General features: G+C 44.2%; 6 protein-coding genes and 1 non-coding gene across 18 annotated transcripts; 2 read left to right on the forward strand and 5 right to left on the reverse strand.

Moving 5' to 3' along the window:
- Positions 1–20,723: 20,723 nt before the first annotated feature.
- Positions 20,724–151,737, reverse strand: AMBRA1 (autophagy and beclin 1 regulator 1). 5 transcript variants are annotated; one of them, XM_054380678.1, is made up of 18 exons: positions 151,603–151,737; positions 151,292–151,350; positions 150,444–150,627; positions 149,621–149,793; positions 148,805–148,871; positions 148,083–148,229; positions 146,770–147,797; positions 127,212–127,298; positions 118,669–118,842; positions 106,667–106,747; positions 106,015–106,115; positions 77,799–77,909; positions 70,414–70,602; positions 69,841–69,995; positions 52,784–52,923; positions 32,883–32,975; positions 31,069–31,262; positions 20,724–22,297 (listed from the first exon to the last, which is right to left on the reverse strand). In XM_054380678.1, exons 1-18 carry the CDS (start codon positions 151,735–151,737, stop codon positions 21,807–21,809), a joined length of 3,609 nt encoding a protein of 1,202 aa, XP_054236653.1. In that variant the 3' UTR covers positions 20,724–21,806. The 5 variants fall into 5 exon arrangements, with proteins under 5 accessions (XP_054236653.1, XP_054236654.1, XP_054236650.1 ...); XM_054380679.1 differs by lacking the exon at positions 127,212–127,298; XM_054380675.1 differs by having other exon boundaries at positions 146,770–148,229.
- A 13,862-nt stretch (positions 151,738–165,599) lies between these two features.
- On the reverse strand, positions 165,600–167,684 carry HARBI1 (harbinger transposase derived 1). Its single transcript, XM_054400567.1, has 2 exons — positions 167,015–167,684; positions 165,600–166,434 (listed from the first exon to the last, which is right to left on the reverse strand). The coding sequence occupies exons 1-2, from the start codon at positions 167,682–167,684 to the stop codon at positions 166,058–166,060; spliced, it is 1,047 nt and encodes a 348-aa protein (XP_054256542.1). The 3' UTR covers positions 165,600–166,057.
- A 1,242-nt stretch (positions 167,685–168,926) lies between these two features.
- On the forward strand, positions 168,927–193,195 carry ATG13 (autophagy related 13). Of its 7 annotated transcripts, XM_054400772.1 has the most exons (18): positions 168,927–168,948; positions 174,792–174,873; positions 175,729–175,809; positions 177,062–177,181; positions 177,604–177,650; positions 178,661–178,801; positions 179,828–179,868; positions 180,732–180,828; positions 181,169–181,267; positions 181,971–182,061; positions 184,401–184,499; positions 185,544–185,654; positions 186,700–186,833; positions 188,632–188,749; positions 189,445–189,522; positions 189,833–189,949; positions 190,374–190,502; positions 191,696–193,195. In XM_054400772.1, exons 2-18 carry the CDS (start codon positions 174,805–174,807, stop codon positions 191,771–191,773), a joined length of 1,650 nt encoding a protein of 549 aa, XP_054256747.1. In that variant the 5' UTR covers positions 168,927–168,948; positions 174,792–174,804; the 3' UTR covers positions 191,774–193,195. The 7 variants fall into 7 exon arrangements, with proteins under 7 accessions (XP_054256747.1, XP_054256740.1, XP_054256741.1 ...); XM_054400765.1 differs by lacking the exon at positions 168,927–168,948 and having other exon boundaries at positions 174,801–174,873; positions 185,571–185,654; XM_054400766.1 differs by lacking the exons at positions 168,927–168,948; positions 184,401–184,499 and having other exon boundaries at positions 174,801–174,873.
- A 7,604-nt stretch (positions 193,196–200,799) lies between these two features.
- Positions 200,800–218,248, reverse strand: ARHGAP1 (Rho GTPase activating protein 1). Its single transcript, XM_054400255.1, has 12 exons — positions 218,110–218,248; positions 217,315–217,407; positions 207,286–207,373; positions 206,926–207,057; positions 206,345–206,431; positions 205,003–205,101; positions 204,180–204,287; positions 203,040–203,116; positions 202,565–202,642; positions 201,892–202,020; positions 201,619–201,722; positions 200,800–200,979 (listed from the first exon to the last, which is right to left on the reverse strand). The coding sequence occupies exons 1-12, from the start codon at positions 218,246–218,248 to the stop codon at positions 200,800–200,802; spliced, it is 1,314 nt and encodes a 437-aa protein (XP_054256230.1).
- A 13,767-nt stretch (positions 218,249–232,015) lies between these two features.
- Positions 232,016–241,564, forward strand: F2 (coagulation factor II, thrombin). Its single transcript, XM_054400332.1, has 14 exons — positions 232,016–232,094; positions 232,964–233,127; positions 234,117–234,141; positions 234,337–234,387; positions 234,819–234,924; positions 235,004–235,134; positions 236,746–237,042; positions 237,408–237,515; positions 237,799–237,925; positions 238,406–238,573; positions 238,895–239,068; positions 239,228–239,406; positions 240,872–240,942; positions 241,317–241,564. Exons 1-14 carry the CDS (start codon positions 232,016–232,018, stop codon positions 241,458–241,460), a joined length of 1,824 nt encoding a protein of 607 aa, XP_054256307.1. The 3' UTR covers positions 241,461–241,564.
- A 3,316-nt stretch (positions 241,565–244,880) lies between these two features.
- Positions 244,881–285,411, reverse strand: CKAP5 (cytoskeleton associated protein 5). Of its 2 annotated transcripts, XM_054400817.1 has the most exons (43): positions 285,355–285,411; positions 284,632–284,825; positions 283,349–283,555; positions 280,773–280,944; positions 279,506–279,638; positions 279,152–279,255; positions 278,683–278,796; positions 278,311–278,415; positions 275,746–275,835; positions 275,483–275,647; positions 274,573–274,701; positions 273,566–273,748; positions 272,502–272,615; positions 271,119–271,229; positions 270,762–270,854; positions 269,440–269,625; positions 268,900–268,994; positions 267,427–267,484; positions 267,218–267,343; positions 266,670–266,806; positions 266,334–266,508; positions 265,340–265,453; positions 263,821–263,949; positions 263,010–263,204; positions 262,308–262,443; positions 261,524–261,612; positions 260,208–260,333; positions 259,386–259,535; positions 258,812–259,015; positions 257,415–257,550; positions 256,382–256,575; positions 254,493–254,665; positions 253,214–253,387; positions 252,656–252,776; positions 251,766–251,945; positions 251,122–251,309; positions 250,649–250,727; positions 249,577–249,765; positions 249,339–249,476; positions 248,771–248,854; positions 248,518–248,677; positions 246,492–246,646; positions 244,881–245,384 (listed from the first exon to the last, which is right to left on the reverse strand). In XM_054400817.1, the coding sequence occupies exons 1-43, from the start codon at positions 285,409–285,411 to the stop codon at positions 245,130–245,132; spliced, it is 6,117 nt and encodes a 2,038-aa protein (XP_054256792.1). In that variant the 3' UTR covers positions 244,881–245,129. The 2 variants fall into 2 exon arrangements, with proteins under 2 accessions (XP_054256792.1, XP_054256793.1); XM_054400818.1 differs by lacking the exon at positions 251,766–251,945.
- LOC128966839 (small nucleolar RNA SNORD67) lies at positions 252,496–252,606 on the reverse strand. The gene has a single exon (XR_008489106.1). It is a non-coding gene; the product is annotated as a small nucleolar RNA SNORD67 (small nucleolar RNA).
- Positions 285,412–288,358: the final 2,947 nt, after the last annotated feature.

The following is a 288,358-nucleotide window of genomic DNA, read 5'->3' on the forward strand; positions in this document are numbered from 1 at the left end:
GCATTGTCACTGGTGATGTTTCACCAAAAGCCTGAGCTCTAGGACCCTGGCATCTGAGTATTTTGGTAGAAAGTGTCAGCATCAACAAGCCACCCCACTGGGTGGGTACCATTCCTCCCAACTCTTCTGCTCATCCTGCAAGTAATGGCATGAGAAGCTGAGCCACCCTCAAAGGTCACTCAAGGCACCTGTGACAAATTGAGGACCCTCCAAATGCCCAAGCAGAGCCCACCAGCTTTGCCAGCTGCCCGCAGGGAACAGAAGAATGCCAACTGTTCCTCAGGTGGGGAATTATCTCCCTAGACTTGTGCTTTGCAACAATCAGATCAAAAATATGGACACAAAAGAGTCAGAGAGGTTGAAAGCAGGACAGGAGAGAAACCAGCATTATTTTCATTAAAAGCAAAAGCAACAAGAACTGCTCCCTGTTTTGAAGCCAACATCATTATTTTGGGAGAAAAGAAGGGTGGGGCTGCCCATATCTTGCTCAGGATGGGCCAACAGAAAGCATGGGGCAGCTCTGCCATTACCAGCAGGGAGGGTGCAGCGGGGCTGGCAAGGGCTGAAAGGCAGATGAGACCCACACTTAGAGAGAGAGGGGGCAAGATCTGTCCTCCTTGCAGTGCCCAGCCTGGCAAAGGGCTCTGCTCGGAGGTAAGGGGACTTCTGCCTAGTCATGTCCTGGGAGGTTGGCACAAGGGCCAGAGAGGGGAACAAAGTATCCAACAGATAGGGGATCTTGTCCCTGCTGCTCTTGCTGGAGCTCAGAGGGAAGCAAAGAAGCATGCAGGAACTCTACTGCCTAGAAAACAAATCTGCTTCCAAGAGGAGGCACCAGGGGAGCAAACGACCGCTCGTTTTGTGGTGCCTGCCCCGGGGTGCTCGTGTACCCCTGGCAGGGTGGTGACAGGGCCGATTCCTGGGTGATCAGAAGCGCCCTGGACCACGAATCCTGGGGAGCAGTGCTGATTTAGGTAGGAGTGGGAAGGGGGCTGCCAACTCTCACCCCGGAGCCGTCGCGGAGCTGCAACCATTGCAAGACCCCACGCAGCCGGAGGACGTGAACCAGTGCGGGGTTCCCGAACCGCGAGGCAAGCCCGAGGTTCCTGGAGGGACTCAGGAGTGCAGGGAAGTTGTCAGAGAGACACCCTCCCGTCCTCGGAGCCACAGGGCTGCTACCTGTCCCGGGGGTGAGCACCCCCTCCCTATGCTCCCCCAAGCCACGCTGTCCCCCGCCCTCGCCACAGGGGCTCGGAGGGGATGCCCTGTCCCTCCCTTCCATCCTCCCCCCCGCCCCGTGCAGATGGAGCCCCCGAGCAGTGACTCACCGGGCAGCCCCCAGCGCCCGCCGCTCGCCGCCGCCGAGCCGTTCTCAGCGGCCATGGTGCAGCGCCGAGCACGCCACCGCGCCCTCGGGGGCTCCGGTATGCATGGCCCCGGCCGGCTCCCGGCTCCCGGCTCCCGGCGGCGCCGTGCGCGGCGGAGGGGCGGGGAGGGGCGGAGGGAGGGAGGGAAGAAGGGTCCGGAGCTGCCGGCTGGGCCCGGTCCTCCCTCCGCCCCCGTCCCTCCTCCGCTCCCAGATGTGCCGCCCCCCAGATGTTTGCACCTCCCCCTCCTCGCCGCAAAGACTCACCGGGGCGGGCTGGCAGAAGAGGGGAGGGGGAGACACGCACCACGACGTCAGGAACCCGCGGCCAATCCCCACGTCACTCTTCGCATCCCCTTCCCAGATGTGGGCCAGATGTTGCACGATGTGGGGGCGGTACCGGGCAGCTGTGCCCCTCCACACCATCCGACGGGGCGGCGGGAGTGTCTCGTTGCAGCACCGCGGACAGCAACCCCCGCCCGCCCCGGGACCGCCCCGGGACCACCCCAGGACCGCCCGCTCCCCGCCCTCCCCGGGACCTCCCGCTCCCCGCCCGCCTCGGTACCGCCCGAGCCAGAGCCCTTGCTGCCCCCCACCCCACACCTGTCAGCCCGGCCCGGTGGCTACGTTCAGCTCCGCTGCAGCGCCGGGAGCACCGGGACGTCAAGGCGCCGAGAGAGGCGGAGCAGGGTCCTCGACGCGTTCTCCGTCTCCTCAAAACCAGTTAGAAATCCGGCCCCGGCGCACACGTCTGCGGGCTTGAAACGCATGATGAACTCCGTCTGCTTGACGCTAACATTCAGGACCGAGGAATTTCCCAGGGCATCAAAACGTCCACAGGTGGTTTAAGGGTCAGTTGAGTGCCCCACAGGTTCTGATTTCTCCTGTCATCATAGTTATGTGAAAGTGTCAGGCAAGAAGAAATAGAAGTCAAAAACCCCCAAACAAACAAAAAACCCCTGAGTAATCTGTCTTCCCTTCCCTCTGCACGTTTCCATTTCTCTCTGCTGATACCTAGCCTAAGTCTCTCAGCCACTGTCTGCCTCTCACTTTGTGCTGTCTCACAGAGACACATGAGTATCATCTCCCCATCTGCTCGGCTCTCACACATACACACATAAATATGCATCAACAATAAACGCCCCACTCTCCCCCTCCCTTGAGTGATTCCAGTCTCAGACAAGTTGCCACCAGCCCCTTCCATCACCTCCTCACCCTCCTCTCTCACATCTCTTGCTCTGAGAGGTGGCACTTAACTAAAGGCCAACATTTGATGTCAACATCTCATCCGACTTGTTAGCCAGATGTGGCCAATTCATAGATCTGACCTCTCTCTCCCCCAGTTCCTGCAGTCTGGTATCTTCTCCCTAGAGACAAAGACACATTTCTGAATCCTAGCAGAGAGAACATTGTAAGATAACTCAGACGATTTTCCCTGATGACACATCTGCAGTTCCAAGTGCTTCACTCCAAACCCTGACAAGGTTAAAGCCTCTTGGTGCTTTCACTGGCAGCTTGGTTTGATGCCTTTGCACACCGAGAGGCCCCACCACAGCAGGGGGGCAGATACACCACCTCGATTTTGGTTACCCTGGGCCAGATCCTGACATTTTTTTAGTGAGTGGTCAGTCAGCCAGTATTCATTTTCTTTTCTGGCTTCTTTGAGGAGAGAGAAGACAAAACTAGCATCAGCTGGTGTGGAGCCACATGGCCGCACCGAGGCTCTGCAAACTTTTGCCAGCTTAACATCTGCCCACAGCATTTTTGCAGTCACTGACCAAGACCTGTCAAAGAGTCTCTTGCCTTGCCCCAGCACCCTGGCTTCAAACAAACACGACCTATCCTTCCTGATAAAATGCAAAACCACTTTTGCCATGCTCTGGCTGAACTCATCAGACTTAGGAAATATGTTTTGAAGACAATCTGATTGCACTGGAGTTGGGTTATTTGATTGGACTCTTGTTTCAAGCTCCAGCTCCTCATGGATAGACAAAAGACTGTAATGAACAGGGAGAGGTCTTCTTCCAAAGCTGCTCAGTCATGGAGATAAAAATGTTTAACCAAATTGAAGGCAAAAACTTTTCAACTTCTAAACTAGCTTTGTGCACCCTTATTAGTCAGGAGCAGCAGAGCTTCTGAAAGCCCAGGCTGCCCGTACATATTCCAATCAAACATAGCACTTGCTTCTCTTGCCGTGATATATTCACACATTCCCTGCTCATGGGCTGCCAGCAAGTTTCACCAGCCCCTCTTGGTGTCACCAAAATGACATCACCTTCCTTCTTAGGCCATGTAGGCGCTGGTTATGAAAAACAGTAACTCCACCCTAGAATCTGACCCCAGCTCCTTACCCTTTTCCTGGCCAGATACATTGTGTCAGGCTGCGGGGCAGGACAGGAGGAGTGCCCCACATCAAAAGCTAGAGACTAACTCATCTTCAAATTCTTTGGTCCAAACAACAGAAAGCTCTTATTCTCTTACTCCTTATTCTCTTCTGGGATTAAGATCTGTGGCAGTCTGAGCCTCCTGCCATCTTGACTGATGACAGGTACCTAGGAGCAAAAGTCAGCATATGTCACCTTGTAAGGACCTGGGTACTCCTAGAGATGGCCATTTTTCATCTAACTGTGGATCTCACATTTTTTTCATCACTGTGCCTTCATCCTCTATTTTTAGATGGCTTCTTTGTGGTTTGTTTGTTTGGTTGGGTTGGGTTTTTGCTTTTGGTTGTTTTGTTGGTTTTTTTTTTTAGCCATGTCCACAAGCTTTGTTGTGCCTGGTATCTAACCAACAATTGCTGCTATTCCATTATCAGTTGTCAGTGCGCCATCAGCCTCCTCCATCTCAAAAACTACCTTCACACCAATACAACACAAACACCTAGATACAGGCAAAACCTGTATCCTTTTCCTTCTGACCCTGAGGTGGGAGATGCAGGAGCCAGGGGCAAGTGTCTACCTTGATGTTCCATCTTGGCTTGTTACGGCTCCCACCTGTAGCCACCCTGAGGCAGAGCAGGGGTTACACCACTGAGATGGTGCTCAGGAGATGGGTATGTTTGAAAAGCAGGGAAAGCTTCCCTCACAGGCCTGGGAGCATCCCCCAGTAATCTTTGAGAGGCTTCCAGTGACCACACTCACACATGGCTCCTGGCACATAACACCAGCCCCTGGCTGCTGGAGTATTTGGAGAACTGAGCCCTGGTCCTGCAGCCTGACAGTCACAGCAGAGGCTCTGCAGGTGAAGAAGCAGTTACCATCCATCCCTGTGGCACACAGGGCATGTGCCTGTTCAGACACACACTCCTATTTCTGGCCACCAGCTCTGTTCAGTCTTCTCCCCCAAGCTGGCAGCCCCCACTGGTCTCCAGTGAAAGCATCCTGACCCCAGACTGTCCTCCCACCCCACTCGCAGAGAAATGCCTTCATGCACAGGCTTGCAAGCTCCCTCTCCTTCCCTTCTGTCCTTCTCCAGGGCACTCAGGGTTTCTTCCTGCCTCACTCACACACTTTCACGCCCTGCTTCCCTCCCTCTGACACCAGATCCCTTTGCTCTCAGGCAGATCCAGATTGCCTCTCCCAGCAGAAGAGGGGCAGCCAGCCCCCCTCCCTCTGACAGACATACTCCCACCAAGCCACTGAATCCCTCCACACGCCTTTAACATTCATCAAAGCCAACCCTAGTCTAAAGAAAAAGTGGTTGATGATGAAAGTATTTACATTGCAAATCACTTTTAATAACCCTCTGGTAGTCAGCCTGGTGACAAATGCCAAGCCGTCTATCAGCCCAACCACAAAATAAACCCAGCCCAGGGCGGGAGAGGCAGAGAGGCAAAAACCAGCCAGTGACAGCAAGGAAGGCTCAGCCCTCCCAAGCATCACCCTGCCGAGGGAGATGGGGATGGGCTCAGCAGTTGGTGAGAGCACTAAATCATTGACACATCTGAGAGCCTCAACAAAAGAAAGACAGGGAACTGCTGGAGAGGATCCAGAGAAGGTCCAGAAGGTCATCAGAGGGCTCTTCCACAAGGACAAGCTGAGGGAGTTGGGTCTGTTCAGCCTGGGGAAGAGAAGGCTCCAGGGAGACCTTATAGCAGCTTCCCAGTACCTGAAATGGGATACAGGTGAGCCAGAGAGGGACTATTTATAAGGACAGGTGATGATAGGACAAGGGGCAATGGTTTTAAACTAGAGCAGGGTAGGCTTAGATTGAACATGAAAAAGAAGTTCTTTACTGTGAGGTTGGTGAAACACTGGAACGGGTCACCCAGAGAAGCTGTGGACACCTCCTGTCTGGAAGCGTTTAAGAGCAGGCTGGACCCCACTGGGCTGCTGGGGACCCCACATTATGCCAAAGAGGAAGGCTGAGCTCTCTGACTGCCAGCCAGGGCATTGCTCTCCCTGTAAGCAGGCAGATTGATGAATTCATGAAAGAACACAGCAGTGAGTTAGAAGATTAATGAATTAATCTGCTGAAGGGGCTTGAGCCCCTCTTTGCCCTTTCCCTGATGGCCAGGCAGCAAGGGCTGGGTGTCAAGAAGGAGGGGACAGGCTCTTCTCAGTTGCACCCTGTGACAGGACAAGGGGTAATGGATACAAACTCCAGCACAGGAGGTTCCACCTCAACATGAGGAGGAACTTCTTCATTGTGAGGGTCATGGAACACTGGAACAGGCTACCCAGAGAGGTTATGGAATCTCCTCTGAAATGTTTCAAGACCCATCTGGATGTGTTCCTGTGGGACCTGTGCTAGATTCTATGGCCCTGCTCTGGCAGGGGGTTGGACTCAATGACCTTCAGAGGTCCCTTCCAACCCCTAAGCTCCTGTGATCCTGTGACAGGGCCTGGGAGAGTAAGCTGGGCGGCATAGTGGCTGGCTGCCAGCAGCAGGCAAGCAAGGCAGGCAGAGTGTTTGCCCACACACCACCTGGCTCTGTGGGCAAGTCCTGCCCCACAGGTACAGCAATCTAAGGGGCGATGTGCCACCTTCTGCAGTAGCACGGGAAATGGCAGAGGAATATCTCAAGACTACATTTCCACTTTTTAAAACTTTTCTTCCTTTCTTTCTTCCTTTCTAATAATAGGTATAAAAGAAGTGATTCAGAGGCACTTTCCCTCTTCCATTACCTAGCAAGCAAGAAAGAGTTGCAAGAATGGGGACTGCAAGAAAACAATGATACTGAACTATTTGAAGCCGTGCTCATATGGCAAGTGTGACAGAGTTGGGCGCAGCCTTAAAATAGCAGCAGCAGCAGCAAGCTTTTAAAACACAAAAAGCAGATGATTGTTAACTCAAGAGGTTGCAGTGCACCAGGCTGGGTGGCAGGCTGCTCTGTTTAACTCCCTGCAGATGTGCATGCTCCCTGTTCCCCCCCACCCCACCTCCAGATGCTGCAGCAGGCACAGGCTGCAGCTGCCCTCCCACTCCTGGTGAGCTCCAGCAACCAGCAGTGGCCAGCAGCTGACTTTCCAAGGGCTAACATCAGGTGAGATCATGCCTAATGTTCTGCCTGCTGTGCCCCCTCACATCAAGCACTGGTATTTGCTGTCAAGTGGAGGGTGTGGGTGTCTGGGGATCCCCTGGCATTTCCAGGATGCTCAGAGGCTGGTGTGAGCAGTGCTGGTGTGTGCTGGCCAGGTGGGTGAGGATGGCTTTCTGCATTAGTCACAGAAACCTCCTTCACACTCACCTGACTCCCCTGTGTGGGCCAGAGCGGCCACATCCTGCTTTCCCAGCTGTGCCCTGCTGAGGACCCAGAAGCAAGTGGGGGCCACTGGTGCCACCATCACCCTGGCTGCTCGGGCTGCATCTGCTGCGTGGCTAAACATAGTCACCCACTCCCTGGGGCTGTGGCTCTGGCATCCATCACTGGTGCTAAAAATGACATTTTTCAAACAATGAAAGAATCTTTCATTACCCTGTCTCTCCGAGCAGCCCGGGAGGCTGGCAAACAGCTGAGCACTAAGTGATGTGTCTAATGCAGCTTCAGCATCGGTATTTTTGTTCCTCCAGCTCTGGTCCAGGCGTGCTGTGAAGCATGATAAGATGTGGCTGTGGATGAGTCCTGGGGGCTTGGCCAAGGTAGCAGAGCATGGCCAGATGCCTTCAGTCACCTCCTCTTCTCAGGAAGCCTGCAGCAGCTCTGCTCCTCCTCAGGCCCTGCAAGTCCTCCTGCCCTTCTCCTCTGCAGTGTCGCTTGCTCCCTGCTGTGTGGTTTTGTCCCAGCATGTTTTGGGTCCTGACAGACCCCACATCCATGAGCAACTGCCCTCCCACAGAGCACATGTTTGGGGCACTCACGGGGTCAGACATGACCAACACTGCCTTAGGGACAGCTGGAATGAGGGGGAAAGGCTGGAGATGGTGCTTGATGGGGAAGATAAGGACTCACACTCACACTATTCTGCATCTCCTCAACTGGGTAAGCAGCCATGGGAGGCTCTGAGGAAACCTGACCCAGCAGGGAAGTGTCCTAAACTCCTTTATGAATGTGCCATCCTGTGTCCTCAGGCAAGCTGGTAGGAAAGCAGCAAGGTGTTGTGTCTTCTCCTGTCTTGCACAGGGATGACACTGGCCTGGAGGCACAATCCACACCTTCCATGGTTGCATGTTGCACAGAGCAAGAGCCCACTCACAGATGTCATTGGCTTGTTGCCTGCAGCCCTGGGTTTGGGCAGGGAGACTCAGTTATTGCCCTGGCATTTCTGCCAGCTCAGAACCAGCAAGCAAAGCAGCTGAGTGCCTAGGGGCTTGTCCTCTTCCAAGGGTGCCCGGAGTGTCTCCCGGCTCGGCCAAGAGCAGGCAGAGTGGCAGCTCCTGCTCTCTGGGTCACAGAATCACAGAAACACTTTCGGAGATGAGGTGTTCACAGCCTCTCTGGGAAACCTGTTCCAGTGTCTCACCACCCTCATAGTACAGGACTTCTTCCTAATGTCTACCCTGCTCTACCCTACCCTGGTAGAGATCAGTCTATACCATTTCTGTAGGCTGGTGAGTTCTGCAGAAGGTGCCAGTGACTGCCACAGAGCTAGAAGAGAGGATGTCTGCAGAAAACACCAGTCCACTGTTCCCCGAGCTAGATGGGGACAGAACCCCTAAACTCAATCGGCTTCATGGAGCCAAACCCATCCTTGACAGAGGTAGCCACTCCCTCAAGGAGAAGCTCATGCTGAGCAAGGAGACAAATCTCAGACACAGAGGCACTGAACTGCTGGCATAGCCAGCTCATGGCTCACCATCCTTCCTGTGCTGGGGACACTGAGGCAAACCCAAGCTCCCCTGGAGGCTTCCAGCAGCCCCCTGGGCTGCTTCTCACCTTGGGCAGGGAGCCTGCAGCCACTCTGCCATCAGATTTGATTCAGTGGGCAGCACAGTGGAGCCTGCCTTCTAATACACACACAGCCTCATAAATATTTCCTTTAATGCACCCACTGGTTTAAGTGTCTCTTTTAAAAAGGTGTGTTCCTCTTGGTTTGAGGCAATCATCAGCACTGCAGGGGGACAAAGCTCCGTGTCTGTGTGAGTAGCTCACCTGAGGCAGCGATCTGGACAGGGTTTGTGCTCCCCACAAACAAATCCACCTTGCATAGAGGCCCCATTAACGTTAATGCTTCCTACAGCTCCCTTCGCGAGGAAGGGAACCAAGAGGAACACAGCATGTGTGCAGAAACCACAGTGAGATAAAAACAGTCAGCAGTTGCCTTGTCAAGAAAGCATTCAAGGCAGCCAGCACAAGGCAGAGCCTTTCTTTCCCAAGAAAGATGCTGGCCCTGCTTGGAACCTGGCAGGGACCTGGCCCCCTCCCCATGGAGCTGCCCCAGGGCAAGGTCTTGGCCACCCCACACCATGGGCAGTAAGAGTTGTGGTGGGCTATCCTCCAACATTCCCACCTCCCACATACATGGCTGCCCCTCTCCTCACCCTTGCTCTCCATCCTCTTCCCACAGAAGTTTACCCTGGGAAGAAGACTCCACTCCAAGGTCCAGCATGGGCTGGTGATGGATATTGAGCTGCCATGTGCTGCAGGGATGAGGGCAGCCCACTGCAACTTTGGGGTCTCCCATTACCCCCCTGCTCTGTAACCCACACCCAGGAGACTCCACCACCCCAAGCCAAGACAACAATCTGGCTGAAGTCCTTTGTTATGGCAAGAGGCCATTTCTCCAGGCAGAGGCAGGGATGGAGGAGACTTAAGGCTTCAGGATGCAAAAGCTCTGTTCTCTGCCAGCCAGGCTAATAACCTTGTATTAAATTACAGGCCTGGGTTCAGTTTGGATGTTTGTTGTTGGTTTTTTTTGTGTTGTTTCTTTTTTTTTTTTTAAGCTGTCTGTTTAGATTTATCAGTGTAATTCCTGATACTGCCTTGTCGGACATCATTACAATAATCTCACTGCTGTGTCTGCCAGGGAACTGGGAGGCAAGAAGAGAGCTGCTGCAGAGCGGGAGGGCAGCAGGGCCAGGGCCGTCTACAAAGCACAGCCCTGCAGCCCTGGGACTGCTCGCCCCACCCTGGGGAAGGTGGAGGCAAGGGCCCCTCCAATGAGACTTGAAAGTCAATAATTCACTGAAAGAAGCAGCGTGGTCAGGGAAGGAGACAGTGAGGGAGGAGGGGACTACCCGCCAGCCAGGCAGGTCTCCATCCCTCTAATGATTTCACTAGGAGGAAGAGAAGCCTCGAGAGAGACAGAGAAGGTGCAGAGACGAACCTGGAGGATCTGGGAAAGTTGGAAATGAGAAGCCTCTGTTTTGGCATAGATCCCTCACCTCCCCTTAATTCCCAGTAATTGCATCATTTATTTAAATAAGACTTCTCAAGGCAGAGAGCACAGGATGAGAAGGAGGAGGAGGAGGCCAGGAGATCGCCAGCCCAGCTTTGTCCATCCTTCCTTCCATGCTGCAGCCCCTCACCCCTATAGGGGAGCTCCCCTGCACATACACACACAAACACATGTGTACAACACATGCATTCACAGCCCTCCTTCTCCTCCTCTCCACAGCCAGGCCAGCTCCTGCTCTGCCCTGGCACTGGCCCCACATCAGCCTCCAGCCAGCAATGAATAACGTGGCTGGTGAGCTCCAACTGGGCAGGAGGCAAAGTGCTTCTCTCTGGGGACCTGGCACCAAGTCCCTTGCTAATGGTAGGAGGAATGTCCCACTGCAACACTGCAACTTCCCTTCTCAGCAGCTGGAATGGGGTCTGGCTGAGGAATCACTCAACATGAGAATGAAGGAGGTTTGGGATTTTTTTTTGGCCATGGCAGAATGCAAAGGCACCTGTGGGAGCCCACTAGCCTGCATGGAGCATCCCAGCTCCTGCTGGTCAGGGGCTGGGGGAGTCATGAGAGGGAAGCAAATAATTACATCAGCAAAATAAATATAACTCCCAGTCCAGGCTGGTGTTTTCATTAATGGAAGTGAGCCTGTGATGGGACTTAATTTCCAGTCCCTGGGTGATTAGGCTGGAGGATGGAGCCACAGTGAGGGACATGTCCGGGCAGCCAGGCAGAACTGGGACTCAGCCAGGCGTAGCAAGAGACCCTGAACTCCTTCCAAGGGGCAGGTGGGCACATGGCCCTGCAACTGCAGCATGAAGGAGAGGAGTTGTCAACACCTCAAGAGAGCAAGGCCTTCCTCCTGGCTCACTGGAAACAGGGTGTTAACAGCCACTGTCACTGGGGTGGGATCTGGCTGAGGTCATTGGAGGAGGAAGGGTCTTCAGACCCTGGCTTGCAGCACCCCACTCCTCACACTTTGGCTGTACCTTTGACAGCTGCTGCTGCACACAGGTACTGGGCCAAGCCATGAGATTAATTCATACCCAGTTGAGTATCTGACTCTAAACAGGTTTTATCCATGAAATGGAAAAAACACATCATCCCAATGACAGTATTTGGAAAGAGAAAAACAAGCAGCTGTGGCCTTATTTGTGTGAAGGGTAAAAATATTTCATGAAAATTTACTTATTCCACCTATTCAGGGCTTGAGATCCTACCTGGAAACTCAGCAGCATCCTCAGCACAGGGGACTGCTGTGGGTCAGGTGCACATCACCCTTGTGGGTAATGGTGCAGAAGGACCCTTGCAGCACACAGAGCCTGTCCAGAGAGGGCAGAGAAAAGCAAGGCAGCACTTAACAAAGTCTCCTCAAATTGCTAAAGACACTGGCAAGGAACAGCAGCTCCTTGGGACTGCAAAGGGCCAGTGCCAAAGCAGTGAGGCTGCAAGCCAGGGACAAAGCAGCTGGCAAGACAGATCCTGTGCTCCCACAAGGGCTCAAAGGGCTTTTCCAGCTGTTTCCTGAAGGACAGGACCTGTTGCATATACATCCATCCCTCCAGCACTAGCTGCCTACCCCTAGGGGAGACCAAACCAGCACCAGCCCATACGCTCCATGCCAAAGCCCATTAAGGTCCATCCTTACCACCATCCACCCACAGTGCTGGGCCAGCCTCCACATGCCAGGCTCCAGAGCATGGTCCCTCCATCCATCACCTTCTCAATGAATTGAGGCAGATGTGCCACTGGTCCAGACAAAACATTACCACCAGCCTTCAGCTGGGATGCTTCAAATAGCTACGCACTGCACCACAAACTCTGTTCTTTGATGAGGTCCATTAGGCCATCTGGATGGCTTTAAACAGTTTTGATGAAGATGGAGCAGAGCCTGCTCAAGGCAGGAGGGGTATCACAGCATCACTGTACATTAGAGGTTGGAAGGGACCTCCAGAGATCAGAGTCCAACCCCCCTGCCAAAGCAGGATCACTTAGGGTAGTCCACACAGGAATGCATCCAGGTGGGTTTTGAAAATCTCCAGAGAAGGAGACTCCTTTCTAGGCAGCCTGTTCCAGTGCTCTGTCACCCTCACTGCAAAGAAGTTTCTCATCATGTTGAGGTGAAATCTTCTGTGTTCAAGCTTGAACCTGTTGTTCCTTGTCTGATTAGTGTGTACCACCAAAAAGAGCTCTGCCCCCTCCACTTGACACCCATCCCTCAGATATTTATACACATTGATGAGATCCCCTCTCAGTCTTCTCAAGATTAAACAGCCCCAGGTCTCTCAGTCTCTCTTCATAGGGGAGATGCTCAAGTCCCCCCCCCTCATCCTTGTGGCTCTCCGTTGGACTCTCTCCAGCAGTTCTCTGTCTCTCTTGAACTGGGGAGCCCAAAACTGGTTGCAGTATTCCAGGAGTGGTCTCACCAGGGCAGAGTAGAGGGGTAGAAGAACCTCCCTAGACCTGCTGGACACATTTTTCTTGATGCACCCAGTGTCTCAGTGGTTTCAGGCTGTTCACCATCCCTTAAGCTAATATTTGTGCAGCCAGTGAGGCTGGGGTTGGCAATATCAGGATGGATTCATGCAGAGCAGGTCTCACCAAGGGTAATGCTTCAGATGGTCAGTGTGTCCCCCTCACTGTACTGTGGGCAGGACATGGGCCACTGCAGCCTGGTTTTGCTCTCAGCACGCAGAGCCAGTGGATCTGCCCACCCCAAGATGTCCCCATGGGTGGACTGGAGCCCTAGTGAGCATCATATCTCCAGACCATCCTGCTCCCATCAAGTCCATTAACAGCGTGGGAGGCAATGCTCCTAGGAAGGGAAGCCCATGATGAGCATGAGATAAATGACACTCCAGGGCTGGGCAGAGGGGGAAAGAGCAGAAGGATGCCAGAGAAAATTACCTATGGGCGTTAAGGACCAAAGGGCAAGGAGATGGAGAGGGAACATGAGCCTGGAGAGACACAGTGGGGAATAGATGCCCTGTCCTGTTGAGTCCCACGGTGAGGCACTGGGGGTTGGGGGCGAAGCACAAGCCAAGAGAGCACCAAGGTAGGGATGGGACATCCCCTCTCTCGTGGTTCCCTGACTGCTGGTGTCCCTGAGCTGGCTCTTTTGTGGCACCTCAGAGAACCAACAGGGTTTTAGCCAAGCTACTCCCCACGTTTGATTTCCAAAGTAACTTTTTAGGCAACAAGCTCAGCTCCTCCACATGATGGAACCCACTGGTGTCACTTGTCCCCGTGGGATCTCAGCCATCCTGACTTTCACCTGATTGCCTGTGGCAGCCCCAACTCACTGCTACAACCTACATCCTGTCTCCCCAAACACATGTGGCATTTAGCTGCATGAAATCCACGGAGTGCTGCAGAGGGCTGATTTCTGACCAGGCTGCCAGGAGTTGCTATATCAAATACCTTACAGGAGCCTAAGTGCATTGTGCTGACACAGCCACCTTTGTCAACCAAATCCGTGGCCTCATCAAAAAAACAATTCTGGCTTTAGCCATCTTCAGTGCCTCCAGAGCAAACTCATCTCTGGGGTTTGTCCTGGGTCACTGCACCCCAACTGCTGTCAACCACTCAGCCAGGGGCTGCAGGAGCAGTCTGAGCCCCCCGCCAAGAGCCAGTGCCACTGCATTCGCCTGACTGAAATAAGAGTCCCCAGAGTGAGATCCTTACTCCTGCCCTGCCAGTGGCCATGGGAGATGGAGCAGAGTGGGAAAGGCTGGGTGAAGGACAGCACCTTGTGCTTCTGCATGCTCAGCTCTCCTCCTCCTCTGCACCCCACTGTCCAGGTGCTCTCCATGCACTACAAAACCACCTTGTCTTTCCCAGTGTCACTTGTCATTGCTGGTCACATCTGGCCCCAGAGCCCCAAAAGCTGCTGTTTCATGGCTGTGCTCGGCCTCCCCTGAGCAATGCAGCAGCACCAGCTGCAATCCCTCCCTAAATAATGGTTTTAATTAGCATTTGCTTTGATGTAGCTGATTAGCAGGGAGCTGCCTGCAGGGCTTCCTTGGGAACCTCTTCAGTGGGCAGACAGATCGGTGCAGCCCCCGCCGCGGGTGTAGCACTTCAGCACTTGTTCTCAGCCTTCTCGGTGGCTGCCAGTCAGCCTTCATCATCCCCTCCAAGCCTCTCCTAACCGTGCCTGTGGCCAGAGCAGGATGGAGGACGCAGCACCTGCCAAGGCATGGGACCCTATGGGTGGGTGCCCACCTTGGTGAGACTACAGCAGGAGCAGGCAAACCCAGGGGTAATGACCCCAAAGGGGAGAGCCAAAGTCACATCCCACTGCGGAGAATCTCACCAGGAACCAGGGAAAGAGAGGAGCTGGGTTTGGGTACCAGCCAAAGAAGCAAGACAGAGCCCAGCAAAGGGCCTGGCTTTCAGCAGTGCCTGGTCAGCAGCCAACCAGCACCCTGATACCGGGAACTCGCTCATCCCCTGCTCCAGAGCCTGCTGCAAAACCAAATGATCTCAAATTGAAGTTTCCCTGCGATGGAGGGGCAGTGCCCTGCGCTGCAGGAGGGGCTGGAGCCCATCTGCCATCAGAGCCAGCCCCTGATCCTATCAGGATATTACTGTATTACTGAACTGGGGATTGAGGGACAGACTTTAATAGCCATGATGGTATCAGGGGTTCAGCATTAAACTCCAGGAAGGAAGGACCATGGCTTCCTGCTTCGAGGCAGCAATCAAATGCCACAAAATTCTTGAGGATAAAAATGTTTTAATCTCTGCACCAAATTAAGGTAGGGTCACACATAAAACCTGTCTGGGTTGGGGTGGGGCATAAACCCATGTCTGCAGAGGACCAGCCTTCCAAACAGCCCTTGGACATCTACACAGCGGTTCACAGACACAGTTTCACAGAAGAGCCCCAGCAGCACAGGGCTGTGCCAGGGTGAGAATGTGGTGAGAGCCCCTGCCTGGGCACCTTCCTTTCCACCCACAAATCACCCCAGCAGCTGCTGGCCTGAGCAGCCCCTGAGCCCATCACCACAAACAGTTGCAGGGATGCATGGGAAGGGGCCATACCACAGCTCTGTCTGCTCCCTGGTGCTTCAGGCAGTGGCAGTCCTAGCAGAGCAGAGAAAGGACAGCAACCTGATGTCTTGCAGAAGGTCTTCAACATTAGGCAACCTGATCTGTCCTCAAAGAAAACAGAGAGCACATCAAAGTGAGGTAAAGGCTCTGTATGGATCCTTCATGTATGTTGGTGAGGGATACTGAAGCCCATTTAACACAAACAACAGTGAGCACTGGAGAGGAAGAACCCCACAGCCCCTCTTTACTCACCACAGAGTATATAGAGAGTCCTACCAGCACCTGTCCTGCTCTCCTGTTTTCTTTTAGGTGTTCAAGACTTCCCTCTCCCCCAGAATCTGCAAGAAACACCAGACACAAGGACAGCATTTTCCTTGTGTGCCCAGTGATGCTCAGAGTGACAAGCACCTAGCCCAGAACTCTGTTGGTTTGCCATTTGCATGGCACAGAGAAAGGTTTTGGAGAAAGCCTCAGCAATGGTGTAGCCATGGCACCCGTGGGGGTGGAAATACTGGCCTGGACATGTAGCTGAGTCTAAGAAATAGTACGGACTGAGCCCAAATTTCCATGACATCTCATGTTTTTGCACAGCTTGCAGTGTCTCTGTTCCTCACCCCCAGACTTGGTGAAGCTGGAGTGAGGAGCTCAGAGGATAAAGGAGGTCCTGGGAGCCACAGGTATTTCCTGATCTTGTAAAGAGCAGGGATTCCAAAGTTCAACTCCATAAGCCAAGCCAGAGCAGGACTGACCTCAAGGACAGAAAGAGAAACTTCAGCAGCTGCAAAACCCAGATGCCAGCCCAGAGCTCACTGTCCTGCCAGCCAGAGCTGAAGAAAGGGCTCAGTGGGGTAGCAGAGCCTAGCTGCAGCTCTCCATGCAAGGGGTGGTCCAATTTCAGGAGTGGGTCCCCGGTGTCTAGATGCCTCTCCAGCAGTGGCATTTGCTCCTCACTGGGCTCACCTCTCCCATGGCTCTCACCTTGGCTGTCCAATTGAATCATTTGTGACCTGCCCAGGCAGTGCTTGGGCTTCCCAGTCCCTCCCATGTGGCACCATTGCGCTTGGAGCTCTGAGGCAAGGCTGGCACAGAGGGTGGATGCCTAGAGGCTGAGCAACAGCGTGTTGACTTTGGGATGAGAGGCAGAGGGGAAGCCTTGGGGTGCCCTCTCCGGGATGCCGGCTGCTGGCTGGCAGGGAGCTGATGCCCGGAGAGGACAGCTTGATTCCTGCCGGCTCCTGCCAGTGCTCTTGCACGCCAGCAGCAACGGCTTGAAAGGCAAAACAAACAAGAACCGAGGGAGGTAACCCAGAGCAGATGAGAGATGGGGAAGCAAATCCCCGGAGTGCAGCGAGCGGCTGTAAGGAGCTTCCCGGCGGGGGCAGGTCGGGGAGAGGCTGCTGCTCCTGGGGGCGAGGAGAAAGAGTTGGCTGCATTCATTGGCTGGCAGAAGTTGGCAGCTGAAAACGAAAGGCTGCCAGCTCCCCCCTGCCCCCGGAGTACTGTGAGCCCCCTCTGTGCAGGGGCAGCACTGGCACATTTACGTGCGGCACTCCGAGATCCCCATTAGAGGCGGACGGCTCACAGGCTGCCCGCGTTAATTAATTTGCCTTTTCCTGCTGCAGAAAAGCTCCTCTGACAGACTGGGGCTGAACAAGAGGGCAGCTGCTCCCCCGGCCAGCAGCCTGAGCGGCGGGGCCAGCTATGGGGCTGGCCTTCAGTCAGGCTACACAAAAATTCACTTGGCCTTGGTCCCTGCCCTCTTCCTGCTCAGCACAGCTCCAGGCCATCACATAGAGCTGTGGTTCCAGCACTACCTTGCTGAAGGGGCATCCCCATGGACACCCCACACGTGGGTATGGCGTGGGACTTCCAGCAGGAGTCAAATAGAGGTGCTAGAGCCACAGGACAGCAAAGGAGAGAAGGCAGAAAACACAGGACTTGGGGAAAAGCATGTCTCACCACTTCACTGCAGCTCCTGCCATGGCTTCAGCAACACCAGTTGGTTTGGTGCCAGCCTCAGGGGTGCCAGAACGTTCAGGCTGCAGCAGTGCCCATGCAGATTAATGCTGTAAAGGATTCATATGAAAGCCTCCTTGCAGCAGAACAGCTCCAACCATTACCTCCTCCTGCTGCCCTTCTGGCACCTTCTCTCTTCCTAGCTAACCTAAATAATCCTGTATCTTCAGCTGTTTCCCTCCTCTTCCAGCTCATTAAGGCTTTTAGAGAACACTGTCTCCTACTGAATCAAACCAACCCACCATTAACCTCTTTTCATGCCAAGAATTGGCTGTTACTTTTGACTCCAATTCCCACCTCAATCAGCTTCCATCTCTAGGAGAACTCTACCCCTCATCCTTGAGGTGACCAAGTTTCTTTAATAGCCGCTTGTGAGGGACTTGATCAAAAGCTTTTTTAGAAAGCTAAATAAAATTCTCTGTGCTGTATTTCTCCTTTCCCCAGGATTTTGTTAGCGTATTTAAAGACTCCTGACAGGCTAAGGCTGAGAAAAGCTTTTGGTTTGTAAGATTATTTCCGGCTCCTACGCAGCCAAGCTTTCTTTTTGCCTCCTAAATTGGGCCAGCAAGCATGCATAGCTCTGGTTTGGTTTCTTCAGGCAGCTCTTGTTGAATTTCCACACTGCTCCTGGCAGGACATTTGCCTCAGCACTGCATTATCTGCAGCGAGCAGGTAAGCTGCAAGGTTTGGGGAAGGAGCCCTGCACCACCACTGTGCTTGTCCTGGACATAGGCAACCCCACTGCCTCCACTTCTGCACAGGGTATCATGTCTCTGGTCACTGTGTGGACTCAGGGGTGTTGCTCAAGGGTGCAGGGTGGCTCAGCCCTGCCCAAACCAATGGAGGAAGACCGTTGGGCCAGAAGAGGGTACCCCAAGGCAGAGAGTTTTGTTCTACAACGAGGAAGGCAGGCATAAGAAGTAAATTGCACTGGTGGGGGGGGGGAAGTGAGCCTATGGTGTAAGTATGCTCAATTTCCCCTCCTGTCTCCTCTTCCCACTCACCCAACCTCCCTGCCTCCAGTCTCAAACCAGGACAGAAACAGAACTTGGCAGATTCTAGATCTGAAACTCATGAAAAAGTGTTGCATGCTCTCTACATACCAGCCCATGACCACTGAAAGCACATGCTCCGTTGTTGTGTGGCCAAGCAGGACACCCACAAAGCATGTCCCAAGGCAGCATCTGAAGACTAAACCCACCCACATCCACCCTGCCCATCGTTCCTGCTTAAAGCCTGTATGGCAGAAGTTCGGCTGCAGCTGCTACCAACCTTTGACCCAGAGCTGCTAAGTGGGTTTTAGGAGGAATATCAAAGCTTTCTGCTCTGATCAGGCCTCTACCTTTGCACCTTACCTAGAAGGGTGAGTTTCCTCTAGCAGGCTCAAATGAAAAGCTGGAGCTTCAGAGATGTCCAGAGTCAATGTCAAAAGCAGCACCTGTGTGGTTTGCTCCTGCTCCCACTGGAGCTCACTACCAGCTCTGCCACCATCTCCAATGGGGACAGGTCTGGATGGAGCAGAAGCCCTCAGCAGAGCAGACTTCAGGCCTCTGCACAGCAGCCTGGCCAGAGTGCTCAGCAATGGTGCATGCCAGCTTTTGAGAATCTGCCAAGACTGGAGTGAGGCATCCCAGAAGACCTTTCTCCAACCGCGATGGAAATTTTTCTGTAGGTAGCTTGGCACTGGCTATGGAAATGGACATCTGTAAATGCTCTGCAACACATCTACCAAGAATGAGCCTCAAGGCTCTTCCAGGAATCTTGCAGGGAGAGGGAGGAAGAGAAGCCAGGCCAAACTGACACAGAAGGAGTTTTCTCCCAGGCTCTGTTTAGTTTGTTTTCATGCAGAGCAGTAAACAGCTCTGCCTGGACCTGCACCACCCTGTCTGACCAAGTCTTCAGCTGAGACATAGCTCCTCCAGCTCCCAAGTGCCAGCACTCCCTCAGGCCACTCCACATTGAAGCAACACAGGAATGGCATGAAACCTTCCTCCCCACACAAGGGAATCCCGTTTTTCAGGCTGCTCTCCTGTCAGCCCAGGGATGTGCTTGGCTCAGGACAGGTTTTAGAGCCTCATTAACACTCTGCAATGAGGCCTGGCAGCAGCTGATTTGATTTAAGGTTCATTTCCAGGCTGTGATTTAAGAGAAGATTTGCTTAATGTTCTCTAACAGACTCCTCTGACTGGGAGCTTGAGTGCTGCCTAATGACAGCCTTATTTATTGTAGTATCTTTGCAGTGCAGAGTCTTGAGGAGCCAGGCAGGAGGACAGCAGCTGCCTGCAGATGCTCAGGCAGCAGGGGAAGCAGCCCTCACCACAGGGTGGTTAAGCCTGGGGCATGCATTCCTCTGTTGAGAGCAGCCAGATGCTGTAACCCCTTTTGTGCTCCAGACAGCCAGCAGGACTGTTTGCCTAAGACAGCCCTGCATCTCCACATACCTTTTTTAATGGGGTAGTTGAAGTCACAATGTCACAGGGGCTGGAAGGGATCTGTGGAGATCATCTAGTTTGGAGCAGATTCACACTGAGCAGGTTGCACAACACCGCATCCAAGGCAGGCTCTGAATGACTCCAGAACAGGACACTCTACCACCTCTCTGGGCAGCCTAATCCAATGCTCCAACACCCTCTAGACAAAAGTTCCTCCTCATGTTTAGATGAAGTTTCGTATATTCACATTTGTGCCTGTTACCTCTTGTCCTGTTGCTGGGCACCAGTGGAAAACGACTGGCCCCATGCTCCTGACACCCACCTTTAAGTATTTATAAGCATTGATAAGATCCTCCCTCAGTCTTTCCTTCTCCAGGCTAAAAAGCCACATGTCCCTCAGCCTTTCTTCAGAAGACAAATCTTCTAATCCCCTCATCATCTTTGTAGCCCTTTGCTGTGCTCTCTTAAGCAGTTCCCTGTTCTTCTTCAACTGGGAAGCCCGGAACTGGACACAGAACTCCAGATGAGGCCTCATCAGGGCAGCGTAGAGGGGCAGTAGAACCTCCCTCGACTCCTTGCTGCACTTCTCTCAATGCATCCCAGGATACCGTTGGCCTTCTTGGCCACAAGGGCACATTGCTGGCTCATGGTCATCCTGTTGCCCACCAGGCCTCTCAAGTCTTTTTCCACAGAGCTGCTTTCCAGCAGATCAGCCCCCAGCCCATGGGGTTATTCCTCCCTAGATGCAGGATCCTACTCTTGCCCTTGTTGAAGTTCATAAGGAAGCTTCACTTTCTCCCTAGTGTAGCACTTCAATGATGGGAAGCACAGAAGTGCCCACTCATCTCCAGGCTGGTAAAAAGGTGATTCACAACCAGGACTCCAAATGCTCCTCCCTGTTTTCCAGTCTTGGGCTTACAACTCATAGGCTGAGCCTGCTTTCCTCCTGGGATCAGGGTGGTCATCACTTGACTTTAAGTCACCTTGAGCTTCTGAGACAGATGTAGCTATCCCAAAACTCATCACAGAGACAACCATCACACAAATGAAGACAGTAAGCCAGGCAAGGGGTTTGTCATATTTTAATGACATTGATCTTTGGTGTTTCCCTCGTTAGCACTCACGCTCTCCCCGTCCTTCCTCCACAAGCCTGCTAGGGATGGAGAGTTACAAACGAAAAGGAAAATCACATTTGAGACTAAAAAGAAAATATCAGAGCCTTGATTTCTCCACTAGAAACTACATGTACAAGGTCAAGATTTCACATGCAACACCTTACATCACAGACTCATACCTCACACCCTGGCCTGGAGCTGAAAGACATTTCCTGCCCCCTGCCAAGGAGATGTAGCTCAGTCCTGGCACCATGAAATCACTGGGATGGCTCATTCATGTCAATATTGGCACAAATTAGAATGTTCTTGCATGAACTGCATCCTGACTAGGGAGCAGTAGCCCCTGTCCCTCTATTCATCTCTCCAGCAGCTCTGCTTCGGTTCATGCCAAGTGCTAAGCTAACTCTCTCAAAAGGAAAGATCCCCACCAGTGAGCAGATCCTGAGCCATGCAGATTTTGGCAAAGCCCAGTTCTTCCCAGAAAAGACTACAGCGCAGGTAGGACGGGTCTCAGAACACCACATGTTGTGCCACGGTCCGGGACTGCAGCCTGGAAGACTCCTCCACTCCAGCAATGGAGCTGGAGCATCACACCCAGGTTTGCCCACCCAGTAGGACTGCCTGTCTCCAGAAGGACGCTGTAGGCCCCCTTCCCTTTCTTCACTCTACTGATCAGCCCCTGGGCATAAAAGGACAGGAAAAAGGAAAAGAAAGAAGGTTTACAAAGAGTGACACTGACTGAACTGCAGGGTTAGGGCTGAGCTCAGGGTATCCCATGGGTCTTTGAAATCTGCATGACATGCAGCCAGCTGTGGTTCATATTCCTCTTAACTCGTTGGCAGTGGAAATACTGGAAGTTGCGTATGCTTCCTTCCCCATGGCTTCCCTTGCAGTCCTTATCCCTTTCCCTCTCACCCAGGATAGAGAAGCCCTCTGAACCACCAGCACCCTGTCAGAGCCACACGTCCCTATTCTTCCAGCTCCTGGCCAGCTGTGAGGTACAGGTCTCTGCTGAGCAGTACAAGGGTAGCACCAACACACAACTCAATCTCTACCTGTTCCGTGACTCCCCACTGGTGCTGTCATTACTATAGAAGTTGGTACTGTCAGGAAGATGGTTATTATTAGTTAGGTCACTGTATTCAATTGGTCCCTCAGTGTCCATGGAGGACTGGGCCTGCTCTGGCAGGTCCAGACCACCAGCACTTTGTCCTTCACTCCCACCAGGGGCTGTCCGCGGGCTCAGGCCATGCTCTGACACCTGCATAGACTCCGAAAGGATCCGTCCCTCCAGCTCAGCTGCCAGCTGCTGTGAGGTGGACTGTTGTGCTGATGTGCCCTCAGCTAGGGTGGACTCTGCACCAGTCTGAGAGCTACGGTGGATCCGGTGGCTCACAATGATGTTGTTGCCAAAGCCGCCCATGGACGCCATGGTGGTGCTCTGCTCCCGCTGGACCACGGCAGTCATGCCACCTTCTGCCATCAGCCTCTGGATCCTACTCAGGGCATCCTCCCCGCTGGCCCCATAGTCTGGACCTTCACCTGTAAGAGAAAGAAGAAGCAACTTTGATGCACAAAACAAACTGTGACACAGAGAGAAAGCCTGCTGGGGAGATGCATCACACAGTGCTGGGATGGGTTTTGCTTCAGAGCAAGCCTAATACTTTGTTTCTGCAACTTTCAGTGAAGTGCCAAACAAAGGCACTGAAACCTGTCAAGAAATTCTTGGCCACTCCCACAGGTATCCCTCATGAACATGCATGTCCAAGCCTGGAGGAGCAGCTCTTCTCTAGCCATAAAGGTGGGGAGAAAAAAAGAGGAGTCACGGAGACTATTTTGTCACAGCTGCCACCCAGCCACTCCCACAGAGGCAGGAAGAAAAACCTCAGTTTGCACTCCAGCAAACCAATTATCTCACCATGATGTTATAGAGTGCTGTGGCCCTTCCTGCTTCACCTGTCTGAGAACACCCTAGGCAGGGGACATGAAGGCTATCTCCCCAGCATCAAGAAGGATGCAGACAGCTGGCCAAGAGCATAAAGCAGCTACAGAACATGGTCTGTCCTTCCACATCACCTATGAGCTAGGAAAAATTAAGTGTGTAGGTTCCTGCTCCCCTTGACTGGTATCTTTTGAAGAATGAAAAGAACATCTCTTAAGATCTAGAGTCTTTGCTTTCTCCATCTCCAAGCCTTCCCTTCATAGTCAGGCTGTGTTGAGCTCTAAGGGAACCATTGCCAAATGCCTTGGTTGCTGAAGATTGCTTTTGAAGAACAAAATTTCACCAAAAAACAGTCCACATAGGAGATGAAATCCCCATGGCAGTAAAGTCCTGCTCAGTTCTGTTTCCCAGCATACTCCCTTTGCTACAAACCCTACCCAGACCATTTTGGGGAAAACAATCTGTAATCATGAACTGCTAGAATCATTCCACAGTGGCATCCTGGAGATTCTTATTAAAGAGATAAATCTCACCCTTAGCTCCATGAAGCTATCGCAGTGCTGATTAGAAGAGAGAGAGAAAGCCATGAGCCCTCCTGGCACCAAGAAAATGAACACAAATGACAACAACACTGGATGTAGGCAGAAGCTTAAACACAATCAAACCCAAAATGTCACACTGACTAGGAAAACAAAATCGCTTGAGGATGTAGGATTGGAGATCATGTATCCAACACGGGAGCAGGGATATTCAACACTGTCTACACCATGCCACCCTGGAGGTTATTTTTTAAAAAGCAAGAGGGTTAAAGCTGTTAACAGGTCATGCAGTCAGTCAGTGACAGCTTATTCCCTTTCCTCACAGACTCAGTGGTACTTGCATCAAACATCACCAGCTTCCTCCACTACAGGGTATGGCTAATTTAATCTTCAAGCTAGTCTGCTGACATACTGCCCTGCTAGAGAAACACTAAGGGCAAATTTAATTCTCACAAGCAGAAGTCGTCCCTTTCTGGTAGGAATGTAGTAAGCCTGCTGTATCCACTCTTAAGTATAGCATAGCTCCTTGGCTAGAATATCAGTGAGACCACAGAGACACCAGTAACCACATGAGAAGCTGGAGCAAAGCGTAGAGGAATGAGCAAGGCGTACCTTCTGGGCAGAGACTGACCCACAACTCTAGCAGAGAAATCCTGTTCAGGATGCAGCTGATGCATGAACTAGGAACCTGGCTGACCAGCACAAAGGCAGCTATTAGACTGGAAACTTCAGTGTGGAAAACATGCATGCCAGGGGATATTGGAGCATTAATCATGAGCACAAGTTAAGTGGAAGTTTTGAGAAGCATGGGTTTGGATTCAATCATTACTTCCTTCTGAGGGCACAGTTGTAAGCACTCTGTTAAGAACCATCTGGCCAGATCAGAGAGGAAGCCTGAGAAAGCCAAGATATGCAACCTGGTTTAGAGACATGCCAGCCAGCCCTATCTACACAAGTTCTGGAACAGCAGGTACTGTGCTCTTGACAGACCACTTACTATAAATTAGCCCAATACAGGAGCACTGGAACAGCAAATCAGCAAGGATCCCCGGCCAGTGCTCCTCAGCATTATAAACATGTGCTTCACCAGAGGAGTCCATGCAGGCAGTGCACACCACAGCACCTCCTGCTCTTCCCTGCCCCTTAATTACCATGTGCAAGAGCTGGATTGCCAGCTGAGGCAGCTGCTTGCTGAGAAAACAGGCAAAGGCTGATGCCACAGCAGAAATCAGGAAGTCACGAGCCTTCAGATAATGAGCACAGAGATACAGCAATGTTGTAAATTCTAGAAAGACAGCCTGTCAAGGGCCAGAAGTGAGCCCCACCATTCAAGCAGCCAACAAGCACCTCCGTTTGGGGGGTTGTCCTTTCTTTGCCCCCATGAGGCTGCAACAATGACTATGGCTGACTGGTTCAGAGCAAAGCTTCCTGCGCAATTTGCCTTGAGCTGAGCTGCAGCACAGATTCACATACAGCCCATTTCTACTGCCTGGTGACTCCCACACACGTTCTTTCACCAGGCTGTCAATGCAGTCTACATCAGTACTCAGAGCAAGTGAAATAAGCTAACTTCCATTTGCTGGAGGTTCAGAGTGTGCACACAGGAACCTACCCAAAACAACAGCGATGCTGCAAATCCCACACCTCAGACTGCTACAAGTTTCAACTTGCTGCAGTGGCCAAACCCCATTCCCGGCACCACCAGCTGGACAAAACCAGGACAGAAAGAAACCATGTACTCATGACTCTGTTTTCAGACTCCAAAGGTTTATATTCAGAGCATGAACCTGAGCTTCTGCAGGAGTAGGCCGAGTGACAGCACATCTAATTCTACACATGGAGAATGCAGTTCCTCTTCTCTCATTTTATGCTCAAAACCACATGTAAATTCCTTTATCTTCATTCTTCTAAGCCTGCCTTCTAGGGCCAGAAAAAGACAAAAATCACACAATCTAGAAGACTGAGCTAACCAGCTCCAACTTCAGTATGTGAAGTACCAGTATAAGCGTAACACTTCCCAGTTCATCCTCCACCTAGGCTGTCCCTGTATCAGGATCCATCACAAAGCAGGAAGCAATCCTGAGACACAGTCTCTACCTTTTCTAGACAGGGACACAAGTTCTGTGCTTGACAGACCAGAGAAGCACCACCCATGGCTCCCTTCCACAATGCAAGTATTGTGTCCACATTGCTGTGTTCCCAGAAACCTTTTCTACTCTATCAGAAGTGACATCTCCAGAGCTCCACAACCCCACCAATCCCAAACACAGACACAAAACATTACTCTTGAGAGTAATTATCCCAAAGACCAGCAGATTTCTGTCAATCTAGCCGACTGGCTCTGACATATAACAAAACATTCCCTAAATAATGCACCTGTCCTTTGAAGTCCTCTGTCACACTGCTCCAGCAAGACAAGAGTTTGACATGTAAGACTACAAAAGCAAAACATCTGGCAAACCTTCAACACTCCTGGGCATGAGACAGAAGCATTGCTACTCTTAAAATGGTCTCTGAAGTACTTACCTGAGAGCCCAACTTATTTATTCCTGGGCATGGACAGCTCACACCTGATAAAAAGCAAAGCCTACAGAAGCAAGGATGAGATCAGGCTCCTTTGTGGCTGTGCAACGTACTGACAGCACTCTTGATTTTTCTTCTTGTTTTCATCTTTCCTCTCTCTGAAACTAGCAGTAGTTAGTAGCCTAGTAGTTAGTAGTTAGAAGCAAACAAAGCTTCAAGATTAGAACTAATAGTAAGCATTGTTGAGATATCCAAGTCTTCAGAGAACGTGGAATAATAGCTCTGAGGTGTGAGCTGACCCACTAATTCAGATGCTCAAAGATAAAAATACCAGCGTTTTAAAATGAATTCACTCCTTGCATAGGAATAGAAAAAGGGAGGGTCACAGCACAGCTATGAATAATCATCTCTCTCTTACTGCCAGAAGAAATACTACCAGTTACCCTTCTTCCTCAACCAAGCTCAGAAGTATATTCATATTTCCTTCCAGGGAGCTAATCCAAACAACTCCACACAAATCAGAAAAGGCAGAAGTGCTTTGAGTTGTAACAAATTTCATAGCAACATCTCGCTTGGGTGATTTGTAGGAGTGAAAATGAGTTTTGTAATAAGACTTTAGAAGTAGCCCCTATGATTTAATCCCAAGAGAATCAGATACTTGGGGAAGCTCATGCTGTAAAGGCTTGCATAGTACATGCTTCTAGAACCTGATTCTATTTCTTCGGTGGTGCTTTGCAGAGGGTTTTAAAAGAGAAATTCAAATTCGATGTTCAATAGGACATATGACATACATTTTACAGATGGATGGGTAGATGAAAGGCTAAGGGATCTACCCACGTTTCTGTTTGGAGAACAAGAGGCAAATCTGGAAGCTGATCCCTGGTGTCCTGGTTCCCATCTCCACATTAATCACACAACTGACAGGAGCATTGCAAGAACCTGATCAGCTAATGTAAAACAACATAGAATCACAGAATCATTAAGGTTGAAAAAGACCTCTAAGATCCTCAAGTCCAACTGTTAACCCAACACTACCATGACCATGTTCTGAAGTGCCACAGCTACACGTTTCTTGAATGGCTCCAAGGATGGTGACTCCACCACTTCCCTGGGCAGCCTGTTCCAATGCCTGACCGTTCTTTTCAGCAAAGATTTTTTCAGAATACCCAATCTAAACCTCCCCTGGTGCAACTTGAGGCCATTTCCTCTTGTCCTAACGTGTTTCTTTGTATCTCTCATGAGGGTTGGCTGGGGACAGAGTATTTCTGCCCATGCAGCCCCACAGTACCTATCCCTCATGTCTCAGATTAAATAAATTACATCACATGCAGGCACACTGACTCTGCTTACAAAGTGCTCCTTCTACATCCTTGGGATGCTTTGCTCATATGAAGGGAGTTTCATCTGTCTTTTCACAGTGTGAACAGGCTCAATCCCACAAACCCAGGCTTTCATTTTACAACCCTTTTCTCAAAAGTATCTGCTGCCACTTATAAAAGCAGCTGGACAGGGTGGATATTTGTACAGGCTGGTGAGAAACACTTCAGCCTAATAGGCTAAGAACTGGTTATGGTATGACAGTAGTCAATATATTGAGCCCCCAAAGGCAGGCAAAGTAGCAATCCACTGACAGCAAGCCTTCTGATGGCTACACTCAGTAGTTCCTAACATGTGCCTACTCACACAAGGAACACTGAGCTAGCTAGTTGAATTTGAAGCCCCAAAGACACTGCAGATGACAAGAACTGAGATTACAGTTGCCTTTCAGTTATTTCCATCACACCTTTTTTTTTTTTTTTTTTTAGTGTGGGCTGGTTTGACTTTTTTTTTTTCCTTTTAAGAAACTAGATTACCTGAAAGATGTATTATGTCAATAGCCAGGGCACAGCACAAAGAGCACAACCAAACAAGTGTCCTGAAGCTTTGCAAAGGTTCCTTTTGCACAGCTGCAGTCCCTGACAGTTACTGCCACTTGCACCCTACTCCTCAGATCCAGCAGCCTGAACAAGCGGCAGCTGCAGTCTGACCCAGTCTGGACTGGGAATTACAATTTCTAAAGGTTAAAGCTTTAGGTCATTAAATCTCATTAGGAATTTGCGTTGGTTTTTAAGTGACATTTAATTTGCCAGATGGATCCCTCCCCTGTCAAGCCTGTCCATTTGCAAGAGAAAGGGTAGGTATAACTCCCAATAGATTGCTTCTAGAGTGCCTCAAAGTGACAACTCCATCACACTATTGTCTGTCATCTTAAAATGAAGTAGGAGACAACTGCAACACTGTTTTAGGTATTTCTTGGTACCTCTCCTAGTTCTCTCTCAACTCTGGCTTCCTTTGGTTTATGTGTGGCTTGAAAGCAGAGTTCACAAGGCAGCTATCAACTGCTGCAGAACAAAAAGATACAGACAGTAGAGGGATTCACTTCTAATAAAGTCATCATATACTCATTCCTCCAAAGGAGGTAGAAAGATAATCAGAACAGCAAAGTCCCCGCAGAGCTTTGCATGAGAAAAGGAAACTATTTATACCCACACAGAGCTTAATTAGATTTCTGATGCAATTCTGCATAGTTTTTTTTTTTTTTTTTGTACAGTAAGCATATATCTGTAAGAAACTCCCTAAGCCAGAATTCCCCATGACAGCAGGGCTGACAGGACATAGGACAGAAACCCACTCCTGGGGGTAACACTACCCCTTCTTTTACTGCCTCATGATTTGTTTTTTTTAAATATTCAAAGGTGTTTGGTCTTTTTTTTTAATTTTCATTTTGTTTGTTTCTTTCCCCCCCCTCTCAAGATGAGGAGGTAACTAAACCACTTTCCTTTACATTACTTGATCACATCTGATTTATCCATTCTGCTGCTCATAATACTGGTAAGCCTTTAAGTAGTGATTTACATCTTCAAAGCCCCACACAAAACACTAATTAATCTTCACAGCCCCTGGTGTACTGTGCTATGGGAAGATTTATTCCCATTTGGTAGATGATTAATGATTTGCCCTAAGTCATACACGTTAGTGGTAGCACAATTTTTTTCTTCCTTTTTCTTTTTCCTCTCTTTATGCCCCTAGACATCTAGACATCTAGATCCTGCTATTAGGAAACACTGTTTCCTTTTTAACAAAGAGTTATGGTAGATACACTGGCCAAATTAACCATCAAAACAGCAGCACAGCACCTAATCTAGCCTGCATGAACACACTGGGCAAGCATCACAAGAGGTTAGGATGCTGGAAATACAGTAACCTGAATTCAACAAGCAGTGCAATGGGGCTCAAGTATCATGTGAAGCATGAAGACTCTCAGATGAACCAGGCCACTGATGCCTCAAGTCCCTGGTTGAGGTGTCAGTAACAGCAGCTGAAAATTTGTCTTTCTGCTTCATGATAGGTCCTTGTACTACTCTTCTGTCATGGACTACAGAGGTTTCCTGGATTCTACATGCTCCTGATAGTTAATCTCTTGACAGCCCTCTGCTTTGACCTGCTCTTGAGCCTTTCTCTGCACAGGGATTTCCACTGAGGATGCAACTAGCATAAGAACTGATCAACCACAGGGTAAACTGCTCAGTTCATCTCCAACTCTTATATCCATACTGGAGCAACTCCTGTGCTCTGAAGAGCCTTACACAGCAGACAAGAATGTGACAGTCCGTTTTGCAGGTGAGAGCACTTGCACCTGAGCCAAAAATCACACTAGACTTGGAAGCCACAAATCATCTTTGAAGCAAGAAAAGGAGACACAGAGAAGTGTCTGTCCTAGGCTTGTTATCTACGCTCCTTTTCTTCTAAATGCTACAAAGCTTTGCTCCTTTCTAAAGATACTCTGCATAAGGCACTGGTAAAGGACAATCCTTCACCAGCTCATTAACAGGCTTGTTAAAAACCATGATCTAGATCTGGAAATTTAAAGGCTAATCAAAAAAAAAAAACAAGATAATGAAACCTTCAGATGACTGCAGAACAGCTGCAGAGAGAAGCAGCACTGTAGAACTCCACTGGTTTAACAGAGCAAAGAAAGACTCCCAAGCCTGAAGCAACAACCACCACAGCTTTGATGAAAGAAGGTCCCACACTATAACCTCTTCTCAGTCTGCACACCACATTCAGTGGAAGAACCACAAGTTCAGCATTTGTCCAGACATCCCATGTTCCAGCCTTACCCACATGCCCTCAACTGTACAAAGCTTCCAGAGAGGTTAATCCCAGCTCTGCTGAGATAAGCAGATGGGAAACCCCACAGGTCAGGAATTTGCCACAAGTCTGAACAGAAGAGCAGAGATCAGAGAAGCTCAAAACCTTATCACATGTGCTGGATGATGTCTGACAGCAGCTGTGGAAGAGTGACATGCCAAAAAAGCACCGTTCAGGGTGACAAGAGTTCAAGCATATAGGCACAAACAAGCATGTCATGGGCTGCTTCCTAAAGTCAAGTGGGTTCATCATGAACCAACACCTTCAAAACTGTATCCTTGATTTTCTCAGTCTTTCCTAAGCGTTTACTGCCCAATTCCTTCTCAGCCAAGTTTCCAGAGTTGGATTCACACACAATGCTACAGCACAGAGAGAAGCAGCCTGGATGAAATCACAGAATTGTCAGGTTTGGAAGGGACCTCAAAGATCATCTAGTTCCAACCCCTCTGCCATGGGCAGGGACACTTCCCACTAGATCAGGTAGATCAAACAATTGGTGGTTTCAAATGATAGGTGGTTTCAAATGTAGGAATTGCACATCAGCTGCTTCGAGCCTTTCACTTGCTGGTTAAGTTTTCTTTGACTGGATAACACTACAGACATTTTGAATCACTGTGCTGGGCACTCATGACAGGCTTCACTGATCAGACTAAACATAATATTCATACCTGCTACAGGAAAACTGATTTTATTTTGTATCCAGATGATGAGCTTGTGAATCCTGCATAGCTTTTAGATGCAGAGGTTGATAGGATGAAGCTAAGCTCTAACAAAGAGGCAGAAAAGATTATTCTTTGCTGTTTGCAGCCTTACTGATGGTTAGAGTTCAGGAGATTTGTGAGAAGTGATGACAGTACAGCTGATTTTACAGACACAATGATGTAGAGGAGAGATCATTTTGCCCTCTAAAAGCATATGAAAAAGACAACTCTATTCACATGGACAGAGAGTCACTTTCCTGATTACCTTGGCCTGGCTACAAGCAAATTAGGCTGGAGAAATCTTTGCAGAAGGTGTAATAGGAACGCCCAAATGCATCGGCAGGATGTGGAACCTACAGGCAAACTCCTCACTCAGCCGGTGAGCTCTGATAGATAAATCATTGCTTGATCTCCTACCTTCCCCAGTCCCTGCAGAGGAGGATTCCTGCTCCTGTACCTCCCTCTCTGTCTGGGTCTCGGCATTCTGCAGCTGAGGTGCCAGGGTCTGGGTGCCCTGTGAAGTCACAGAGGTTGGGGGGTTGCGGGGCTGCAGGCCTATGGCATTCATCAGGCCCATGTCCCTGTCTGTCCTCCATGTGGCTCTGCTGGTTCTGAAAAGAGAGAAAAACAAATAAGACCAGGAGCACTAGAGACAAAGTGCCCCAAGACTGAAGCATTCACCTGAGCCTCTTCTTGCTTCTACTCCAAGCAGGCACCTGCTAGCCACCATGCAGATGGGGCTGGAGGAAACTGGGACCTGCACTTATTTACACACACACACATATCCCTCTATCCCTCCAGCCTCCACTGGCTAGTCTCTTGAGCTTTTAACCAACAGTGTCTTACAGTCCACTCACCCTTCCACAGAAGAAGCATGTCTGACAGGCACAGACAGATATCTCTGCAGCATCACTAAGCCTGCAGAGCAGCTCTGTCTTGAGGTCACTGAGTTGAGCAGGCAACACTACGTGCAGTGCAGCACTGTAAACACACATACAACCTTCCTCTGCATGCTGGCAGGGCAGTGTGAACTCCCAAGGATGCAGTCTGGACCTCCTAGTTGTCAGCATCACACATGAATGCACTCCAGCAGGCATTTCTGCCTGTTCCAGTCGGACAAGAGAATTTTCTCTGTTCTCAAGAGCAAACAACAAGAACAGCCTCAAGGCTCATTAGCTTCTCCTCCACAATGAATAGTTGAAGGGTACAACGCTACAAGAGCTGCATCTTGACAGTGCTTGGATGCTCTTTCCAAAACTGACCTCTGGCTGTAAGTGCTGGGAATAGTAAAGAGATTCTAGGAAAGACTGCCTCATTCACAACCTTTTTTTCATAAGGTTTTGAAATCTGCCACGCTTTTCTTGCTCTGTCTTTGAGCTACTTCACTCTTGAGCAGTGTTTCTGCCTTTAAACTGCTCCTAAACCCATCATGCAAGACTGATATGTACTGTCAGAAAAGCCAAGCAGTGGCAATATGCACTCACATGGCAGAGTAAAGAATCTCTGCTGCTTAACTTTCACTCTCAACCAGTCCAAGGCTGTAGGACAGCACAGACATTACCCTCTACACCAGTTACCAACTTCCTCGAGATCCTGAAGTTCGTAATTCAGAAACAAGACTGCCATCCCCTTGCTGAGAATAGCTGCTTACGGAAAAGTACTCTTCACTGGGACAAGAAACAAGGGACTGCAGCATCATCCTTGTGTTTAGAGTAACTAATGTGTGCATCACTGGACAGATTGGATGAAGCCCCAAGAGTGCTGTGAAAGGATTTAGCTTTATTTTTAGAGTTTGTTGCCAAAAAGAAAAAACAAACAAACAAACAAACAACTGTCCCATGACCAGAAACCAAAGGGATGAAAATCAGTCTGCAGAACTGCCCAATGGATTTGAACTCATCTCTGTGAAACTGGCACCCCTGTTCTTCAGTTGTTCACCCAAGGCCACCTACTTTGCATGGTGTTTTTGATGCATCAAGACCCTCCCACAGCTTGCTCAAGGATGTCATGGAGGCCATGGATGACACATGTACTTTGCTACCACTGGCAGGACTTTTGAGCACTGAATGCCACTGGAAACAGGCTGGGTGGCCCAACTAGGCAGTGTCAGAGGTGGACAAACTGCTTCATTAAAGCCACAGAACTCAGGGAGCAAAGGAGAAGTGGTGCTGTCAGATGTAACAAAAGCAGCAGAAAGGGTCAGGTCTCTAACTCACACCCAGGAGACTCACCCAGGCCTCTCAGTGCTCCTGCTGCTGGAATGCACAGCGAAGACATTCTCATTCAGCTGGTCCCAGTGGTACTCAACTCCAGAGTTTAAGGCCCTTGAAAGACCAAAGAAGGAAAAATATTAGTAAGGCAGGAAACTACTCCAGCCAGCACACATGACATCCCCAGGACACAAAGGGCAGTGTTGATTTCTGCCCTAGAGAAACTGCAGATCTAGCTCAGCTCATATTTTTAAGTTAAAAGTGTTCGTGATCATAAACAGCCTTGCAAATACAGAGCACTGTATTACCCACTCTGGTCTGGAATATTCCATTCATTTCCATTCAATACTTAGCACTGAGGCACAGCAACAGGAGCAGAGAGGTTTTCAGGAAATGAAGACATACAACTGTGTGTATAAAATCAGGTTACTCTACCTCCAAGTGACTAAACAAAGAATTAGAATGGGAAGGCCAAATCTCTCTCTGGTGCCTGCCAGCACTTCCTGCACTAGGTAATGCTAAGTAAAACACTGTTCTTATTTGATATTCAGTTTCTTTGCAAATGGTTCTCATTCTACCTATAAATAAATCTCTATCCAGCCCTCTCTGACAGTCACTGTGGAGCAAGACAGATGTAGAGGGTATTTTAATACATTTTTACAAAACGGTTTGCACTGGATGAACCACCTCCGTGCCCAAGAAGTCCAAAACTCTAAAGCTAATGCTACCAAGTTTAATAGAGCAGCCAGTGCTTTGGAAACCTTCCACAGTGCATCTCCCCAAAAGACCTATGAAGCCAGGGTAGGCTCATCACAGGAAGAGGCAAGGCTAACAGTGTATGGCTAATCATCACATCGATGCTGAAGACTATGTGCAGTCACAGAAACTAAACCATCATAACACTCTACGTGTGTCTCCTACTACTTCAAAGGCTCAACAGCTCTCAGGCTGGAAGAGGATAAGAGCAAATACAGCTTACTCTGTGCCACAACAAAATGTCAGGGGACAGGCACACACTGTGTAGTCCAAGACAGTAAGGAGATCTCCCACCTACTGCTACGTCCCACCTCCAGAAGCACTATGGGCTGCAATGCCATGGAAGAGACTTTCGGTACAGTGTTTTGCCATGCAGACACAGCAGCTCCCTGGGAGATGGCCCAGGAGCTTCAAACCAGTACTGAGTGCCACCACATGGCTGCTGCACTGCAGACCTGCCCCTGATGGTGCTAGGCAGAGAGTTAACAGTGCTGTGCACTGGTGACCACAAGCCAAGTGAAAAAGGGGAAAAAAGCCAAAGGTCCTGTGCAGTCAGAAGGAAACTGCATCTGAAGAGCTGGACTTGCATCATTACCACAGGAATGCCCAGAGCATGAACTAAGTAGTCCTACAATCTGAAGGAAGGACTGAGGGCAAGTAGTTGGTTATGTCTCAGGCTAGCCCACAGTGTTTTACATCTACGTAAGGCCGGTGTCCCTGGAATGAGATGCCTCAGCAGAACTGGCAAGAACCCCAGCTTAGAGGACACAGCAAGTCAGATGTGCTGCAGTTAGGAGAGATGTGCGCACTGGAGGCTTCAGGCTAGCTTGCTGGGGTGACAGGTCACCCCAGATCAGGACAGCACCCCAGGTCAGGATCAAGGGTGAAAGCTGATGAAAATTAGATCAACAAAGCAACACACAGAGTCTACAAGAAGTAATCAGCCATTGCCTTTATTTTTGTGCTGAGCTAGCCTTGTGCTGCATTATACCCCATGAATGCAGCTGCTAGGGAGATGCTGATTTACGAAGGCTTCAGAGTTTATTGACAGATGGTAACCTGTCACTAAAACTGTGCTGGTCTCTCTGGCTGCTCCATCCCCTGCCTAGTATCCTGAGATTTAGCTGTCACACTTTGCTTTCTGCAAATCAGCACGCTCCCATGGCAAGCAAGACTTTCTGACCCGGTAGGCAACACTCCCAGACAAAGCCTAGTTTGCTTGGGATCTGCACCTATTATCCAACACAACTAAACTGACCCACGCTCCTCTCCCCCTCCTCATGCTTTCCTCATGTGTGGTCCCCACAGCCACTTACACAACTGGCATTCCTCACCATGGTGCTCCATGTGTCCCAATTGTCTTCGCCAGCTCCCAGCTCTAGAAACCAGAAGACTGCAAAGCCAAGGCCAAAACGTGAGCTGGCAATGCTGTTTCCCCTGTTCTCTCAAACACCATGCTCTTGTGCTATACAGAAACCTCAGCTATGTATGTGCACACATATATCTGAGTCTGATTCACCTCACTTCCACAGGACCATGATGGTACCAGGCTGACATACAGTACAGCAGGTTAAAAACTCCCATCCCTGCTCCTGCCCACTCGGCAGTCTCTCTTCTGCACACTCCAGCTGCCAGACAGCAAAGTCCATTCTAACTCCACACAATCAATTTGTACCTTTCCCTGACACTGAAATCAAAAGCCACTCCATGCAAAGCATGACTCTGCACACTGATTCTAAATACTGCTATTTACCAAATGAGTTTCACTGCCAGGGTCCTAGTAGCTACTCATTTACTGCCAGAGAATCGAGGACTTGGCTCTCCCCTCCCAGAAGGAGGACCTGTAGCAGCTGGTGCCTCTGTTCCCATTGCTGACTCTAGGAATAGCAACGAACAGGCTCAAGCCAAGGTCACTACACTTGGCCATAATGGGAGTTCAACATCCTCAGCAGCACTTCAACCTGGCTTTTCAGTCTGGACTGCACGTGTCTCCCTGCAGTGCCAGAAAAGGGGCTCAGAATAAACAGCTGGCACTCCCTATGGCAGCAGCAAGCATTCTCACAGCTACCCTCCAGCAGACTCTTCCCCCACCTGGGTCAGCTAACCCACTTAACCTCTTCCAACTCCACTTCTTGCAAAAGACTTGAAGCAATAAAGCCCTCAGCACAATCTTTGTTCTCTTTTGTGTGCATCTGCATCTTTCTGACCTGCATCTCAATTTGCCTCAACACAGCTCTAAGACCAATATCCAGCTTGCTTCTGATTAGGTCTTCCAGGCTGTGGGTGATTGTGCGAGGCTGCAGAAGACATGTTTCAGACCACATCCAGGTACAGTGGAGAAAACCAATGCCTGAATTTAACAAAGGGGACTGTCTTTATATGAAGATCGTAACTCTCTGTCTTAATAAGCAAAGATGTCAAAGAAATGCTGCTTTTGTATGGGTTAAGTGCCAGTTTTAGAAACTTGCATTAGAAACTTGCTCACATAATCGCACCATATAAACCAACTGAAGTGCACAACAAGATATGTGTGACAACCACAATTGCCTTGGTTTAAATCAGATTTTCAATTAAGCTTAAAAGGTTCACACTGGTTACAGCACACCTATTTAAAACAGTGCCATCTCCCCTTTTCAGAAAGCCTAAAGGGTTTTGGATTTTTTTTAACGCCCATTGCAAAATATTGCTTGAAATTTGTACATTAAGCAAGCCTTTCACAGCACGTTTCCCAGGAGATGTGCAAATCAAGGCCTGACTATTCATTGCACAGGAGCGGATCTTACACTGGAGAAATGAATATTTTTCAGGTAATGTAAGCATTTAACTTTTGCTCCATCAAACTCTAGACATGGAAAAGCGCTGGAAGCACTTTCCATTTTCTAAAGCAGAAGGTAGAAGCTGTGTGGCATGGAGCATGTTGCCACTTGGATGTGGATGCAGCAAAGAGGACATTCGTTGCCCAGGGCTTCGGGGTGAAAAATCGCAATTCTCCACAGTGCGTCAGTCATGGACAGTGAAGTCCACTTAGTCAAGTTCTTATTTTCTAGCTTTTTATGGCTGTCAGTAAGCTCTCTAAGCCCTCCCTGGAAATTTCCATTAGCTTTGTTAAACGCAGAGCTACTCCTAGCCTGGCTTTCCCAGCAGGGATCTGTTCTGAGATGGACTTTTCCTTCATGCCTGTGTCCAGCTCACATTATTAATGAGCTTGGAGAGGATGAAGGTCACAGATTTGCATGCTTTGCTCGAAGTCAAATAAGGATTCAGAGTGGAGCCTGTTAAGTACCAAGAGCAAACAACTCAGGTAGCAGAGCCTCTCCCATTACATGGAGGTATTACCTACACAGCTCAGGTGTGTCCCCCTGAGGAAATTAGGATCAAGCTCTAGGTATTAACAACAAAATTATTCATACATGACAAGAAAGCTGAAATAGGACTTACTGCAGTGGCTTAACCAGTATTGGAGAAACGAACTGACAAAATACAGGTCAGCACAAAAACTCCCCCAGCTGGCATATCCAAGATTATAGAGCCAAAGAGGAGGAGGAGGAGGGGGGTTAGAACAAAAGTTCCCCAACTCTACCTAACAATACAGCTTGGCAGCAAGATGGCAAGACAAAAAATATTTTCCAAGTAGGGTACTCATGCCCAAGAAAGCATAAATAACATTGGCTGTCTTTTCATTTCAACATCCCCAAGAGCAAAGGAGGTAACAGCAGTGGACAAATGTTCTCCTTCTTCAAATCCTGCCATGCTGGAAGGCCCCAACAGTCAGATATAGCATGGAATTACACTTCGACTAAGACACTGCTGCCTGAAATCCCACCTAAAAATATGAGCACAATCCTATTACTACCATGACTTAGCCCAACACAGAGATGACTAGCTGCAAGGTGATGCCATGCAGCACACAAGCTCAGCGAATATCTGATTTTCATGCTGCCAAGGTTTGCTTTCTCCACAAAAGAAATTACTCTTCAAAACTGATTTCTCAAATATATTGTCCATTCAAGACCACTAAGAGCAAGCACACAAAACCGAGCTGTGCAAGGTGTCCTTTCTTCCCTTTGTGTAAACCTGTCAATCTGAAATCATCCAAACCGTACCAAGGGAATACACAGTGAGCTACAGAGCAAGGTGACACTATGCTAAGGAACAGGAATCCATTGTCCTTGTTTGGGAAGGAAGCAGGAGCTCATGGTATCTCACACAATGCAATGTTTGGCCTGATTCCAGGTGCATCCTTGTCAGCAGCTCATTATCTCCTCTACCAGTGTGTGATGATCAGCACAGCAAGCCCATCCCTGGCTCCCATGATTAGCTAAGCAACAGTATTGTCAGTACAAGGCAAAATTTGGCACTCCCAGCAGCTGTCTGGATAGGAAAACAATCATTTCTAACACTCTACTTCATAAATATTTAGCTTTCTGTGCAGGCGATGAACCACGTGCGGAGACAAATCCAAGTGAAAATTGGCTGCAAACTCTATGGCACCAGCAAATGGGATTCCTGGAGTAGCTCTGATGGGCAGTAATTCCCTGTGACCAAGGACAAGGTGGCAGCTTTACTGGCACCAGGCTATTTCAGAGCGTACCTTGGAGCAGAGCCTGGGCAAGAGCACGAGACCAAGAATTACACAGAACAAAATCTGCAGGTCACAAGTAGCAACCACACAGACATTTTAAGTGACTATGAAATTATTCTGCTCGTCACATGCAGAGGAGCAACGGAAAGGTCACTCCTTCTCCTGACACTAGCAGCAGGGATGTTTTCACTTCCTGCAGTGATACACTCTGCTAATTTTCCAGAATCCTTTAAGCTTTGCCCACCTCGAAACGAGCAGCCACGAAGAAACGCATCCTGACACTTCCTTGAATTGCCAGAGGTGCTGCAGAAGCAGGACAGCAAGCAGCTTGGTGCAGCTGGCAGCTGTGTGCCTGCTTCAGGGAGGATGCCAGCTCAACTCAGAAGATGACTGGTCCCATTTATTTGATTGCCAGCTAGGTTAAAGAGCTTGATTTTCGAAAAGGCTCTATTCAAGCTCACACTTGTCTCACACTGAGGTCAGCCTTCTAAATTTGGAGGCACTAATAACACTTGTCTGTCTCAACAGCATGAACATGCACAGGTTTGCTCTGCCCACCAGTAGGCTGGTGGGCAGCTGGATACAGTCCAGGCTCTTAGCCACTGGGTAAGATTTAGATAGAAGGCACACCTCTAACAATCAGTTTCCCTGGACAAAAACGTGACAACAGTTGGAAGAACACTAACATGGAAGTTTCTTCCCATCAACAGGGTCACTACAGCTAAAACCCAAGTGACTTCCAAGAGTCAGCATTTTAACCTGCCTGTCCAGCAGCCTGCACAGAGCAGACAGGAAGATTCATGACACAGAGCACACGCTAACAGAAAGCTTAAGCATTCCAAGGGAGAAAGTCTTCAGTGAAGAACCACTCTTCAACACATTCAACAGGAGTGACAAATGAAAATTAAGCACCAAGACAACGACAGAGCAGAACAGGAGAGTTTTATATGAAAGTTTGGATGTTTAATTACCTTGTGACTCAGGAACTAATATTGAGGCTGAGAGCTCTGTTCTTAAGAGGTATGAAGCTACAGAGAAAGCCCTCTGCTAAGAACAAATCCTTCAAGGCCAACCTTCATGTCCATGGCAATTATTCTACCAAAATGCCACAATAGTTTTTTAAAGCAGTTTTTCCACACAGTTGTTTTACACCACTGTCAGAGTGACACAGGAAGCTGTAACCCATGCCTGAGAGAACAAGAGGCACCTTTTCCAGTCCTGAAAGTGACTCCCACAATACTGATGTAACTTTGACATGTAGAAGATAGCCCAATTTGCAGGGGCCATATTGAGGCCATAATTAAATGCAAAATATTTGTAATGAGATAGATGAAACACTCAAGCAAGGTGGGCCTAGAGTTAAGATTTCCTCTTATAACACTAGTAAGGTATTTTTTTAGTATGATATACTCCACTACGTAGTATTATCATTATGAAAACCATACATGCTTATGTGAATACAACCATGTGAAATAAAACCAAGTGAAAACAGTGTGCAATAAACAAGGCAGAAATAAGCCAGATAAAGATTTAAATCCCAAATTCAAAACTGAGTAAGTGCTAGGTCCTGCACCTGGGTCATGGCATTCTCCTCTATCAATAGAAGCTGGGAGATTAAGGGACTGAGAGCAGCCCTGTGGAGGAGGACTTTGAGGTACTGGTAGATGAAAAGCTGGACATGAGCCAACAGTGTGCTTGCAACCCAGAAAGACAACTGTGTCCTAGGCTACCTCAAAAGCAGTGTGGCCAGCAGGTCAAGAGGCAATTCTCCCCCTCTATTCCACCTGGGTGGGACTCCACCAGGAGTACTGTGTGCAGCTCTGGAGTCCTCAACACAAGACAGACATGGACCTGTCAGAGGGGGTCCAGAGGAAGGCCACAAAAATGATGAGAAGACTGAAACACCTCTGCTATGAAGAATGGCTCAGAGAGCTGGGGTTGCTCAACCTGGAGAAGGCTCCAGGGGGACCTCAATGCAGCCTTTCAGTACCTAGAGGGGGCCTATGAGAAAGAGAGGGACGCTCTTTTTAGCAGGGCCTGGAGGCAATAGTTTGAAACTAAAAGGGAGGAAGAAATTTTTTTACAATGAGGTGGTTTCCACTGGCCCTTCCCTGGAAACATTCATGGTCAGGTTGGATGGGGCTCTGAGCAACCTAATCTACTTGAAGATATCAGTTGGAAAGGCAACAAAGCTGGGGAAGGGCCTGGAGAACAACTCTTATGAGGAGTGGCTGAGGGAACTGGGATTGTTTAGTCTGGAGAAGAGGAGGCTGAGGGGAGACCTCATTGCTCTCTACAAGTACCTGAAAGGAGTTTACAGTGAGATGGAAGTCAGCCTCTTTTCCCTAGTATCAAGTGACAGAACAAGAGGAAATGGCCTCATGTTGCACCAGGGGAGGTTTATGTTGCATATAAGGAAAAATTTCTTCACTGAAAGAGTGATCAGGCATTGGAACAGGCTACCCAGGGAGGTGGTGGAATCACCACCCCTGGAGGTGTTAAAAACAATCTGTAGACATGGCACTTCGGGACATGGTATAATGACCATGGTGGTGGTAGGTTCGCAGTTGGGACTCAATGAGTTTTTTTTTTTTAAACAAAAAAGTTCCATGTCCCTGCTTGTGGCAGGAGGATGGGACTAGATGACCTGTAAAGGTCCCTTCCAATTCAAAACATTCTATGAATTCCCTGAATTTCTGATTTTCTTCTCACTTAAAATCCAGCCAGTGTGCCATGATATCCTTCATTTATGTGGCTCTGACCATGCCAAGTAGCATGTAGAGATACTCTGCAAATAACAGATTCCAGAAAACAAATCTTTAAATTCCTTAAATAAGAGTAATTTAGCTTGGGATGATCTTAAACCAAGGCTCTAAAGATGGATAACTTGCTTAAATTCCTCTAAAAACCTAAAGGCTTGTTAACTGCTTAAAGTGATTACAGGCAGACTATACACCAAATAAGCTTTGAACCCTCTGAATATCTTAAGCTGTTTATGATCTATCAACTCTTCCAGTGGCTTAGACAATTTAGGATGTTAGGAGTCTTTGGGGGAGCACAAATTGCTTAAGCCTTCTAAGATCTTAAATTGCTACAAGTCTTGAGAGCCAAAGTCATTCTTTAGTCTTCTTTGACCTTTCACTAATGTTTTAGCACAAACTGATATTTACGTTCATTCAAAGGCAACTTCAAAGCAGGCTTGTTTTGTACATCTTATGTGAAGAAACTAAACCAGGAAAATGCATTTAGAATGAAAGAAATTAACTTCAAAATAAACATTTTTAAATTAGCAAGCATAGCAATGTTTGGGTTTTCTGTTTGTTTGTTTTGCTTAAAAGAAACCCAAACCCAGAACACTGCAACATACACACACACAAAGCTGTCAAGCTCCAGAAACAAGACTCTGGCTTGATCTAATTTCAATGAGATCCACAAGGCAAGTCAAGTTTTCAGTAGCTTTGAAATTAACCAACTAAAATGTCTTCTGTTTCCCATGCAAGGGAAATCTGATCATAAAAAAAGCCAACAAAAAAGCCCGACTTAACAAAACCCCAAATCCATGATTACTACTCCGATTACTCACAGTTTGTAGACGCTGAGTGGAGAAAATTAGAACATTTACAGAACTACATAGCTTGAGGATTTAAAAAAGGGAAACAAAATGAAGAAAAAGTTGCTAGAAAACACAGCCATAAGGGACAAAGAACAAAACTCCACAAAAACTGGATCAAAGACCAGAAAATGAAGACATGATCTTATTGGAAAACCAAGAGAGGAAACAACTGAACATGGAAGGTCTAGTATAGACCTGCAGAGAAAAGAAAGCAGGATGGATTGGTGCTGCCAAAGAGACAAAATACATTTTAAAAATAAACAAGAAGAAAATGGAACTGGAGTGGGGGGAAAAAAAAAAAAAAAAAGAAAAATTTATTCATCAGTGAGGCTACCGACAAAAATCAATAATGACTCAAAGTGGCTCAGATACTGAATTGTCTCTTTGAAGTCTCCACTTACAATATATCCAAGGGTACTTATGCAATTAGAGAGTAAGAAAAGAAATCAGACATAGCAGCTAGTTGCACTCATTAAGAAAATTTAAAAAAACCCACCAACATAAAATTTCAGAAGTTAACTTTTTTGAGCCATTTGCACCAGTGCTCTTGAAAAAGAAAGGCTTACTTAAATTGACAATTTTTCTCTGCTAAGCATAACTTTGATCCTTAAAGACAGTAATTTTACAAAAAGAAAAAAGGGAAGCTACATGAAAACAATGAAAGAGTGAGCCATGTGCAGTAGGCAGAAGTCAAATAATTGCTTGTGTGAAATTTAATTGCTTTTGTGGATAGAATAAGAAAAGAGTAAAGAAAGAATAGGCAGCAGGTGTGATTTGAATAGATATAAGTGAAGCATTTGGTAACTCTTCTTAAGAGAATGTGGTCATGCTTTTAGAAAGATTGCTAGCCAGCGTGAGATCCAGTAAGGATATATGAAATAGTACACAAAATGGTAAGCAGCAGGTTAGGTTTCTTTAACACTTAGCTCTGAGTTCCCTTTCTCATGATGGAAAATAACTGTTGCTAACTAGTCAGTGCTTCAGCATACCTTGAAGAACTGCGTGAGGGAAATGAACTTGCTAATAACTGAAGACTTAAAGCAGCCCTCAAAATTTATCACTAGGATTCATAGACATATTAAATGGAATTTTATGAGGGCATCTTCCACCTAATGCCATCATTCATCCTGGCTATGAAATTCACATACAGAAACAGAATAGAAAAAACAATATCAGAATGGAGATGTTGTTCTGAGCCTTCATATTACCACACTACTTTTCTTGCATCTGCAATGATTGAGCCTCTTGGCACTCAGGATACCTAATGTTTCCCTGAACAATTCAGAAATAATTCACTTCAGTTTTTTTTCCTTAAATGCAAGAATAACAAAATCCAAATATAAGCTGTCAGGATGCATCTTCAGTGCAAAATTTGGCATCCTCTCCTTTTTAAAGTCCTTTGTCCCTTTTATCAACCAAAATCATAGAGTGGTTTGGGTTCAATGGGACCTGCAAAGGACATCCAGTCCAACCCCCCCTGAAGTCAACAGGGGTGTCCCCTATTAGATCAAGTTGCTCAGAGCCTTGTCAAGCCTGACCTTGAATATCTCCAGGGATGGGGCCTCAGCTACCTCCCTGGGCAATCTATTCCAGTGTTCCACCATGCTCATGATAAAGAACTTGCTCCTAATATCCAACCTAAATCTACTCTATAATTGCCCCTCACCCTATCACTGCAGGCCTTTGGAAACAGTCCCTCTGCAGCCTTCTCACAGACTCTTTCAGGTACTGGAAGGTTGCTATTAAGTCTTGCTGAAGCCTTCTCTTCTCCACGCTGAACAACCCCAGCTCCCTCAGCCTGTCCTTGTAGCAGGTGTGTTCCAGCCCCTTGATCATTTTGATGGCCCTCCTCTGGACCTGCTCCATCAGGCCCATGTCCCTCCTGTGTTGAGGGCTCCAGAGCTAGATGCAGTTCTCCAGGCGATGTCTTACCAAAGCGCAGAATCACCTCCTTCGATCTGCTGGCCATGCTTCTTTGATGCAGTCCATGATGAGATCGGCCTCCTGGTCTGCAAGCACACACTGTTGGCTCATTTCCAGCTTCTCCTACACCAGCACCCCAAGTCCTTTTCTGTAGGACTGCTCTCAGTTTCATCATCTCCTAGCCTGTATTGATATCTAGGACTGGTCTGACTTAGGTGCAGGACCTCACACTTTGCCTTGTTGAATCTCATGAGATTCTCCTCAGCCCACCTCTCCAGCCTATCCAAGTCCCTCTGGCTGGCATTCTGTTCTTCAGACTTAAATCAACTTTATCTTTTAACCTCAATCAGAAAACTCAACATATCTTGAGGGTAAGAGACAGAAAAAGTGCAGGACATCCTCTCGCTCAGCCACAGCCAAAGGCCACTGTGCAGGTGCTGCCTTTCAAGAGGCTATTTGCAGGAAAGACTCAGACATAACCAGGGTCTCTAACCACCCCAGTTAACAGCTGTGAGAACATTCCCTGTGCAGTTGCTAACATCCCTCATTGCACATGAAGGAACAGTTCCTTCTCCTATCTCTTTGTTTACTCAGTCCCCAAGAAACTATTCTTACAAAGGCAAACAATACACCAGGGCTTATCCTGCTGAGGGTATCACTGCTAGAGGCTGAAGAGCCTGAGAGACATGATGGATAGATTACCATTTCTTCACCAGTGCTGACAACTAGATGCAGACACATCAACCCCATTACTAGATGAGAAGGTATGAAGCACTCAAGAGGAAAAAAGCCTGGACTGGCATGGACAGACAATTACAATTATCCTCTGCAAAGCACAGGAATTTATCATGAAGAGAATTTCCCCAGAATAATTTCACATTAGAGGCAGAATTAAACTATGCAGGCTGCATAGTACTCAATCAGTTTGAGACTCTCCACACCTACTTCCCAGTGAAAGAATTCCAAGGGATGCTGCCTCCGAGCCAGATGAATCTTCAGGAGGTATTTTAATTCCATTACCAGAGACTCTTGTCTGCTGAGAAGAACTCCTTCCTCTCCTATGGATGCCTGCATTATTTAGCTAGTCCCAGCCTAGGTGCTTTCAGTTCCAGGCTTTGAAAGAGTTTTCTCAAAACAGAAGGTTTCGGATCAGTATTTTCAAATGCATATGAGCAATGAGCTCTTCCACAACCTGCTCCTGAGCACAGTGGGAGGCACTCAAGATGAAACTACAAAAAATTGATACTTGGACCCCCTGCCTTTCTCTCATGGCAGTTCTCCACAAGAAGTCAGCAAAGGGCAGCATGCAGTCTGTTCTTCCTCACTTTCAGTCTCACCTGTTTATGTTCTACAAGACTATTCATGTCTGAGAAGCCCCATCAGGGATGTTACTGAGAGGGAAAGTTCTTGTTAGTATGTGACAAGATAGGAAAGCTTATGAGCGCTAAAACCTGAATTTCTTTCTAATTCAGTCAATATTTTCCTACTGTACAAGACACTGTGGACTTCATTCCATGGTGCAAAACCCAAAGATTCAGGAACCGAGTCAAATCTTAAACTATGCAGAGCCAAGGAAGATGTACAAAATGTTCGTGTGCAAGCAGACAGCAGAATGGTGATCAAGTATCTATGCAAGTCTATCAGTTCTATACACTGAACCATGAGAAGAGTGAACTACAAACCCTCAAAACCAGAATAGGCTGTCACATCCTCATACAGACTGCAATCTGTATTCAATCCACATCTGAGGGCCAAAACTCTTAGCAGCAGCGCTTGCCTGTGAGCCACAGATATAAGTACCTTTGCTCCAGCCCATCATCACTGCAACTCATTGAAAAGCTTCAAGAACAAGTATGAAGCACCCCTGAAGATAAACTGCCTGTGATCTACTCAATTCCACTCACTACTCCATGCATCTCCAGCACTTGCAGGTGCCTTGCTTCCATTGAGTTTCCTGCATAAATCTTCTCCCAGTAAATCCTCCTCCCCCGTGGTCGCTGATGATTTTTTTTCCCAAACAAAAATGAAAGATCAGGCTTGTGAAAAAGTAGATTGCTTGTCCTGTTGGTCACCTGTGAATGAAGTCGTTTTCAAAAGCTGAATTCCTGTCTTGCAGGAACTGGAACCTTCCACACAAAACATTCCTCAAAAGGACAGTAATTCAGCAGGAAAAATAGACTGTTTTAAACAGGTCATAGAAACCTGCTGTAAAAGGAGTAATTTATTTGCAAGTAAGTGAAACCAGCAGCTAAACAAGCAGAAAAAAAGAAAAAGGATGGGCAGATGCTGAGCAGCATCTCCTTTGTTACTTACCCTTAGTGAGGTGAGTTTTTATTTACTGACATTTGGGATCTCTGGGGTTTCAATAGCAGTCTGTATCTAACACTGTGTGTTCAAACTAACAACTATCTTGTGTGCAATTTAAGTTGGTCAGCCTTGGAATGCCTGGGAAAGGAGGAAGTTTCCTGATATTACATTAACAGTTTCTTCCTATTTAATCACATAAAAATCAGAGAAAACATAGTGTTGCTTTTCAATAGTGCAATTTAGTGAGGGTATCATCCTGAAATATAAGGAAGGAGGTGTCCTTTCTTTACTGTCTTGGTTCAAATCCACCCAGCTGGCACTAAAAACCTCCACGCTGCTCTCACCCAGTCCTACCCACCTCCGGTGGAATGGAGAAAATGCAACAAACAGCTTGAAGGTCAAGACAAAAGAACCTCACTTGTCTGTAAAGGGCTCACTTGCCAATTATGGTCATGAGCAAAAGCCAGATTCAATGTGAAGAAACAAAATTAATTTATCAATTAATTTAATTTAACCAAACCACCATTAATTTTCCAATTGAATCAGAGCAGGGCAGTGAGAAATCCAATTGAATCTTAAAGAAAAAAAAAAAAATCACAACTTTTTCACCACTCCTCTACTTTACTCCTGACTCTCCACCTCCTCCCCCTCAGAAGTGCAAGGAAAGGGAGTTGTGGTCAGTCTGTCCCACGTTTTTGCTGCTGCTCCTTCCTCTTCACAGGGGAAACGTCTCACAGTCCTCCCCTGCTGCAATGTGTTCTCCTCCCAACACGGGGCTTTTCTGCAGTGGACCCTGTCAGCATAGGCTTCCCTCAGAGCCACAGCCTGCTTCAGGAGCAACCACCTGCTCCAGAATGGTGTGCTCCATGGGTCACAGGTGAGATTCTGCTCCACTGTGAATGGGCTGCAGGGGGTCAGCCTACCATCTAACCGTGAGCCACTGCTACAGCACACTTCCCCTCCTCCTTCTGCACTGACCTCAGTCAAGTCCCACCCCTCTGCAAAACAACTGTATCTCCAAAACAAAAGAACTCACTCATTATGTTTTTCCCCTCCTAAATATGTCATCACAGAGGTGCTGATTGGTTCAGCCTTGGTCAAAGTCTGACTAGGAGCTGGGAGAGCCTCTCAATGTTTCTTACAGGAGATATATCAGGAGTCTTCTCCCCGTTACCAAAACCCTGAGAGACACAAACCCAACATGTTTACTCACCAGAATGCAATCCTGCTAGAGGTTATATCTTTGGCTAATAAAAAACATTGATTCTAACTTCACAGCTACTGTGCTGGCTCATGAATTCCAGTCTCTTACAGGCTACTTTCAGGCCTGTTAAGTGTATTTCCAAGTGTGGACAAACACTGCTGTCACCACCTCACCTCCCTACAGAGCACAACAGCTCTGAGAGCAAGCTTATCAACACCTGTTCAGATGTGTACCTTGGGTTTAAAATACTGAAAATTGCCTCACAGCTCAGCAGTCCAGTTCCACCTCCAGTCATAAGTATGCAAGTCTTCTCCCTGCAAGCCACGCTGCATCCCCAAACAGCTGTCTTTTGCATCCACCCAACCAACATACAGGCCACTGCAGAAATCAGTCGGTTACCCACCTTTCTCTAGCTTGCTGCCACACCCTAGTCACAGTCAATTTATGCCTCTGTATCCTCTAATAAAAAGTATATAAACTTAAATAGCTGTCCTTTCCTGAAGATTTATGGAAGGCTACATATAATCCTCTCCTTAGCCCTCCTTTTCAGACCTGCTAAAGACCCCAAGCTGCAGGTTTTCTTAGATTAAAAAAGCTCCACTGTTGGGGAATGGCTCGAATCTAAGGGACATGGTTCTATGGAACAACTATTTCAGCAAAATGGGTAGGCCGTACTCCATCTTGTTGCTTACTGCTCACAGATAGCTTTTAGGCTGATGTGCCAAGGTTACCATGTCTTTGTGGCTGTGCTTGCAGCTGTGTTATCGAACTACAGGATGAACACAAGGTCACCATGTCCTTGTGGTTGTGCTTGCAGCTGGGTTAACAGGATGAAAACAAGGAGCTAATTAGTGAGAAGTTTGTGAAACTGCACGTAGAACTAACCGCAAGTAGGCGTGACATTATAATCTAGCTTTTACCCAAAACCAATTAAATGATGACACTTGTGCATATTTACCTAAGATGTACCAATAGAATTATGCCATTTGTGCATATTTAGCTAAGATGCTATATAAGCTGTGCTTTTGAACAATAAAGTTGAAGCTTGCTTATCAATCATATTGATTGTGCGGGTTTCCCTCGCCGTGGGTTCGCCCCGACACTCCACTGACCCCCTTAGCAGCTCCTCTTAACCACTGTACCAGTTCAAAGGCATCCCTGAATATGGTCATGCAACTTTTAAACTGTTCCAGCTTATGCATGTTGTTTCTTCCTCAGTGATACTATCATTTTGCTATCTCTCTTGTTAAGCATCTTGTGTCTCATCCTGGAACTAAACTTGTTGTTTTTACAGCCTCATGTATTGATGGCTTAATCACCTACCATCAAGCAAAGCCTCAGGTCTTTCTCTTCCTCTGTCATTTCAACTACTGAACTCAGTGTTATTAGTCACTAAGTGCACTTTGTACTATTAAGTTCTCACTTCTGTAGCTCCATTCATTTTCAAGGCAATCCAATTCTTCTGCAATACTCTGATCTTTCTCTGCAATGACAAAGCTAATGTCACATCCTCTGCAAATTTATTCAGTGCACTCTTACAAGGCATTAGTGCAAACAGTATTAATAACCAGCCCCGAAAGAGGTTCTCAAGAAAGTCCATCAGTGACCTCTTTGTGACAGAGTCCAGCTCTGTTGGATTCTTTCCTTTTGCTAAATCTTTACCTGCTCTTTACCATATCTTGTTCTAACCCTAGCTCTTTAAAAATTCACTGGATTTCTGGTAGTTCCAACAGGAGGATTACCTTACTAAAACGAATAGGTATTAGACCTGGAGCAAGTCCTTATTTGACCCTTTAATTAAAACTAAACACATAGAATTCTCAAGGACATGTATCCAGCCTGCTACACTCCACCACAATCCAGCTATCCCTGGCTTTAATTTTCCTTTCCTTCAAAATACATCCCACAGTCCTGTGTACTGGTTGCAAACATAACCTGACCTTCCCTGTTTCCATCTGCAAGAAAAACTGCCATCAGTGCTACTTCATCTTAGTAATACAGCCTGAAACATCTGCATTTAATTCCTGGTCTTTCAGAATCCTGGAAGGCTTACCTGCCTGTACAGCCCCTCATTAGGAGCCAATAGAGCTTCAAGTTATGCCTTTTGTTTTTTTTTTTTTTGTCAGCTTGTATTTCCAGTCTACTTATCTCATTTTACCCAAGCACATGCTTTTCAAATCCTGTATTTGAGGCACAGCTGCTATTTCAACCTGTTTATATGATCCCTGTAGCACTTGGTTTCAAATGCCTCCATTGTACATGGGAGTAAAGAACCAGGGGTTATTAATGATCTCTGTGGTCTGCTTCTAACCACAGTTTTCTTTGCCAAATTAGAGCAGTGGGGGTGTTTTCAGAAGTACAGTGATTTTTGATCCCTGCTGTTTGCTAGGCAATTCCCCATATAGTACTCTATCAATTGCTGAATCCTTCACTGAGCATTTGTCTTCCTCTATATTACTGCATACACAAACTACACAAGTATTTTTCATCTTTCTCCCTCACTTCTTAAGCTGAAGTCAACAAAATAGGCTAGCTTCAAGCCAAGTCTATTAAGCCAAGAACAACTGAGATGGCACCTACTTGTCAGATTTTTTCTTTCTCTTAGGATCTTCCAAGTAGATCTGGGGCAAACATCACAGCTGCAAGCCACTTGTGCTCTGATAGAGCCTCACTCATTCGTGTGTCCTGATGTTAGAGCCTCAAACCAAATTATTCAGCTCAGTGAACACCTACACCTTCATGCAGAGCTTTCTAAGTCACTCTGGCTGTTGCTGGCCTATAAAAATGGCACAGTTGAGCAGAGAACATATCAGGTGCCTTGCTCAAAAAAAAAAAAAACCCACAACCAACCAGTCTGTATGAGGCCTGCAATAATCACCAGAAGCATCAAGTTCCTACAATCCACCAGCAGGAAACCTGCTGAAGCATTTCTGTCAGGCCACCAAATAAATCTCCCATCTCTACAGCCACCTTGTTTCATGTTTGTGTACAAAAAGGTTGCTTTTGTTGGAATTTTATGTGATTGGTGCTGAGATATTAGTAAGGAGATAAAAGAGTGCCTTAGTAACATGGTGAGCTAAGGAGGTTTCACAGAGATGCTGCAGGACTAGCAGTGCTTCCATAACACAGCATGAAAGTGTTCCTGTCAAGTCTTTAATCAGCAAAGTGCCAAGAAGAGACATGCCACTTATCCTGGGGCTACTGAGAGTGCCAGGAGGCATACCTAATGGGGGATGTGGTAAGCCATGACAGCCAGACCAAGCTCAACTCTGCACCATTCAATCAAAGCATCCATCCTCAGTGAGACTTCATTTCCCCAAGTTCTCATTCAAGTTCATCTCAAGAGCCATATCAGTAGACTAGATCTTTGCATTTCTCTATACTGAAAATAACTTTAGAATAACTCTTGAAGTGGAAAAGAAGAGAGCCATTATTCCTGAATAATACTTCTGCTTAGAAAGTACAGCAACTATTCTTGAAGAAAGCCACTTATCCTGGAAGAGAGTGATTATAGCTTATTCCATAATAATATCTTGTAGAACTTCATGTACAAATAAGGCTTTGCTGAAAGATTATGTTTAAGAGAACAAGAGGGCTGTTTGAGGAGTGCTGGCATTCTGTAGTACTGAAATTATTCTGATCTGAATTCCGACCACAGGCTTCAGCAGAAGGCCATACTGAATTAGTCACTATTACAGTTGTATGTATTTATTCTGATTTAAGATGATAGTTCTACACTGACCATATGATACTCCTCAAGCACCACATGTCTGATCTCAGGCACAGCAGATGGAGTCCACATGCATGTGCTAAGATCACCAGCAGTGCTGCAAGTTTCTAGCTGCCAGCATTTGACATACAAGGACTTGAAAACACAAGCCAAAAGAATACCGAGGTGGTTTAGTACCATAAATAAGTAAAACAAAGAAATAATCCCCGAGGTGTTCCAGCAGCATAAAACAAAGCCTAGTGCAAAAGAAGCACTTGCACAACACAGCGGAGAACAGGGGCTCAACCAAGTATGATGTAGAGCCTCCCTAAGAACACTGAAAGCATTACCAGGGTCTCAACTGCACAGACAGTCATCATGTGTCACAGGATATCTAAACTGGCTTGTGTTTAATCACAAGTTTACAAAGGGACAGTTACACCCTTCATGGCATCACACAAATAAAAGAGAGCTGAAGTCTCACCACATGTCACACCACTAATCTTTGCAGTCTTTGCTCATAATCATGACAGAAATCTTTGCAGTTAGGTACAGTATCCAAGCATGGGATTCTACAAGTATTTGTTATCTCCAGGTCAGACGCTTACTACTTGGACAGCTTTGAGAGGTGGGCCCAAGCCAAGCTTGAGAAGTTCAAAAAGGCCAAGTGCAAGGTCCTACAACTGGATCAGGGCAATCCCAAACACAAAGGCTGAGCAAAGAGAGGCTTGAGAGCAGTCTAGGGGAGGAGGACTTGGGGATGTTAGGTGATGAAAAACTCAACATGAGCTGGCAATGTGCACTTGCAGCCCAAAAGGCCAACCATGTCCTGGGCTGCATCAAAAGAAGCATGACCAGCAGGACAAGAGGGGTTATTCTGCCCCTCTGCTCTCATGAGACTCCACCTGGAGTACTGTGTCCAGTTCTGGTGCCCCCAGCCTAAGAGGGACATTGAACTGCTGGAGCAAGTCCAGAGGAGGGCCATGAAGATGATCAGAGGGCTTGAGCACCTCCCATATGGAGACAAGCAATAAGAGTTGGGGCTGTTCAGCCTGGAAGAAAGAAGGCTCTGGGGAGACCTTATTGCAGCCTTCCAGTACCTGAAGGATGCCAACAAGAAAGCCAGGAAGGGACTTTTTACAAGGGCTTGTAGTCATCAGATGACAGGGAATGGATTGAAGCTTGAGGAGAGCAGATTTAGACCAGATATTTGGAAGAAATTCTTTACAGTGAGGGTGGTGAGACACTGCAACAGGTTGCCCACAGGTCATGAACACCCCCTACCTGGAGGCGTTCAAGGCCAGGCTGGATGAGGCCTTGAGCGACCTAGTCTAGTAGTAGGTGTCCCTGCCCATGGCAGGGGGGTTTGGAACTAGACAATTTTCCAGGTCCCTTCCAAGCTAAACCATTCTATGAATCTATGGTTGGTGGACTCCAAGGAATCCATGAAGGCTGAGAAAAGTAAGCATATCGCTATCAGCCAAATTTGCTGTTCTTACTGGCAACTTTCAGGAGTTCATAAATCCACCAAAGAGCCCGAAAAACCCTGCACTAGACATATGTGAAACAGAGGATCTAGAAAAATACAGGAATCAAATGACTAATGAGATAAAACTTCCGAACCTGGTTTAAGTGCATCATCAGCGAAATGAACAGCAATTGTAAGGTACTCAGGTAAACACAGTAGCAGTCGAAAAGATATTAGGAGTTGGGGTTTTTGGGTCCCTCAAAGAACAATGCCAAAGGCAGTGAAAAGCCATCTTATCCCCACTGCCCCAAGAACAGAGCGGCCAAAGTAGTTACACCTTCTTGTAAAGCGAGCACTTACTCTGGTCGGCAAATCACCAGGTCCCCTTTGTTGGTGCCATAGGCCAATCCCAGGCCAGGCTCAGGCAGCCAGCGAGCAGAGTTGATGCTGACATGTCTTCTCTGGTCCGCAGGCATTGGGTACAGAACGTTGAAAACTCTCTGAAACAATAACAGGAGATTACTTGACAGGACAATACAAGGCAGAAGAGCCAAGGAGGCTTAAACAAATGGTCAGTCTCCGGGCAGCAGCACAGCTGGCCAAGGAGATGTCATTTTACAGGATGTTGCAAGAAACTGCTAATCCAGCAGCGAGAGTAAGCAGCTGCTAGCAACACACGTGCATGTGCCTCGAGGTGTTTAATAGACTGACTAGCACACAGCTGCAGAGCAGAAGTTCTGTCCCCAGGAGAATCTGCATGTCACTCCATGGGCTGCACGGTCCTTCGGTTCACACTAATTGAACACAGTGATGGGGACAAGTAGAGCAGCCATTAGAAAGCAGGACAGCTGGAACTCTTCTGGCCTTCACCTCTTAGCTAAGGTAGAACAGTGAACTGGCAATTCCAAGCATCAGAACTTTATTGTTCCTATCCAGCAACCCAAACTTCATGCAAAAATAATGTATCATTCTTTCCTACGTTTTAAAGTGTTTCAAGAGTTTGACAGCGCACAACGGAACGCAAAAATCCAGAGATTGTGAGAATAGCACAAGTAAGAAATCCCTCAGCTCAGGTCCCCTTCCAACATCATCCATTCTAGAAGCTGAAGAGCTGCTCGGACTGCAGGCAGTTAGCATGGCTGCAAGACAGCGCTTCCCAAACGCTGCGTTAATGCAGGCGAACAGAAACCCTGTGCACACAAAGGGCCGACAGGAAGCTCTGCTCTCTGCTAGCTTGGTTTCTGAAGCAGATGAGCTTGAAAAGCAAGAACAATGAAGCGGAAAAAATTATACCTACGCAGACATTCTCTTTCTACTCCAAGAAGCTAATGTCTTTTGTACAGCACAATGCCTCCCTGCACCCTGCCATCCAGCCACCAGAACCGGGTACACTGACAACACTCCATTTAGCCAGGAACGACGACACACGTAGATCATAAAAACAAAGGCATGGGAAGTGGAAAACGGGGTCATGAGTTGGCCTGGCTACTGAGATACACAGGAACAAGCTTCTTCACTGTAATGGGCCATCAGAGCATGTTCCATCATGGCTTCAGAAGGGTAGGACTAAAGACTTCACTTACAAGTCCAAATCTTTAACAGAAGTTCTTCAGAAATTTACCTGGGATTTAAATCACTGCAGGCACCAGACTTCAAATCTGGATTTTCAGTGGGTAAGTCCCAGGTGAAAGATATGGTTTTATTAGATTTTTCTGGTGAGCAACCATCCATCCCTCTTTCCATCCATCACAAAACCTTTCTTCCAGAAAAAGGAGATCAGAAAGAAAGGAAGGGAACGAGGATGCTGGGACAACAGGATATAGGTAGATGGGAATGCAGATGAACTACTACAGCACTGCTGCGGTTGCCCGAAGTAATAATTAGAATTTATTAGGGTGGGACTCATCGGCTAGCAAAACAAACTGCAGCTGCTTTTCACTGTAGTTCTACTGCCCACCTCACATCTTGCCTGTTTGACAATCTAACTTGAGATGTCCAAGGCAGAGACCACTTAACTGTCTGCCCTCCAATAGCTAGTACCCAGAACCTTTATCTTGACCATCATAACACAAAGCAAGTCAGAACAAAACAATGTAGTTACCTGATTTCCCATCATCACTAACACATTTAACCTCTCATCTGAGGAGACCACAACAGAGGAGAAAATATCCTTAGGGATTTCAATGTATAACAGAAGCTGGTCACTCTTTGCCCTGGCTATCCCTCAGCAGTCAGCATACTCAGAGCAGCTCCATATTTGGATGAAAGGAACAGGTCCTTAGTGGCTTATCTAGCTCTTGCCCATCTCTGTCCCTTTTCCTCCTCACACTGCTCGCTGGGGAAGAGGGGACAGAAGGAGAAAAAGAAGAGGGGAAAAAAATATTAAAAATCAAATGCACGATGGTAACACCTGTTACCATGGAGATCATGGAGCACTCTGAGATGGGAAGACTGAATTTTGAGGAGGAGGAGGAGGAAGAGGGAGAAAGGGAGTGGTCCACCAAGGCTGGGAGCATAAACGTATAAAATAAGCATCCCAAATCCCTCAAGAACTGCATGGCTTTTCCATCATACCCCTTTTCCAGCAAGTCAGAAACATAGGGTTCCTCTTCTCTGAACAATGGCTTTACAAGGTACCACAGCTAGAGAAGCTGCCTTCCCAGGCTGTCCTCCACCAGCAGGTCAGTTTGCACAGTCCCATGGCCCCCACAAGTGGCCATGCCAAGGCAGAAGCCTTGCTAGCTATTGCTGAGCATCCAGGTGTTTTGCAGTAAATAGAATGCCATGGAAAATGCTGGGCCAAGGACACGGACCTGGATCTGACAACCTGCAAAAAACGCAGCTGAGGGCAGAATCTCTGAGACAAGATGGCTTAAGAAGTCTGCATAAGAAGAGTTGCTTCATCACTCCACTCCATTCACTTCTAAACAGCTTGCCACACCAAGGAGCTTCCCTCCCCTGCTGCTTCCCACTCCCACACTAATGGGACAACTCCATGCAGTGTTAGGGGTGATGACATCCGTGCGTGCGGTAATTAGTACAGAAAAAGGGAAAGCAGCTGCACTGCCATAATCACCACGCGCAGCAGTAACCAGGACCCAGCTAATCAATCTGATGTAGTCACACAGACAGGCTGTTGCAATTGCATCCATTAGCAAGACCCCCTACTCTATCCACAGAGTGGGGAGAAAAAAAAAGAAAAGAAAAAAAGTTCCTTCAACATCAGCAGGTCCCTCTCTTCAGAGAGGGTCAGAAGCCTGCTAGGAAGCATTATTCTCCAAAGATCACAGACAATTCCTTTCAGGTTTTTGGTGGTGATGTTTTTCACTTGGTTGGTTTTTTGGGGTGATTTGTTTGTTTTTGATGTATTGTGTGTCTGTCTGTCTCATTGCTATATCTTAGGTATTTCAACCAAAAGCAGCCAGCTTGAATGCATGGCTCTCTGTGGACAGAGTGATTATATCTCTTTGCCAGTGGCACTGTTCATGCTTTGTAGTTCCACACTTCTAGGAATAATTTTCAAGTTATTACAGGAATCCTATACGAACCTATGATTCTCCAGCTTCTAGGTCAAGAGACTGCTCCCAACCTTCAAGTAGTCTTAAAGCTATCAATACAATGCATGAAGTTGAAAATTAGCCAGTTCATTAGGGCTGTTTCACAGACTAGTTGCAGGGCACATGTAATAGCCATGTTGACGGCCAAAGGTTCAGGAACCAGTTTAGAACCACTGTTGTAAACGTCTACTGATATTTAAGGTACCCAACTACACTCTACCACAGCCTCCAGAGAGGGTTTTGGATTTTTTAATAGGGTGGCACTTCAATTTAGGAGAGAGAATCATCTTGCATCACACTTGATTAGCCTATAATCACTGCCAGCAGCCACAGCAAGCTTCCAGGACCTATGTCAAACTTGTTTCCAGCATCACTATACCACTAATTCAACAATAACATAGCCACACCATTAGACGTGGTGATTCAGCATTTTATCAAGTTGGCAGCTGCATTTGTTTCCAGATGCTGTTCTGAAATGGAACGTTGAAGGATATGTTTCTCTAACTACAAACACTGTGAGGCCTAAGCAGCAGGAGCTTCGGAACATCCCTATGGAAGCCGAAGCATAAACAGGCAATGCAAGTATAGCAAGCTGTTCTCTTGCAAGCAACAAACATAGAAGAGTCATTTCAGTAGACAAAAAAAGGTCCTAGCCCTTTCCTTTAGGGCCACAGCCAGCCTGGATTACATAGAACAGTTGCTTGACCTGTGTTTGTAGAAAATCCTGCCTCTGATGATCTCCCCATGCTTCACAGGAGATTCCAGAAGTGTTCTGTCATTTTAGGGACTGCACCTCTCCTCTGCAGTCAGAGGATGTCAGCAAGATAAAAAGTCTTCTCCTAGAAATACCAAAGCTGACTAGATAGCTAAGCTTCCACACAAAAGATGACTCTCATACAAAGGGAAAGCAACACTCCCTATAGGAACAGCTGGTTGCTTCCATTCTACATCCCTGTAACATGAAGTGTGATGAAAGATTTTGTTGAGTAATCTCTGTTTTCAAAGACAGCACCAGAAATAACTACTTATCTCTTTGGTGTGCCTTTTCCATCCTCCCGGAACAGGAGTGGGCACATACATCATCTACTGAACTCCCTAAAGCTCATTTCATCACTTCACAGTCAGTTCTTCAACACTGAATTCGGCAGTGGAGGATGGCTCAGAGAAAGCAGGAAAAGAAAATAAAAGAAACACACCCAACAAAACAGTCCCTCAAAGTATTCAGGAAAGAAGCTGCATGTGGAGCGCACAGGCAACCTCAAGTCCACTGGTGCTGCTTCCTCCTCCAGTTTGCTGGCACACCAGTACTGTAACACCTGTCACAACCAATGCTGAGGTATTAAACTTCAGTATTGACTCAGGGCAGAGAGCCAGGAGAGGCTGCATGACAATCAACAGCCTCAAGGAATCGTTCCTGATGATCTCTTTCTCACTGTCAAGCTGCTGTACTTACTTACGTGGGAAGAAGAGGGCACAACACACAAGCACTGAGCCGAACAGTTAATTTGTACCAGCCCTGGAGGAGTAAGAAAACTTTCTGCTAAATGCCTCTGCTCTGCAAAGTCCTAATTACTGACCTAATGCTTCTCTCCTTCCCTCCCACTCTGTCCCAGAGAAGCTGCTGCTGTAAAAATACTCTTCAAATTCCACCCTTTCCCTTCATTTCTGCATTGTGCCAACATTAAAAAGCTGGACAGGGCAATTGCCAGGATCCTGTCAGTTATCAAAGCAGCAGAGGCTGCCCCAAGCTTGTGCTGCTGCTGCCAGTTGGCAGCTTGTTCCAAGCAGCACAAAGCGAGGCACCACATCGTCTACATAGCCATCTCTTTCCTCAAAGCCATCCCACCTCTATGGGAAGCAATGAAAAGCAGGGGAGTGCTCAATACTACTTGTTTGGCAGAGTGGGACCTTTCTTCTCCTCCCTGGCACTGAAGAAACAAAAAACATGTTTTGAACCTGGAGAAGAGGAGAAAGTTGGCACAAGCAGCTAGGGAAACTCAGCAGGAACTCTTGCTTTTTATCTTTTAAAATTCAATAGAGACATTTCAGCTCTCAGTCAGATGCATTGCCTTCCAAGATGCCAGTAAATTTCAAGCCATTATCTTAGTCCAAGCAAATTGGGATGTTAGATAAGCCCTGATAAAGGTTTCATGGGGAGGATGTGCAGATGTTCTCTTGTTTGCATGGGGAAAATCTTGATACCCTGACAGGTAAAGGGGGAGGAAGGGCTGGAAGAGATCAGGTGGGTTTACCACATACCAGTTTAAAATGTAATTATTAATTTTCAGCTAAATTTATGCTGTCACCAGAGGCTGACCAATCATCAAAACACACAGAAACATTTACTGTGCTGAACCCAACAGAAACTTATTACTGGGAGGATCAGTAAAATCCACAGTTTCACAGCTGCTCTGACCTGGTTTGCAGAGAAAACAGCTTCACAAAGGAATGTTGATTTCTGCTGGATAGGTATAGCTGTACTAGCAGCCAACACTGGTGGCTGCACAGATCTAAAGTTTATGCTGATAAACAAAGTGTCCTTCATACAGATTATACAGATTATACCACCAAGACTCGTTGCAGAAGCAGCACAGCTTTGCCAATGGAACTGCAGCTGTTATCAGAGCCTCTGGCCAGCACAGGTACTTCATTTTGTAACACACACAGCAAACTGAGCTACATGAACTATGGAATTGAGATACAGCCCTAAGAGCACAGCCAATCCTCAACACTCTATTAAGTTCACTGAAAGCACATCTCCAAGAAAAGCTCTTTGTATTTGCTAGAGCAGCAGATGAGGTGCAGCGATCTGAAAAAGACGTAAGCAGAGCAAAAACAACAGCAGTACAACCACAGCTGCACACATTCTGCATTTCCCCATCCCTGCCCTTCATTTTCTGCTATACTGCCGAACCTTGAACAAGAATTTGAAGTGTCATTTTGTATTTTTTGATTACTGAGACTGAACAGCACCTTTTTTTGCCTTACTCATTCTAATAGTGTGTTGCCACTCAAAAAAAAAAAAAAATCTTACCTGGGATATTTTTAAAATGTCAATGTGTTAACCAGCTCACCTTTGACACCAGGGTATCACATAAGTTGCTGTATAGCATCTACCACTCACCTGAAAGCTCTAGATGTCCTTTGCTTACCTGCCAGAAAGCTACCTGCACCAGACTTCTATAATACTGCCAATTAGTGTAGACAAGTTTAAGGTGCAGAAGCATAACAAGTAACAGATATCTTAACCTGATCTCCTTAATAAATGACACCAAGCCTTGGCTGCTTTCATTACAGTCTTTACTCTGCTTTCTATTAATGGATTTCACAGAAGCTGATGAGCAAACTGATCTAGGTGTGAGGTGTCCCTGCCCATGGCAGGGGGGTTGGAACTAGCTGATCCTTGATATCCCTTCCAACCCTGACAATTCTATGATTCTATGAAACTCAGGCTTACGCCTTGCACTGCCCCAGACCCAAGAGTCCCCTGCAGCAGAATTCAAATTTAGCTTGTTGAGAGCAGAGAGCCTTAAATGCCAAGCAAAATAAACATGCCTTGGGATAACTGATGGCTCAAAACATAAGACAAAGTATATCAGCATTTTGCAAAAAAGCAAGACCTCCCTTTGTTTGTAAGGGGTCTCCTTTTTGTATTTATATGTAGATGCAAAGAAAAAGGCAAGCATTTCCCATGATCAGACAGGAGGAAAACTTTGCTTTTGTGCTCCCAGTCTCCTCATATTAGGCAGGTTGGTCTACACTGCTGTCAACCTCTCCCCCCACAACTGATCCCTGCCAACAGCACACACATCTTTCCATTACATCTTCCCTTTTAAAACAGAAGAAGCAAAATAATGCACTTAGCTTTTTGGATTTGTCAGTCTAAAAATTCAAACAGATCTTATCATCCAGTGCTCAGCACAAATACAATTTCTTTCAACTCCATTTATCTTCCCCAGATGCAATAGGATCATACACGAAATTCTTTGGTCTTCACCAATACAACAAACCTCCTTCTGTCTTTTTCTGCACCCACTGTCAACACAGAAAATCCTAGCTTTGCTTCCTGAGACACAGTGAGTTAAATGAGAACTAACACTTCATTTTCAGCAACAACTGAAATCTTTAATGAGGATACTTGATCCAATTCCTAAACTAGGTCAGCACCAGAAGTTTCTGTTGGATGTACTGACAAAGTTTCTACAAAGGGAAAATATTATTTGTTCTTCCTGACCATACTCAATCACCTAATATTGTGCTGATCTTTCGTATCAGGAGAAGTCTTACTACAGCACACCTAACCCTTTCTTTAGGCTAGTTCTTGGCATTATCAGCTGGTACTTCACATCACAAGCCTGCCATGCAGCTAGTATATGAGAAAGAGCTTTAAGATAAGTAGTGGGAAACTTCAAAACATGAACAAGAACTCGGTGTTATGAAAAAATGGATCATCTTGGGTAACAATGCTCTCACTCAGGAAAATAACACACTTGCAGAGAATTGGCTCGTTAATTTACTACCCGTCTCCCAAAGGCTGCAAAAACCAGGGTAATAACTCCAAAAAGCCCTTAAGGGGACTGGTCCAAGCCTGGAGCTGAAAAGCTAGGGCTGAGTAAGCAAGAAATTGCTAAACAAAAGAATCGTCCTTTCAATTGCACGTGTGCGTGCGGTTGGACGAGATGAAAGGAGAGAAAGCAGAATGCCAAAGGGGGTGTTAGTGTGATGGCAGATAGATGTGTAAATATTCAGTGCAGATGCACGTGTGAACTGAACTGTGCAAACAAGACTGTGCCCCCCAGCTATTGCTATCTCTTGCAAAACCCATCAGCAGCTCTTGGCATCAGAACAGTCTCATAAAAATATGGTGACTTCCGTGGCAAAAGGACTGACAACCTTCCTCATTTGTGCCCCAACTCAGACTGCAGATCAAAAACAGTACCTGTGAATCCCATTAAATGTCAGGCTGAGACTGTAACAGCAGAATCTACAACATGTTGAAGATCTACTGACAAGAGCAAAGGATTTGCACACAGCTGCCATTCCACCCCGCTCTCTGTCTGCTGAGCCTCAACAGAATGGCACACAAGATCAAATGTCAACAATATGTTGATGACAGAGCTACATGCATCCTCATCTAGGTGAAAAGAGGCTGTCATCCAGCTGCCTACATGTCTGGAAGGAACAAATACTGGAGGAACGAGTTGGCTTAAATTTAATTCAAGAAAGATGGTAGGAAGAAGTACTGGAAAAAAAAAAAATCTTCATGAAATTGCAAACCTTTATTCAGCCCAGTCAGCTCACTGCAAATCTGGCAATAACTCACCATGCTTCTTCTCCCCCTACCTGGTTTGAGCAGGGTGACTGAACATAAATAATCTCAGACATGGAACCACCTTTGCCATAATTTCTTCTGCCTAGTTAAAACTATACACCCAAGTGCACCAAAGCTAATATGTTGGAAATGGGCTCAAGGACTTAACTGAAATGTAAGAGCTCAGCTCTTCTAATACTGGTGCACATACTGAACAAAAGTTCTTGGCTCTCAGCTTCACATCCCATGAAGCAAAAGCATCCTGAAGGGACGTCATTTGCCTTTTCTTCACACCAGTTTGGTAAAAATGACACTGCTCCCATGGTTTAACCACCACATGAGATTATTCATATAACAGTTTATGAAGGAATCCTCACAAGATTTCATAGAGCAATCTGGCCCAGAAGGGACCTCCAAAGGTCGTCTAGTTCGACCTCCCAGTAGTCAGCAGGGACATCCCCAACAAGACCAGGCTGCCCAGGGCCTCGTTGAGCCTTACCTTGAAGGGGCCTCAACCACCTCCCAGGGAAAGATGGTTTAAGTTTTTTTTTCTTCCAAGTTCTGTCTCAGTAGGCTTCATGTAGACATGGGTGAATTGGTCAAGACAGCAATTTAAGTGACTTACAACATTGCAGTCTTGCATCTACACTCAAACATGCACATCCACACAAATCTTCATGCTGTCTGTAACACCAAGGGGCATTCCATTTTCCAGAGGCACTGAATGCAGCTTTTTCTTACAGCACCCTACAGAAGCAGTGCTTACCAACATGGGGCTTGGAGATGCTCTGCTGTCCTAAAGATACCTGCCACAGTCTGTTGATACAAAGACCATATACAACTGTTTGGTCTCACCCAGACTATTATGTTCCATTTTCTATTAAAAGGAGGAACTGTTCTCATAAGCCAGAACAGGGTTCTGTTCCCATGCCCCCTTCCTAGTACATGCATTCTGTGACTCTGCTTGAACTTTTCCAGTCTAAGGAACACCTACCAGGTTCACTTTCTGCCAACAGCGAACAATTTCTTTGGGCAGTAATTGGATTTATTAGCAGTTCTACTCAGAGTTGTCAGGAGGTCCTCCTGTCGACCTGAAGATGTCAAAATGTCTCTTAAAAGGAGACACAAGGGACCACACCAATGACTGTGCTGCTTCAGTAACTCAGCAAGAGGTTGGTATTGTCCACAAGCTACTCTCAAGTTTTAGATGTGCGTTAGCTCACAGGAACTTTCACAGTGGAGGTAATGTGTTGCAGGAAGCCATCTCTACATATTCTCCTAACCAGATTTCTCTTCACATTATCAAGGGTTCTGACAAAACTGTCACCTGTGCCTCAGTGAAGCAAATGTGTATAGCCATCTACTTTCAGGCTTAAAATCCCTTCACTTATGGTTGCAGGAGCATTCACAGCTCAACCAGTGATTCAACAAGGTCTGGCAGTGACCTTTGCAGTCCACGCCAGACACATTCCACTAACACCTGCATGAAGCTCAGAAGACAACAGCACTCAAAATTGTGCATCTTCTCACATCTTGTCTACATTGTCCTTGTTCAGAGTGAACATGCTGAAAAAACTAAGCTTGGTCTGTGCTAAAGCTCCATGTGCCTTTCTGCTTCAGGCCTTTTTCCCTGCAGTATTTGGAATTCTCTGTCTGTTTACAATGGAAGCATACCCACATTCTGTTCCATACAGCTACTGACCCACCACCTCACTGGGATGTTTCCCAAATACCAGTAGCCTTTCCCAAATACCGCTAGCCTTGTCAAGAGCTAATCCTGCATCTCCACAACCTAAATTTCCTTCCAAATTCGAAGCACAATGAAGTATTTGAGATGGGACTTGGTTGTTACCTCATCCCCACAAACTGCATGATTTGTTCTTCAGCTTCATGTCAAGAATTTTTTTTTCTATCACCTACTTCACTTTTTGTATCCTGAGCTTAAAAGCTCCAAGTTTTATTTTAATTTGGATTTAGAGTAACTGTATTTTTCCGATACTTTTGAGTTAGCTTCCTCTGGGTAAAATGAAAAACATTAAACATTTCAAGGGCATCAGAATTTGTGAATGCTAGAAATAAAACTACCTTCTGGCAGCCTCTCTCACTAGCATGCACTGCTAACAGATCCAGGGCAATATAATCCTTACTTTTCAGTATTTCTAAGGAACTTCAGCTCCAAGTTTCTAGCTTCACATTCTTCTAAGTTCTTTAACCTCTGTATACTCTTGAAATCAATGGCATTCAGAAATTACCCTAGACTCAAGCAGCTTGAAAGCAGACTCCTCTTTATTTGGAGATCAGTTCTGTCTATGCCTTCAAAACAGGCTGCAAAACTGATTTTTACTCCATATTTGGAGTCCTTTCTCCAAACTTCTTATCTCTCAAATATTCCCAGATAATTCCCAGTACCCCTGCTACCCATACCACTCCAACTGCTAAATTCCTAAAAGGAAGTCCTTCTCTGTAATCTGCAGCTGCAGATATATTTCAGAGATGTTAGCTAGCTTTGCAAAAAACCCCAAACAACCCAAACAAAAACCCCACACAAACCCCCCAACAAAGACAAACAATAGAAATAATCAAGCTTAGGCATACCACTCTTGTTAAAAGTCAACACTATTAAGCAGAGAGCTTTTTAAGATGTAATCTGAAAACCAAACTTGCTCTTCAAAGCCATGTTTCCATCTGAAATGCTAAACAGATCAATCTGAAGGAAGTGAATAGAAAGAGCATGAACCTCTACCATATGTGATGACAATTCACTACTTTTACTCTGTTGTGGAACACAATTCAGAACTGTCAAATAGCGTCAGCCCTGACCTGTAGAACTCTATGCAATGTCTCCAAAGTATTAGGAGCAAGATGTATATAGGCAATGCACACTCCTATAACCATGACGCTCCTTAGTGCAATTCAAAAGTGCTGTGGTTCTCACAGAAAACATTTCTCTCCAACTCTGAAAATTACATCAGGAGCCATAGTGGATTCCTATGTGAAATTAAATGTATTAAGAGCTTCACATAACAAAACTAATTAACTGCATCTTCAAAACCTCTATTTCACCAGCAAGATGAAGGAAAACCTCTGGAGAATAGAAACCTGCATACCATTGACTGCTAGCCAAAGAGAAGTAGAAATAATCACTGTATTTCACTCCTCAGCAGGTTGCCATGATTTTGCTGCACCTTATAGTCCACACTGCCAAGCCCTACTCTCCCAGTTCATTGACTGCAAATGCAGAGGCATCAGGGAAGGAAGAAACAATTGTCAAGACAACTTAGAAGGATTTTCATAGAATCTGATGTAGCATTTCTCTTGGGAGTTTTGCAAGTAATGTAAAATTTAAACATCCACAAAGCATTGCTTGAAAACATGGCCAGGACTTATTTTTAATTAAGAAGTTGAGTAACAGCTGCTTCGTATTACAAGTTGTTGGCACAGAGGCAAAGACACTTTCTGATTCTCTCTAATGTGCAACATTAAATTACAGACTGAAGAATAGTTTCACCAGGTTTCCTGAAGCTTTTGCTACGGTGTGTTGGCCAAGTTGCAAACAGGTTTTCACACAACTGAATAAGAATATGTCAGCCACTCTACAGGCAGGGTGCTAAGAATATTATCAAGTCTCCTACCTCACGCTCTGTTTTCATTTTGCACATCTTGAAAAACATTACAAACTTACAGAGCTCTCTTATGGCAAAACTCACACACGAGAAATACCTATAGTTGATCTATTAGTTTTTACAGCTTAATGAAGGAATAATACTTACAAATTGAATGGCTTTGTTCTCCAGGCATGCCCTACAGACTGTACAAAGATGACCCACACCACGTGTGGTAGTAGAGGCTGGGGTGCCTTTAAGAACCATAAAGTGCAGACCTCCAGGAGGTCCAGAGTGTCCAGGAGGTGGAATGGAAGGTGTATTTCCTTCCCGTTAGTCCTGCATCCCTATACAATTGGCTGTAGAGTTAGCTTCTGATTCTTTTCTCCCTCCTTTCAGCTCTCTGGAGGAAGTCCTTATCTGGTAACACGGGGGGTGTAGGTCTGTTTATGACCTAACTTGTCCTATGCAATTCTGGCCTGCTTAGGCTTAATGGAAGGGAGGCAATGGTGGGGGAGAAAAGGAGCACTGGGGCTTGTAGTTTAGTCTGGCAGGGGAAATGTTTGGGGGGGGGGGGAGGGTTCATGCATCCTGTACACATATTAGCTATTAAGGATTCATGGATTCTGTATTTTTCTGTATATTTTTGAATCTGATTCTCTATTTCTCTCCAATTCAATGAGAGCATTTCATTTTACTCTTATTCAGGAGTAAAATTGTATCTGTCCACTTGTGGCAGCTTTAGGCTAATGCCCAGGAAATTTTCCACCTATCTGGAGTAGAAAGTGGTAGAATGTAAATAAATTACCACTGGACGTAAAGGGGAAATAATGATAAGGTCTAAATAATCCCACTGGTCTGATAACTAACATAAAGTTAGTTCCACAAACTATTTTCTCTTTCTTGGCTCTTCGCTCTAGCTGATACTAGCTGGTGGCTTGTGCTTGGCTATTGCTAACCTTGGCTGTGTTCTTCCTGTGGCTAAGTAACTAACAAGCTACTCTGGCTCTTTTTTCTCTTTTCCCTTGTACAGGGGGAAAGAGAGGGGGAAGCTATTGCTAACCCCCTGGTTTTGTCCAGGGAGGTTTCTGTGCTGTTCATAAATTGTAAATATACATAAATATTGTATATTTTGTACATATTCATTGCATTTCGTATTTCTAGATTTTAGTTTGCTTGTAAATTTGCTTTCAACTGAGCTGGTCTGGCAATTTTATTTTGGGGGTAATTCTCCAAATTATTTGGGGGTAATTTCAACCCACCACACTGCTCTTTAAACAAAGACACCACTCTGCAACACTGAAACTCAACACTATCCTGCAGGAAGGTTCTTGAACCAAACTAACTCAAATTGTTCTAGTTGTGACCCTGCAACACGTGCAGAAAGCTGGAAGTCCAAAAGCAGTCAGAAATGAGACATATTTAACATCTTTAAACATGATGTGGGAAAGGGGAAACCAACGAATTACTTAGCAAATCCTGCTAGACTGGTAGATTTAAAACGTGGGGTAAAGTTTTTTTAGAAGCTAAAAATACATGTGCAAGAAAGATGAAAAAAGCAACCTTTAGAATACATGCAATCCATCTGGAGAAAAATAATCCAGAACTAGAGCAGATGAGAAAGACAGGAGTGCAGTGATGTGGAGCAAATCTGAAAAGCAAGAGTGGGGAAAATGGTACAAAATTTTCAATGCACCATAACAGCAAAGAAACAAAAAAAAAAACCAAACAAAATAAAACAAACCCCCCAACAAAACAAAAAAAAGAAACCCCAAACAAAAAACCCCTACGGTTTTCAACTGCATAAAGTAAAGCCCTGTAGAACAAAAACAGCAGGAAAACCTACCTTCTGTAGGCTTCTGGTAAAATTGTGCTTATCACATTATGTATATTTAAACACATCCCAGAATGAGGGGGGGGAAAAAAAAAAAAAAAAAAAAGGTATTTCAGAAAGAATTCAGAAATGAGAAAAAACAAACCCTGAAAGCTGGAAGATTGAATTACAAGAAGATTAAAGGAACACAAAGCATTACTTCACTAAATGGTGACTAAGAGCAAGAGTAAGAGCAAGCATTTGAAGAGTATAACACAACACAGAAGATTTGTTTGAAATGGAGATGAAGAAATAAATGGGAGATTTAGACAGAAGCTCACTGATGTAGCTGGCTACAAAAAAAAAAAAAAGTCTCTAAATGAAAGGGCTAGAAGCCATAGCAACTGGAGTTTAGAGCAAATGTAAAGGATGGATGAGAGGAAGAGATGTGATTTTTGCTAAAAGGACTTCTCTATCTTATTATGATATGGTAAAAAGACTGTGGGAAGAGATACTCCCATATCTAGCAGTAAAAGCTATGTATGTATTTCACTAGGATCTTAAAATAACTGACAAAAAAGAAACAGTACCAGGGCAAACTACACTTTTAAAGTGATCTAGCAGGATACTGAATCCATATAATTAGTGATCTTATCATTTGGACATAGCTTTCACCAACTGTACCTGCAGACCAAATTGGGCTTTTTTCATAAATACATTCTGATTTCTTTCTCTCACCTTAAGTGGCTGGCATCAGAATGAGAGCTCAGAACCAGAGATGAAAAAAGGTGCTGACTGGTGCACCAAAGAACATCCTCATCATTGATATTCCCTTGCTTTATAACATGGAGCAGATGATGATAAACAAGAGTTCTCTATCAGTTAAAGCAGCTCATGTAATGATGCAGCTGAGATAACCCTCCCTGAATAATGAAGCAGTCTGGAGAGCAACTACAGCATCTGAAGGTGAATCAAGCAATTTCTTTTACAGACAAGTCTCACCTCAGTGCCAAGCCACTAGACAAATTGCTTACTTCAACTCTTCACTGGGAAAGCTCTGCCAAAAGTAATAAACATTTGACCTTTTACAATAAGACATTTTTTTTTTAAAGGGATGGAAAAAAAAAAAACCTACAGGGGAAAAAAAAAGAAAAAAAGCTGTTCATGGAATTAATTCCACTATGGTCAAGTTATGCCCCAAAACAAAAAGGAGAGAGAACTTATTTGCAATGAGTCACTTGAATACATGGCCTAAAAACTGAATCCAGCCAAATTCCAGCTTTCAAAATGATTTAGTTCTGCCTAGTCAACTTTTTTTGGGCATTATCAACTGGACATGGTTTGTCCCATCCTAAACTTTCACTGAACAGCTGTTGTGCTCCACTGAACTGGCTGGAGGGCCAAGCCCAGAAAGTGGTGGTGAATGGTGCCACATCCAGCTGGCAGCCTGTCACTAGTGGTGTCCCCCAGGGATCAGTGCTGGGCCCCATCCTGTTCAATATCTTTATTGATGATCAGGATGAGGGGATTGAGTCCATCATCAGTAAATTTGCAGATGACACCAAGCTGGGAGCAGGTGTTGATCTGTTAGAAGGAAGGCTCTGCAGAGGGACCTTGACAGGCTGGACAGATGGGCAGAGTCCAACATGATGGCATTCAACAAGTCCAAGTGCCGGGTGCTGCACTTTGGTCACAACAACCCCATGCAGAGCTACAGGCTGGGGTCAGAGTGGCTGGAGAGCAGCCAGGTGGAAAGGGACCTGGGGGTACTGGTTGACAGGCGCCTGTACATGAGCCAGCAGTGTGCCCAGGTGGCCAAGAAAGCCAATGGCATCCTGGCCTGCATCAGGCATAGTGTGGCCAGCAGGAGCAGGGAGGTCATTGTACCCCTGTACACAGCACTGATTAGGCCACACCTTGAGTACTGTGTCCAGTTCTGGGCCCCTCAGTTTAGGAAAGATGTTGAATTGCTGGAGCATGTCCAGAGAAGGGCAGCGAGGCTGGTGAGAGGCCTTGAGCACAAGCCCTATGAGGAGAGGCTGAGGGAGCTGGGACTGTTTAGCCTGGAGAAGAGGAGGCTCAGGGGTGACCTCATTGCTGTCTACAACTACCTGAAGGGAGGTTGTAGCCAGGAGGGGGTTGGTCTCTTCTCCCAGGCAACCAGCACCAGAACAAGAGGACACAGTCTCAAGCTGCGCCAGGGGAGGTTTAGGCTGGAGGTGAGGAGAAAGTTCTTCACAGAGAGAGTGGTTGGCCATTGGAATGGGCTGCCCAGGGAGGTGGTGGAGTCACCATCCCTGGAGGAGTTCAAGAGGGGATTGGACGTGGCACTTGGTGCCATGGTTTAGATAGTCATGAGGTTTAGGGTGACAGGTTGGACTCGATGATCTTTGAGGTCTCTTCCAGCCTTCTTGATTCTATGATTCTATACCTGTTCTCTTAACTCAACTTGCCAGTTTGCAAAAAGATGACGGTTTTTTCCTCAGGTATTAAACGAGTTAGAGGAGGTTGTGGTTCAGCTCTCTCACAAAACAGAGGTACAGGAAGATAATTCCATTGCAAAAAATATTCTCACATATACATAGAAAGCTCACAAATAAATAGCCAACAAAAAACCCTCTTTGGCAAAGGCGTGGTAAGCCTCATCTTCAGTCTGCAAGTATGATAGGAAGTTTGGCACTGACCCCTTCCTGAAACTGCTGGTGGCTTCTCTCCCACAGGTTAGTAATTTTTAGGAATGTTAGGAAGTGATCCTGAAACCCCAGGTGAAAAATTCCCTCAGCAAAGCCAATTGCAGTACCACAAACAGGATGTATACTACCTGAGGAATTATAGAAAACCCACTAGGTACTGTGAATGATACCCATACTTAGGAATATATTCCATGACAGGAAATGTATTTGCTTGTCATCATATTTGAAATCAGAGTAAAGTTCCACAATTGTGTTATATTTATATTCTCCTGCCATGTTTGCATATCTCTGTAATAAATTCCTTCACATGTTTATTATTCAGTGGGCCTGGAGCACGCTTCCTCTTTGCTTTCATAACCCAGCAACTAGCTACTGGGCTAGAGCCAAAGTAACACAAAATCACTGATGAAAACACACAGAAGCAGAACACGTATCACTCACCCTCATAGAGGTTTCTCCACCGTGGGGCTGTTGCAGCCTGAAGACTTGAGCAACCATGTGTTCCGTGGAGGGGTGCAAGAGGATACGCCGGGAAGCCAGTCCCACCATGACGTACCTGCCCATTGGAGACAGGCTCACAGAAATGGCATTAGGGCCTGTGAAGAGAAGGAGGGGTCATTTCTCTCACAGGTTGACTTCCCTTCCCATACTTCATCCTCACAGCTTCTTCAATCCAAGCATGCCCATAATGTGTGACATGCTAGACTCATTCTTACAAGGGGCAGAGAAATGTAACATCTGCACAAGCATAAATGTTGCAAGACATTTCCTTGCTGCAAGAGTCCTCCCCCACCAAGACAATGAAGCTCTCTAAGGAATAAAAGATATTCTTAAGTAGCTCCCTGTACCAGTTACACGTTCAGATCACACCAAATGCTTCTCCCCAGAAGTACTGTATTTGTGCTTGGCTGGAAGGCCACTGAGCTTCAGACTACTACATTTTTCACTGAAGGCTGAGTTCTGAGGTAACTTCTCACACCTCTGCCCACCCTGACTTCTTGCTGCAATGCTTACCAAACCGCTTTGTGTAAAGCATCTCGCCCAAGTTGTGAGGTGCCAAAGAATACACAGCCAGTATTCCTTCATCAGGGAAGCCTCTCTGACTGCTGGGAATGAAAGCTGCCAGCAGCTGCCCGTCAGCAGAGATATCGCAGCTAGCATCGTTGTAAATCTTGCAGTTTTGAACAAGCACGTTCACAGAGGCTGCAAAGGAGGAAGGGAACAGTGATTAGAGCAGCCAGATGTAAAGCTTTATTCTCTGCCCAACCTAATGCCTCAAACTGGACAGTACATGCAAAAGGCACTCAAGACATTTAGCTTCCTCTCAAAGTTTATGAAATGTTAATACCCTGATTAATGTAAAACTTGCTCCAAAACGGAGATAAGATGCTGCAATGAGCCTAGGAAATTAAATCTACTCACCTCCTGGAGCAATCAGCCAAGAAATAGTGGCAATTGCACTTTATCAAATCCCTCCTCTGTTGAGCATTACACCATCCTTTGCAAAGGACAGCACAGTTTAAACAAAGTCTTAAATTGTGACTTTCTGACAAACTCCAGCAGTGGTATCATTAGAAACAGTACACTTGAATTCATTTCCCCTTCTCTTATGGAGCCCCTAGTTCCAGCTCCCCTTATCTCCAATAAACAGGAGATGAGAGAAAAATTTCCCTGCAGATACAGACATTCATTTTTGACAGCTGATTTTTACACCAATCTTGGATAAACTGAGTGAGAAAGGGCAAAGACTTCTTCAGCCAGTCCTCCATTTAATTAGTCCGGTATTTGAGCCACTCATGCAATCAGTGAAGGCACTGTTCAGCAGACAAGTTGGTGAGCAGCAATTAACAAAACACAAGTTCTGCTGTGTCTCTGCTGGTGAGCTGCTGGCTGACCTCATACAAATCTTTTCCCCTCCATGTCTTGCATATGCAGACTAGCTCTTCGGGCTGCTGAATCTTGCTATGCACTTGTGCCATTCCCAGTGCAATGAGTTTCCAAGACCTTCTAGCACTGTCATCACCGGCAGTTCAATGGTGGCTTGATAAAACAACGCTGGAATTATGTTCACTCTCTCAGCCTAATGTAAATGTGCTCCACTTGCAGCACTAAACCTGCTGCAGTTATTCAGGAGGTTTGGAGCTGAAACTGCATACACTATTTTGGGGATGGGGATATTTCAGATTGTAGTATTTTTAAACTCAAGGGGGTAGAAACATTAAAAAAAAATGGAAATAAAGTCCACGTTTGCAATATAGAAACTCGGCATGCTAAAAAACTGAACACCCCATCTCATATACTTAAGCTCATGCGGAGCATATCAACTTCTACAGTCCAGAAATTCTCTTCTAAACTGTCAGACCATGCCCAACCTAGAAATGGCTTTGATTTGTTCAGCTAAAATTACAGATGAATTTATGAAGGTAGCTTTTGGGATAAATTCCTGATCAGTTTAACAAAAGAACAGCGTCAAGAATGCTTTGCACACACTTCTCAGAGTCTGAACTTCCAAATCAAATTAAGACTGTAACTCAATGCTTTAGCAAACTGCTGCTGCTGCCAGAAGAAACAATCCCTGCCCTTTGTTTCCAACACTTCTGAGGAAAGCAAGCTACATCAGGGAAGTGATATGGCTGAGAAATGACTGACTATTGTCTGGGTCACTTCTTAGCCAGAACGGTTTCCCAGCCTAGTAACCTGGTATGCCACAAGACCACACAGACGCTTGCAGCAGCAGAAAAAGAAGTCATGACAGAGATACAGACTGACTGCTCTTTCTTCTAGCACTGCTGATTTAAGACATTTGCTGAACCTCATATTTAGTTCTGGTCTCTAAGACATTCTTCCTGGGAACTGGTTTCCTACATGGTTGAGTATCAGCTCCAGGGACAGTTGATGAAAAAGACAAGGATAAAAAGTGGACTATGTAATTACATTCTGTACCAAACCACCTACACCTGTACTCCAAATTTATTCACAACCCTTTTTCCAGTCTCGAAGCTGCTAAAAACAGTAATTTTCAGCCTAGTATAAACACAGAGGTGCCGAATAGAAAAAAAAAAAAGCACTGCCAGTGCTGTAATAACAGAATTTAAAATACACATGGTCCTTCAAAGAACAGAAGGTCCAGCAGAAGACAAGATTCCTGAGTGCTTAGTCTGAAGCTAGCTGAACAAAGGCAATAGAATAAAGCCTACACTAAATTCTTTTACCAGTACTTGCTCTTATATTTAATGTCTAGGCTTCACTTAAGTACTCATTAAGATGGGCATCAAAACAAGAACTGGAGTTATATACTGTGAATTAGCGGACAATAGGTTGAACTACTGTAATACTTGTCCAACTAGAAGGACTCCTGCAGAGTTCTTCAGTGACTCACTTCAAAACCAGACCTATTTTTTAGCTTTTTTCAACGGGCTAGGCACAGAGTGGAGCTGTTGATGAATTTTGTTGATAACGTTGGGTAATTTCATTAACAGAGCATGATCAGATCACACAGTGAACTGAAGCACACAGAGACACAACAAAATTGAAATGGAAGAGAGAATTAACTTTTGGAGATCACAGCAAAGACTGAGCCTGATGTAATATCCTAAACTTCACTTAAAAACAGGAGTATCAGTGCTAGTACACAACCTTGTGCTGAGATCACATGCAGGATCATGGGCACAGACTTGGTCAGCCATGTTCAAGAAAATGTAAACTCTAAATGGTAGTAAGTCCAGCAAAGACCTAGGAAGATGACTGGGGAAAATGAAACATGTATTGTATGTTTGATTGTTTTGCTTGGTTGGTTTTGCTGTTTTGTTTAGATTCCTTTTTCGCTTTTCCTTTTTCTCCCCCACCTCGTTACAGCACAGAGGTTTTTGTTGAGCAACCCACAAAGATGGCCAACCTGTCTTGTTCTTTATTTGAAGTTGGTTACACATGCTGAGTAATTCTTAAGAAAACAGACTGTGAGCTCCCCTGCCAGAAGTGAACCATCTACCAGCCTTGAACATAAAACACTGTAGATGCAAGTTGCACTGAACAAGAAAGCGTGTCCTTTATTTCAGTCTTTGAATATTTGAGTCACATTATTGTGGTTCTTTGCTCTTCCCCCATTTACAAGGATGAGGGACTCAGACAGCACTTAACCTAGAACCAAAACAGCCTACAGTGCCACCAGAAGTCTAAACATTGAGAAGTGGAGATCTCAGCAAGAGATTTCATTTTAAGGAACAGCATCTAAGAAATTCCCAAGATACAGGGAAGATGCATTCAACAAAGCCACAAGCTGTTTGATTTCTTTGAGCCTGAGGCCTGGTCTATAAAAATGAAGCTAATACACAAGATTTTCAGGGGAAAAAAACCCAACCACACTATTTTTGTAAAACCATTTACAACAAGGCTGCCCTTTCATCTCGTTTTCTTTTGTTGTTAATGCAGCCACCAAGCTGACAGAACAGATCAAAAGAAACATCAGACAACAAATTAATCAAGCTGTTGTGCCAACTTGGAGTGCCTACACCTACAGCATAATTATGCTTGAAGCTGGGGAAGGCCTGGAATGCCGGCAGCAACAGCACTGTTTGCCAAAGGAAAAGAGTGCTGGGCACACCATCCGCTCCCAGTCACCCTTAAGGATGACACTTTCCTAACAGCTGCTCCAATTTAGCAATTAGTATGCTTTTTCCCCTGCTTTTCTTCTTATAAGTTCTTCAGCAGCCCAATGTGGATCAGTAAGCATTGATCAGATCACCATCCTCAAGTCCCAGCCAGTGTCAGAACAGGACAAACTCCTGATGCGTAACTGTGGAAGAACTGGACCAGTTCAGCCACAATGACTAGAAAATGAAATAATGAGCAGCTGAGTAGCACAAGAAAAACTATATTCAGAAGACATAAACAAGAGATAAATCCTTCCAACATTTTACCTGTGTAAAGGCTCTGTTGTACACTGATCGGATTCAATACTTAGCTGTGGGAAATTTTAAGGATATGCACCACTTACTAATATATTACATAAGTGCCAGAGATAGCCTCTTGTCTGCTGCCAAGTGTATTCCCCACTCCAAAGCTGATGTGACTGACAACTGCAGGTTAAAGACCAAGCCATGTTCATTTCAGAGTTATTAAAAGCAAACCTGGCAAAAGGAGAGAGGAAATCTGAAGCCATCTTTTTCCATTTTGCAATTAATTAAGAAAAGACAAGACAGAGCCTAAAATTGCTCAAGTTCCTACAAAGTTACTTCCCCAAGACCACTGGAGCCCTCTTCTGTCTGTTTGTTTGACTGAGCTTTAGCAAGATCACTGCCACAGAGCTGAGTCCTGATCCCAGGGCTCTGAAGGGTCCTGGGGTCCAGCTGCTGAGATCACAGGACTCTGCTACTCACACTGCTGTCACTTGCTAAGACGTGTCTGCTCCAACGGAAAACATCCTACTTCCAAACTATCTTTTCTCTGTTATAATTAAACAGGAAGAAGAGTTGCTCAGAGATGGAGGTTGGCCACAGAGTCATTTCTTTGATGGAGAGTAGAGCTGGCAGGCAGTCCCAAACTTCAGCTGCATCATTTCATCTGCCTGAACTTCCAAACCACTTGTGGCTTAGGTCAGTCCCAGGAAGTGCAACAGCCCCCTCTGGAAGCAAATTGTCTCTCATGACCACCTCTGATTTATTGGAAATGATGGGGGAATAAAAGGAGCTATTGAGGTCACATGCTTTCCTGGGAAAACATCATTTCCAAGATCATGAAGAGTCAGAAAAAACCTCCTCCAACCCACCACTCCACTGTTACACATTTAGCTTCACAGAATTCTACAAATTCACGTGCCATGGCAAATTTACAGCTTGCCTTTGTTCCGTGGCTACGCAAGCTTGGCAAATGTTTGTTTTAGGGTGAGCACAGTTGCTACATCTTCATACATCCCTACTACATCTTGGTGGAAGGAGATAGTGCTAACAATGTAGAAATACCAGAGATGGGCTTGGCATGTAAAAAGGTAGAAGCAGAGTAAAGCTGAACATTTCCCAATGGTAATAAATCCCGATGGACAAGCACAAAGTGGGAAGTCAGAAGTGCTGGGATGGGCTTATAGCAGGAGCCATGCTTGCAAGAAAGGCATGGTAACCACAGAAACCATAGCTTCCAATTATCTAGAAATTGGGCTATTTCATAATGGAAGTGTCCTGGTAGGGAAGAGGGAAAAGATTGAAATACTGACGTCTTAAGGAGCAGATGGTTTTTATTTTCTATGGGATTCCGTAAGTGATAGGCAGACATCTTATGCTTTTTTTATAGCAAGAGCCTTCCCCTCAGGAACCAGATGAAGGGGGGGGGGGGGGGAGGGGAAAAGAAAAAGCAAAAGCTATTAGCAGCTGCAAAGTCTCTTCAGAGCCTTTACAAGCTTACAGAGAAGTCCTAAAGCACTTAAGTCAACAGCAAGATCATTTCCCCTCTGACTTCATTTTTATTCTGCTCCAGAGCCTGGCTGGACCATGGAAAGTCAACTGCCACCACACCGCAAAAAACTTTGCCTTGAGCACTGATCCTCAGCCTACAACTTCATACTAGTACTACAAAGCTTGGCACTTAACAAGACTCATGAAGGAACTGGCACACAAAGTCAACATAGTATTCTGCTTTCAAGATGACTCTGCATGCTCCTTCCCAAGAGGCAGAATGGTTTTCTAAGACAAAATACAGAGCATCTTGCCCCTCTACAATATCGAGAGTTACCATCTGGAAGCAGGGCTTTTATTTCCCACCAGGCTACAAACATCAAGAAAGAAGGAGATGAGACAAAAAGGCCAAATACTTCACCTGTAAAAATGACACAGTAAGAAAGCTTTTTGTAAGGGATTGGCTACTGGTGGCTTTACACCAGCTTCTCTGATTTCCTAGGGACTGGGAGATAAAGGGCTCCATACAGGTTGCCCAGAGATGCTGTGGGTGTCCCATCATCAAGGTTACACTGGATGAGCAGCCTGATCTTTTGAAAGATGTTCCTGCCATGGCAGAAGGCGTGGACTAAACGACCTCTAAAGTTCCCTTCCAACTCAAAACATTCTGTGATTTCAGTATGCCATGTTAAGCAACAGGACAGTACTCCACAAAGATCTCTACTGTCAGACACATCATTTCTAGAACTGCAGAACAGATAAGGCTGAAACTGGCAGTAACTTTCTATTAATTCATTTCAATGGCTACCTGTGAAAGACAAAGTCTTTCTAAAAAAAGACCCTCTGCTCTCTCTAAAAAAGTCAGTCTCTTAGAGCAGAAGCCAATTTGGGTTTTTTGCTGATAAGTCAAGCAATGAATTTCACATATGCACAGAGATGACCTAATCTACAAATCACTGTGCAAAAAAACATTCATGAATATCCTAACTCCTGTCTTCATCTCAGCCTGCCATAAACATTTCTGCAGCTGTGCAGCAAGCTATATCAGGATACCATTCTGGGTTAAAAATAGCCTTTCCAGTCAAGTTAGTTTAAGCCCCGCAAAAGTCCTTCCTTCATCAGCTTACCACAAACATCAAAAATGCTTGTGCCTGCATAAGGAAGTCTCTTCCACTATGAAGAGCTAGCTTATCATAGAATCAACCAGGTTGGAAGAGACCTCCAAGATCATCCCAGTCCAACAGCCCTAAGCAATCAACTAGATCATGGCACTAAGTGCCTCCTCCAGTCTTCTCTCGAACATCTCTAGTGATAGTGACTCCACCACCTCCCTGGGCATCCCATTCCAATGGGCAATCACTCTCTCTTACACCACAGAACACAAGTGAAATAGTCTGATTTTCACCAAGGGAAGGAGAAAGTAAGTAATTGTTTTAGTATCAGCAATATTGCTCATATTCTTGACTCATTTCACCTGAGATAGAGGGCAAATCACTGCTTTTGCAAATGGCTAGGAGCTACACCTACTTCCTTTGGCTTGCACCACCGTGGTAAGCAACAGCCCAGAGCCCTGGTTCCCAAAATTTATTGCAGCCCTTTAACCCACACTGATGTCAGTAACTTGCAAGAATTCAGACCAAATTTATTAGCAAGTTCCAATGTAAAAGTATGGAGACAATATCCCAAGAAAATTTCTGGTGGAAGAATGAGGAGATTGGATACAGAATTGTTCTAAGAGGACTGTGTATTTCCATGAGAATGCTCAGAAAAAAGGCCCATCTTATGCATGGATTTGATGACAGCAAGAATACACAAGGTAGGCAGAGCAGGAACAGCTTTGCATGCATTTAGTCAACTTTCTTGAAAAACCTAAGTGTTTTACAGTTGGCAATGCAGCAAGACAATCAAGGAATCCAAGGCCTGCAACATACAGCTACATTTGGAAGGTCCTAGAGCTTCTGGCAGCTCTGGTTGGTATAGACTTGAAAGAAAGTACTGATATTTTTTCCAGCTTACCATTGCTGATTTCAGGCAGATCAAACTTAGTGAAGTCCCACCACTGGAGTCGGTAGGTGGTATTGGCAATGTTGCTGGCCACGGCTGACTGGCCATCCCCAATCACAGCACCTAAAGAAAAGGAGAAATTATTAGCAACTTAACCTCCAGGAGATTATCCAGAAAAGAACTGGGGAGACAAAACATAGAAAAACCTTTCAAAAATCTAGTATGTGAAACACTAGATTCTTAAAGGAACCTTGTTTACAGAAATGGCAACAGCTCCTAAGTAAGCCACAGAGCACAGGAAATTAAACAGGAAAGCACCCTCCTGCAACACATTTCTAAAAGAAAAGAAAGTCGACGAGAGATAAGACCTGCCCAGACTCACAAGGTAGAAATCCTAATCATTTCATTTGATGCAAATGAATTCTATTTACTGGTACCAGTGAAGCTGTATTTTAACAGACCCAAAATATTCTACTACAGTTATGGAGGCAGACCAGGAAACCTGCCAAGGAAAAGCACTGCCCTGGCAAATCACACGGATTCACGGCCATAATCCCTGCTACCGCTGTAAACTCCACTCAGAAGATAGAGTTTGCCCACAATATTTGTCACATGGTCAGGATTGTAACAAAATATTAGCAAGTAGGACCTACAAAGCTGGTCCTTTGCTGCTCTGGGTGGCCCAAACTACAGCAGACCAGGGCTGCCCTGACTGCAGGCAAATGGCATGACCCTTGCTTAACCAACCAAGGACTGCCTTGGCTTCAGGAAAATGACATGATCCTTGCTTAACCATCCAGAAGACTAAGCAGAATACTTCAGAAACTAGCACAAAACATTATTTTCCAGGCAGAAAGGAACTGCCACTGGTAGCTGAAGCTGGCACATGAGAAAGCTCAGAGGCATTAAATGCAATCCCTAGAGAGAAAAGTGAACAGAAGAAACAGTTCTCCCACAATAGTACTAGAATCAAAAATTTCATGCTATTTACAGTCTCTAAGGCTTTCATATGCCCTTGTACTACACACACATGCTGGCACCCAGTGCAACTCGAGGTAATAAAATTGATAAGAGAGGGGAAAACAAGACCATGCCCAAGCACAAATGAGGAAAAGCATAGCCTCGAGTCTGGGCTTCAGCATCTCCACATTGTCTCCAGTGGGAAGGGCGCAGAAAAGTCAGTGGCTTCACTACCCCAGAAGGGTTGGCTGAGGAGTCTGCTGCCACAGCAGGGAAGAGGCATAACTGACAGCTGCCTATCCAGTACACAGCAGGCCTGCGCAGACACCGAAAAGCTTGCTAACTGCTAACAAACAGAAGTCATGGAGAGGAAGATGAGGAGACCAGGGTGGCTGGAGTTTTACTTTTCTTATCAAACCCCAACAAAACACAAAAGCCTGAAGACACACAGAAACAGGGTTTATGTTTTCTCTGCAAAGTAAAGAACAAGGTGGGGCAGGGCAAAGTAAAGAAGTGAGTTTTAGACTGGTGCTGATAAATAAAGAGAAAGGCATCAAGAAGGCTGCTGCTAGCCCTCTTTTCATCAATAAGCTGTCTCGAGTCCTGAGTTTTTCTTCTGGAGAAAGCTCAGCAATAAGCCAAGAGGAAACCTTCTGAGCCAACAGCTTGACACTGTGGTGGTTTGGTCCTGGCCAGCTCAGCCAAAGCCAATACACAGAACGTACTCAACTGTGCCAGGCCTCCAGCAGTCAACGAATCTCCACCACACTTCTGCTCAGTCTCTGTATCTGCTTCTGCCAGATACAGACATATCACTTGGAAAGCAGAAATAAGAACATTTCCATTGCTCTTACATGTGCCCACAGCCTTGTTCTTCATATTCCCCAAAATAAAGTGCTCCTCTAAACAAAAGATATGCTCTGGAGAAAGCAAACTCAACACATTAATGAAACTACATTTTGCTACCAGAAGTGGAAGACAGACAAATTTAACGTTGCTTCACCTTTACAAGTGCCACTGCAAGCCTGAGTTTGGTTCACTAGGGCAGCTCTTCTGCTGTCTCACCTCCAACCACGAGGTGGAGAACAGAAAACTCCTTGCTGTACAAATTTCAACGGGTGGGACTTGCTGCAGGGAAACAGTAACTAACATCACCATCTAGGTAGCAACTGCCTTACAGGACTGAGTCAGACAAGGAGACCACCCTGCAAGGACAGGCAACAGTAGTACTATTCAGGGCACATAAATCAAGAATATTAATCTTATTACAGATGAACATTACAAAGTCATCACCTATTATGCAATGAGGACAACTTTTGTATGCATAGCAAGTAATACATAAACTGGTGAATAACATATCCTAGGAGAGCAATTGCCAGCCAGCTCTCTCTGCATCACAAAAGCCTAGCAAAATCAACTGCTCCACAAAGAGCAAGTTCTTCAGGCTCACACAACTGTTGCACCTACTGCTACAAGTACCACAAAAAAAACCCCATTGGTAAATGGCTTTGAATTTATTTTTTTTCCCTCCCTGTAAAAATTCTGGTCTTCTCATTCCTTTCCCTGGATTCTTCAGGTTAGTTATGGTGTTAATTTGAATCTTGCTTCCCTTTCACCTCCAGAAGCTGTCACATCCTACAAGAAAAAGCTAACAATGGAAGAAAAAGCAGGTCCTCCCCATCGACAGGGCAGCACTGCACAAATTTCAGTGCCAGCAAAAGCTATCAAGTAATGGCAACGCTTCAGGTAACAGATACATTTATCAACAAGATTAGGTCACAGGGTGTAGCAAGGTTCATAGAGAGAAATGTGCATGTCCAGAATGATTTGGTCTATTTCTCAAAGGCTCCAAACCAGAGTGCCTAACATTAATGGCAAATCCATGATCTAGACGTTTTTATTAAGTAATTACCTCTACTTATACCAATTAAGTAATTGAGAAGTGCTATTATTAAATTATATCTAGCTACATACAACAAAGTGGAACGACATTTGTATATCACAAGTGCTGCAGGAAGCCTCCTGCACGCATATATGCACTGCCCTACAGTGAAGATGATTAAAAGTGTGCAAATGCTTCAGACATTCAATTTAGGGAAAAAAATACTACCCAGTACATAACTATGATATCCTAACCTTTGTTCCTTGCTTTTTTCATTCCTTGGCAGGGAACACCACGGGTGGAAGACTTAAGAAAATGAAAATCCTCACTAGAGGGGTTTTGGTCACTGTGCTGTGTGAGAACTCATTCTCAGCTAGTTTTGCCCAGTCAGGGTTTCATCCTGGGTGTGCTGTTGCTTCTTAAGTTCTAGTGTAACCTAGAGGCAAACTTCAGCTTCTTAAATGTGAGCAGCAGCAGATCAGCTCTTACAAGCAGCAGTCCTCACCAAGCACTTGACAGTATGCCCTGATTTCTAGTTCTTCCCCTGTCTGATGGGATCACAAATGACTGCAGTGGGTACCCGAGGGTCTTGGGCTTGTCATCCTCATGAACAGAACGACCTTTCACTGCAGAGATGATGTAGATCTCAAAATGCTGAAATCCAAAGCAAAGGCCAATTGAAATGCAGTGAACGTAGGTTTGATTGGCAGCTTTCCTGCGTCTGTCTATCACTGCGTAATAAACACTGGGTGATGGCAGAAGTGAAGAGAAATGCTTTCAGCAGCTCCCCCTTCTCCCCCACCGCCCCAATCTCCATCCACCTCCACTCAGCACATGACAAGAGAGTTTTTTTTTGGGGGGGAAGTCTTAACAAAGACTTAAAAAAATTTAAATACTGAAATCTTTTCTTATAGGCCACCTACATGTGACAGATATTTATCCATCAGTCTCAGAGGGTCCAACTCATCTTGGCATGTGAAGAAACGAACCTTTGCCAGTCAGCTATTGCTCATTTATGAATCAAGCCCTGCAAGCCAATGTCTGAGTTTAGACTGAAAGGGGGGGAAGGGGAAAGTGGTGCAAAGACACTACTTTCCGTGGCACTCCAGCACTCGCTCAGTGGAAAGCAGGGTACTTTCACATTATTACCATCAGACTCTCCAAGGAAAAGCTACTTCAGAACTACGCATACGTACCTCTGGTACAAGTTTCAAGAACATTAAGCATCTATATTATATGGGAATTTCTTTCCCATTTATTTAACAGAAATCAGCTCATTTTTTCTCTAGCCTAGATCCCTTGCTCTTAAAAGAAGTCTCTAAACTAATTTGTGACTCAATTTGAGACAGTGATTAGGCCCTGGTATAAAAGTCCCCCTGGATTAGTACTTGCATCTTTAAGCATGAGTACCCTGAGAAGTAATTACCTCTTTATGAGCCCCTTCGTAACTGCAGCTAATGCTAGGGAGGTTATCCTCTATACTTGCAGAAAGAGTCTATCACAGCTCATGAGTTTTACATTCACTAGTTCTAGATTCACTATAATCCAGGCTCCAGGAAGCTCAAAACACAGGACAAATCTATTTGATGAGCCAAAGATAAAGCTCTTTGCTGCGATACAACAAGATTCTTCCAACCAGTTCTGAAGCAATTTGAATTCAGTTGAAAAGTGATTATGGATCTGCGAAGCCTAGCGGAGGTATAACAGGTACCTGCACATCTCTGACCCTAAAGTATTTTATGAGGTAGCCTGGTTTTGGGGACTACCTTTGATCACAGTAAATATATTAAATCCTGAATATGAACTTGACAAGTCTCAGCAAACATCTGTTCCAGGCTACCATGAAGACATGGCCTTTGAAGCGGCCGAGCTACCTATCTAAAACTGGGCTAATGCTGTAGAAACAGTATGCATTGTAACCTTCTGCTTTCAAGGATTTATTCTGCTTGGTTTTCACTGTACCAGCAAGCTGCAAATAGGAACTGGACAGAATGATTTTCATGAATGGATGCACAAAATGCTACTAAGGGTATTTAGGCATATGCTAGGCACTGAAGAGATCTTATATTTCATATTAACTAAGAAAGCCTCAAAAAGAGGTCTATGTTCTCTGAAGGCTGAACCCTTCAAAGGCTTTTATTTTTCCTTTATCCCATAAGAAGAAATGCAATTTCCCATTCATGCTCATTCCTGTTGCAATATTTCCTTTCAAAAGGAGAATGCTTAGGATTGAAGGACTCTGCATGCTATCAGCTATGGGAATCGGAGCAGGCCTCAGCTGCAGGTAATGAAGATGACAGTCCTGATAGGACATCACTTAAGTGCCCAAAGGCTTCACTCACATTTTGAACAATGCAAGCATCATATAGGAAGGGGAATTTTCCAGGCCCAAGTTTCAGATTTCAAAAGGAAATCAGCTTATTGCAAGAAACACAAACAAACAGACACCCTGTGCAAAGACTCCATCCCCAGTACAGATGGCTCTTTGACATCTTACCTTCCTGGTGCTGGAGATCTTCCTTTCTCTGGTCATATAACAACTATTACAGAAATGCATCTGGGAAGAGTTTGTCTTGAAGGTAGGGTCCAGTTTTCCCTTAGGGAGACTAGAAGAGGTTAAAGCCCTTTTCAAATGCACTTCCCACTTATCTGAATTGTTTACACTTCACCAAGTAAGCTGATAATTTTTCTCCTTAATAAAGAGAATTCTTGTTTCTCTGGTCTTCACCCTATAGAGAAGTTCCTGCACATGTCACCCTGCTACATATGGAACTTGGAAAATCAGTTTCCAGAACCAAAAAGAACTGAGCCAGCAATACTTATACAGAACATCTCAGATGAGGAAAACCCTGTACTCTCCTAAGTGACAAATAAGGTATCTTATCACAGCCTTTTCCTACACACATTGGTGCAAGCAAATGTCACTGTTTAGCAAGTCTTCATCCTACTCAGGAAGACCAAGAAGGACTAACCAGTTTCATTTCCTTACTATAGCTACCTCCTCTCTCTCAGCTACTGTTATGACAGATCATGGTTTAAAGTCTCCAACTTGCCACGAACTTTCTACAAACATCCAATATCAGATATGCATTGTTGAACAGAAAAAACACCCCAAAGAAATTGGAAGGAATTCCTTCTTTCTACCTCCTAAAATAAAAAGCTGAAGAGAAATGCCATCTGAACCGTGGGCATACCAGAGTGTCTTACTCATGCCTCACCTTAGTGATGAGCTGTGAGCAACATAACTGCTCAGCAACTGCTGGGAAGGAGAAGGGATGAATGAAACAAGTGAGAGCTTGACTTTAGCACTAAACAGAAACTAATAGTTGTATCTTGTTACTGATATGGAATTATTTAGCTTATGCATTGGAGGACACTTCATTTGCATAGTTTAAAAGTTCATTCTTGAAGGGTAAGTACAACTTACCAGAAAAACAAATCCTCAAATCCTGATTGCAAAAGAAGGAGAGCTGCAAGTTTTAGTGCAACTAAAAAGAGTTGTGCTCTTTTTGCACAACTCAAAGCCAGTAAGTGTGATTTCCTTCTTTGTAAGAAAATGTTTACAAACAAAGACTGTTTAGGCTCAGCTGTGTGTTTTTCCTTTCATGATGCTTGTAGCTGCAGTGGATGAGAAGTTCTATGGGAAGGCTCTCTCTCATATATATAATTATTATTATGTTATTATAAAACAAATTTTATATATTTATATATATAATTTATATATATATATATTTATATATGATTGCTTTACACTATGTAATGGCATGCACGCATACACATTTTAAACAAAAAAATCTCATTTGTTTAGTGGCCACTATGAGACTCATGGAATTCCAATACTGGGTAGAGCACTGGAATGGTGTATAAAGTGAAAGTGCTTCATGGAGCACACAGGTGGAAATAGATGTTAGCAGGCTAGACAGTGGAGAAATCTTCCTGCAAACAGAGAAGCTGTATCATTGAAAGAGCCTGACAGGAAAAGGTTATGGAAACAGAAAGAAACATCTGTTACTGTTGGCTGAAACAAGTCACAAGTTGTTTGAGAAGTGGGTGGCAAACAAGCTTTTGCTTTTCTCATTTGAGTCCCTTGCTGGGAAGGGGAGTGAAGGCTGGAGTCTTCCATCAGCTAGCTGCTGGACCTGCTAAAGTTTTTGCAGACATCGTTGCTTGTTTTGAGACCATTTTTAATTCACTGTGACAGCAGCATGTGTTAAAAGCATGCCTCATACTACCATATGATTCAAATGGTAAAACATGTTTCCTATAGTATAGCCTTTTAGGGAATATTCAAGCACTAAAAATATATTCCAAATTGCGTTTTATTTAACTAATGTTCTTTTTCAACCTTTTCTGCATATTTTCAGCCTTTGAGATCATTCTGTCTGTATGCATAAAGAAGCCCTAACAAAAAACAACAACCAAAGGGTTGGAGAAAACGGTTTATGTTTTCTTTCTACTTTGTTATTTCATACACCATAAAATCCTCTGATACTTAAAGAATCAGCTGCCCTGGCATGGGAGTTAAACCTCTTTATTGGAGAAAAAAGGAGGGAAATAAAAACAAGCTCACCTTGTCAGTGCAAAGATAAACAATAATCTGGGTTACAGCCATTTCTCCATCTGGAGCTCCGTAACTACCTACTTCAAGAAATCAGTAAAATAATACATTTGAAATCGGCTCTAAATCAATGGGTGCTGCAAGAGGAAAAGTGTTTTTCAGAATTAAGCTGGGGAGGAAGCAAATGAGGCCAGAACACCCTACTAGATGAAAAGGAAAAAAGAAAGTTGAACTTTGCAGTCTCTAAAGAAACGTGTATTCTCTACTTTCAAATGTTTAACCCCACACCAGGGCATATTCACAGCCCTCCTCCCTTCTAAACTTTCAGCACAGTGGGTGACTCTTAAAATAAAAATACCCCATCCCTCCTGCCAGAATTTAAGTTTCATGAAGTCCCTGTGAAGGTGAACTAGGGAGCCTCGAAAGCTAAGCTGGGCTATGTGTCACTTGGGCTCCTCTCTCCACCAACTCTGCCCCTTGCAATGCCTTTGCTCTCTCCTGTCACTAAGTCTCTTCTCACATCACTACCAAGCCCTTCATTAAATGCTGTTGGAATCCTGCTTTTTAACCTTCATGTCTGTCTGTGTTTGTACAAAAACAGAGTGAAATCTGTGCCTGGCAGGCGTCTCCTTTTGTAAAACTCCTTCTTCTTTCCTTTTCTGACTTTTCAGAGCATGAAATGTGCCTGCTAATCCTAATTGCCTCAGATGGAGAGTCTTGCAGAGTCTTGACAAAGGGGGCAGCCTTCTACCAAGGAGCTGTGAGCAGGCACCAGTAAGCTCTGAGTCCTCTGTCACATTTCTGAACAACACAAGGACAAACTTCCCCAAATAGCTATATTGGGAACAGGGACTTGCCTCCCAGATTTCCCCACTTGTGCTTAAATGGCCCTCAAGCACAAGAAACCATCTGAGCTCATTGTGTGACATGACTCAGTCTGGGCTGAGTCCTCAAACATTGCTGCTGTATGTCAAAGCAAAAAACCTAAACATATGACTTTTAAGCATCATTTGCCTGTCTGCATCCCAGCATCAGCTCTCTTACCAAAGCAAAAGTTGCAAGGTCCCACTGGCAAGTTCACAGCCAGCCTTTCCATTAGCAGTGCCTCAGCCAGTTACACAAGCACTGAACTGTTATGATATTAGGACACTAGCCTCCTCCAATTATGATTAAAGAAGTTAAATTTCTGGTCTAGCAGAGTTTGCCTGGATTCAGAGGAATATTTCCACTGCAGCAACAAAAAGCCTCTTTCACAGGGTTGCTAATCGTTGCCTAACCAGAACATCCTTACCACCCAAGGCTAACAGTTGTCACACTATCTACAGCATCCAATAGTCTACTCTCTACTGCATTTCACTCATCTACTGTAGATGCTAAGGCAACATAAGACTAATCCAGCCTTGTCAAAACTGCTGTTATGACAATTTGGAGTTCCTGCAATTTCTTGAGAATTTTCTTGTAGGGACTGTTTGCCAGGACACTTGCCAACTGCAGCTCATACACCACACAGGTTATATTTTATCCTCAACTCTGTATCTCATAAATCAGTGCAGGCACAGTTTCAGTTCACACTGAATAATTCCTCTCTTGAAGAGAGGCTCATGCAATGTTGTAACAGCACTGCCATCTAACCAACACAGCTACGCCAACAGACAGACGCAGAGGAGATGCAAAAATAACGAGTGAAACTGCTGTTACACAGAAGAGCCTTTTTTATTGTGAGTGTGCATTTTAACTACATGAAATCCCATTAATCCAAACAAATCAGCAAGCCAAATGCCTGATACCGCCTCTGCAGCTCTCATTGTGGGAATGTGTGCTGAGCACAACACTAAACGTGCACATCTGATGCCAAAATGTTCATCTGCAGTGGAAAAAAAAAACCAAACCTCAGGGGTATCTCTGTAGAGCACATGCATGCCTTTATCAACCACCACACTGCAATAAGACACACTTTCACTAATCCAGGAAGCAGTGTGTTCCCTAGGAGGGTTTGAGTTCCTGAGATGTGACTGTGTATTACACCACTGAGCTTCAACACTACAGCCACTTTTCAGTGTGGAAATAGCAGTAGGCAGTTTAATAAGAGCTCCAAGCACAGAAACCCATTCAAGGCTTTGTAGTTGCTGGTGAATGGAAGACTTGCAAAACTTCTTACTATCTTTAAACACAATTCAGGGCTGCTGTATTCCAGCACAAGCTCTGTGCATCCCAACTTGCAGTGAAAATGCTGTCTCAGCTTAGCGACCCGGGCTGAGCTACCACCACAATACAGAACACTAAAGCTAAACACATCCAATGGTTGATTACATTTCACAGTCATAACACCCTGTGAGAGGCATGGGTCTGCTGAGGAAACACTTACCTGCTCTGAACCTCTGCTTGTCTAGGGAGGTCAAGATGAAGTCATACGCCCTCAGAGAAAAATGCACCTCCATGAATAAGAAAACAGGTCCTGACAACTTAAACTCCATATAATAAACTAACAAAGTGTCTTGGGGCAAATGAAGAGCTGACAGGTGGCATTTATGAAATGTGTTTTAAGGGTACACTGTACTCATTAAGAGCTTCTTCCCAGACTTGTGGGTCCTGCACAGTTGCTCTGTCTACAAAGAAAACAGACACTAAACCTTGCATGAGGAATACAAAGCTGGGAAGACATTGCTGAAGGGAAACATGAGAGGTATCCTCAATCTCATGAGCAAAAGGGGAGACGACAGGAGAGGAACTGGGAAGTAAACAGCCCGGCTTGCTGTTTTCTGGGCAAAGCAGTAAACAAGGAGACAAGCAAAAAAAAGCCAAAAAGAAGCAAGCTAAGAAAAAACAAGATCTAATGATAGTTTAGCTAAGGAGAAGGCAGCTACATTTTAAAGCATGGTGAGATGAAAAGGAGGAAGCCCAAGCAGGAAGAACATCATGGGGAAATCCCGACCTGAAGCACTGCAGCCAGCTCTGGAGCCCCTAAAAAGAAAAAAAAGAAGGACATGGATCTGTTGGAGAGGGTCCAGGAGGGCCACAAAGTTAATCGGAGGGCTGGAGCAACTCTCCTAAGAGAACAGGCTGAGGGAGTTGGGTCTGTTCAGCCTGGAAAAAAGAAGGTTCCAGGGAGTCCTTATAGTGGCCTTCCAGTACGTGAGCGGGGCCTACAGGAATGTTGGAGAGGGACTTTTTATACAGGCATGTGGTGATAGGACGAGTGGCAATGGTTAGAGCAGGCTAGAGCAGGGTAGATTTACATTAGACATTACATTAGAAATAACTTCTTTACTAGGAGGCTGGTGGAATGGGTTGCCCAGAGAAGTTGTGGGTACCTGATCCCTGGAGGTGTTTAAGAGCAGGCTGGAGAAGGATTTGAACAATCTGGTCTAGTGGGAGGTGCCCCTGCCCACGGCAGGGGGATTGGAACTAGATGATCTTTAAGGTCCCTTCCAACTCAAACCATTCTATGATTCTATAATCACATTGTTCCAACTGGAGAAGAACAAAGTAAAAACAGCAAATAAAGTATTTGGCTCTTGCAATGTTTTGAATATGTTCTGATGAAGGACGTTTTGAAGGTGGTTTGGCATGACCTAGATGACAGCAATGGAAGCAAGACTCACTCATCGCTTAGGATTAATTCGCAAAGTAGTTTCCAGCACCTCAGTGAATCTGCAAAGATGCCTACACAGAGCCAGTGCAAAGAGACTGAGGCTCAAGGAGTGACCCAGATTGCAGAGTGTGCAGAACAGGACTGATGAAGCCTGCTGGTTCACACACTGATAGACCACTGCAAGAACATGAAAGTAATGGTGTGATATTCAGAACAGAGCTCTCAGACAGCAGCAGAACTGCACCAGGGAGTTTAGCTGAGTTCATAACCTTGCAGTAACTTCTGTAAATCAGCACCACCACTGAGTTCAAAACAGACAGGTCCCATTCACTACAAGTACAGAAGTGACTACAAGATGAAATGAGTCTAACACACGATGCCATTATTTTAAAGAGTATTAGAAGTTGAACTCAAAGCCACACAGACAAACTAAGACCTAATCTCAAGGCAGCAGAAGTCCATCCTAGCTACTTAGCATGCTCGCTCTGTGCTGCACAGTGGATGGATGGATGGATACTTCAGATACGTTTTTATCGTTTTTTAGGACAGACCTGACCTTACTCCCTCTTGAATTAACTCATCTACTTCCAGAGGACATTAAAAGCAAATCTGTCCAAGAAGCTTCTCTACCATGTATCCACCACAAGTACTCAACAAAGCATTTATAAGCCTGAGTGGAGAGAAACTCAAGATGATAAAAATGGGGCAGTCAAAATTTACTACTTTGTAGGAAAATTTTAGGTTATACACAATCGAGATGGGGAGTAGGCCATGCTTTAATGGAGGTAAGGGGTCACAAGCTAAAAAAACCTATGGCAGGAGGCTCCAACATCTCATCCTCACGCAGAAGAGTCAGAAGTCCAGACTTCTGACTTCTATGAGACGAAAGAGTCAGCAGTGGTACAGCCTAGAAGATTAGCAGCACCTCCAAGTCATCCTCTGAGTTCTAGGACTCGCTGGAAAATTACAGTCCCAAAGGGCAATTATTAGACTTCACACGTCAGAGTTAGGCAGTAGCTCACCAAAATCACAGGAGTGGGGACACCAACATCCAGTTACAGTCAGTTTCTTTGCTAGAAGCAGCAGAGAAGGTATGACAGGGCTTTGCCTTCAGCTTTCACTCTGTGTGAAGACATGCATATAACCAGTGAACGAGGAGTCTTCTGTGGAACCTCAGTGGCCAAACTGAGCCAGGAAGACACCTTTGCACCCCTTCTCCCCCTTCCATATGGAGAATCCAGGCAAGTCCTTACTGAGGCTTTCTCACCTTTCAAAATCTTCACAAATCTGTTCATGTGGCTTACAAGCTTTTCTCTAAATGACTCCTTCCTCACCACAACTTGTCTTCCAGTGTTTATACCATCATCATTTCTCTCACTCCATCTTGCTATAATTTCCTGTCTACAAAGCACTGCTAGTTAATTTGCCCTCAGCCCTCTTTTTTTTCCTGTGTTTTAGAATCACTTCAACTGGAAAAGACCTTTAAGATCAAATCCACCAACTGTTATCTAAGTCTACCAAATCTGCGCTGAGCCATGTCCCTTAGTACCACACACCTCTGCATCTTTGAAACATCTCTAGGAATGGTGATTCAACCAGCTCCCTGGGGAGCCTGGTTCCAGTGTTTGAGAACCCTTTCAGTGAAGAAGTTTCTTCTAACACCCAAAATAAACTTCCTCTAGCACAACTTGAAGCAATTTCCTCTCCTCCTGTTCTTTCCCCTTGACTCTGTCAAAGTAGTTTTTCCATCTTCTTTCTTTATAACCAGGTTGGAAGAGACCTCCAAGATCATCCAGTCCAACCCATCACCCAGCCCTATCCAATCAACTAGACCATGGCACCAAGTGCCTCATCCAGTCTTGTCTTGAACATCTCCAGGGACAGCAACTCCACCACCTCCCTGGGCAGCCCATCCCAATGGCAAATCACTTTCTCTGTGAAGAACTTCCTCCTAATATCCAGCCTATACCTCCCCTAGCACAACTTGAGACTGTGTCCCCTCGTTCTGTTGCTGGTTGCCTGGGAGAAGAGACCAACCCCCACTTGGCTACAACCTCCCTTCAGTTTTGATTTCCTTCATATTTTCAATCTCCTTCATACTTTTCATTGTCCTCATAATGGGGGCACAGGGATGTTTACACATGTGTGTGTTCCTTCCTTCCCTCAGCCATGCTCCCCACCACGTTTCAAGCCTGACTCACCCCTAACACCTGTTCCCATTTCACCATCTATTGTGAGAGAGCTCTACAGTAAACTATCACCAGACTGATCCCCTCCAATTTCTCTCTTCTATGGGATCTCAGATAAGACAGAGAGATCCGACTGGGCTGGTCCAACATAAACCAAGACAGATCCTCAAAAAACTTGTGTGTGCAGCACACTAGGAGACATCACATGGATAGCTGCATGCATGCCCACACCATGAATACTAATATGAACAATTGTTTGAAAGAAGACAAAATGTTTCTCCAGTTTAACTGAAACCCACGCCTGCAATCCCAGCTGCCTCATCACCACCTTTGACTCATTCCTCAAACCTTCCCCTCCTCCAGCCTCCATTTCTCTCTGTGCAGAATCTCGGTTGCTTATAAGAAAATTACAAAGTGACATTACTTCCTTCATCCTTTCAGCCTTCCCTTCCCCTCCTGAAATTCTTCCCATCACATAAAGAAACATCTTCCCAAACCTTCTAAGCACTTTGATTTTATCCCCATCGCCCTATTTCATGCCAATTTCCATTCTTGGCCATTGAGAGAACACATTTGTAGGCTCTTCTCCTCTCTCACAACACAAATATGGGTTGACTTCTTGCACCTCTAAATTCCTCAGAGGCTCTGGATCACAGTTTGGATGTCTAGGGTGAGAAGAAGAAATACATTCACCTCTGTATTCTTTTCATCTCCAGCTCTCAAACTGCACCATGTGAACTCCCATTAGTTACTCTTTTTTTGACAAGTCCGGGTTGGATCCTCTCCAGTCTCAAATAGTATTAAAGCTGCTCTAACTCCAATGACTCTAAGTCACCTCCTTCCTGGTCAAAGCCCAGAACTAGTAAAAGATAATCATTATCGCCTACTTAGCAAGAGGTGTTAACATTTTTTACTCTTGTACTACTCCTCCCTTGCCTTCTGTGAATGACTTCCACTGCTACCACTCTAAACACCCCTAAAGAGACAAACGAGCAGTTATGAACATCACCACAAGTTCCTCCACACTGCTCTCTGCACTTGCTGCCTGCTCTGAAGTTATCTAATGGTCATAAAACTATATCTACATACTCCTTCCCACCCATTGGGGCAAAGACAGGCGGGTTGAAGAAGCATGAAACAGTTGAAATTATTGATAGTTTCAGGCAGCATTTGAAGCAAGGGAGAGATGTCAACCTGGTTCCAAATCAGCAAGAGCTGGACTCAGAAGCCAGGCTAAGAAATAACTCAGCAGGACCTGAGAAGGCAGAGCAATTACATTCATAGAGGCTGGCTCACAGCTCCAACTGAGTTTGAACTCTGAGAAACATGGTAACTCCTATGTGCCAGGGCTGCTGGTTTACAACCCACACTGAGCTCAGCAGGTGAGTGTGCCAACCTACTGCTCAAAAAACAAAATAGAGCTTCCTTTAGTAACACTGACTTGTGTCCTGCTTAGTTCAAAACCAGCTCTTGAGCTCTTGCAGACACTGGAGACCACTCCCTCCATCTGCCCTACTCAAGGCAGTGGTAAAATAATTTTAAAGAAAACCAGGGGCTGAGAAGGGGAAGACTTACATGAAGTACACCTCCACACTTGGTTCCTGTTTATCCTTATTACTGTACAAAATCTCCTGCTGTCTGCATTGAGTTCTGAGGCAATGAGTTCAAAACTGGCATAAGTTTAGATAGTGCTTAGCGTTTGCTATTGCACAAATACCATTTGGACCCTCTGCTTGGTTTTCCTTCAGAAATTCTGTCCCATGCAGGACACTTACTACCCTCCACGTGTTCAATACCCCCCAAAAAATCCCCAACAAACCAACTTTTCTGTTTTAGGAAAACTCCACAGCCTAAATTTATTTCCCTTGGTTCTGCCCTTGCCAAGGGCATGTTCTAAAACCTTCTCCAGCCTCCACACAGAGAAGGCAATTTCCCAGTGTGGCTCACATTAAGGTAAACCACACAGGTAAGGTAAACCCATCCAGGATGAACAAACCCACAAGTCAAAAGTAACTCTGAAGAGGCAGGCAAATTGTGACTAACCTTGTAACACTTTACCCTACATCCTCCCGTGTTAACAAAAGGAAGCAAGCAGGCCAGAAGCATAAAACCAAGAGAGCAAGATGAGATAATACTATGTGGAATGAAAACTTATCACTGCAGAGTGTAATAGCTACCAACAACCTTTCATTTGTATACCTTAAAGTTGTAACAAATTGATATATTAATACTTAGTTATTAAAAAGCCCCTCCAGAGTAGCAAACAGTAGGATCTGATGGAATCTAATCCTAATCTAATCCTGGGAAAATGAGCTGGAGATGAGTACAAAGCACCCTCACCAAATCCCTTACAAAACTATGTTGCCATAGCAAGAACTTCCTCCATCTTTATGCCAGGCTGGCTACAGAAATGCTTACCATGATATTCTGCACTGGCTCAGAGTTTGCTTTGTAGTGTCAGGGGGTTTTTTTAGCCCCATGTAAGACATGTAAGCAAAAACCATGCCTATTCTCTTCCAAGATGACAACTAAACATGACAGGCCACTGAGAATTCCTACCCCTCTGCACAGCAGATTAGATGGGTCCCTGCCTCCCCTCTGCGCTCTGCAGCATGGGTAATTTTTTTTTTATTATTCCTTCTCCCCTTTAAAAAGGAGGCAGCAAGCTGTGGGAAAATACTTTTATGGCTAAGTGAGCTTTACCACCCACAAAGAGACAGGTCCCCAAGGGGCCCTCACCGCCCACAAGAAGATGAGCACTTCTGCAAAGCCTTACCCCTTCTGATATAATGATACCTAGAAACTCATCACTTCAACAATGCACACAAAAGGAATCAGCCTGCACACCCTTCACTTTGAAGAACATCATCATCTCTCTCCAATGTATTTCTGAATCTCAAAGCTGGCTTTAGCTTCCCAGCCACCATTACACAAAGAAAAGCTTACTGGGACAGTCCGCATCAGCAAATACAATATAAAAGCTTTCTCACATTAAGTGCTCACTTCCCTCATGCAGCACAGCAACAGCCTACAGCTTGTGACATCATGCAGCTGGCCAACGGATCTCTCCTGCTCTGGGACCACTGAAGACATCTCAGCAAGGCTCCTGTATGTATACCAGGAACTATAGGACCAGTACTATGCTCCTAAACTTTCCCTTGAACCCAGGCAACAATTTTGCTAGTTTAAACACTCGATGCACTGGGAAAGCCCCACCTTTCACCAATTAGCTACTATAAGGTAAGTGGTGAACCTTATGCAGGACTTCCAGAAAGTCCTGCATACAAGATACCACTCAAGTATCTGCCACTTGTTTCCAGTCTGAATTGGTCTCACATAAGCTTCGGCATCTTTCTGTGCCATTTTTTTCTGCTGAATTAAAGGGTGCTCAAAAAGATCAGGAATCTTTCCCCCACATGGATACAACTAGACCAGGCAAGTAACAACTGCCTACTATTTCTTTGATCAGCTAAGTGTGTTGAGCTTGTGTCATTCTATAGCTAAATTTTTCCTTAGCTGATTCTTGCCTCAGCTACTTTCAGCCCTTTTGAAGTGCAGACACAGGAGTCTCACATGGATTTGCACACCATCTGGAATGGTGTTAATAATACCACATAAAAAGGTAACAGCCATTTCATACTCCCTGATACTGCCTGCTTATGTAAGATCTTAGAGCTATGCCACCAGGACAGGAATTGCTGTTCCCTTGGTTCACATGCAGCTCCCCAAAGACGTTTTCAGAGTTGCTACTCAGCCTAAAAGAAGCCTACACAAACTGCAAATGGAACACACAACACTAGTCCCAGGGTATCTAATCTCACTCCGGGCTATAATAATATTCCCTTATCCACAAGGTACCATTGCTGGAAGCGACTGCAGGAAAGATCTGACCTCCAAGTAAACAGACTGAGATTGCCACTGTCATGGCTCCCTATTTACCATCTACAGACAGAAGTGGATTGACCCCAGACCCCAAACATCTGGTTCTTTGAAAAGTCAACAGCAACAGACTGGTAACACTTAACTCTAGGCTTTTAAAAGTGCTTAACAGCTGGCTTGATCGAAATGGATTTTGTCCCTGGCCTACAGTAATTCCATAAAACTGCTTAACTGTCCAAAATCTTCCCTACTGTTTCAGGCTAATTCAAGGCTTTCAGTACCAATCTGTTCCCATTTGAATGATTTCCACAAATGCATATGGAAGCCTAGGTACCTGGGTTGGTAACACTATAGCCTGCAATTGTGCCATCATCTCTGGGAAACAGGATGGTAAAAGTGTATTAGCACTTCAAGGCTCTGTATTTGGGATCTCTTAACCCTTTAACAGGACTCTGTCATGTGGAGGACAAAGTCATACACATTTCTCTAACAAACTTCTCTCATGGGACAGCATAACCAAGGACAACATGCTGCAAACATCTTCACAACTCCTGAAATGCAGCCAGCCACAGAGTGTGTCTGGTGCACTTGAGTAAAAGCAGATCTTTCCAACTACTGCTAATCCCACTGCAGTCACATTTCCAGATACTTAGCCAAAAATCCCCTGACACGTCAGACCTCATCAGGCATATCCTGCAAAACAAAGCAGTCTGAACTCACTCTGACCCAGAAAAGTTGCACTTGTTCTAATCTCACTTGGAAAGCAAAGGTGTAAATTATGCTCATAACATTCAGCTGCTAATCCGCACCACCTCTTCCTGTGCACGCTTCTGCTACAGAAAGTAGGCAACTGAAGGTTTTTCAGCTTTTGGTTCAGCTTACCAAAAGGAACTGAAAATGAGACACTCTTGGCATAAAGTAAGTATCCTCATGGAAAGCTACTAACAAAGCATTCTCCAGTTAACATCTGTTCTCAAACCAACCTTGACAGAGCCAGGAAGTCCTCTGCAGTAGTTCCCTTCACAAGGTTTTACAACAGGCTTAGCAGACATGAAAGCAGAGGCACCTGTACCTTCTGCTGAAATGGTGTTTAACACAGCTTCAGCTAAACTGAATTGTATTCTCACCTACCCTGGACTAAGACTTCACTGCTCCTCTGCACCAACATGACTCAAAGAATTGCTGAGGATTGAGGGTGGAAAGGACCTCTCTGGAGATGTTCTAGTCCACCTCACTGCTCACAGCAAGGTAAATTACATCAGGCTACCAGGCACTATCTCCAGTCAAACTTGGATTATCTCCAAAAACGGAGAGACTATAACCTCTTCAGGCAACTGGTTCCAGCATTTGACTACTCTCAAAATTTAAAACCAAAACTTTTTTTTTAAGTTCAAACAGAATCTCAACTTTTGTTCATTGGCTTTTGTACTTTCACTGGGCACTGCTGAGAAAAGCCTGGCTCTCATCTTCATTCCCTCAGTTATTTATATACATTGACAAGATCCACTCCCAAATGCTCTCTTCTCCAGGCTGAACAGTTCCAGCTCTTTCAGCCTCCTCCCTCAAGTCAGTCTCAAATCTCTTACTCATCTTTGTGGCCCTTCTCTGCACTCACTCCAGTATGTCTGTGCCTTCCTTGGGTGCCCAGAAATGGATGAAGGACTCCAAATGTGGTCTTAGCAGGGCTGAAGAAAAGGATCACCTCCCCCAGTTTGTTGGCAATGCTCTTCCCCAGTTCAACCCAGTATACTGTTGTCCTTTTCTGCAAGGGCACATTTGCTGGCTCCTGCTCAACTTGTTGCCCAGCAGGATGCCCAAGACCTTTTCTGCAAAGCTGCTTTCCAGTCAGTAGGTCTACAGCCTGTACTGGTAGATAAAAAGTCATTCCTCCCCAAGTGCAAGACTTGGCATTTCTCTTCACTGAATTCATGAGTTTTGTTGACCCATCTCCTAGCCTATGAAAGACCGTCTGAAGAGCAGCACAACTTTCTGGTTCATCACCTACTTCTCCCAGTTTTGCTGAGGCAAACACTGACCCCTTATTCCAGGTTACAAATGAAGATCTTAAACAGTATGTATTGGCCACAAGCAGATCTCTGGAGAGACCAAAGTCTGCTTTCTTGAAGAGCTTTTCCCACAGTGCTATCCTGTAGATACTTCCTTATTTATCTGAATATGCTCAAAGTGGGCCCCTCATACCTATTCTGAGGCATGAAACCAAAAGAGCAAGGCATGATGAAAGATTCCCAAAACATCCAGTTATAAGACATAAGGCAAATCTACTTGCTAAGAACACTTGATTACAGCACTTATGCATTCACTTAGCTAATGTGTTAGCTTGTGAGGCACAAGACAGTGCCTTTCAGATGCATCTGGCAGCTGCATTTTGCAGATGCAAAAAGCTACACCGCGTCAACAGAACTTCTGCACTTTCTTCTTGCGTATAGGAAATCACAACCTTTTGTTTCTCACACCAAAACCCTACCTGCTGAGCCCTGAAGCCATGTTTTGAGTATAAAATGGGGAGAAGATGAAGCACCGAGTAGCACCACCGAGTTTACCTACACTGAATGCCTTTGTATCATGCCTAGTACAACTTTTGATCAACTGCTAGTCTCTTGCCTACTCTGTTAAACACAGGTTGTTGACAGGTCTGTAGCCTGTCACATCCACACACAACACACGGCAAGAAGGGAGCAGCAAGGGGAAGGAATTAATGAACAGATCAGTGTGCTACACAGGAAGCATAAACATTGAGGGCCATAATGTGGAAGGAAGTCACATGAGTCTCTATTGAGTATCCAAGGCTGATGTGGTCTGAGAAAGGGCTCCCTGCAGCAGCCACACTCATTCACACTGTAAAACCAAGTGCCATACTCCTGGCTAGCAGAATTAAATTTGCAACAATGCTGCACACTAAATGACAGTAGCAGTACAAGCTTCAAAATGCTTCAAAAGGCAGAAAAAAAAGACCAAAAAAATCCCTATCATAGAAGGCTCATTTATTTGAGCAGTGAGCTAAGCATGCACTATGTTAATGGTCTCAAAATATCCATTAATACTTGCAGTACAGTATAAGTTTAAAAAACAAAACAAAACAACCCCAAAACCTCAAAAACACTGTTAGAACAAAAACCTGCAGAAAGAATGGAAAGGAACAAACCTTCCTAAGAAAACTTGATTAGCTTGCTGCAGACAGTGGTAGGGTTTTGTACTGGGGTGGGAAGGGGGTAAAGGAAACTGGAGAGCAGCTCCACTTTTTCAGTGGATAAATACAGAAAAATAAAGCAGGTGAGCAGCACTGATTAACACTGAAGCTATATGCTACCCTGGCGTGCCCCTCTGCCAAACAATGTTTACTTCTGGAAACAAAGCAGACATGAAAGAACATTCTCCACACAAAGCAAACAGCTGTTATTACATCTCCTCCCCTCAGAGTTCCTGGTTTCTTAGTTTCTAATACCACCTCAACATTTTCATTCCATCCCTTCCACTCAGGCTGCTCTTCTAGATATCATCCTTTTTGCACTCCGTTGTCAGGGCAGGATGCAACCTGCCTAATTTTAGGCATCTAAGGTATCCACAGCAGAAAGGTGATAAATAGATTGGCAGCTCCACAGAAGAGTCGAGTACCTAAGTTCAGTTCACTTCAGGTGATTAATCAGAACTGAAGCTTCTTTTTCTCTGCTCTCTGCATAGGAAGCTTAGTCTCCCAAGTCAGATGCTCCAAAAATCGCAGTGTAAAATACCCCCCAAAGTGCACATAGCTGTGGATTCTTATTTCCAGTTGACTCATGTCCCTCTCAATTAACACATCCCTAGGTATAGAAGATTAACTATGGCTTCAGCTACAAAAGCACAAAGGAAAGACAAAACCAAAAAGGACTGAGCAAGTACAGGGCCAATTAAAGGCAAATAGCACTATTTTGACTCTAATTCACCATCATATTTAAGAGACTTTTCGACCATCTCCAGCTTTCAGGTGTGCAGAGGTAGCTCTTTCCATAAAGACATGGACACAAAATATTCTTACAAATTCAATTTGGAAATTAAACTGATTTTGAAGTCACTCAAACCTTGAGTCAAGACTTCAGTCTCCACAATCACATAGGGAATACCCCTTTACAAGGGTTCTGATACAAGGTTCATACCCTCTGCCCTTCAATCTCTAGTGCTTTGCGCTCTTAAATGTGCCAGCCGAAGAATTCAAACTGGATCTGCTCACAGCTGACAACAGAGAAGTCTATGCCCACAAAAGCACCTTAGCTGCTGAACAGAAAGTCCAAATGAAGAGAGGCATACAGCAAGCAAGGCATTCTAAACTGACAGTCAGATTAATGCTCTTCCATTTCAGCACACCAAGTCCCTGATGCTTTCTAGCTGTCTGTGGTTTTTGTACACAAGCATGTACAGCAGGAGCAGACATCTCACTGTGGAATTTGGTATTTTGGATGGGGAGGGAAAGGCTAACTGGAAACAACACAACCAACCTTTTCCATCACATAAACGCATATGTCAATGGTCTTCAAGACAATCTACCATCCAGTTTCAGGAGACATCTAGCTCAACAGAACTAAATCCCCTTTAGCTCAAAGCAGCTTTTATCTGCATCAAAACCAGCACCAACAGCTGGGGAACTTCTGTGGGGTCTTTGCACAGGACTAGTACTTCAGAAGAGGTGGTCTGTGGATCATTGAAATGCTAACGACATCAACTGCCTCTCATCCTTCATTGTGCCAAGGCATAAGGCTACAAAATGACACAGATTACAGTAAGAGCATTAAAAGACAGAACTAAAAGACAAAAAAAAAACCAAACAGCTCATAGGCTGCTGTTGTTACAACACATGAAGCAAGTTTATAAATTAAGAGGATGTCATACAAAGTCTTCTCCATACTTCCAAAATCCTACTGTACCATGTTGAGGAAATCAACAGCTCTGAGGATACCTCTCACCAGTTCCCTAGGGGCACACTTTCCATCCAAGCTTTCAGATTCAGCACTACAACCACTTTTCCTCCTTACACTTCTGCATGAAAGGCTGCACTTTCACAGAAATTATCAACAGTTCTCAAGTCTGTGATGAAGGTGACATATCTGTAGGTCTCGAGTCGCACAAGAACCTGAGGCCTCTTATGTCGTTTCATGTCTACTGACTTAGATCATAGAAAGACCACAGAGAATGAAGTCAAAGGGTCACATTGCTATGTTCATTGACTGCATTACTCTACAGATCTGCCCGTTGTGACCAGAGGATTAGATGAGGCTACTAATCCGAATTAATGTAGTTCTTTAGATAAAAAGGCAGAAGCAAGCTACTAGCAAAAAGCCAGTGATGGACAGCTGAAGGTACAGACTCAAAACAAGATTCAAGTCTCAGACAACAGTACAGAAAGTGTTGCCAGAGAACACATATCCCCTAACAGTGAGAAAAACAAGGGTAAATCAGAGACAACTGGGACAGCTTTTCCATCAACTTCTGCTCACCTTCTGGAGCTCTCAAGTCACCTTAGTCCTACTCTGTACAGTTGTGCATCACTACAAGAATTTATGAAGGATGAGGGCATCTCAGAACAGATTTCACAGGTCACTGACACTGTAACAGGATTGGGTCAAGAAGACTTGAGCTGTGAGAGGCAATCACATCTGCAATGCCAGAGGAACTGGCCAATCTGCCTGCAATATGGTTTCCAAAGCAACCAAAATGGCTTCTTACGATTACTTTTATCATTACAAGTGAAAGGTTACTGGGCTAATTGTAGTTGCAGCAGTAACCAATACTCTGTCCAGCTGTATATATCACAGGCTCAACATCCACTTTAACTGGCTTCAGATTAGAGCCATTCGCTTGAACACCATCCCTAAACATAGCTAGAGTGATCAACAGATTGGGAACATGGAACAGAAGGCACCTTCACTAGTGGGTCTGGTTTGAGAATTTGACTGGTGAGGTGTCATCACCCTAATTCTTATTAGAAGCAGCAGCACATGCTCAGATAAATCTGTCACAGGAGGAGGACATTTATCCACCAGCCTAGCTAATTTTCACCCCGATGAAACCTCAAATGATCTAACAATTGTGTTAGCAGTTTCTGGCTGAAGTACAGAAATTAACTCCAAGGCACATGATCTTAAAATCTCCCAGGAAGGCAGGCTTTGAAGAATGGGATAGCTTATGCCATTTTGGGAAAACAACAGCTTAACATTACACTTTGAAGTCCTAGATCCCAATTAAAGGCAGGCTATCAACTGATTCTTAGCTTTATCTATAGCCTCAGCCCTACCCCAGTGTATGAAGGCCACATATAGCTTTGTTTGGCAGCTGCAGATAGCTTTGTTTGGCAATCCCAGAAGAAATATCCAAAGCTGCACCACTATTCCTCTTGTAGCAGGTCATACTCTGAATAGGTCTGGGCTACTGAAATATCTGTAATATCAAGCTCATTCTTTGCATACATGTCTGGTCTGAATTTATTACCCTGAAATAACAGTGAAATCACTCAAAAACCATCATTGTAGAATGTTATACCACTCAGCCCTTACACCATGCTGAGTCTGAATCTCCCCATGAGGTAGAGGACTCAGAGTAACCGTGTTGGATCACATTTAAACAGATGAAGTCTGGTGGCAAAGCCAGAACAGAAAAACAAGATCTGTGCTCATGCAAGGAAAAAATATTTTGTTTGCTGAGATGCACATAACTGAATAGATGTCTATTAAAACAAAGTGAGGTGAGACAGAGCATTTCACAAAGCTTGGCACCTCTATCCAAAACTAGCAAACTTTCATCTGCAAGTCTCCTGCTATGAGGGACATCAAACTGGCATCTGTGTCAACTTTTTAAGCCTCCTGCAAAGTTCCTTGGCAAACACTGACTTTCTTCTTCATCTGAACTTCCACTATACCTCTAACAAGTCTCTGTCAATCCCAAACCAGTCAATTGTTACAATGCTTAGAAGTTCACACAGGTAAACGAGAGGCCATAGGCACTTCAGTGGCAATGAAGTAGATTTTTTAAAAAATATATTTACTGATTTTTAAAAAAATATATTAAAACATACATTTGTCTTCAACCAAAAATATTTCCATGACTTGGGCCTGAAGTTACTTACTGTCCTGCTTGCAATGTGACTTAAAAGAAAGACTTAATAAAAAAATAAACAAAACCAAACCCCAAACCAATCAACAACCCAAGCACACACCACCTGCCAAGCCAAAACAGTGAGTAGAAACATGCATCTAAAACAACAACAACAGAGCAGTAGGAGGTAGTAAATACAGTGCTGAGCTTTGTGTTCCTTGGATCCACTGCTGAATTTGGCAGTAGAGTACTAACTCCCATTGCAAGAGGTATAACTTCATCTCACAGGATAGCTCTTTGGTACCTCCTGGGAAGCACAGTGAAAAAAAGGAAACCAAATGCCAATCAACCAAAACCAAACCAATGGCAACCAACCAAAAACCACACACAATATCTCACACAACAAACAAAAACCTAAAATCACACATATACCCCAAAAAAGCCCCAACAAAACACACATCCAAACAAAACAAATCAAACCAAAAAACAAAACCAACAAAAACGCCCCACTTTGCCTGCAAATGGCAGAGAACCCAAGAGACTTAGAAGATTGAAATGGTCCCAAGATGTAGGATTCCACTTGTGTTGTCACATGCAGTGGGTCAGCTCTATTGAGGGAGAATCCCAAATGTACTTACTGCTTTCACCATCACTTTCACCAACAACCACAACGAGCTTCCACTGCATGGATGTTTCCTTGGAGGCTACAACCTCATCACTTACAGCAGCTCACCAAGGAGAGGAAAGTCCAGAGGGTAGCTTACAGCCCACACTAACAAGAGCCACAGAAGAGTTGCCAAATGAACTCTCAGTTTTTTTTGATGAGTCTTGCAATAAAAAGGGAATGTGGAAGAGTGAAAAATATGCTAGTGTTATAGCAGCATTTTAAAAGGTTGAAATAGGATGAGATATGTCAGTCTTGTCAGTCTGACATTGATTCCAGACAAAATAATGAAAAAGCTGATATAAGACTCAGTTAATAAAGGATTAAAGGAGGACAGTGTAATTACTGCCAATCAACATAGACTTTACAGAAAAATATAACTTGTCAAACTACCAACACTTTTTGGTGTGATTACAAGTTTGAACGCTGAAGGTAACAATGTTGATGTAATATATTTTCACAAGGTGTTTTACTTGGTGCCAGAAAGCACAGTGATGTGGCACATTGTATCAGCTGAGAGGTCTGAACTGCACCAGTGGATAAGGAGTCAGGCAGGAAGGTGTCACCAGGGTTCCTGTTTTTCCAGTGCTACATGTAAATTAGGCTGCTGGCATGGAGATATCACTGTCTGTCATGTTGACTTAGTACCACTCCATTCTCCCTCTGAACTCCCACTTGCTCTAACCATCTGCTATCACCTTTCCTACACTTTGCCTTGAAGTGCCTTGGTGCAGGGATGGTCACCAGTCCCTGACTAGCACAAAAGACTCTCTAATCCTGACCTAAAGCCTTCCTGGCTTGTCAGAGCCATTTTTGCCAAACCTGCTGTGTTTCTGTACTAGCCTGTCTGCTTAGATAATCTGTAATTTATAGTGGTTCATTAAACCAGACTGCTCCAAGAATTCATTCACCAGGCAATCTTCCCTAGCATGAGATATTGTCTGTAACATGTAAAGTTGTACAAGAACAACAGAAAGCTGAGAGCTGAAAGCAAACACGGACAGAACGTGACAGCAAAAGAGCTTTGGCATTAAGAAACTTAGCCAGCACACCAAAGCAACTCAAGCATCCACAAGATCTTTGTCTGCTGCTTTGGTTTCCTCTCTGCACACAGCAGTGAGTGGGGCAAGGGACAGAAGCAGAAGTATAATTTGGTGTATTTTCCCAAACAACAGTTTTCACTTATATTTGACCACAGAAGTCTCTTGTCGGTTTTTAGAAAGCTGTCAGGTTAGGAATATGAGGGGAGTTGACATCCCTTCTCAAATGATGTAGAGGTTACATAAGAAATACACTTGGCATTTATGCATTTAAACATAATTCAGAAATGACAGTCTGGATACCTAGTAGGATGAAGCAATTTAAGGCACTCAGATTAGCCTGTGTTAATAGGAAGATAGATGACTTATTTTCCACCCCTCCTTAGCCAGGGCTGGCAACCTCACCCATAACTACCATGCTAGAGTTTTTAGCTTGAGTAGAGGTTTTTTGCTGTGGTAACGCAGAAAGAACTACTTCAAGCTTCAGCACAGGCTAACTAAAAAAGAAAGCATACTATCAGCACTACAACCTTCAATGGCTCTGAAATACATGATTGAAAATTACAATGCTACCAACCAACGTAACAAGCACAAGAAATTCTCTATTCCACATTTGCAACCTGATTTTCTAGTCCATGCCTCCACCTGTTATTTAACAACTTCAACCCTCCTGGTTTCTGCAACTCATTAACATGTATTTGAGCACAAACCTAAAAAAAAAAAACAACAAAAAAAACCAAACCAAACCAAACCAAACCCCAAAACCCCCCCAAACAACATTTTTAAAGCTGAAAGTTCATGTACAGACTAAAATAAACAGATTAATAAAACAAGGTATCACAAGCAGCTGCTGCATTATGAAAATTAACTTCAAGTCAGTAAGATCCTTTACTGTGGAGTCCCTGCCATTCCAGTGTGAGGTTCCACAACACTATAGAAGCCAACAAGCCTTACATCAAGTAGGCTCAGCAAACCACCATGCAGAAAAGGCTAATCCTGTTATTTGAAACTCCCAGGATTAGAATTTCTGCCATCTTTTGTCCATTTTGGCATACAGACTACAAACAACAACAGTAATCTGAGTCTCAAATTCCCTAAAATGTGTAAGGAGAAAAAGCCAGGCTGCTTTCCAGCCACTAAAGGAAGAGGCAAACTGCAAGAAGGGCTTGGGAAGGGTGTCTCCAGAAAAGCAGGACCGCACAAGAGTTCTGCAGTGTTGCCTGGCAGCAAGTAATTATCTGCCAGTGTGCTGTTTCCACGTGCCAACAGCCAAAGCCCACACAGGCAGCCAGCATGGGAACGTACGTGCGTCAGCTACAGGCTAGCTCCATAATTTCCCAATGAAAAGCAGACAAGGGTGCTCTGGAGGTCAGCCTTTGGCTGAGCTCTTACTATTACTGCAACACCAGAAGTCTATGAACCGTGCAATAGAACCACAATGTCCCAGGGAGACGCCGGAAACCGCTTAAAGACAAGACCGCTGCCATACTACCACTAACATCTCCACCTCAAAATGGTTGGCAAAACTCCAACAAACCCCCTCCTGAGGACAGGTTAGATAAATCCCGTCCCAAATGGTTTAGCTGTTTGTGCCTCAGGATCAGGAAAAGGGCCACGCAGCCTCTTGAGAAATCTTTTGACAACTCCTTTCAGAGGTGGTCCTGCCCTTACCTACAGGAAGAAAGAGAACCACACCTATCCATACACCATCCCTTGTTCTCCCACAAGCTCCAAGATGACTCCCCTGCACTGAGGTTAATTACAGAGTAACTTAGACTCGACCAAAAAAGACACGCTCTCAAGACATGTGTCATCTATAACCATGTCATTCATGAACTGCCAGAGGGCCTCCTCTTCCCCCACACCTCCCTTTCCACCTCCATCTGCCCTTTAAGGCTCTCAAATGCCTGTGTGCTGCATGTGGTGGCAGCTGAGTTCTTTAATATGCACTTATTAAGAACCTAATTGAATCCCGCATTGCCTTGTGTGTGTCTTGCCAGCCGGAACACGAACAAGGCACCCTATAATTCAATTAGAAGGACCTGCAGCAAGCTGATCATTACTCTGTCAGGTTGTTAAGATAAAGACATCTAAGAAGAGGGGAGGAAGCAAAACTAAGGGAGAATTGTTAACAGCACACACAACCTCCCCTTCCCCCCCCAGATTCATGCAGAGACTCCCAAACACATACTTGAAGTGTGGAATCTGGAATGTCCAAGCACTACCACAGTGCTCCTTCAACAGTCCTTTCTAGTTTCAGGCAACTTCAACAGCATCTCAAAAGTTGAAATTAAGACCTTTCCTGATCCATCCTCCTCCGCTTTGATTCACTAGAAAATTACCACTAATGTACATGACCACTGTAAACAAGGAAGTCTTATTACCTGCCAAAACCCTGTTGACAGAGGAATGGGTGGCCAAGCCAGGCTGTCCCCGCTCATGGAAAATCCCAGCATAAGGCAAGTACTCTGGCAGCAGGAAGCGTCTGCAAAACAGAGAGAAAGCTTACATGGAGAAATACACCCCAGCATACTACAGCCCTGCACAGCAACAGCAACTACTTGGAGGAATACTGACTATATTCCAACAAGCTAGTAAAGGGAAGCCCAGACTCCTCTGCTTAGCCAGCCGTGAACTTCACTGCTTCAAACAAAAGGCAAAGAGCCTCCTCTGAACCAGCGTGGCTGTGAAGATCAGCAGGAAGCAAATCCTTTACCTCCCACAATAGCTTCCTAATCTCAGGCTAGTTGTGCTGAGAATCTCCAATCAGATTCTTTTCTCCTCCTAGCTTGCTTTCACATTGTAGCCCTAACCTGAAGGTAAGAAGCACCAAGACCATGCTGCCGTTCAAATGTCACAGAATGAGCTGATCACACCAACATGTCATCCCAGGGGGTCTCAGAAACAGCAAAACAAGAATACAGTAGCCCTGTACAAAAAAAGGGAACCCATCTGAAAACACCAGGGAGCTGTACTGCAACTGGTACCTCTTCCAGGATCTCCACATCCTTTTACTCTGACAGACAGAAGCCATACCTGGGGACAAAGCGTCCCAGCGATGGTGCAGACATGCGGGCATTCCGGGGAGCTCGGTGCCTGGATCGGTCTCCATTGTCCCTTCAGCAAAATACAAAAAAAAAAAAAAACAACACCAACAACATTATTGTACATTAAAAATACTATGTAATAAAAGTATTCAACAAGAAAAAAAAAACCAAACAGGATTGTCACTTCGTCATCCTGCGTATGCCACTGAGATGTTAATGGTTCTCTTGTATAATTTACATGCTTCTAAGGCTCCAAATTCTTACAAATTGCTGCACCAAAGACTCCTGACAATTTTACAAATGGGTAGCCTAATAGCCACTTCCTTCATTGTTTGACAGTGTCTCAGAAGTGTCAATAAAAGGCAACAAATCATTGTCAGCTCTTCAGCAAATAAATGAGAAAACTTAGAATTTGGACTGGGAGATCATAAGCAAGCAGTCCTGATGAGGACTTTGTTAGTCAAACAGTTGTTCAGCTTAATTTTTTCATTCTCAGAAGTGAAGGCAAAAGAGCATAGCCTGCAGATTATTTTTCTGTGCTACTTCCCTCAAGGCTCAGTTTAAGAGCCATCACAGTTTAAGATAATTCACCTTTTGCAAGCTTTTCCAGTGATGTCACAAACATTAAGTGGTATCTGACAAAAATGTACCTCCTCAGAAACTTCTCATTCTGTGTACCAAAAAACATCTGGGCCTTGGGGAATAAGATGAAAGGGTCTAGTACCTACTGTCTTACAGAAGACACGGGAAAGTCTTCTTCCCCAGAAGTGTAGTACAACACTGAACAGACCTGCAGAGTCTGCAGACCTGACATTTCTAGAAATCTAAGGACAGGAGCTAGACAAAGTCATGGCTGACCCAGTATGATATTGGCAGGAGCAACCTTACAAGTGGGAAGCCAAACTGGAAATCTTCCAGAAGTCCCAGCAAACTGAATTCCTGATATTGCACCCACAGGTCACAAGACAAGCTGTAATTACACAACATTAAAACCGCAAGGAAACTGCAAGGAACTGCAAGGAAAATGAGACTACACCAGTGACCCCAAAGTTTGGGAACAGACCTCTGCACTGCTTAATCCTCCACTCAGAACTTCACTCTCTGCATGACCTTGCACAAGTAGCAAGTCTGTTCTCTGGATTTCAGATCCCTACCTGTAATTGCACCCCTACTGGTCTCCTTCCCAGGCAGTTGTGAGTAGAATATTGCTTGCAGAGCCTTGGAATCACTAGGAAGCTAAATATTCCTTATGCAACACACTAGCAGCACATTGCTAACCCACCCCATTCTTTCTTTCTGGTTTGTTTTGCTTTTTTGAAGCTGGTGAGCAAGAAATGTGGGTTGAAAATGAAGTCCATTACGTTGCTGTTTCCCACACACCTGAGGAACCACGAACACAAAAGCAGAGGTTGTTCTGCAAGGCTCATTAGCATTTCAAGCTATTTCACCCAAAGCAAATCTAAATCCAAGCTCAAAGCTTCCATTTCTCCTCCCACTGCTGCAAATGCAATTGCAGTTCACAGCCAAAGCTGCACCTCACCCTGAGGTTTCTGGGGAACCAACAGGGTTTCTGAATTCAGCAATGGAAAAGCTGCTCCTGTTCTTTTATCAGAGGCATCCAGCCTATTAAGATGTAGATCAATAACAGAAGGAATCCTGTGAAGTCAAGAGCTGACACGTCAACTTTTCCTGCTGAAGAAAAAAGGCCAAAGGGGAGGAAAAAAGGAGTGTCATTGCAGATCTTGCCACACACAGTAAGAGCTAGTGAAATTCAGACAAGAAGCAGATTTTAATAGTCTGTGGAGCAGGTTTTGTAACAAGAAACACCGATACAGAAACCCTGGAAGAACAGCAGCAAAATGGTTTCAGAGTTTGCACTTGCTCTGGACATCTGCTAGAATTAGAAGATGCTTTTGAAAGGGACAGACATCAGCAAGAACAACAGCAGGATTATACCCTGCAGAACTTTCCAGTTGAGGAGAATCTCTGTAGCAAGTTTCAAAAGGAATGAGGAATTAACTCCAGCAAACAGAAGAAAATAAAAGCGCAAAGTCTCTTACAGTCCAAATCAAGACAACTTTAGCAATTAATTGTTCAAAGTTCATTAAAATGCCACAAACCAAGGATCTTAACATCCACAATAACATATTAGGGGACACATTTCCTGATGCAAGAATTTCTGTACTGCCTCATTCGCTGTACATACAATCCTCCAACAACACAAAAGCCTAAAAAGGGAAAAAAATAAAATAAAATAATGATTTTTCCTCAGCTTTCACCATGACACAGCCTCCGCTGATCCAATAGACAGAAATCTCTTTTTTACATCCCCTAAAAAAGAAAAAAAAAAAAAAAAAACAACAAACACAAAACCAAAAAACACTCAACCAACCAAACCCCAAACAACAAAAAAACCCCACCCAAAACAAAAAGCCACCACATTCCAGCTGCTACTGCCCTGTAGCTCAAACAGCAGAACTGGGAATGTGAAATTGACTATCCTTTGAGAATGCTAGAATTCCCATTTACTGTAATAGTGAAAGTGTAAGACACACTCACCTATGCTAAAGAGGAATATTACTAAACATTACTCTGAATCACTAATTTACAGCCACTTATACCTAAATTCCCATGCTCAACCATATACAAGAGTGTTTTGAAGCATCTAGTGCTGAAAAGCCAGAACAGCTGATAGTACCCTGGTGCCAGCTGAAGACTATTTCTGCACCTTCTAAAAAGGAAAACTGAAAAAAAAAAAAAAAACAAAAAAACCCCACCCAAACCAAAACCCACCCCACAACCCTATAGATGACTGAAGATGGGTGTCACTTGGTGTTATTTCTGTACCACACACAGCCTGCTGACAGAGGGAGGAGAGCAGATGTTAGGATGACTGTAGTGCCAGAGTTTCCAAAGTTCTCTGACGTACTGGTGACAATCTAATGCTCTACTTTCTGTTTAGTGTCATTTACCTACAGACTCATTAGCCAACAATTTGCACTGGATAGTTTAATTAACATGCCCTACAAAAGTGGATCCCTTAGAGTGTGTGCTTGCATTAAATAATAAAAAAAAAGCAGAACTAAATGAAATAAAAAAGTTGCACAGCAAGTGCTGTAACAGGTGCTCTGCAATGCCCTTTGTTTCAAGAGCACCAGCAAACATTAACAGCACAGGGAAACTTCTGCAATGAAAAAATAATAATGAAGGAATGAAGCAATCCATTGAGCAAGGTGCAGAGAAAGAATGAGAAATAATCAGCATGTAAGGTGTCAAAGGAGACTTGATGCTGTAATTATTAACAGAATAATTTGCCACAGGAGGAAAACTGCAAGAACCAGCAAATGGTCAAAACAACTTTAAGGGTCTGGCTCAAAATTGAGGTTATTCATAATTTGTTCAGATACCAGTATGAGACAAATTAAAACAGTGATATCAAGAGTAAGATCTGACAGGGGGAAACAGCATTAACACTAGCACAAAAAGGAGCAGGAGAACAAGCAATTCCCAAACATTCAGATTTATAGACCTTTAACAGGGTATAAGAAAGATGAAAGTTTAACCTAAACTGGGTAAGACAGTCAAATCTCCTTCAGACCTGTCTGCTATTGCTTTGTTTGATTGCTGAGAGAAAAGTTGGCCAATGTAAATACATCAGAATTGTAATACTGGCTCTGAAAACAGAGATGGAGATGCAAAACTTTGCCTCCCAAAGTTTGGAGAAAAAGGCATTCTCTTTCAGCTGGTAACCTGGCTACTGCATTAATAACTGAGTGGATATAGAAGATAGTAACAGCCAGAAAGGAAAAAAAAATGCTATGTTCTGCTTTTCTATCTTGGCAAGCACCCTCTTTAATATTTAGAGATTGTTGTATCAGGAAATGAAATTAAACACACAGCATGGGATTCCTAATGCAAGCTGTTGGTCTAACCGTTTCCATTGTAGTCAATATTAAAACTCCCACTGACTACATTGCCAATAGAATTAGGTCAAAAATGACCATTTTGAAAAGCCTTTTAATTATCAGAGCCAGCACCAGTAAGCCATGCAAGTTCATAAGAATCAAATTATTTCAGACCAAGCCAACTGTTCCGTATTTTCAGCATTTTATCGCGTTTCACACGATCCAATTTAAAATGCTAAATCAATTTCTACTGCAGAGGTTAGACACTTCCATACAAAAGAAAGCTAAATTATTGGCTAAATGGCATCCACTAATATCCTTAAGGGTTGGCACTGCTTTCAGTTGCACCATCTTGACGGAACACAATAGAACAGTAACATTTTCTCAGTACTTGAAATGTTAAGCATCTCCACTTACTTGCTATCAAATTTTTTAAGACTGCAAGAGGTTACTTCAGAGAAGATGGCACAGAGGGCAGGAGTAGCACAAAGCAGGGGTAGGCTCAGCACAAAGATTACATCAGGAGCTCAGAGGAGATTATCAGAAAATGCAAAATTATTTGGCTTCAGAGATGTGTCATGTCGACCTCGGGTCCTCTAAAAAGGGCACTGGGAGGATGTCATTAAACTTGCCATCATGAACAAGAAACAGATCCTGAAATCTTGCAGTTCACTCCACAGCATTGATTGGTGATTTAGAGGACAACAGAGAAGGGTATACTCACAAGAGCTGCGTAGGACTACAAGACAAACTATACAGAAGTAGGAACAAAGGTGGTTGGTGAGGGGAATGTGTTTGCTGGTAATTCTAAGACCATGTCTTTCCAGCACCAGCCTGATGACTGAAGAACATACAGTGGTGGGAGGAACCATAGGACAGAAAATTAACTATTAGCTTTACAACTGAAAGAAGCAAATTATCAGCTGTTATTATAACTCCAGTTTTCCCTCTGTCTGATCCAGCAAGATTTGGAGCATCTCCTGCAAGTGATGTTAGGGGAAATTGGCAGCATTTCTAGAAAATAAGCCTCTCAAACTAGAAAGTTAAATATGAAATAAATAAAACATTGACATTCTGAACATTTCAGTGAGATACAGATATCCTAGAAGACAAAAGAAAAAGCTGCACTGGAAGCTGGCTGTAACTCTGCAGAGATATAGCAGCTGAAATAACATCTCCTAGATTAGGAGGGCTAGTCTCTTAATCAAGAAAAGGCAGGTTCCATCCAGTATATGCTACTATATTCAGTCTGTAAGTCTTGGAGAAATTTGAAGCTCAGCCTAGGAGAAGACCACCCTACTCATGGCTCTGAAGACAAAGGCATCCCACCTAAAAAGGGAATATTAAGAGAACTGATCCAAGACAACTGACCTCTCTGAACAGTTTTTTTCCCCCCACAAGAACATACAAGTAAGCAAATCAGGAGCACTGGTCCTACCTGAAAGGGTACAAGTATTGATACTCAGACATTAAAACAAGGAAACACTGACTTAAAAGAATATCCATAATTTGGTAAAAAAGAAAGGCATAAATATAAATTTATCCACCCATCTTCCAAGGATATGACAATTGCCGAAGGAGAAGGACTCACAGAACAGAAGACAACAACAACAAGAAACAGAACTTAATCAAAAAGAAGCATCTGCTTCATGAAAAGCTTTTCCTGGCACTAGAAGTATCAGGACCACATGCAAGCTCCCAGGAATAATACTGGAAACCAAACAGAACTGAAGAATAGAAATATTGGAGAAACAGCAAAGAGCAATGCTGCCCAGCTGGAGAGACAGGAAACAGAAGAACTGATTTTAAACACAGCTACTTTGTACAGTAACGTTAGAGAAGTTAGGTAAGTCACCCAAGACAGTGACTTTCCATCTTCCTGTGTTCTTTTAAAGGCTAAAATGCCAGTCTTTCACTAGCAGCTTTTCAGAGGAATACCAGAGAAAGCTTTTATCTATTTATCAGCTAAAAATTCCTATAAAGTAGCAGACTGCTGAGTTACTAATGACTCTCCTGACCAGAGGGAAACAAACTCACATCCTTGATTACCTCTCAGAGCGCTGTTCAGGGGGAAAAAAGGTATTTACAAGAATAAAAATGGCATTTGCGAAGATCAAGGGTTTCAGAGAAGCATCACATAAGAGAGGATTTATCACCTGGTCAAGAGAAACAGCAGCACTTGCTCATTAAATACCAAGGATTAATTGCTGTGAACAGACTGATTTGGAAACAGAATTGAAGCACTCTTACCTAGGTGCAGTATCCAGTTGTCTCTATTTTAATCACTTCACTGTGTGGTGGGCTCACAAATTGATGACACGTTTTAGAATAAGGCTGATACACTCCATAGTTACAGTGAATCATCAGAAAACAGAAACTGTGGTACATGAGTATTAAAGACCTGGTACATGAGTATTAAAGAAGCCACTGTAACCAGTGCTTTATAAGAACAAACAAACAAAAAAAAACAAACCCAAAAAACCCAGGGCTTCCAGCACTACCACTACCCTTCCCTTGAGACCCCCTTCATTAGCCATTTTTAAACATGCATCCAAACATAAGCCCAACCAGGGAAAACATCACTATGACTAATTCTAATCACTTGGAAACTTCACAACTGGTGCTGACTGAACGCAGTTTGTGGAGCAAACACACCATCAGCTGGCCTATCAGGCTTCAGTACTGGAATAAAGTATCTGTTAACAGAGTCACAGAATTGTTTCTATTGGAAAAGATCAGGTCCAACCATTATCTAACTCTACTAAGCCTGGTGCTAAACCATGCCCCTCAGCATGACAGCTGTCTTTTAAACACCCCCAAGGATGGGGATTCAATCACCTCCCTAAGCAGCCTATTCAAATGTCTGAGAACCTTTCAGTCTAAACCTGCCCTGGTGACGTTTCCTCCTGTCCTATCACTTGTTACTAGGGAGAAGAGACCAACACCCCATCTTGCTCCAACCACCTCCCAGGTAGTTGTAGAGAGCAAAGTAATAGTAAGTGCCAATAGTAAGTGCCAATTTGTTTGGAATATATGGCACTGGGATGCTACTGCTCTTCCAAGGGAAACAGAAATGAAGATGTAACTGCACAAAGAATGCTGAACTGTTAGACCTACAGGCCTGAAGAATGCTAACTCTGCCTGCTCTGCTTGGCCAGCAACAAATTGCTAACAGCTTGCTTCCTAATCACTGTCACACTAGGCAACACCTACTAGGTGACCCAGTTTGACTTAAAAAGCTTCACAAACACCAAAAAGCAAAAGGTAAACAACGAACAAAGTTCATAAGTAGCAGAAAAACCTCAGGTGTACCATCCTGACATCAAAACTGTTTCTACAAGTCCAGGCAACCAACAGAATGGAATGATGTGAGCTTTTCTGGCAACTGTCATCTTTCAAAAAGCACTCATTTTTTCTCCACCATGCTATGAAGACACTTGCCTGGCTGGACTGTGACTTATTGGTAAAACAAAATTATGCTGAAGAAGGTAGCAATATCCTGCAGCATTGCTCCAAGGAAAGAGTCACTGCCTGTCACTGCATCCAGAAAGCATTATTAGACATTAAGACCAAGATAAGGGGAATATAAAAGACTGTCACAAAAGCTAAAGATGAAAAGAATGGGGGAAATGATGCTGCAGGCTACTATGAGTAGATCACAAGCCAAGCTAAGACTCTCACTAATCCCTGAAAAATGAAGTTCAAAGAGTAGATTCAATATCATTCCCATTCATCCAGGACTTGTTAGCATTCTTAGCCTGCAACTGTGTTTAAGATGATGAATATAATTAACATAAATTGCTATGTGTCTGGAAGCAACATCCCCATGCTAACTGCTCCAGAAACCTATAACAGAGGAAAAAGCCACCCCCAAAACAACAGAAGATGATCATCAAGTTCCACCAAATTCAGGTCTGCTTTGAAAGCCAGTTTTGAGAAGGTTCATTTTCATCAGAAACAATGACGCAGAGCCACATGAGCCAAGAAATGGAGGAAACAGCATCAAAAGAACACATAAAAGGCTGTAGGAAGAAAAGAACAAAGGCAGCTGTGTACAACAGACAGCAATTCTGCTTTTAATATTTTTATCTGAACTCAAATAACAAATTGCCAAGAAGAGTATTCATAGCTGCTCAAGTAAGACAGCAACTGATAAACTGTCCCATCTAAGCCTTCCAGAAAGAAACAGTGATTTTAGCCATTCCAATCTCTTCTTTCTCCTGCCAAGAAAACCTGGCTGCTACTTGAAGCAGTTTCTTTTGCAGAAGTTGAAGGTTGTCAGAAAAAGGAAAAGCATGCTCTGAAAACCAGTGAACAGCTGGGAAGGAGGGCAGTAAAGACTAACACTGGCTGTATAGAGTTCAAGTTCTACTTGTGTGACAATGGCACAACTGAATCAATCTACCTCAGCATAGATCCTCCTGGGAGGAAGAGAAAAGCAGATGATAGAAATGGGCAAAGCTGCAGATATTACAAGAGTCATCTTCAAGCTCCTTCATATCTAAATTCTACCAGGCAGACCACTCTCAAAAGCTGACAGAAGAGTCAGCCACAGTCACCACCTTTAGCCTTGGCTTGAAAGCCTTTATAGAACAGTAGAGAAGAATTTGAGCAAAGCTGTCAGACCCCAAGCTGGGCACTGCCCTGTATATGTACATTTCAGTTTGACATACAACCAATCTGTATTTGTGTATTTGCTCCCATGCTTGCTGCAGACAAAAAGGGACATCGATGGCAAGAATTCATCTGCAGAAATACCTTCATATTCCAATTATAGTGACATATTTAGAATTGCACATTAAAAAGAAAAAAAAAAAAACACACCAAACCTAGCCTGCACTGTCTGAAGAGTCCTAGAAGCATCATCCACAGTCTCCACCATCCAGAGCTGTTCTAAACTAAAGGAAGTCTCTAGAAGAGACCCAAACTTGAAGAAGTCAAAAGAAAAGCTCTAACAATCTAAATTTACTATGTGATCCAAACATAAGACATTCAAAGAAGGCCCTGAAATTACAAAGTTCAACAACTATGACTTGTCTATAAAGAATCTATTCTTACCAGTTATGCTGGAAGACTAAAGTGGTGTCATTTCTCCATTTAGAGATTCTTATCCCAGAGTACAAGAAACTTTTTCCTTTTAGCACAGGATTCTGCTAAAGCTAACCTTAAAACCCACTCATCAATTTATCTGTTAATAACCTAGTATTACAATCTGTATATATATATATATAAGAAAGTGAATTAAATGCTTTCATACAGACGTGACTAAGTTTACAGTTGTCAGCTGCATTCAATAAGCAGTAAGATGACAACAGTGACAGCTTAAACACAGGCAGTGCATGTAGGGAAATAACATCTCATCAGACCAAACAACACAGGTAGAGTGTCTCACTCCTCCTTCCCTGTCCATGAAAGTTGCTGTAATAGAAGGATATTACTAATAGCTATAAAAACCCACACTACCTCAAATTCTTAGACCAAAACTGCTGCTACTGCTATCACAAACTAAATATATTTATGAATGAATTTAAATTAGAATCTGGAGAAACTGCATGGATAAAATGACACCTTTAGACTGCCACACAGGAAGGGAGGTTTTAGCTTAAATTTAGAGGCCATAGCATTGCAGAGGCCAGGGTTTTTTTTATACCCCTTTTTAGCCCATTAATTTTGTAAGCAAAGCTGAAAAAATATAAAATAAATCTTAGAAAAGGAAAAAAAACAAAACAAACAAAAAAACCTCTCAGAACCTAATAGAAGCCAAGAGCTGAGGAAGACTTGTCTCCCAGGCACCCTGGAGCACAGAGCTTGCTCCTTGCCCAGAGCTCTATGTACTGTAAAGGCAACTGGTATTTAATGCCTCTTACTTATTTTTCCTGATCTCTAGGAAAATTAAAGAGAATATATTTACCAATTACATTAAGCACTTTAGAAAAACGAAGGCATTAAAGCAATTTGCTACAGCTTTTACATCAGAAAATAAAAATAAAATCCCTGGATGCTGCTAGACAGCACCAACTCCCTACCCTACATGAGACCTAGAGAAACAGGAAAGCCAGAGCATCTAGATCAGTGCAAGAAAAACAGACACAAAGTAACACTCAACTCCTCTCAGGTGAACAAGCAAAGGAGGGATAGAGGATTCAAAAGGGGAAGCAAGAGCTCTGTATATGAGATTTGATTGTGAAGTGTCAGCAGAAGAAATCAAATGAGTCATGAGAAAAGTTCCAGCTCTAAGGACCCCCACAAAGCAGCTCCCTCTAATCAGCCAGGAGAAATAATGAAGCAGAGAAGGAAAAAGACAGCATGACTTGAATTCACAGACCAGAACTCAGGATGAAATATTCAACCAACAGCTTCAGCCACTGCACAGTAAGAAATAAACACTTCTTTTGGCTCAGTATGAAATGAAAGACAGCCTTAGCTTGGCTGATTGAATTGCTTCCCTGACTGGGTGCTCTTACTGTGTGAACATTATCTGCAGGGGAACACACCTCTCTGCAGGCATTTGCCTGGCTCTGTGAATGAAGAACTTAACCGTCTTTTATTTTCCCAGCAGAACAAGAGACCCTACACAAATGAAAATGGAATAATGGAAATATTAAGGTCTATGCTTGTGATGCACCTGGCTCGCAAAATGGGCCCAGAACCCCCTATATTTCTGCTCTACCAAACCACAAAGCTGCTTGGGAAGATCTACTAGGCAGTGACTCTTCTGCATTATTTCCCCTCATTTACAGCTGACACAAACAAGGCCACAATGACAGGGGAAGACACTCACTCACCCTGTACTTCTGAATATTTAATTGCTGGAGCATGAAATGACAGCTTCAGAGAACAACATTCTAAAGAAAAAAAGTCTACCACCACTTAAAATGTCAGAAAGGGAGTAATATTTTGCTTTTCTGGGAATGGCTAGTGTTACCAGTGTCCTTCAAAAGGGGACTTCACCATGACAGGAAGGACATGGAGCTTTAACAACACGCCAACTCAACTATGTGCCACTGCAGCAAGTGAACATGAAAGTTATCATACTAGCAAAGTTGACAGCATCCTCTATTGGCAGCAGCAACAAAAAAGTCCAGATTCCTGAGGAGTTCACAGCTTCTGTCCTATGACATTACCACATTAGACTAGTCCTAGGACCATGCTCAGAATTATTGTACATTTGAATCACAATATACACAAAGGGAGGAAAATATTAGCGAGATATTTAAAAAGCCCAGGGAAAACCTCCTGTTTAAAAAGGAAATCTCTGAAGGCAGCCTAGAAATGTCATATTCTCTTTTCTGCTAAAATAAGATTTTAATCTAAATTCGAGAGTTTCTGGTACACCTCCTACCTAAACAAACTTTCCAATTTATCAGAAAGGGCTTACAATAAATGTGTTTACTGGGATTACAACAGGTATCACTACAACAGGTACTACTACAAGTCCAAAAGCAAATGCTGGAGAGCAGACTTCAAAAATCTGTCATGAGAACCACTCAAAAGGAAATATACAGTGGTGTATGGAAGTGCTCTTCTAGGATTTGGATGCAGTCACAAAGCCCTTAGAGGAAACTAAGCCTTTCCAGACTCACAATCACCAAGTACTCAAAAAAAAAAAAATAAAAAGAAATTGTAGGTACTTCAGCTATTCGACAAAGTTCTCTAGATAGAGCAAGCAAAAGTAACAGAACACACTTGGCTGTCTTCCACAGCATTAGGCCAAAGAACCAAGTCCTGCAAAGCCTTTGTGGTTCCTGTTCTCTCTCAAGATTTGAAGGCTCTAATAAACTCTTGGCTCCCCATCTGTCCCACAGGAGAAAAAGATCCACCTTTTTTTCATTTAACCAATCCCTTAATCTGGGTGAGACAGCCAGATATGCTGAAGGTAGCCTACAGCATCCTTAATTTTCATAAGAGAAATGACAAGACCTATTTGTAGCAATCGCTGCTCCAGTTATCAGCTCGGTGACATAACTTAACCAGTTCCCTTCAGAAAGCCTCAGATGTCTTTCACTGGTAAACGGCAGGAAGCCACAAAGCAGCTTTGTATTGACAACAGACTCAAGCAAGAGTGCAAGGTGGCAAGCACACTTACTCAAAATCTTCAAATTCCAGATCATTTCCCTCCACAGATGGGCTGGAGTTCTCTGAAGTGGAAGAGGAAGAGCGGAGACGGTTTTGTTGGTACCGCATAGAGCGCTGCCGAATACTGTCCCTCCGGGAGAGGTACTGGATCATCCTCTGAGCATAATATGCAGCAGGAGACAACCTGAGTAAGAGGGAGACAGACACTCATTACACAAGTATAGGATGACAGCCAGTCCTAATTTTCTTTTTGAGCTCCAAGTGCCAGGGCAGTAGCAGCCTACCACAAAACTGGCTGTCTGCATTTTATCCATGAGTAAGTAAAGCTAGCAACAAGGAGAAGTCATTTTCTCTTTATATGCTGCACTCCCACATGATTCACTTGTAGTGCAAACAAAAGCACTGCACAGTACCTATGGACAAAAAGCTCATCCATGGAAGAGAGAAATGTGTTCCTTGGGGCTCCTTGGAGCTCATTGTTTCATTTATTACCAGTTCACATAACTCACCCCAGCAAGCCTCCCTGATAAGAATCAAGCCCACTCCCATTTCAAACTGTTTGCAATGCTGAACATCAGCAGTGTTCAAATAACCACTGAAGGTGCTGCTGTTCTGAGAGTACTTATGGAGCACCATAGGTATTGAGGAAAAAAAAAAAAAAAGCTTTAACAACTTTGTAATCCAAATGGTAGGGATTTCATACTGCAGCAATTTCATTAAATCCACTAGATGTATGTTAGGAGGAGCATTAAAAGCTCTGCAGCCCACCTCTGCAATTAACTCTTAATTCTCTCTCATATGTAACTTGGCCTTTGTTTGCATCAGCTATGAGGTCCCAGTATTACAAACGTCCTTGAGACCTCAGATAGGTAAAATTTTTTTTCCTACTCTGCATACATCCACAGCTCCTGGCGCATGTTTTGTGACACAGTTCAGAATCCTCAGATACTTCGACAATAATTTCTTTAGCCCTCTTTGGATTAGGCTTGAACTCTAATTTGAGGGGAGGAGAGGAGATGATAACTCCCTCAAATAAATAAAACATCAGGAGGTCTATACCCTTAAGTTCTAGCAGTCTCCCTGTCTCCCCATCCCAAACATGTGTTTAATTTTGTTCTTTTTTTATTCAAGCTACCAGACTGATACTTCCCAGGGTCATGAAAATACAATCTAATTTCCTGCAAAGGCACCATGGGAAAGAGACTGATAATGGAGAAAGCAGTCCTAATTTTTAATCTGTAAGTGTGAACAGTTTTAAAGAAAAATAAAACAAACCCCCTCAAATGAACAGTGAATTCCAAGGAATACTCTAGAGATTAAAATATTCTCATTTGCAATCATAGAGAGGTGGCCTGGCTGCCTCACAGGAATTCTACGCATCTTCAGAACAGTTTCAAGCTAAATTCCTTTTACCATGGACTTCACTATCAGCCATGAAAATGACTCCTAAGGACACATTTAACTTTAGAGTGACCAACACCATACAGTTTCATTGTGTTTTGCTACAACCAGTGAAAAACATACAATTCCATAATCTTTTGTGATAACAGCATTATTGGAATATATTCACCTTCATTTCCAGATAGGTGCTGATTCTATTGTACTGTACTGGGAATAAGACTTTGCTTCTACACAGCTAAGTTTCATATCCACAACAGCAAACAGTCAGAGCAGGTCTGACAAAGCTCTCTGCTATCTCTCAACTTGTATTTCAATGGAAAACTCCATTTAATAGCATTTCTAGAGAATGCTCCCTAGAGGAGCACAAAAGAAAATGTACTAATTCTTCAAGAGATAGATTGGATTAATGTAGTTTTGACTGCAGACACCCATTCAATTTTCTATCCTTTTGTCCATATTTAGGGCATAGGAGCAAAAGGTAGAAAGAAGGAAGGAATTTAAACTCATGTAGATACAAGACAGTCTTCCCTATTCCCTACACCCTACCACACTGTTTAGCAGACAGACTACAGGCTCTGGAGTCTAAAAACAGTCAATAAGCAACAAAAGGGTAAGGGGAACCACACACTCAGTTTGTTTTGGATTCCTCCTGGACCTTTTAAGCACTGTTTGATGAATTAAAGCTGTTCATGCTTATATAACAGAGCAGGCTTTGCTGTACAAACACAACATTTCTCTCTACTCCCCTGAAGACTTAATAGGCCAAGTGTAAAAACAGTATTGCAGCACTGCACTCAAATGAGAAGCTGTTCTCCTCTTTGGTCTTTTCCATAAGCCAAAGCCTCTGTGCCAGCATAAAAGTAAGTCTACAGCATAGTATGTGCACACAGAAAAAGAAGAGAGCAAGGAAACAAAGCAGTGGTGGAAAACATGAACAGTGGACTCAGCAGTCCAGCACTGTAATCACTCAACATTTTCCTTTGTCACTATGACACCAAAGAAGAGTTTTACAGAAGGATAGGACAAATGAGTTTTGCAGACATTTAGCCTTCCCAGACTAGGCAGCACATCACAAGAAAGCAACATAACAATGCTTGTTACAGCAAGAAAGACTAGGCAGTAAAGACTGGCCGGAATGGATGATGACATGCCAGAGTCAGCTTCCTGACAGCATATGGTATGTAGACTGGATAGACTGTGAAAAGAGTTCAGAAGAAAAGACCAGAAGCTTAAGTCTGATACAGGTTTGAGGGATAAAATACAAAAGGGCAGGGAAGAAACGTATTCAAAGCAATAGGCTACAAAATTAATCTTTACAAACGAGTGCATGCAGGGGAAGGGGAAAAAAAAAAGTCCATTTGGCAGGCTGTCTCTGCCTTTGGAATAAGTTATTACACAAATCCTAGCTAGAGCCGAGTGCCAGCATAAGAGACTTAGGTGTCCTGGAGGGAGGAGAAGGCTGCAAAGCGGCAAAGAAATACTGATTAGCGTTGAACAAATCTCTTCATTCATCTGTTGAACTCACCTGCAAGTCAGCCCCTGACCAAAATTAGTGGCTAAACACACACCAACCACAGCAGACCGCCCAGTCCCTTTATTTCGCACCTGTGCTTCTAATAAAACAGCAGCAACATGGGCAGAGATTACCCAGTAATTCTTATACCAAGTTTGTGCCCACAGGACAGTATGCTGGATTTGACAACAACACAGGAGCTAAATTAACCTTGTCTCTGAAGTGACTGGACCCAATTTACTGGAGCAGATGGTTCAGAGGAGGAGAGGCTATGCTGCCACACATGACCACCACAGCACAAGGCACTGAGTGGGAGAATTGCTGCAGTGCAAAATCCAGGACTGAACAGCTTCTGCCTCATCCAACAACCATGTCACTGAGCAGTGCATTCTCTAGGCACACAGTGCTGCTGGCTGGCCAGCAAGAAGTGGAACTAAGGAATGGAAACGTTTTGCTAGCATTAATAAGGTTCAAGAATCCTGCTCTAAATGGCATCACAAGCGCTAAAGAGCAAGCTACTATGCAGCAGTATCCACAGCTACAGCCAGGCATCTACAGCAGCTGGCTGTATTTATGGACAAAAAAATTTTTACACAAAGGCTGCTTCTCTTCACTGGTCTCCATTTTAGTATCTTCTGAGGAAGTAAATTAAAAATCAATCACAAGAACATCAACTAGAGAATATCTACACCAGTTTCCCAAGACAGCCACAAGAACTGGTGTATCTGCGCCCAAGAGCAATACTCCTGAGACCACCTAGATGTTTCCTATCCTTTCAGAAGTACTGACACCACTCCTTAACCCTCCCAATGATGCTGATGGCCAGGATGCTCACTGACATAGTTCACACTTCTACATGGCTCTCAGCCAGCAGACATGTTTTAAAGGGGATACCTGAGTGGTGTTATTAATTTCCTTGGTGATACCTACAGTGGCATACCTACGACCAGCAACTGAGCTGAAGGCAAAAGGCTGGTAGCAAACACCAGCTTTTGGTTGCTTCCACTCCACTTAAACCTTCAACTCACAGGCAATATTTGGCCTGATATTCTCTTTCCTAGTAACTTTCTATCAGCTTAGATTTTTTTTTTTTTAGAGACATATCTACCAAACATTCCTGCGATACCTTACAAATGCAGTCTGGGAGCCTCTTTTTGAATAGTTAAATAAACAGATAAATAAAAGTGTCTCTTTAACGAAAGTTTAGATTCCTCTGCAGGTTGTTTTCAGAAGTCAGAATATATGGAAACTGTGGAAAATGACAGAGCAGCAAAGCTGACCAGAGAGAAGTTCAACAAGGCTGCAGAGAAAGACTGCTGCAGTCTACTAAAAAAATTTATTCCAAACCTGAGGGAACATCAAAAAAATGTCCTCTCTGCCTCACTCCTGATCTAGGTTTTTCCTACACAGCACCATTACAGACAGTAGATGTAGAAACAAAACTAACACACAAACACATCCAGAAATAAATTTTTCAGATGATATGGTTAAAAAAAAACCCCAAAACCTCCACTGGAGACAGCTTGGTCTTAAGGAATTCTGTATATTTTTTTAATATATATTAAGAGCACATCCACACACAGATATATATAGATGTATATTTCACCTTTGTTTCACTGTCCCACACTGTTATTTCAGAACATATGAAAGTCATAACTTTCTGTAGTGCTGCTACACCTAAAACCTCAAAACGCAAATAACGCTCCTTTTAATCACGTCCCCAATTTCTAATAAGTCGAAGGCACATTTAAAGAGATCCCACTAGACTAGCACATCATAAGGTTTATAGATAAAGACTCTATAATCTTGCTCCACTCAAACACCCAGCTTGTGCTGGTTATGTGTCTATGAACCTCTGAGAGCAACAGTGACATTTCCTGGAACAATTAACCCTCTTCAAAGAAGTTTCCACACTGAACTTTTCTCCGAAGCTCCTTGCAAATTCAAGCTACCACAGTTTTTACCACAACCTAAAAAAAACCCCAAACCAAACCAAAAAAAACCCACAAACAAAACCACACACACACAAAAACCCAAACCCAAACCAACAAACAAAAAACCTCCAAGTCTTTAACTGTCACATGAAGACCATCCTCTTCAGAGGGCTGGAGCACCTCTGCTATGAAGATGGGCTGTGAAAATTAGGGCTGTTCAGCCTGGAGAAGAGGAGGTTCTGGGAACACCTTAGAGCTGCATTTCAGTATCTGAAGGGGACCCACAGGAAGGCTGGGGAAGGACTGTTTAGAAGGGCTTGTAGTGATAGGCCAACTGGAGCAGGGTAGATTTAGGTAGATAAAGAGGAAGTTCTTTGCCATGAGAGTGGAGAAACACTGAAACAATTTGCACAGGGCTGTGGCTGAAGCCCTGGACACATTCAAGATCCCATTCAACATGGCCCTGGGCAGCCTGATCTATTTGAAGATGTCTCTGTTCAATGCAAGGTGGTTTGGACAAGATGACCTTTGAGGGTCCCTTCCAACCCAATGCAATCTGTGAGTATAATTTCAAAAATGCCTTCAAGTAGAACAGTATTTTTTTGACAATGCTCCTCATGCTAGGAAATGTCTCAGACATTGATCCCTTCCCATACATTTTATTGAGCTTCATCAGAAAAACCATCACAAACAGACTGAGCAACCTAGGCAGGACCTCCTGCCTTTCTTTTAAAAACAGACAGCTCCCAGAGAGCCAGGATCAGTTTTTACAATCCCTGCTCAATAGATCTGCCTGCTTTGGATTACACATTTCAAAAATAGGAATAAGGAATAGTGCACTTCCAACCACTTAGCAGCTCCTGGCATTCCTAACTTGACCCAAATTCAGTAATGCCTTTTCATTAACATCTGTATAAGATCCTTTTCACCTTTCCAGGTAAATCAATCCCCTTACCTGTTGTTTAATCAGTTGCCATTTAGAAAGCTTTTACATTCACGAGCATCGTTCTGACATGCAGTTGCCAAGACCTTCTGCAGTTACCTAGGTTGGTTTCCCAATGATCTTACATGTAAGCTACCACACTCCACCTTAATTTCACCTCATTGCAAGCAGTTTGTTTACATCATTTCTCAGCCTTTGAATGATCTTTACAAAGCAGCTTTCTTCACAGTAACAGAAAAAAGCCTAATGTAAGATTTCACCTCTACAAGGCTTTATCTACAAATAGTAAGCAAGGAGTTATTTACCAGCATCATTATACCATGTGGCCAGTTTGCAACGTGGCCTTTCATTTCAGAACTTGTACTTCAAGCATCATTTGCATAAAAAACACAGACTCACAGAATGTTAGGGGGTGAAAGGGACCTCCAGAAATCAAATCCAACGTCTCTGCCAAAGCAAGATCACCTAGGGCAGGCTGCACAGTAACTCATCCAGGCAGGTTTTGAAAGTTTCCCTAAAAGGAGACTCCACAACCTTTCTGGGGAGCCTGTTCCAGTGCTCTGTCACCCTCAGAGTAAAGAAGTGGCTCCTTGTGTTGAGGTGGAACTTCCTGTGTTCTAGTTTGTACCAGTTGTTCCTTGTCCTACCACCAGGCACCACCAAAAGGAGACTGGCACCTTCATCTTGACACCCACATTGATAATATCCCCTCTCAGCCTTCTCAAGACTGAGCAGCCCCAGGTCTCTTAGACCTTCTCCACAGGAGAGATGTTCAAGTCCCTTAATCATCCTTGCAGCTCTCCCTTGGACTCTCTCCAGTAGATCCCTGTCCCTCTTGAATTCAGGAACAGTAAAAACTGGGCACAGTATTCCAGGTGTGGTCTCACCAGGGCAGCATAGAGGGGGAAGAAAACCTCCCCAGATGCACTGGGCACTTCTCTTAATGCACCCTCTCAGCCACAAGGGCACATTGCTGTCCCACGGGTAACTTGCTGTCCACTAGGACTCCAAGGTCTTTCTCCATGGAGCTGCTTCCCAGCAGGACAACCCCTGTATTGGTGCCTGGTGTTATTCCTCCCCAAATACAGGACTCTGCACATGTCCTTATTGAATCCCTTGAGGTTTGCCTTTCCTAGCTCTCCAGCCTGTCCAGATCTCACTGGATGGCAGCGCAGCCTTAAGAGGCATCAGCCATCCACCCCACCCCAGTTTTGGATCATGCAAATATGTGAAATAAAGATTTTGTTGTTGATGATGAAGGGGGGGAAAAAAAAGAGATATTTTAAAAAAATTAAGACACAACGAAGGCAATTCAGATTATTTTCTTACAATGGTACTCCTGAACTGTCCTCAATGACAAACCCTAGTAGCCTTCATCCTATGCGGCTATGCTAGAGGTTCCTGTGGCAGTTTTAGGCTGACACCTAGGAAATTTTCCACAGATCTTGATTAGAAAGTGATAGAATGTAAATAAATTACCATTGGACACAAAAGAAAACATAATGACAAGGTCTAAATAACCCCATTGGTCTGATAACTAATATAAAGTTAGTTGTATAAACTATTCTCTCTCTATCAGCTCTTTGCTCCAGCTGATACTAGCTGGTAGCTTTTGCTTGGCTACTGCTGACCTTGGCTGTGTTCTTGTTGTGCCAAAGTACTAACAAGCTATTCCCTGCTTTTCTCCTCTTTCCCTTTCCCTTGTTAGGGGGGGCAGGTGAAGGGGCAGAAGGGGAAGCTATTGGTATCCCCCTGGTTGTGTCCAGGGGGGTTCTTGTGCTGTTTACAAAATATACAATATTTACATATATTTATACACGTTCATTGCATTTCATATTTCTAGATTATAGCTTTGCTTGTAAATATAGTTTCATTTGCTTCCATCAGCTGAGCTGGTCTGGCAATTTTATTTTGAGGGGAGGTAATTCTCTCAAATTATTTGGGGGGTAATTTCAACCCAGGCTAAATCAGATATATTTCACACTTACTAAATTTTCCTCATTCATAGCTTTGTTAAAGCCATCTGAAGAAATTTTATTTGTCACGATTTATTCTTTGAAAGCTTCCAAAGCTGCTTGCTGTTCACGATTCTATCATTCCTTCTGACAGAGTCTCTGGGTCACAGCATCCCATCTGTTGCTTTCTTAGTACGCTAAGCAGAAACTGCAAAGATCACTCCTTTCCATTTCTGATAACTCTGCCTTGTCTGCTTTTTCTAGTCCTCTGATACACACCCACCTCTTCTGGAGATCAAGCAGCACTACAGGTGTTTCCATGTCTAATGTCAATGATTCATGACTCTCAGAAATTGGCAGAATTTCGTTCTTGAGCATCCATAGCGTCCTGGTTACATCTTCTCTGTCACAGATACATTCATGGAGACATTCCATTCTCCCAGGCATGTTATCTGCTCACACCAGCTCCTAACTGCTTTTACTGCATTCTTCCTTACTCCTGAATAGACTGTTTGGGGCTCCTGAGATGTCACATTTGATATCTTCTCATTTACTGTGGGACCTGCATGTTACCTAATCTTCTCTATCCCAAATGATTTCAGGAATCCCTACGTGCTCATTACTTCCACAGTAATTTCTTGCTCTTTTCCTCATTCTCTCCCAGACCTAACAGCATGTTCTCATTTGGTTTGCACCCCGCCCCCATGGCAAGTTCCTGAAGAGGACATGTGTCCAATATTAGAACTATTCCCAAAGGATTCAGTAAGTTATGCCATGTTGTCTGTTTAGATTGCATGTAGCTCTTACCTGGCTGGATCTGGGTAGATCGGATGTTCCCGGGACCCCGCTCCATCATAGCGAGATAATGAAATGAGGGAAGACTCCAACAACCTCCTAGAATGGAGAGGAGGAAAAAAAAAAAAAATGACAAAGTCAAAGACCATTCAACAACGTTCCCCCCATTAATGCCCTACTTTCTGAAACCTCTTAAGACTATTTCTATCATCAGTGAAGAGAATTCTGTAACATACTGAAGAACACCTAGAATAAGAAAGAAGAGCGGTCCCAAACTCGCTTCCAATTTCAAGAGAACAGTGCAGATGGCTACTTCTCCTTTGCAGACAAGTTTGTCAGGTCTATAAACACTAAAGCTGCAATGGCCAGCTATCAAATTCTCACCTACTCAAAAGTGGCTACACAGGAAACAGGTCAAGGAGCACAGGACAAAGAACACACCTTGGCATGTGGACTCTAAGGGCACCACTGGTGTTTATTCACAGTAAGAGTCTCAACCTCAGTCTCAAGGCTCAAAAAGAGATGTTTTCAGCTACCAAAAAAAAAAAAAAAAAGTTTGTTTCGTCCGTATCTTAATCAGCCGCAGTGAGAGAGACCAAAAAATTCATGCCAGAAGTAAATGCATGCAAATGCAGCCAGACTGCTTGAATATGCAAGAAGTGAGTCTGAGTCATGAAGGCAGTAGAATCAAAAGTATATAACAGAAACATGTCCTCCACTCTGGATTCTACATGCAACTCTATCTAGCTTCTTGTCATAAAGCAGAGGATGGCATTGTTTCAAGCCTGACTCATTCAAGCCTGTTGAAGCCATAAGATTAAACATGAGAGATGATTTGGGGTGGGTATGGAGAGTGGAAAAATCCAAGTGTCAAAGTTTACAAGGCTGCTGAGCTCCCTTTCAAGTCTTTTTGCTTTGGAACTCCTGTTCAATTCTGGATTCCAGTCTTTCAACTCAACAAAAACTGTTGTGTTTCGCAAATCAAAAGAGGACCAACACCACATCTGTTCTATTTATCCAGACACATAATTGGTGAGAAAGACTTGAACTGATAGTCTTAGCCCCACATTCCCTAGTTTGCAGTTAGCATTTGCAATGCAGGACACCATTGTGTCAAGACAGGAAGCAGGAAAGACCAGATATAATCCCCACCCAACTTCCCATTTCTAGCCAGCTAAAGACAGTAGAAATACAAACGAGATGTGTTTTGTTTGGTTAGGTTGTTTTCCCCATCAGCAGCAGCCCCCCAGTCAGCATTTCAAGACAACTCTTCATTGTCTTCCAGCAAAAACAATAATTCTAAAAATGATTTCTTTGTCTTATAAATATAGAATACAGAAAAGAGCAACAGATCACTCAGGTTACTTAGAAATGAAGGTGTCAGGTTGAGAGACTCAGTGCTTGTTCCAAAGCACTGGAATGCTACAGAGGGTAAAAAAATCCCGTCCTTTCTGGTACAAAGTTGCTTGGCAACCATTTGTCTTATTCAAGAGCAGTTATCAAATGTCTTACACTGAGATCAATTAATTAATTCCCCAGGTTGCAGAGCCAAAAGTTCTAACCTTCCACACTGCTACATATTAGGAATTCTTTGACTCCCCTGGAAGCTATCATACTTCAGTCCTGCCTTACCAAACTCTCCTGATCCGAACATACAAGTCAATATAATATATGCTACAGCAGCTAATCCAGAACAAATGCTGCAACAGCTTTATGTGGTAGACCTGAAGTCCTATACCTCTGAGGTAGACTTATCACATGCATCACATACAAAATGCTTTTATTCCTTCTGGGGGAAAGGTAAACAGACTAAAATTATCAAATTCTACCTATTAAGTCAGATAGCTCCTTTCTAAACCACAGCCTCAGAGGTCAGAAACTGGGTTACTACCACTGCAACATGCTTTTTAGCAGTCTGCCCTTCAGAGCCATTTATGCAGAGCACTCCAACATCAGCAGTCTGCAAGCAGCCTGGAGATGCAGCAGACGCTGCCCTGCTGGATGGTCCTGCCTAATACCTGGACTTAAATCAGGAAGAGCTGCCACAGCACACAGATCCCAGCAGGGTTTGAGCTAGAACAGAACTAATTCTGTTCAGTAATTTTACTTTTCAGCTCAGTTTCTTCTAAGTGACTGCACTTTCTGAAGCTAATGGCATATTTCTGCAGTGTCTGCTTCTAGCAGTGAGAACATTTGATGTTTACAGTTACTACCACGGACTGGTGTGCAGAAAGACTCATGCCTTGCTTGAACTTGCTCCTGTGGAGACCAAGGTCACTGCTAAATCTTGTGTGCTACATTGGGGGTGCAGCAAATAAAAGACCACAACTGTGGGGAGAAGTGGACAGAAGAGATGACCCCAAACTGACCAAAGGATTCCATTCTATGTATGTCATATTCAGTATAAAGCTGAGGAATCACGAGGGTCAAGCTCTTTTCCTCAATGGCCAGAGTCCAAGGAAGACTCTCATCTGCCTTAGATGCCAGTCCTCGTGTTTCTCAATCCTGTTCCTGAAATCTGGCTCCCATCTCTTACTGAGTCTGGTCACAGTGTCAGTGGTGACAGTGATGAAATTGCCACCAGGAGGATTGGGGTTGATACTGGTTTGCACCAATTTATATATGTTCCATTTTATTATTTTCCTTAAAGCTGTTTTAGTTTTCTTTTCCAGCCTATAAGTCTGTTTCCCTTATTCCCTTTCTCTTCCCCTTTGGGAAACATCTGTCATTTGCCTAGCAGCCATCCCAGCCCTAAACACTGACAGGCCCACAACTCCAAAACCAGCAGTTGCCTCCTTACAGATGTGCACAACCTGCACACAAAGTGCTTTGTCTGATGTCATTTTCTTGCAATGTCCACAGTGTTCTGCATAATGTGCACACATAAAATCAAACTCATCATCCCCATTGGAAGTCTTGATGCCTCTACAGCAGACATGCCACCCTCTTACCCAACTTCTCGGGGTCTATCCACTAAATGACACAACGAAATCAGAGCCAGAACGGTGGCTGACTGGTACACGCTGCAAGGCCCAGTTAGAAAGGAGTCTCCAGGTGTTCTCTAGCCATGTTTCTCTTCCCACCTTTGGAATGGCTGGCAATTTCTGAGTCAGTGCTTTCCCCAGAGGAGTTCACCTTCAGAAAGCAGCCAGCAGCTGTGCTGAAGGAAATCACAACATGCACCAATCAGAGGACACCAGAAGGGTGTGGAAGCAGGAGCAAGGCACGTCTCACAGTAACTTGGTGTGGGTCTCCCAAGAGTCCTTCTGCTTGGCTTGGGAACAGCACTTTGGGGAATCTACTCTTCTCATCACTCCAACCCTCTGATCCTTAAATAAATACCTGAAGAACTTAGCTTTACCTAGTACCTCAGTTGAGAACTGGTATTATGTTACTTCAGCAAAACACAAACCAACAGCTGCCTGAGCCACAGGATGGCCAGATAGCCAGGTGAACCTCCTGCAGGCCTCAGAGCTCTGTGATTTCACCTGAACAGCCTGCTAACTCCACCCTGTGAAGCAACAGGAGCTGCTGCTGCAGCTGTTGGAGCGCATCCTTCACCAGAAAGGCTCCCTGGAAGAACAGCAGCTACAGGGCTATGGACAGCAGGATGGCAAGCACACTCCTTTAAACCTGCTCCCTGGGACCTACCCCAAGGCTGTGCTGTGCAAGCTAAGATGGGACAGCCTTTCCAGAAGACCTTTCCAGGCCTGCCAAGACCAAACTCAGCTCCTGCACTGTCTCACATTGAAGCACACGAGCCATGTGTTAGAGCCACATTCAGTGGACACAGACAGTTCAGCTAACAGTAATTGCTAAATGCTATAGCTGATTTGAAGCCTGATTCTTAGTTGTCCCAGATCACAAAGCAATGAAAAGGTAGATGTAAATACATGAAGTAAGCAAAAAAAAATAAAACAAGGCAATATGCAATCTCATGAGACCTAGATGGACCATCTCTGTGCTTAATGCTCCAGAGTACAGCAGTATCTATACTGAAACCAGAGTGCTAAACACAAATAAAAATTATTATTCAACTAATTCATTCTAGGCTGAACTGCTGAGGCCCAAATTACCGATCCAAATGCACTCAGTACTGACAAATGGGTTCAATAATAGATACACTGCTATAGTCATCAATAAAGTCTCCTATCTGTGACACTGCTAGTTTAACCTACTGTCCCCCAGGAAGGCACAGATAACTCTTTTGAAAGTCGTGTTGCACTCTTTCATATCTTAGGTGTCACATTCATAGCTTTGCCCACCTAAAGCCCCAGAAAACAGACTGTCACAGGTAAGCCCAAAGCATAAGGTAGCCAAATATTCTACTACAGTTGAGGTTGGGAGCAATTCCAAGGACAATAAATGCAATCCATAGGTACACAGAAGCAGTCTTATTGCAGAGAACTGCTAGCCACTAAACATCTGATTTCCAACAGCGAAGCATGCAAAGAGAAAATAGAAATACATATTGCTTGCATCTCCTCTGGAAACAGTTCAGTACCTCATGCTTGACTTCTGAATCCTTCCTAGAGGTTACAGCATGTTCCTCCTCTCCCATACCTCCCATTTTTGCTACCCAGATACATAACAGGCTAACACAAGCCTCTGTGGAAGCAACTGCTCCACTATCTCTGTCTAGACAATATGAAATTGTCACAAATGACATCTAAAGTACAATTAGCAGAGAAACTGCAATTTCCACTCTCCTCCCCCGCTCACCAGGAAAAAAAAATTAAAAAAAAAAATAAAAAAAAAAATCACACATTATCATCCTCCAGGTTGTCAGTCAATGCCACAATAAAGATTAACTCTGCTCACCCTGAGAGATTCTTCTGGTCTAGCCTGCTAAAATAGGAGGGGTGGGGTGGTTGTAGTTTCTTGGGGGTTTTTGTTGTTTGTTGTGGGTTTTGTTTGTTTTTAATTAAAAGCACTACAAGAAGATATAAATTGCCTCTGTTCAGAAGCACCGAGATCTCAGCAGACTCCTGTCAGACATCAGCAGTTACAGAATTGCTGCTCTATGTGGGCTCTCTTACCTCGGGTCTGCAAACAGCAGTGATTGCTCCCAAGGTGGGAAAGGAAGCAAGGTCCAAGTTACAGGACACGAGGGAGAGTGAAAGAGTGCATGCATACAAGACACTACAAGCAGAAAAGGGAAATTTTTCAGGGCTGCTGCAGCTGAATGCCAGAAACTGCAGCTCAAAGAGATAAAAAAAAGTGATGAAGCAACCTCCTCACAGCACATCTGCCATTGGACTATACCCACACTCTCCCACGGGGGCGAGGATCACCAAAGCCTCTTGCGACAGCATGATTCATCGCAGCAGGCTTTGAGAAGATACTTAAATGCAGCAAATTTAACTTCTCAGTAACAGTTTCTAAGGACGTGCAATTCCTACATCTCAGATTTGCTGTCACAGCATGCACATTACTGAGGAGCACTACTCCAAGTGACACTGAGGGAAGGGTTTTCCTCCACATGCTAAAGGGAGGTGCTAATAAACAGCACTGAGGCTTAGTTTTCTTAAAATCAGAAGGGTGTTCAGTCACCTGCCATCCTTCTAAGCTGCTGCTGCTGCACACCAACAACCAGAGAAAACCAGTAAAATTAAGCACTCCAAGGACAGCAAGTACACCTAGTCCTATCACAGTCCCAGCCTTCAGCTATGAAGAGAGCTTAAGAAAGAGCAATTCATAGTTACCCTTTGAAGCAAAAGTGTATTGACAACTCTGGCAGCTTCTGTGAGTTTGCTCCTCTGGTTTTATATCTTCCCTGGAAAGGCTTTTATATTCCCTACTGCCCACTTGGAGATGAAATTACTGCACTGCTTCCTATTATGTGCCTTTCCCAGCCCTCTGATTTACAGCCAGCAGTCAGTTCTCCTGAGCGCTCGTCCCTGCGGATGTATTCCTGTGGTTCCTCATAGGAATGTAAAGAACAGCGACAGTTTAAAACCTTCGATTCCCTTTGGTCGTCCTCCTCTTACAGCAAGGCAATGTTTTAACCTAAAGATAACAAGAAAGCTGAAGCATGAAGACAGCTGAATGTTCCCCAGCTGCCTAATAACACTGCTACCCCCTCTCAGATCCCAAGCTCAATTATTAACTGTTAATAAGCTCAATTAATTCATGGAGTTCAATTATGGGCTCGCTAGAACACTAGAAAACTATTTTAAACAAAAAAATCTCAACCAACTCATTGTACTGGCATGGGGATTTTTCCCCCCTTCCCTTTTCTAAGAAGAACAAGAAAAAAAATCTTTCAGACATTTCTGTATTGTGTCACCTCCTTAGATAGAGCAAACTGAAATCACAGAAGCAGAAAGCATCGAGTGTTTTGTTCCATAGCTTCATTTTCCATCCAAGTTTTGTAGTTCTTAGCAATAGTGTTTTTCTGTTTGACATCACCAGTTTCATATTCAAGCTTAAAATAAAAAAAGCAATCAGTATGCAGTCCTAAAGATTGCCTGAAAATATGATTTCTAAAATTAAGTCTTTAACATAATCTGTTCTTATACCTCTAAGCTAACTTTTCCAGACTGTTTCAGCTTTCACATGGTTGTGGTTAGACATACTTAGCCTGGCATCAAGGCTGAGCTCAGACAGGTCAGAAGATGTTGATTAGAAGAGAAACAACAGTGAAACAGAACTAACTCTTTTTAAGACAGCTGTAACCACTATAGGAGATAAACGCTCAGAGAACGTCACTGCTGATTAAAATCTCACCACTCACTTTTGAGCTATAAACAAGAGAATGGAGGAGCTATCTTTGCTATACAACTCATTCTTACTGAGGAAGGAGAGTCGATGGCTGCCTTTCTTATGAGTATTCAAGCCCTGTTAGGCATTCTTCTCACCACTTTTAAGTTATTCCAACAGCAAATGCCTTCAGCAAGAACATTTTCTTTCTTTAAGGAAAGCAGCGACAGCAAAGATGCAATATGTGATCATGGATACATCCCAAACATGGCCTCTGTACAACACTTCAGCCTGTTTGTGAGAAAGAACTCTGAAAGACAACCAGGGACAGAGAAGACATCCTTCCCAGCTGGAAGTATGGAGAGAAGCAGGTTTGATATAGGACAGAGTTATCACAAACAAAAATTATTTTTCACCAATGCTGGGCAAGAGTCCTGCAGAAAACGAGCTGACAAAAGGCAGCACATAAGTCTTCAGCCAGGGTGGGAAGAAGCACATTTGTGAAGGAGTGCAGGGAAAAAGAACAGAACTACATTAAATGAAGAACTGCAGGCAAGAGTTTGAACAGTAGAAACAAGCTTTGGAATTGGAGTCCTACTAATAGAATCAGTCAGGGTTGGAAGGGGCCACAAGGATCATCTAGTTCCAACCCTCCTGCCATGGGAAGGGACACCTCACACTAGATCAGGCTGGCCAGAGCCTCATCCAGCCTGGCCTTAAACACCTCCAGGGATGGGGCCCCAACCACCTCCCTGGACAACCCATTCCAGGCTCTCACCACTCTCATGGGGAAGAACTACTTCCTCACTTCCAGCATTATTCCATTCCCCCTAGTCCTGTCACTACCTGATATCCTAAAAAGTTCCTCCCCGGCTTTCTTGTAGGCCCCCTTCAGATATTGAAAGGCCACAAGAAGGTCACCTTGGAGCCTTCTCTTCTCCAGACTGAACAGCCCCAACTCTTTCAGTCTGTCCTCATAGCAGAGGTGCTCCAGCCCTCTGATCATCCTGGTGGCCCTTCTCTGGACATGTTCCAGCATGTCCATATCCCTCTTGTAATAAGGGCTCCAGAACTGGACACAGTACTCCAGGTGGGGTCCCACCAGAGCTGAGTAGAGGGGGAGAATCACCTCCCTTGGCCACACTTCTCTTGATGCAGCCCAGGATCTGGTTGGATTTCTGGGCTGCAAGTGCACATGCACATAATCACAGGGCAGGGAGCAGAGTTTCTAGAAGAACATGGTTAACCCCTTAAAGTTTACCTACTTTTGTTTAACTAGAATGTAATACCACATGATGAATCATGCTGTTGCTGTACTTCCGCTTTTTGGACTAGGATCTCCAATTTCCACCTACCACATGATGCTAAATAAGCTACACTGTACCTTTGGAGATCATCACAGGGAGGGTCAGTGGCTCTGAGGAAGATGACAGATTTATTTTTTTTAAAGTGGGCCCAAGGTCACACTGTTAATCTAATACTTCACCTGCTGAAAAGGTTGTGCATCAAAATAAAAGATGAGTTCTCCTCATACAGCACCCAGGGAATGATTAATGTGTTATTTCAACAGGCAAGAGGAAGCACACATCCATGATAGACATTAAGGGCTGAGAGCTGCTATGGCAGTATTGATTAGTTTGGCAATAATGCCAACACGAAAACAACAGAGGATTTTGCATATTCAATTTGCAGGGGCAAAACCTGAGTGGTTGGGAGGAGAGAGGAACTTTAAATCAGCTCAAACTACTGCATGGGCTATTTTGCTCTATGTCAGTGCTTGGAAAGGGACAGCCAAGCTGAAGACAGACATTGCATTCTCCCATCTGGACCCTCAGCAACCTGCAATTAGATCAGAAATGCAGGCTAGAAAGAATTAGTTCCTAGTTGATCATGGTTATGATAACAGGCTTGAAAGCACGGCTGGAACACAACCAACACACTGAACTGTAGACAGTTTTACACCTCTGAGGCTTCTTCTATCTACCTTCACATGTACAATGTCTGCTTCAAATTCTCCTTGTTCTGGGAGTTCCCAAGACCACAGATTGTATGGACAGCAGAAGTCTCTGCTTACCCACCCACACAAATCTGCGTCAGCCTCTGGGATAATTACATAGGGCTCCTGCTTCTCCATAGGGAATTAAAGAGGAGGTGTCTTTCCTGAGGGAGCAGAAGCCACTCTGTTATCTCCATAGGCTTCTAAGGCTATGAAAACAGAGGTCCTGCCACACATCAATCACTTCATTTAAAACGTTCTTGCTCAGGCCAGAGCAATAAAGAGAGTCAGATCAACAGATGACTGTCAGGGCAATTCAGACTCTTACCCCAGCCCTCCCACTTCAGGAAGACAGGGAAAGAATTTGATACTAATGCATTTCAAGCAGAAAAATGAATCAGTTTCCTGGCAGATAATGAACCCTGTTTATTCACAGCCTTTAGTTCCAGCAGGTGCCTTCTCAAGAAGAGCAAGGGAGGGGGTCAGTTACATCGTCACACAAACAGCCATTTGGTGCAATCAGTTAAATATGTATGTGGAAAATGTTTAAAATGCCTGTTAGCAATTCAACAGACCAGAACAGCTCAACTGGAGAAATGTAGAGTCATCACTACTTTGGTTACTGTTGTGTGACTGAATCGGATCACACGTCTGTCCCTTCCTCTCCTCTTGCTCCAGGCCCAAAGACAAGATGCACATTGATCTAGTGCAAGTTCTCCAGCCCAGATTCTGTAACAAGGAGCAAATAATTGGACGAGGGCACTGTGGCCCCAGGCTGTGTACATTTATAGAGGGTGAAGAATGAGTGTAAGAACACAATATATGTAAGTGACTGCACGTCAAATGATTAAGTGCCTGTATTAGCATAAAAGACAGGCATACACTATACTGCCAGCGTCTCCAGCTCCTCCCCAAACTCAGGAAAGCTAATCACCTTTTAGTTGAGCAAGCAGGCCTGAAATAGCAGATCTGAGAGCTTGTCTGTAACTTGTTACTTGGCAAAAGAAGAAACAAAACCAAACCATTTCTTATCTGTCACGTCACCTATGCGACACCAACAACAAGCTCTAGGAATCACAGTAGATAGTTTAAGCAGGTTAAAGACCTGAGCACCATCCCCTGAACAGAATACTACATGAAATCAATGCTTAGAAGCAAGAAACAGGAACAGGAGCAACTGTTCAGATCAAGAGAGCTTCTCCGGACATGCTGTGCACCCTGCAGCAGCTGGATGAGGAGGCTGCAGGGAAGCCATGTGCAGACAGGCAGCTTTAACAAACCACGGCTTTCAAGAGGAGGAAGCTATTCACACTTCTTCCCTGTCTGTACCAAACCCAAGAACTGACATGTTTTATGGTACCCTCAAATAGCTATCTGTTTGAAGTCAGCCAGCTTTCAACTTCTAAGCATCCGTGTTTATCTAAGATCTCTGTTGTATGGTCATCTCGTATAGACCTTCCTCAACAAAAATCCCCAAGCAAACAAACTCCCCCCAAAACCAGAACAACTCACTCAACTGTAGATCTCATTATTTCTCAGTGGAAGCAAAAAAAGTAAGCCATTTTGTAAGCGTATACCGCTTTGGGTTCTTCATTAAGAAACATCATTGGAACCCAAATTTCAACAAGTTCCCTTGATGCCATGCTGGAGCAGGTGAGCACAAAGCAAAGTCCCAGAACAGCCCCATAGACAAGACACCTGTAGGAAAACAGATCTCTGATTCCTGGAGACTACAGAGTGTGATAGTTTTAAGACTATACCTTTAATTTCTTCTCACAAAGTTTGAGGAGAAAAGTGAAATAATGTAAATAAATCACTATTGGGTGTAAGAAAGCAAAACAATAATTATTCTAAACACTTCCATCGGAGATATATAAATGTTTAAGAGTCAGTACTCAAAACAAAGTAGAGGCAGTCCCCCTCTGTCTTTCTGTCTGGTGTTTCTCTGTGGAGCAGTCTTCTGGCTGGAGAACACACACACCCACATGCTGACCTTGACAAGCTAAGTTTAACAAACCTCTCTCTGCTTCTTGGCTTTCTTCCCTTTCACCTGCTCTGGAAAAGGGGGGGCTAGGGGGATGGGGCCAGGGGGCTTTGTCTGTGTTTTTCTGTTGATTGTACATATTTGTAAATGTTGTGAATAGTGTATATTTGTACATATTCATCGCATTTCATCATAGATTGTAGTTTTGCTTGTAAATACAGCTTCATTTGCTTCCAAACTGAGCCAGCCTGGTTATTGTCAGCATGGGAGGGGGATTACAGCTCTCCACACTGTCACACAGAAAAACTTACTTAATCTATTTCATTTATAGGTGAACTACTCAACTACCAAAAAAAAAAAAAAAAGGAGATGGGAGAAAGGCAGTGGTTTGACTGAGGAAACAACATTAAGGTATTTGAGAAAGCAGTTATTTCTATACCTGCCTAACTTGCAAGCCAAGCAGATTTAAGAGTAACATGGGAAAAAGATCTCTTATTGTGCACTGCAGTCACTGATATATACTGATATTCAGTCCAAGAAAAAGGGAAGAAAGCTTAAGCCTCTCTGCAAGTTTGGCAAAGACTGCTCAGCCTTCCAAAGCACTTGGGGAAGCTCAGCAGCAGGGAGTGACCTCTATTAATCACTGCAAGACAAAAAGCAAAAGGCATCATTCTTTTCCCCTACCAGTTCTCAGTAATGAAGTAAAAGGGCTCTAGCAACTTTACATGAGTCTTAAATCAGGAAGCCAGTAAGGACAAAGGGAAGAACTTTCGTGCAACAACACAAGCAATTTTTTCACTTATTCTTCTAGGTAACAACAAGCAGTACAGTCGAGGGGTCAAATTTCTATCACATCAGTAAACAAACTCTGTCCTGCCCACATGGAGACAGCAGGCTCTGTTTGGAAAAAGCCACACAGCCAGAAGCATGGCAGCAATAACTTCAGAGCTCACGCAGACCTGACCTGACCCTTTTGACACCATGGAAGCCACTCCTACAGTTCAGACTGTAGTTACACTCTCATGGCCAAGCTAATTTGCATTTCCCGTTATTAAAGAAGGCCAAAACAAACAATACTTGCCAAGTCTGTCCACAGCCTGCACATCTCACCCATAAACACGGGTAATTATCGTGTCCCGATGTTCACGTCACCTTCAGATTATCACTTCACTTATGTTCAGCACTGATGAATTAGGCCTTCCTTCATTACTATATGTCCAGGCTAACTTTTCCAGAAATTATTTCCCCACCCCACAGTTTTGGTCTTCTCTGGAGCACCTTTTCCTAACCACAAACCAGAACCTCTTGTCTCTGCTTGCAAATTCCTCCCTAACTTTTATATACCCCACTGTTCCTCACTAACTACTAAAATATTACTTATCTCATCGTCATCACCCTTAAGAATTGTAACCAGCACCTTTGTAATAATTTCTTACCAAGGCTGAAAACAGTACAGCATAAATTTTTCCAAAAGTATTCCATTATTGCACGTGGAACCTACAAGGTTTGCCAGAAAATCCTTCTTTTCACAGCACAGATAAGGTCTACAACACACTAAGTTTAAACAAAATGCTAAGTCCCAACTACAAACGCCAGGAAACCAGGCAAAGTTTCCATAAGTTATGTGCCTGAACGAAGGGGTGAGGAGAAATTACACTGGGTAGGCCTAGCACCCAGATTTGGCACAGGGCACATTCCCATTAGCAAGCTGCTGCCTGTCTTCTCCACAGCCCCCCTCCTGCTTAAGTCCCTATTTTTCAGTGAATTCATCACATCACTCTGGCAACAGGTATTATTAAATACTTGAAGAAGTAAGCCACAACTGCTGTAAGCAGTTAAGGAAAAGTAGTAACAACTCAGGGTTTCTGAAATAAGGAACAAAACAATACAGAGTGCAGTAACTCTGTGTTCTGCCTCCACCTCTGGATATATTTTGTAGCTTTAGGCAAGGCAATTCTATCCTGTTTTAGTTCATTCCCCCCCAAAAAAATAAAGGCACTAGCACTTCTCTTACTTTCATAATAAAATTCAGTCACAGAACCATCTCCCAGAAGGTAGCTCTGTACCCACAGCAAGGAGTAAGGAAATGTTTTGCATATTTTAAGGCTAGGGTATGAGTGACATGCACCTTACCGTTCAGTGCTTAACACAGCGAGAAAGCCACCAGAAGCCAATTATACACAGAGATCTGAACAGCCTGGCCATTGAAATCAAAAACCAGAGCAGCACATCAGAAGCTCAGGTTCCAGCACAAGCTGCAAGAGTGACTTGTACTGTTTTCCATTTTACATACAACACTCACCACTGCTGGGAAGGAATGGGGGTGTTCCTATCCTGTCAGTCTACTTTAACCACAGACTGGTTCCAGTTAGATCACAAGTTAACAAAATTTAGAACCAGAAGAGGCATCCCCTAATGGCCACAGGTCATACTTATTCGCATTAGAAAAAAAAATTCAGACCAGCAAAGATATTTGTGGCCTTCTTAAGGAAAAGACCAAAAATTTAGGTAATAGCTCAAGGCATACTCGAACAAGAAAATAAGCACAGCCTCACAGCAAAGGCAACTGCCCAGACTCCAGTCTACATCTGCCAGACATTCCTCCAGAAAATAAGCCCCATCTTATGGAATTCTTCTGAGGATGGATGAGAAATCATTTAAATACAAACAAAACCTTTAAGAAGGCAGACTGCAAAGAAAGGTCTGCTCCAGGCATGGCAGACAATGAGAAAGAAGTCGTCGAGGCTCTTTTACAGCTCTAACTCATGGACATTTGCATATCAGAACGACAAAATACCTGCCTTCACCTCAGATCCACCTCTATCCCTTTCAAACCCTTACAAAAGCCAAGAGGATAAGCTCATCCCTGGCATGCATTTTGTATCAGAGCCATTTCCCCTCTGGATCCCCATTCACGCCTTTCCCCAGGCACCGAAGAACTTGCAAATGTATGGTAACTAAGGAGATAAGCTGTATTTAGGACTGGGGGAAGGGGTCCTCAAACTACCTTGTTTTCTTTATACGAGAACTCAGAAACTTTCTAGTTCCACAAGGGGCCGGGGACAGCAAGGAGCAGAAGCAACATTACCCCCTTGTGGCAGCAAAGCAATACGGAAGTCAGTTCTGAGACATTCCAAGAACACACTAGGTGTTTCTTTTCATGTCTGCTTTAATTATGGAGAGCTACGTGCTGCCAGAAAGGCCAAGAAAACCAGAGAGAGACGTGACATGAGCTGGAGTCACTGAACTGCCCAGGTACAGGAGAAGGGTACCGCCACCCTGCTGTGCCTGGTGTGGTATGTTGAGCCTTCACATGCCTATTGAGCAGGGAGCAAAGGTCCACGTTTGGCTGACAGGGGAAACCAGAGACGGAGCACTGAAACCTTTCTAAGGGGAAGACAACCCAGCCCAACTCACTTGCAATGTGTAACACTGACATCTGGATCCTGTTCACAACCCTATATATAGCTTTCTCATCCAGGCTGAGCGCAACACAGCCTCAGCTCGAGGAAAAAAAAAGGTGGGGCACGACACATTGCAAGAATGTAGGCAGGAGGGACCAGTCGTCAGACAAGAGCTGACAAAATGAAAGACAGAAATTTGATCCTGAACCTTTGTTATGTGATTTCAGGGAATCTTGTCACCTGTGCATAGTGCATCCAACAGAATAAAACACATTTGAAAACAATCCCCTCGGTAAACTGCACAACTTTGGTGGGCATCATTACTTGCACAGCAACGTGGACGCTGCACTTCTACACACTCACAAAATAAAGATCTCATACAACTGTTCCCAGACAATACAAACTCTCCCATCTCACAGACACTCCTTCCTACCTGTGGTGTGCATGGCAAAACCACTACGCAGGACAGTTCAAGATTTCTCAGACTTTTCAGATAAATTCAACTGTCTATCTTGTCTGCCGAACTATGGAGGTGAGGCAAGGTGAACACATTATGCATTCATAAGACAGAGGCACAGAAGTTACTCATACCACAGCATACAGAATTTGACCTCTGGAATGAGTGCAGTGGAGTGGTTAGAGAAGTTTAACATAATTGCCAGACAAAGCTTCTTAAATGGAGGAACAAGGATAATGAGTGTTTCCTGATGAAACACAAGTTTCAAGCAAACCTGCCTGGCAATAGGACATTTCATTTACAGCAACTCTTTCATATCTCTAGTCACCACAGACAGGTAAGCAGTATCAGAATTGCCCCCTTAGTATATTATGAGTAGCTAAACCTTTGAATGCCAAGATGAAAAGCTTCCCTTTGTGTATTTCCCACACACACCTTCATCCATTCTAAAAGACTGTGGCCTGGGGTGCCATGGCAGAAATCAAAAACAACATCAAGTTTATAACCAGAGGATTTTCTTTGTGAAATAACACACTAGGTCTCTAGATAAGAATTTCTGACGTGCCAAATAAAATTGCCAGAGAGGCAGCATTTGAGGATCTGGATCCATTTGATTAGCTAGCACTGCACTGTACCTGTCATTACCTGATGAGCTGAAATGTACTTTAGCAGAGACCACTGCCTAGGATTCTATGTATCACTGGCATAGAAAGGTGGAACCAGCTATTCTCAAACAAGCAGCTGAATAGTAGAATCCTCTTTCATTCCCTGTTCAGCTTTTCATTATTAAACTGAACTGGCCCACACAGCAACAATGGTTTAAAGTACTTACTGAAGCTTTTCCTTCAGTAAGATTGCAGTATTAACACAAAGCCTCCTCAACCCATTTTTTAATTAACAGGAAGTTACAGAAAAATTAAACTAGCTGTCATCTGTTGCTCAGGTATCTTCCCTTCATTCAGATCTTGCCAATAGTTTCTATCACCAATTTCATGCAGCACTTTTCACACAGCAGCTTCAGGGACTTCTAAGGCTCTTTTCACTTTGATGTTAGAAATGAAGCGAAGACAGATCCCACCCGGGAAAAACACCAAAAAAAACCCCACACAACTACATTTGAGTTAATGAGGGCAGCCTGAAGAACCTCAGACAAGCTGAAGCTCAGTTTCACCAACTTCTGCTTAAGGCAGATCATAAACCTTTTCCAGTTTCACTGACGTGGCTTCAAGAAGCACACAGCTCAGCATGCTGCTCAGACCAAGCTGAATGTGACAGGAATGCTGCACTGCCCAGGCTCCCAGTGACGTGTTCCTGCTAATAGAGGTGCCAGAGCTGTTAGTCAGGAATAGCTTCATTACGTGCTTAATAATGCCTTTGTGATTAGCCTGAGTCAAGTAGCCCAGCACCATCACGAAGAGCAGAATTCTCTCCCCACTCAGCTGACATAGCTGCATCAATGGAATTCAAAGAACAGCCTTCATTAAACTACCTATTCACCTAACTGACCCTCTACGCCAATGTCTTCCAGCCAGCTACTTCTCAGCCAGGCAAGACAGGTTAGGGAATGGAGACTATCCGTGGACAAGGAATGAGAAGATACAGAGTTCTCAGATGCAATTTTGTATCTTCAATTTTTCAGCTGGCCTTTGAATAGAGCTCAATTGCCCAATGAGGACATCTAATGGAGAAATAAAGAACAGAATGCAAGAGAGATTACAAGCAAGTAAATGTCCAATACTAAGAACTAACCTGAGGTCCACAGGCACAAAATTACACTGCTTGAAAGTGCATATGCCATTATAAACTGTACACTCTCAGGCCTGGAGGCTCACCCACCCTCCTCTGTAGGTGGAACATGAGCCAGCAGTGTGCCCAGGTGGCCAAGAAGGCCAATGGCATCCTGGCCTGCCATTAGAAATAGTGTGGCCAGCAGGAGCAGGGAAGTCATTCTGCCCCTATACTCAACACTGGTTAGACCACACCTTGAGTACTGTGTCCAGTTCTGGGCTCCTCAATTTAAGAAGGACATTGAGATACTTGAACATGTCCAGAAAAGGGCAACAAGGCTGGTAAGAGGTCTCAAGCACAAGCCCTATGAGGAGAGGTTGAGGGAACTGGGGTTGTTTAGCCTGGAGAAGAAGAGGCTCAAGGGAGACCTTATTGTTCTCTACAACTACCTGAAAGGAGGTTGTAGACAGGTGGGGTTTGGTCTCTTCTCTCACGCAACCAGTGGCAGAACAAGAGGACACAATCTCAAGCTGTGCCAGGGGAGGTTGAGGCTGGAGGTGAGGAGAAAGTTCTTCACAGAAAGAGTAACTGGCCAGTGGAATGTACTGCCCAGGGAGGTGGTGGAAGCACCATCCCTGGAGATGTTCAAAAAAAGATTGGATGTGGCACTTGGAACCATGGTTTAGTTGTCAGGAGGTGTTAGGTATTAGGTAATAGGTTGGACTTAATGATCTCTGAGGTCTTCTCCAACCTGGTTGATTCTGTGATTCTGTATCTCTCAGCACTTTCAGCATTACATAGCTTTACATCTCATGACCCTTGCAGCTGCAAAGGTTAACATACATTTTGGACTCAGCTGCAGGAGTGGTTTTAGCACCTGTCATTGTGGGAGCACACTCTAGGTCTGAAGACAAGAAGGCTGAACATGAAAATGCTCGTTCTATGCAAAAATTAAGTAAGCAGGTACTTGTTGACTTGTTATTGTTCTGTAAGGAAAAGAAGCCTGAATGTGTTCAAAGCCATGTTGGATGTGCTGGCACCTTGAACAACCTGGTCTAGTAGGAGATGACCCTACCCACGGCATGGGGGTTAGAACTAGATGATTTTTAAAGTGTCTTCCAACCCCAACAATTCTATGATCTAACAGCTAATTTGAGAAGGGCAGAAAATTACACCTGCAGGATATGGGTATCCCACATGCAGGGTTCCTTCAAGGGGAAAGATTTCATAAAGCTCAAGTCCATTCAATGTATTTAACAGGAAAGGAAATTAAGTTTTACTTCAAGGGAACCAGACTGCTCAGTGCTTCCAGCTTCCTTACCTCAGTTACCTTAACTTCAGTTAGGAAGCAGAAATATGCCTGTTCTTGAAAAAGCCCTGATAACAGAAGCAGGAGACTGGGGAGGGGGGCAGGGGTGTGTGTAGAAAGAGTCCCTGTGAGCTTCTCAGCAACCTGTGCCAAAAGGATTTCACTAAAGGTTTAATCTTACAGGTATTTTGTAATTAATTCTGGAATTAAGCTTGAGCATCAAACTGCACACTCCAAAGTAACATCTTGGCAAAAAGCACCTCTTTGCACAGGTAACCAGGTAGGCAACTAACCCTGCACACATGCTATAGCCACTGAGCAGGCAGCAGCAACCACCACAGGTGACAGGTAAAGTGACCCAGAGATTTAGTCACACAACTCCAACAGTTCAGCAGCAACCCCACACACCAGGTTTGGACTGAGTTCTATACCTCAGGGTATTTTTAAATTATACGACTCCCACAGAAAAGTTCACTCCTACAGATCCCACCACTCCTCACTATCCAATTACATGCCAACCACCCGATCAATAAAAAGGTTATTTGTGCCCTTTATTTCTGATGCCACAGTGACTCAGCCCAGAGAACAAGCTACACTGTGCAGACAGTATGAGCATCTACAGCTATTTCAAAAGAAAGATAATGCAAGACTAACTCAAGTGCCACTTCAAAGCTAAATTTGTCAGTTCCTTCTCACCTCTCTGCCCTTTAATAGGGGACTAGAGGATATCTGATTTAAATTAAAGGCAGGTAAGTTCAGGCCCAAGAAAGTAGTTACCATGTAATCAGCTTGAGACTCTCATTATGAAAGGCTATTAAAAAAAACCCAAACCCACGGAGTGAGGATTTAGAATCAGATTAATAATTTCATGACCACCACCACTGATTTGCTATGCAACTACAAGAAAGGCAGCCACTGTTCCAGCCTCAGTATAATCAGCTTATCTACAGGAAGAAGGAAAGAATTCCCTTTCCTCAGGCACTCCTGTGTACAAAGCCTCCCCAGACAGCTACATCTGCATCCAACCTGGAAACTTTGCTTTCCTGTAGCACAAATCAGCCATTAACAAGAAACAGCAAGACTGAGCACAAGCCACTTGACAGAGAAGATGTCAAACTGAAACCCAGTAGGGAAACCCTCCCCAAAAGTACCAGAGGGTGAATCATCAATACAAGCCAGAGGAGACACTTTCTCACAAAGCATAGGTCCTTTCCTCAAAGCTCAGTTTGGCTCCTTCTGTTTCTTGTAAGATACGTGAAGTACATTTAAAGAAACAAACAAACAAAACAAATCCTCCCAAAAAAAAAGAACCACTTTCTTAAAAAAGAATAGAGAAGAGCGTAAAATCTTCAGTGACCATCGTGCCCCCGACAAGCTCACCCTCAATTCAGGTCAATGACTTTGAAAACTTACCTCTTCTTCAAAGACAAGCAAGCTGCATGGGTTATGCCAAACACAACTAAGGTGCTTTGATTGCTTTTGCCCTATATGGCAACACCAAGAAAACGATTCTTAATCCTTCCAACTTAACTAAAACCTCAAAAAGACACACACAGCACTCAAGAAAGCAATTCTCACTACTCATGCTCAATTTTCCACACCTACTCTGGGCAGGTACTCCATGCAGCACGTATGTGGGATACAGGCCACAAAGGATGGTGTAACACATCCTGTGTTCCTGCTCTTCTGCAGTTGTCTGGGAAACACCAGGAGCACAGTTCACCAGAGATCTGTGGCTAGAGCCCATCCTTTTGCCTGCCTTTCCCATTGAGGGGTCTGATTTCTGTCCTTACAATTTTCAGAATCCATCTGCAGCATGACAACGACAGCTACAGAAGACATCACCACAACATCCCTATTCTCATCTACATAAAGTAACACATGACCACATGAGAAAAGGTTTTGAACTCTGAAAACACTGAAAAATGCAGACTAGATGGGAAAAGGTTAAGAAAAAAAATAGAGGAGGAAGGCCAAGCATATATCTTACCTCCTGAGTGAATCCTCCTCTGAGCTTTCCTCAGGCATTTCCTGGTTTAAGGCCTCCTGTGATACATTCCCAGGTCTGCTTGAAGCCGACTGGCTGTAAACTCTTTCCCAGTGCCCCGTCTCCTGGTTAAAGACCACTCCCACGGTCCTCTCCTCCTGCGGGGTGGAAGAGCTGCCCAGCTGCAGCCTGCTAGAGGCAGGAGCTCTGCCCTCGGGTCTCTCTGCAGGCTGCACCTGGCTGGTATTTGGAGGCACACCCTCAAACGTGCTTTGGACCTGCCCTGGTGTGTAGCTAGGCGTGCTTCTCTCCCAGCGCAGCGTGTCATTGTTAAAGGTCAGCAGGTTATGACAAGCGCGACAGCGGTTCAGGTGACCCCGGGACAAAGTGGAATTGTTTTCACTGCTGTGTGGAGTTTGCTGATGGGAGGGACCCGGCCGATCAGGCTCAATGTTGTTGTTGAGCATTTCTTGAGCCTGTTGCGACTGGCTGGGCTCCCCACCAATCCCCTGATCTAACTCCTGAAGCCGGTCATATTCCAGGAAGAATCGCCTCAAATCGCACTGGAGCTCATTACGGATGCTGGCCGGATTGCTTGGGCCAGCGCTACCACCACTGTCCGCCTCAGCCCCCGGGGCCAGAAAGCCCCTCCCTTCTGTTGCAGAGGTATAGACCGATGCCTGGGAACCTCCCTCCTGCTGTCTCAGCACCGACAGCAAGCTCACAGAGGAGGCACTGGTCCTAGGGGGAGGCATAGCTTCCAGCTCTGACCGAGAGCTCATGTTCAGCACCGTCCTGGACCAGTCAGACCCACCTAAGCCCGAAGCCATCTCTCTTGCAGACTGTTGGTACCGGGACTGGTGGCCTGCCAAGGGCCCGCTGAGGGACCTCCGCGTGGGGCCCAGGCTAAGGTTGCGTAGGGTGTTGCCAGCAGTGCTGCTCTGAACTGTGCTGAAAGCAGAGGGCCTGTTAAGTATCCCCTGCTCCTCCTGCGCTACGGATGCCTGCTCTGGGGGCTGGTAAGGCTCTGTCTGCACAGAGGAGAAGGAAGTGCCAGTGGCCCCAGAAGACGTGGAGGGCGCGTTCTCCTGGTGTGGGAAGAGAGAAGAAGGAAGTCTTGCACTAGAGCATCGGCTGCAAAGGCACAACATCCCCAGGTGCTGGCAGCACTCTGCTGTGGGATAGCTGACACGCTCCCGAAGCCTGTTATACACAGATGCCCTTGTGTTCTCACTGGCTGGAGGCGGAGGTGGTGGTGGTGGAGGCGGTGGAGGGGATGGGGTAGCAGAGTCTTGAACACTGTTTTGCTCTCCCACCTGTATGCCAGAGGAGCGGGAGGACAACATATGCAGGAAGTTGTGGAGGAGGGGCGTGCGCCTCACAGGCTGAGACGGAAGGATAGCGCGCTGGCGATAGTGCGGCATCTCAGTGCTGTCCACGGAGATTTCCACTTCCTCATCACTCTGCAGAAGGAAGTAATCAAAGTTCAGTCACCTCACAGCAAAATCCTCTACCTCCAAATAAACAGCAGAAAGTCAGCTACCACCCCAGAGAGAAGAAAGGATGTGTTAAGTCTCTTTCTAGACACCTTGACTTGCATGAAATCAGCTAAGGCCCTTCCAAGGTTCATTTTATGGATCCAGACAACCTCTTCCTTACAGCCCACTGAGCTCTGACAATACACTGTTGTTACAAACAGAAGCATCTGAACCTGAGGGTTAGCAGCGGCAGGGAGAATTGTTAATACCTCACATATGTTGTGATATTCTGCTGGATGTGAAGATAACGGGGCCATTGGGGAATCCGCCCCACCGCTAATGAAACAGTGAAGGCAAAATAAGCACAATTTGGACAGCATTTTAACAGCTCTGCAGATAACACGAGAACATTCATGTGACAAATTAAGGTGAGACAAAACTCGTCTTAAAAGGACTAAGTTCTCAGAAAAGCACAAGGCTGCTTAGGAGCAGACTAAGGTTAATGTATGTAAATGATTTTGCAATTAGCCAGTCAATACAGATACTGACACTCCACTTACCTGCTGGTTAGAAGGGTTAACAATTGCTGTGAGCAAGTAGTGTCCCAAAGGATCAAACCGTACCAGCCTGAAACAAAAGCAGAGTCAGTGTATTAATCATCAGTTCACATTCCACACTGGCAGAGGAAGCTGGATACAGCAGGGAAGGAAACCCCACATGTGAAATACTTGCAAAGAGAACACTTCTACATTACCATCATCACCTTCTGAAGGATGTCAAAAAGTTTATGCATTAAAAAGAAGAAAACATACTTCCTAGCTGAAGACTGCAGCTATTTTATAGTCCACAGAAACACTACACAGAAGTTAAAAGCTGGAAGCAAGTACTGCTGTATCAAATGAAATAGCCAAGAATATGTAGGTATCTATTATAAATTGGAATTTGGTGCAAAATAAGAGACTAACTTGCCTTGAATGTCACATCATTGTCATATATTAAATCGCTCCAAATAAGTTTCTGGCAATGCAGCTTCCTCTGTAACTGCAACCACAAGCACTCAGCTCTCTCAGCAACTTGTGGGTTCTCTCATCCTTACGGCTGACAAATTTAATTAAGATCACATCTGAACAAGAAGTAGCTGCTGGGTATTTTTTTGGCACACATCTGATGGCAAACACGAACAACCAAGCTGATCTGTTACCTCCAACAGCCTTTCTCCCTGGCCACAGAACTGCCAAGCCAAGGAGCTGCAAGCAATGCTTCGCTCCACTGCCTCAGTGCAGAGGCTGTAGCATCCCAAAGGAGCCCCTCACGTTCCCCAAACCTGACCATTTTTCACTTGAAAAATGTTCCTTCCCCTGGCCAGGGGAACTCACCTGACCCGCTCCATTTCACTGGCCGTTTTCACCACTGCAAACGGCTCCCGGCGGCTCCAGTCCCAGAAGTGAATCTCGTTGGCAGTGGCGATCAGCAAGAGCTGAGCCGTAGGATGGAAAGCGAGCGATGCAATGGCATTGTTGCTATCCGTGAACCAGCTCTCACTTCCACCCTGAGTGAGGAGTCAAGAACCACAAGCAGTTTATAACAAAGTTTGAGATCATTAGGTTTTCATACATGTGCCATGTCTCCAAGATGTCTGCCCAGAACACAGAAGTGGTAAGTTTTCTTGGCAGCCAACAGCTGCTCTCTCACAAGCTCATGTGCCATATCTGGAACATAACACTCCTTGTGACAATGATCAGAGATGTAGTTTTGCAGGCAAGGGTGTCACAAACAGCCTGTAACAACACACAGGAAAGCACATGTGTTTTGTGCCTGTGCCAACCACCGGACTAGGCAGAACTGGAGGAGCAGCAGCTTGTCCAACAAAGTTCAGATACGGTTAGAGGAATGAAAAATGGCACATCTTTCACAAACTAAACAGGTACCTTGCACAAAGTTCTCCAGCTTCATCTGTACCACTCTGATCAAATAAACGGGCACAGCTAAGGAGCACAACCTACCTGGCACGACTGCATCTGTCACCCCCTCCCTAGACAGAAGAGGGTGGCTATAATCTGTTCTATGCTGCTAGAAGTAGGTCCCAGCAAAGACTCCAAACAGCTCTTTTACCAGGTGATATTTCGGAAACAAACCCTGACCAAAAAAAGTCACCACACACCAGATACCAAAGGCACATAATTTTCAGAAAAGACTTACATGTAAATCCCAAATTCTAACCTCCCCATCTAGGCATCCTGAAGCAATGAGGCCTGGGATAGTGGGATGGAAGGTGACACACCAGGGAGTGCGGCGATGTCCAACCAAGGAATGAACACACTTGCCCGTTTTTACTTCCGTGATGTAGATGTTGTGGTTCACGTGTGTGGAAGCCATTAGGGTCCTGAGAATGCAGAAGGCAGGACAAATATTAGCACAAGAAGACTACAGCAAAATCACACCATGGCTATAGCTTCATCTCAACAGGGTCTGTTCACACCTAACCCAGCAGCTTTCCCACAATGGCCACAAAGACAGATTTCAAGGTCCATCCAAGCATCAAGTTCATCTGATGTGCAAGCACAAACTTAACCTTGAAAGTCAGAATGAACATGCACAGCTCCGAAGGAAATCCCAAGTGACAGTTTGGGGCAAATAAATATTCTCAGTTCTTCACACCAACTAAGTGACACTAAGAGAGACCCCCACCTCCATTTCTGCTTCCACTACACTCATCATTCTAGTCTGTTAGATATCCCAGTGGGTGTGCCACATCACTTGTCATGTTGTGCTGAAACACCCTTTACTCCTCCAAGTTTCTTATGAAATCCCACAGAGGCCAGATAGATCCTTTTTTCCTTAAAACTATGCATCACTTGGGTACATCAGAAATTAACATCAACTATGCTAAAAGCTGTGAGATTAGGAAGGTGTACATGTTCCATCCATGCATGTCAGGAACCAGGAACTTGGCTATTCGGGACTGGACAATACAACAGGCACAAGCCTCAATCACTTTGGTAAGTGTAAGGAGACTGCTGAAACAGAACAAACTAGGAGTTAATTACCTGTCTGGACTAAACGCCAGCAAGAAGGTGGAGCGTGGACTGTCTGGCAACTCAACTTTCTGAAAAAGCCAACAAAGCAGGAAGTGTTGCAAGTGTCATATGATCACACTTTAACTGTAAGCCACGGACAACAAGGGGAACCAACTGCAGGAACACAGCTAGGATCACATCACCACAGGAACTGAACAGAGCCAGAGAGCACATCAAGTGTAACACATCTAATGTACAATCACAAGACAAGTTTTTTCAAATCCCTGCCTCCCTTCCCCCACTCCAAGATGAAGCCATACACATCTATCCCACAACCTTACCTTGCCCTCCCATTTCATCCATCGAGTTTTATCCTCCACCAACTCCTGCAGGAGCCGCTGAGCGCCCAAGGCTTGGGTACCACGCTCCCTACCCCACAGGATGCGGACAGCATTCTTCTCCGGTACAACCTTCATGGCTCTCAGCAGCCAATGTTACACCAGCTACTGGAAGAGACACCAGCAGGTTCCAGATGACAACCACCACCAAGCTACAAAGAGGCTATCCACATTTCAGTTCTTTATCTTCATGAAATCCTAGAAAGAAAGGAGAATGATAAGGAAGGCAGCTTTTACTTTGATCACCTCAGTGAAATACAAGCTTTAAACCCCAAAGACTAATTTAAGAGGAAAATCTATCCTCTTCCACAGCTTCTGCCACCTTCTACCATTCCTGAGGCACAAATTTGACATTTCTACAGCTAAAGCTTAATTTGAAAGTTTTTTGAAAACACCCAGACCTTCCCTTGTGCACATGCCCTAGGCACACCACACCTAAGGAGAAAATAAACTGGTCTTGAAACTCTTTTATCTCTTGCTGTATATAATAAAGGGGAAAAAAAAAAAAAAACAACCCACAAACAGATGCATGAAAAAACACCTCAGATCTTCACACCTTGAAGATTTAGGTCCTGTCTGGGAAGGGTGACTGATAGTTAGAGGAACAGTGATAAAAAATTGACAGTGTGACAGAGGAGTCTCTGGGGAATTATTCAAATATCAATTCAAGTAACTAATTACTATCACTTTGAAAGTCAGACAATTGATAGAACTCAAGTTGAAATCCCTTCCAGCTCTACAACAGCTTATAATGTATGAAAACAACCATGTGTTGGGCCAAAACCATACACTGTGGTGGCATCTTGGCCAGCTTCATTAAGATGATTCATTTCACCTGAGCGTCATCTTTTCATCTATACTGCTCTTAGAACTACAGTTCACCCAAGTAACACACAATGGCAAAGACTGATGCTGTTAGCACACTTTGAGCTGCTAAGGAAAGCATTAATACCCATTTTCTAAGGGAGAAGAAAAAATTCTTAGAAAGAACTACATACAGTGATCCTAATACCAACAAAGTTACAAAGCTTTTCAATGGTCTCATACATTGGACTTTTCCACCAAAAACTCTCCAGAAACACTAAGTTTCTTAGAATACACAAACGAAGAAGCACTGTTGCAATGCTACCATCTTGCAATTCCAGCAAAGCCTGCATTCTGCTGCCATCTCCTTAGAACTTAAAGGTCTAAAGAGAAATCTCACTCAGTTCGTGTTACACTGAACAAAACCATCAGTATTCAACAGTGGCAACTTCAAGCAAAACCCACACATCCAGGGAAAAAAGGTCCATATACACAAGAAGAGATGAACTTTTAAACGACAGAACTTAGAATGGCCATTAGCAAACCATTCCTTTCCTCCCACTCTCACTAAAAAAAAAAAAAAAAATCCTGGAGCAGATGACTTAAAGACAACTGCTGCTTACAGGGAAGAGCTGTCTGAAGAGATAAGCCAGGAAAATTGAGTTCTAATAAAGCAGACCAGTTTTCATTTGTAAAAGTGCAATAAAGGGTACTGAAGTGATGAATGAGTAAAGTCATCCATCTTCCTGGAAAAGAAATTCACCATGAAGAAATTCAAGCTAGCTGGAAATTCCCTGATGCTTAATGTGAATAGCATGGGGATCATCTATTTTAGAGAAGCTGAACTCCACAGTGTAAAATAAGCCTTCTTTCAAGACTCTGTGAAAGTCAGCCAAACATTAGGTAGAAATTCTTCTACAAAATAAAAGCCTTACTGGAAAGTGACACAAAACCTGAAGATCTCATATGGCGAGCAGGTTGTTAAAACACAGCTGTACAGATTAAAAAAGTCCAGACCCCAAAAAAGCCAGACCAAGGTTAGCTGGAGTAGATAAAGCCAAAAGCACAGCATAAGACAGGAATCACTAAACTGAAAACATCTTTTTTTCACTAAATGCTAATAAACTTTTATCTGGATTCTTCAAACAGCCCCAGTCACTCATGTTCAGAAACAACAGGATTCAGATGGTGAGCAGCATGGAGGGGAAGGCTGGCTCAGAGCAATGCAGGCAATAAAAAGCCTATTTCACAGGAGGAAACTGTAAGCCTACTTTCATCTAGTAAGAAAAAAAACAAACCAAAACAAAACAAAAAAAACCACAAACCAAGAAACCAGTAGCTGAATATTCTACGTGGATGCATTTAATGAATAAGGAGTACAACAACCCAAGAATAAACATGAACACAAATGGATGACCAGATGCGAAGCTGGAATAAGCTGGAAGTTTGAAGAGATTTCAAATATTAAGCTTTGGAATAGCCTTTCAATAGTTGTAAAGGACACAAAACCTAAATAACTTAAGAGATCTTGATGATTTCCAAGCAGGATAACCCAATTACTCATGGGAAAGAACAAGCTCTGACACTTGGGAACATTTTGGTCCCAGTAGAAGGACTAGTGTTCCCTGAAGTACGATAGCAACAAGGAAATCAAGACATTTAACAAACATCTTTATGTTTATGTCTGGGCAAGGGTACATAATAGAAAATAAAAAAAGAGGTAACACCTACAACTGCAGTTAGTGAACCTTGTGTATTCATCTTAGTGAAAGACCAAGTCATCTTCACTACATAAAATCAAATATCCACTTTAAGACACTTTATCTGAATCTTTCCAGATGTGTACTAATTTCTTGAACTAATTTGGCTAAAACAAAAACTTCCTATGTGAGCATCCTGAGGCATGTTTGAACTTGGATGTTTTTTCCCCTCAGGGATTGTCCCTCATTTTTTCAGCTTCTGCTGACTCACCTCCTTAACCTATCATAAAAGAAAACAAAAGAAACTCAGGGCTCAGATGCCTACACAGTTCCTTACTAACCAGCTCAACATTTTTTTCAAAGCTGGAATCTCTTCAGGGAACACTGCACAAGTGAGGATGGCACTCCAGTGTCCTGGATCCCTTTGGGGGCCAAGCTTTATCCATGCCTCATAACAAGGAAGCTTACTCCTTTATCTGAACTAGCCTGAACAGAGGAACTGCTTTTCACTAGCTGGTGACATATTCAGCAACACTTCAGGCTGGCAAAGAAAATTAGAGCTTTCAAATAGATAAATAGATGAAGTGCAGACATGAGCATTACCTTCACCCACTTTAGCAGGAAGCCTTTAACCTTATTATTGGATCATATGTAGTTTTGGTTTGGTTGTTTTTGGGTTTGGTGTTTTTTTTTTTTTGGTCAGGCTTTTGTTGTTTGTTGTTCATTTTGTTTGTTTGGAGGTTTTATTGTTTTAGTTTGGGCTTTTTTTTGTTTGTTTTGGGTTTGAGGGGTTTTGTGTGTTTGTTTGGTTGGTTTTTTTTCTCTAGTCTAGTAAAGATACCCACCAAAGGTTCTGTTTAAATATAAGAAGCCAAATAACAGCATGTTATTAAATACCATTACCAGATAAACTGTGGAAGCACCAACCCTATTTACAGCTACTCAGCAGCAATCTGACTAACAAAGTTTCAGTGAAACACAGGGGGGTTGAAAATACTTCTCAGGCCTCAGCATAAAGACAATTTGCAGCTTGCTGGATCAAACCTGTCCACACAAGTGTTGAACTGATTCAGTAACAGCTTCAATTACAGATATCCTGATAAACAGCTGACCACCAAAACAAGGAACTGCTCAGACACTGGTATTTTTATGTTTTCTTCTTGTTGGGGTTTTGTTTTCTTAAATCAGGGTGACCAAAAGTAGAACTCAATGCTTAGATTAGCTGATGCCTTGGATATGGTCCAGGGCACCACAGAAATTCTGAAAGTGGAGAGAGAGAGAAATTTTAATTGGCAGCTTTGATTCCTTAATACTTTTCCTCCTTCAGGACATTTCAGGACAGCATGCTGGGCTGTTTACAATTTTGGAAAGAGCATTACACAGCCCAGCCCCAAGCCTTTTACTTGCTCTGGACCAGCTGTTCTTGAAGCCTTAAGAATTCCCAGCCTCAGAGCGATATAAGCTCACTTGTAATTGTCACTTTCACAGATGCTGAAACCCTAGAAAGCCAAGGTGAAACAGCAAATTGGTAACACTTCTACAGGACTCCATTAGGAGAAAAAGAAAAAGGGCAAAAAGGGGAAAAGATTAATAAATGAAGCAAGTCTAAATCACCATATAGAAAGAACATTCAAGATATTTTATACATAATGCAGTAATTTACTATTCCAGTCAGAAACTTGAGCACCTTACAGAGATGATGATGGTGCCACCTCTTAACATGCCCTGCTGCCCCCAACATCTCTGGCACTATTAATTTTGTGGAGATTCTGGTACCATTGTTTTGGCAGCTGGCTTTGATACAAAGAAGAGTATCAGAGTACTACCTCATGTTGTTCAATTCTCCACTGGGGGGGGGAAGTTATTTCATGTGGCTTTCAGCTCTCAGACTACAAATCTATTACCACTCCAATGAACTCTTTGGTTGCATGCTGAGCCCAACACTGAAAGCTCTTCCCAATATGTGTGTACAGAAATAGTGTAAACAACTCTGCTAGTGTTTAAAAAAAAAAATCTGCAATCAGTAAATGCTATTTAGAATGAGAGTTCTAGCCAAAAGATACAAACATCCAAGTAATTTCAGACAATTTTGCTGCCCAAAGGGGTCTCAAATGACTGATGAAGAAACAAGCAACATTAAGTGAAACATAAAAGATGTCTCTGGCTTTGCAATCTGGGATCTGCAGAGAGAATAAGCTTCCCAAGAAAAGACCAGAGAGGAGAAAAGCATGTGCTGGTAGTTTCTGTCTCTAAGTCCCTTTGTCAAGTTTTAAGACTTCCAGAATGTATTGACTGTAAAATGGATGTGATCCACAAAGGTTATGGGCCAGTGCAAGCTGTATACTTCCTACTAAAAGGACACAGATGGGGGAAAAAGAAATTTAAAAATAATTCACAGAACTGTTGTGATCAATGAGTTCTGTCACAGGCCTGCAAAAATACAAGCACAGTTGTCTCTATAAAATAAGAAAAATGGATTATTACAACTCTGAACTATCCCAGCTCTGGCCATAAGCCTCCCCCTGTAAGCCACTAACTTCTGTTTTCAAAAAAGTCTATTCTTAAGTCTCCAGTACTAACAATAATAAAGCATGCCACTTACTCCAAACTAAACTGCAGCACCTCAGCAAGGTATTAAAGAGCTGAAAAGTATTTTTAATTGTATTTAATAAATTTCAGTAATTTAAGAAATAGTAGTAATCACTTAGAACTCCCAGAAGATCATCAGACAGGCATGAAAAGAGTGTATGCAGTGGTACAGCCCAAATGCTTTACCTTCACTGCCACTCACCCTCATGTCACAAGACAGGCTATTTCCTCCATGGATTTTCTACAAAACAAGTTTCCCTTGTATCTTACAAAGTTTAATTTTGAAGCAAATTGCTTAAAGACCTCTGTGTTGTTCAGGAGTTCAGAAGGGCATGGAAGAAACCATTTGTGCATATTGAAGACATTCAGAGATCATCTTGCCCATGGCTACAGACCACACAGCCCCTCCTTCATTTATGGGACCTTCATTGATGGTGCAATAAAACTTGATTCTGAGACTCACAGACTGGAGATCTCAAAGCACAAACCAGATGCCTAAAACATCACTTGGAATTATCTGAGCAATCACACAGCTCCAGGAACTCCCTAGCTCCTTTTCCTTGTTTATACTTCAAGTTTTTCACCCCTCTGCAATCTGGAAATTATGATGCTATCTGGAAATTATGGTGCATCTTCCTAAACTGCACAAAACAATACCATGTAAGAAGCCTCAGAAGCACTATCCCAGAGAGAAGACCTGAATTTCACCAACAGTTCTATTTAAAATATTGATTCAATTCATACTAAGTGTTGTGCCATTCCCACTAGTGCTTTTGATGTCTCCACTTGAAAGACTGAGCACAATAAACTTCATGCAAAACCAAACCCAACAAAACCCTGATTTGCCCTTTTTGGCACTGCAGCCAAACAATTCAAAGAGTCCTAGTTTGGGTAAGTAATTGACCTATGTAGTGCTGGAATTTGAACAACGCCACAATGAAAAAAAATATGTAAAAAAAGGATGACATGAGCCATATCCACAATAGTTCCACAGACCAAAACTTAGGACAAATGTTGGAGGAACAAGACTATGTTTGGTATTAAGTAACAGGATCACATGAATTTCTGACAATGTACCTGATCAGCTACATAGTTAAATTTTCCTCCAACAAGGTTTGTATTCCCTTAACTCCTTCAGCAGGACCTCCATAGGAGCTTTATGACTGTTCTCAGAAGTTCTAGCTCTTCTTGGGTTGAAAGAACACCACCACCACCACAAAAAAAACACCAAAACCAAACCAAACAAACAGAACAGCAGCCCACAAAAGACAAAACCCAGAAAGCATTTCTCATAGAGACAACTTCAAATTACCTCACAGTAATATCTAAACAAAGGGGGAACTGGGAATAAAGTTAGATTGGAAATAAAGTTACATTACACTGGAATCTTTAAACAAGACTAATCCACAAAAATACTCCATGGAGGTATAAAAACTAGTATCTTAAGCATGATTAATCAAAACAATGAAAAAAAGCAAAAACAGAATCCATGTTTTTTGCTGTTTCTGATTCTGTGTCGTTATGCTTAAGAGAACAAAAGACACATAAAAGCAGCTTCATTTAAGCCAATAGAATCCTGTTGCTTCCTGACATCTGAGCATAGAACATGTCTTCAAATAAATGTCCCCAAACATGAAAAAAAACCAAAACAAACACTAAAAAAAGCCTTAAGAGAACAGAAAGTAAGTTTCTGATGAACAGAGAGTACCATGACAGGACTTTCGTTATATGGCCCGGGTTTTAGTCTTCAAAATTCTAAAGATACTCCTCAAAGTATTACCCTGTAAATTGAAGTTTTCCTTTGGTTAAGGTCAGAGACCTTTGGAAAGTAATTCCAAAGCACACCTTCTGCAGATGCACTAGATATAGGGCTCTATGTTGCATTTACACCTCGAAGCATTTCCACGTAAATCAGAGCAGGATTCCTAAAGGAAAATAACTTGTATTACTGCTTCATGACTATGAAATTTAATGTTATGTTTCAAACTGAAACTACAAACAGTTCAAGAAATTCACTGACAATTACAAAGATGTCAGCAGTACATTGTCATTTCAAGATCCTGGGTGACTGCTACAAGGAGTTGACTGCCATTGGAATCTTAGTTTGTCTTCCCAGCCTGGACTAAATAAGCTAGAAATTTCTCTTAAGAGAACTTTTCAGTCAAAAAGCATACATTAAATTTCTAGGTTTTTTCAGCAAAATGCTGAGAAGTAGAAGAGCAATGTACAGGTACCAACTCTTAAAGGTCAGAAAGGTAATTATAAAAACCAAAGTAATAAAAAGTGATCAACTGCGTCTGGAGTCTGGCAGTTTCATTTACCTATGAGATTATGGAGCACTTCCATGACTATTATTACAATTTTCACATAAACTTAATGAATTATTGAGAAGTATCAATTCCAATCCAGAAGACAGGAATGTAATTTCACAAAGCTGTAAAACAGCAGAACTGAGTTACAGAAGATTAAAAACTGGCTTCCTCAACTCCATATTCAGACCATGGTATCTTTGCCAATTACTATACCCAGTAGGAAATGAGGGACAAAGAAAAGAGAGAACTAGAGCAATACAGACAGAGACAAAGAGTGGGACACAGTATTCAGATTAAATCCTAGCAGAATTATTCCAACTCGGACAGGACAGAAAACTAAAGGAATTTTCTATTCAAAATAGCAGTACTCACATTAAAAGTCACATCAAAGTCCCTCATGCTCAAGAGCCACATCCAAGTGCCCCCTAGTGACATCTGACATGCAAGAGAGGCTTGGGAGCACCAACACTACAGAGCAGCCAAAGCAGCATTAGGTATCCACAAGATGATGACAAAGAATTTTATGGATTCAGGGCCACACATAAGGCACGTGCACCTCATCTAAGGAACAAAGAAAAAGCAACTGGAAGCGAGAACACATCTTATAAAAGGCAGTTCATATAATTTCCTGCTCACATGGAAATAATCAACTAAGGTAGTAAGCCAAAAACGAATAAACGATTGACACAGAAGCCAAAGTCTTCACACACAAATATATCAGAACCAAAGAGGTAGGAGACAAAGAAGGTTTAGACTCTGAAACACAGACAGTTCTTGACACCCTTTCCCTTCCTGGCCCTGGACTGAAACTGTGCGAGAAATATAAAGAGAGGAGGGGAAAGCGTCCAAAACACGTGCCAGAGGCTCCTCTCAGCAATCCTATGCTACTGAAGGTGGAGAATTAGCGCTACATACCAGGAAGAGAGCAGCAGGAATCACTCTGCTGGGGCAGCCCCAAAGAACATACTGGGAACATCTGAAGTGGAGCTGTGTGAGTACAGAGACTAAGAAGACTCTCTCCACGTTCAGACCTGGCACCTCATTGCCCTGCACATCTTCAACAAATAGTTTACAAGAACTGGAGACAACAAATAATTACTAGATAATCCTAGTCAGTTCTTAACAACCAATGTTAAATCCTGAGAGGCAGACAAATAAGTCTCCTCTTGTTTTAGGCAACCCAAACAATGTGTCTTTCATTAAGCATTTACTACATCAACTTTCCATTAAAATATTCCTAGTATTAATTCTCTTTCATTGCACATCATCTCATTATTCACTTTTGAAAACCACAGTTCTTTTGTCCTCATTTCACTCATACTGTGTTTCTATTACCTTTCTTGCTAGGTTAGTGAAGGGCTACTAATCCAAAACATAGAAGGTAACCATTAATATGTCCTTTATCAGGTCTTCAAAAACATAAACTCAATAGGGAAAATAAAAATAATGGGGGGGGTGGAGAGGAGAAGAAAGTACCTTAATGCTATTTATGTTAATAGTACTAATAACTGTAACATCAACAATAACTTTGTAAGAGTCCTGAAGTCAGTCAGCTTGCTAACCATGATATAAAAGATACTAAAGTTACTTTCCTGAAGTTTCATAATTATCACACACACACAAAAAAATGTATTCAAATGCCTAAGATGGCAAAGGGATACACTAGCAGACAGTATCATTGCTTGTCTTCTTTATAACTTGTTGTTACAGCTGTGTTAAAAGCACTGCACAGAAAATGGAAGAGTAGGAAACAACCACACAAGGATCCAGAGGGTCAGTTGTGACTCAGAAAAGGGCAAAAGAAAGAAACCTAAGATGTCAGTAAAGTAAACACTCAATGTAAACTCCCCAGCAACTAAATCTAAAAAAGCAAGTCCAGATATTTGGATCCAAATATATTCTTCATTCCAAGAACCAAACAAAAATGCTAACGGACTGCCATACTTATTAACTTGCACACTCTCACAAATCAACAGACGAGTACAAGATACTACTTTATTGCCATCAAAACACAGTTTTCAAAATAAAACAAATTTATCTACAGCCACACCAATTGTGGACTATAGAAGTCGTAAGCAAGCTATGCTGAAAGAGTTATCAATGTTAGAAATTACATTAGAGCAGCCTTTTTGAATGCAAACAAGGATTTTAAATATAGCAGAGAATTTCAGGTACTGTTGCCTGCTTCACCCATAAGGCATTCAAATCTGCCTGGATTTAACCTCACGCCACATTCTGAAAACTGACCCAACAACAAAATTAAACAGTCTGGTAATGCATTGGCAGCAAGTGTACATTACCAGCAGGTCATTCTTACCTCCCATTCTAACATTCCCATTAGCAATTTGAAAGAGGATGGGAGTGGCAAAGGCAAAAAAGCCAAATGACAACTACAGAGGACACCAAATTGGGTGGAGCAGTAAACAAGGACAAATATAGGAAAACACTTTGGGTTTTTATATACAGATGTAAGAACATTTTATAAAGAGAAGAAAATGGTGAAGCACTGAGCACTCTTTGTGAACATATTTATATGGACTCTACAATCACACAGCTGACCTTCCTGAGGACTAGCTTGCACATAGAGAAGTAACTATTGTTGAATCAGTCTCTTAGAACAGAACAATACTATGAAAGCATTTATTGGGGAAAAACTATGAGTAACCACCTAAAATATCTCTTGAAGACAAAATGCTGCTTTAGCACTGCAACCGTGCTGCAAAAACTGCTTTCTAAAGACAGCAGAAAGCACGGTACTGACACAGTCAGAATTAATCACAAAGCCTCAACAAACGCTACAGAAATTTGTAGGAATAGTATAGCTGAAACCGAAAACGTCTCTGTAGCTAATGAATTAGGTAGGCACGCTCCCTCACGCCGTAGTAGGAGGCACACGTGAATGTATTTTACGCAAAACACTACTTACACAAGCAAGCGTTCTGCAACACACGATGAAACACAGAAGAAGAAATTGAGAAGACACTTGTTTCACATTTTATTTGGCGAAGGCCGGAACGTAACAACAACAAATTATTTCAAAACAGCAGCCCCAAAATACAGTCTGACCTGACCCAGACGCGGGTGCAGGGAAGTTCCGGCCTGTTCTGTGGTTGCGGCAGGAGATAAGAGGGCGGTGGAGAGAAAAACTCAAAGCACCCAAGCTCGGCTATAAAAACACGGGGCTTAGAAGCCCTCAGGCTGGCGGCCGCGGGTCGCGGACCCCGGGACTCGAGGGCCGCTTTCCTCAGCGGCTTTCCCTCCTTCCCGACCTCCAGCACCAGCCTCGACCCCGCCAGCCGTCTAGCCAGCGGGAATCAAACGCCGCAGGTTTCGCCTTCCACCGGCGCGGGGCAGCGCGGCCCGCAGGGAGCAGGGCCCACCGCCGCAGCAGCGGCGGCCTCTCCACTCTTCCCGCCGCAGGCCGTGGTCCCGGGGCTCCCGAACAAAGGCCATGGCAGCGAATCCCGACCACCTTCCCCGGCCCCGCTGTGCCCGTCGCGTCCCGAAGGTCCCTCGCGGGCAGGTGCCCGCCACCTTCCGGGGCGCCGCCGCGGGGATGGCCGCGCCCGCCCGCCCGCCCACCCACCCGGGGAGCGGCGGCGCTGAGGCCCTGGCCTAGAGCCGGGACAAGCGCGTAATCCCGAAGCCTACCTAGTGCGGAGGGGCCAGGCTGGTGAAGCGGAGCGGGGCCGGGGCCAGGGCCAGGCCCGGAAGGAGAGGCCCCCACTGCTCGGTCGTCGCTGCCGCTCCGAGCTCCGGCCAGGCGAGCCAGCCGAGCGCCGAGCCAGACCCGAAGAGCGGCGCCGAGAGTGGAACCAAGGCCCGAGCAGCCGAAACTAGAACGCCGCCAGGCCGCGCCAGCCGAACGAAGAACTCTTCAACCGCACTGCGCCGCTGCACACAGTCGCCTGGGGGCGATGGAGGGCAGGCGAGACGAGTCGAGGCCGGAGAGCGGCGAGGGTGGATTCTTGGTGTTTCGCGCTGGTCTGGACAGTTGAGGGTGGAGGTCGGGGCGAGCAGGCAATGGCGCCGGGAGGCAAGCTGAGCCAGACACCTGGTCGAAGGAAAAAACGGCCTAATGGCCGGGCCCCAGATCGCCTTCGGGAAATCGTTCGGGGCTGGGCCGCGCAGGGCGGGCAGTCGCCCGCTACCCCGGGAGCGGGAGGTCTCTCGGGCAGCAGCGCCTTGCGCCCTCTTTCTCGTGGGCTGTTTGTCTTACATCTCACCTGCAGCACGTTCTGCACGTCTCGTGCCTTTGTTTTTCCCCTCAAGACTGATACAGAGTGCAGACGATGTAATTAAAAGCAGGCAAGAAAGGACAGGTGATATCAGAGCGAAACACAGCAAGATAAGGGTGTCACATGAGATGCAACCGAAAAGATGCCTTTTCCTGAAACTAGGCAGTGTTAATAGTTATTGTGGTATACGAATTTCCAGCGTCACGGGTGATGTAGACAAAAAACAGGTACGTTGAAGAGGAGAAGCTCTAGACGTGCATAGCACAAGCTGCTGTATCTTGCTGCCTCATCCGTATGGAGAAGCAAGAGTCTCAGGAGGGAGCCTGGTGTTGGAAGAAAAATCCAGGACACTTTGTGTCAGTAAATCAGCAAGGAAAAAAAGAGTCAAAAGGCCCAGACAGCTCCTGTTTACAGCTTGAGGTTTGCTGTAATATGCAGGATTGGAGGGAGGAAAGCCAGCCTATAGACAGTCTTCAAGGAGGTATTTTAAAACAAAACTGAAAAGGGATCGTGATGGGATTTTTACAAGGAATTTACTCAAGTAGTAAAAACTGCAATACCTTGGACCGTCTGTCACTGTCATCCTCCAACAGATGACTGAGATGTATCAGGCTTTGCTTTTCAAAGCCCTTAGTGCAGCTGGCAAGATAAGGTGAAAGAACAGAGAGCCTGTAAAGCAGGAAAGAAACATTGATCTCAGCTGTCCAACTTAAGTACTGTCTAAACCTGACGGAAAAGAGTCTAGATCAATTGTTTTGAAGGAAGCTGCTTAGGAGTACATGGGGCAAACTGTTCTCTAGATGAGGAAGTTCCCTTTCCCAGGGGAACTGAAAGGTGCTGACATCTGATTCTAGGAAGAATAGTCGTTCTGAGTGGGTTGTTTTTGTCAGATGTGGCCTGATGCAGTTTTTACCCAAACTGATGACATCAGTTTCGAAATTAAACTCTACCAAAGATGACAGGGCTGAAGGAAGACAAAATCCAGCAGCACATGCATTCCAGGAAGTACCTCCACTTCTGAGTTCACTGTGGTCTTGGCACACACTAAGAAGAGCTATTCATAGACTAAGTTGAGAAACTCATGCTCTGTATGACATGACAGTGTTTGTACCTACACAAGTCTCACTTGACCTTAGTGTCACCCACACAGCTGTTTGCTGCTGTTAAGGTCTAAAGATCAGTATGTTTAGCATAGACTGTCAGATACAATTATGAGCCATCAGGCACCATATCCAGCAGCAACTCTTACTTTAAAAAAAACTGTTTGGGTTTTTTATTGTTAGAAAATAATGCTTGTGTGCTTCTTCCTAGGTCAAAGGAGCAGGGCTTTTGCCACAGTCTGCAACAGCAGTTTTTACATGATAACTCAAGATATGTAAAAAAACAGAATTACATCTCAGATTGTTGTACACAATATTTTACAGTTCTCATCAAGACTTAAGGAAATATCCTGCTTATACACCATAAAGTATGCTTGGTTTTCTGTAATATAGTAAATGCCTACTGCCATGGCAAACCTGGCAGAACTAGATCTAATCCTACATCTCCATCCTGCACTTAAGAACGTTTCCCATATTTTCTTCAAACATGGGGCATGATCCAGGCTCTTTTCCTCTAAAAGAACAGACAGCCTGCCATGCCAGATGGTTGCTCTGCTACTTTAAGTAGCTCCATTTGTGCAGCATTCTGCATTCCCTAGCACTTTGTTTCATCTACTGCCCAGTAAACAACAAAATCTAAGAAACAACAATTTTCTCAGACTGCTGTCTAAAGATCCTTAGAAACACTTGCATCTTTTGGAAAGAGAACACTGCCAGGAAACTTTCCAGTCTTGTGCCAGCAGGAACTGTATGCATGACTTGTCTATTTCCACTGAAGAGATTGCCAGCAGCGGTAAAGCAGCTGTTCCAGACTTCAATTCTGGTCTAAATGGAGAGCTTTCACAATCAGTTCCATTCCCGTGATCCAGCCAGTCCTTAGCATTTCTTTTAGGGAAGCTAATATCAGGAGCAGTTTTCCGTTGTGGCAGACATACCCTGTGAAAACTAGACTTACATTCACTAGTCTATTTCCTGATACCTGTTCAGTAACAGAGTCAACCAAAGCTTAAATCTTCTTGAGACTGTTTAGGAAAGAAACATTCAGCCCTGCTTGACCTAGGTATGGGCAAACTCTAGTGGGCACTCAGTAAAAATCCAGACCCCCTCCCAGAACACAGCTGTCAGAGGAATCACTGGGTTTTGTGAGACGTGCAAAATGGCAAAAATGATATTTAGCAGAAATTCATACCTGTAAGCAAAACTATAAACGTTTGCATGGCTGCTCACCAATTCATGGTAGACATGAGCCCACATGGAATTTTAATCTGTGGAAAATACTATTTAAAAATCAATCATAAGGGTTCTGAGTTACAAAGCAGCATAGATCTGTTGCTTTGTGAAAGGGTGCAGGGCTTACAGATTTTTCATCATTATCAAAGACAATTTCCCAAGTTTTTCCACTGATCACACATTCATCATTATTTTCTCAGACAAGTGAAAGGGGAATCTCTGAGCAACACAACAGTAAAAGTTTAGCACTAAACCGCAACTCTCCAGAGACTGAGAGAACTTCAGAATATCGCCTGAAATGAAGAGTAAAATTTCTCCTTGTGAGCATCTGCTTAGTCTTTATAGACACAAAGAAGAGGAAGGGGCATATTTGCCCTGTATATCTTTCCAGATGAACCGCTAGAAGCTTTGTTTCTGCCACCACGTTAGCTAAAATGAGTGAGTAAGAGTTCCTGACGAATACGGCAGGCTTCTGAGTCCATTGACTCCATTTGCTCATACTCTTCTTCTGGCTGTTCCATGTGTCCCGCAGCCGGTGAGGACCACACATCCAGCCCGTGTTCCAGGGAGATGTTATGGAGCACGCAGCAGGCCAGAATGATGTGGCTGGATTTCTCTGGAGAATACTGCAGGGTGCCTTTGGACCCATCCAGGCAGCGGAAGCGTGACCGAATGGTTCTGAACGTCCGCTCGATGACGTTGTGGGTGGCAGAGTGTGCCATGTTGTAACGATACTCAGCAGGTGTCTCGGGGATGTGCAGAGGAGTCATCAGCCATGTGCGGAGGAAGAAGGAGCTGTCACCTGTTGACAGTGCAAAGGAGGAGGACAGGTTACACACCTAGAATTAACCTCCGATTTCAGCTCTTGACCCTTGGCTTTCTGGTACTTTGCATACTAAGTAACTTATTTCTCTGGCTAAGGCATGAGAAAGCAAGTTACAGGTTTACAGATGTGACAGACAACAAAGAAAATGCATTCAGTTTTACACAAGAAAATCCTGGAAGAACACAGAAGAGATTTTAAGAGAATTCATTTACTGCATAATACAGTGAAAGACAGCTGGACTAGGGCCTTACATATGATTAACAACTGTATAATTCAGAAAGGTGTAGGATAATGTAAACAAGGTGTAGGATGACATAAACAATCTTAAACAGGATGAATGTGAACTAACACAACAATCAGACTGTATAAAGCACAGTTTGGAAGATACTGTTCTAGACTTCTAAGAGAAGCATTATTGCAACAACCACAAATGTCAAGGAATTTACAGGAAAGCTATCAAAAGTAAACATATCACTTGTGCCCAGGGGGTCCAGATACAATAAGGAGCCAATGCATAGACTTTCCACAGAAAGCAATGATGAAAAAATCAACTTACCTAGTAGCCAGCCATCTTTATGTAGCTCAGTTTCAAACTGGTTTGTAAGGGCTGCCTGCTGTAACACTGTGCAGTCGGGCAGGCTACCTGGCCAGTGTGTTTCTGCACTCAGGAGGACTCCTCTGGCATCACACACCATCAGGCAGTTCAAAGAATGGAGACCCTTTCGGTTGACATAGGACAGGTCCTCAGCATTTGGTGCTTTGATTGTCACATGGGTGCAGTCAACCACCCCCAGCACTCCTGGCATGCCTGCCAGACCATAAAAGTCATCCTTCAGGCTCTGTACAGCAGCTTCATCCTCAGGAAAGTGAATGAACTGTGAGGCTCTTTCCACCAATGCCTCAGTTACATTGGCAACACAGCGGCTCATGGAGGCTTGACTGATGCCAATAGCATCCCCCATACGAGTCTGGAAAGAGCCAGAAGTATAGAAACCCAATGCAGCAAGTATCTGTGTCTCTGGACTGATGGCCCTGGACCGCTGCGTAGGGCGAGAGAGACTGGCTCCCAAGAGATCGACCAGGTAGTAAATGAACTGTCGGGGAAAGCCATAGGTGGAGACTAGATACTCATCTGTGACATCCTCCAGCTTGAAGCGATCCAAAGTCCTGTGTCCCCGGCCATACAGCAAGAGGTCGCAGTCAAGAACCGCAATAGGTACGGCCATGGCTGATGGCCGGGGGTTCCTCTGGGGCTCCTCCGTTAGAGAGCTTTCCCAGAGCTTTCACCTGCATGAAGCAAAGGGGAAGGAGACTCAGACTGGGTTTTATTTGCCATACTTTCACGTTCTGTTACCATTTTCCTTTTACTCTGGTTATCCATCAAATCTTTTCAGTTCTTAGTACCTGCTTTTAAAAGCCCGGGAGTCACAGCAGGAGGGCTCGCTGCGGAGCTGGCCCCACTCCCGCCCTTCATGGCGGCAAGTGGCCCGGCGCTGACAGAATTTACTTCCCGTGACAGGGAGGGGGCTAGCGCACTACAGAAGCCCGCTGCCCGGGCCTGGGGACCGTCCCCAGTAACCGCCGACCGGGCCACGTTCAGACCTGGTATGGCAGAGATACTGCCGGTAGCCGTATATGTGCTCCCTCGGCCTCGCTGCCGACGGGCGGCTGGAACGGGCCCGGCGGGTCCTGCCCTTGCCGGACGCCCCGGGGCGCTGAGGTGCAGCGCCAGGGCCGCGCCAGGGCCCCGCCGGGCGCCGACTCGGCTCTTACCAGCCCGCGCCCCTTCCAGCCGACCCCTACCCGCGAGGAGTCCGGGGCCGCCGCCCCGCTGCTGCCCGACGGCCCGGACCCCACGGCGGGCGGCGCCGTTACCGCCACCTCGCCGAGGCCCCAGTGTTCGCCGCGGCACATTCGCCACAGCAGGGGCTGCCAGCAGGAGCAGCGGAGGACGCTGGCCCTCTTACCGCCGATCAGGCTGCTTCCCCCGCCGCCCGGCGTGGCGCGGGTGGGAGGGTAGCGGCAGAGGCTCCGTGTGGAAAGTGCGGCCGCGGACATCCAGGCACCTCCCTCCTTCCTTCCCTCCCCCCCCAGCCTGCAGCGGATGAAAACAAACAGCAGCGGCGGCGCGGCGCAGGCCGCGGATCTGAAGGCAGTGGCAGCTTGATCCTTGCCGTCGTCTCCGCACCCTCACAGGCGCTGACAGTTGCGACGAACTGCCGTGGAGCCGTCGGCTGCGAGCCTCACGCAGGCCCGGGACCAAGGAGAAGGAGGGGCGCTGGCCAGAGCCCTAGGGCGGCCGCGGGGCCAGTGGGGCTTGGAGGCGCCGGTAGCAGGCCCGGGACCGCGGGGACTCCTTCCCGTGCCCGGGCGGGCCGCTGAGGAGACGCCGGGGCACGGCGAGGGAGCGGGGTGGCGGGTCCCCCTCGGGCAGCCAGGCCTCGGCGCGGGATGAGCCGCCGCGCTGCCAGCACTGCCGCCCCCGTGCAGGTACCGGGCCCGGGTCTCGAAGTCGGGGAGGGCCGCGCAAGGGGTGGGAGCCCCGGGAGGATCTTCGACGGGAGGGCATCGGGACATGGGGCTTGAGACATTCATTGGCTGCGGTGTGGTGTCTCTGCTTCACTCTCGCTTCGCTGCTCGCTCAAGTCAGGATTTGCCCGGCAGCGGCTGGCCTCTGCTTTCCCAAGGGCTGGGGACTGCCCAGTGAAAAAGCGTGAAGGATGTGGCCCGCTGAAAGCTCTCCAGGAGCTGTCTGTTAGAACTGAAATGCTGCAGAGCCTGCTAGGAATGGTCGAACTTCGGACCCTTACTGTCCAGTGTGTACTTTTTCTGTAACATCTGAGTTTGTTGTCTGTTAGGAAAGATCAGGAGTTCACAAGTAATCGCATCATTCTTTCCTGTTAGAGCTGTGGCTCTTAGGGCACGCCAGAGGCATTTCCCGTCGATTCGGTGAGAGCAGAGACACCTTCCATGTCAGTGAACAGGTAGAAAAGGGACACTTTGGACGAAGGCTACTGAAAAAGCTCAAAAGTGGTGTGACTAGGCACATCATAAGGGGAAAAAATGTGGTAAATTACTGCCTGAGCTGAAAATTAGTTGGCTATGCAAATGATTTTTAGAGCATTCCACATTACTGCAAGAGTGGTCTGACCAGGTGGAACCCTCCTGTGCAGCAAGAAGTCATGCTGATGATCCAGGCTGTACTTAGATGTCCAGAAGGATCATACAGGATCACCTTGTTTTGCTTACATGTTATTTTACAATCTCAACTTTTCTGAACATGTATTCACACAAAAGCTGAAACATGGTGATTGCACTGGTGGTTGTAGTACATAGTACAGAGAAGCAGATTCTGCTTTGGCCTGACAAACAAAATGAGAGGATAGACCTTTGAATGGACACCATTTCTAGACCTTAGGAAAGTACAGAATATAACTGCTGGTCAATAAAAATTACTTAATTTTGTGTTTAAACCAGTGGAGCTGGCAGTGCTGGCTTTAGTAATGTGTTTCCTAAGCTGGGGCATCATTTATTGGCTATGAAGTAAATCTCAGCAGGAAAAAAAATTCTTCTTTATCAGCCAAAACTTAACTGTAAAGTGAACTCCAGAACCTTTGGTTTCATCACAATATTTATATTATTTGAAACAGTTTTTCTGCTAGAATCTACTCTGGTCTTCTCTTTAAAAACATCCATAACTTTAAAGAATGACAGTGGCATGCCTTAAAATTGAGAACTGCTCCCTCCCCGTTCCTAGGTTTCTGACTAACCTACTACGAAGGCAAAGAAGGGATTAATTTTAAGTAATAGTAGGATACTGGAGTTTGACTTGTAGGCCCAGCCTTGAAGCAGTGCTGACTTCATGGAGATCTTTTTATAGTCACTTATTAATGTGCTCAGAATACATGTTTGCAGTGAAGCTTCTTGGTCATCGAAGGAGAGGTTCTAGGAAAGCTTCTTGGCACTCAACCCTATTTATCAAAGGCATTCTATTAAAAGCTTCTCACGTTTCCATGTGCTTCTTATTTACCTGCCTGACTCAGAGGTTGGCTTTTCTAGAGCTTCACATGGAACATCCTCAAAGGTTGGATTTGGGATTGTCTACTAACAAAGATGTTTTGAAAAACTGGTAGGGACAAAGAGTCTGGTCTAGGGGGCACAGCCAGGTAACCAGGAATGTATAGCTAGCATGAGAGCTGTCTACAGCCCTCCCTAAAGCAATAATCCTTGTTTCTTCTTTATGGGCATGTTAATTTCACTCTGGGATAGGAACCATAAGTAATTGCTTTTCATTGGTTCATATCTGTTTGAAAGCAAAGCACGACGACTTCTAAGTCATAGCAGGCATATCTCAAGAGTTCAATCTCAGAGAGGGGAGGTGGTGGAAGCAGCCTGTGTATGCTTTCCCCAGGAGCAATAATAACGCTTGCTGTGTCAGATGCTTCTACTCCTGCTGCGTTCGTGTATGTGAGCATCAACCAACCACGTGTGGTACATTCCCAGGTGCACAGCCCATGCCGTAAGGCCGAGTGGTCACAGGTAGTGCTGTGCACCTGTTGTATGCCTGGCTGGTTACAGGTCCCTGCAGGCTGCTGTGGCTGTGCTGGAGCAAGGCTTGCTGGTAGCTGTAGTTTCTCTGGACTATGCCAAGCCATAAAGGGGAGGGCCCTTGCAGTTCATTGCATCATGTGAGCAGGGTGCCGGCAGCTTACGCTGACGTGTCCTTCTTGGAGAAGGAAAGTATAAATACCAGTAGAGTGTATAAGGCACAATGCTTAGATGTTGAGCAGTCAAACAAGCCCAGTATTCTCTGCCTCACAGCCTTGTGAGAAAGAATAAGCTTTAGTCAAGCAAGCCAGATGTGGCAGTTCTCTTTTGAATATGTGTCTCTGACATTTCTGTTCAGATGAAAGTGGAGACAAAGGCACAGAAATAAAGGCAGTAATATGAAAATGGACTTTGCAGGGGCAGGGAGACAAAGCAAAAAGCCATGTGGCCGAGATGCTTGTTTTTACCTGTGAAGGGCCTAGCCTATGTGTAAGGCTAAAGCAGTGAGAGAGCAATTCACTTAAGGAATTTCTTGGTTCAGGGGCAGTCAGTCATCTGTGGGTTTCTAACCTTGCCCAAAGGTTATTTCCTTCTAGTTGTTGCTCAGGGTAAAATTACGCAGTGTCTTCCTTGAGCCAAGCATGTGCCCAGATACTGGCACTTAACGAGGAGCCGTGCCAGTGTTGCAACCTACAGGAGCTGAGAAATTGAATGAGTTTGGTGGAGTTGATTTTAAAGAGTTTCTTTCCAGTTCAGGTCAGCTGACCTGAGGGTACTGAGGCATTTTTGTAAATAAAATGTTTGCTGTAATTCTAGGCCCACCTTAACTCTGACCAAGAGTGATTCTAAAGGTGAACATTTTCCTAAGCCTTAGCAGATCTCAGGTAATCACCAGAGGCCCTCCTGCAAATACGAGATGGTGGTGATCGGATGACTGCCCTCAGATATGTCAGGAAAAGAGTTCCAAGGTCCCAGTTTTGCCCTGAAATTACAGATTCCTGACAGGAAATCTTGCCTGATACTTCCTGCTCTTCTTTAGGCTCTAGTGAGTCAGCTGTTGCTGGCATTTGGAGCTGGAGAGGTAAGTCTCCAAATGTTTCATGAGCATTTCAGACAGTTTGAGATCTTGCAGGAGGAATCTCAATTCTGCTGCAGCAAAGCAAAACTGTGAAGCTGTCGTTCTTTGAACCCTTTGAATCTAAGACATGGCACTAGTGGCTGTTTCTTTCTTCTCCAGAGATACTTGGGTATATAGTCATTGGAACTAACTTCTGTACTGCATGGAGAATCTGTGCTGATCATCTGCTTTGTGTCCTTTTCCTAACAGACCACTGAGCCTAACACCTCCCATTCATTCCTGAATGCCTTGCAATAGTTGATAACCAGAATTCTTTTCTAGCCCCAAAAGGCAAATGTAGGTGATTTGTTTGACAGTTCTCCTACAACATCAGGATATATACTTCCTTGCATCTTTCTCCAGGGGTCACACAGAAATGCCTCTCACTTCTTTCCACGTTAAAAGCTAATTTGATTTATCCTGGTGTTTAAATGTCATAATTCCCTTCACTGAGCTATTTTTTGGTTTAATGCAGTATTTTATTGCCCATACCAGCCAGGTTTTGTTGTAGATCTTGGGTCCCCTCAACCCTTATCATGCTTTAGTTAAATCAAAATAGTAACAGCAGGTCATTCTCACCTGTTTTTTTTTTTTTGTTTTTTTTTTTTTTTTGTAGTGGGAAGAATCTATATAAAAAGCTTTTTTTTTTTTTTTTTCAGTTAGAGTACTACATCAATTAAACATCTCAGGCTTTAAGTGCTGACTTCCTTTTGCATCCCCCACCCCAGCAGAAAAGATCTGTAATCTGCTGAGTGGAGATACAAGCGGGGAAAGGAAGTGTAATACTTTTGGTGAGAGGTTAAAATACACAAAGGATAATTTGGTAATGCCTCTTGTGTTGAATTCCTTGTGTTATTAGTTCTCAAATCACATTGTAATTCCTAATATAAACAGCACAGCACTAGGAGATGCAGTATGAGGGCTGGAGCACCTCTCCTATGGAGGCAGACTGAGTTTGAGATATTCAGTCTGGAGAGCAAAAGGCTCCAAGGAGACCTTCTTGTGGCCTTCCAGTATCTGAAGGGGGCCTACAAGAAAGCTGGGGAGGGACTTTTGAGGGTGTCAGGGAGTGATAGGACTGAGGGGAATGGAGCAAAACTAGAAATGGGGAGATTCAGATTGGATGTTAGGAGGAAGTTCTTCACCACGAGGGTGGTGAGACACTGGAACAGGTTGCCCAAGGGAGGTGGTAGAAGCCTCATCCCTGGAGGTTTTTAAGGCCAGGCTGGATGTGGCTCTGAGCAACCTGACCTAGTGTGAGATGTCCCTACCCATGGCAGGGGGGTTGGAACTGGCTGATCCTTGAGGTCCCTTCCAACCCTGACAATTCTATGAGTCTAGCCTAGGAACTTTCAACCATATTAGATGGCCAGCTTTCTTTTTACCAAGTCATTCAGGAAGCAACACTTTTCTATAAAACGCTTTACAAATTGCTCTTATCTAACAGCCCTTCTTGGAAACATTACTTAAAATAGGCCTTAACTGCTGTTAAGGGAGACATTGTAAATAGAAGTTCTGGATGTACGTAGTCATGAAAAGGTTATAGGATATTTTCTGTGTGAGCAGGGCTGCTCACCCCTTTGCCTTGCTAGGCTTTGATTTGTATAAATGGCATACCTTGCTGCAAGCTCAGTCTTTGCTCAAAGGTAGAGCCCTGAGTGGAACAACCTTGTGCATGGCAGCTGCTCCTGGTCACTGACCTTAGACCGCAGGTGTTCTGTGATCAGCAGCACGTTCCCTAAATACACCACGTTGGACAAGCTGCTTCAGGCCCATGGGCTGTCTCCTAACAAAAACAGGAACAGGAATGAAGAGTGAATTAATGCTTTGAAGGCTTATGAGCAAAAAGTGTAATTAATGCTGCTAATTAAGGCATTCCTCCCCAAGGTCTGTATATGATTACTAACTTAACACATGAACAAACTGAGAGACAGAAAAATGGTGATTTATCCCAGGCTCTGTGCCAAGGTGGTGGCCAAAACCTGATTAGTGCCTTTGCCCTGCCCTGATTCAGGTGCTGTGTAAGTTCATTGTATTGCTGGAAACAATCATATGTGGAAAAACAAGGCAGTGTGAGCATGGAAACTAGATATTTGTTGTCAAAGCTTTCAAGAGAAGTGAGCAGAAAAAAATGGTCTATCCCATGGCAAAATTCTATCTTTCTGTTGGTTTTAGGTACACTTTTTAAGCGTATTGGTTTTCTGCAAGTACTTTCTGCAAACTTTCTACAAGTTTGTTGGAAGTAAAGTAGCAGTGCAGCTTGTTCCAGCAGTGGTTTATTATCTAGATGTCAGTATCTGCTGGACTACTAATTTCAGAAGACAATTTGACTTGGTTTTGACCCATGCCGATTACTGAAGATGCATTATTTCTGAAGCACAGACTGCCATGTCTGATGCTTAGCTTGAATCTGCTCAGTGTGGTGTTGGGGTGCTTTGGGGTTGGTTTGTTAACTCAGCTAGCAAAATTGGAGAACTTGTACCCAGTTTTAATTGTGTGCTCCCTTTGGTTTTTCTTTTCTGGTATCTTTTGCACTGACCAGATAACCTATTAATTCACATTTACACCTCACACCCACCCCCCCAAAGTTCTTAGCATGTTTAAAATCTTTAAATCCAAACAGAAAGCTGAAGGAATATTTCATTCCCACTCCTGTGCTATATTTCAGATTGCCATATGCAATGGACACTGATCTCAGTTCCCAGGACAGGAAGGACCTGGACAAGTTCATCAAATTTTTTGCTTTAAAGGTAACTTTTTTATCCTGTGGGTAAATGCCTGTTCTTTCTTGTGTAAGAAAAGCCACACTTTGGCTAGAGTAACAAGGTTTGGGGTGGTTTAGCATCTTATCTTTTTTTTTTTTTTTGGTTTTGCTAAGGACCAAAGCAACAAAAGCTGATGTAAAATTTGGCATATTCCTGAGAATAACCACAGAAACATCTTTTCCCCTTTTTTTCTACCTTCAAAACCTTTTTCTTCCCTTAGAAGTGTCCTGCTATAGATTCAGTAACAGACACTTCAAACCTCTGTCAGCTTTGGGCTCCTATCTACACATCTATCCAGCTGTTGGGTATATCTTCTGTTGGGCTCCACTCTTTCTTTTCATCCTATTCAAATGTTTATGTTGCATCCAAAAGCAGTAACACCAGAATGTTCTTTTACATAATTAGAAAATTTGGACTCAGCTGGTCCCTAGATGCAAGCAGAGTCTCTGACAATGGCTGTGTTACAAATACACAGACTCATTTGACTTTTGTTTAGGTGTCCAGGTTCAGGATAGATCTGTAGATTTGCTTTCAGTATTACCCAAACCTGTGCAACTCCTGATTGCAAAATTGACTTAGTGACTTCATGTTATTACAAACAAAGATCAGCTTAAAATGATTTTCTTTTTCTGTCTGAAATACATTTACCTGTTGCATACAATAACTCAAACTGATTAGACCTGAAGATCAGCATAGCAAACTATTCCTCCACATCCTGGTCAGCTGGTTTGGTTTTGTTGTTTTGTTTTGTTTTGTTTTTTTAACTTGGTGTTTGTGTAGCTCCAGTTGCAAACTGCTGAGCTCAGAACATGAGTGTTTGTCTTTTCCTCTCCGTTGCAGACGGTGCAAGTGATTGTCCAGGCCCGACTTGGAGAGAAAATCTGTACCAGATCATCATCCTCCCCAACAGGCTCTGACTGGGTAAAGTCCTGCTTTTTAAAGCAGCTTTTTATGGAGCTTTTTAAAGCAGCTCCATAGCTGTTGGGGTTTGTGTGTGTGCACATGTACTGAGAACACAGTGCAGTGTTGCAGTTCTGTGCAGACTGTAACAGCTATCCACAGAATAACTGCTGTGTTCAGTTATGTTCACTGGGGCTGTGTTGGATTTTTGTTCTTTTGTTTTTTTAATTCTCTTCACATGCAACCTGTTACTCTGGGATCTGAGGGGCTGATTAGATAAATGATACCTCTCAGCAACTCCTGCTAGCTAAGGTGCGTCGCCAAGATCTGCTGGGGGTGGGATGATGAGTTCTTTTCTGTCAGAATTTTGCAGCTCTGTAATTCATAGATTCATAGAATGGTTTGGGTTGGAAGGGACCCTGAAGATCATCTAGTTCCAGCCCCCTTGCCATGGACAGGGACACCTTCCAGTGGACCAGGTTACTCAAGGCTCCATTCAACCTGGCCTTGAGCACCTCCAGGGAAGGGGCATCCACAACCTCCCTGGACAACCTGTTCCAGTGCCTCATCACCCTTACTGTAAAGAATTTCTAATATCCAGTCTAAATCTACCCTTCTCAAGCTTCAATCAATTCACTTTCATCCTATCACTGCAAGCCCTTGTAAAAAGTCCCTTCCTTGCTTTCTTGTAGCCCCCTTCAGGGACTGGGAGGACCCTATAAGGTCTCGCCAGAGCCTTCTCTTTTTGAGGCTGAACAGCCCCAACTCTAGTAGCCTGATCCCAGAAGGGAGGTGCTCCAGCCCTCTGATCATCTTTATGGCCCTCCTCTGGACCCACTCCAGCAGCTGAACGTGTGCTGAGAGCACAATGTATGTGTCATGCTGAGAGCACCAGACCTGGATGCAGAACTCCAGGTGGGGTCTCAGCAGAGTAAAGGGGGAGAATCACTTTTTTTATTCATTACTCAATAGTAATGGGTTTTATTAAAATTGAAAAGACTGAAGATGCTTTGTGAGTGAAGATAGGACTCAAGCAGGGGAAAAGGAAGGTGATTTTTATGGCAGGATCAAGAAAAAACATTTGACTTAGCAGCTAAGGAAATGTTTGCAAATATGAAAAGCCTGAGCCCATCTGGGAATGTTCTGTTTCATAAATATTTCAGTGGACACTGACCTAGTATGTCATGCCTGGTTCTAGGAGTCTGTCTGCAGGGGACCATTAGGCAGGTTTTCAAAGAAATAAATTAATTGAAACATCTGTTTCATTCTGCAGTTCAATTTGGCAATCAAAGACATACCAGAGGTTACTCATGAAGCAAAGAAGGCCCTGGCAGGACAACTGCCTGCTGTTGGACGGTCTATGTGTGTGGAGATTTCTCTCAAAACCTCAGAGGTGAGAACTGAGTCAACAGATGCCATTTTTTAAACTTGAATCTTAAATCACCTACTAGAGCTCCTGCCTTTTAGGCCAAGACAAAGTGAAAATATCTTAATTTATGAATTTAGGTGTATGTTAATGAACAGAAATGATTGTTTAACAGAAGCAATTCACTGTAGATCTCTGAAGCCAAACACATGCATGACAGAACAGCAGAATTTAGTTTCTTAGACTACAAAGAGCTTAGCCATTCTGAGGAAGGTATTCCCTCAGGTGATCAAACTCTGCAGGGAGACTTCCAGTGCACCATTTTCTGTTGTTGCACTACAAGAAAGGGGGAGTCAGGAGAAGCATCTTCATTCAGAGGTGTGGCCATTGCTAATCATTAATGAGCTATGAAAAGGTGCAAACCTTTGTTGTCTTTTTCCCTGATCCAGGGGGACTCCATGGAGCTGGAAATTTGGTGTCTGGAAATGAATGAAAAGTAAGTGCATTCTTCGCTTTTCCTTTGAGTGTGTGTTTGTTCTGGCTGATGAAACAGGGAACTATGTTCATTCCATGCTGATGAATGAGCACATCTTAGCTGTGTGGCCTGGGACACTTAGAATCATAGAATAGTCCAGGCCGGAAGGAACCTCCAAAGCTCATCCAGTCCGACCTCCCTGCAGTCAGCAGAGACATCCTCAACTAGATCAGGTTGCCCAGGGCCTTGTCGAGCCTCACCTTGAATATCTCCAGGGAAGGAGCCTCAACCACCTCCCTGGGCAACCTCTTCCAGTGTTCCACCACCCTCATAGTGAAGAACTTCTTCCTGATATCCAATTCAAATCTGCCCTTCCCTAGTTTGAAGCCATTGCCCCTTGTCCTGTCACTGCAGGCCTTTGTAAACAGTCTCTCCCCATCCTTCCTGTAGGCTCTCTTCAGGTACTGGAAGGCTGCTATTAGGTCTCCCTGTAGTCTCCTCTTTTCCAGGCTGCAGAACAACCCTGGTTCCCTCAGCCTGTCCTTGCAGCAGAGCTGCTCCAACCCCCTGATCATTTTTGTGGCCCTCCTCTGGACCTACTCCATCAGGGCCCTGTCCTTCTTATATTGAGGGGATGTCCCCTTTTTGTCTAGTGCAGCAGTCAAACTGTTTAATGCTGGTGTCAGGAAAATAAACTCATCATTTGCTCCTTCCTCATTCTTCCATTACAACTAGCATGCTTCCTCAGAGACAAGAATCCATATCCTCAGTAATGAATGGCAATTTTTTTTTATACAAGATGTTTCTATTCAGTAGAAGGTTGCATGGCATTTTTCAGCAAGTACTTCTGCAACAGGTGACTAGATTGAAGTAGGGCTCTTGTCTGGTATCCACAGAGCAGGGCTTTGTTTTATCATTTTGGCAATAAAACTAATATTAAACAATTGGCCCAGACTCCCTTTGATTAAACAAAGACCAAACCCCCAACCAAACCAAACAACTTAGCCAATGTTTTCTTTTGTGTTTTATAGGTGTGACAAAGAAATAAAAGTTTCATACACTGTATACAACAGGCTGTCTCTACTGCTGAAGTCTTTGCTTGCTATAACCAGGGTAACTCCAGCCTACAGACTCTCAAGGAAACAAGGCCATGAATATGTAATATTATACAGGTAAAGCAGAATGTGAAATTCCCCATTTGAAGTACAAACAGCAGAGACTGCAAGCTGTAAATGTGGTGAAAAGGGATGAGTGACAATAAATTCAAATTATGGGGGCTTAAGTACCACTGATCAGTGACAGAAGAGAACTTTGTGCTATACATCACCCTCTAGTCTCCATCCGAGCTACTGAAAGGAAAACTAAGCACAAGCTGTGGAGTGTTGTTGTTTGCCTACCATGTTGAGAAGAGTGCAAAAGCTCTGTGTGGTTACCTTTCTTGTCACTATCCAGACACTTCTGGCCTGTAGTTGATGCCTGTCTGTGTTGCACATAACTGCAGTGCATGGTTTTGCAGTATAGATTCAGACTCTCCTGCTATTCTAGTTTGAAGATGCATCCTCAGCTCCACTTCCTACAGCTCTTACAGTTACATATTTATATCTCAGTTACAAATACTGAGTTCAACTCTTGTTTAGCCTGTGAGATCTGATTGGCTTGTGGTTATTGCCTTCCAATCTTTGGTGTTGGCTTTTAGAAAAGTTTTTGACATGTTTGCATAGCTAATTGGGTGATTCTCAGTCTCAGATTTGCTGTCATTTGCACAGCTGAGAACTCAAAAAGAAACCCCAGCCATTGATTCCTTTTTGCCTCCATGGCTGGTTTGACATATACTTGAGAGCAGGTTTCTTTACAGCACAGTTAATCTTTTATGTAGTGTGATAAGTATCAGCTCTTAGACTCAGACCTATCCATGATATTTGTATCACTTGACATTTTTGCTCTGAGCCATAAACTTGTGACAGAAGCTTAAAAAAATTCCAAGGGAAATTTCTGATTAGACTGCTGTTTTCTCTTCCTCTTTTTACATGTCTTCTTAAGGAGCTGGTAGGTTTTTTGAGATGGGCATTCCAGCCACTCCCTTTGCATTTTTCCTAGTAGTTCCATCCCTTCAACTCATAACAATTAAGAAAAGGAAAAAGGGTGCTTACAGCATTTATGTTCCCAATAGACCTAATACCTTTTTCTTTTATCTGCAGGATATATTTTGGTGAAGTGCAGCTGAGTGGCTTGGGAGAAGGTATGATCAGGCAACACACAGAGACTAGAGCAGAACTGGTATTTCTGTTCCTAAATACAACAAGGAAAATTAAGTCTGGGGTTTAAATACGCTTTTATCTGAACCTGCCAGTGAATGCTTATGTGATAAGGTGGCAGGTATCACAGAATCACAGAACGTTAGGGGTTGGAAGGGACCTTGAAAGATCATCCAGTCCAACCCCCCTGCCAGAGCAGGATCACCTAGAATAAGTCACACAGCATTGTGTCCAGGTGGGTTTTCAATGTCTCCAGAAAAGAAGGCATCACAGCCTCTCTTGGCAGCCTGTTCCAGTGTTTTGCCACCCTCACAATGAAAAAGTTTTTCCTTATGTTCACATAGAACCTCCTGTACTCCAGCTTGCACCCATTGCCCCTTGTCCTATTATTGGGCATCAGTGAGAAGAGCCTGGCTCCATCCTCCTGACACTTGTCCTTCACATATTTATAAACATTAGTGAAGTTAACCTTAAGAGAGGTGTAATGGTGGTACTTTGACAAAATCTAGGGTAATTGCCATTTTGACTCTAGTGACTTGGAACTGAAATAAGACAATGGAAGTATGTTGATAAGGGGCAGGACTGTCAAGGAGACCATGATCTACTCAACACGTCAGAGCGATATTTTAGACCAAGATAGAAAGCACATGAGAAGTTTTCTAGATTAAATCTACCAGCAAAGCAGCCTTGTGCTGCTGGTTCATTAGAGATTCTTTATGTGTCTTTAGAGTTCAGATTGCCAGGTGTAACAAAAACACTTCTAGAAAGAGGATAATGTAGCCTCAGAATAGGAAATTATGGAACACATATCATCAATGAGACTAATAATCATCCCTTAACCTTACAGGGTTCCAGACAGTCCGTGTTGGGACAGTGGGTACTCCCGTGGGCACCATCACTTTGTCTTGTGCTTACAGAATCAACCTTGCTTTCATGTCAACCAGGTGAGAAAATGCAATCATGTCTGAGACTATTTTACAGTAGTGTTAAACCTCTCATATTATGAGCCCTTAAATCTTTCCCTTCTGCTTATCCTTTCCTGCTGAGATTCTCTTCCATGGAGAATACTCTCTTTCATACTTCTGTCTTGCAGCAAGGAGAGTATTTGGGTAGCTCCTGAGCCACACCAGAACTCCAAATTGTTGATGTGTACTTGGAGTTGCAGGGATGAATTGTAAAGATGTGCTGGTCCCATTAACAGACATAAGGGTTTTCTGTGAGGGCACCATGAGCTGGGGTGAGAGAGGGAAAAAGCCAATAACACCATTGCTTGTTGCCTTGCAGGCAGTTTGAGAGGACCCCTCCTATCATGGGGATTATCATTGATCACTTTGTGGACCGCCCCTATCCCAGTTCTTCACCCATGCATCCCTGCAATTACAGGTGAGGAAATACTGAGCTGAAGACATGGGCCATGGTGAAGGCATCAATTATGCCCAAATACAGAGCCTTTTCCACTCTACTGGCTGCATGGGAAGGGTCACTGGAGGATTAGTGTCAACCATATTGACACAGCTGAGCATATGAGGAAGGGTGGCATTTTTCCCCTCACGTTTTGAAGACCGATTGCAGCAAGCCCCAGTATTTTCCCAAATTCCTTACAGAAGCACTTGGACACAAAGGATGTTTAGCCTTGACTGCCTTTGGGAATTTGAAAGTGAAATAGTTAACCCTGCTGCAGAACTGTGTGTTCAGCTGTCTCCACTGGGGAAAGATCAGAGTTTATCTTTGTAGATGAGAGGTTGGTCTTCTCTCAAATGCATGTGAGGGTACTCGGCTGGGGACCAGTGCTGTTATTTGGCAATGGTTCTGTAAACACCAAAGCCAGTAGCAGTAGCTGGTATCACAGAACCTTCAGTTAAAACACAGAGAGAAGTGAGTGGAATAGGAGTGCCTGGAGAAAATTAAAGTTTTCACATTCTGTTTTCTTCAGTTCTGCTGAGTAGATGAGAGCCTTCATAATTCTCCTCTCAGCTTCACCCAAATACTCTCAACCTCCCTGCAGTGTTTGTCCCAGTGTGTTTACTATTTGTTTGTTCTGAAGAATGTTCCCAGTTAGGAAGCTTTTCTCTTCTTGCTGCTTTAGAGCTGGTGAGGACAGTGGTGCAGTGTACCCCTCAGTAGAAGATTCCCAAGAAGTGTGTACCACATCTTTTTCCACCTCTCCTCCAGCTCAGGTAAGAGAAACCAGGCTTTTTTTCCACTCTTAGATGGAACAAGTGCTGTTTAGGGTAGTGTGCCTACTCCTACATCAACTACTGTGCAAACAGGCAGCCTCCTGCTGCTAATTAAAATGGAATGTGTGAGTTACATTGTTACACTGAGTAAAACCTAGTTAAATACTAACTTCAACAAAATGCTAGGGGACTAGAAAGACTGAGTTATTACTGAGAAAGGTTAAAAGAACCTCTGGGCTGAGAAGTGCTTGAAGAGGAGAGCAGTGTGCTTAGGCATTCACATACTGATACTGCAAGAGGAATTCTGGAGAATGATGCCAGGCAGCATAAGCAGAGGTACCAGACTGACACTGAGAAAAGGAAAGTGCTTAGAGCACAGTCATGTTTTCTCCATTGCAGAATGGAAAAGCAGGAAAAAGACATAAGGCGTCTTTGTTCTGCCATCTAAAAGGAGCTGAGGCAGCAGGAGTAAGTATCAGCAAACAAACTGAGTCATAGCATTGAACTAGGGGTTTAATACTCTGTAGTTCACTTACCCGTGAAAATTTGGTTTCAGTTTGCAATTTAAAATAAATAGATAATGGTTTCATTCTGAGTAGGAAACCTCAGAACTCCAGTCCCTCCTTCTTTTACTGCCCTTATATATCTGACTCCACAAGCCTGTATTTTGGCCAGATCTGCAGCTGTCCTATAGCTTTAAATGTTAGGAATGTCCTGCCTTGTTGTCCAGCCAAGCAGATGGCTCTACTGATCTTTAAGACTTACCTAAATCTCTTGCTGTTGATGTGAAACATTGAATGAAGCATAATTGGAAAGGTCTTCCAAAGAGAATGAAGCAGTGGAAAGACCCATAGCAAACACTGAGGAATTAGTGTGACTGGTTGAACAGAGTATTCTGCTGCATGAACAAGCTAGAAATGAGCTGCTCTTAGGAAGCATTTTCATGCCAAGTGGCTTTTGGGTGACAGGGTATCAGGGAATGTGGAACTAGTCAGACAGCACTCATGGCAAGTCTGATGGAATAAAGCTTTTCTCATTCTGCAATACACATCTGAGGAGATGAGTTTGTGGCCGAGTTGTGTCCTGCCTTGTCACAAAATGGGTTAAATGCAAAATGTATCATAAGGAAATTTCCACTGGCTTGCTCCTGCCAGTGTTACTGAACTGTAACAGTGTATGTAAAAGTGTATGAAGTTGACATTTTCCCAGGGGGTGTGAATCTCTGCTATCACTGAACAGAAAAGCTTCGTAAAAGCAGATAAACCCTGGGGATTCACATCAAGTGTGAGCCTGCACTCTTGCTCTTTCTGTGGCTCATAGTGCTGTGCACTTATTTGTAAAGTAACTGCCAGTCTTTGTTACCACAGTTAGAATGGTGAGGCTCTTCTTGGCAGAGTGGTCTCTCAAGTAAATTAGAAAGGCAAAAAAGAGTTAATTTCTTTTTCCACCTTCCTGTACACAACTTAATGTGCAGGAAAATAGTGGGAACTGTGTAGTTCTGTGGGCAAATCGTCCAAGTCTCTGCCTGCCTTCCCTAACCTGCATGGTACCAGGGAACAGCTGTTATCTCCTCCTTGTGAGCCTGTACAGCTTGTCTCTGTGTGTTGTGGAGCAGCCCAGAATTCAAGAGAGAGTCTGGCCATGGGCAATACCCAGTTCAGCTTTCCTAAAACTGAAAACTCTTGGCAGGAACATGACTGGAGAAGGTGTGGGACTGAACCAGGTTTGGTCTGCCCTTTTCCTATTTTGTATCTACAGGACTGTTTGCTTCTGGAGCATCACCCCTGTTAACCGAGCTCTCTCTCCACATCAGTGTGTTTGAACTACACCTTAAGTCTGTGTCCCTTTATTCTAAGAGTGCAGCACAGACCTGCCAAGATATGATCTCTCAGAATGCTGGCGGATTAGGAGTCTGTATGGATTGAGAGTATTGAAATATGTGCAGTTTGTACATTCAAAGCAAAAACTACTTTTGAATTTTTCTGCCATCCACTCAGCCTTCTCCTTCCTAATTGCCTAGAGCTAATTCTAATTAGCTGTGGGACAGAGACTCTGGCAGTTACTTTCTGTCAGCGTTCACTGGAGTCTAAAATACCTGTGTTGAGTGGTTCACTGAGACTGGAAACCAGTCACTTCTTTACAAAATGAATGTGCTTCTGGCAATACTGAGACTTCTGCTCTACGTGTAGGTGTGGCTGCTGCAGCCAAAACCTCTTCACTAGCATTCAGTTCATCCAACTCTTCATAGTTCTTCTCTCAAGTCCTTCTCTCTCTCTCTCTCTCCCCTCTCACTCTCTGTCTTTTCCTTGTTTCCTCTGTGTGTCTGTGTCTGTGCACAGTGTGTTTTTACTGTCACAAAGGCACATTTTCAGACCCCTCCTCCTGTGGTGACGGACACCTTGAAGGTCCCAGTGATGGGACTGGCCTTTTCACATCAAGTGAGTTGTCAATAGAATATTTAGAATATGTGATTCGTGGCCAGATGTAGTTTTAGCATGACAAAACAAATACAGGAAAGTACAAAGCTGACAATGTGGAATGTATGTTGTGCATGGGAAAGGCTGGTGAACCCCAAATGGCCAGGCACATCTTTGAGACAGGCCTTGGCAGGTAGAGGCCTCCCAAAGACAGAAGCACCCCTATGAAAACAGCAGCTGTTGCAGGGATTGTTGAAGACACAGTCAGCAAGGCCCAGTGCTGAGCATTTGAACAGCCAGTGCCCCTAGAGCCTGCAGTCATATGTGCTCCATTCAGCTTAACTGGACTAATGCAAATAAAAGTGGTGTTCATCAGTCAGGCCCCTGTGAAGGTTTGTCAGTGCTGGCACTGCTGAAGTAGCACACACACAACTCTGAAACAAAGGTTCCTCTTGAGATCAAGCAAACTGAGACAGGAAAGCTTGCTTTCATTTGACCAGCTAGATTTCTGCCTGAGGCTTGTAAGGAACTTTCCCTGGGTTTCACTCCTTCCAGCACATCATTCCTAAAGCAATCTCGCAAGGCTTGGCTTCCTAGTTCTCTTCAGCACATTTATGGGACTCTGCATCTTTGTCTGAAGCTATTTGAACAGGCCTTGAAGGTCAGCTCTTTTAATGTGCAATGGGAGTGGGTTCAAACAGTTGATAATGCAGTTGCTTTGGGGGAAAAATATTAAATATTGCCTTTTTAGTAAGTTGATGATAGCATTCAGGCTTTTTCCAGTATACAAAGCTTCCCTGTGACTGGAGGTCAGTCAGACCTATGTGTGTAGGAAACCAGTCCTGTTTTCTGGTCAAGACCCAGACAGTACCCTGCAACCACTTTTGAGAGTGATGCCCTTCAGTATTGCTTCCAGTTAAAATCTATCATCCCTCTGCCAGCCTAAAACGCTGTGCCTCTGACTCTTCTGTTCCTTCTTCAGTGACTGATTATTCAGACTGTGGGGCATTTCCCTTCCCCTCTCCTCTCCCTTTGCCCTTCTTGTTTTTTTCTCTTCTTTCTTAGCTTTCCAGCTCTCGTCTTTCTTATCAGCCTGCTGCCCTGGGAGTTGGATCAGCTGACATGGGGTATCCTGTACTCTTTGCTGGTGGCTTGAATGCTGCACACCCTCACCAGGTATTTTGTAGAGGGTAGAACAAGCATGGCTGGTATTGCAACCATTTGCTTCACCTGTACCTCTTGAGAGAGGCCTTGAAATTAGTGCACGCATTGGTGTCCTGAATTAAAACAATGCAAGGTGAACACAGAGAAAGCACAACTTGCACAGGAGCTGGGGACTGCTCCTCAGCATACCTGGCTTTACTGGAGTAGGGGTCATGTGGAAAAACTACACTAAGAGAGGGGGCACCAGACCTCTTTGCCTGCACAAGCATGTCACCAATTCCAAACTCAGGCTGTCTGACAGAGCTGCTGCCCCTGCAGCTGCCCAGCAGCACTGGAGCCTAGACATCAGTGACACTGGCAGTCCAGAATGACCAATCTGCATCCATTCATCAGAAATATAAGCAAAGCTGACAGAAGTTTTATTCTGCCTGTGATGTTGCTGCTACACCAGAGTTTTGCTGGCACAGTGATGGTAGACTGGACTGTTTCAGTGGGAAGGGACCTACACCAACCTCCTAGACCAACTGCCTGACCTCTTCAGAGGTGACCAAGTTAAAGCCTATTAAGGGCATTGCCCAGCTGCCTCATAAACACCAAGAGGCTTAGGGTGTTGGCCACCTCTCTAGGAAGCCTGTTCCAATGGTTGACCACCCTCTCAGTAAAGAAATGCTTCCTGTGGTCTAGGCACACATGTCCTGTCAGTGGATACCAAGGAGAAGAGATCAGCACCTCTCTCCTCCGAAAGCTTGTAAGAGAGCAACGAGGCTGTAGCAAGAGGATATGAATTTTTGCTTTTTTTAACCCCTCCTCTCCTTGAAGCAGGGGACCAGAGCTCTGCAGTGTAAAACTGTTCTGAAGTGGAGTGGAGTATGAAGGCAGTAAAAACAAAGTTTGTATTGTGGTGATCACCTTCTATCTGACAAGTCCCTCAGCCTTATGGGGGCTGGAGCCCAGGCATATGCCAAAACTCACACAAGTCATTCCCAGTATGAGGGAAGCTGCTCTATATTGCACCTGATTTTGAGATCTCTAACTTGGCTGTTTCTCTTCATCTCAGTTGATTGGTCCAGGCAAAGAGGGGGGAGTTCCCCCGATTCCTAGCCAGCCAGCACATGGCACTCAGGCTGACCAAGAGAGGATGTGCACCCCACTGGATGGAGTCCACTACTCTGCAGCTACTCCTTCTAGTAGGTAGGTTTGTTTTAGATGATCTATTACCAATGCCTAGCCCATTTAGAATCCTGTTAAGACAATCTTTGTTTCCCCTTTCTAACCTATTGTTTGTAGCCTACCTCCTGTCTTTCCCTCTCAAGAAACAACTTAGCAGCTTTCTCTAACTGGAACTTTTTCAGCCTTTCTCCAAGCAATGATCTCACCCTTCTACTTACACCTGCTAGTCACTAGCATCCTTACAACTCCTGCCAACTTTACCTTTATTATAATTTTTATCTTTTTTAAGTCTCTCTGCTGTTTTTGCTGTTTGCAAAACAAGATGAAATAAGTTCACAAGTGAAGCCTTAAATTCTCCAGGGGTTGAATGTGGATTGGTATCACCAATCTGTTCACTGTTTTATTAGGAAACTAGGCTCAAAGTTAGTTAAAAGGAAACAATGCAACCTCAAACAGTCCTAGATCACCTAATTAAATCAGCTAATTAAATTCCTTCTTTTCTTTGGCCACCATATTTATTTATTGTGAAGCCTCTTTTGGGTTCTAATTCAGATAAAGGCTTCCCAGAGAGGTGGTGGAGTTTCCATCTCTGGAGTCATTCAAAACCCTCCTGGATGCCATTCTGTGTAGCCTGCTCTAGGTAAACCTGCTCTGGCAGGGGGGTTAGACTCCAGAGATCACTTCTAACCCCTATCATTCTGTGAAGAATCTTAAGCAGAGATTTTGCTATGAGGAAACCAAAAATTAGCACTTTCCTGGATATGCTATCTAAGAGGTCCTCTTGCCAGAAAACTCAACTTCTTTGTTTTGTGTGTGTTTTGTTTTAAAGTTCTGAATAGCTGTGGAAGGAAAATAAAGGGCATAGAAACAGCCAGTAGCCATGCAGTGAATTAATCATACTGGCAGTGGCTGTTGCCATTGTAACCTGGGTGGCAGACACAGTTCTAGTTCTTGTCCTCACCTCCTAACAGAATAAATAGTGGTGACCAGGAACTGCTGTCAGAGTGCACATTTTGAAGATAAAAGTCCAACTCCAAAAAGAAAAACCCTTTTAGTTGGCAGCAACTTTTCATTCAGCTAAATAGTTCTCATCCAGCTTTCAACAGAAATCTGACTCAAATTTCCCACTCCCCCTTTGTGCTCATGACTGAGGAGGAAGGTGTGAGACAAAGACAGAGATTTCTGTTGTCCTTCATCCAATACTAGGAGTAACCCCAGAAAAATGAAGGGGTCTTGTGAAGGGTGTGATTTCCCTGCATCATTTGTGCCAGGAGGCACTGAGTACCGCATCCAGTTTTGGAGCCCCTATTACAAGAAGGATCTGGATGTGCTGGAAGGTGTCCAGAGAAAGGGCCACAAGGATGATCAGAGGGCTGGAGCTCCTTTCCTGTGGAGACAGACTGAGAGAGTTGGGGCTGTTCAGTCTGGAGAAGAGAAGGCTCCGAGGAGACCTTATTGTGGCCTTCCAGTATCTGAAGGGGGCTACAAGAAAGCTGGGGAGGGACTTTTCAGGGTGTCAGGGAGTGATTGGACTGGGGGGAAAGAAACAAAACTAGAAATGGGTAGATTCAGATTGGATGTTAGGAAGAAGTTCTTCCCCATGAGGGTGGTAAGACACTGGAACAGGTTGCCCAGGGAGGTGGTGGAAGCCTCATCCCTGGAGGTTATTAAGGCCAGGCTGGATGTGGCTGTGAGCAACCTGATCTAGCGTGAGGTGTCCCTGCCCATGGCAGGGGGGATTGAAACTAGATGATCCTTGAGGTCCCTTCCAACCCTGACAATTCTATGATTCTATGAACAGTCTGTTTTCCTCCCCCAGCGAGGACACGGAGACCGTCTCCAACAGCAGCGAGGGGAAGTGTGGCTCTCCACACGACCTCTTGGAGACCATCTTTGTCCGGAAGGTGGGAGCTTTTGTCAACAAACCCATCAACCAGGTAACTAGCAGTGGATCTTCTTAGAGGGTACCATAATACTCTGCTTCTCCTATCTTTTCCTACACAGAGGAGCAAAAAGCACCCCAATGCCAGGGCAACCCTGGAGACTGAGGGTCTGCCTGCTGCATTTCCTTACAAGGCCTTATCATAGGCTTGTTTCTCACAATGTCATTTTGGGATGTGACAGCCACTGAATTTGCTCCACTTGGCCAACATCACATATGGGAATGGAAGACTTAATACTCCACTTCAGTCTCACAATGATCTGCCACTACCACAGGTTTCTAAACTGGGGAGGTTGGCAGCAAGCCTCTCATCCTTGAAGGGGTGTGCAGTAGACCTATTCATCTCTAGTAAGCAAGCATTTAAACTCAGCTAGGCCTGCTTCTGCCCACTTTCTAGGGCTGCTCTTGCAGGCCTTTTGGGTGGATGAAGGAGAACTGTTTGAATCTGTAGCAGCTCATTAATCTTTGCCTATATTATACAAGATGTATATAAGCAATCCCACCTCAGGGTATCTATCTGCATTAGGTCAGCTGAGTACAGCCTCTCAGTTTTGTGCCTTTAAAATGAGGTCATCATCCTCCTGCTGGTGTGATTTTAGGCAGTTTTTAGCAGGCCTGACAAAGACTTTCAATATCTGTGCTGCATAAGGAGAGCATCTTAGTGAAATTCTGTTTGCTGAATCTCCTCAGGTGACCATGGCCAACTTAGACATTCCTTTTGCCATGTTTGCTCCCAAGAATGTTGAGCTGGAAGATAACGACCCCATGGTAAGCCTCTTCCAGAGGTATAATATGTGCCTTCTCAGCATCCCTTATGCAACATCCCTGCCATTCCCTGCCTTGAATACACTTTGTTTTTTGAGCAATGAACCAGTTATTCAGATTTGCTTGGTTTCAGGAAGTTTCCTGTTTTGAATCTTGGGCTCTCTAGACATGAAAATAACCGTTTGCTGCCTCTGCTGTAGCACCTGTGTGTTGTCTAACCTCCTAACTAACTGCCCCCACACTGTCAAAACACACAGACAGACACAATCATAAGATCACTACTCACCATCTCACTGTTTGATTCCTTGGGCAGGTTAATCCTCCTGACTCCCCAGAAACTGAATCTCCTCTGCAAGGCAGCTTACACTCAGAGGGCTCCAGTGGCAGCAGCACAGGGAACACCCATGATGACTTTGTTATGATTGATTTTGTAAGTGCCCTCACCAGTGCTCTCACCTTGCATCTCTCTATTAGCTTCAGGTGCTGGTACCATGGCAAATGTCAGAGTAGTTTTTCTAAGGGGATGAAAAGAGCCAGGTCTCACAGCTCTGAAACAGAGCTGGGCAGTCCCAAGTCCGCAAAGACACTGATACTTGGAACCACCAGCTACAAAATAAGTACTCTTTCAGTTCCCTACTGACACCTGGGCTTGGTGTCCTGGCCTAACGAAGCCAGATTCCAAGGAAATGTGCTCCTCCAGGAGCTGTTCTTCAGTTGTTTAATCTGCATTACTGCAGCAGCAGCTGTAGTGCTAAGATGTTGACTGATAGCAGGTGGCGACTTTACCTGAGATTAAGGCAAAAGGGAAGCCAGTGTCTCTAAACAGGAATTAATGGCAGTATCTTTGATTCCAGAAACCAGCATTTTCAAAAGATGACATTCTTCCAATGGACCTGGGGACATTTTACCGTGAGTTTCAGAACCCCCCTCAACTCAGCAGCCTCTCTATTGACATTGGAGCACAGTCCATGGCAGAGGATTTGGTATGCAACCCTTACGTTTCTGTTAACCATAAGTATTTTGTAATGCTCTCCCTATTTCCTAGTTTGAAAAACTGTTGTATTTGCATAAAATTATAGAATAATTTGGGTTAGCAGAGACCTTTAAAAGGGGTCCCACACCCCTATAGTGAGCAGGGACATCTTAAACTAGATCTGGTTGGTCAGAGCTCTGTCCAACCTGGCCTGGAATGTTTCCAAGGATGGGGCTTCTGCCACCTCTCTGGACAACCTGTGCCAGTGTTTCATCACTTGTAAAATATTTCTTCCTTCTATCTAGACCAAATTTCTCCTCATTTCAAACCATCACCCCTTGGCCTGTCACAACAGGCACTACTAAAAGTCTGTCCCCATTTAAATACTGAGGCCCCTTTAAATACTGAAAGGCCACAATAAGGTCTTCTTGGAGCCTTCTCTTCTCCGGGCTTAACAACCCCAGCTCTCTCAGCCTGTCCTCAAAGCAGAGAGGTTCCAGCCTTCTGATCATTTTCATGGCCCTCCTCTCCACTCCAAGAAGTCCATGTCTTTTCTGTACTTCTCAGGAGAGACTGCCCAAAGGGGGTCCCTCACTACCATGTTCCAGAAAATGCAAATTTGTGGAACACCTGATCCTCTGAGCCTGGAGTGTTTATCTTCAAGCTGAAAGCTGCTACTATGTGCTTGCTGTGGCTGTCAGTGGTGAACCCCCCCAAAGCAATCCATCCTTTGGTGTGTCAAACTGAGCACCAACGTAGGCCTGAACTTGCAGCCTGAGCAGAGGTAAAATCCTGGTGTGGTTGGTGAAGGTCAGGTCTGGGTGAGCGCTGTGTTGGGCTCGCAGGCAGCATCACAGCCTGTGGGGAGAAGCGAATGCAAAGGGCTGCAAGTGACTGGGTGACACCAATGACATGAGCAGGTTACTGTGCTGCAGCGGGTGGTGTGAGTTGCACAAGGAGAGGCCCCCGTGCACCTACTGTTCCTGCAGAGCAAACACACTATGGGCAGAGTGCCCTTCTCAGGGTCACTTGCTGGATGCTGCCAGAGAATTCCTGGATTTGGGCACATGGGAAAGAGAGTGCAGAGCAGTGGAGAGGGGTTGCATGACTCAAAACGGATTTTTTTACCTTACAGCGTGTGCTTAAAGCTTCCTCTTACCTGCTGTGAGCAAGCCCTGATCTGCACCTTCCTTTACCTTTCAGGACTCCTTACCAGAGAAGCTGGCAGTCCACGAGAAAAATGTCAAAGAGTTTGATGCCTTTGTAGAAACCTTGCAGTGAAGCCATTTCCCAGTTTTGCTGCACCAGCTCTTCCTTCTCAAGGCATCTTGGAGAATGACGTCAACAAATGTCTCTATTGCCCCTGCTCTGCCTTTTATCTCACTGACTAGTTCCTTCCATCAAGTGAGCTTTGATTGCTCTCTTCAACAGCTCATCTGCTGATTTTCCTCAACTACACCACTACACAGTTCTGGGCTGCTTTTCCTGCTGTCAGTTTTGAATTTAAAGACTTCAGTATGGATGCGGGAGGTCAAACTCCAATGTATGAAACTTCCTCTCTCCCCAGTCTCTGTTCTGTGTGGAGGGCCTTTGTGAAAAGGTGCCGTGTGCTTCCTCCAAAGGTCCCATGGTGTAAGTTCCCTAGGTGTAGCTCCTTGCTAACAGACTTGTACCTACAGTCTCTGATCCTGGTAGGGCACAGAAAGCTTTGGCTCGTTTCCAGGGTCTGTGAGTTCAGCAGATTTCAAGAGGTTGAAGTCCAGGACATCCTTTCTGCAGAATGGGGCATTCATCCTGACTTCAGTGTGAGTGCCTGGAGCCCAGGGAGAGACCTCAGTGTTGGGACCTGTGTAACACAAAGTTACCTTTGTTGCTGGCTTCTGAGGAACTGGCTTCTCTGCAGAGCCCCCGCGTGAGGCCTCCTCACGCTTTCACCTTTCCTTCCTGAGCGCAGTGCTGCTCGGCCACACGGAGTGACCAGTGCTGACTGCTGGCAAGCCTGCATGTGGCAGCTGTGGTGATGCTGAATTCACAGGCTCTGCTGCTGAAATGCAACTGTAAATACTAGGAATCCTATTTCTTTAGGGTTATGTAACTAGGAGTCTTAGTCCAAGATTCTTTCCTCTAATCCTTGCAAACCTTCCTGCTTTATGATTAATAGATGATCTGAAGAAATATTTATTGCTTTTAAAGAAACCTATATTTAAAAGATGTTCTGTTTTCATGTGGTAGTGCAGGTCATGCTGCCCTGGATCACTGCAGACAGCAAGTGTGCCATGGAACCCTGGCCAGTGAGACTGGCCTCCCTTTGCAGGACAATATCCAAGATATTTATTTTCTAAGACAGACTTGATTATTATTCTCATACAGTGCTCTGTTTGGGGACTGTGTGTCCATTGCAGCCAGACAGGGCCCATGGGTAGAACGAATGGCACACATTGGTGGAGTGGAGTGGCAGGGACTTGGTAAAAAGCTGTGTTCTGATAGGCATGGATGAAGTTGCAGTGTTCTTCAGCCATTCAGAAAGCAGCTTCTTTAAAGAAGCACATTTTTGGGGAGCTTATGGTACTTTTTATTCAGCTGGCTTTTGATTAGCTGAAATTTTATTTTTGTAATGATCTGGCTAGCAGTAGTGTGAGTGGCTGGCAGTGCTCCACCCTTGATTTGGCTGTTGTATGCATTTGCCTGATGGTAAGGGTGGGAAGAGACACAGTTAACACTAAACAGAAACTTAGGTGAGGCAGGGCTTCTTGTGGTTCTCCCTTCTCCTCCCACATGTAGCTAGAGTGAGACTTACTGTCCTAACAGTTTTTCTTTTCTTTCTTCAGAAGTGGGGTTGCATTGCCTCAGTACTGAGGAGCTATCTTAATTTCCTTAGAGTGGCTGAGTAACCATTAGCCTTCTAGGTAGAGCAATGTGGCAGCTTCTTCAGCTTAGCTGAATTTTTAGTTGAGATTGTCAGCAGCTGACAAGAGAGCACCACCTCCTCTCTAGAACACTATTTCTCTGCCAGTGCTAGAGCAAGGAACCAAGTTCAGAGTAGAGCAACACAGCACTTTGAACTTGACCAGCTTTGTTGTCAGGTGCTGTGTTTGATGAGAATCTATGTGAGCTCAAAAACTCTAGCTAAGAGCTTTGTTCAGGAGCAGCTACCCACCAGAACCTTTTAAGCTTATTCAACCAATTCATCTTCTAGGCAACCTGATACAGAAATTGCTTAGTCCTTGCAAATAAGATGCACAAACATTTAAGAAAGCTTCCAAGACAAATAGCTCACAAGAGGGCCTAGGTTACACAGACTTTACAGTTACTTGATCCCCAAAGCCACCTTCTTTTACACTTGGAAAGGGCTGCAGAAGGGTGCAGGAACACAAGGAACTAACAGCTCACCTCTGCTCAGGAAGCTGAGCTCTGTCACCTTGTAGGAAATAGCTCACGGACATGTGGTCACCATCACCTCTTAACATACAGGCTGTGCTGGGGCAACTGGTACTATGTGGGCTGCAAAGCAGCAGCAGTGTGGTGAAGTGCTGGTTCATAGGCTGTTCTTCTCCATCAACACAGTGTGTTGAACTTCATCTAGCCACTGCTACTGCTGTCCTCTTCTCAGGCTGACAAGCTGTGGAGCTGGCAGTAATCATGCCATTCTTGATAATCCTGTCTGGAAGGTCTCCTGAGCCAAATACTTGTTCATTTGTTAATGCAGTTCCTCACATGCCTACAGCTCCCACATGGTAAGGCAGGAGGCCAGTGTGGCACAGTTCTTCTCTCCTTCAAAAGGCTGGAAACTTGCCTATATAAGCTACTAGTGTTGAGCTGGATGGCCACAGCAATAAAGAGACTCTCTAGGGCTGAGTTATGTGCCTCTTTTCTGGACATTCCTCAGTTTCAACACGTAGTTGCTACATCTAGGCTCTGGGTTCCCTGACCATGGCACAAATGCTCAACTTCAGGAAAGATCTAGCTGCTGCTGTGGCCTGCCCCAGGCTGTGTTATGAAGGCTGTTTGTTTAGCAGCTCTCTGCTATATTGAGGACAGTATGGATGGATGGGTGTAGCTGCTGATTTAAAGATAACTTTGGGTGAAGGGGAAGGCTCCTAAATTGTATTGGTTTGGAAACAGTCTCCACTGTACTTCAAGTATTCAAAGAATTTCCAATAAAACTTTTATGTAAGCAATGCTCTGTGCTTTTCTGCATGTGTGCTGACAGGTTTGGGACAGTGTTAACCTCTCACTTCCTCCAGGAAGCAGGGTGGTAGAGAGCTGCCTGTCAGTGAGTGCAGGATATACCTTCATGAGAGCATAAAATGCACTGGTATGTTACAGGTGGAGTAGTCAGCAGGATCCTGGAAGAAGGATAGTGAAGAAGAGACTTAACAGGTGCCTGGCTGGTCCCAAAGACAGGCATGGGGAACATTTCACTGAATGTTTGGCCCTGATGAATTCCCCCTGCCCAGAAATTTGTGACTCTGAATTACCTGCATATCCTGTCCCAGCTGAAATATTAACTTGTCTCCAAAAGAAAGGAGTGAGAAAAGGAGAAAAAAAATTAAATAGACCACCAGGAGAATTTGCATTACACTCGGTGGCTACCACATGCTTAACTGGAGCCTGAGGACATTCTGATCTGGTAAGAGAGACTAATAAGACATGGAAAGAACCAGCATGGGTATCCCAGCAGCAAGAAATGCTGGTGGAAGAGCACACTGCTTGCAGCAAGTGGTCAATGCCTGTCTGATAGCCAAACTTGGCAGCTGTATTCTAGTACTGCTTAAAGTTAACCCTATAGAACACACAATGCCATCTAAGGTGCCAACACCTTCCCTTTAAAGCAGACAAGATAGATACTACCATGTATAAATACAACAATTGCTGATTGAAGAGGAAGTACACAGGGTGCCTGGTGATTATAAAGAAGAGACAGTGGAGAAAAAGAAAAATGTGTACATCAGAAGCATCTATGAAGCAAAATACTGCAGCTTGGGGAACAAAAGTAACTATTAAAAGCAATATTCCCTTAATCTTTTTTTCAGGAGGTAACCCAGTAAACTGAGTATCCCATTGCAGACTTCGCGATGTGATCTGTCTATGTGATATAGCTTGTGTGTTTATGAGCATCATTTCATGCACTTAGGAGCTGCTAGCAAACTTACAGACTATCCTGTGGGATCTGGGTCCTGCTAGGGGGCCTGCACTATCCACTCTCTTCACCATGTCACCAGCAGAACCAAGGGATTCCACTATCAGCAAGTAAGCAACAAAGTGAACAGCCACAGAAGGATGACTAATAACCGAGGTCACGAACAATCAAACAGCATCCACTTGTCAGCCTGTTGTATGTACTTAGGAAGAGATGGTTCCAGAATCAGAGGGCAGCTACACACAGCTGTAGTGTTCACACTGTGTTAAGCACTGTCCATCTGTTTGCACATAGTGTATGTCCTGCTGAGAACAGCAGGAGCAATGTGCTCAGGAACAAACCCACCTGTTCCCGAGCCTCTCTGAGGCCAGAGGAGGTACTGCCACAGCACAGCCCTGCAAGTGACCAAGCCCAGAAATGGGACCAACTGCTGCACTCACAGGAGGCTTGAGAGACTGCTCTATAGTCAGCATGTTAACCACACTGGTCCCATTGCAGGGGACCAACAAAGTCCAAGAGCTAGAAAATCACAGCCTATAGCCAAAAGCACCACTCATGTGAAAAAGCACCAGAGAAGTAAGTAGCAAACACCTCGGATCTTGAACTGAAGTGCTGTTGAGTGAATTACAGCAGGTGAATCATAATTTCAACTACAAGGACCACATGGAAAGTATTACCTGTGAGCAGCTGCCAGGAATCCCTCTGCCTTTTGGTATATGGCTGACAGCTCCTCACACCTCGAATACTGATCTACTGTGTGGAAGAACTGGCAACACTGGGAAGCCCTTCATTTAACAGTTCATCAGCAATAAAGACTGAAAAGCAACAGAAAGTTTTAGAAATGCAGCTGTTCACAGCAGCATGAACACAGCATCCAAGTAGTAATGCCAGGAGCCAGGGCTCAGACTATGGCATGATGGTGAAGCTTTTAGCTCCAGCACTTCTCCATTCTAACTCCTACTCACCCACTCACTGCTGGGTTCACTTCTTTCTACAACTGCATTGTAGCAATCACTTTGAATGGAGGAGCCTTTCTAATGGCCAAAAAGCTTAGTGATGTAAACTATGGAGTCTTTAGGGAAAGGTGGTTAACTGCATGTGGATCTTGGGGTGCAGTGTAGTGAGGAGGTAGCCATCCCCTAAGCTGAGATGAGAAGTTGCAGGACTCTGTGGCACATACAGCCTGGCTACAGGATAACCAAAATCCTAATTGGGGAACCGGCAGGTGGCTCCCACGGTGCTCCTGGTAATGCTGTAACCTGTGCAGGTCCCCCTCTGGAAAAGTGCCATCCTAGACAGGCTGCTCATCATGGCAGGGAGATGGTAACATGGAAGCCCAGCCCTGTTCAGCAAAGAGCCAAACTTGCAATACTTCACTTCTGTTTGCATTCTGGTTCCAGCCTGAGGCTCTTCTTCTCAGTTACTCACAGAAGAGGCATTTCGTACTCACTTTCTTCCCCCTCTGCATGGCTGTGGCTGGCAGCATAGCTGGCCCCACTTCTGCTTCTTCTACAAGTGCCACAGCTGCTGCCACTTGACAGACACACTTGGAGCTAGGATTACATTTTGATTTTTATTGAAATACAAAAAGTGCAAACTGTGAAATATAAGACTGGTGCAGATTAGAAGGAAATAAACAGTGTGAACCGTGAGAACCCCAGCCCTGCACCTGATCAGCATCAACAGAAAAGAAGGCAGGGAACATCAGCAACAAACACAAAGCCAACATTTTTGCACAGGAGCCCCCATGCTTAAAAGAGGAATCAGGGACCAAATGGGCCCTCAGCTTTCTCTCAAATTAGCAAACACTGCCACAAGGCATCCAAATGGCCCCAGCTGCACCACCCAAAAGCTCTGGAGTCAGTACACAGCTTGGGCCAGGGAGTGATCAGATGCCATTAAGACAGTAGGAGGCTTGGCAGAGGGGAATGGTCTAGGTGCTAAAAAGCAGCAGGTTGAAGCCAATTTGAAGTACCTCAACAGGGAGAATGGCTAACAGCTAACCTGAAAGATGAGCCAAGGAAGAGACCCTTGGGCAGCTCTACAGCAAGGAGAAAACCAACAGAGACCAACACCCTAATCAGATACTGCTCCCCCACCCCTATACTTGGCAGAGAGACTGAGCCCAGCCAGTGCCCTGCTGTGTGAGGAGGTTGACCAGGTGAGGAGGAAATTTAACCCTCTGGGCTGGCAGATGCAGGCTCTGGTGGCCACCCACCCAGCACAGGCTGCAGGCAGGCCTAGGCCTGTTCCTTGCAGAAGTCACGGGAGGGATATCTCAATACAAGGCGTTCAGAAGAGCAGACTGCAGGAGCAAAAGCAACCCTGGTTCCTGTGCCTGCTCCAGGGCCCCAGCAGCTCCAACATGAAGAGTAGCAGAGAAAAGGGTATATTTACACTGGGTCCCTTCCAGGTTTTGAAAGCACTTTCCCACCATGAGCAGTAGCAGCTTCCTGAACACCCTCCAAATCTGCTCCCCACAGGCACTGAACTGGAGTAGGCTTTTATCCCTGCCTGCAGGGTATACACCAGGCTCCATTTTGCTTTAAAAAAAAAAAACACAACAAAACAACCTTCTAAAAATCACTAAAAAACAAAAGGTAAAAAACCCAAAGCACCCACTGAAAAAAACTCCAGCTAGAAGATGGACACTTGCAGCAACCCCTGCTCTCCCTCTGCAGAGGAGCTAAGCTCCCCCAGCACTGCTCTACTAGTAGTGGGCAGGGACTGGTCCCTGCTGCTCTGTAGGGCTGGAACATGCCACCTGCCCCAGGGACCCAGGGCTGCACACAGGGCCAAGGCCTCATAGCCCACACACAGGTACTTGCCATCCCTAGCTGCCAACCTTGGGCTTGTTTTGTCCCAGGAGAAGTTAGCTGGGCTTGCTTTTTCTCCAGGTGGATATAAGCATGGCCAGTGTTAGACACAGCAGAGCACCAAGGCCCCCTCTCCCCCCCACACTGAGGCCTACAGAGCAGGCTGTCTGCTGGGAAAGAGCTCCACTGGGCTCTCTCAGCCTCCATGCTCCTCCCAGGCTTGCCTCTTAAAACAAACACTGGTGCAAGTACACCTCCCTCCACACTGTCCATCCCACATTACTCATCCACAACACATCAGCCCTGCTAACTTAGCCTAGCAGAGGTCACAGGTGAATCAGGAGCTGAGTCTCTCTACCTCCAAAACATTACTGCAGTTCAGGCTGAAACAATTCACATACTGGACAAACAGGGAAGACTTCAGCTTTTGGAAGAGGGAGACAAAGCAACCTTGAAGCCTCCATAGGGCAAAGTTCCCCAGTATCTAAAAGGGACCAGACCCAGCCTCTCCTAGAACATCTTGTGCTGCAGTCTTAGTAATGCTCAATTTCTTGCTCACCCTTCCCATTCACATGTTGGTGTGCCTCCTCCAAGCCAGCTGGCTGGACCTGTGCTGTCCCACAGAGCTGCCCATGTTCACACCCACCCCCACTCCAGAACTCAGCAAACAGAGGGATTTCTGCAGCTCCTGCAGCAGATGTCACTTCTTTTGATTACAACTCAGGCACCAAGCCCTGGTCAGTATTTAAATGCCATGGGACCACAAATTCTATTTAGTATCCAGTAGCTTTTTAAAAAGTAGTTCTGCTTGGTCCAAAAGATTTGTCCCTGTGGCCAGATACAGCAAGGAGGACTGGCCCAGGCACACAGGGCACAAGATATAAAGACAGAACACAACAGTGAAGTAAGGCTAGAAGCTGCCTACTAACACCCTCCCCCAGGCCCAGGCTATGGAGAAGGATCTCTTAGCTCAGGTAACAGGAATGCTGCAACTCAAACCCAGCAGTGATGCCCTAACAATATTGCAGCTGCTTTGGGAAGGTGCCAGGCCCACCCTGCTCTTAGCGTGCCTTGCAGACAACTTGATGTCTCCAGTCGTGCCCAGAGCATTAGAGGATGCATCTGACTAGGCTTCCATGGCAGGATGGGAGGAAGGCAAGAACCAAGGAGGAGATAGGGCAAAGGCCCTTGGCATGGAACAGCTGTTCCCTCACAGCTTTGGCACACGAGTGCTCAGCAACTGGGTAAAAATCTGTAATCCAGGGCTGGTGCACTCCAGGATGAGGGTTAGCCTCAGCCCCTAGACCTTCCCTCAAGGCCATGCTCTTCATTACCCTGTGCTGGGGAAACAGAGCAAGCCAAGGCAGTCTGTGCCAGTCAGCACAGATCCACATGCCACAGGGAAAGGCAGTGATCCTCAGTGTTCAGCAGCTCAGTGCCACCAGGGCACTCGTGCTCCCTGCCATTCAGGCTCATCAGCAGCCAAAGAGCCCTAGCCAGCACCCCACACAGCCAGGTCTGGCATAAACCTTCCCAGCTAGACTGAAAATGCTGGCAGAGGGACAAGCATGCCTGGGCTGAGTAACTGCAGGAGACACCTCACCCATGACACTCCAGCAAACACTGAGCACTATCTGGAGTGGGTGGCTCCAGAGGGCCTTGGGCTAAATTCAGCTTCCTTATTTTGGAGCCTGACAGCTCATCTAGCCCATGTACCAGGAGCCTGTCCTTCACTTGCCTGCCAAAACCATGGTGTCTGGAGTGGTGCTTGCAAGTTAGGACTACTGGGCTACCTGAGGCACAAGGGCTGCCTGCCTCCCCTTCTTCAAGTGCCTCTGGGGAAAGGCAAGATGCATATTCAGTGCTGAGATGGCACTCACAGCAAGAACATCTCTGCCACAAAACCCAGCAAGCCTGCCCTAGCCCAGGCAGCCCAGCTGAGGCACGAGGGGTGAACTGGGGCTACTGAGAGTTTAAATTAAAAATATCTCTGCTGAGGAAGGGACCAGGAGGACAGGAAAACTGCACGTAAGGGAAGAAGGAAAGGAAGGCAGGTCATCTGACAGGGCAGTAGACTGGTGATGAACCCTGGAGGAGCTGTACAGACTGGCAGGTGGGTTAGGACTCCACTCAGCAGCTGGGAGACCAGCTCCCATCCCCATCAGGAGCAGCAGGTCTCCTGCTTGCTTTCTTACACACTTTCTCCACCATCTCCACAGCCCTCACTCTGCTCATCACCCAGAGGATCAATGGTCCCTTTGCACTGGAGACAGCTTGGTCACAGCTCCAAGACAAGGTGGGAAAGAAAGTGGAAAGGTGGGCACAGTGTGCTGGTGTGGGCTGGCCTGGATTCAGGCCTCCACACCCTCAAATATCTCCTTCTGGTGGTCCAGCAGGAACTTGGTGAAGGTATTGATGGGGTTGATGGCTTTTAGGGTGATGGCGACATCTTTGGCCCACAGCAGATTTGGGCCAAACACAACTGCCAGGTTGGTGTTTGTCATCTTGTTTCTGTCACTGTGGGCAGATACCTATGTGGGAGGGAAAAAGAGACCATTGTGAATCCTACAGAACAATGCAGCAGCTGCCCTCTACCCTCCCCAAAGGCAGAGCTGAGAAACTCCCAAGGGCAGATGGCAGAATAGAAGCTGAAAGCCCAATGCCAGAAAACGGATGGGGGAAATGCATTTGCCACTATGGTTTAACCATCAGGCCATATCCTAACAATAAGCCCAAGAGCACTGTCAGACAGTATCTCTAGAGTCCAGATCAACACTCAAAACAAGATGATCTTTCCTCTTACTAGAAGAGACTTGCAGTGGCTTCCCCGGAAGCAGAAAGTTCTGTAAGGCAGATCTGAGACCCCTCTTCTGGTCTAATCTTCTACTCAGATATTCTGCAGCCAGTTATTTCCACCCTGGGTTGCCTTCAGCTTCCCTGGTACAGACCACACAGGCTTAATGCTTGCCTGCACTTCTCAGTGTTACAAGAAGCAACTGCTTAGCTAGCTCATCATGATCATTCTTCATATAACAAGAACAGAAGTTAAAGGAAATTTCCCAGCTTGAGACTAATTTGCTCTCAAAGGAAAAGAGCAGGCATTTAAAAAGCTGATGCAAAGCCCTGGCAACTGATTTAGAATATGACTGCCCACCTTTGGAGCAGCTCACCTGCACCAGAAAGGCTGTCAGTAAATGGAGCACTTGATAATTCTCTTCTGGCAGAGTCTGGAGTGCTTTGCGAACAACATCCACACGATTCACCTCCTCCACATCTAAAAATCCAGAGACAGGACAAGCAGACAATGAGGAATCCCCAGCACCCACCCTGATGAAAGCCCTGTTTGCAGTCACAGGGTATCCCATGCAGGGTCCCCACACCCGAGACATCTTTGCCCTTGGCCAGTGCAACATTCAGGGAGTAGCAAACTCATTAGAACTCACCCTGGAAGCTGACAACGTGGCTATAGAGGTCAAAAGTGAGGAGAGGCTCAGGTAGCTCTCTCAAAAAGGTCTTGAGAATCACAGCAGGGAGGTGGACATCTTCATACTGCTGGAAATCTACAGGCACACCTGAGATGGTAAAGCAAAGACTCAATGCTCACTAGCCAAAGCAAGTCCTCCCTCCAGACAAAGAATGGTGGTCAGAATGCAGAACTAGGGAAGCAGTATTTTCAAGAACACTGAGAGAGTACTGGAACACCACATCTTCTAGCAGAGTAGTAAAATGTGTCCCAAAAGCATATGCAAAGCACTGCTGAATCCAGCACTGCATCTTCGGAAGTCACCAAATGAAAGAGATGACCAATTTCTTCCTGGTCATCTTCAGCCCCTCCAATATATCCCAACTAAAATGGTATATGCCATCCTGAGAAAAAGGGATGTTTTCAGGAAGGAAAAGGGCAGTGAGGAGAAGGTGAGTGGTAAGGAACATGCTCTACACACAGCAGAGGTATCAGATGCTTCCCCCTTGCAGCTCAGGCCATACCCGGACAGGGCCACACTTAGAGCCCCAGCAGAGAAAGAGAAGAGCCACCATGGATTTGTTCCAACACAGTTCCAGCCAGACAGCAATCTCTAGGGAATGAGAAGGGCCCTGCTGGGTCTGGGCACTTACCCATGTTGTACTTTTGCTGTACCTCCCTGACAACCTGTGTATTTGCTGATCTCCGGAAAATCCCCTCTGTGGCAAGAGCTGTGAGGTTGGAGCAGATGGAGAACAAAGATCAGCCATGTGACAGTCTCTAAAAATGCTTAACCACCAGAAATTCAAGTTGGAGGGCATTCAGACAGATGTCAACAAGTCCCTTTCTCAGAGTATGACAATTCTTCCTGCTTCCAATACCAGGCAAAGGATACAAGGAGCATTTTTGCTCCTCGTAGACAAGTAAGAGTATGGAGGACTGGAGAAATGAGGTCTCCTAAACCCTGGATAAGCTCTCTTGAAAGCTAGCTCACCTAGTTCAGGCCTTTACACCTTATTCTAGATTGCTCTTCTTTATCTTACCACACACTGGATGAGAACTTGGGTGGAAGAGAGGCTACTGACATGGAATTAAGAGGGGCTGCACCCCTCTTCGCTGAACACTTACCATGCTGCTGCAAGTGAGCAATGGTGTCTCTGATCACCAGAGGAACAGGAGACTGATCAGGGCTCTTCTCCCTGAGGCTGTGAGAAAAGCCAAAAGGTTACAAATGACTGTGCCTCCCTGCCCTGCAGGCAGCCCCTGAGTCTTGAAGCTGCCCACAGAAGCTCTACCACGTAGGATCTTGCTCTTCCAGGCCCTGTCTCAGCCATTATTCCCAGCCTTCTCTCCTCTTCACCCATCAAGCTACATCAATCACTGGAGCCAATATGAGCTCATTATTACATCACAGGAATACTTCTGTCTTCTGCAAAAATTATAGCTTGTAGATGCCAGGGCAAAGGGGTTCACGGAAGGCCAGACTGCTACTTATGAATGGGGTGAAAAGGGTTAAGCTTCCTTTTTCCTTCCCATAGGTGCAAGGGCACAAAGAAGCTGATACATGAGAGAAAAATATATGTGGGGTAAGTTCATCCACCCCACTCCAGCAACAGAGGATATATCAACCCAATGGCTGTCAGGGTTGAGGTACCTCCTCATTCCTTGAGGAGATAAAAATATCCCAAATTGTGCCCCCCCCCAAAAAAAAAAACACTCAAAGATAAAAATACCTTCAAGACTTGGTCAGTATCACTAGTCCTTAGCAGTATCTGTGTTTGCCTCTGTCACCATGCAGGAGTGGGGGGTGGGAATTGGTACAAGGGCAAATAGAAACGTTTTTGAAATACAATTTGTGATATGGGAAAAAAGTAAGAAACAGTTCTGCAGCAGTGCTCAATCAAAACAGCACAACCCTAAAGACACCTCCATCAACCTTCTACAGATTCACTTTGTTTAAAGGAAATTTCTAGTGGCACAAAGCTGTCTCCATGGCCCTTATTTTGCTGGTCTCTTAGTGACCTGTAGCTGCAGAAACAATCTCATCCTCATTTAGGTACAGTCTAACCAGGGGATCAAGAGGGTGGAACTGAACTTTGTCAGGATCTGGACATGAGTGCAGAGCTCCCTGGAAGAATGATTAAAGCTCTGCAGGCAGTCTGAGCTGCAAGAAATTTTACAGCCACTTTTGCTGCTGTGCAGTTATACATACAGTGACCTCCTATCAAGCAAGTCAGGGCAAAAGCAACACAATCCAGAGACACTCACTGCTGGAGCGAGACTCCAAACTGCTGGTTTGGCAGTGGTGGGCGTGGGGGTGTTGGCTTCTGGGGCACTTGTGAAGGTTTCTGCAAGGATCTGAGATATTCATCATACCTGTAGCAAAACACAGACTAGTAAAAACCTACTCCACCTCATAAAATAGCATCACCCCAACACTGCATATGACCCACTGCACACCCACTGGTGTCAGTTCCAAGCCCAGCATAGTGGATTCCCCATCTATGCAAACACAGGACAGGCCACTCTGAAGTACAGGGGCAACAAGAACAAACATTTGCCAGAAAAAAGCAGAGAGAAAGGAATGTCTATCTGGAATTAGGAGCTGGAAGACTTGAGGACAAAGGACAGTGTGGGCAGAAGCCCAAGACTGCACTGCTTGTGATGAGACAATTGCATGTATGTGTGAGGGACAGAGAACCCAATCTGGTAAGACCAAGAATGGGAAGTCCCAAAGGGAAGCTGAATTGTGCAGAGTGAGAAAAGCAGATGCCCAGACACAGCAGATAACACTGACCTGGAGCTCATGGTGCCTAAGGTCAGCAGCCTGCAGAAAGGCCCTGAGGGGTGAGTGGAAGAGGCAGGATGGGTGCTCCACGGGAGGAGAACTTTTAACTAAAGGACAGAACTGGGCACTGAGGCCTAGGACAGGAAGGAGCATCAAAAGAAATAATAGCCTTTAAGGCAACTTGTCACCACTCCCTCCAAAACCACTGCTGGAGTGGAACAATCTCTTCTCCCCTTGCTATTCCTCCAGAAAAGTCCCCTCTCACAGAGCCCTAAGCAAATGGGACACAGGCACCATTCTCACTTCAGCACTTGACTTGGGATCCCCAGCTGTTCCAGTTTCACATACTCCTCCAGCTCACTAAGGAAGTTTACATAAAAAATCTTCCGTCCGAACTTAAAGCTGAAAAACAAAAGAAAAGTAGGAATGTGAGAAATCAGGGAATGCAGCATCAGAACAGACTTCTAACAGGTAAGGAGAGTAGAGGTCTGCAGGAGACATCAATGGGCCAAAGGGGCAGGTATGGCTGAGCAGCAGAGATGTTGCCCACATAGCTCTCCAACTCCATATATTTCACCAAAAGATGACAAGACTTTCCAAGTCACATTAGGAGCCCTAGAAGCAGCAAGCTCCCTAAAACATTGGATCTATAGAATCATAGAATCAGTCAGGGTTGGAAGGGACCACAAGGATCATCCAGTTCCAAGCCCCCTGCCATGGGCAGGGACACCTCACACTAGATCAGGCTGGCCAGAGCCTCATCCAGCCTGGCCTTAAACACCTCCAGGGATGGGGCCCCAACCACCTCCCTGGGACAACCCATTCCAGGCTCTCACCACTCTCATGGGGAAGAACTTCTTCCTCACTTCCAGCCTGAATCTCCCCACTTCCAGCTTTATTCCAATCCCCCTAGGCCTATCACTACCTGATATCCTAAAAAGTTCCTCCCCAGCTTTCTTGTAGCCCCCTTCAGATACTGGAAGGCCACAAGAAGGTCACCTCGGAGCCTTCTCTTCTCCAGACTGAACAGCCCCAACTCTTTCAGTCTGTCCTCATAGCAGAGGTGCTCCAGCCCTCTGATCATCCTGGTGGCCCTTCTCTGGACATGTTCCAGCATGTCCATATCCCTTTTGTAATAGGGGCTCCAGAACTGGATGCAGTAGTCCAGGTGGGGTCTCACCAGAGCTGAGTAGAGGGGGAGAATCACCTCCCTTGACCTGCTGGCCACACTTCTCTTGATGCAGCCCAGGATCTGGTTGGCTTTCTGGGCTGCAAAGTCCAACAGCAGGCTGGAGAAAGTTTTGTTTTCAGTTAGAGTTAGGATTTCAGCATCAATTTAATGAATTAAATGTAATTTAGACTCATGCTCTCACTTCCTTTTTCATTTTTAGCAGAGCCTGCAACATTTACTTCTGCTTGGCTGCACAGAAAGAGAGCAGCACAGAAACCTGCAGCATTTGCAGCTCTAAAGCAGTATTTCTTGTGTCTGAGTACTTCTGGGCTCAGAAACAGGAGGAGACAGCACAAGGTGAGAGGCTCCCAGGGTAGGTTAGGCAACCTGGCCTCAGCTTGTACCCTGCCGAGAGTACCCCATTATAGCCCTGCAGTGTGAGGTTGTGGGTGAGCCTCATGCAGTGCTTCCTACCTGATCAGAGGCTTGAAGAGAATCAGAAGGGTCTTGATGAACATAGTTGGGTGCACAATATATAAGGCTTTGATGTTTTTCTTGTACCTGCCAAGAGAAGGTAAGTAAGGATGAGCTGCACCTTAAGCAGAGGAATCAGCCTTTCCACAAGATTAAGGCACTCTGGGTGCTCCATTCCTTTTGTATTGAGCCTCATTGCTCCCCAGTACCCACGGCCTTCCTCTCCCATGCTTCATAGCTGTGTCAGGCCACTCAGCAGCCTAAGGGCACACTATTCCATTCCAAGATTGACCCAGAAGCAGTGAGCAGCCTCACCAGGAAGCAAAAATTGCACAATGGGGCTGACACCCTTGCACTGGGTCTCAGTTTTGCTGCTTGCCTGTTTGCCTGGAGGATGTAACTATAGAAGGAGCTGTTTATCCCATGGTTCAGACTCCATTAGACAACAACCCACCTCCACAGCCAGCACAAAAAAGGGATAGCAAATTACGATCACCAAGCTGCCTGAGGTCTGGGGAAGATCTTCTATGTTAGTCTGCAGAACAGCACGTTACATCCTTGCTTGCTGCAGCCTTACTCACTTGCGATCAAATTCCCTGTAGGCATCCCGCAGCCAGCTCAGGGATGGTTTGTTTTCACTGGTGAGGCCATGGTGCAGGTACACCAGTGTGTAATCACTTTCCACATACTGGTCCAGTGTGAATTTCAGGTACCTGAGAAGAGATAAGCACTGATTTCACTGCATGCTCTGACACAGAGAGGCTCTTTCACCCTTTGGGACTCACTTTTGTGTGCCATAACAGGGGATTTGCAATGGAGGTAGCAACTCTGGGAAGACATGTCCAGATAAAGAAGCTACTGCAGATAGACTTAGTCCTGGGAATCCTTGGAATTGTATCAGGCTTCAGAAGTTAACTGCAGCCTCCTAAGACTCTACTTACCCCAGCAGTTTGACGTGATCGAGCTGATGACTTGGGGGCATCCGGCAGGCACTGAACAAAATTACTTTCCTTCCATATTTGTCATCACCTGCAGATGAAATGCCAGAGATTACATGGACTTGCAGGACTACATTGTGGTCTTGGCAGCAAGGGGTAAACAGAGAACAGGAAACCGCCACAACAAGGCAGAAGTCTGGATTGCCAAAGCCCCCAGCAAAGCTAAACCTAATTTTCAGTAGAATTACCACAGGCCTGGTATGGAAGCAAAAACCTCAACATCAAGGGCTTGGCAAGTCAACCACATGAATGGAGAGCAGAGTCCATGCTCCAGCCCTGAATGAAGAGGAAGGATTGGAAGCCAGGATGTCCTGAGGCATGTAGGGATGGAGGCCTCAAACACAAAGCAGAGTGCTCAAAGCATTAATCCTGCAATGCTGCCCCTGGGCATTGCTCTTGATGCCCCTGTTCCCAGGGAGCGAGAGGGAAAACTGCCTCTCAGGCACAATAACCATGCCTTCCACCCTGCACACAGTCTCAGACTACCTGCTTGTCCTCTGATTTGATTCTTGCTTCACCTGAAGCTTAATCCTGCACGCAGAACAAAGCCATTTCATACTCTACCCTGGAAACCAAGAAATTTCTAGAAACAGAGCAGACTCAGCCACATCCAAGAGACAGGAAGCAAGCATCATCATAAGCCTCTTCTACAGATGGACCAAGCAAGGCTGCTAGATTCTCCAGGGGGACTGCAAAACAAACTGTTCACTGTTTCCTAGTTTTTCCATCCATGGATTTTTCCAGCCTGAGCTGGAAGGAGCTGCAAAGTGCAGAACAACAAAGCACTCTATATAAAAACCCAGCAGAAAATGGTTCTCATCACACTGGAAGCAAGTAACCCATAAAGCACCCTCATCCTGGGGAGGACACTCCCAGCCACCAGTTGAGGCAACAAGCCAAGTTTTCCCCAAAGAAAATCTTCATACATCTGTGGAATTCTGCCAGCAGAGCTCTCAGACTCATGAACAAAACCCGAGCAGATGGACATGGACAAGTTTAGCAGACATGCCACAGGAATGGAGAGATTTAGAAAGCAAGAACCAGGTCACAAATCTTTTGGACATGGAGTTTGAGGGAAAGCCTGCTTCTCTAGCAGACACACCACCCAATCCATTTTCATAAGGATGACTTGCTTTCTAGCACCAGTGGAGATGAAATGATTCCTCTGGAAATACCTGCTTTGTTCTACATCTATTTACAATACTCAGAGCATGCAGGCATTTTCTCACCTTTGCATGGGCTCTGGCCCTCAAATACCTCTTGGTTACACCTGCTGTGCAGCAACTGAGACCTCGAACTGAAGCCCAGAACAGCAAACCTGAGGGTCCTTGGAACATTGCTCATTAGTAACAGATGACCACTTGGGGCTGCAAATGGCAGCCAGAGAACCCACATACACCATCCATAATACTAAGATGCCACTAACCCTCTTTTACCCCCATCCTGGAGATGAGAAGGGATTCTCTTGTTACTTGCCCACTTTCACTTTTCCCTCGCAAGCTCCGTTTTCAAGTCATTCATCAGACAACACAAGAGACAGAATTTACTGATGCACAGCAAGCCAGAACCTCTGCAGAAGCTAGGGACACAGAGGCAGCACTAGGTACAGACCAGGAGAGGGCTGGCTCAGGCCATCACATCCACATTCACATGCAGAGGTAAGGGGCGGCTGGGGAGGACGCATGACCCGGAATGCAGGACTAGGAGAGAGTGATGCAAGGCTCATCTGGAACAACCAGATACAGTCACAGCCAGGCCACAAGACCAACTTCACATTGCATATCCCATGGTAGCCCACTCTCTGCCTAGCCCAGAGTTTCTTAGTAGCTTGCTATGAGCTTTAGAGCTGAGTCTAATGCATGTAAGCTGTCTGTAAAACAAAGGTCCAGGCTACAAAGTCCTGGGCAGGAAATGTGGCATGTTGTGATTCTTCCCACAGGTCTAGAGCCACTTGTAGGTCTCCATCTGGATGACAAAGGGTCCTGGTCCATGCAGAGCAGCGAGAAGAGCTAGTAGCATCAGAGAATATGTTGAGTTTTGTAGTAATGAAAGAGAATGGTCAGAAAGGACTACACATCTTTGCAGATCACATCTCTGTGCTAAAGTCAGAATAGATGCTATCTTCAGCTAACTGAGAGGCTGCATTTCACAGCAGAGTGGATGGTCTAAGGGCCAGCAAGCTTGATCAAAGTAGGCCTTGGTTGTGAAGAACTGCAGTACAGCACCATGTTGTAGGTGGCCACACATTCAGCTGAAGTTCCTAGGCACTGATTCCCAGACCTGACAAGTCACATGTCAGGAACCACACAGTGCAAACACCTTCCTCTGGAATGACTTGAAAGCTTATGGCAGGGTCGATGCAAAGTTCAGAATCTCATTATTTATACAGTCCTGGTGAGAAGGTCTGGGATCATTGGTAAAGAAAAAACAGACAAGCCATGATTCTGCCAAAGGGGAGACTGCACTTTTCCCCTGGATAATTTCCAGGGCCAAGTCCACCAAAAGAAAATCTATAGTCCCCTGGATGACTGAGAAAGGAGTGCCTTCCAGATCAGAATGAATATGTGTATGAGACTACACAGGAACCAGCATGCCCATTACTGAGTTCTGGGTTGTTTCATCACACTAAGCTCAACTTGCCAACACAGACACTTTCAAAACAACCACCTACCAACCTTGTTTCCACCTGACATTTATCAGATCAGTCTGGTTCCTTCAGACATGACAAAATTCAAAATTCAGCATCAACTCTGAACAATCAGTTGTTCCCATTTACAAATAAGAACCTAAAGCCCTTTCCATGCATTTTTGGCTGTCAGGGGGAATCTGCCTGCAGGTGGTCATTCTGTCTCCAACAACTTTGTGTAATCTTTCCCAGATGCTCCATCTCTTGTACTATTTTCTTTTCTGTTTGCAAGATTAATATGTTATGTACCTAGGTTTTCATCCTTTGCAACTGCAAAGAGCTGAAGTTTCCACTGAACACAACTATAGACCATGAAGTAATCATTTAGCTTCTCAGGCTGTCTCCTGCCTCTCCCAGAGGAGGAATACTCAAAAGTTAAGAAACTAAAGAAGCAATTATAGATCATCTGTACTCACAGAGCACCCCAACACTATACACACCTTAGTGAGCAAATTCATACACAAAAAATACTTTCGATCTACACTGGAACTAAACTATCTCCCTATAGGATGTAATTTTTTTTTTTTTTTTTAGCACCAAAGAGCAAGAGAGTAGCCAATATGCAAAGCCTCTCCAGCTAAGACTGCTGGAGAGATCAAAAGAGATATCCAAAGAGATATTAACCTGCAACACTGATGGACATGCTAGTTCTCCTGAACCTTGTGTTTTTAAGGCCAAAACTCAGTTTTTCACCTCACTCAGCAAGCAGGATTTCCAGTGCACATCTGAGACAAAGGCGAAGGAAGATCACTGCTGTGGTTCCAAGCCATTAGTGCAGGACCATACCTTCAAGAGGGCAGAAATTTAAATACCAAGGCTAATGTTTCAGATTGAAACCTGCAACCATACAAACATATCAGAGAACAAATTCATATCCAGGTAGCAGTACTGTCCTGAGACAAGACTTTCCATTAAATGACTCTGTACAACCAGTATGGCAAATATATACTTGCCTTGCAAACCCTGCTAGGTATTTCTCCTGAAATGCATCCATTAGCCTTTATGCCATGATTGGAGGCTCTCACACTACTCATTGGCAGCACAACTGCAGTCCAGGGACCATGCTGACTCCTATCTTCACCACTTACCCTCAGCTGAGGGCCCACTTTGATAAAAGATTCAAATGGGAATATCCTAGAACTCTGCCACTGAGAGAATGCAAATGGATGAAACTTGCCATCAAAAGCTAGTGTTACTGGTAAAACAGCAAAGTTAACAGAGTTCAGGGTCAAGGAGAAGACACTACTACATAATCCTGGAACACTACCACACAAGTTTCAAAAAGCTTAGAATATTTATCAGGGCCACTGTCAGCAAAATAATTCTCTAATGGAATTTCAAGTTCCTGCCAAGCTTATGACACAACTGGGCGGTGTTTAAGTCTAGTAGTTGCATCTTGAATTCCAAAGTGGATTTAGCCCCTCAGCAAAAGAAGGGTAAGGAGCTCAAGGTATTTTAATATATGACATCCTCCATCTAAATACTCCCAATATCCAGACACTGCCAGAATCATAAAGCTTTACCAAGTGCCTACAGTTCTAACCAACAGAAAATACACTAGAAAGTCAGATTAAAGAATGGAAACCAGAAGAATGCCTGAGGGCACAAGAAATAAGGGAGAAACGCCCTCCCTAAAGAGGATCAGCATTTCCAGGGACTGTGTGAAGGCCTGCTGTCCAGAAACAGCAGAAAGAATTTTACACCAAAAGAAGTTTTCATTTACACTGAGAAGTGTGAAAATACTGGTAGCTAAATTCTTAAGACTTAGGCTTGAAGTCCAGAGAGCATTAACAAATGCTCAGCAAGCACAGAGCAGGGTAGCACAGCCCCAGGCTAGAATGAGGAACAAGTCACTGAAACACAGTCTCTGCAGCCAGGTGGAGAAGAAATAGATTACAGCTGCTTTCCGTTGGAGAATCCAGTTTAAGTGCCAGCTGCTTAGCATTTGAGCACAGCAGCAGATCCAGAACATAGGAAGAAACAGAAAGTAATCCTAGGATGAACTTCCAAAGCACACATGACAACGAGGTAAATCTGAGTTCAAACTGAACTGGTCCAAGCAGGCCACCACCATGACAGAAGAACAGGATTTACACTGAGAACCAAGAGCCCCACCATGCCCAAAGTAAAGCCCACTCACCAAATTTGGCTCAGATGATTCTGCTGTGCCTGAGGCAGAGGTGCAGCCCTCAGATAATGATTTTGTGCAGCCTTTGGACTCTTGAAAAGTTGCCAGTGCAGCCTAAGGCTGAGCAAAGTTTGGGCTCCCCTGAGACAGTCCAGCTACAGGCCACAGTCATGCTAAAGGAATACCATGATCTACAGTACCAAATGTTAATGCCACAAAAGGTCTACCTACCTGGTTGAGCCCCATCAAGTGCACCCTGGTCTGGAGGAACAGAAACAAAGTTATAGCAAGCCAAGTTTTTCCCCCTTTCCCAGAAAGCAATATTGAGTATAAAGGCTCAGAGTTGCCACTCTGTCAAATCCGGATTGCCACTGGGATGCCTTTAGTTGCTGTCACAGAGGTCAAGCTCCTTCCAGCTCATCTTTCCCCCATGCTCCCCTCTAACAAGGCCAGTAACAGCAACCCATGATTCCCAAATCTCCCACCTGAATTTGCAGCTATCTCTGTACAATCATTGTCAAATTTCTGGCCCTTACTGTTACACTTCTCCTACCTCCAAAATGGCAACTGCCACACTGACAATTTGTAAAGGATTAAACACAACTAGTTCTGAATGCCAAGGTCCTCTGAACAACTTCAGAGGTGTATAGAGAGTGGCACTGTACCATATGAACAACACAGCCAACAGGCTGCTTTGCAAGAAGCTAAATTTCACTAATAAACTGAAGATGGGGACAATTTAGACCTCCCCCAGGATACCTGTAGCTTACAAAAAAAAAAAAAAAAAAAAAGGCAGATTCTGAATAAAAAATAAATTGCTAATTAGAAAAAAAAAGAAGAAAAGTTTCTTTGGGCAGGAAAGTGTCTATGAAGTCATGTATTGCCATGGCCAGCCCCTTTCCATCACTTCCAGAGCTCCACAGACCTACATAGGCAGGAGCTAAGCAGGGCTCTAGAAAGAAACCCTCCATTCCCTTGCTCAACCTTAGAAACCCTCCATTCTATTGGTCTCACGTGTCAAAACATGGTGCACAAACTGGCCTTGCTCTGAATGGGCCAAATTTGACGGCAGCAACTCATCGTTCCATATCACACAAATACTCATCCTCAAAACAAACAAAAAAAAAAGCCAGAAACTACATCCAAAACCAGCAGAAATGAGGGATCCTGTAGTAGTGGAGCCAATAATAATCTATCATACTGGAAAGGAAAAGGAGCTTTGTTACCAGAGGCCTTTGCTGTGCCCATTAGCTACCAAAGATACACTGCAATGTGCTTGCAACGCAAGTTTTGTCTGCAACTTGTACCTCCGTCTGCTTAGTGAAACTACAGCTACCAGTGCTCCAAGAGGGACTTTACCTCCCCACATCAGTCACCAACAGGAAATTATCACTACTGGTTGTAGCTTTGGCACTTGCAGCCAACAGCCAGCCAAAATGCTTTTCAGGTAGGGTTGGTACCAGATTCACCACAGAAAAAAGATTCACTGTTGAAACTGCAGTTTCAATCTAGTAACACACAAGAAGGTACAGTCCCAGCTCTCCATCTTCTTTCCCACTTCAGTCACAGGTCTAATGAACACTAGCATCATGCTTCCTCTGTGAGGGCAGCCCTGCAGACTGCCAATTAATGACGTGAAGCAGCATACTCCCCAACAGCACAATAGCAGAAACTTGCTCTGAGCTCAAGCAAAGCTTTGAAGTGACTGGGCAGGGACTACATAGATGAAGTAAATAGGCCACTCTCCTGACAACTGCTACACCAACTTCTAGCCCTCAAAGTGGTGTAGAATTCATGTGTCAATCATATGTCAACCCTCAGCTTTCTTATCCCACAACGAAGAAAGCCAATTATTGTGGAAAATGGGACAGCTGATGCACCACTCAGCTACAGGATGGCATACTGACCACAAAGGCAAGACCAGGATTTTAGACAGAGAAGAACGAAGAAGAAACACATTGCCATGGAGCTGTCAAGAGCCTTGCTCTTCCCACACAGCCCCAGGCTTCCATCAGACACTGCCATCTCCAGAGACCTCCTTCAGACTCTTATTGATCATCTCTCCCATTCTTGCAGTTCAGCCTCTGCTGAAATTCAAGGCCACGATTACATTACCCCAGTCTGCCTCAGTCCCAAAGGAGATGAGAGCAGCATATTTGCAATATAAGAATTAGCAGGAGGATACAGACACTCATAAAGGTAACATAAATTTGGGATAGTTCCTCAACAGCCTTCAACCAGAAGCTTGCATCTCCTCCAAGCACGATGTGGTGTGAGCAAGGAAAAAGCTCCACGCTTTGCAGAAGTGGTTTGTGCAGTGAAATTGAGCTGCCTCTGCTCCAACTTCCAGCCACATGAAAAGATTAATTTCTCTGCTGAAGTGTTCACAAAAAGAGGAAGTCATGGTCAAGAAGAGCCCAACCACGCAGAGACCTTTCCAGAGCCCACATAAAACGTTCCATAAATGCACACCTTAAGGTAAGTCTGAAAGCACAGGCAGAGTATCATCTCTTCCACTCAGAAAAGCATTGAATCCCAGAAACAGAAGAAAGTCTCCCAAAAATAAATTATTCTAATTCACAGCGATGCCACAGTTCTCCTCTGAACTGAGGCCTGGATGCCCTTAGCTGCCATCTTCCTGTGACACACCACTGCACAGGACAGCAGTTACATGTCTGCTCCTTCCCCACAGGCAGCTGTTTTCAGCAACATCTCAGTTCCCAGAAGAAAAAGAACAGGGAACAGAGAAGAGTCTCCAGGAAACTCCTGCACTATTTTTAAGGGAAAACCAACCCCCAAAGCATCTTTTTTCTAGCAAATTCTGCAGAATGTTTTTTCGGTATTATTTGCCCCCTTCAGGCCAGATAACCAGGTTATTCAAACCCAGCATACACTGAACTGAACCAGAATTTAAGGTCAGCTAGGAAGTAAGTGTGCTAACGTTTTGTCATCAAAACTGGGCTTTTAATAAGTTATTAACATTGTGTACTCGTCCCAAAAGAAGAAATTACTTTTCTGACCACACAGGGTAACCCTGAGGTCAGGGAGTTCAGCCCAAGGATGGGAACCAGTCTTCTGCTTTTGTCTCAAAATAGCATCATCATTCCAGAATGATTGCAGGGAAGACAGCAACAGAGTCAGCCATATGCTTTCTGCTCTGAAGTGCAGAGCAGTGAAGGACACTGAAGAGAAAGCTCATCAATCAGCAGAATGGATAAAACTACCCTTGATCTGCTGCCACTTGCAAATATTTACAAGAGAACTGGGGTGAAGCTATTTTGTTTCATGCTCAGCATGGTAAATATTGCACCTGAAGGTGCTGACAAACACAGCTTTCAAGTAGAGTAAGACCTAAATAGTTTCATATTAATCCTCCAGTGAGATTTTGATTCTCCAGGCTACTTCTAATAGGATTTTTCCACATTTTCCTAGATTATTTGCCTCCTACAACAGCCCAAAGCACATTATCCTGTTTGATCCTCCAAATAGTTAACATTATTAATTATTTACCAAGAAAATGGAACAGCTTCATTCTCAGAGCCCAGATTACATCTCTAGCCCTTTTGATCAACTTCAAAAAATCCTGCTTTCCAGATGAGACATCAGCAAGACAGACACTATGAGGCAGCAAATCTGGAGCTGTGCTATTAGCTCTCCCAATGCCAAGAAAGGCTTTGCACCAAGTTCTATGTGTGGAACCATCACAGGCTTTCAGATAAGTGGTAAAATTTCCCCAGGAGCAGCCAACAACAGAAGCTTCTCTGAGTTGCTCCTGCACTGTACAGAGAGACAACAGGGACAGAAAGCTCACCAGAAACACAAATTTAAGAGCTCTCTTTCAGAAAGCAGGCACATGTCCTAGTCAGCCATCACAACCCCTGAAATCCTTTCAGGAAGTTAGGTAATTCTTCATTTGCTGTCCTAGACAAAGTGTCAAAGGCTGCATTCCACCAGCCACTGAGACACACATCCACTGGAGTGACACTCCACCCAGAGAGCTTGGGTGAAAACACCACCATGTTACCTCCAAACAGAATTCCTGTAGAGAGACTACTGCCCAGTCAGGAGGCAGCACACAAAGTAGACCCTCAGTTTGGGAAGACATTCCAGTCTTATCAATGTCTCTGATCTAAATTCTCTGCTAAGCACTTGGTCTGAAGTGAACAGCAGTATAATTTAACTCACCAGCTCTCAGAGTCCAGAAACACCAGCTACCTCTGCCATTCTCATGCCAAATATTCTAGCTACTATCACTGAAAAGGTGGGGTTCACACATCTGTTCCTTCCCACTTTCAGCAGTAGGGAAACTGATGCAGATCTCCACAAACCCCAGTCCTGAAACTTCAGCCCCATGGAAAAGAAGGTTAGCAACATGTTTGCAAACGAAAGCACTCATGGCAAACCTACAAGACGTAATGGTCCAGACACTGAACACCTAGCCTGTCAACCTGGGCAGCCAGAGGCACATGGGAGACAAAAGACAACAAAGTTTTGAGTTTGCCATTATAATTTTGTTCCCCAAAAGATGTAACATGAGGGAACAGCAGAAGGAAAGCTCATTCTAGAAGACAGCCTAGAAAAGAATGTCCAGACAACTCTTCCCAAGGTAACTGCCTGAGAGTCTTTTCTCTTAGAAACACTGCTGCAGAACAACCCTGAGTCAGGACTCTTGTCCCTGAGCTTTGCTACAAATTCACATGTGGCACAGGGATCAAGGCATAAAGAAATGGCAATGGGAGGAGTAGGAAATGGCTACAGATAATCAAGAAGGAAGTGTGAATCAAGTCACAACAGGTTGAAGAGGTAATTATTTTTTTCTTAAACAAGGAATGCAAGACAAACTAGGATTACCCTTCCCTCAGACTTACCACAGCAACCTGAAAACCACCTCCAAAACTCGTTCTTATGGAGGTCCCACCAGTAAACCACCAAGCATTAGACAGCAGAAGCCAAGAAGGAATGCAAGTTTCACTGAGGTCAATGGACAGTTACACATACTGCAAACATGCAAGAAGTTTGGTGCTCCTTCCCTTTATGATGTTGGCTGTCCTTGCCACCTAGGCCTGGCATACAGCAGGTGCCCCCACAACCCCATAGGAAAGACCCTTCCTCAGCCCAGCTGCAAAGACATCAAAGGAGAAAACAGAAAGACCATTACCTGCTACTTCCACAATGTGGTGCCTGGCGATATCATAGTAGGGATCATCCCACTGTAGGTGAGTGACCAGCTCAGGGGAGCCTTTGCAGTCCTCTGCACAAAGCACAAGGAACAAGCAATTACAAGAAGGAATCTGGAGCACCTTGGTGAGGAGTACAATAGAGAGAGAGGGATGAGAAAAAAAGAGCTCTTCAACATGGGAGGGACTAATGTACGCACCTCTCCACCCTGGAAATCCACCTTTTAAATTCCGAGTGGAAAGAGCAGCAATGACTTTAGAAGAGACCTGCCAATCCTGTGAGGTTCATACATGTCCTTCAAACATTCATAAAGACTAAAATCCACATGTTAAGGGCAGCATTATGGCTTTTTAGAGCAGGAAGATCTTAACATTGTGCCTTGATGGCCATCCTGTAAGCCCTTGAGCTAATTACCCTGATCTCCTTGGGCAGCAGTCTCACAGCAGAGGATTTCAGAGAAACAATGGCAGTTCAAGACCTTTCCACTCAGGAAGGGCAGACTATCTTGCAACAGACCATAATAGAGGACACTGAAGAACTTACAGCATGTCTGTACTGTCAGGACCAAAGTGCAGCCAGCCACAGGACATGAGACAGCTCTGTGCTTTTTAGTGCTGTTGACCGACAGGGCTAATTCACTTGGGTGTGGTGCAAGATTAGTGTGTCCATAAAGCTTTCAAATGGAGCTGGGGCTCTCTGTGTATGTAGATAGGATCACAATGCTGCAAGACAAACACCTTTTTTAACCCAGACCCCAAACAAGTAGGATACTTACCCAATCTGGGAAAAGCAGGGGCTTCATCTGCTGGCCAGCTCTTGTCATCTATGGCGGCCAGTTTGAGCTGGCTGAGGGACTGGTTGGTATCATCCAAGTTCAGGTCATCCTGAAGCTCTGAGAGTGGGTCTGTAGCCATGGTCCCCAAATACTGCAGTTTATTCTGTAGTGTCTAGAAGGAGAACTGCAGAGATTGCTAGGTGAGACAGAGATCCCAAGTTTACCTTCCTATAAAGGCTCTTCCTCTTCTCACTGATTTTGCCCAAATCCTGCCTTATCTGTACTTATCCAGAGACCATACTTCCCCTCCCCATCAACACAGGCAGGAACTCTTCCTCCAAGTCAGGAGCACCGACATATGTCAGATCCTTTCACATCACTTGCTATCAAAAGGCCATCAGAAGCCTGTACCAACCCTCTAAGTGAGTCTCTGCTTGATCACAGCTCTGTACAGAGTAGATTCTCTCCCAAAACAGGAGCAGCAGGAAAGACACTGAGGAAGACGACAGGCTACACCAGCCCCTGCCTGATACACTCACTGTACCAGCTCTGAGCTCCCCCTCCCTCTGAAGGGCTGGCACAAAGCCCAGCTGTTTCCACAGTTGGCTGCTCAGTGCTGGAAGCCTTCCCAGGAATCACCCCCACTCCTCCCCATAAGGAAGGGCCAGAGCTTTCAACAGCACTGAAGTGGGTGCTTCACTGTGCTAGGATCTGAACACAGAAGCCAACAGCTTCTTAAGACAAGATTTCATAGACTAAGACACAGAGAACAATACACAAAATCCTCATCTTTCAGCATCACCCATCAAACCCTTTCTCCTACACGACTGCAAGCAGCAGTGAATCATCTCTGTAAATTAAAGCCATATTGCTAGAATGAGCATTTTTCACTGTGTGCCACAGTACTGAGGAGACCAAGGAATTCAGAGGGCCCAAGAAGCAGAGAGCTGCATTGGCTGCTGCTTGCAAATATTCCTCACTCTCACCCGGAGCAGAAGATATTTCAAATGCAGGACTGAGCCAGCATGGCATACAGGACTTTCTAACAGTGCTAATTCTTAGGGACAATTGCTAGGAAACATGTTTTCCTCTAGTGGAGGCAAGAAGACACTGGAAAGGACAAGTACACAGATCTGGATTGCTCACACAGACCTCATGGACAGTAATTCACTGGCCAACAGGCAGCAAGCCAAGAAGAACTGTAGCAAAACAAAATCACATCTCGCATTAGCAAGACTCTCTGTAACGCTGTTTGTCGGGCAGGCTTGTGCTTGTTCTGCATTATGAGGAGAGCAAACAGTTCAAAGATGATCTGAGGAGGCACAAGGCCTTTGTGTAGAAAGATTATATTCACAGTAAAGCTATGTCCTTTAGCAGAAAGGAGGAGGGCAATGATGTTACACAAATTCCATCCCTAGAGCTGGAATATGTATATTCATCTCGAGAAGATGATGAAACAGATGCTTGGACACTGAACACAGAGAACAAAACCTGTGAGTCTGGACACTGGGAGGTGTCATGTCCATTCTCTGAGCAGCACTCATGACCAAGTTTGGGCTGCATTTTGAGAGTACAGGAAATAGGATATTCAGTGTTTTTTTCCCATCCCTCTGGATCACTCTGTGTTTATTCTTTCCTGTCCTCCCTTATCTGCTACTTGCCAGTTTACAACCAGATTTGATCTCCCTGGGGCTCCCAAAAGGCTGGGAGCTATTGCTAGCTAAATTTTCTGAAATATGAAAGAACAGGACGTATTTGGGCAGAGGATCACCAAGACAGCAAGGCAAACACACAGGGTCTGACCGCTGCAGCCAAGCACAGACCCAAGCAACAACGTTCCCTGCCCTCCAGAGAGGATCGTCACAGCTGCCTGACCTCCTCTGATCTTGAAGGGATAAGGAGCAAGAAATCAAGCTCTCCTGCACCATGAGCTCATGGTGGAACCAAGCAGCAGCAGCGGAGCCAAGGGCAAAGGACTCCCCATCCCTAGCAGCTGATCCAATTTCTATGGTAACACCAGGCATCAACTCTTATGAATCAGGGAGCTTAAAGCATCTCCCACAACCCTGCACCCCAGGCTGAGGAAGAATGCAAAACCCCCAGGGCAGCCCAGTTCCCAGGGACTTCCCAGCCCTGGTGGGGACAGAGGACCTATGTCCAGCTGCTGTCATTCACTGGGATGCCTTGCATGTGAGATTTTTGGGGATGCACAGTAGCAACAGCGTCCCCAAAACGAGGTCCTGAAGTGTTTAGGACCAAATCCAAATCTCTCTACATAGCAGGGATGGTACTATCATAGGGCTCCAAACACCAAGTGTCTTCACTTGCCCCTACACAGATGACAACTTAGCTTCACAGTCAATATGCAGCACCTGATGGAAGGCAGAAGAGCTGGTTATTAGACAGCACTGGAGGATTTCCCTAGGTGTGAATTTAATCCTAGTGTAGCCCCGTGTGGAAGAAGGAAGCTGTTAGCAGGATATTTACAGTTCCATGCTGGAAAAAGGGCCTAATAGATAGTGTTCTTGCCAAAACCTTCCTGACCCCTTGGAAAGGCAGACCAGACTCCCACATGCTTTTCACCAGCCAGGCAGGTAGCTCCATTCCTTGGCTGTAGGTTAGGGCTCCATGGCAGAAATGTTAATGGAAGGAAGATCAGAAGTCTTAGATTTCAGATCCTTCTTGCAAACCAGACTGCAGCTCCCAAACCCCTAGAAGGTTGGGTTTTTTTAAGAATTTTCCCCAGCCCTTTCCCAAAAGTGCAAAAGACAAATGCATGGTATCTCACATCAGGTAACTCTAGAACTGTTTAGAGAAACACAATCCTCTAAATGTCTGGAAACTAGCAGACATTGGGAAGGAAAGATCTGGAGTTAGGATGTAAGAAACTACCTGGAGATCTTAGTATAAGGGTATACATTACAAATGACAGTGCAACTGCATGAGGTTTTCCCTGTGTACTCAACCATGACCCATAAGCAGGACCTGTCATTGAGCAGAAAGCCCATCTACATCAGTACAAGGGTGGAACAGTTGTTAAAACCCAGCATTTCACCAGACTTAACACAATTTAAGAACCCTACTTATTTTAGATAAATTTCATGACAAGATGCAAGTGAGACACCCTGTGCATAGCTACTCGTAAGGTAAGAAAAATGATGTATCTGGACTTAAAAAGCTTAGTCAAACATTTAAAAACTAAAGAATCACACTTGACATCAGAAACATTGACTTACTGCCAGCCTCCAAAGAGCCAATTGCTTACATCTTTCCAAGTATGTTTTCTGCACCTACACTGGTTGACCTGAATGCTTGCCACAAAAACTGACTTTTGATAAGAGAGATGTAGTGGAGAACAGCATAGTCTGCTGAAAGGGAAACCACAGCCCTTTCATATACAATTCTCACACAAATTCTGAGTTGAAGATTCCTTACAGAAAGTCCCACCAGAAATTATCCAAAGAAGACAGTTCACTTAATGGCTATGAAGTCTTGGTAGCTGTTGTTCACACAGATTGTTTTTTTTCATGCAGTTCCAGTCTCCATCACTTATTTCTAAGCTGCACCCATTTGGCAGTTTCCTTTTCCTGTTTTTCTTCCAGATGTACTATTAATTCAGAAGTACATCTACATATCAAAAATATGTCCATGCACGGATTACCATGCCCCAGACTTACACACAACACAGAACTACAAAAGCCAAGCGGCCTCCTCTTCCCTGCCCAATTAATGAGTAATGCTCAGACTCAAAAAAATCCCAGTTCTAGGGTGGCTGTATTATTTTTCTGGCTCTGCTGCCACCTGCACCTCCTCCCAGTGTCATTTAATTTGCAAAAATGTCTCTTTTTCAGTACACACCAATCAAGTCCCTGTATCTTGCTGTAGTCTTAATATCAAGAAAATGCAAAAAAAAACCCAAAGCACTTACTTAGCAGCAGACCTTCAAAGCACTTGTGTGAATGAGCTCCAGGACCAAGACACCAAGTCTAGCTCAAGTGTTCCCTCACATCCAGACTCATGATACCACCAAAAGCATCACTACCTTGGTATCACTCCAAAGGGATTGAAGGGTCAAGAGCTGAATTGTCTTTGATTGGCTCACCATCACCAGCTAACTCAGAGCAGACATGCTATTGCTCGGGGAAACTCTTTGGTCCCTCATTACTGTAACAGCTTTTAAAATGAGCAGCCTTCCTTCTCCAGTCATCTCAAACACTTTGCTGAAGGCCACATCTGTGCCCACTGGAAATCCATCCCAGACAGCAATCAGTCTCCCCTTGGTGGTTCTCAGCAGGGTCTGAGAGCAAAAGACCTGAGCTCTGCTTCCTTTCAGAACTGTAGCACCAAGTCCAGAGTCTGCAACCAGTGCTGAGCAGGATCCACTCAGCACACGCGTGGGGAAGGGAGGGCACGCACAGCCCTGCAGGGCTGTACCCCTCCTCCTCTTCCTCCTCACCTCTGATTCTCTCACTCCCTTAGACCAAGCTCCTCTGACAATCTAGATTCAGGTAACAGACTCGAGGATTTGCTGCTTATACTGTTACATGGAAACCCCCAATTCCCACAGCACATCCCGACTGCCTATCAGAGGGACATGCAAGACAAGCCAGCAGCAAGGGCTAGAGGCCGATCCGGCCCGGCCCCGCGCGCCAGCTCCAGCAGCAGCTACACCTCCAACACCGAAGAAGCGACTACAACTCCGCGATCTCCGAGCCCGTGTTCTCCTCGTAGTGCTTCACCGGACAGTCTCTGCCCGCCGCGCCCCGCAGCCTCCCGCAGGCCGGGCAGAGCTCGCCGCTTCCCGCAGAAAGAGCCGCCTCTCCGAAGAAGACAACACCCAGGCAGGGGGGCAGGGGGGCTGGGGCTCTGGGCCCAGCCTTGGCCCTCCCACTCAGCTTCAGCCCCGCCACTGGGCCCCTGCCCCGCCCCAGTACCGCCGGGCCCCCGAGGCCTGTCCCGCACCCCGCTGAAGCACGAAGGGCCCAGCTATCCCTCCCTGACCACCACACCCAGCCCGCCACCGGTACCTGCCGCCGCTACTCCTGCCACCACCTGGCCCGCCCGCCTGTCAACCGCCCCTCAGCATCCGTCGCCCGCCGGAAGCGCGGCCCCGCCGGGGGAGCACCGCCCCGCTCGCCGCGGGACGCCGTCCGGGAGCGCCCGCCGCCCCTTCGCAGCGTTCCGCGGCATGGAGTGTCCCAGGGTCGACCTGTCGTCCGCGGGTCCCGGATTGCTGCTCAGCACCCTCTGCCCGCCGCTGCGGAGCCTACCACCCGGGCTGGCGCTCGGGCTGGCGCAGTCGCCAGCGCGGGGCATGGGCGTGTGGTGCGTGGGCTGGGCCCTGCCGGCCGGAGCGCTCCTGGGACCTCTTGGAGGAGGTGAGTGTCGGGAGTGGTGGGGCGGGGGGCGAGCAAGCTGGCGCTGTGCCCGCGGCCGACGCTGTGGCCGTGCCTTGCAGCCTGCTGCAGCGGAGCCCGAAGGAGGCGGAGGCCAATGTGGCCCTGGGCTGGGCGGGCGGCTGGCTGCAGCTGCGGACACGGCGGCCCATCGCGGCAGGCGCGGAGCTGCGCTACTGGCCTGAAGAGGCCCGCGGGGCCGCGGCGGAGGAGCGGCGGCCGGCCGGAGGCCAGGGGATAGCGGCGCCGCGGGAAGCTGAGCCGAGGGGCCAGCTGGCAGTCGTCGTGGGGGCGGCAGTGGCCGTGCAGGCGGACGGGGCCTCTTCCGGCGGGACGACGGCGGAGCCCTTGGCAGGTAGGTGCTGCACTGGGGACTCGCGTCCCAGACTGGGTGAAAGGAGCAGGCTGGCGACCCGGTGCCTTCAGTTGTCCCTGGCATATGTGCGTGGTGCGTTCTCGCCACAGCCCCTCCAGGACTCTGTCCTGACCTGTTGCTTTTAAGAACTACCAGCTGGCAAAGGAGCATGCTGCCCTGTTTATGCCAGTCATGATGTCCCCTAAAAATACAGTCTAAAAAATACATTGAGGCTGCACAGGCACTATCTGTGGTGAGAGAACAGATTTCCACCATCTCAAGAAAAAAAAGGTAAAAAAAAAAAGTCATAAATTAATAGCTTTAATACCAGAGCCCAGGATTGCTGCATAGCAGAGTATCTGTCTCCAAGTGTTCATGTTCCTTTGATCCAGCAGCAATTGTGTCATATAACAACCAACTTGCCCACCATGCTTTGTGTTTATACAGGGGATCCTGATGTCTCCGAGGTAGTAGCTGATAAAAGCACAGTCATTGATATCCCTACTAAGGTTAGCAGGCTGGCTGCCAAGCATTTCCACAGGCTGCAAGAAGAGGAAAGCACAGTTTCCAGATGTGAGCTGAGGCCTGAGAATCAGCACTTCAAACTCATTAAGGCCAATGGCAAGTGCGGGGAAGAATTGGACAAAAGTGTGGATCCCAGATCAGCAGTAGAAAGAATGGAGATGGAGTATAAACTGAAATGACCTGGATCTGTTGTCACCCTTGAGTGGGGTTCAACTTAGCGCTCACTTGGTTAGCAAGCCATGCAAGGTACGTGCTCTGGCAGTCAGCTCAAGAAGTGCCTGCAGGAATTTGGTGGAGAGACAGCTGGGCAGGAATCCCAGCAGCTCAGTCCTTCTGAAGGAGAGAATATAGAGACTTGTAAGAAAGAGAGCAAAAATTCCAAAGGTTCCAGACGGGCACCCACAGAGCATGGGGGAAAGGGCCCATTGGAGGGACCTGAGAGGCAGGAGGAACGTATGGAGCTGGTGGAGGGTTATTCTGGCAGCCCAGGGCCCTCACCAAAAGCAGTGTCCCAGAAGGAAATGATCAAGCGGAAGTATTGCTGTGGGGAGTGTGGTAAAGCCTTCCTGCAGCTCTACCACCTCAAGAAGCACAGCTTTGTCCATGCTGGTCACAAGCCCTTCCTGTGCACAGAGTGTGGCAGGAGCTATAGTTCAGAGGAGAGCTTCAAAGCCCATGTGTTGGCCCACCAGGGTGTGTGACCTTTCCAGTGCACCCAGTGTGACAAGGCTTACTGCTCCAAGAGAGACTTGCAGGAGCACCAGGTCCTGCATACTGGCCAATGCCCCTTCTGCTGTGAGCAGTGTGGCAAGGCCTTCGCACGCCACCCCTCCCTCTGCATTCGCAAGAGAATCTATCTGGCCACTGGGACTGGCCCAGCTGGTACCCAGGGATGCCAGTGTGCCATCTGCAGCCACCACCTGGCCAACCCCAGCTCCTTGCGCAACCACATGTGCCTGCACACAGGGGAATGCCCTTAACGCCTATCCCTACTGCGGCAAGGACTTCCGACAGCAGAGCAACCTGCGCGAGCACCTCTGGCTGCACACAGGTGAGAAGCCCTACAAGTGCCACTTTGCGATGACGCCTTCCCCAAGCTGCCAGAGCTGTGGCGGCATCTCATCTCCCGCACAGGTGAGGCCCACCTGTGCGCCGTGTGCAGCAAGGCGCTGCAGCACCCCCACACGCTGTGTGCCCACGAGCACCTGCACGCCAGCCAGCACCCTCTCCGCTGTGAGCAGTGGGGCAAGGCCTACACCAAGCTGCGGCGCCATCAGAAATCCCACCCGTCTGGCAGGCCCTACAAATGCAAGCTGTGTGGCAGGGGCTACACCCTTCCCTCGAGCCTTGCGTGCCATCTGCTCACCCAAAAGTTGGGAAAGGACTCTGAGGAATTCACTGCTGCAGTGGCCCCACTTGCTGTGGACCTAAGGCAGGCAGCAAGGAAAAGCCTCAAAGGAATGGCCTCCAGGAGGAGGCTGCAGCAGAGCCCACCTTGCACATGGTGGAGGTGCCAGAGCCAGCAAATGAGCCAGCAGCCGCTGCATTGCTACTTACCAGTCACACAGCAGCCCCTCAGATACTGGGGCATATGGGAGGCCTGCTAGGCATGTGCCGCTGGCAGAGGACATCACTGAACTCACCATCTCCAAACATGAAGACAAATGCATTATATATGAGGGCTCACCAAGTGACATGGTAGTCATCCAGGAAGGGGTGGGCTTGGGAGCAGTGGCAGAAGTGGTGGAAGTTGAGACAATGACTTGACTATCCCAGCCTGCTCTGGGATAGTACTTCTGTACCTATTAAAATGTGGTAAAAACAAAAAGAAAACCAACAAACACATAGCTCTCCTGTCTCTGTGACAACAAGGCCCTGTGGCTAAGCCCCAGGCAGAGTTAGCAGTCTTGGAGGTAACTGCTTGGGTAGACCTGGGTCTTTTTGGTAGCTGCTCCCTGGAGCTATGAGTCTGCACTTGCCACATGCTGAGCCTGGGGCAGGGAAGGCTTTGGCTGTTGGTGGGAATAACTTCTTAGAGAAGACACACACAAGCAGGGCTGCTGCTCTGCCTCTGTTACACTGTCAGTAGGTGATAGTGTACTGTGAGGAAGACAGGAAAATTCTCAAAGCAGCAGCTCTGAACAACTTCCTTTCACCAGGGGAGGTTTAGTTTGGATATTAGAAGAACCTTCTTCACTGAAAGAGTTCTCAAATACTGCAACAGGCTCCCCAAGAAGGGGAGATGTTTAAAAGACAAAGAGATGTGGTGCTGAGGGACATGGTTTAGCACTGGGCTTGGTAGAGTTAGAGGATGGTTGGACTTGTTGATCTTAAAGGTCTTTTCCAACTGATTCTACGATTCTGTCTTGCACTCTCTAACATTTGGATTTCCCAAAAAAAAAAAAGTCTTGGTGGCTTACATTTTCTGGGCTTTCTATGCCCACTGCACAAGAGGAGGGACCAGTGTCACCAGCGAACCATCAGCAGCACAGTTCTCTTTCGGGTTGCTATGAGTGCAGTAATGTGACAATCTGAAAAGCTGCTCTGTGGCTTCTACAACTTTTTCTATAAACTTATGACTAGTTTGCAGACAAGGTCCTTGAGTCAGATCCACAACACTTCAATGTGAAGTGAGGACGGAACATGAATTCAACTAGCCAACCTTTGGGTGTCCTTGTTTTTAGCTCTTTTCTTTAAAATCAGGGAGCAGATGAGCTCAGTCTTTGCCCTGAGTGCTTGGAGACAGAGCAGTGGGAGCACAAGCCTTGTGAGGGGGACTTGTATTTGGAGCTGCAGTGCATCCTTCTGTTCTCTCTTTGGTGCCTGTCCTAATTCTTGCAGTTTCCAAATATTGACACAGCTGCAAAGTGTTCTCACTAGAGCTGGGCTTCTGCACAGTGAAGCGTGTGCTCTCTGTCACAGCAGAAATGGGAGAGAAGGGGGAGCAACTGAGGAAGGGAATGGGCAGAACCCAGACCCTTGTTGCTTCATCTGCCAACCTGTGACTACTTTTTTTTATTCTGAGATGAAAAGAACAATTACAAGTTAGGTCTTCACAGGAACATTATTCACCAAAGAGTTGATCTGCATAGGTAGAGGCAGGGCTGTGCTGTGCTGCACATACCACTTGGCTGAAGAATAAACTTAGCCAGCTTATTCTGACTGATGGGCACCTGGTGATGATGCCACCACTGTGTCTTTGTTTATGAATACAAAATTATGATTACAATTGTTTATTCCTAAGAAAATCCTGTAAAAGCCCTGAGAAACACAATGTTGGTGAACCTTAACATGGATGGGATGTGCAGCATGCCATGGTCTGACTGGATACCTATCTGCTGCTTTATAACTTCATGTTTCCAGCACCTGGAGGGCCTAGGGCTATCTAAGACAATACCCTTTCTTGAGCTATGCCAAATAAACAGTATTTTAATTAATACATACAGGGATTTCAGTGCCTTTCTTGCGGGGTCCATAACAAACACTTGCACCAGTGCACTACATTTGGTGTAGGTGGCAGGATCCTGGTGAGAAATGCCTTACTGGAAGAAGGTCAGAGAGAAAAAACATGAAGAGCCTGCCTGGTCCCATACACTGGCCTGAGACCAGTCACACAGTGTACTGCTGGTAATCATTATGCAGTAGCTATGTCAATCACCTGGCTGGAGCTCTAGTGCACCTGTTATCCTTAGAGTTTTAGGCAGCAAGCACACAGGTATCCTGGCTGGTGAGACTCCACTGTGCTGGCGGGGCTTCAGGGTGCTGCTGCAGTGTTCTGGGGTGGTAAGTGCAAAGGTCTGTCAGATGGTTGGGGTCCTTCATGCTGGCAGGGCCTCACCAGGTGTCAGGCATGCATGTAAACTGAAGTGCTACACTTAAACCTCACTCCACAGTCAGGGTTCAAATCTCAGCCAACCTGTAAACTGGGTCAAACTGACTGAGGTGTTTGAATAAAAAGGCAGCAGCAGGCTATGAGGGAAGGGGACAATTCTCTGGGTCCTGAATTCTTTCCCTCTTGGTAGCTGCTCTGTCCTCAGGGACAGGGAAACCATCAGGGGATACAGACACCCCCGTGTGAGGGTATGACGGGGGGGTTCATCCTTTGTGATTGTATCTAAAGTGTTAAAAGTGGTGACCACGCTGTGTGCCTCACTTCAGGAACATATTCAGAAAGACCCCAGCTATTGAACCTGCAACCATATCCATCACAGAGCAAAGGCCAAAGCTTCCATACTCTTGCTTCTTGGAAGTTGGAAAAATAGTTCCACAGGAAATAAATAATTGCCAAAGGCTTTCTTCACTTAGAAAGAAGAATTAACTCATAGAGGGAAAGACATCAAAACTCTCAGCTGTGTTGAAAGCCATAACTAGGAGGGAAGGGTATGACTTAATTCTCTTAACCTAAGAAAAAGAATAGCATCCATTCATGGATGGGTGAGGGCAGAAAACAAAATTACAAAAAGTGGCTTACAGGAGCAGTGAACAGATGGAAGAGTTAAATGTTTGAGGGATGGAAGTTAAAGGCCCTGGAGAGGTGACAGGTGATGCATGCTCTCCTGCTGCAGAGGCTAACTACAGGAATGGTAGAAGCAGACAGGAGCCTTAGCACATTATAGAACAAGAAAAGGTTATAATATGAAGAGCTTGCATCTTTAATTACTAATGTTCTAAGATACCAGAAAAGGATGGAAAATGCCCTAGAATATAGCAAAAATCTCCAATTAACAAGCAAAACCAACATAAATAGTTGAAAAGTGATGGATGCTACCCTAAGTAATCTTGAGATAAAAGGTTTCAGCAATTAAAATTAACCTAATGGCCCTGCTGGGTGGATTTGTTCTGTTCCACAGAGGGAAAAGAGAATGGCAACTGGAAAAGAGGCAGCCAGACATAGTGACAAAATGGTTGGTTTCAGAAAGTGTAGGAACCAGAACAGAGGTAACTTTAAAGGAAGATGGCATAGGTAAGTATTAGAGGATATTCAGGGCTGTCTGATAACCAATCTTAACTGTGTTGCTTAAAGTTAACCCTATATATAGTAATGTATGATACCATGGAAGGTGCCAACACCTTTCATTTAAAGGAAAGAGAAGAAGATGGTAAAAATCTATGAAGAAACATAATAATGTTGACCTAAGCTGCAGTGTAAAGGCTGCCTGCTTACTGTGAAGAAGAGACAGAGAGAGATGTAGGAATGGAAAAATCAAAAGTGACTGAGAATATTGAAAGCTCTTATGAAGGGAAATATGCTGGTGATCCACATAAGTTCAGATGAGAACATGCAGGCCAATGCTGCACATACCACTTTGCTGCAGGATAAAATTTGGCCAAGCTAAACCTAACTGGGGAGCCTGCAGATTGCTTCTGCTTGGCACTTGATGACGCCACCACTGTGTCCTTGTTGCTGTCTTAGAAGGAAGCAGCATATCCATATGTAAACATTCTTTTGATTGACAGCAGAAATGACAAAAAGAGTTGTTTACTGCTGAGGAAATCCTATAAAAACCCTGAAGACCATGATACTGGTGAACTTCAGCAACGACACTAATTGTGCAGCGTGGCATGGGCCGATGCTGTACTACTTTGAGTTCCCAGCATCTGAAGGACTATAAGATCACCTAAGTGCTATCTCGTTTTGCCTTCTAATGTTATCCCCAACAAATAGTATTTTAACCTATCATTTATAGTCTGGGTGCCTTTCTTACTAGGATCTATAATGAACACTTGCCACAAGTGCATCACACCTTCATGAAACAGTAGAAATCTGTCTCTCATTGCTAAAACTCTGGGGTGGGCAGCAGTCTTCCTGCAGTGGTATTTCTTCCCTCCATAGCCACATGGGTTTGCTCAGTTATGCCTGAGGAAAGCAGCTTTGAAGTCACTTGTCCCACCTAAAACATGAGACCAAACTCAAATTATTATATAGGGAGTAAAGAAACTGTCCTGGCTGCTCTCTTCCTTGTCAGCTGAGCAAAGCCCTCCGTGCTTGCCAGCCAGGCTTACGCAAATGTGGGGCTGCTTGTGCCAACTCCTATAGCGAGGAGAGGAGGTGCCTGCTGCGGGGGATGGCAGCAGCTCTGATTTCACCACGCTTCCAGAACCTGTTTGTGCTCTGATGTTTCCTTCTCATCTCTTGCCTGTGTGTCCTATCTAAATGCTGCTTCCTCTTGCCAAGTGACCCAGGGTGTTTCTGAGGTTGTGCCTAATCCTCTATGCACACAACCCTCCACCCAGGTCATCTCCACTCAGGGCAATCCCAACCATTCCTAAAGGCATCTCTCCAAAATCCAGGGGTAGGTGTGAGAGAGAACAGGAGATACTCTTTGATGAGGGAGGGAGCCTCTGCAACTGCTCTTTGTACCAGTGGCCACAGAGTCATTCCTCAGCCACCCTAATGCTAATATTTGCACTCCTTCTATGGAGGCAAACATTACAGATATACCTGCTGCACAGAGGCACAGCACAAAACATGCTCCCTGCTGGCAGAAAGCACTTTCATGCCGAGTGGCAGTTCCTGAGACTACCTACATCCTGCCCTCCTGTCTGCTGGCTTCTCATCCTGCCAGTTTTCTGCTTTCTGAAGGAATCACTAGAGCTTTCCCAATTCTGCTACCCCGCTTACTGACTTCTTAGCTGAAGTCATGACATCCAGACTATTCCTGTCTCCCTGTTCCTGGAAGCCCTTGTATTCCTGGCTGGTTTTGAGCATACTAACTCCTTGCTCATCGGAGTGTCTGTTTTCTTTTGGATGTACTTTTTTGTGTTCCACTGGGGTGGGAATAAAAGAGGAAGCCCAAACTTCATGCTGCTTCATCCCCCTCCATACCACTGGGAATTGTAATGCAGTGGGAAGTGTGCACTGCCAATGGCATTGCTGACCTAACTGGAGGAAAAATTTAAATTCCACATCAGCTGTCACTGGCTCCCCTTCTGCTCCTTGGCATGGAAGAGGAAGAAGGAGACTTAATTGGTGTGTTCTGGTGCCAAAGTAGCTGGGGCTGAGCTTGCTGATAACTGCAGGGAGAAAAGACAACTGGTCTCTAGGGAGAAAAAGCAGCAGGGAGGCTTGCAGTTCGAGAGAAGAAGGATTGGGAATGACTAAGGAGCTCTCAAAGCCTCACTGATTGCAAGGCTGCTTGACTACAGCCCCTGAGAAAAGTCAGCAGCAGGGACCTGAGCCAGCATGGTGGGGAGGGAATGATGGTGCCAAGAGATGGATGACAGCACAGTAGCACTGAGGGAAAGGAGTGAACTGCTCTGACTGGGGTGGCTACGAGCTGCCAGAGACCTCTCTGTGACAGCCCAAGTTCTCCTTTGCCCTGGGATAAGCTTGTCCTCTAGCTCTCATGCCATCTCCCCTGTCATGAAACAGGATTCTAATTTTAGTCCAGTGGAGATATAGAGACACTTTGCTCAGCTTCCACCAGTTAAGAAAGAAAATGAGGATGCCCTGAAGGGAAGGAGAGATGCCAAGAGAGGAGGGATAAGAAGAGCCTGAGTCTCACTGTCCCTGACACATGACGACCTCTGGAGTCCTGTTTCTTCATTCTGGTTCAATATTAACCCAGTGGTACTGTGACTCTGCTCATTCTGCTCCCTTTGCCTTTCCCCTGCAGCCAGTGTGTACAGCATGGCAAGCAGCAGAACCAGCATGCTGAGGGGCCTGCTCCTTTCCAGCCTTCTGCAGCTTGCACTGAGCCATGATGGAGGTAAGACTCAGTGGCACAGGGAGAGACAGTAGCAGGGGGGTGACAGGAGGAAGAAAGATGGGGTTATTTCTTTCCAGGGGTAGAGCTGGTGGTAGATTTCTTTGGTATGGCAGAAGGACTTCCTAAAAGCTTGAAGTGGGGAGTGAAAGGGCACCTGCTGCCAATAGGGTCAGGGGATTTTGTGGGCCACCTAGGAGATGGTGGGGAAGGGGAATGAGACTCAGTCCAGGAGCATGTGTAACACAACCTTGGTCTTTTTTTGGGCTAGAGTTCCTCAGCTGACCTGAGCAGCTGCCATTCCCCATTACCACCCTAGCTGTTCCTTATCTAAGCTGTCATCTGCAGTATGTTGCCTTCAGGCTCACAGCTCCTCTTTTCTTATCAGAACTGCTAACTCATCTGCCTTTTCTTAATATGAGGTCAGGTCCCCTCTGACCTACTGATGCATAAGGGAAGAACTGTCTACAGGTCTTGAGTCAGGGTCTTTGAACAGGAAGATGGAGGAAAGCCTATTGCAGTGGGCTGAGGCTTGCGAGACAGAAATACAGTGGCTGGCAGGGAGTAGTAGCAGGCTTCAAGCAAACAAGCTTCTACCTAACTGCAAATGAGCACAGCAGCTTTGCCAAGAATAGCAGAAGATTGCTGTCACTTCTGTTCTAGTGATGTGAGTCCCAGCAGATGATTTATAGAGAGCCTGTATTGATCATCAGGTGTAGACCTGACTGGGCTTCTCCTCTCTGTATGGTGCACGGGGGGAGGCTGTGGGGTCATCACATTGGTTGCATGTGATTTTTGGAAACTATAAGGGAAGACAAAGAGGTCCTCCTGCTGCGAGCTCCCCTTTGACTGGCAGTGTTCTGACTCGGTAGTTTTCCTGGAAAAGGGGCAGGCGTTGTCACTGCTCAAGCGCCCACGCCGTGCCAACAAGGGATTTCTGGAAGAGATGCTTAAGGGAAACCTGGAGCGAGAGTGCCTGGAGGAGATCTGCAGCTACGAGGAGGCATTTGAAGCCCTTGAATCCACTGTGCAGACGGTATGTACAGGCATTCCCAGGGAACTTGCCCTCAGACAGCCTCTGTAGTGAGACCAGCAGGTTGCACACACACAGCCTGAGGCTAGGGTCATAAGACTCAAACCTGTGAAACAAAGATGAGGCTGATCCATGCATGCTCCAGGAAGAGCTCATGTTTTCTAAGGGAGCTTCCCTCCTGGAGCCACTCCAGGGAATGCAGCTCAGAGCTCAGGTTCTTTTTCATCCCTCTCTCTTTTAAGCATGAAATAAAAAGGAGAGAGTCTTCCCATCAACCCCGAATTGCATCTTCCATCAGTTCAGCTTTTGAACAGCCACAGTTCCAGATACTCACAGAAGAGCTGGCTTAGGAACCAAAAACTGAGTGCAGGTGCCTCAAGCTCCTCTGAGCTGACACTTTTGCACAGTCCATCCCTTTTTTGGCTTCCAGATCCACTCACTGATAAAGTTGTTCTGCACCTTCTTGGGATTTGCTCCTAGCCCCAAGGCCATGCTGAGATGTGCACCCAAGAATACAATAATAAACAGATAAACATTTAGGGGTCTAAGCCAGCAAGATACAACCTCTGTAGAGTATTTCTAAAGTGATCATTTCCAGGCTGCACAGCAGAGATGTAGATCCAAAGAGCTGGACAATACCTACATCTATATAAGGCCTTAGAAGTTCTAGGTTTAGCTCTAGACTTCTGGACTGGAGCCTGAGCTTTGTTTCCTTTGCAGATTGATGAATGTTATAAGTATCTTTGGTATTTTTAGGAACAACAGTATACCCTTGATTCCTGGGCCTGAGGACTGGGAGTCTGTTTTTATATCAGATTTTTTTTTTGCTTTGTTGGAGGCTGTAGTAAGTGGTAAAAACAGAGCTAGGCTCGTCCACTCCATTTGTTGTGATGAGGCATTCTACTGGTACTGGATTGGAGTGCAGCAGCTAAGCAAGTTCTGATGTTCTGTGTCTCTACTCTGACATATATTTTTTTTTTTTTTCTTCACAGGAGGCATTTTGGTCAAAATACCAAGGTAAGTTGTTTCAAGTTCTACAGGGGTTACACTATCCCTTAGGATGCATTGTCTCATCATGGAGAGATACCCTCTTATAAGGGCTCACTTTCTGGGGCAAAGCACTTTTGTTTGTCCCTAGATGACAAATTGGTTCAAACTGGAATGCTTTGAATTCCTTCTATATAATGTGCTTCTTTCTTCTTATTTTGCTAGTATGTCAGGGCGAGAGAAAGACCAGGGCAACTCTGGATGCTTGTCTAGAAGGTAAGAAATACCGATGTTCACCTCAATCTTCCAGCTACAGTAAGTGCCAGGAAGTTGCTTTCTGCAGAATTTCCTTCCTACATCTGATTAGTAAGAAAGATAGCAGGAGAGGAGTCTGAAATTTCCTCCTCCTTCTTTATTTCTCCCACTAACCCTTTCACAAACAGCTCAACTCTTCCAGTGAAATAGCATTGGGTAGATTTCCTTGTGACACAGGTGTCCCCACGCCCAGCCTCTCAGAAGGGCTCTGACCTTCCCCTAGAGCCAAAGCAAGGCACAGAGCCTCAGAGTGAGCTCCCTCTGATGAGGCTTGTACCAGCTCATACACACAGCAAAAGTTGGAGGGAGTTGTGGGATGGTGCCTCTGACCTTGAAAAAGGCAATATCCATTTCCACTGGCCCTGGCTTACACCACGTTTGGGTTCTGACAGGTAACTGCGCTCTCGGGCTGGGCCACAACTATCGGGGGACAATTAGCTACACCAAATCAGGGATTGAATGTCAAGTGTGGACAAGCAAATACCCACATATACCTAAGTAAGTTCATCTCCTCCATACCCTTACATGGTTCTCCAAGGTGTTCTTCCTTCCTAGCCTAACCAGCTTTTTCTCATAGGTTTAATGCCACCATTTATCCCAACCTCATTGAGAACTACTGCAGGAACCCAGACAACAACACGAGAGGCCCATGGTGCTACACTCGAGACCCAACAGTGGAACGGGAGGAGTGTCCCATCCCAGTGTGTGGTACGCCTCAGCACTACACCCCAGCAAGCCCTTCACTGGCAGGAAAAGCTACCCTGAGACTGATACTGAACATGCCAGGGAAGGGGAGGGGGTTAAGAGGAAGGGATCTTACATGAACAGAGATCATGTTGAGCAGAGGAGCTGCATCTTAAAGGAGCTGAGGGGGAATAGTGGCTGAGCTGCTCCTACATGTACATTGGCTAATGTGCCAGTTTCTCTAGACTACACTGACCTAGATTTAAATTAAATCCAATGTCAGCAGTACCCTAGAATCTACTACAGTTTTGCCAGTAATGAACACCTCAAAATCCTGTCTCAGCAGCCTCTAACTCGTGACAGCAATGAGTCATACAGTTTTTTCTAGACTGAATTCCTACCTTTAGGACAAAACCACTACAACTTGTGCTTGACTGCCTATCTTAATCAGTCAAATAGAGAGGTGCAGTTTAAAACCCACCATCTCAAGAGAAAAAAGACCCTTCTGTCATCATTGCACTTGACAAAATGGAGAGCTATCCCCCTACACTTACACCTTTCTGCTTCTCCACAATACAGAGCTCTCTCTCTTGGGGTTTGGCCTCCATCTCAGAAGAACTGATAGAAAGCAGAGAACCTTCTCTCACAGCAGAAATTTCTTATCCAAGAGCAGAAACTAGAGGCAACGATTCTTGTAAGCGAAAGTCAAGAGACATCAGCAACCATTTTCACCATGGGGTGTTCTGAAGTTCTAAAAATCATTACTGTTGCCCTGGTCTGCAGTATGGCAAACTGAGAAGAAATACTGCTCTGCTTTGGGGTGATCAGGGATCTTCACTCTGTTCATTAGTTAGTTTCTGATGTACAACAGCTTATTATTACATTTACACATGCATGAATGTGGTGCGACTCAAAAAGCCTTGGTTTGTGCACAGTTCCTTTGCAATCATGTTGACTAAGTCAGTCTCACACAGAAGTGGCCTCACTGATCAGGTTAATGCCATTTGCTCAGTGGTTGTTGTGCACCAGGGTGACTTGTCAAACAGGATCTTTCTTCACACGAGGATTCCCCCAGTGCACAAGCAGAAGGTATCTTGAAGCCAAACAAGCACCATAGAACAGATTAGCTGGTGCCTATTCACTCAGGACACCTGCTTAAAGCTTGCAGCCATTACAGCACTTTCAAGGAAATGGAGGGAAAGCCTGGAAGGAAATTTTTTCTCTTATTAGAAACAGTGGCAAAAAGTTAAACTTGCTATTTCAAAGGCATACCACAGTAAGACTACCCCAGATATGGTCTAGTTATGCATTTGAGAAAAGGGCTGTAGAGGCTATAACACACCAGTATTATGATGCTTGAGGCACCTACCCATTTTGAGCTGGTTCTCAAAGATACTCCAGAAAGGAACACAATATTGTCCTTCACATCTTAGTGGCAAAGTGTGATGAATAGTGCCAGCTTGCCTCACTTCTTCTTGAAAGAGCCACCTCTGACACTACAAAGAGCACCACCACCTGCACAAGAATGCAACGGCAGCTCCCATCCTTAATGGGATGCCCTAGGGGCTCTAGTGCTATTTGCTAATAAGACTTCCGAAGGCAAAGCTGTGCCTTAAATCAGAACTGTCTTTCCAGGTCAAGAAAGGACAACAGTTGAATTTACTCCACGGGCCACACCACCAGCCCCAGTGGGGCCCTGTGAGCAAGAAAAAGGCATGCATTACACTGGGACCCTCTCTGTCACTATGTCTGGAGCCAAGTGCCTGCCATGGAACTCTGAGAAAGCCAAAGAGGCGCTCCATGGAAAACAGATTGACCCAGAGGTAAAGCTGCTGGAGAACTACTGTCGGAACCCAGACGGAGATGACGAAGGTGTCTGGTGTGTCACAGACGAACCACCCAACTTTGAGTACTGTGATCTGCACTACTGCGGTGAGAAGCCTGCATTGGTCTGGGTAGGCACGCTTGTGAGGGGGTGGCAAACAAAAGCAGAACGTGTGACTAGGGTGAAGCACTCGGCCTGGGAGGCCCAGACAAGGAAGCATATTCACCATGCATGCAGAAGTCCTCTTTGTCCAAACACCACATGTACTAAGCTGCTGTACATGTACAGAGATGTTACATCTCCCAGGCATCCTGTTCTCCCTCAAAACTCCCAATGGAGAAGAAGGAGCACTGAAAAGAACAGTGGGTTTAAGCCACCAGACCTGCCATGGGTGGAAAGGAACATATGCACTGCTGATAATTAGGGAAACTGCAGCTAGGCCTTTTACCATATTTGTCTTTGTCTCTCTCAGACAGCTTGCTAGAGGATGAAGAGCTGGAGGGACTATCGGGACGTACTACCCAGACTCAAGAGTTCAAAACTGTCTTTGATGCCAAAACTTTTGGTTCAGGTGAAGCAGGTGAGCAAAAACTCTACATACAGCATCACAGTTGCTAGAAAGTCTGCTGCTGCTTCCCACATGGCTCTTACTGTTCCTCAGAAGCACCAGCTTGCCAAATGCTGTCAAAATCAGGGGGAGATGTCTAGATTCCTTGAAGGATCCCCAAAAGTCAATTTTTAATTATGATAATGGAGCTAGTAAGCACTTCCTTCCTCCGCTCTCTAGCTTAGCATGCTGACTGCAGACAACCTTTCTCTGTGAATCAGGCAGAGTAACAAAGTCAGGCTGCCTATTTTTCCAGACTGTGGCATTCGTCCTTTATTTGAGAAGAAAAAGTTAACAGACAGAACTGAAAAGGAGCTGCTAGAATCCTACATGGGAGGCAGAGTTGTCCGTGGGGATGACGCAGAAATTGGCAGTTCCCCCTGGTAAGCATCACCTTTGCATAGTCCCTCCTAGGGAATTGTGTCTCCCTTCTCTTCGGTTCAAGCAGGGGCAAACACAAGAGGTCTCCCATCACATGCAGGCATTATGGCTTCTAATCAAAGCAAGTGGTTGACAGGGCACTACTAAAATAGCTGGAAATAAACCCTCTTCTTGAGCCAAGTACACAACCACTCTGGGGAATGAGAGTGTTAGCATTACAGCTTTGTTTCTTCTTCTTTCCATCTTTGTTGTAGCAGAGGATGAGAAACCTCTCCAGGTGATGGAAATGGGGTAAATGAACTCCTACATAAAATATAGAGACCAAAGGAAGACTTGAGAGATAGCCACCTAGGCAGTTGCCTTTGCCAGTACTTCTTGCCAACACCCTTCCCTGCTCACTGCCAATTCTGTGTGACATCAAGACTTATGCAGCCAGCCACACCTTTAGTCCTGCTAAGTCTGTCTTCCTCCTTGGCTCTCAGGCAGGTGATGCTCTACAAAAAGAGTCCTCAAGAGCTGCTGTGTGGTGCTAGCCTCATCAGTGACAGCTGGATCTTGACTGCTGCTCATTGCCTTTATTATCCACCTTGGGACAAGAACTTAACTACAAATGACATCCTGGTGCGGATTGGCAAGCACATAAGAGCCAAGTAAGAACCTGGGTGAACTGAGAGTAAACTAGAGTCATGAGATACAATGAGGGTAGGCTATCATTTAGTATTCAAAGAATCATACAAAGCCAATGTCACATGCCTCTCAGTACAGCAGGACATAATAGAGCTGTCATTTTCTGGTCTGTCTTACAAAGGTGAAAGTGAAGGGGAGGGCAGAGCATGGGAAGATCTGAAGGGGTGCTCCAGTATAAAAAGAGCATTGCCTCAGAGAGCACAAAACGCCCAAGATTATCATGAACCTCAGAAGACTCTCAGTTGCTACTGTACAGCAAGTTCTTCCCTTCATAACTATTTCAGATATGAAAAGAATCAAGAGAAGATTGCTTTGTTGGATAAAATCATCATCCACCCCAAGTACAACTGGAAAGAGAACATGGACCGAGACATTGCACTCATACACTTGAAGAGACCTGTCGTCTTCAGTGACTACATCCATCCTGTCTGCCTGCCTACCAAAGAGGTCGTGCAGAGGTGAGGGAACTTTCCCACAGTTCTACACCTATGAAAGCCAGCCTTTTTGGTTTTTCAAAAGGGACAGAAAGATGCCTTATTTAAGCTATTTGCAGCAAGAGCACCAGGCAGGAAAAGCTGTTACAACCTATTTGACCACATTTCTGCTTCCTTCCACAGGCTGATGCTGGCAGGTTACAAAGGGCGGGTAACTGGCTGGGGAAACTTGAAAGAAACATGGGCCACTAGTCCAAGCAACCTCCCCACAGTTCTGCAACAGCTCAATGTGCCCATTGTAGAACAAAACATCTGCAAGGCGTCCACCAAAGTTAAAGTCACTGACAACATGTTCTGTGCAGGTAAGTAGCAATGGAGACACAAGACCAACTTGCCACAGAAGACAGAGGCTCTGAGCTCCTGGTGCAGCTCACACAGCAAGGTTATTTTCTGATAAATTTGCAAATGCTCTCCATACAGAGTAACTTTCCTATGGTGAGAACGCTTTTAGCTCTCAGGAAACATGAAGGCTAGAGAATTTAAAGCTATGAATGATGTTTGTAACACCATGCTGTTTTAAAGCTAACTACCCTGTTGGTGTGACTGCTACACAGCAACAGCTGTGTGAGAACACAGCACACACAACTATCTTTTCACCCCTTCTCTCCTAGCTTGTCTCAATGTTTTGGAGCCTATTCATACTCATGCCCACAACTTCGCAGCAGCAGGCTCCACAGATTAGTTCAGCATGTGTGAAAAATGCAATTCCTCATTTTGTTACATTTCTAATGGATTTGAGAAGGCACACATTTGTACTCCTAACAAGAAACAGTTATTGTTCCCCATATCATATGCTATATTATGGACCCTTTACAGATCTCTCATTTCTCTTCCAAGCAAAGAAGCATTCATTTAATCTTCCCTAACACAGAAAGCATCCTGTACTTCTGGTAACCCTTGCTGTACCTTCCTAAATATCTTCTGGCATTACACCCATTTCTGAGAGAACAGAAATGAGCATAGAATTTAGAGCACAAAGAGATTATAGATTATAGCACTTAAATACTTTCTGCTGCATACTTAATTTGTGGAGACTTCACAGGTTCCTAAAAGCAAATCTCCAATGACTTTGGACTGCTTGCATCTAAGAACAAACATGATTGCTTGAGTTAGGATGGAAGCCAGTTTCCTGAGCATACTAACAATACAGTGTTTTCTTAGTTTCTTTTTCTAGACATTTTCTTTAAATAGCCAAGTTGCAGAAATAGCACAGAAAAGGGGAGACGGGTGATGGGAAAATGCAAAGACACTGTCTAGTTCATCAGGAATTACAGCTGAATCCCTTTTCATAGCAAGACTGTAAGAAGACAGTTGGAAAAGAAAAAAAAGCAGAGCCTGCAGAATGACAGGAAGGCCAACATGAGGACAGTAATGTGTCTCTATGGTAAACAGAATGAAAGAACAGGGTACATGGACTTTTACACACACAGAAGTTTCTAAGACAAGAGAAAGGCTCAAATATTTCAAGCTACAGCTGTTGAACACAGTGGCAGCTAACACTAACAGCAGTTCCAATGAAAGGAAACAGCACAGAGGACTGGAGAATATGGTGGATTCCAGGATGTTGCAAAATCAGAGGCAGAGTTAGCTATCTTATTTATAATATAAAAACCTAACCAGTTTTCTAATTTAAGTCCAATAGTTGGCAGAAGCAGTAAGCAATCTCATAGGTCTCAGAAAATGTATGCAGGAGTACTTCAAGGAAAAGATGGAAAACACCAGCCACTCCCCTTACAGTCAAATGTCCAAATTCCTTCTTGCATGTAGGTTACAGTCCTGAAGACTCAAAAAGAGGAGATGCCTGTGAAGGGGACAGTGGGGGACCCTTTGTAATGAAGGTACGTTCATGCTCAAAATATATGGCACTGGCTTTGTGCTATGCTGAACCTTTCTCAGTTTTAAAATGGCAGCAGAAATGGAGACTGAGTGGCTGAAACAAACTCATCTCATAACCAAGCTGAACAACTGAGATGAATCCTGCAGTCACCCAGTCCGTTCTGTACCAAGTACTCTGCACATACAGAAATCAGCTACAGAATGTGTGAGTGAAGGCCAGCTCTCACTTAGAGGTTTAAGAGTAGAGACAAAATTACTCCAAGGAGCTGTGTTATCTAGTAGATGCCAGGATGAATTCCAAAGCACTATCCATCACTTGGTGCATTTAAGTACCAAGTCTCTTGCTCTTTATGCCAATCCCACTTCTCTGCTTTAGAACCCAGAAGACAGCCGCTGGTATCAAGTGGGAATAGTGTCATGGGGAGAAGGCTGCGACCGAGATGGCAAATACGGATTTTACACTCACGTGTTCCGCCTGAAAAAGTGGATGCGCAAAGTCATCGAGAAAAACGGGCAATAGGAGTTCACCTGGCTTGCTCTGATTTTGCTACAATGGTCCACTTCTTCAAAACGTAAGCATAGAAGATTCCGCAGTAGAATGTTAATGGCCTTACAACTCGACAAAGGGAAGTGTTTTCCCTAGAAAATAAAAGTTCTCAAATCCATGTTCTTCCTTTCGTTCACGCTGAGTTTAGCTGCACTTGAATCTGAGCCATCACAGTAGCCAGGAGTACCAACAGAATGGCAACAAGCTGTGCTGCTTTTACCTCTTGTACTTCAAACTCTTCTCCCTTTTATCAGCTATAACCATCAACAAGAGATTTTATTCCTCAGATGATGGCCTTGAATCAGTCACTGTAAGCACAACTGTGCCTTCAGGCACTGTCCATGTCCTCCCTTCCAGTCAACTCACTTTCTGCTCTAGAAACTGAGCCAGGAATATACAGGAGGTAATTACCCTGCGGTAACCATGGCATCACACAAAACAGTACTAATGTACAAACTAAAGCAACTATCACCTGTGTTAATAAGATAGGCATTGGTCTTAGCTGCAATAGCAGACAAAGCAGCACAGTTGTCAAGGGTAGCATCTTAAGGAACTACAGATGCCAGCTGTACATCCTACAAAGGAATATGAACTTGAACATGTTAGATAGTGCCATACAGAAATGGAAGCGCTATTTTCCTTCATGGCAGGTGGTGCTAGGTCCTCAAAGGGTATTTTCCACCTGCATAGTGAGATTCAGAAGGAAGCAATTCATGCCCAGTGTCAAAGGCCCAAAAGTGGAAGCATCCTATGCTGTATTTATTTGGTCATCTTACAAAGCTTGTTTAGAGATCACTCCAAAAGCAGCTTCAGTTCTTTGATTAATTCCTCTTTAGCAGCAATTAGCAGCCCACTGAGAACCCAGCAGTACACCTGTTCTTGACTAGCCAATTTGTTCAGCCCAATTTTCTCTTAAAGCAATCGTGAGATTTGCAAGCTGTCCCTGCTCCTTATGACCCCGTATTCCTAAACCCCTCATTCGTAGTGCCATCAAGTCACAGAAACTGGTAAAGTGAAATTCTGTTGGGCTTCATACAGAGTATATTAAGGAGCAAAGTGACTGTGCTGAAAAAAGTGATAGCAGAACTAACCATCTGAAATTAGTTGGATATAAAGAAAAAGTTATTGTTCAATTACTGTCTGGTCACCTCTCTGAAGATAGCTCATTTGGAAACCAATTTAAAGAGAGCCCAATCTGATTATCCAAAGAAAGCATAAAAACTGCCTCTCAAAAATGTCTGAAGAATCCTTAAGAACAAATTCCACAAGTGCTTAAAGTAATTATAAAATCACAAGCATCAGACACCGAACACATTTAGCACTTCTAATGTATAAATTTTCAGCCTCACCTTTGCACTGCTTTCTAATAACCTGTGAGAAATCGTACATCTAAGAGGAGAACCAGAACCATACATTTTCTGGAGCAGGTCACTGTTAATACTGACTTGTTACAAACCATACAGAAGAATAATTTTTAAAATTCAGTTTAATGTTATTTAAATATTGTCTGGGCTAAAGATTAGGCTTTATTGATTTATGTGCACAAGTTTTAGTTCAGAACTCCCAGGATATTGAGTCCAATCAAACACTACAGAGACACAGGGCAAAAAGTCATTCATAGTAAGCAACTTTATCTTCCGCTACTCAATTATTCCTGTATTTCACTTCCAATTCAGCTTCAAATTTAAAATACTTGTATGCAGGTTTGCAGGCATTGCTGTTTTAACATCCTGAGCTAATTAACAAACAGTGATTGAAAACATCTGCTGGACATGGTAAAGGAACATATTAATTTAAATGTCAGTAAGTTTCAAAAAGCAGCTAGTAATTGAGAGGTAGTGGCAGTAACTCTAGTGCCAGCCAACACAAACTATTCACAAAGAGCCCCAGTTTAAGTGTGCAAAAACCTCAGCACTTCCCAATAAGGGCCAAACCTCCACTTGCCACACAGCTCTGTTCCACAAGAAAGTGCATGGCCACTTCAGCTTAGGAGAGGAGACTGCAACTACGAAATCAAGGTGGTGGAGCAATGAGCGACATAGTGTCAATTAACACAGGATGGAGAATGCTCACAAGTCACCTGCTATCACAGTGTGCAAACTCACCATAAGCACCAGGCAGCATTATGTCAACTGCAACCCCAGCATAAGGGTCCTGTAAAAGGAAGATTCAGCCATTTGCAGAAGCTCTGGTACAGATCTGTTGTACAGGTACTAATTTAAAGCACATTTTTACTGTAATCAGGCAAGATAGTTGCAGTAACAGCCCTAATGCAGAGACTGCTGGTCCACAGAGCAAACAACAAATGCAGCAGTTAAGTGGAAGAGATTAAAATCCAGAGCAGAAGTGTGCTATTTTAAGCCTGCCTGTCCAACTCTTCAACAACTCTCTTCTAGCTATGGAACAGGTGCGCAATTTAAGTTTCACAACCAGCCCTCACATGGAAGTGCAGTAAGAAAGGTGAAAACATCTCCTCCCCAGAGATGAAAGGGCTAGAAAGGCTACGCAGTGTACGTCTCAATCTTCATACTCACAGCTTCTGAAAAAGGCTAATCAGAAGACTTTCTTACAACAAAAGCAGTGACTACAGCTTTTGCAGACTAGTACTACCAGGTGTCTGAAGTTACACAAAATCGTAGAGTTTGCTGACATCAGATGCTTCAGAGCAAAAAGAACATGGCGGTGATGTCTACCCTCACAAGGAAAACTGCTTAGCCAAATGAGTTCAGGATAAACGAATCCACCGACTGTACATCACTGCTAATCTACTCCGTATCAACAGCAGCAGGCTCCTCAAAGAAAGCGTTTGCACACAGAGGGGATTATGCTTAACCTGGATAAAGGCATCACAATGACTAGATACTTTAAAATGAACATTCCAGCAAATGAAATATTCTCAACTTACTCTCAAGTTACAGAAACTTATTCCAAAACAAAAGAAGCAACTATAGGAAAAATGCACTACTGCTCATAGAAGTAAGAGTGCAAAATCTCAGGATTGCATCCACAGATAGCATATATTCACTCATCTTCCTCATAAAATATCCAAACCCCAAGGTTCATGTCAAGGATAGCTCAGTTCAGCTTCTAGATGCCCAGTCACTAACATTCAGGAATAGGGAGTGACTTCTCTAACCAGCAGTCACTGCTGTTCCTACAGAGACTGGTATAGTTAATGCAAACTTTATTTACAAAAGACACTTAAATTAGTTACTTCATGCCATGTGTCCATACAGAATCAACAGTTCAGGGATTACATGGAGAAGAATTCACAAAATTAAAAGTGAAATCACTAAAGAGTAAGAACTAGGAAAAGATCTGAAAGACAATTTTACAAATTAAAAAAAACCCAAACAAGTAATGAGAAACTAGTTTAAGCAAGAAGATGGTTGTTTACAGGTCTGTACACTAAAACTAATACACAGACAGGCTTCTATTGTCAAAGAGATGCTCACTGAGAAGCAGAGTATGTACAAATACTTGTGCCACAATGACTCAACCCCCCAAAATCCACTGTATTATACATAAACCAGTTTGTATACATTAGGCCTAAATGAGGCCATTTAACTATGAAGACTTCTAGTTTAGTAAACTAAAGCTGAAGACAGCCCAGGCCAGAGTTATGCTGTCTCTCTCGCATCTCTATTTGCGACTGCTTTTTATTCTCTCCAATCTTTTTTTCAAGTCATCAATGTTAGCTGCTGCAGAAGAGGGTGAAGCCAGGGTAGTTCCAATGCCAGAGGAATGAGTCTGATTGGAGTCCAGGTCCAGATGTTGGTACTGCTCCCGTGACTCACGGAGCTGGGAGAGCTTACTGTGAAGCATATCTGTAGAGGATGCAACTGTAGGGAGTGCTGGTTTAGAGAGCAGAGACGTCAGAGGTGGTCTGTCTTCCTGCTATGGGGCAGGAAAGCGAAGTGTTAACTCAGACAGTGGCAAAAGCCATATAAGAAGTTCAAACCATGATAATGGCTTCTCATCTTCACAGGAAACAGTAAAAACAGAGGGAAGGGAAGGAGCAATACAACACAGGTGATCTGGAGCAATAAAGTCAATTGCCAAAGTCAGAATCATGCAAAGCTAACTACAATATTGAATTCCTACCATACGAGTAGTTCATTTTTAGCTTAATGTCAGTAGGAACACAAAGATCAAAAAATTCATAGAAGACCACTGCTTTACTGAGATGGCCTGCTGCAGTCTTGAACAGTCTGAGTTCTAACACAAGATAGAGAAATCCATGCCTGTGTGCAACATCAACAGCCAATGAGTTTTCTGGAGGAATGAGAAGAGGAAACTTGGACTGACTGGCAAGATCCACCCTGCCAAAGACTTAAAATGTCCATTGGCTGTTCTTTTCCTAACTGATACTCCATCTGCCTTAATTACTCTGTTACTATCCTCTAGTAAACATTTCCCCTCCTCAGAGCTGTTAGCTGATATTCAAGTTTGTGTTCACGGTTCAAACAATAACACATCTGGATGACTGTTCCTGGAATGAACTCAGTAATGGACTCTAGATTCCTAATGCATTGATCACAGAACTGTTAGAAATTTTGGCCCACCAATTTCCAATACTAGACTCATTCAGCATTTCTGTGTCCCAGTATCCATACAATCAAAAATTATATTTTCTTCATGCAAAGTCTTCATTCAGCTCTTTCAATTCAAACAAAAGTCAATATTGGTTAACCTTTAGAGAACCGTAGTTATTTGAACCTTTGAGACTCAACTAGAGGGCAAAAGATAACAAAATACAGGAAAAATAACCTGCATATGCACCAGTGCTGCAGACAGAGTGGACTGAAACATAAGCCTGCTTGGCCAAGTAATGAGTTTCAAGCCATTTATACTAGGCATGGTGACATGCAGCAGATAGCCAGGACATGCAGAACAATGAAAGATCACCCATTCTGATTAGAAACTGCAAAAACAGTAATTTGAGTTCTAAAAGCACCAGTGAAGTGCCTCCCCGTGGGATTTGAGAGCTGTCAAGTGTAATACCTTTGCGTTATCAAGGCCACAACGCTGCCTGAGGATTTTTAATCTCTCCAAGTAAACTGAAGGCCCCACTTCTTCCCCATTTGTGTTTCCTATGGATGAAGATACAGTGTGGGTAGAAGCAGGAACACACGTTCCTTCCATCTGAGAAGAGATGCCTGGAGGATGAAGGGAAGGAAAGAAAGGAAAATTAAAATTAAAACCAACAAAAAAGCCTCATGGTCAGTTCCTTGAAATGGTGTAATGGTTGAAAGAATCAACCAACCTATAAACACCAAGCTATTTCAATCTGCTAGTATAAGCACATCAGCCCTTTTATCTCCTTGCATGAGCGATGACCAAGAACCAATTGAGAACAGAAACTGAGACAGTGACAGCAGGGCAGCTCCAGCTGTCAGCCTCAGCAGTACATCTGAAGAAGAGTGAGGGGGAAAGGAAGATGCTGATGTGGATTCAGCAGTAATCATGAAGTCCAAACAGAACTTGACAACTGGCAGGCTTGGAAATTTGAAGTCCTCTAACTTTTTGTAAGTTTAGGACTTCTGGGTAGATATCACTGCAATTCTAACCTCTCTTTTACCTCTTGTTCAGATAATTTAAAGCCGCAGCTTCTTACAATTCCATCTGAAATAGCAAATTCTGGAAGGCATGTAGCAAGTTTCTAGCTTCCCTAACAAAAGGCTGGGAAAGGATACTACATTATGGCACTTGGAGCCATGGTTTAGTTGTCAGGAGGTGCTAAGTATTAGGTAATAGGTTGGACTTGATGATCGCTCAGGTCTTTTCCAACCTGGTTGATTCTGTGATTATAAAAAAATCACAACAAAAGAAACAACAAAAAAAAATTCCATTCTGAAATGAATGGCAAGTTCTAAGATTTAGTGTGGACAGGGAATTGGTTTTGCTGGTTTACTGAAAGGGCTTTTGAAAATGATAAAGCAAAAGAGAGGATAAAGGTTAAGCATTTATACTTTAGTCTAAAAGCACCGTTGGAAGATGAAGCAATATCCATTATTATATATCAAACTACTGTAGTCAAGGAGGGGCAAAAAAGAAAGAAGGACAATCAGGAGATATAAATTATTTGAAATCTCTAGCTGTTGAACTAACATTTCATGATGCATGGACTTTTAAGATGAAAGGCAGAATTTTGTGTTCAGACATTGGAGTCAGACATTTAGGAGGTACTCAAAGAAACTTATCATCTTGCTGAAGTAATTTACAATACATGGACAGGAGAAGGAACAGTAGTGGGAGAAAAGGCTAAAGTCTCACATGACAATTTGAAAAGCGAAGAAAAAAAAATGTAAAAAAAAAAACAACCAACCAACCGAAAAACCCACAGAAAATTAGATGTGTTTTTGCCAGACTGTGCATCAGTTTTTACGGTCAGCTAATTTCTCACATTCTCTCCTTAATATTGCATTAAATATTCACTTGTGCTTATCTGCAATACAAAGACTCACTAATAACCTAAGTGTTTTACAGTAATTAATCTAATTAAAAGGATAATTTATTGGAAAGAGGTCATCACAAAGGCTGCTATACGAAGTTTGTTACTTAAAATAAACTTTCCAATTCCACAGTAAACAATATGTCAAAGTTCTTCCTCTATCATTTTAGCAACCAAAGGTAAAAGGACAACCTGACAGCTGCTGCTCTTACAAACCAGCTGTGCAGAAACAATTCGTGAGTGCAGACACATGATGCACAGACCAATGTTCAACCCACAACACAGGATACAAATTAGAACCACTTATTTACCAAGCCTTTCAGGTGGTTTCAACATTTGGTACGATGATGGCTACAATATCTTTCTTTTATTAAGATGTTATATCATCTTTTTTACAACAAAGAACACTGAGTACCTGCAAATGGTGCCTCACAAGCAAACAAGTGCCAAGAAAATAAGTGACTTGCTTTAGAATTCCCTAAGCACCTGCCAATACTAGTTTCTAGCAGGGGACTGGTAGCTTTCCTCTTTTATCTCCACACCTTATAAAGGAAGCACTTGTGCAGTAACACATACCTGTAGAAGTTGCAATACGTCCCTTCCCCTCCCGTTCCGTTTCTATCAACCGGAGGCCTCTCTCCACATAACTCTGGAAGAACTGAGAGGAGTTTTTCAGGAAGGGCTCAATGTCTGCATCAGAATACTTCTTCTTGTATTCATATAGCTCTGCCAGACCCTGGGAAGGAAGAATTCCTGTGCATTACTGCAACAGTTGCATACACCATTCTAACCTATCATGCCCTCTTCCTTGCAGAAAGGGAACACTTACCTCCTTAGTGTTCTCCTTGGAGCCAATCTTCTTAAATATTTCTGCCAAAATATCATTAACTTTAGCCTTTGAAGCCTTTTCCTCCTAAATAAATAAATAAAAGGAGACTTCTAAAACAAAGTGAATAAAAATAGGGAAGTTAGATGAACCCACAGCACCATCAGACCTGCCAATTTGACACAGAGCTTCAAAGATGAAGAAGACTTTTAAGCAATTTGGATTTTACAGAGCCAATCTCCACACAGGATGAGGAATAAAGACATCATCAAGCTGTAGGACTCCATCTGAGAAGTCAGTGTTTAAACCCTCTTTTGATTAGCTTTTAGTAGGTCAAGTAAAATCTATACTGCATGCCTGAACATCCAGGAGAACATTTCATACTGGGATATGCACAGAAACACACTGCAAATTCCCAGAACAGTCATAAATAAAAGCAAAATTAGAAGAGTATTTCCAACATCAACTACTCATTCAAAAGGCAATTACTACCTCATATTCCACAATTAAAATTAAGCTTGTTTCTTAAATATATGTAAATGTGGTGGTGGTGGCGGAAGGAATAACTTACTATGCGAGAAGCCCCTTTTTCTGTATCCTTATCAGCTTTGCTACCAGTCTTGTCCATGGAGTGTTTCATTACTCTACGCAGGTGAGCCTCCAGCTCAGATTCATTTTTGTTGTCTATCATTGTTAAATGATCTAAGATCTAAAAGGAGAAAAAACCACATATATATTTTTTAAAAGGAAAACCTCAGAGACCGCATGAACACCCAGTTTAGAAGTCCATGACTAGTGACTGTTCTGACCTTGGGCCCTTTCAGCTTGCATAAGGTGTGAAGCAGTGTCTTCAGTGTCCTTATAGGAAGATCACTCTTACATTGCTTCAGCTTCTCTTTGGGAAACACCTTCATGAAAATGTGGATATCCAGTAGAATTCGATCCAGATTGATGCTGTTAATGGTTTCCGGAAGCAGACGCACCATTCTCCACAGACACTGCAACGAGAGGCTGACTTAAAGCAAGACAACTCTAAGAAGCAACATTTAATTGTCTGAGGAGAAATCATGGAAAACTATCATTGAACCACTTGACTCTGCTACCACATACAGACAAGCATTTCATCTGTATTTGCACTAGTAGATACTTGCTCTCTGTAACTGGTTCGACTGCATCAAGATTCTTCTTTAGAGTTGATACACAAAAGCAGCACTGACTTCTCTACCAAGAACAGGAGACCGAATGCTTTGTGTAAAAAAAATTCAGCGGGTATTTCAGGTGCAGTCTGTACACACACCCACAGCATGAGTTCTTCTGGTTTAATCTCATTAAGAATACCCAACTTGCCTTTAAATCATTCCAGTTCCACGAGGGCAGGTTTTTATCTAAAAAGATCACTTTCATGCTTTAAATACAGATGTTTGCATGTTTACTCTGCCCATCCTTAGAGTTGACAAAATACAAGCCAGCTCCAGCCTGGGACTGTTTGAATCAATAGCACAGTGCTGTGCCTAAGCAATTAAGCAGGTGACTACACACCTCTGTGTGGAGCTTGCATTAATATGCACAACCTTCTGAAACTATTAGCAGGTGTTAAACTCCTTCTTGGCATACATGTCACTAGATGTAACATCTAATTAGAAGACTACAATTAAAAGTTTTAAGACTGATTTCAAGTTATGTGGTCACTAGGTTTTTTGGTTGGTTGTGGGCTTTTTTTTTTTTCTTTCCCCAATAGATATGTGGGGTTTTTTTTTTTTGGTTTTGGTTCTTTTTGTGGGTTTTTTGTTTGGTTGGTTTTGTGTTGTTTGTTTTTTTTTTTTTTCAGGTAAGTTAATTCAGACAAACCAAGTAAGTTCAAAATTTCTCCTACAGGCTCACCTTCATGACAAGTTCTGAAAACTTAGGTGACTGGCTGGCTGTTGCTAGCAGACTGTCTTGCAGCAAAACAAGCAGAGCACTAAAGAAACAAATTTAGAACAATTAGAGGAAAAGTGTTACATACAAGAAGAGATGCCAGCTCCCAGAAGAACACTCCACCAGGGACTGGGGTTAGTCTAGCAGTTTATGTTGTGTTGTGTAACAGCTGTTTCTTCCCTTCTAGTATGTTGCAAGAGTTTAATAGGTAGCTTGCTGAATTCCAAAACATATGGAATTAGCTGTTTCATTTAGCCTGCCTCCAGCCCTGCAGATTGTGTGGGCAAACTGTGATCACCACTGATGGTGAGTGTTAACTCCTCATTAGCCCGCTGAATGATTCTACAGACATCATTCTTAGCTTACAGAATGACTGAAACAAATTTGGCCATTCAATGAACAGGTGAAACATTAATTGCATGATTTTCATTATATACCTGAAGATGTTGGTCTGGTCAGACTTTTCCAGAACTTTCACTACCAAGAGGTTGACTGATCGGATGACTTGCTCACCCTCCTCAAGATCTTCAACCCGAGAATCCAGCATTAATGTAATAAGACCATGCATTAGGTCCTTCAGCACACCAGTGGAGGCCTCTCGAGCCAGACTTTCTATCTGAAACAGCTACAAATTGAAGATGACATTAGAAGGTTCCTCTGCATGCAAAGCTTTCAAATAGGCATTTCTGCAGACTACACTATCAAACCACTAGATATTCTCCCATCTCCCCCAAACATGAAACAATAAAACCATAACGAGGAAGAAAGTTCTACTGAGGGACTTCCGAAAGTAGTTAGGCCATCAACTAAGCACTTAAAAGGTAAGAAGTAGTAAAGCAGACCTTAATGAAACAGTTCAGAGTGGCTGTATTTCATATAAGCAACAAGCAGACCTTCCTCCCTTCCCCAATTTCTCATTTCCCACCCCCTCTCAAAAAGTGCGTTGGAGAAAAGACAACAACAAACTTCCATAAATAAGACTCAATAGTAAGCTGTAATACAGCACAGACAGTCCTTTCTCCTGCAATTTTTGCAGAGAAACTATTTGCTCTTCACCTAACCTTCTCTGTCAAAGCCTTACCGAGATCATGCTCCCAATAATGCAGCTGTAAAGTTTGACTATCTCATCTTTGTCGAGCTTCTCATCCGCCATGTGCGTATTGTAGATGAGCCGAAGCTGCATGAATGTAGCTATTAGGAATTGGTCAATGTGGCCAGACATAGCTTCTGCTTTATCTTCCTGTCTGAGAACCTCATCAATCTAAGATGCAAAAACAAAGCACCCAAGTAAAGTCAACATAATGTTTACAGTACAAAATAATTGTAATTTAGAAACTTCTCTATAGAAAAGGTCTTGCCCTGACCGAGAATTGGTCCTTAAAATTGGCAAATCCTAAGCTTTCACCCAAAATCAACAGCCACAGACTTCTCATCTCAATACAACCAAGTAGCATTTTTTTTTTTTTTTTTGAGAATTGCAATCCTATCCTATACACAAATGAAAACACAAAATGCTGCATTATGGATTCTGGAATTAACAACTTGACAAAATCTTCAGGATTAAAATTTTCCAAATAGTTAAAACTACCATAGAAACATGTAAGTGCTATGAGGCAAAACAATTCTTTTGCTGAGTATGTGCAGAAGAACAGTTTAAAAGTCTCACCAGCTTAACTGGCCTTTTCAAGCTTATAGCACAGCTAATTGATAAAAAACAGATTAACTTCTTTTAATTTTGGTGTTTTTTTTTTTAAAGTGCTTCTGTAATTAAGAGTCTGTTCTACATCATCCCAGTGAGTTTCTGTTGCTAAAGCGAGTCAGATGGCCCCTGTGCACTTAGTTTTGTCATCAGGGAGATTCTGAGCAGAGTCCATGTCACCTGACATGATTGCTCCACCAGAGTGCAACTCATCACTCTCGCAGACAGATAGTTCAGTACAGTCTGTTTAGTTGCTACCTTCGTTTACCTACCTGTGCCAGAGCCTGGATGCTTGTATTGATATCACCACTGGCTACTTGGGAAATGACGAAGTTGATTGTAGAAGCTGTGTTACTGTGCATGTCATCAAAATGTGGGGATACAGAACGGATTCTAAACAGTTGAAGAAAACAGGGCGCATTACTCTTTTTAAAGATAGCTCTACTTACACTGAATTGCTGTATTTCAATAACTAGAGACAAGGGAAGAGGACTTGATTCTTCACAGAGAATAATCAAGGAAGCAGTCACTCCTTTTAACAAGTCTTTTGCACTACTTGTAAAGACACTGATAACGCATTTACAAATTCAAAATCCTTTTACTATAAAAACACACAAGCAGAACTGAGGTTCTTCATTAGTATTAATGACTATCCAGATTCCAGAACAGTACAACAGACAGTTGCTTTGACATCTTTCCTCAAATTAGCTAACACCACCTTCTTGTGTAAACAAGTCTGAACATAGAAACTAGCGCAGTCAATTCAACTTCTCAAAACAGGTTTTAAAGCAGCCCTACTGGTTTCACATACGAGTTAAATCTAGACTTACTTAGGTTCAGGAATCAAGACTGGCTCAAAGATGTCATCCAGTTTGTGCTGTACAAGTGCTGGCATCTCACATCGGACAGTACCATTATCATTTTCAATTTCATCAAGATCCAGCTGAAATTCCCGCGGAACCGTATGTGCTGTCTCGGAGTGATTGCCTATGTTGCGGTTTTGGCTACAGAAACCAGGAGAGAGGTATTTATTATCCACAGACAAGAGGCAATCATGCTAGCACTAGCATCCACTGGTAGCTCTAAAGCTCTCATAATACAATAGCACACATTTTGAAGTTCTGATTTTATTCAAGCCCCCTAAGAATCCCTTTTGCCTTTCCCCTAGCCATTTATAAAACATGCTTTTGTAGGTCAGATGAGCAGCTGCATGTTACAAGCCTTCCTAGTTTCTCTTATAACCCACTACAAGGCCACCTGCACCTGTGATAGCTATGTACTTGTTCATTTTGAGAGAACTAGCACAATTTAAAGCAGTAATAATAATAAAAAGTTAATTATGGAGAGGATGCAACCTTGCAAGCTCATCTGAATCTAAAACTCCCAGCTTCCCAGCACATGATTTGTGCTGCATATTAGATTTTTGATGGAAATGTTCTAATACATAGTTCTCAACAGGGACTTTTATTCCAAGATAATGAGTGGGTGGCAAGGAATACAGTTTATGAACTTTTTGCTTCTAGTACTGTTGCCTGAGGTGCTAGGAGTCATGCTCATCCAGTCTTGTGCTGTATGGCTGCCCTAAGAAGTTAATAACAGCATCCAGCACCAAGTCTAATGTAACACATAGGAACTTCTCCCAGTATTTCTAAACAGCTGCTTAATGTGGGAGTGCCATGTCTGCTTGCAGTTTGATCTATAGTCACCTTGGCAGAAACCCATATTTTTGGTTTCTGTCTTTTCAGTCATACACTCATAAATAACCAACAAATGGCCATGGTAAACCTGCCATCCTTGAGAAGGGGTGACTAGGATAGAAATTGAAAGATACAAGAGCCTTGCTACCAAGGAGTTAGTGGGCAGTACTTACATCCTATAAGTGCGATACATAATTCTGTCCATGGAGAAGCAGTGAAAAAAGGCACAAGACCATTTAGAGAGATTTCAAGACAGACAAGACAAAAAAAGCTTCAGACATTTTGTTTTCCATTATTGGGCCAATTTTCACAACATGCAAAGACGATGACACAAGAACTAAAACAACATCGCCAGACATGGTACTAGCACATAGACTATGCGGGGCAGAGACCATAACGTATCACCACATACTTGAGTTTGGAGGACATGTCCTCAGCTGGTCCTTTCCGCAGCATGTTCGCGTTAGTGTTGATGTTCTGCACACGCTGAGGTTTGTCTTCCACCTGCCTCACTGGAGCAGCAGATGGTCTCTTGGCTGATCGTTTAATTCTTTCCTCCAGCATGCTCATGTCTTTTTCAGAAAGCTGTAACACAACACTTGCACTCAATTTGAGTTGTATGGATTTTAGAAGTCTTGGTCATCTATAGGAAGTACACCACTTATTGCTGTAGACTGAGGTTCTAATACCAAGAGTAAGAACTGTCAATACTACCATCTAGCAGTAAACAAGTAATGCCACTTTGGAATGCCAGGTGCTACTTCATAAGCTAGCTAATCCATACTAACATGTTGCAATGCTCAATATAGCTATTTCCAGCCCACAGTTTCCAAGAAACCAGCCATCTTGAATTCAAACCTGCTTTTAATTGGTGCTTGTTGCTGCAAAGAGACCAAACAAAGAGTCTCCACCCACCCTCCCATATCCCCTGTTAGGAGCCCAGGCAGTACTTTAGCACTATGGACCATATCACGAAAGCCAGAGTTCTATCATCTGAGTTCACCTGTTCAGTGCGCTCATACTTCAAACTGAACACAAGGTAAGCCAACTGAACACCCCAACTCGAGCAATGAGAAGAAACACAATTATCTGCTTACCTACAAGACCGAGGGTTACCAATAACTACACTGCACAAAATCGTCACATCTACATTTGTGCCAAAGTACACCCCAGCATCCCTATGATTTGGAAGCCTTCCTGACAAGCCATATGTTTTGGGACAAGACAGACCACATACTGAAGTTCAGAAAGCTATGGGTTCAAGGGGCTAAATGATTCAGGTGGTAATAGTTCTTAACCTCAAAAATCCCAAAGCAAAAGGACTACACAACACTGAGGAGGAGGCAGACTGAACTCCAAACAATTGTTAAAATGAGATGTCTAAAACATCAATGAAAATGCAACATTAATTCTCATGGAGATTGTTACCAGAAGAACTGAGTCACATTAAATGTCAACATTTCAGGACAATGGAGAGACAACTTGCTTCCCTGCTCATCACACTCCATAAAACACCCATCCAATAGCTTGTACACATCATAGCACATAACACAATGCAAGAAATTCATACAGGCATTAACACATCATTTTAAGTGCTGTTAGAAACATTACCAAGACCACAGAATCAGAGAACAGACCAGGAAAATATGATCTAACAGCTCTTTTTTGTAATTCAGTCTATGTCAGTATACTTCATCTGTATGCACAGTAATTGTAGACAACAGTGGATCTGCTTTATAGAGACTGGAAACTCAGTTTTGCAACCTTGCAGCTTTCATTGCACATTAGGTGGCATAGCTAGGTATGATTTCCAGAGAACAAACCAGCAGCAATACAAAACCAACACAGTACTAACAACAAACCTTAAGCTCTGGGTGCAATAAGACAAAGTGAACACACCAAATTTAACCAGTCTTGAAATGCAAAACAGTTGAAGACAAGCACAAAAAAAAAAAAGCTGAGAGTACGTAGAATCCCAACAACTAGTTAATCTTTACAATTTAATTCCCATGAAAGTCAGTGTTTCCTTCATTTGTTCCAATTTAGTATTTCATGCATGAACACCCAGGTTATATATCCCACAATCAGGAATTAATCACTTAACTTTTAGAGGCCCTATAGTGTACCAACTTATTTTCAACATTACAAAACGCTCTTGACACCACCAGCAAGACAATTACAAAAGAGTACTAACCCCCTGCAAAAGCTTTGTTGTTCTTTAAAAACAAACAAAACAAACAAGCACAAACCAAACACCCACAAAACCTAGAACAAACCCAACTTATTGCCAGGTATACTCACATTTCCAATCAACTTGAACACTTGGTCACCATGAACATTATAGACAGTCACAATGGTGTTGAGGGCAGCATTGCGCACAGTGTTGTCCCTGTCACCAATATGAGTTGCCATTTCTTTTAAGGCTTTCCCTGGAGTTGGCTGGCATACATTCATGCCGTATGATTCAACCAAACATCCAAGCTCTTCCAGGCATTCTGAAAAGAAGAAAATGACAGATGCTTCAAGTTTCAAGCTACTGGGAAGAAAGCCCTCCCAGTTTCTGTGTTGTTTGCACAACTTCAGCATTCACTGTAGAGAAGCATCGATCACAATGCTGATGACAGATTCTCCAGGTGATTTATGGGACGAATAGCAAACAAAGTTCAGACTACTTCACAGCACCTAAAAGCTGACAGCCATCCCTGTACTCTCAAGTATTACCCATCACCATGTATGTGCAGTGTTACAGTTAACTTCACATTCAGGTAATTTAGACAGTTGTAAGATTGCAATGCTATAGCAGATATATGATTGAACTTTCTGGTTATAGTAGGATAAGATATTGTCATGATGACTGTAGAGTTGACTGAGCTGCAAACACCAGAGCACATGTAATTTCTTTCAAGTTAAGACAGTTGGACAGTGCAGATACATTTCTTTTCAAAGTCTTCATCACAGTAACTGATTCCCTTAGTCACTTGGACAGTAATAGTCACTCTTCTCCCTAGGACTCTTTAACCAAGACAAGACGACTACTCATCAAGGGAGATTCAAACTTAATGCTGATAACAATGTAAAAGACTGCCTGTCTTCAGAAAGTATAAGGACACCAAAAATAAAAAGCAAGATGATGCTATTTTAAAATTCCATTCTTTAAACACTTTAAAGCATTTCCATAAAATGCTATACATAGCTAAATCTCACATTTCACTAATTTATGACAGGTTACCATGCTGGTCCTAATAATCCAGTTATTATGATGGGTTTTTCAAAATGAGTAACAAGGCAATTTCAAGTACCCCACAATCTCCCAGATCATCCTGCCATTTCCCACCTGCACGCTGTTTTGAGTTTTTGGATTTTGTCCCCTCCATGATAAAAGTGAACATTTTGCTGGCTGGATAGATTAAACACATTCTGTTCAGAATGGCACGTACATCCCTGCGGATGACATCTTTTGGTTCTCCCACCTAGTGGAAAAGTCAAAACAAGGGAAGAAAGACAGAACACTTCAGTCAGTTTCAAGATACTGTTAATTTATCTGAACAATGTTAGAAAAGCCAGAATTATTCTCAATGCAAAAGATCCTTCTGTTAATAGCTTTTGAAAGGTAAATATGCAATATGAAACCACAGAATCATTTAGGTTGGAAAAGATCCTTAAGATCATCAAGTCATCAAGTCCAACTATTAACACTACCAAGTTCACTACTAACCCATGTCCCCAAGTGTTACACCTTTATACATCTTTTAAAAACTCCAGGGATGGGACTCCACCACTTTCCTGGGCAGTCTGTTCCAATGCTTGACAACCCTTTGAGTGAGACATTTTCCTAATACACAATCTAAACTTCCTTAGGTGTAATTTGGGGCTGTTTCCTCTCATCCTATTCACTCATTACTTGGGGAAAGAGACCGATTCCCACCTCACCACAACCTCCTTGCAAGTAGTTGTAGAAATTGATAAGCTCTCCCCTTAGCTCCCTTTTCTCCAGACTAAACCAGCCCAGTTCCCTCAGCCACTCCTCATCAGACTTGTGTTCTAGACCCTTCACCATCTTCAATGCCCTTCTTTGGACATGCTCCAATACCTCAACATTGTTCTTGTAGCAAGTAGCCCAAAACTGAAAACAGTATTTGAGATACAACTTCATCAGTGACAAGTAGAGGGGGACAATCACTTCCCTGGTCCTGCTGGCCACACTGTTCCTGATACAGGCCAGGATGCTGTTGGCCTCTTTGGCCTCCTGGACACAAGGTGGCTCATGTTTAGCTGGCTGTCAACCAACAACTCCAGGTCCTTTTTTGCCGAGCAGCTTTCCAGCCACTCTGCCCCAAGCCTGGAGTGTTGCACATAGTTGTTGTGACTCAAGTGCAGGACTACTAAACTCCAGGCACCTGGCCTTGTTAAACCACATACAACTGACCTTGGTCCATCAATCCAGCCTGTCCATGTCTTTCTGTAGAGCTTTTTTATTCTCAAGAAGCTCAACACTTCCGCCCAACTTGGAGTGGAAGTGTTGTGGTCTATAAACACTCTGAGAGTGCACAATTGATCCCCTTGTGATAGAGATATTAAACCAAATTGGGCCCCACACTGAGTTCTGAGGAACAGCATTTGTGACTGGATTTAACGCCATCCACCATAAATTTGCAATCAGCATACTACAGTGTATGATGGTATCCTGTCATATTCCTTAGAAAAATAAGGTTTCTCAACATGGAATCATACCTTTAGGATGAGATAGGGGATGAAAGAGGATGCTTCATTTTCAGTAAGGTGATACTCCTCTTGATTCAGCAAGTTGAAAAGCAATTTAAGGTATTCAAGTGCTTTCATCAAGACACTTGTGTTGGTATCAAAGAATCGCAGAGTGAGCCATTTTAAGATGAGATCCAGGCAGCTGATGACCCCATCTTTTTCACTCTCCAAGTGCTTGAGGAATAAAAAAAGAACAAAACAGGTTGTGCAAAATGAAACACATTGTGATTTCAGGGAAAAGCTATGCCTAATAAGATAGTAGAGATTTATTGGCCAACTCTTACAATCCCAAGTATTGTCTTTTAACTTATACAGCTTTCTGAAATTCTAAGAAGTATCCCTAGAAGAAATTTTCCTTTCTCCCAAGAAATGGTATTAGTAACAACTTCATCATTCCTCCGAAAATTATTTTATGTTAAGGTTTCAACTTCACAGAATGCCTACTGGCTCCTCCAAAAATACCTATTTGGTTTTAATTCCAGCAGAATATTTCACAGCTGAGAAAAATTCTATACATCATCTACTACCACAGATTCAAACTCACCTCAATCATAACAGCCAGCGCTTTGTTGTGGTGCTGGAAGTCTGCATGAAACATCTCATCCTGTAGCCATTTGGCCACACAACTGGACATTTGAGTTTTCAGCTGCTCAATATATTCATCACGGGGAGTAGTGAAATTCCACTTTAATACCTGTAAAAAGCAGCATTTGGAACTCAATGCAAGCTTTTCTTCCTGAAACAACCTGCAAATTGCATCCCTTCTACTTCTGCTTCAGCTTCTGCTTTCAAAGGCTTCTCAATATCAACAAGTAACGGAAAAAATTCAGTATGCTTGGCTTACACAAAAAATTTTCTCCATGTGAAGCGTTTATCTTTAGGTCATAACTGTCAGTATTCTCAATTCAAGTGGTTGTTTTCAAGTCATACATAGGCATATTTACTGGCAAGTTACAAAACCCACGCATGTTATTTGTTATTCTCCTACAAAAGCTTGCTAAGGGCCGTTGTTCAGAATGAGTATATTAAAGTACTTACAATGCATTCTATGACTCTGAAAGTAGTCAAAGGTTTTTAGGTGAATACTTAATGGTACTTCACAACTGAAGATCATCTCTTGGAAGTTGTAAAAAGGCCTTTGGCTTTTATGACAGTGTATACATGCACAAGATTTGGAAATCAGAAGAGAAACATCTCGGTAAACCAGATACTGGCCTGTGATGAACTGGCCAGATGAACTAGGTAATCGATCCAAGGGATGAAGCAATTTCATGCCACAGTATGTTTATTTCTAAATTAAATACCAAAACAATGCCTTAAAATGACACCAGTTGAAAACTTGTGAATACATTTAGATTTTGCTCACCTTCAGGCCTTTCTCATCTTTCATTCTCTGTTCTTTCCCATTTGGGACTATGATAAAAATAGGACCTGATTTATCATCATCTTCCTTCAAAATTGGCTTGCTTAGCACTTTCTTCCCCTGTACACCCTGAAAAAATCCAGGTATTAACAGGCAGCACAAGGCATAAACATATGCTTCAGTCCCAGCAATTACAAGCATTAGGCACCAGTCAGTTTCATGCTGTGTACAAGAGCCAGAGAGAAGCTGGAAGAATACTGTTGATTAGATTTTAAAAGTATGTGCTCTGCTGCTGTGGAAGCAATACCCATGACAACATGCACAGTAGAATCCTGTGAAAAGGCACATGACTCTCACACAGTGTGCTAGTCACCCACACACATCCCTAAATCCCAACATGGTACCTGTTTCAAAGATTTGCTCTTTGTCAGACTGGTATTGCCTTTGTTGAGGTTTATGTTAGCTTTGGATAGGCTGGTATGGCCCTTGGACACACTGCTATTAACATGTGACTGCTGTAAATAAGCCACAGAAAAGGCTTTGTTGTTAGACAGCTATTGGCTCCTAGGAGTTACCACTCCAAACCTTCCATTGCATCCCAGCAAAGGCATGAACTCTGGCATCAGCGGTTTGACAGAGGAATTCACTTAGACAAATCAACAACATCCTTCAAGGTCTGTTCAGTTCATTCCTGCCATGAACCTGGACCTACATCAAACGTTCTCATTACAGCACTACTTTAGACAATGGAAGCCAAGGGACTGCAGGACAATTTCTGCTGGTGGTGTTTTCAGCTTTTTTTGTTTGTTTTCCTTCTCTTTTCAGTTACACACATAAGAGAAATCTTAAAGTTTTAACAGCACAAACCAGAAAAACCTAACCAGAAGTTCAAATGCAATTAGTCGAGACATTTATTATGGATTTAAACATTTTCCTTCCATTTCTGCACATGTAATTGAGAACGTTTTACCTTTCATACTGCAAAGGAGAGATTAATTTCTTTTGCTAAGTTGGTTCTAAGTTACTATTCAAATTATAACATTGAAACTGCAATGGTCAAACTGACATCTCAACAGCACAAGACTAAGCTGCTTGCAAGACTGACTATTTGACAACACAGACCAAGAATTAAATAGGTAGTAACAAAAGCAGGCATGAAGTGAATAGGAACACTGTCATTTCAGAACTCAACCACAAAGATTCTCTCTGAAAGCAGTACCTAGCAAGGGCTGTACTCTTTCACCTGTAATACATTACCTTTATAAACCACAACTATTAACTTCATAAAACTGATATTATATCAAATGAAATCAAAATACCTTAGCTTTAGAGGAGCCTCCTCCAGCTTTGGATTTTTTAGGATCAGGCCTTGATTCCAAGGTATTTGACCCTGAATCTTCAGCAAGTGCTGGAGAAAGAACAGACCATTTCAAAATACCAATAAATCCATTTTAGGTCAGCACAGTCTTCCATTCTTATGGCAGAAGAAAATCTATGTATGGATATGACACACCTATCACAGATTTTTGGCCCATAGAGGAAGAGCCTTAAACTCCATGTTAGCATACAAAGTTTTCGTAATTAAGATTGCAATATTTTAGGGAATTTGCATTATCAAAAAATGCACACACACATAGAGTTGAAGGCTGATGTCTAGAGCTGTATGTGCACTCAGTTTGAACAGGCAAGCTAGCCCCAAAGAGATTATGCAGGACTGCTTCTTCAACTCAGTTTGCCCGCATTACCCTCTCTTCTTTGTCAGCACAAGCATTTTGGTATCCCCACAGTGAACTATACTGAGGAAGCAGTAGATTATCCCAAAAAAAAGAAAAGTTATGTTAAAAATCAGGTTAGTATAACCAAAACTTCAATACCAAGTAGATTTCAAAGAGCCACTGATGAATGGTTATGTGGAAAGGAAAAACTCTTTATCCTGAATGCTGACTCAGCTGCAAGCAAGACTGGAAATGTAGACAGAACTATTTGTAACCCTAACTATGCTGAATTTCTCTCCTCCTGCTAAGCACATTTCTTCCTCTGGCATGTCAAAAAGCTTCAAAACCCACCGTCTTGTCAGTCACTTCCCAGAACGCAAGAGGTTACCTGATACAGGTTGCAATTTGGCTGCAGCTGCTCCCCCTACCACTCTCGAAGATGCTTTAGCAGGAGGAGCTGGTTTGGCTGGCATGTTGGCTTTAGCTTTCTCAAGCATGGCCAGTACCTGGTCTTTGGAAGTTGGCTAGACAAGAGAAGGGGGGAAAAAAAGAAATGGTAAATTTGGAAAGATTCATGATAGTAATTTCCACAGTAATTTGCTATAGACAAGGAAAACTACAGTAGTTTGAAACAAGCTACTTTGGTATCTTCCACAACGTTTATCTTACACCACCAATGTTTCCGGGTATTTCTGTTCTGAGATAAAACATCTTTCCGTTACATTTCTCCTGCAAGACCTATGGGAAACACACGAACCAGCCATCTGTTCTAGGTGAGCAGTCCTGTGCCACCAATGGAGTGCCCCAACACTGATTCAGTACCGAAGAGACCCTAAGATACACCAAATCACTAGAATCCATTTTTCAGTATGTGTTCAAGGCATACAGCTGGACAGAAACTGGGATGGAAGTTTTTACCTCCTGCCAGGCTGTACCTCACAGCCTTCTGACACAACTTTCAGCCTCCCTGAAAATATTCAGTGCAGCCAAGCTTACATGACTCAAGACAGCATATCAAGAGACCGTCAATGTAACCTGTTATTCTCTAGTCACTCAAGGTCACATTATCTAATCCTAGTGACTGAAATACCTTGAGCTTGGTGGTGGCTTTTGCCATCTTCTCAAAGCCAAGATGCATCATAAAGAATGGCAGAGCATCCTGTGCCTTCTTACGCACATCCCCATTCCGATCTTCAAGGCAGGAGTAGAGGTGAGGCACGCACAAGATGAGGTCAGAAGGAACAGAACGGAGGCTGGGCAACTTCTCAGCCAACCAACCAAGAAGCTGAAATAAAGGTTTAAAATAAACTTTCTTCAGTAAGAACTCACAGGGCTGTCAAGGCCACAAAAGCCTGAATAGAAGTTCATTCACATGCCTCTATATAAGGAAAAAAAAACCCCACTCCAGTCTTTGTGAACAAAGATATTCTTAACCAACATCAACTTTCAGGTTGGTAATTAAAAAAAATTAAAATTAATTACAGTTTGTTAATATGCAGCTATCTTAAAACTTGGGAGTCTTATGACTGCCTAGGCTGTTTCTCTTCCTCTTGAAGTAACATCAGAAACTGAGCTGCACTTGTCAGCCTCAAACATATTAATGCTTCCACTTCAGTTTTGGTCTTTATTACCATTAGGTTAATTTGAGGGAAAACACACAGCTGACCAAAACAGAGAGAAGTTTCACTCTGGAGGCACTTAAATCTGAATGACAGCTACATGCAGGAAGAAAACTTGTTATTAGCCTTTTGAGGTTTTATGTCAGTATGAGGACAGATACTTGTTTATTCACATAATGGCAGCATTTTGTCATTTCATTCTATGTTGATAAACGTTAAGTCCACAGCAGTTAAGATTATTTTGATTAGAACACATAAGAAGTTTATTTAACAGAAGCCTACCTCTTGCCTTAAAAAGGGATTTTCCTTTTTGAGCTCCTCTGACAGGTCCTCCCCTTCCAACCACTCTTTCATGCCGGTTTGTTCAACCCAGGCATTCACAGTTGCCAGTGCAGCAGCACGAACATTATTCTGCAGCAAGAACAAAATTTAAGAAGAATGATTCTAAAGAGGAGTCAGAAGATTACAATGGAAGAGGTAACAGATTCACCCTTCCCACAAAAGGAAAAAGCTTCTACATTACAGGCTTTGAAAACTCTGTTTTTATTCACTGCTTGAGAAGTGTAAAATTCAGAAGAATTAGGAGATTGTATCAGCTACAGAAATCACCAAATCAAATACTATACTTTTCTACCATCACTCGTGAAAGAAAAAACAAGTTTAATAAAGAGTGACAAAGGATATCTTTAAAAGCACTTTACACCTGCTCTCACTCATTGACAAGAATTTTGGGAGTCTCCCAACTCTTAAACAAGCTACAGAATAAGGTCAGTGATTTCTGTAAGGCTTAAAATAGACTTGGCACACTCATAAATCAAGGCAAGTAGGTTATGGAGCCTGTTATTAGGGCACTATTATTTAGGACACGCATGAGCAAAAGTCAAGCCAGGAACTGGGGAGCCCTCTAATTCCAACCAGTTGCCATCTTCAGTGGGGTTTTTTCCAACCAAAATTTAGAACAGCTTTTTCTGAAGCAGCTAAGTGGAGTGACGAGAAGTCAGATGAAATACTTGACAACCATGGTTCTTCAAAATGTTATCAGTATAGACATGCCTCCACACATGACTCTCCTTTAGCCTGAATTTCTGAGGTAAGCTGATAATGCAGCAGACTAATTTAGCTTTAGTGTGAATCCTTTTTAAATTAAAAGGTAACATCCAGGGATGTATCTAAACAAGTGAGCATCCTTGCAAATAACTTGTCTCACCTTTAATCTCACTGGGAAAAAGAAACAAGTCATTTGCTGCAGGTAAGTAGATACTCATCAGCCTCCCAGATGAGGCCTTGGTTTCCCTCAGCCAAACTTAATTTGTCTTCACTCATGCTACCCACTGTTTATTTTCCTTAACTGTTCAGTGGGCCAGCTATTGACATTTCAAAGTAGGGCCCCAAAAGGATCGTCCTCATCTTCAAAAACTTGAGCAACTGGATCAACTGGGTACATCTTACAGCAAATTAAATCAAGTTAGTAAGACAGCAAGGCCTGAATGAGTGTATATAATACACAATCCTCTGCCAGCACAATGGTGCTTACAAGTAACATTAGTGCTATGCATTACAGTAACAGTCCAACTAAACCACAGTCGTTCTTACCCTTAAACAAGCTTCCTGTTTCAAGACAATTGATAAATAAAAGAAGAATCTAACTTAATCATATAAAAAAAAAAATCACGGTTCTTTAAGACTCCTAATGAAAAACACAATTTGAAATAAGCCTCTTAAAAGCAAGCCCAACCAGCAAGTCCCAGGCACAGCACAGAGAGCAAGCAGCAAAACAGAAAGGTCTTGATGAGCATCCTACCTTACTGTCTCCTAGGACTGTAATGACAGGAATGCCCAAATTCTTCACGTGCTGTTTGATATTGGGGCCCATTGCTGTTGCCAGCTGCTGAAGAATGCTCAGTGTTTGTTGCACCTGTGCATAAACAAAAAGGCTTTGATCAAAATATTGCTACAACCATGTGTGCCAAACTGCCATATGGAGGAAAGTAACACTGCTATACACCTAAGCTTCTACTTTAGAATGCCTGCTCAAAGATATCTATTCCACACTTCCCATTCATTACCCAAGTAAGAATTATATCTACATTCCAAGCAAATTACTAGTTCAAATGAAAATACTTTTAAACAAAAAACATTTCAATTCTGTCACAAGCAGAGCAGTTACTCAAACTTTGTTTATTGTGTTGGTTTGTTTCTTCATTTTGTTGGGGGGTTTTGTTGTTTTTTGGGGGGTTTTGTTCGCTTATTTGTTTGGTTGGAGGGTTTTTCGTCAGGCTTTTTTGTTTATATTACATTGAGAGCAGAGGTAGATTTTCCTTTTTTTTTGAATCATAAAATTATTTAGGTTCAAAGGGACTCTTGAAGGTGATCTTGTCCAACTGCACTGTAGTAAGCAGGGATATCTCCAACCAGATCAGGATGCTAAGAGACCCATCAAGCTCAACCTTGAATGTCTCTATTGGACCTCCACTGCCACTCTGGCCAACCTGTTTCACCACCCTCACTGTCAGAACTTCCTTTGTCCCATCATATTGAGACTTGTAGATCAAGAAACCTAAAGAGCCCTGGAGTGATTCTCCATGACAGAACCACCTCAAACCACACAATGTTTTATTATTTTTAAAAATGCAAGGCGAATGCAAGTATTTTTTAGAAACAGGCCAATATAATGTAGAAACACACACTTCACTGTTCTCCAACTGTTGATTTCATGACATTGTAACAGACTCAGTAATAAGCAAGGTTCATAAACCAGAAGCAGTTTGTCTGAAACAGAATTTTGAAAAACTTACCAAGATTTTGTTAGAGTCATTAAGACGACTCTTCAAAGCAGCTGGAAGTTCTCCTATGTTTGCCTCTATGAACTTAGCATCATTTATTATGCTCGTCACTTCATCTAAACCTTCCTTTCTGATCTTCCAGTTTTTGTCCCCAATCTTAGACACCAGTTCAGCTGTGATCTTATCCCTACAGACAAAAAAAAAAAAGTTAAAGTGCCGATCAATTTAGTTGTGTGTCTTTTAGTATTTGAGTGCTTCAACATCACAGACCACTTAGGAAGTGTTTATAAATACAAAGTTTTGAACTGCAGTGAAATTATATTTCCAGGTTGTAGAACCCAAACCTACCCAATATCTGTTCTTGGCAAGAGGTCCACAACATCATTCCCAACATCTTCCTGTTCCTCTTCCTCACCATCATCCCCAACCACTGCACTGTGCCGGGAAATGCCACGAGTTGGGACCGGCGCCGTCTGCCCTTGCATCTGCAAGGAACAGAAACAGACACACAAAAAGTCAGAAGCAGCTACTTTAGAGGTTTTCATGTGACAACAGAAATAAAAACATGTGCATGATACAAATGTGCTGTTTCAGGGTGAAAGAATTCTAAAACATCACGCTGCTAAAAAAACCCAAAACACAACAACAAAACAAAAATAACATCAAAACCCCCCTACTTTAGAAATTCATCATTATTGACACCAAAAAAAAGTGATCATTAACACAGGTACACATTACAGGGCTGAAGCTGCTTTAGTGAGTAGTCTTAAAAACAAACAAACTAAAAAAGGTTCACACAACTACAGGACAGATCACAGCACTACTACAGATTTCAGCAACCAAAGTTTCCAAGTAGTTTCAATAACGCTTGGCAGTAAGAGCACTAGAGGTCATACCTTTTCAAATTCTGCATCTATCTGGGAGAGAAGAGCTGGCTTCTCATCCTCAAAAAACATTCGCAAAGGAGGTCCCACATAAAGATACATGACTCCCAGTAAGGTAATGGCAGAAGTCCTTACAGCCTGCCAGAAAGAGGATAAAAGCACTCAGTCGTCAAATCAAGGATTGATAATAAATCAGGATTAAAATTCTAAAATTTACTCACTGGGTTAGTTGCAGCAAGAGCTGTCTTCACATTACTGATGAAAGCTTTGACATTTAGTCTGTAAGTATAAGATATACTCCATTAAGTAAAACCCAACACAGGAAGCAACAACAAGAAACAAAATCACCACAAAAGGCTAAAGAAAGAAAAGCGTAGTGAGGACAGTTTCATACAACTAACTTATAAGCAGAAGCTATTTACGCTTTAAAAATAACATCATCACAAGTACAGTAGAAGACAGCTTTTTAAATAACAACTTTAAGACATGGGCTAGGGGAATAGCCTCCCACGAAAATCAATACAGCAAACATAAGATAACAGCAGCCATTATAAATTCTTACAGCAAAGAAGTTTCACCCACATGATTGCCAGGACTGAAATTGAGGGATGTGTCTACAATAACTTCAGGCACCTGAAATATGGCTACTTAAAGGTAATGCTTCTTTTTTTATTTTTTTTAACTTTACTTTTCCTTTTTATTAGCCTGTCTCAGGATCTTCCAGAAAAAGGCACAGATTTTTTTTTTAAAAATATAGATTTACTAAAGAAAGAAAGGAAGGTTTAGATCACTGAATCTTCTATAGCACTACTGAATTCAATAGAAAAGAAAACAGGCAATCACAGAAGCTTCCTTTGTGTAGTCTCAAACACTGCTGTTCTAGTATCGTTATCTATTTGTAGATTATCATGCTGGAACTACAAACATTTTTGGGAATTTATTGAATAAGACAGTTTGCTTTCCAGACTTCAACAATGTTACTATCCATTTAATAGCTGCAAAATAATTTGGATAGCCATAGTAACTGCCCAAGAAGTCAAATTAGTATTTGAAGTCCTCACTGCTTAGAAATTTTGTTCTAAGAAGTGAACTGTATCACATATGTTTGACCACGTTAAGAGAGTGATGATTAAAAATTAAGGCATGCTATCCCTGGATACCATGGAGATTTGTTTTTTTTCCCCTCTCACAGCACTAAATGCAATAGTAGCTATATGGCTGGCTAAAAAACTCCATCCTGTCAGGAGCCACAAAAAACTCTGCTAAGGCGGGCAATAAGCACACTGATCGGTATTGTCCTGCAGGCTGTCAGCTTTGGGTTTTTTAAACTATGAACTACAGTGATCCACCTGGCCGCAGATGTATCCAAGGAGAACAGGAACTACAGGTATACAATACATGCATGCCACAGCTCCTCACCCAGCCCACTCCTATAGTATACAGTTTAAGAAAAATGCTCTTCAGAAAAGGTTGAGTGATGAATAAAGCACCTGGTAGTGAAATAGAATCCTATCCTATTAGTAATGTCATAGTTTCATTGACATTTAGAGCTAGAAGAGAACCTGAGAGTGCATCAGTCTAACGAGCTCAGATGCACTTACAGCCACTCTCTTGAGACCATTTTGATAGAGAAAAGCCTGGATTAGAAACATTTGCATTCAAGTTTCTCTTAGTAATTTACTTCAAAGACATACCCAGAAAAGCCAAACTCTTTAATTGCATTTGAAAGCCAGTTCAAAGTTTCTGACTGGTTTTTAGGATTCTTTTGAGAGAAAGCCATAGCCACAACCTGGAACAGAAGAAAGTTAAGTGTAAATTTTCACTGGTGAACCAGGAGACAAAGCATTGTAGTTAAGGAGTGAACACACCTGCAAAAAACCACAGGGCACTGCAATGGAACAGAAACATCTGGGGTAACATAAGGAAAAATTTATTGTGTCACTAAAGCAGAATACATCTGCAACTAACGAACTGAAGTACTTTAAGGCAGCAAGAAATACCTTTAATAAGGATGTGCACCTGCTTTGGTAGTATTTCAAAGTACTGATTTACTACTCATGATTTCCTATTTTCTACGTTAGGAAGTATCTTGAGAGCAAACATCAGTTTTAAGAAACTGAGGAAAAAAAGCAAAGAAGAGGTCTAGGATTTACTCCTTAGACTGAAAGAACACCCCACATAATACTGTTGATTTTTTTTTTTTTACTGGAAGAATACCTTTACTGCTCACTCACCTGCTCAGCAGTCCATGGCAACTGACATGCCTCTGCTATTGCTGTCATGGCCTCTTTTGCATTATTCCCACATTTCACATCACCAACCTTGTCTACAAGTCCATCCAGCACAACCTGTGCTGAAGTTTTGGAGAAGTTTCCTTTCTGTGCAATCAATGCAACTATATGCAGTTTCATCTGCATCACCTGGAACATCCGTAACAACAAAAAAGTTACTTATGTCTTCATGTGCTTTAGATAATTTTTAATTCTACCTATTTATAGATATATACAAAAATAAATACATGCATTTGTGGGTAAACACATTTCTGTAAAATGTGTGTATATACACACACAAATGTATGTGCATTTGAATACAGAGGTGTGTTTACATGAAGACAATGGTTGCATACACAAATATATATTTTACATACACCCACATTCATAAGATTATGCACAATGGTTTCATGTGATTAACATAGAACAGTTTGGCTTGGCACGGACCTTAAAGATTCATAATTCATAGAATGGTTTGGCTTGGAAGAGACATTGAGGATCACCTAGTTCCAATCCCTGTGCCACGGGCAGGGACACCTTCCCCTAGACCAGGTTGCTCAAGGCCTCATCCAACCTGGCCTTGCACACCTGCAGGGAAGGGACATCCACAACCTCCCAGGGCAACCTGTTTCAGTGTCTCACCACCCTCACTGTGAAGAGTTTCTTTGTAATACACAGTCTAAATCTGCCCTCTTCCAGCTTAAAGCCATTACTTCCTTGTCCCATTGCTGTGAGTCCTTGTAAAAAAGTCCCCGTTTCCCACACTGCAGCTTTCTTGTAGGCCCCTTTTAGGTACTGAAAGGCCACTAACAATTATCAACACTGCTACAACTATAAACATAAGTACTTACTTTTACACATAAAGGCATAGATACATACAAAATTAATAATGCTGGGCAGTTGCTATCTATCACAGAATCACACAATCACAGAATGCCAGGTTGGAAGAGACCCCAAGGATCATCTGGTCCAACCTTTCAGAACTTACACACACCTGCACACATGTATACACATATACAGATAGCTTCAAATGTCTCCAAGTCTCAACCCTCAGCAGAAAGAAAACCTGAATTTCAGAGCTTATATTCATATTGACCACTGACACAACTGTAGTCATGGGTCATGGTGCAAGGGATTGTCAATGATGTACAGAGCTGTTCTGGTTGGAATAGACCTCTAAGATCAAGTCCAAGCATCATATATCCACCTAAGGCCTTCTACTTAACATATGCTGTGTTTCCAACTAACAAAAATGGACTGATAGTTACTTAAGGATAATGTATTACCTGAAAATTTGTTTCCTTCCAACCAGGTTTCTTGGCAAGCATTCTTACTAGAGCTTGGCAAGGCATTTCACTTCTCTCCATAAGCTCAACAGCCTAAATGATAAACATTAGTCAGTGGATCACAAGTGATACAAAACTCAAAACACAAATAGAAGTTACCTCAGCTGTCCTGTAAATATTTTCTTAATACTGAACTATGTTGCAGAAATTCTTAGCATAAGAATTTACCTGAAGAAACCTACCAGACCTAATTCTACAAGGAGCCCATTTTACAAGTACTGAGCAGAGATGAAGCCTGAATGGCACACTTCCTCTTTCCCTACCTGCCTCTCATCTTCTCAACTGCTATAAACTCACCTTCTGAAACTCCTCCATGCAGGCAAGCCTCTCTTTCCAGTTACCACTGTCCAGCTGCTGGATACAAGAAGCTGGAAGAACAGCAGCAGCCTTCTCTTCACATACTTCTATCTGCAGAAAGATCAGAACAAGGTTAATGCCCCACTGTATCCCTTTGGAAGGGAGTAACAACCTTAAGGACATAACACTGTAGTCCATTTCCAAAGTATGGAAAGTTTTCTAAAGTAGGTTGAAAGATTTTTGCATGGACTATGGTTTAGGGGCCTTACGAATTTAGGAAGCTGCTAAACTGTACCGCAACACAGAAAAGCAACCGTGAAAAGTACAAGTTGTGCAGACATTCAAAACCAATCCTGAGTAGCCACTATTTACTTACAGAATTGAGCAGAGGCAACCTAAAATTTGCAAGATAACTTTCTATGAAGTTGGAATAAGCATTCACAGCAATGAATGAATGGTTGATGAGGGTGGATGGAAGAAGGCATTGTCCACGTACTTTTTAGCAAAATGAAGAATGGTGAAGTATATGAAAAATTAAAAAAAGCTTCCTGTTTCACTGGTGTCTTTAGCACCTTCATAAAGTGTCTACTCATTTACTATTGTTTAACCAGCAACAGAAACAGGATGCCTAATGGAAAGTATTCATTCTAAGCAACGCAAAGAGCGTGAAGATACATCTACAAAAGCTTTAATAACTTTTTGTTACTCTTTGACCTAAAGATAGCCTTATGTTCCTGGTTCCCCCCACCAGGAAGACAAGCAGATGCTCAAGTAACACACACTTCCAAAGGACTGAATTCTGCAACTTATGGAATAAACTTGCATTAGTTTATTCAGTTATTGCTGTATTCTACTTCAGATTTCAGTGTAAACTCTTACACTGTATTGTCAGGCTTTTAATACCAGACAGTTTCAGCAAATCATGCATCCTAAATTACATATAAAGTATTAATATTGCTACTTTTTTCCTCTATTCTCAGTTTTGGGTTCAATATAATGTACCTCATATTAGCATGATTTATTGTTTGTCTTATATGGCCTGGTACCAACAATAGCCTGAAGAACAGTTGTATTTACCAGAAATATATTAGAGATCCATTTCAGCAATTATGAATTGAACTTAAACATATCGCTTTCCCTTGTCCTAGCAATAATAAACAAAACCCCCAACCAACCAAAACAAACAAAACACACACACAAAAATTCCAAAACTTCCAAATCCCCTGGTCCCTCCCAAAAGCAAACCCAAGACCCCACAGAACAAACCCAACCCCCAACAACACATGCAAACTTCAGTGAAAAATTCTGCAGTACTGAAGAACTGGTTAACCAAAGCTACTTATACAGGGGACTTTCTATTTCAAAGGATAGTAGAACACCCACCGAGAGCTCTGACTCAAATATTTCTTTGGTCTCAGGACCCTTCTTGCCTTTAGCTCCAGCACCTCCCATACCTGCAGCTGCAGCTGGTTTGCCCTTCTTTGGTGGGCCCCCAGACTGGAAAGGAAATGCACAAGTCAGTCAAGATCAAAAATGTCTCTTATTCATCAGATATCAAAAGAACTGCTGTTTTTTCCACACTTCCTACATTTGAGGTCAAAAACCCCATGTCTCTGTAGTACCATAACAGCTACAGTCATAAAAATAGTTTTATGTTAGAGCTTATTTTATTCATAGCTTGCTTTGAGTCCATCAGGTTTTATAAATTACACTACCAGGGACAGAAGACAACGAAAGTTGAAAAGGAAAGAACTATGTATTTGTGAAGGTACAAGAAATAATGGAATAATCTACACATTCTGCTATGGATACTGATCAGGTACTACACTTATGACTGATGTCTTTCTTCCCCAGGCCACCAGGATAAAAGCAGATTTTTTTTTTTTACATACAATCCACTCTACTATTCATTTCCAAGTTTCCCACCAGGAAAAATCAGTAGGGTATTACAAAGACCACCTATAGCGTTACTCAGGTCAAATAATAATTTTGAAGTAATACAGGCTTACAGTCCAAATTATTTATGATAAAACTGAAAACAATGCTGGAGAGAATACTCAACACGTCAGTAGTAACCTTGACAGTAATAAAAAGAGACCTTGATTTCAGCCAAATATTAATGTATGACCACTGAGCACACTGATGTTACAACATTTGAGGCTTCTCTGAATGTGTCCAATGGTTCAACACGATTTCAGTATCAAAATCTCTTATTAAAATGTGACAAGACAGTTTGTATCATTAAAAACTGAGATTTCACCACGTACATTCTCAGAAAAGTCCCAGATTCTTTTCATTGATGTGTTCACCTACTCCTACAGAAGGACAACAATTCCTCAGTTGAAGGAGACATTTAACAAGCCACCTTTGATCTTCAGTAAGTAACTGTTCTATGCTATCTTATCAGACAATTTTGAATGTCAGATAATCTCTTGGCAATCTCTTACCTTCACAGCAGGTGCTTTTTTCAGCGGTCCTGGTTTGGTTGTCACATCTTTTGTTTCTTTATCTCCACCAGTCCCTGAAAGAGCAGGGGCCTTTCCACTAATAGGCCTGCCTTCTTTCTTCTCAGTAGCTCCTCCTGTTTTTTTACCACCAACCAGTTCTACCTTCTCAGCACACTCTTTAATCTGACAGGGCAGTTTGAAAAAAAAAAAAAAAAAAAAAAGGGGGGGGGTGGGGAAAAAAAAAAGAAGAAAAAAAGCTATTTAGCTACCACAATTGGATGTACAGTGTTCCTTCAACAGAAGCAGCTCACACTTGACTACTCTGGAGAAAATGCGAAGATGTTTACGTCACAAAATTTAGCCATCCTGTGTTCTTTACAGTAGTAATGTTCATCAGTGAATGGCATCAACTGCCGCTGTAGTGCTAGAATAATTCTCCCAGTTCAAAATGAAGTACATACAAAGCACTGACATCTACCCCCTCCTCATACTTACAAATGCTTTAAAGACCAAGTACCACAACTTATGAAATCATCAAGTCAATAAACATGAACAAGGATGAAAATTTTGTTGTTGGAAAGCAAGTCTTTAATACCAAAATCTGTCCAGTAACACGGAAAATTTTAGACTATGTGATTGTGATCTAAAACCCTAAACTTTGTTTCAGACAAGAAAGTGTTTGAAACCAATCAATACCCCAAAATCACCACCAAAATGCTCCAAACCTCGTAACTCTTCTCATAGATGGTACATCCATGAAGCCAAACAGATACTTTACATATGAATGAAAAGGTGCAATGTTAACTAATGTATTTTAGGTAAGAGTCAAAGAAAAGATGCCTGATAAATAGATGAGAAATGAAGAGATTTTCATATTCCCTGCAACACCAGTAACCTTGAAGTGGAAGTCATCAGCTAGAGCATCCTCTTTGGCCTCCTTTAGCCTAAGATGCATCTTAAATGTATAAATGGAGCATTTTTAACAACATTTATTGTAACAAACTCACCCGATCAAGCTTTAGTTTGTCTACATCTGCTAGAAAAGGATTCACAGCTTTCTCTCCAGCCACTTTCAAGGCAGTGCCTAATGCTTCAAATCCAGCATCTCTTACTTCAGGAGCAGAATCATTGATATGCTGCAGAAAGAGACTTGTATCATATGACTTGCAGCTCACACCTAAACAGATTTCCTAAATCCATCTTCTGTTTAAATTCTCTCCCCTTTTAAAAAAAACTACATCTACAGTATACAATAGTCCTTAACACTGGAGGAAGAACAAGGTGGGTTTTCAGTTCCGTTTTCCTATTTACTGTTGCTCAGATAAAGCCAGTTTCCCATCTTTGGATCTTTCGCACAAGAAGGTAAACACTGATGTTTAATGGATACTGCAACACCATTTAAATTCACAAGAAGTTTGATCTTCTGCAACTATGTTCAAATCTCCATTTTTCAAAGACAAAAACATTACCCATAACAACGAAAAGGGCTATTTTGCAATGAGGAAAAATATGTATATATTGTTATCATCTACACTGAAAAAATCCTCTAGTGTAACTGTAATGTATGATTCAATGACTGTTCTTTTATTCGAGGCAAATGATAGGCAGCATTCCAACAAAAGCTTGCAAGAGATATCTACAAGAAGCAAGTGGCACAATGCCCAGAAGTTTAACAGTTGCAAAGGACTTTCTTCATCTATTAAACTTGGTGAGTCTCCAGTTCTGGAAAAGCTGAAAGTTCCCATGACTCATGGTCATCTTCAAGTTTGACATCAGAAGTGACTCTTAGCGGCTACATAGCACACAATAACTCTTTAGTCCTTGCACTACCAGAAAGTCCTTTCTCCCCCAACAATCCAGTGCTTCACAAAAGCACCGAAGTCAGTGTCAGAGAAGAAACAACTCCTCCTGCTTTACCTTGAGAAGCGCAGCACAGAAAGGTTTTAGCAGGCTTTTTGGCAGAGTAGAGGGTGTGCAGTGGCGGAAGCTTCTTGCAATGAAAAGCGATGTTTGTTGCTTAATTGTTGGGTTTTTGTTGTCCATCACTGCCAAGATATCTTCGCTTATGTTCTGCAATGTGGTCTACAGCGTTGGATAAAGAATTCATTAGTCTCAATAACATAAGAGAAAAGCAAATCAAAATTACAGACCAATGTGGGAAAATAGACACTCTAACTTACTGTAAGAAAGATTGCATCAATGGCCTCCTGCAGTGCCTGTACTACCTGAGGCTTCTTCTCTTTAAACTTCTCCAAGATTGTTGGAACAACCTATGGAAAAAGAAACAAACAAAAAAGTTAATCTACTCTTCACTAATATAACTGGAAAAAACTTGAGAGAGCCTGCTCCTTGGTATTCTGCAGAGAAGCAAACAATGCAAAAAATCACTGCTTTTCCCTGCAGGGGTACACAACAGCAGTATTAAGGAGTTGATTCTAGCTGATCTCTAATATTAAATTCATTCCACTAAGTCTATGCACAAACAGATTTTTTTTAAGCAATTTCATAGCAAAGCTAAACAAAAAGCATATATTCAAATTCATGTAATTTGAGATGAATGCTCTGGCTCCACTGATCTGGAGAAATGGCTTGGAAATTAAACAATTTCACTGTATACAGTGCTATGCTCTTGTACTATATGAATCCAAGAAGGTATATAATGTGTCCCCTCTTTCCCAGCTTCTTGACAGCACTTAGCATGGCTCATTAAACAGCCCTCATCTGACCCACAGCTGACAATATCAGGGTCCTAAAGTAACCTGAATCCTTCCTGGAGTAACATTTTTTTGGCTCCATCATCTTGAAAAAGCACATCTGACACTGAACTATGCCATACTGGAATTTCACAACAATTTGTACTCAAACTAGCTGCTTAGTCACAGTGGGAAAATAAAGTAAATAAATGGATAAAGGCATTCTCCTGTGCCTGTAATTTGAGCACCTCCACTGAAGTATGATCTCTGTAACAGCAAAAACTTGCCAATGAGCCAGAAGCATGTAGAGCTTTTAATTGTGTAAAAAGGCAGCTGTTTTCAATATTTTCATGAAACAATGTAATTCATATTTTGGAAGCAGTCTGATGCCTTACGTAAGTTACAAGCTCTTGCACGATACAAAACACATTTTCCACAGGTAATGCCTTCTACTCAGAAGCTGACTATAAGATCTCAATACCTTGCAACACAGTGACCTAGACTCAGCTGGTATGCTTTGATGGGCTGCAACTTGCAAATTCCCTGTTCACAAAGCCTTTAGCGCTAAGAAAAAAAAACCAACCCAAAGCTCTTCAATTAAAACAGAATATTATAAAGACACTCATCCGTGAAGGTGCTAGATGCCCCTAAATCCTACAAAGTCATGGGAAGGAGATATCTGAAATCAGTAAATCTCTGCTTTCGAAAATGCTGACAGCTAGGAGGAACATGGAAGTTAGAAGCTGACGTCAGAGTGACGGAAAGAAAAAGTCAGCGCAGGGCAACAAAGGCACATACACTGAATTATAGCAAGTATTATAGTTCTGTGATGGATATTATCACTCTTGTCATAGACTGTAGACTGTAACGTTAGTCTCCAAGACTTATTAGTTTATAATATTCCCACAATTCTAGCAATAGTTCTGTTTTGTCACACTTTGAATGCCCATTCACAGGAGAAGTCTACATCTTCCTCACTACTGAATATATCTAGTAAGCAAACCAGTGCAGAGATTATGCAATTTATAGTTGCCATTGCAGTACTGAAAAAATCATCCTCTCAATGCTAGTTTTTCAATACCAAGTCTGTAGCTATGAGGTTTAACCTTTAAAAGAGTTTAAATAGATGTAAGCACGTTTCTTACAAGTAGAGACAGCTTTCAGAATGAAAGAGACTTTGTACAAACTGTTCTTCAGAGCTCAAGAGACTTGAATGTTTCTGAAGCAATGAGATGCAGTAACTTGCCAACTCAACACAAAATGTACAACTACCAGCAAATACGAGTTCTCTGTCTTCAAGCTCTGCCCCCATCACATGTGCTTATCACAAATAAAATTTGATCAAGCATGGCAAGAGAGGCTTCAGAAACAAGTAAAATAATTGCAACTAATTAAAAAGCTCTTTCTTTCCAGAAATTTGGTAGGCTTCCCTGTATTTCCTGATACTAGTTGTTGGTAAGGGAGGAGTAGCAAAGGAGAACAAAGAGCATTAAACTAGATCACCAGAACATTTTGGCACCAAAAATCTCAGTAGTTTTTCTATTTCAACTAGAAAAACCCCGAACTAATCAAAAAACCCATATAACAAAGCACCACCAGCAATCCCTCCCCAACATTAAAAAACAAAACAAAACAAAACAAAAAAACCCAAACAAAACCCCACCTAACCAACCTAAAACATACATATTGGAGCTAAGTAGAATTCAGGTTCAGAAGCTGTTTTTACCACTGTGGCCTACAACTGCTTGACAATGAGGTAATCTAAATAAAATTCATTTCATGGCAGGGTAATTCTGAGCTGTCTTAGCACAGAAGATTTACTGCAATAGCAAGCTTCCTGTTGCTGAATGTCAATAAACAAGGTCCTTTTAACCTTAAGCTGCAAGACATCTCAGCAGATATTTCATTGCTTGGTCTACTAAGAGGCAGGTAAGCATTCATAATTGTACAAATACCTTTGATAAATAACAAGGGTTTAGAAGAACAAAACAAACAAACAAAGGTGTCCAGCATCAATAAAAACAGAGAAAAAAATTACATACTCTTACTTACATGCCCTGCATACTGTCCAAATTTCTTTCGGAGGCCAGTAGCTAGTCCAGCAAGGCATTTGGCAGCCAAAGCAACTAACATAACATTTGTATCCTTTCCAACAACCTGAAGAAAAAACAAAGTTTGGGGGAAAAATAAAGGAAAATAGATAAGGGGGAAAAAGGGAAAAACAAACAAACAAAAGATTAAAGATTGAAAATTCCAAGTTTCAGAGACTTGGAAAAATTTCTTAGAACAGTAGCAGGCCATAGACTGGGTTATTTCTACCAGCTAATAATTTTCTACTCATGATTATCTCTACTGTAAAGCATAATACAAATAAATGACAAAAAAATATTAAATCATATGTGCACCCTGGGCTTTATTTATCACCTTTTTGAGAACTTTCACCAAGTCTGCATAGTCTCCTGCTTCCAATTTGGGATTCTTCACTAACAGTTCAACAGCTTCTAAAGCTTCTTTCCTTTCTTGCCACTTTTTTGCTTCCTGTAGAGCAAAAAATTAATGTGAATTTATAAATGCAAACAGTTCTAAAGAAGCATACTTGCCACAAGCCATGGATTTTAAAACTTAATTCTATCCTGGGAAAGCCAAAGTCTCCCTGTAGTTCAACAACAACTGCAATGATAGGAAATACAGTCCTTTCCAGGATGTATCTCAACTCCTTAAAATTACAGCTTTCTCACTGGTAAATCAAACTTTGAGACTTATTTATGGCAGTCTGTATTTTACTTACACTAGTCTGTTATTACCCATGTAGCAGTAAAGTGTACATTGCAGAATACCAGGAAGTCTTGAGACTCATTAGCTCCACATGCCATAAAACTAAATTTATGCTTACTATTTTCTCATAGAAGTCTTTGGGAAGCTTGGAAAGAATTTCTACAGCTTCAAGCAATTCATATGCATCTACTTGTGGTACTGCCTCTTCCTCATCATCATCTCCTGCAGCCAGAAGACAGAAAAATATAAGTGAGAAATGAGATGGACTAAAGCACTATGGGCAGTTGTGATTTTGCCATTCCAACAGGACACTCTCTCATACAAAGCTTTTGCCCCAGCCCTGTTTTTGGTTGCATATGGCATCCCACGTTCTGCACCAGTCTGAGTGAAGGTGTCTTCACCATTTAACACATACCTCCACAACTTACACACCAGTGGTACGCTTTTCAGTGGAGTTCAAAGATTAAATTACCTCCATCTACATCTCCTCCAGCTGCCTGCTGCTGCTCAAATTTTGCTTTCAGCTCCTGTTGGGAACGCAGGAACCTGGTCTGCTTAGGAGCAGCTGATGCCACTTTGACCCACTCTTCTTCCAGTTCTTTTAACTGTCAAAAGGGAACAGAGCCATGGTATCAGAGACATTTTGTACACACCCCAAGACAAGCAACACTGCATAGAAAAAGCAGTGGAATCTTCCTTTTTCAAAGCCAAGATAGTGTTACCTTTCAAGCTCTTTTTTCTGCCACCAAAGAAATTACTTCCCTTCAGACTGACTGTCCAGAAGCTTTTGACCAATTATATTCATGGAACAGAATATAATCCAAAGTATCAATGAAAAGCTCTTACATAAGAGCAAACTGTAAAACAGTCAGAATGGTGTGTGCCATCTCTAGAACCTTTAAACTAAAAACAGCTGAGCACAAAGGAAGATCTTTTTGTTACAGACATGCTATTATGACGCACTAAAACTATGATGGAACAAATATTTTGAGCTATATTCGGATTCAAACCATGCTTTTTTCCAACATGTTAATGCTTTTCACCTGAATACAATTAACTCCAGTGGGTAGGAGGGAATAATGCATAAATAATTTATACAGTTTTAAAATAATAGAATGTTCCATCTCCTACAGCACAGTTATCTATCATAATGAAATGCCACTTCCTGAAGTGGAACAGTCCCATTCTGAGCAGCACCAGAGAAAGTCTGAAGAGCTACATAGAGGAAAAAACTTCAGGAGAAGAAGAAAACTGAGAAGGAAAAATGGTCAACTTGAACACTTTCTGTGCAAGGGTCTTGTATAACTGTAACCATTTGCCCTTGAGTTAGGTCTCCAATCTACTCCTCAATTTCAGTTGTTTTAAGATTAAGCTTGACGGGGTGCTGGACCATTTAATTTAAACTACATTATCACCTAGAAAGGCTGGACCAGATGACCCTTGGGGTCCCTTCCAATCTGGCATTCTATGATTCTATGAATGATGCTTCCCCTCTCAACTACATATATACATATATGCACACACACACACTTTAGAGCAACAAAACTGTGATGATGTCTTTACAAATGACAGATGCTCTAGGTTAAGTTACAGGAAGCTAAAAATATAATACTGCTGTTAATGAAAAATGCCAGCTTTGACTTCAAGAATGCCCAGCACCACGGGATCAGGGAGAGAGAGAAGTGTTTTCTCCAAGTGTTTTCTCAAAGATTTGGAATAGAGAACAACTTTCTGCCTACCTGAACAGAATTTATGTTCTGCAATGGAGGTCTGAGAGCATCCCTTATCCAACGGTAGATCTCCACAGCAAGGAGTTTGGCCTCATCCCGAACAGCCTTTTCCCGAGACTCAAAAAGTTTTGGCAATACTTTAATAATTGGCTTCAGTGAGATTATTTTTGAACCAAATTCACTAGAAGTTAAAAAACAAGGAATAGCATCAGCATCCAGGTAAGAACTACAGAGTGATCCACAAATACCTTTCAATTTTTTTTTAAACAACCTATGAAATTATTCCAGTGCACATTTAGGGATTGTGTCATTTAGTCAAATCACTATTATCAGTATTATTTTGTAAAGCTACTAAGCTACTGTAAAATTGGAAGAATATTTGCCCTATAATAATTACCTTCCACACTCAGTTTGGAATTACAAAATCAGGCCTCTGAAATTACTTCAAAGCACTTAATCCAATCTACTGCTTAAATTTGTTCCCTTGCCAGGGGCAGGTAAAGAAAAAAAAAAATGTCCTTAGACCAAAACTTGTATGACCTACTTTTTTAAAAAATTAATTAAATAATAAAATAAAAATCCAAATAGACTCTCCTTAGTCTATCCTTGGAGGCAAAGTGCAGTAAAAGCATTAGTCACTTTTCCACTTGTGGGATGAGGTTATTATAGTGAGCCTAGGTCATCTTCACAGAAAACACACATGTTGAAATACATGCTGTTGAAAGGGCATATAAACCAAGTTTCCCCAGCCAATCTTCTCTCTTGGCAGATTCTATGTTGTTGAACCAAATACACTAAACTTCTTCGTTTAATCACTGCTAAATGAGAACATGAGAACTTTTTCGTACTCATAATAAATAGTTAACTGCTACGGTTCTTAAAGCATCATATCTAGATCACCTCAGAAGTCATAAGGATTTTTTTTTTCAGGAGCATTTCTTCTCCTTAAGAATTCCAAATTAACCTTTCAACTAATCACACTTTTGCTTCTGCCTCCCTCCAATCAAGTACCACATGAAAAAGCTAGCAATAATGGCTGTTCAAGAACTAAAACTTACAGGTTTCACTTTCTAAATTTTCTAGTGCTAAACTTCTTGCTGCCAAGCCTACATCGTGAAACACTAAGTATCAAAACCTGACAAAGAAGCGCTCATCTTAGAAGCAACACAATTTAAGTGCAGAATATGAACAAATGAGCTGCCCCGTAGTGCAAAGTTTCTATGAGGACTCAGAAAAGTGTGTTAGGAACAGTGTTTACAAATTCTCTCATCTAATTCACGTAATTTTACCTAATTCATATCACAAGAAAGAACAGAAACCTTAGTATGAGACAAAAATTAGCTTAACTAATTATGCCCTCAAGCTACCCGCATAGGTACAACAGACAAATTCTGTAATCAATGCAGAAACCCTACCAAAGCACAGGGCAAATTTAGGTAGCAACACAGACCAAAAGGAGAAAAGAAAAGGTTAATTCAACAAGGCTCTATGAAAGAATCTGACCCTGATATCTCAAAAACACTGCATGTTAAAAAAAAAAAGCAGTTCTGGCACATTTTATAGGTGTGGCTAGTTAAAAGATATTGAGGAAAGTTATGCAAGTTTCTAATTACACTGTGATGTTAAAAGGACATTTGATTAGGGCAATTTAAAATAGCTAAAACATGTTCTTAAATGTGGGACAGTAGTTTCATTTCATAGAAGCACAGGTAATGTGCTAAGCCTACTGCTTTACTTCAACTTTTATTACAGAAGCCTGAAACAATAGTTTAAGAAGGACCATCTATACATATACCTCAGCAAAGCCTCTACAAAGTACCTAGCATAAGACATTCTCCACCTATATTACGGAATTTTTCACATGAACTATCTTACTGAGGAAAACAAGTGTTCTGTCCATTAATACCCAGCATTTATCACTCAACTGAAAGGCAGCAAACACACTTAAAATGGAACAAGAAAAGAAGTTCCAAATACTCCAAATTCTGGAAAAAAAAATAAACAAACAAAAACCCTATCTTAATTAAATTGCATTTGAGTTTTAGAAAGCTTCATCAGTTTCTTTTCAATAAATTACTATATGGAAACTCAAAACTTCTTGTGTAATGCACTCTCTTTACTTCTTTTTCTTCCAAAAACACACACTATGTACCAAATTAGACCTGCCCACATTAGTTTTGTTTTTTTTTTTTAAAAATAAAAAGGGACTAGATTTTAGTTTTCCCATCAGTAAGTTTACTTCAGCTATTCATAAGAGAAGCTCCACAATTCAGAACACCAAACATGAATCCTGTGCTTCTTTAAGGTCCACTGTGAAAATGGAAGTGTGGCAAACAGATGCCCTAGACAAGAGTGATCCATATGAGGCTCATAAAACAAAGACATCACTCATATCTAACAAATCCCATGATGTTTTTGACTCCTGTTGACAGAAAGTATCAGTTCAATGCAGATATATCCTCTTCAGCAAAACACGCCTGCTAAAGAATTAAGCAGCAAATTAGACGATACACACTGCTGGGGCAAGGGAAAAAAAACAAACAAACAAACAAAAAAATCCCATAAACTAAACCCAAGAAGCTTACCTTAATGCTTTTCTCAATGTCTCTATACACGCTACTATGATTTTGGGGTTTTTGTTGTCCAGACCCTTTAGCAGTTCTTCTTGTACTGCCTCTCCTTTCTCAATTTCTATATACATTAGGCATATATCTACACCCAGCTCTTTTGCTCTGGCTTTTGGTTGATTGAACACTTTATTTACAACTCCAGATGCTACTTCTCCTGTTGTCCTGAAAAATGAAGAGAGTGTTACTTTTGGAACATTTTAGTGAATTTGGTGTTCTACACCCTACTCCACAGACAAAAAACCACAAACCCCCAAAACATGAATTAAAACTCAGCAAGTCTTAATATAACAGAGATAAATTCTGAGTCAACTTTGAAGGTAATAATCTTTTGTAGATGACAACTTGAACCTCTAGTTTAATCAAAAGAGCTCCTGCAGACTGAGTGCTAGTTGATTGTTCCTAATACTGGACTACACCAGAAAGTGAAAAGTAGATATTTTCTCAGAAGTGTATTCAATATATATTAGCTGAGGTCGACAAGCAAATGCTATTTCCTGGCAGTTAACAAACAGCAACTGTGCATAATTCTAGCATAAAATTTCACATCTGTTTCAAGGCTTCCAATCTACTAAATCATTTGCACCACTTTCAGATCATCAGAAAAGTTACTAGGTTTTTAAAACACAGCTTTGAGTTTGTTATTTAAATAAGACTTCTATTAATTTAATTAGGTCACAAAGTCAGCTGACCACAGCACTGATCTGGCCCATTGGCTGCTTTTATTTCACCCTCAGGAGTACAGGCTACTCCACAGGGCTGACAAGAGAGAAATATTAAAAATATTCTGTGAAGAAACTGGCAGGTATGAAGACTCATATTGGTTGAGTTGGATGCAACACCACATAAACACAACTATGTTTTATTTCATGTGTGAATTACACAAATAACTCTCTAGGTAAAAAAAAGCAGTCCCTCTAAGTATACAGACTGTTTTTGTCAAGCAAGAATTGCGGTTCACAGCACTCACACCAAATCACTCATTCACTTGCCCTACCATTTCAGAAATCTTTACTACTACCTTGAACAGTTTCTTTGAACACTGTAAGCAATTTCTGACAAGTTAACATGGAGGCCATCTACAAGGACAGCCTACAACGTGGCAAATTCTCTAGGTTATAAAGGAAGTTTGGCTCAATTGGAACCGTTAGTGACCACTGTACAATTTACCTGCAACCTTCCTCAGAGAAACACATTAAGCTGTTATAACAGCCTACTAATAGCAAGAAAAGGCTACTTACTTCCCAGCTACATGAGCATTTTCAATGTAGGCAAGTGCTGCTTCCAGTCCTTTCAACTGAGCCACTGCATTGGAGTCTGTCACAAATTTCTTTATCAGTCCAAGATACTTGGACCATTCAGGACTCTTCTCATCATCTATCTTCTGGAAGAGCTTAAGGGCTTCTTCATAACCATTTAATCTGGCTTTCCACAGCTGGAAGCAGAAATAAGACACTCAAATGTTGTGCTAGTATGATCTTAACTCACCAGTCTCACAAAGTTCTTCAACTGTAGTTCAAATCATACTCAGTAAAGTGGCATCTGCAAGATTTCTCTTCAATGACGATATGAATAATGTGCAACAGGATAAAATAGTTTTTCTTCTCCTGCCAAAAATGGTATAGATAGACAGATGCCAGTCGTCTCAACTGCTCTTCATAATCCCTAACAGCCACTGATGAGTAGGTGGAATATCAACAATAATTTCAGCTACAGATGAGTAATTTCTCCACATGAATGAGCACACTGATATTTCAGTACAACAAGCTTACACCATGCATTTTATCATGCTACTAAATTCTTCTCAGTAAATGTTATTCAGAGAACTGATGCAGTTTCAGATTCATTACACACACATAGTGCAGCTGTTGAAATTACCTAACTATGGTGCACTTAGAGGAATACCACAGAATCCCCACAGCAGATACATACAACAAGCCAAATCCAAGGACAAGATTTCCTACCTTGTGTTCACATTTCTGGTCAATGGGCAGTTTCATCCATTCACTGTCGTCCCCCATTGTAATTCAAGTACTCTCTGTAATTACAGCAATTCCTGCGGAGATTGGGGCAAGTTAGAAAACACACACAAAAATGTCATGTGTTACCAGCAATATGCTGCTTCTACTTCAAAAAAATAACCAAACACCACCACAAAACAAAGGCAACTCTGTAGCAAATCTTATTCCTAATATGCAACCCAAGATTGCAATTATATTTAGATAAGCACTAGGACTACATCACTATTTTGTTACCCCTAGAATGCTACCAGAAGCTATCAGAATGCAATTTGTAGTATTTCAGACACTGGAAGTCTCAATTTTTCAAAGTTTTCATAAGCTGAGAATGCACACAGAATAGAACCTCATCTAAGCTTGAGGAAGAATATACTGTGATGAATACACTAAACCAAAATGAGCATTCATCAACACTAGAAAACTGACTCTTGCTGACATGTGCTTACAGCAACAGGTGCCACACAAATCTATGTAAAAAAATAATCGGGTGCAAGTGTAAGGACAGACATTTTAACAACTTGACAAACAGCACAACTGAAAGGAACAGCACTCTGCGAAAAACAAAACTCATTTCTGCAAGCTGGTAGCTTTATGCCCTAATACTGATGTAGCCAGCTTCAGAAACTGTCAATGAGAGCTCAATATATTACCACGTGCAGGGCTCAAACCATTACTCATTTAACGTTGCTAAGTGTATTCCTCCTCCCACCCTTTCCTTTTCAATATAATAGGAATAATAACCATTAGGGTAGGAGAGTAGAGACCTCAGGCTCAATGCCCATCTCAGGCATATTGCTACAACTAACCTGACTGCTCAGAGAATAATGAGAATGTCCCTGATGGAAGGAGATCAGCAAAAAGAAAATGGGAACAGCTGTAATGAGGGCTCTCAACATTCCACAAACAAAACCAAATCAGAGGAGTAATACATTCCAGCACACTAGTTCAAATCACTGAATTGTAGTGTGGTCTGGATTGGAAGGGACCCTGGAAGGTCATCTAGTCCAACCCCCAAATGCATAGACAAATAGGACCAAAATTCTAAAAACCAACTAGCACATACAAGAGTTTAATCACTGACGGCACATAAACACACAGTAACAGCAGAATATTCCCAGTGCTGACTTAGCCTATGCCAGCAAAGCTGCACACTTCACCCTATAAAGTATTCCACCTAATGCACATTAGTTCTCTGAAGAAAATTGTCCCCTAAAATTAGAAGTGTAATTTTACTGGTATAAGTTAATATAAACAAGTGCTCCAAAGCCTTCTGCCAGCCACACAACACCAACACACCACTAACTCAACACCAAAATTGAACTAGCAGCAGTCCACTATAAAACCAATTTTTTTCACCTTCCTAGGTTAGTTAGAAGATACTTAAGAAGTAACAACTCGACATCTCCCCCAATAATAAATAGAAAACCCCACAGCCCCAAACAAACAAAAAACCCAAGCCCTCACCAACCACCAACACATACACCTGAACGCTAACTAAGCCTGCCTTAAACACTTATAAATTCCTATGGATGTTAATATTGTCCTCATGGTAATTGTATAAACGTGCTAAGCTGCCCAATGGCAATAAAACAATCAATGTCAGGACAAAACTTGACCACCCATATAAACAAGCACATCCAGGCATTATTATGGTTTGTCCTTTTCATTTCACAAACAGCGTTGTGGGTTTTTTTCCTTGGTATCATGTGTAGGTGTGAGCTGAAATTCCCCCCCCACCAACAATAACCAGGCTAGCTCAGTCTGGAAGCAAATGAAAAGCTGTATTTACAAGCAGAGTCTAAAATCTACAATGAAATGCAATGAATATGTACAAATATACAAAATTCACAACATTCACAAATATATACAATCAACAGAAAAAGCACAACCGATCTCCCTTTGCTTCCCCCCAAGGGGACCCTCCCAAAGGGGCCTCCCTCTCCCAGGAGCTTCCCCCCCAGACCTCCCTGGACAGAGAAGCAGAGTTAGTTAAGCAGAAAGTTGTTAACTTAGCTGCCAAGGTCAGTATGTTATCTTCAGCCAGAAGAGAAGAAACAGCAGCCAGACAGCCCAGCAACTACCCCCACTGCCGAACGCAGAATGTGCAGAGTGCCTACTTTGTTTTGGGTAATAGTTCTTAAACATTTCTATCTATCCAATGGAAGTGTTTAGAACAATCGTTATTTTGCTTTCTTACACCCAATAGTGACTTATTTACATTCTTTCACTTTCTCTGTTCTGAACTTTGCAAGGAAAAATTAAAAAGACAGTTTCAAACCATCACATATCAGTACAGTTGCACACTAGTACTGATAAGTTTGCCTTTTTAAGGGGTTAAGTAATAAATTAAAAAATTGAGGAGGCCAAAGCTGAAGACTTAATTAGCACCTAGAACTATAAACCCCTAAAAACAAAGGTATCGTTCCACTCATTATGCAAGAATTCTAAGTACACAGAAGTGAGGCTACCTGGAGGCTATTCTACTGAACCACTAATTCTGATATACTATCTTTCAAATGTAAAGCTTTTTATAAATAAACAAACACCACCAAAAAACAAACCAAACCAACAACCAACCAAACAAAACCAACAATGAAACAACAGCAAAAAACCCACCAAAGCAAATGAAACAGCTCTGGGTTAAATACTGGTCACATCATTCCTTCATGTCAGGGACCATAAAAAAGGCCAACATGCAACATGGCAAGTCTACATCTTTTTGCATCCCACCAGCCTTTTGCAATGGATCCTGCTTTCTTCTGTTTAAACTCTTCAGGAGCTCTACTGCTTTATTCTTCTCTGCCTAAACATTTCATTTGCTCTCCTACCTCCTTCAGCCTACTGGAAGAAAAGGATCAAAATGAAACACAAATCAGACTCCTGATTCAAATTCAATGCACTTCACCTGCTTAAAAACAAAAATTACCACAAAAAAAAAAAAAAAAAAAAA

Source organism: Indicator indicator, chromosome 4, assembly GCF_027791375.1.
Source record: "Indicator indicator isolate 239-I01 chromosome 4, UM_Iind_1.1, whole genome shotgun sequence".
Classification (NCBI taxonomy): Eukaryota; Metazoa; Chordata; class Aves; order Piciformes; family Indicatoridae; genus Indicator; species Indicator indicator.

Bases quoted from the DNA above. Each gene is read 5' to 3' on its own strand.
- AMBRA1 (XM_054380675.1), bottom strand. From the start codon at position 151,737: ATGAAGGTTGTACCGGAGAAGAATGCTGTCCGCATCCTGTGGGGTAGG. The intron at 106,748-118,668 runs GTAAGTGTGCTT...ATTTTGCTGAAG, and splicing joins CTGGAATTTGAAGATTTTGA to GGACAATGGAGACCGATCCA. The intron at 31,263-32,882 runs GTGAGTCTCCTG...CTCTCTTTTCAG, and splicing joins AGGAGCACTGAGAGGCCTGG to AACCAGCAGAGCCACATGGA.
- HARBI1 (XM_054400567.1), bottom strand. From the start codon at position 167,684: ATGGCCGTACCTATTGCGGTTCTTGACTGCGACCTCTTGCTGTATGGC. The intron at 166,435-167,014 runs GTAAGTTGATTT...CACTGTCAACAG, and splicing joins TAAAGATGGCTGGCTACTAG to GTGACAGCTCCTTCTTCCTC.
- ATG13 (XM_054400772.1), top strand. From the start codon at position 174,805: ATGGACACTGATCTCAGTTCCCAGGACAGGAAGGACCTGGACAAGTTC. The intron at 174,874-175,728 runs GTAACTTTTTTA...TCTCCGTTGCAG, and splicing joins TCAAATTTTTTGCTTTAAAG to ACGGTGCAAGTGATTGTCCA. The intron at 178,802-179,827 runs GTAAAGCAGAAT...TTTTATCTGCAG, and splicing joins GAATATGTAATATTATACAG to GATATATTTTGGTGAAGTGC.
- ARHGAP1 (XM_054400255.1), bottom strand. From the start codon at position 218,248: ATGGCTACAGACCCACTCTCAGAGCTTCAGGATGACCTGAACTTGGAT. The intron at 205,102-206,344 runs GTAGGAAGCACT...TTTGTTTTTCAG, and splicing joins CTCTTCAAGCCTCTGATCAG to CTTTAAGTTCGGACGGAAGA. The intron at 202,021-202,564 runs GTAAGTGCCCAG...TTACCATCTCAG, and splicing joins ACAGCAAAAGTACAACATGG to GTGTGCCTGTAGATTTCCAG.
- F2 (XM_054400332.1), top strand. From the start codon at position 232,016: ATGGCAAGCAGCAGAACCAGCATGCTGAGGGGCCTGCTCCTTTCCAGC. The intron at 234,388-234,818 runs GTAAGAAATACC...GGGTTCTGACAG, and splicing joins TCTGGATGCTTGTCTAGAAG to GTAACTGCGCTCTCGGGCTG. The intron at 237,043-237,407 runs GTGAGAAGCCTG...TGTCTCTCTCAG, and splicing joins CTGTGATCTGCACTACTGCG to ACAGCTTGCTAGAGGATGAA.
- CKAP5 (XM_054400817.1), bottom strand. From the start codon at position 285,411: ATGGGGGACGACAGTGAATGGATGAAACTGCCCATTGACCAGAAATGT. The intron at 280,945-283,348 runs GTAAGCTTCTTG...TTTAACTTCTAG, and splicing joins ACATTGAGAAAAGCATTAAG to TGAATTTGGTTCAAAAATAA. The intron at 250,728-251,121 runs GTATATAATGAA...TTGTTTCTTTAG, and splicing joins GACCAGACCAACATCTTCAG to TGCTCTGCTTGTTTTGCTGC.